Raw genomic sequence first — 288358 nt, 5'->3', positions numbered from 1 at the left:
TTTAACATATTTTATGTCTCTTTAGTTAAATTATATCATTCATGTCTTTCTCAGGCACTCCTCATATGAAATTCAGGGAGGTATAATGAATACTATTTATAAGGGCAGAATTACAAGATTGTTGCAATATATGCTGTTTGAACTCTCCAGCTTGAAGGTGAGTGAATAAATTTTCCATCAATTATATTTATAATTATTATTGCTACATTACTTTAGGAAATAGTGAACTGCTGAACTATGTCTCAGTTTTGACTCAGCACTTTTACCAAGTATGCTGGCTTCAGTAACAGTATAAAATTTATTTCTCCTCAACACATACACTGAGAACAGCCCATAGGTACAGCAGTTGAGAGTCTGTCATGGCTCTGTCAGGCAGAAAATTTTACCAAAGGACATGCGTTCCTCCAGGGACCAGGTGGCCAGTGCTTTCCATGTCCTCTCAAGAGAAGTGAGAAAATGCAAACTTTTTGTTGCATGTTTGATAGAAGATCCTTTAAGAGTGTTTATGTTAGTGTGAAAGTTCTAAAATATCATGGATAAATATTCCTAATTCCCCAAATTTATTGAGTTGGTCAACTGATGAAATCCTCATCAAGAAACATTAACAGTATCCTCCCTCTCTCTGCTTAACAGCATCCTTTGAAAACACACAAGGAAGCAGAAGATGCCACATCTATAATATAGGTTAGCAAGTCATGCAAGTATGAGTATGTCTTCTGTTTAATATATTTATCGATGATCTTTACACAGGAATTGAGTGCACTTTTGGTGAGTTTGCAGATGACGACTTGGGAGGAAGTGTTGATCTGTTTAAGGATTGAGAAGCTTTAACAGGGGGATCCAAATAGGCTGGATCAGTGGGTTGAGGCCAATTGTATGAGCTTCAACAGAACCAAGTGCTAGATTCTGTACTTTGGACACAGCTACGCCAGCTGCTGAAGAGTCTGGAGGATAAGGCTTAGGAAGAGCAGCTGAGGGAAATGGGATTATTTCAGAGGAGGCTCAAGGAATCTTCATTTCTCCCTACAATGGCCTGAAAGGAGGTTGCAGCAAGGTGGAGGTCAGTCTCTTCAGTCAGGTAACTAGCAATAGAATGAAAGGTAATGGCCTCAAGTTGCGCCAAGGGAAGTTCAGCTTGGATATTAGGAAGAAATTTCTTCTATAAAAGAGTGATCAAGCAATGGAACAGGCTCCCCAGGGAAATGGTGGAGCCACTGTCCCTGGAGGTATTCAAGAAAACTGTAGATGTAGCAAACAGGGACATGGTTTATTTGGTATGGTGGCAGTGGTTTGATAGCTGTACCTAATGATCTTATTTCCAACCTTAAAGATTCTATGATTCTATGAAATATCTACAAAGGGCAGGTATCAAGTGGATGGAGCCAGGCTCTTCACTGGCTCCCAGCAATAGGACAAGGGGCAATGGGCACAAACTGGAACACAGTTCCAGAGAACAGGAACAGGCTGCCTGTGGAGTCTCCTTCTCTAGAGATATTCAAAATCCACCTGAACAGTTTCCTGTGGTACTTACTGTAGGGAACCTGCTATAGCATGATCTCCAACCCCTGTGGTTTTGTGATTCTGTATGGAACATACTGGCTTTTAAAATAGTTTCTGTAAAGCAGGGTTAGGATCAATACATTGTGGATTTAGTGGAATCTTATTCTGTGCGTACCCTAGTTGACCAGATAATCTATTAGCAAGTTCAGTAACCCACTTGCGGTAACCCGCATAAAGGTTCCAGAATTGTGGCATTGTGTTAGTTTTGCTGCAAGCACAATATGAGATGTGTCTATAACACTTCTGATATAAAAATCTGATTCAGTGATGTGTGCCTGAATCTTCTGAACAATTTACAGTCCAAGATACAGTTTTCTAAGTACAGGAAGATATTTCTGGCAGCTGCACTGGGTACTTTTTGTAGAATGAGTGAATAGTCCAAATCTCCTGACTCACTACTGCATGCTATTCACCCAGAGCACACTTGTAATGAGTGGGCATATTCTACACACAAATGCAATTCTATTGATTCTACAACTGTGTAGTCTAAAACAGTATAAACACTGTTATATCTCCACCACATTTTCATCACTAGTTTACTGTACAAAATCAATATCTCCTGTAATCTTCTGTCCTATAAAAAGGACTATTTTATCAATAGGAAGGATCAGGCCCAGAAATGATGAATTTTCAAATGCTTTTTATTTGCTAACTGTTTAATTAGCCCTTGATTAATATTAAACAAAGGAAAATAATTTGTACAACAAAATTCCTCCACTTTCTTTATTTCCAACTCCCACCAAATCTATTTTGTTACTTAGTAAAATGGATTACCATTATTTCTCTGTAGTGCATAACAGTTGAAGAAAACAAGCAGAATGTAGTGCTTAACAATGCATATTGCAGGAAGGATATTTCATTTTATTTTAAAATATCTTTTATGACAGCATACTCTGGCAGAGCATATTGATTAAACAACTGTTCATGCCACATTGTAAAACTGTGATATTCTTGCTATTTCATAAGGAATTAGCACTAAAATCTCAATTGGAATTCTCCTATCTAAATGTAGTTTTATTGAAAAAAAAAATAAAAAAAATATCCAAGTGCCATTATTACCTGTTCTCTGAGGTAACTACACAGTTTGCTGTGCCTAACTGTGCAGATAGAAAAAAATGAGTAAGTCAAATGTTTCTAGTTTTTTGGTAATAATGACTTTTTCTTATTTATTTTAATGCTGATGTCACTTATGAAGTCACTGTATTGAAATAATGCTTTTATGTTGCTTTAGTTCATTACTTTGTGCTGATCTTATCACAGCAACATTATTCACTTCTTTCTTTGATAATTAATATTGATTGCATGTTAGTCTGTGGGTAAGTAAAATGGCCTTCAGTCTCAGATAGTAGAAAACCTACTTTGAAATTTAATAGACATTTCTTTCCAAATCTTATAGCTTGCTTAATGCCTCACCTCTTTCACAAAGGCTGTTCTTACTGTAGTTAGAACACAAAGAGTAGAGGAGGTAACTAGTTTTATTGTTGTTTATCCACGCTTCCATTTACTGGCTTGTGCTTCCATCTGAATTTTTCCAAGCGGCTTTCCCTGGAAGAAGATACAAATGTGAAAATGAAAAAGAATGTGAATGCATTTCTTTTAAAGCCTCAAAATACTTTTATTGACCCACTAACTATTTACATATCTTCCTTTAATGTTCTTCTGTCAAATCCATGTTCTGCTAATGGGAGCTAAGTCAATATTTTTTTTGCTTAGTGTTGATCAAAAGTGGGGGAAAATGCTCTGAAGATTCTTGACTTAAATTCCGGTTAATCTATGGCTCCTAGCTTTTCATCTTAGTTCCATCATGACGTTGTTGGAAAATGTATTAATCATCACAGAAAACAGCGATATGAATAAAACAAATGGATAGAATTAGTTTGAATGACAGAGGGGAAAAAAAGAAGGATAAGTCATAGGAAAAAAAAAAAAAGAGTAAGAAATTTTACAAATAAAAAATTTTTAAGTAAAGCATAAAATGATTAGTTTTGTATTAGTATTTTTAATAAAAAAATCAGGAAGCTACATATTTTAGAAACCAAGGTCTACAGACTTTTAATTCAGGCTTGTCAGTTTGACAAAGATAAAAATACATGTCTTAAACTGATGTCTGTTTTGCTGAGCACAGATTTGAAACAGAGCCTTACACTGGTGTGTCACTTCATTTAATGTCAGAGGATGACATGCTGAGCCAACACTGTCCCTACTAAAAAGAAGAAAACAAAACAAAGTTTCATTAAAATATATGTAAGTAGATAACACAGATCCAATGAAAAAGAACTTCATTTGATAGAAAACACACTTTAGTAATACTGTGTTTACCACCATTGGCCTTTTTCTCATAACAATGCCAACATTTTGCAATTGCAGATATATTTTATATTTACTTATATACTGAAGAAATCTGAGGGTAACACTCCAGATTTGAGGTTACATTAACATTTCCAACATGGGAGCATGGGTCTGCTGATTCCTATGTATGAACATGATTAAGATATTTTTTGCCTTGGACAGCATACTTGTTTCCACCTTTCCCAAACATACAGATCAGCTGAGGGGCTGAACCAAAGGCTTCATTAACATCTAGCTACCCTGAGAAATTGGAGAATAAAATAAAAAGGTACAGGAGAAAAGATACAGCAGTAAGTGCAGACACTTTTTTTTTCCTTGTTTCCTTGAGTGGGTAGCACTGATTGATAGGCAGTGGAACACCTGGCTGGCCACAATTCCCTGGGGCACTCTGCAAATACATGACCTAATTGCAGGTGCTGTTAGATTCAGCAATTTCTAGCAGTTTCAAGAGTATTCAAGGAATTTTTTAAACTCCAAATTGGAGTAGCATAAATTCAAATGTTGTGATCAGCAGAAATTATTTATGTTCATAGCCTTACACATGCGTTACTCTCTTTTGCTCCACTAGCAAACTGGCTTGTCTGCCAACAGAAATACTCACATGTGGGTGGAAAGAAGGAACAAGGGCTGCCTGTCAGCTGGTGTTACATGAAAGTAAAAGCTTGCAAGGCTATGGTCACAAGACAAGATATGTGGCCTTCCAGGCATTTGTATCTTATTCGTGGTCCTCCAAAGCACATATACTGATCTAGAAGACTGATGTTTGTATCACTATGCTTTAATGAAGATCAGTTCCACATCAAATGTAAGAAATCAATGTATTTTCTATAACAGTGTGATTTTCTAAATTCATTTATAGATTTTATAAGCTAGAGGTTGTTATTAAGAATAGCCATTCTGGATCCTAAGTTAGCAAATAAAACAGAATTTCAGTCAGACATTTGTTATCTCAAAAATATCACCTACCTGAGCTTAGAAAAATGGCATAGAAAAATATAAAATTATCTTAACTTGAATAATCCATGGAGTTGAGGATACACAAATTCTATAGACAAAAAATATTTCAGACATTATTATAATATTCTTATTATTATTGTTACAACATTCGTTATTTCTAGCTCTGATTCACACGGCTTTATTTTGATTCTTCATCTGCCTGTAATGAGACTAACAGCCAGATCTTCCAAAAAAATAAAAAATAAAAAAAATCCAGAAAAGGATGAATTTATATTTTTAACTTTGCATAACACTATTAAATAGATTTGGAATTAACAAATATATTTGTGCAAATTCTGTGCAGTGGAAAATGCACCTACAGCCATACACAAAAATAAGAGAAAAAATAAGAGAAGTAATGCATGGAGAATTAGAGGCAGACTATTCCTAAAAGAATCCCAGGTCTCAGAAGTTTTGCTTTATATGAATGCCAAGAATTCCTCCTGATTCCAGTCCATCCTAAATAGCATAAAAGCATGATGTCTCATAGACACATTTTCCTTCTAGATGATTCAAGACAATTGCGTAATTGAGATGTAATGAATAATGTTTTGCTAACAGGATGATGAATCTATCCATAAGGAAGCTGACAGTACCCTAAGTAAAGAAGAACCTGGGGGCATTGCTGGAACATTAAAGATGAAACATTTTCCATTACTTTCTATTAAGTTTTAACCTTTTGTTGTAGCTGTTTGCTTAGCTGCTTCTCTTGCTATTCACGTCTTTGTCTTTCAAATCCAGATGGAGAGAAACACACCAGAGTACCTCTCTGTATTGATGTGGTTGCATGTATTTTTATTACGACTGGTAGCTGTGAGACTGAAATGGAAAGTTTTCACTTTAAAACACCAGGTAATGTGGGGGAAATATTTAAAAATATACAGAATGCAATATGATTAAATGGGAATGCCTAAAAGCTGGAGTTCGAAGTGGAGCCATTTCTGAAGTACTTATGTTGGGGGTTGTGAGTCCAAATGAATCCAGTGTATGAGGTTGTGAGTCCAAATGAATCCAGTGTGTGAGGAAATTCTTAGATCTCTAAAGTAAATAGAGTTTGAAGATAGATACCAGTAAAGCTAGAAATTTTAGAACAAATTTGTAAGAGCATTTAGATGCCTGTAAGCTCCTCAGAGAACTGAGGGAAAGATATCCTGAAGGAACATCCATATTTACTGAGGAAAAAAAAAAAAAAAAAAAAAAAAAGCACCAAATTCTATCTTTCATTATTTGAATTTGAATAGATAAAACTAGTCTCAGGATGAATGTTTGTAGTGGTAGAATGCTGTAGGAGCTACAACTGTTTCAGTTTAGTACATAATAGGAGTAAAGAAATCTTAGCAATATAAAAACCAGTCATCTGACAACTGTATTTTTATCCCACTATGTTATTCAGGCACTGTTCTGAGAAAAACAAGTTTATCCTGAGAATTAATAGATAAAGCTGTGAATCAGCTACTAATATTTTTAGCCAAGAGAAATATTCTCTTAGATTTTTTGCTCCAACTATACTTGTATTCTGAAACAACTGCTATTAAAACTTTTTGAACATACAGCTAAAGAAAGAAATCTGCTCAGCATACGTACCTCCAGACTTTATAGATTTGCAGTGGGATAAGTTAAATACCATTATCTGTTTCAACATCATTTTGTGATATAGATAAATCTATTATTTTTAATTCATAGCTAAGCATTTCTTTTAATCTCAAGTAGAATATTTTTTCTACCAGTTGTATAAATAGAAATGAAGTTGTTCAAAGCATTTCTCTAAGTAAAACTCTTAATATTGAGGCCTTTAGCGAACAGCACCAATTTGTTGTTAAGAAATGAAGTGCATTCCAATGGAAATGGCTTTTCCTGTCTGAATTAGTGTGTAGCATCTACCATGATTTTGTTATTTGTTTTTGTTTGTTTGTTTTAGTTTTAAATACTGATGTGATATTATGAAAGTGAGTACTGAATTCCAGCAATGCCTTGCTGATATGCTGGATGATAAAAACTAGCATCAGTCTTCCCACTACAGATTGTGTATCTACTGCCACAGGCAGTATTTGGAAAGCTTGTTGCTGGCTCAAGTGTCTTACCATAAAATAGTTTTTAATTCAGTGCACTGACACTTTAATTTGTCTGTTCTTTACTGCTCAAAATTAAGAAAAGGGCATGATTCCAAGCTATTTATCCAATATCACTCAGAACCAACATGTCTTTTGACCTCTGAATTAAACTGCAAAAATCTTTGCATACACAGGATTTTGCAGTTCTGAGTTACTCTTTACATTACATTTCCAGCTGGTTTAGTTCGCTACTGAGAAAATGCAGCCACTTATTCAGCAAAAAGGAGATTACCGTGAAATAAATTACTGTGTGTGTTTGGTTTTTGGTTTTTTGTTTTGTTTTGTTTTGTTTTGTTTTCTCAAAGAAATTAAAGTTATATGGAACACCTTGATTCAATGTACATCTGCATTGCTATTCTGGAATATGCTAGCCAGCTCAGCACACAGCATTTTCATTTATTTTTAAAATTTATATACATAAAATGGAATATCAAGGTCAAGGTTTCTTTCAGGAATGAAATTATGTGAAATTGCTTGCAGTTTATTTTCTTCTTACAGACACACTGAATATAAGCTATTATGCTTACTGTATGTGCAACCGTTAAACATCCAAACAAAGACCTTTCAAAGCACCTTTTTTTCCATTATCTTTGAAAAACACCTCAATCCTATGAAAAGACTCTTATAATCAAGCCTTATTGCTTATGGATATATATAAATATATATATTTAATGGAAAACTCCCTGGAATTTCAGCTTAAAATAAATGTGGATTTTATATTTTTTTAGCCAAAACCAAGATTAAGATGGTTTGATCAAGGAAGCATAGTTCAAGACCAAAATAGAGTGTTTCACTGTCATCATGGAGTGAAATGAATTTATGAAAAAAAGAAAGTTGGAAAAAATGAGGTCAGGGAAAAGAAAAAGGACATCTCACAATCTCTGTTCAGCTCACAGAATGTAATTTATCCTTACAGCAAAATCCTACAAAAAAATTACACAAGCAATGACTTGGTCTTGTCATGCTAGAGTCAATACCAAAGATATATATATATATAAGACAATTTATCATATCTACTTTGAAGCCTAAACAGTCCCATAACAAAATGGGAAATAAGGAGAACCATCTGCCCCACAGCTTTAAAATGCAAATGAAAAGGCATTTGATAGGTAACATTTGTACAGAAAGCTGTAGTTGCACAAAAAAGTTTATGCAGAGGGGATTTCTAATGAAGTACCTATTATTTTATCACCATTCATACAGTTGATGAACAGAAAGCAGAAAATGCAATGGAGGAGGTGAGGCTGATTTTAAAAAGACTGCTATGTACAGATTATTTCTTTCGTGTCCTCCATTCCGATGCTATTTATGTGAGATCCCAAGAGATTGCCCACAGCAGAATCATATGTTTATTTTTGTCACCTGCTTTAGTTCAGAGCCATGCTTTTAAAAATAAATAAATAAATAAAGTCATGCATTTATGCATGTAAAAACAGCAACAGTCACTGTTAATGAAAATGTGGAAGGATAGATAGAAAAAAGAAAGAGATTTCTTAAGTGCAGTACGGATCTGAGTCAAACCTGAACAAACTGATTATGTTCATAAGTTTGATGGACTCTCAACATCCACTGAAAAGATCTAGTTGAGGTAAGTGCAAGAACATGTTTGATCTCAGAGACATCAGAATCAAATAAATAAATGCAACCTTACTTGGGTCTTCTGCAAACAATGTTAGCTTTGTCTGGCCCTGCATTAACGGAATTGCATAATTGTTTTATTTACAAAAATACATGAACTGATTTTTCATGTTTTTGTGGACTTACTTAGGCATCTAAACTGTATTTTTTCCCAGGCTGATAAAGTCCATCTACTGCTGTAATGTGTTACACAGAGTTTCTGGCTGTGATTCTCATTGGATTGAGTATAATCTCATTCTTCTCCATTCCCTTGGAAGAGTTATGGATTTGGAGAGCTTCAGTATATTTTAACCAGTTTAAAAGTCTTGTGTAATTGCTAGCATATGCCTTGCCTTTAACGGTAGTAGTTCTGGATTCATTTTTATGTGTTTCTACCTTTTCTCACATGACTAATGTATAGAAGTAATATACACATCTAGGAATATATCTGAAACCACAGGGTGTTAGAGGAGCCTGTAGGTGTGCATGTTGCTTGTTTCTTGACTGAAACATCCAGTTATTCCAAAAGTTTCATCTTAAAGAGTGCTCAGGGAGACAGTTGTTGGCTGGGGTGACCTGCTTGGGGTATGGTCTAGGTACAGATGTAATAGGCTGTCAGAAGGTGATGTACTCCATGATGGTTTCCAGGCAATGGCATGAGAAGCAGGAGTCAGATACAATAAGCAAGTGTCCTAATGCTCTGATTTTCTGCTCCTTGCAACACACAGGCAAGTAGGAGCTAAACCTTCTGTGAAGGATTACCTTCACACACTGGTCCTCAGTGTTTCATCCAAGAACTGCCTCAAGGACTGAGAGGCCTAATAGAAGGTAGAGAAGGGGAGGGGGAAGCTGCATCACCACTACTGCTCAGCAATAGCCCAAACACTGGTGTGTTACCATCAGTTATAGCCAAAGATCCAAAACAGGGCATCATACTGGCTGGTACCCAGACAGACCCATCTGTTTTGCCATTTAGTTAGGGTATCCAAGAAATATGAACATCCTAACAGGTTGTTAGGCCATCCTCACCTTTTGTAGGAGTTCGAGCTGTATCTAGAAGAGTACTTCAGATTACTGTATCAGCATGTACACCTCTGATTGAGATAAACTATTTTCTCCTTCAGTCCTGGAAATACTACTGGAGTTTAATATAAATTAAATGAACATTACTAAAACTAGCACACCTCAGAGAGTGCAGAAAAAACAGTTGGCTTATGGAACCTGGGAAGGCAAAAGAGACAGAAAATCTCACTTGGTAAGTCAACTTTACTTACATATTGGCCATCACCCAAAGCCAGTAGCATTTCATTAATCTGAGGTATTGAATGTACATCTGAACCAGATATAACATTTAGCTTCCAGAAATCAATACAAAAATCAAATTTGCTGGTAAGGTTCCGGAACTAATGTAATTAGGCTGTAACATTCTCTGTGTAATGTTATAATGACTAATTGTAGAATCTTCCATAATTTACCTTTACTATGTCCCATAACTGTTTAAGATCTGAGTCATCTGTAAAGCTCTCTCAGGTTAAGGAGTTTCTGCTATAGAAGTAATCAAATCTAAAAGCTTTTAATTAGCTGTCTACCTTCTCCTTCCCGCTCAAAAGCTGAGTATTCCCAAACGTTATTTCTGATTCTTTCATCAGACTTCTGAGGTTCCAGCTGCTTCTGAAATAAGCTACTTGCCATATGTCTTCTGTGTCTCCCACTGTTTCAGAACAGTACCATGATATATATGAGCCCTTTGCCATTTCCTTACTGGCAAATTTATTTCCTAACTCTCCCTGCAGACCGGTAACTTCAAAAGCCTTTGGGCACTGATTCCTCTTCTCCAAGAAAAAAAAAACCAAAAACAAACAAACATAAAAAAAACCCCAAAAAATGACTAAAAAAAAAATAAATCTGATTACTCATTTCTTTATCAATAACAGATAATAATAACTCTGAGTACTGCTGTAATATGTTGATGTATTTCCAGTGAAAGGATTGAAAAAGTTTTGGTATTTTGCCTGCCATAGTACATGCAATGCAATATTCTGATTCTCAGTGCCTTATTTCTCCTAGGACTTCTGAAGGTGGGTCCACAGACCCTGCAGATAGTTGTCATGACACTAAAATAAGGATGAAAAACTGCGTAACAACATCCACATTTTTAAGAACTCACTGATTCTGGGGCTCAACAATCAAATGTTTCATTAAGTGTACATTTGCATCATGTAGGTTTAAGGTCATAGATGAAAAAATGGCTTAAATTGTGTACACTAAGCAGATAATTGGGTGTACGCAGAGGATAAATAACCAAAACTGAAACACAAATGCCATTACGGCTTGATGCATCGTTTGTAGGCTGGTGGACATTTCAGTAAGCTCAAGGCAGGCATAGACAAAAGCCTAAATGTTTCTACTGGTACTGGAAATACAATGTATCAGAACTCTTGTAAGTCTAAGTCTGTATCCCAGCATGTAGGCACCTGATTTTCCTGAGACATATGATCAGCTTTTTGTGTAATGAAACATCACAATAGCAGGAAGCCTACCAGAAAGCAGATGATGCACACTGAAACTGAGGTACTATTTTTCTATCTCCTTGGAGTGAAGAGGGAAAACAGATGTTTAGTTATAAATGCATAATCATTCATCCTTTGAATTCCACATACATCCATAGGGACAAGTTTTAAAAAGCAAAATGCTAATTTACTAGCTACATGTTGCATACTGTAATACATTCTATAATAGTTATATGACTGCTATCAGCTGCTTGTGCTGTATAAAGCTGGACATTGACCTAGAATTTGGACAGGAAATAGTCTACTTTGTCATCCAATTAATTGGTGAAGAACTTGTGTTACAATGATATCTTCCAAAAAGAATTTTCAGATTTTCACTTGATTGCTCCAGTGAAAAGAAATAAACACCTGGTTAGCAGTAAAAGACAGAGCAGACACAGTACTGAGATGAATAGCTGGATAAGGTTCTAGAAAGGGTTTTCCAACACATATATCTTCAAAATAAGTCTTAATTAAATTCTATGTAATGGTGGCAGATTTTGCCTTTAATTACATCTGGGACACCTAGTGGAGAGAATAATATGTGCAAACAGATTTTGGCCATGAGGACTTCTTCTTTTGAAACCAGTAAATGAACACACAGAGCTGCAGATTGGCTCTTTTTTTTTTTCTTTCTTTCTTTTTTTCTTTTTTTTTAGAGAAACAACAACAACAACAAAAACTAGAACTTGAACAGAGATTATATAAAGTCACTAATTAAAAATCAAACCAACCAACCAACCAACCAAACCTATCATGCCTCTGTTGCAATGACAAAAGTTGAGGTTGTTCTCCAAATTAGGAAATAATCTCATTGTCATTGTATTCAACCTTAAGTTAAATTATATAACTTCAGGAAAAGTAGTTATATGTATGATGTACACAGCTAATGTATCAGAATTTGTGTTTTCTGAACTATTACATCATCATTTCAAGCGTGGCTTTTCAGATGAGAGGAGGCTGCTTCTAAGAAATCACAAATGGCAACCTGAATATATTTTGTGACTCCACTGAACTATATCTGATGAGCATACTTCAGAAACTCACAGAGATAAGAGTGAAAAGACCACTGTGTTACCATTAAGTAAGAACCTTTATGGTAAATCCAACATCTGCTAAATCAGGCATTTTTCATAGAAGAAAAATAAAAATGTCTTCTGCAGTATAGCATTAGTTGTTAATGTATTTTTTTGTTATTAACTGTTCCTGGAACATTTTACAATCAATGATACTTAAAGAAATTATTTGTGAAGTAGTTAATTCTTTATATATTTTTTTGTGTTAAACTCCCATGACAGTACAGTAGGAAAGTTCTGAAATAGTTCTATTTTTTTTAGAGCCTTGCAGAATAGAATCCAACAATTCCATAACACTTTTAGCATGTGCTTACAAAAAGAAAACACATTCTGTCAACTGTTATTGACAGTTGCAAAGAACTCATTGCAAAAGCCTTGTAAATCTAAATCCCAAATGTTTAACATGCAATAAAATGGATTTCTGTGTGTTATTATTTTTAGGAGAACATGATTTTTGAAGGAGTAATTCTGGGAGTAGTATGTAAACAGAGTTCTTTTATTTCCTAGAAATCAATTTTATTTTACAGAAATATTTGTAGTCACTGATACAAATGCCATGCAAAAACAGCTAATCACATGCAATAATAGAATCAAAGTAGTAAGTTCTGTGGAATACATATAGAAAATAATTATTATAATGTTGGAAATAGGAAGCTGAACAGTAAGCACTAAGACTATACACAGGAAAAAAAAAAACCTCACAGGGAAAAACATTCAAGTACTGAGCACACAAAAATGATCAGTACTGTACTGAGCAATTCACATCCACCACAACTAGAAGAAGGAGCATGGAGAGGAGTGTGTTCTGCTTGCGCCCCAGCCTAAGAAGCCTTCTACCTGGGTTCGGAGTGCTGCCATTTCTGCCCTTCTCCCAAGGGCACAGAGACACCTTAATGCAAGATTTTTTTTCTGATGTGACACAACTCTACAACCCCAGAATAAGTACCTGTGGCAGCAGCTAATGTACAGAATTGCTGTGGGACTCTCCACTCTTGCAGCACCTTCTCATTGGCTTGGAAGACACACTGAAAGTCCTTGCTTGATATGCCTCTGTCTGGCCTTTTATCCTGTTAATCCTCAGTTCACCTCACGCTGAACTGAAGATTTGATTTCTTGGATTGTCCTCAGATCTGTCTTGCTGCTTTGGGTTTTCCCAGCTGTGGCTGATCCAATTACTTCTATGAGATTTGCTTTGTTCTTATTAAAGTGTTTCAGGGCTGAATCCCTTGTTAATGAATCTACGTAGACACTGTCCTCAGTTTCTGGCTTATTCTTCATTGAGGAGCAACCCACTGATGTGACCCTGGCTGCTACCTATCAGCTTTCCTGGTATGTATTTCAGTTGACTATAAGCAGCACAGATTTTATTGAACCTGATGAATCAGTGTGGAGCTAACTGAATTGCAAAATGATTAGGAAAGTGGTAAAATTTTAGTTCCATAGTACAGTTTAATGTGGATGTAGAAAGTTTTTTGGTTGCCAAGCTGTTAAGCATCATAAATGTCAACAAGTGAGGTCTTAAATAAAAGATACACTTGATAAAGAGTTACCAAACGACAGCTTTTATACAAACAAATACAGGTTTACAGAGCTACTTAGGTTTATAAAGAACTAGACATAGACATAACATAACAAATCATGTTAGCTTTAACAGCATTGCATATTTAAATGTTTAAGAACACTTCAGATTAGACATTTTGTGGACTTAGTAAATGAACAGTAGCAGACTTGTACATAAAACATTTAAAAACTTATCAGCAGTACAACGTATGTCTCAAAGGAGAGAAACTTCCAGTCACTAAGAGAAAATTCTGAATGTCTGACCTAATAATTTTCTTCTGGAGACTTCTTCCTGCAACGCCTGAAAATAATAGGAACATCGGAGAGAAAGAGTGTGGTAACCAATTTATAGGCCTTTAATAGTTATTTTTAACCCATGTGGCTTAATTGAAGCAATAATTATTCAGTAAAGTTTAGAAGCTATTTCCTGTTATTATGGTTGGAGACTGTTTAGCTGCCTATCTATTTCTAGGTTTCAGGTCCTGTAATTTCTCTAAGTCTGAATGGAAAGATGCTCAGATCCAGGAATCACCTGTGTCTATTAAAGCTGTCTTCTAACAGAGAATTTCTTGAGGTCTAAATAAGATCATATAAGAAGCTGCTTACACTACCAATAAAGAGGCATGAAAATCAAAGAGAAACAAAAATCTAGCAATCTGTGTATAGAAGCAGCAAATGCATATATATTTTTTGTTATACTCCAGTTGAATTTTGCTTCTGTTTAAGAAACTATAGGGATCAGTCATCATTAAAACTGCAGAAAGCAAGCTGAGCAAACCATAGCTGTGTTAGCCTGTCCTCACTCAGCTGAAACGACAGCTACTATGGCTGCTGACATTTCTGTGCCTGTTGCTCTGCTGTTTGCCATATGTACACACACTGGAGATTATGCAGTATCATGCTCTATTTCTTTAAATTTCCCTTTAAATAAAAAAGCTTTGGAGCCTTCTAGATGCATGGCTTTTGATCAGTGTAAAGGTTGGATTAATGATACCTAGTGATACCCATCTCTGGCAGGTGTTTCTCAGTTTCTTAACAAACACATTAGTTAGGATGACAAGTTTCCCACCTGTTTGTTTAGTTAGGTAGATGTCATTACTATTTGCTTAACAGAAAGGTTCAGATTTTCAGAATATTAGAAATGTGTTGAAGCTCAAAACTACTGTGTAAGTAAGGAAAATCTTTTAAAACTTAGTTTTCCATCCAGAGGTTGTTAGCCAGGAGGAAGAAAAGAAATTGAGCTTTACTACATCAGTTAATAAATCTTCAAGTTTTCATGTGATGAATGCTTAGAGTGACTGCTAGAATTACTTATACTACTAATTGGCCTTTATATAACAAAGATAAATACAGGTATGTTATAAGGGTTAATTGAAAAATGAATGCTGGCAGAAAGAATTCAGCCACTTGACTTACAAAATTCTGTCACATTATTTCAGTCCTTGGGGGCAATGAATGTGTTAGGGAAGACAGTGAAGTGCCACCCCTCCCTGCCACACACGCACCCCACACCTGTATTTTCAACTAGGAAGGAATATTCTGGACTTGAGTTTACTGCATTTTCTCACAATTCCCTTCAAGTATGTTGATGAGACTTGTAGTTATATATCTTTTAGAGAACTGTATTCTTCAGTGCACAGAATCTGAATCCACACCTCACATAGGCAGAGGTGCCTGTGCTAACATAACAGTGGTGGAGTACACATTTGAAAATCACACTGAATTTTGCTCCTTCAAAGCTGCTGTAGGTCTAAGATAACATCCATGTTGACGCTCAGCTGCACTGGTGAACTGGAGCCCAAACCTGTGCCTGCCACCCTTGAGAGAAAGTTGTTTCTATGCCTCCATTAAGCTTCTAACTTTTTCACTACATATACAAAAAATAGATGCTGCCTATTCTTTTGGTCTCTGCTCAGGAAGTGAATCAATAATTGATTTTTATACATATATACGCACATTTCAGCAAAGTCAGAGAGAGATTTACAGTTACAGAGAAAACCAGAATTATTTTCTCACCAGCAGACTGGGTAGATTGTTCTTCAGCAGCAGTACGTACTTTCCTGGGTCACTCACTCTATGTGCAGCACTCGCATACGAGCTTGTCAATATGTAATTGTATCCATCAGAGCCATGCATTCCCCTCAAGAGTTTAGTATGGTGTGCTTCACAGTATAGCAACCTTAAAACAGGGTATTTCAGAAAATTAACAGCCAAAGGGGCTTTCTCAGTACAATGATCACTTCAAAGACCACTTAAAAATAAAAGAAAAAATGGAAATATGTGCTGCAGACACTTATTTTCTTTAGCTTTGCAAGTTTTAGTATTAAAGGCATTAACTAGTGCATTATCCCTTGACCTTGCAGAAGTGAAAGGAAAAAGATACTAATCACTAACAATACAATATGCAAGCTAGATATGTTCTGTAATCAAAAGAGAAACATTCAATTTAATTATAAAAACATCTGATTGGAAATTATAGAAGATGAGAGGGTGGAAAGAAATGCTCTGGCTACTGTTATGAAAGCCATTCTGCTATTCCTTTGCATTGCACATAGATTGCACTAATCCTTAACATCATTTTAAAAAAACATCTTTCCAGTCTTGCTTCCAAATCCTGCAACAGTAAACCCATAAAACAACCCTAAGTCTTTTGTAGATTTTTCTCATGATGAAAATGTGACTAAGATCTAAAGAGTAAGAAAATACTCTGAAGCTGTGTAGATTAGAGACCTTTTTCCCCAGTCCATCTGATCCATTCTGTATGGTTCAAACACTACACAGGAGATCCATTCATTATTGAGTTATATTCTTAAAACTTTTATAATGAGTTTTATGTTATTCTAAATAATTTCTTCCTCCTGGTGTCAAAGTGAATAAGATTTGACAGGTGGACATTATAATGGTTAATTTTCTTTTTCGGCTGGAAATTTATCTGTGATATGAATTCTCATTACCTAATTAATAGTATACTTAACCACCTAAAGTTACTTAGAAAGCAGAATTAAATATTTCTGTGTATTATGAGGAATGTATCAACTGAAAACCAAAGTTCAAGTTTACCAGTAATTACTTTGTGTCACAGTACACATCTCTTAAAGCCCCTCCAACATTCTATTTTCTAAGGAACTTTCTGGTTTTCTTCCCTTAACTGGGACTTACTTGCCTCTCAGACACATCCATTATTTGGTATTTGCTTATTGAGTTCATTTTCTTTGATTATTCACTGGAATTAAGCTAATGATTTTGTATAGATTTTTAGATTACTATCCATACTTTTCATTATAGGATTTTGGCAAAATTTGACTTGTAATTGAATATATTTTGCTGAGACTGCCTTCTACGTTTGCAGGACTTTCTAATAGTTTTAATTGTTCACTAAAGCAGCATTTATCAAATTGGGATATATCATGAAGGCAGAGCAAAAAAAAAAGAACAGCAGTGTGGTCCTACCAGTTGTCACTGTTATGCAACACATAGTTGTTCAGCTTTCTTGGACTAAGATGTGGATCAAAAGACACCTCTCTTAATAAGCACCTATTTGTTTGCGTTAGTTTCAAAGATCATGCCCATCTCCTACATTTTTCCTAATAATCCTTATCTCAATCGTTTAGCTAAAATACAAGTTTAAAGTTATTATTTTCACACTGATTCTAAGGACTCTAAGAGAGGAAATACAACACTGTAGAAGTTTGAAGTGAGTTGTTGGGTACTGAAGAGTAGTAAACATTTTTTTGTTTGTTTGTTTTCTGTAAATAAGATTGCTAAGTAGATTTCTTATCCCAGAGAAAATTCTTACATTTTGAGGCAAGCTTAACGGAATTCCAACAGTTAAAAGCCCATTTAAAAATCTTTTATTTGATGTTTCTTCTATTACTTAAGCCAATGGACTGGATGAACTTCAGATGACTAATTATTCAGTTTATAAGAATACAAGAACTGTTGTGTTAGCAGAGCCAGATTTGATTTACTTTTTGTATTTGTAGGTATATTTGAGCACTTACTAGCTCTCCAGCTCCAAATCTGGAATCACATGAACTTCAAACAAATGCTAAACTCTGTTTTCAATTAAATAACTTACTGGAGTTTCTTCCTTACAGAAAGAAACCTTTACTCCTTACTAGCTGCAATTATATAAGATCAAGTGTTAGTGATGGAGACTTCAAAATTGTGGTTGGACCTCCAGAACAAGTATTTTGGTGTATTACAAAATACATTCTGAGCAGTTCAAATGATAATTCCCAGTTCACAGTTGTGCTTGAAAGAATGCAATGAAGAATAAGAATTTTTATTTCTGAAGGATGTGGAGAAAATGTGTGCTGAAAGGCTATTACAGGAGTATTGTTTTGAACATATAACTTAACACGAGGCATACAGAAATTTTCATATTTTATTTCTGTGGTGTCCTGCTAGCCTCTAACTTGGGGTGATTATATAGACCTGCTGGATAGACATATCAGAAAACTTTGGAAATATGAATGTAAATCTCACCAAACTGAATGCCTGATTTGGGGCCACATTCAGAATTCTGTTCTCCCCAGTAACTGTTATCTTTGAATTTTAAAAATATGTTTCTATATAAAAGCACATGCCTTAGAAAGGAAGTCTGCATTCATGCTCTTTTTGAATACAAGGAGGGGATATGAAAATATAGTATTTATATTGCACTATCTATCTAAGAACTGGGTGAGAGCTAGTAGTTATTAGATGGTGAAAAGGAGTTAGAATTTTAAGAAGGCTTTTTGTAATGTAAATCACTAAAAGAGGGAGCAAAACTGTTCTACAGTTCTTTTCTCCAAGGACTTCCATCTCTTTATAGAAGATGAACCACATAGGATACTATTGTGCTTTAAAATCCATGAACAGGAACTATCTCCCTGAAAGAAGTTTTGCTGCACAGGAACAATCAGACCGTCATCCAGCACCAAGCACTAATTCCATCACCAAAATTCTTTGCAGAGGCTCAGTTCCTGCTTCCAGATTCTGGCTTCCTTTTCCCTCTTCATCCTCTCAGTTGTAGTCAATCAGTAGACTCAGAAGGAGATATTTTCACTGACACTTTTAGGAAATGACAGATGGAATTAAAGACCAACACCATTATGAAGGATTCAAACACCACTACTGGTGCCTAAAAAGAGTGGGTTATCCCAGACTTTGTTTTCTCCCCTTTTATATTCAGCAGAGCATTTATGCTTGGTATTTGAATGAACTGTTCAGTGATATTTATTTCAAGAATTCCAGGTAGAAAGTGTAACACAAAATAGCTCTTGGTGACTTCATCCTCAGACTTTCCAGTCCTGTAGTACTAAATAAACTCTGAAGGTGATACCCAGCAAATTTAGATTTACTAGATATGTAGAAATAAATTAAGACCAGACAAAATCTGTCCTGAACACACTTGACTATAGCTGAAGACAGATTCTCACAACTCATGGAATGTTAGGTGATTCAAATTTGTGGGGACTGAGAAGTTATTAAGTGAATAATAAATGTTACATTAAAAAGAGTCCTGAATTGGATATTTTCATAAAGTTGCTAGTAAAAACCTAGTAGCGCAGAAGTCAGTAAGAGCATTATAGGGATAAACAGGGAAGAAATGTTTGGAGAGAAGTAAAGTGGACTAAACAAGAAAGAGGACAAGTGTTAGTTAAGAAACACAAGCAGAAGAAAAGTGATTGAAATGAACACAAACTTGCAATTTCAAAGTGATTTTTTTCCCTTAGCATACCTTTATTAGAACTTCATATGGATTTCTCTCTACAGATCTTCCTTCACTGATTTGTGTGTTACCTATCCAGGAACTTCGGGAAACTGTTTTATGTCTCTTTGTATAATTTTAGTGCTAGACAAATATTTAGTGGTGATACAGCCCATTGATATCATAGAATGCATCACCTTTATTATATTTTATTTCTGCCTCATAAAACTAGAACATTGACAACTTTTTGAGAAAGAATACTCTTGATGTAGAATCTTGGAGAAAATTTGCTTTAATGAGCTAACTTTTTTAGAGTGCTTTCTGTTTAGTAATATTGTTTCTATCATGTGCCATGCTTTCAGCAAACACTGGCTTGCTTTTTAGGGCCACATTGTAAGTCCCGAAAAATACTTAAAAGCCGGGCATCTGTCTATCCCCTATGAATCTCTGCTACTCACTGAATATGCCATTTTCAGACATCTACTTGGGAAGTTTCATTTCTACATGCTCCAGATTTTAGCAATTCCAAACATACTTGTCCTGCTGAAAAAGAAAATCACATCCTCTCAAAAATTTCCCACGCAAACATGACAGGTCTGAGGGAAAAATAAGTAAATAAATACATAAAAAATCCAAGAAGGCTGAGATTGTAATTTTAAAAAAAAAAAAAAAAAAATTAATTTTAAACCATGGCTTCCAGTTTACTTGTGAACGTCCTCTGAATTACACTGATACCAGACTGAAGTGACTATGGCATCAGTCACCTGTCTATGCATCTTTTCTCTTGCATGAACTCCTATTTACTTTCTATCCCTGTGAAATATTGAATTTCAAGGATGTGCAAGAAAAACACCTGTTTGCTATCATGTAAACATAATCTAATGAGTTTCATTCCTCCATATTACTAATGCAAGAATGTTTCATTTAAATCTCAGCTTACTGGGCAAGGAGTTTGGGAAAGAGGGATTTATCTCTTAGCCAAAGATGCTAATCCTAGAATTTCCAGAGATTGAATATAGGTAGTGAGCATAATGTATATGGAGACATTTTCTCTTGCTAATTTTTGCTCAGTGCTGCTTCTGTAGTGCTGCAAATGGGATCACTGAAGGCTGCTACTAAGTTTGCTGTTATGTCTTCTAGTGTTATGGCTGCAGGGTTTAAAAAACTATTTCTTAAAATTGCTGACCCAACTACTCTATGTATGGGAGTGTCCACACAATTTTTCCTATCCAGGACTGCCTTGGTGACCTGGAAGACTGTATGTGAAATTTCCAGATGTATAGGTCTGTGTCCTCAGCTAGCTTCTGGACATCCAGAAAATCCTGCACATCTTCACCATTTGTGGCCTGGTCCTATGACACGTAACAGCATGAGGGATGTTCAAGAGAGCTTCCACGTTGACTGCAGCATTGCACGAGGGCTGCTGCTCTGTGGTGCAGCACTGTTCAGAGGAGTGAGATGAAATGCTGATGTGCTGCATAAGTATAGTGTGACTAACAACCCTTCTATGGACTGCACTGAAGCTAAGCAGTGATGATTTGTACCTGTGTAACTCAAAAGAGGTTAAACTATTTTCCTGCATTTAAAAGATACCATAGAGGGGAGAGAACAGACCTTTCTCCATGACTGTGGTAAACAATGAAAAGAAATGGTCTTAAATGACACCAGAATGTGTCTGGCTATGCTTTCTTATGTGTAAAAACTGCAAAGCGCTGAAACGGGTAGCTGAGGGAGACTGCAATTCTTTATTGCTGGGAATACATAATGGCAAATTAAACTAGCACCTGTCAGGAGATATAGATCCTGCTTTACAGAGGATTCTGGGATAGCTGATCTCCCCAGGTTCTTTCTAGGCTTATTTCCCTATCATTGTATGCACAATAAGTCTGACATGTCCCAAAAGTTTCCAATTACTGTGCATGAACAAACCATCTGTGCAAAGCGATCTCAATATGGCTGATGCTTCCTGGAAGCATTTTACTTAGTGAAACAAATATAACATTTCTACCCATTTATACAAATGTCCATTCAGAGTCACCCCATAGAGGGAAACACAGTCTGGTACAGACATTAATTTGAAATTGTTTTCATTGTTTACTTAGCATTTCCTATTTGAATTTAAGTCACATCCGAGTCTTCCAAGAACAGTGAATGCTGAAGATATCTAACATCATGCAAGTTTTCAGATGTAGTCATGCCTTCCCCTAAAAATTATCAGCACATCAAAACGGTGTTGCCAGAATCAGGTCTCTACAGGAAATCTTGGTGTACTGATACAATTATTCTTGTTTAAGGAATGCATCAAAACACTGTTTAAACTTTTCCTCATGGAAGGAAAACAAACATGACTGTAGCTGAATTACAGTGTTAGTGGAGAATATTTGCTTAGCTGTCTCTAGCTGTAGCTAGAGTCATTTCTACATAGCTGAGCAGAATGGCTGAAGCTGGAATCAAAGCTGTTAAACAAATTGAAATTCCTCAGCTTCAGAAAAGGTGATGTTCAAAATAAAAACACTTTCACATAAACCACTTATCATAGAAGGCTGTGGGCAAAGACTATGAGAAGTTATAACCAGGTAGAGCAGCTGACATTTGAGAGCTAGTAAATTAAGCCTTAAAACATCTGAAATCACTTTTGAAACTTTCTCAAAGTGATAAGCATGCCTCTAGTTTATGTAACTTCCTTATATTTAGATTATTCTTATAGACAGATATACTACACCAATTTTTATGGTTTACATAGACTGTGAAAAAAAAAATTATCAGAACATATAGAACAATATTTTTTAAAGCTTACGTGGTAAAAATGCAATATATAGTTAACATAAAATCATGTCTACTCAAAGAATACAATTTTGTACAACAATTCAGTACCTTTAGAATTGAGAATATAAAAAAAGTAGGACCAAAAATAAATGTTGCACTGTCTTTTTCCACTTCTTGTTTCTACTGCTGCTGTTTTATTGTGGTAATAGTTGATGGTACTGATTGATTAGATCTGGGGAATGCTCAGACCCACAGAATGCAAATCCTATCTGCAGCTCATGCTACAGTGAGTTCTGCCCTCTTGGAGCCTTTCTCTCATTTCCAGACAAGCAACACAGTGATAATAAGGCAGGAGTTGGGTTTGGGGGACTTTATTGTAGATTTTGAGCCTAAAAGGATGAGCCAGAAAGAAGGTGGAGGATACAATGAGAAACAATAAGCAGAGGAAATTTTTCCCAAAACACCTAGTATTAGTTTTGCATTTTAAACTTAGAGCTGAACTCATTCAAGTTCCATGCTATAAATTGGACTCTGCTGAATCAACAGACCCAGAATAAAAGCTTGTTAAAACCCAAAACAAAACCTGAGTTTTACTAAAATCCTGAAGGACAACAGATCTGTCCTTCAGCTCTTATATGATAGAAAGAAAATTTATTCACAAGAATATACTGAGAACCAAGTTTTCTAAACTAAATATTTCTAAATGTTTAGTGTTTAACATCTGATATGCTGTTACTTTCCAAAATTACGAAATAATGTGAAACACTTAAAAACAACAACTGTGTGTTATTAATTTATTCAACAAAGCTATGCTGCTTTTAACTGATAAATTTCTGAGTAGCATATTCAAGAATCTCAGATACATTTACCTCTACACAAGAAAAAAATACATGGAAGACAGAGGTCAAAAGAGTGAGATCTGAAGGGGAATGTGCATGCGTGGAAGCAGTGAAGGAAACATAGAAGACTAAGACTGGGAACAGTTTATCTTTGTCAGCAGATCTTGAATATTACTTCACATCTACAAGAGGCTCTCAATACACTTAAATCAGAAAAATAAAGAAAATCTGAAACAAAAGACAGAAGTGAAGCCCAGAAGAAAGGGAAGGACAGACTGAATAAAACAATAAACAAGTAGGAGACTGTGACAAAAAAAAACCACACTGGAGCTATTAGACACCTGGAAGTCAGCAGAGATGCCAGAGATTCACTGACTTGAGACAGGCCAGAGAAGATCACAGTTACTGACAGTTCCTAATGGGTGCAAAAATCAGCATGTTGTTCTCAGTTGAAACAGAACTCAGAAAAAGTGGTGAAGACTTGAAAGCCAATGTTTTTTTTGCTCTGCACCCTGAAAGAGCCTTTCATCTGACATCTAGAGCCCTTCTAGGAAAGTGGCTTTGGTAGATGAAAGCTGAAACTTAAGGCTCTTGCTTCGTAATTCAGACTGCTAGAAAGGGAGCAGAGGCAGCTTTAGTGACACGGGAGGTGTAATGAAAAAACAATATCTGGGTCAAACCTCTGGGTGGGGAGATGGAAGGAAGTAAGAGTAAGGGACTTTTTCTTTTTAGGGGATTATTTTGGGTGGTAGATAGAAATCCTCTTAAGTGTTCTAAAATAAAATGCCTGAGGGGATTTGAAGAACTATTCTGGTATCCAGTACCAAATCAGTGGCTATTTACTCAGATTGCTGGATAGACTACCCCATGGCTCTGAATTGCTTTGTGCTCCGTAGGAATGTAAGTTCACTCAGAAAAATAGCCTCAAGTAGTTTGTTGTTGTTGTTGTTTGTTTATTTTTTCTTAAATATGTTGTAAGGAAAACTGTTGATCACAGCCTGAACCTCTGATTAACCATCTGAGCACAGGTGAAGGTAATTCAGTTGTGTTCCCAGAAGGGGTGGAGCTTGACTCTACCTCTCCTAAATCCCATTTACGGGCTGACCACTACTAAGGTAGTATTTCTGTCTGGAGATTTCTCCTTTGTGTAGTTTTTGTGGTGAGTCTTGACATTGGTGAGTGTGCATCTTGACTGAAGGCCTCAGAATCAGTGAGTGTTTTCCTTAGATATCCTCTGCCTATCTATTTCCAGCTATATGTGACAGTACTTGTATTACACCAACTGTACTTTAACTAATGGAATGGCATGCCAGTTAATTTAGTTTTTTAACAGCTGAATAATTTGGCTTAAGTGAAATTTCTATATCATTCAATTTAGAGAAAGGATGGCAAAAAAAAAAAAGAAAAAAGAAAAAAATTTTTTTTTGCTCTATCCCTGCAGACAAAAAATACCTGGTTGGAAGACATGATGCAAAAAATGGAGCAACAAGGTTTAAGAGGGTTAAATCTGCAAATTCTGGGACAGATTTTTAGATAGGATGAATCTGGGCAGTTTGATTAACTAAGACTATTTAACACCCTATCAAAGATTGTTTCTGGCATTGTCTTCAGTAACAGTTCTGTAATTTAAAAAACATTCTGTTTGCATCTTTCATTCCAGGATAGCTCCTTATTGTAATTAATTTAAGATAGCTCAGTTTAGGAAAAATATGTCCACCTAATGCTACTTAGCCTGCACTCTACATGACTACAATTATTGAACTCTAACATTTCTACTGTCTTGTAAAGACTGAGGCTCTTTGCTTGAAATACTGTGTTGATACATTACTACTTACCTATTGTTCTTTGCATGTCACATATATATACACATTTTTTTTCTTAATGGCTTACAAGTTATACAGTGTGAAAACTTTTTTTTTAATTATTCTTTTAATGGTAGCAAGCCAGAGGAAAAAAAATATGTAGTTGTAGTCTATAAATTTGTAAGGGCCAGATGAGAACTGTGTCAGTCCTATGTATGACTGTATTTCATCTGTACCTTTCTTCAGGGACTGCTTATTTGAGGATGAATTCGTTTCTGGTAATTAATAATCAAGTTAGATAAATCTGGAAGGAAAAATGAAAGATTAAGGATGTAGTGAACAATTCATATGTCTCTGCCAGTCATAACAGCTGTTAGAAATGTCTGTTAGATGCTTTCATCAGTTTTGCTTTCAACCTGTGACTAACAGGATAGCTGAAAAGAAGCACATAGGTTTTAAAATTTCTTTTGAAATTTATTTCACAGGACAAGTTTCTTCAGACAGGAGGTGAATGAGAGGGCATGTAAGAGGTGTACTGAATAGAAAAGAAAAAGGAGATGTAAATTTACATAGATATAAATTACATAATTCTATCCTCTTTCACAACAAAAGAACATTATAAAAAAACTGGAGGACAAAACATTGTAAAGCTAAGTATATTTGCAGGAAAATACTAAATTAGAAGCATCACAGATGGTATGGACTTGATCCCATATTGAAGAGATGACAAAGTTTCTCATTGGCTTTAGTGAGCTTTTGTCTTATGTTGTGAGATGAATTTGCAAGCTGAAAGATAGAATGTGAAAGGGACTTGTGCCTACTGGAAGAACAGCATGCCTCATTCCATGGAGAGCTAGTTTTGCTGTGTTTTCACCAGTGGAAAGCCTTGCTTTGTAAGACATCATAATAAAATAAAAGTTGAATAAGGAAATAGTGGTCATTAACAGTTGGATGATACTGATACATTGTATAATTTAGATATAGCACAAGTAAAGTCTTGCTAGGAAATTCAATGAAAAAAAAAATCCACTTCAGCAATGAACAAGTCCTAGAATCATAGAATGGCCTGGGTTGAAAAGGACCACAATGATTATCGAGTTTCAGTCCCCTTGCTATGTGCAGGATCACCAATCACAACCAGACCAGGCTGCCCAGACCCACATCCAGTCTGGCCTTGAATGCCTCCTGGATGGAGCATTTGTTAAAAAAAAAGGAAGTTTCTAACAAAAGTCGCAGATGTCACTATAAAAGTGAACTGGAGTCTGTGGAAGTGGTGGAGAAATTGCACAGAATGTGCTTAAAGAATGGAAGTTAGTGATGCAAAATGCAAGGTATCTCTTACGTATTAATTTTTGCTTTTTCTACCCTTTTAGAGAGAAACAAGTGGGGATATAGATGTGGTTGAGTGGTACGTTAGTGAGCTTGATATACTAGAGGGGTTCAGGAAGCTCAAACTACCACTGGATGAAAGAAAGAGGGAAAGATACGGCCTCAGTTATTGACCTCAAGTTATAGACTTTGTTCATTGCTTTTTTCCAACATTTTTCAGGATGTTAGAAATTATTGCAGAAGTGTTTAAATGTGTTCAAGCCACATTCAAAATACAAAGGCAAAAACCAAACTAAAAACAACAACAGAAGCTGTGTAGAGGGTAGGCTAAATTCTTAGCTTTAGCAGTCAGTTTTATTTCAAAACTAGCTCTTCCTTAGTTTCTGCAGTGCCTTCTTAGCATAAATGTTAGTGCCTGAGTCTCTGGCCTTTACTGTAATTAGTGCTGAAGTTTGGTTCAAAGCACCTGTGAAGAAGTTGTCATCCCTCATTGCTGTTTCAGTCCTCAACAAAGTTAAGCTTCTCTTCAAAGTGTGAGACATCAAATGAGTCTTAGCATTTCCAGAAACAAACCTTAGTTTGATGCTCTGTGTTTTTTTTGGTTTTTGTTTTTTTTCTGCCCATGACCTGAGCGCTCATATGATTCAGGGAAAACTAATTCTTCCCTTTGGGAACTCCTGTCAAAGACTAGGAATACTGCATGGTTTTCATTTCTTATGCTGCAGAAACACTAACCACAAAATTTCAAAGACTCTCCAGATAATTTAATTATGGAAAATAACATTCCTCAGCAGTCTTGAAATTCTAGTTCAGTGCATATAAGGGAAAAAATATGTTAAAGAATTGCAATATAATCTCTCCAATAAATCTTTAGTTATTAAATATTAAATAAAAAGTAAAGCTTTCCCCACTGAAAATATTTTACCTGTGTAAGTTAGACTTGTAGGAAATTATTTGTACACATTAAAAATGCAATTAATTTGTTGACAATGACAATAACAATCCTGTATTTGCACAAATGTGGGCTTTTATTTTCATATTGCATGTTCAACTATGCATTTTTGCAAAGTAGTAACTGAAAAACTTGTCAGGCAATCCCTAAGCTAGTAAGATTTCTCTAAGTTGCATGAGGCTCTTTGAGAAGATGAGTTCAGTGCATGCGCTGCAATTCATTAAGGTTTATATCCAACTTGCTTGAATATTTGAACAAGAGATATTATTGCCTGATGGCACATTTGATATGTCTTGCACTGAAATTCAGACTTCATTACTATTTGACTGTTTAGAATCTTTTAGTTTGCATGTGTCCTTTATCAACCAGTATATTTTTCTCCAAATTCTGATTTTGTGTACATTGTTTTTTTATTCTGTGTCCATGTATAATTTAGTACTTTCAAAAAGTGCATTTCTTACCAATAGCAATATTTATTTGCTGGACTTTGCCTTTTGTAAAATTTTGAACACATCTGAATGGGCACTTGAGGTTGCTAGGTTTCCTTAAAGACCTTTAACATTAGTGGTAGAAATAGTATCACTGTTCTTAGGAAATCTGTAGGAAACTGTAATTGTGCAGAGTTTCAGTCCAATTGTTACAGCACCAATTTTTCTCTATATAAATATGACCCTAAATGGGCAGCAGTCTGACTTGTACAGAATGTCAAGCAATCACAAATAGGTCCTTTAGCTGTACTCTCAATTTGAGAGTAGATCCGTGTGTTTTACAAGGGAAAAAAAAAAAAAAAAAAGGTCACAAAAGCCATAAACAAAATCACTGAAAGAAATCTTTGGGTTGGTTTGGCTTATGCTTAATTCATCGAAAAGGCTAACTTCAGGTGGAACTGAACTCAGCCCCATTCTTATACTACAGACCACAACATTTTAAAAGTTTGTGACACTGGAGATACATTTCTTTGCCTACTGCTATAACACAGTCTTTTATCACTGAAACTAGAAGAATCCCTGTTAGTTATTAGCAGTGTTATACCCATAACACAAAAGCTGGTGAGTCTGTTTCTGTACTGTAGAAATCAAAGATATCCTCTAGATAGGAACATTAATCACTCTAATCCAATATATTCTCCCTGGCATTATGTGGAAGAAAAAATTCATGAACAATATGCAGTAACCAACTTTTAGAAGTTTATTTTCAGTTCATGCAGTTAGTAGTTATACACATCCTGAAGCACGAAGACGTAAATGAATATGCTCTCTTCAGTGTAGTCATATGAGATCTCATGGAGTATGGAACAGTATATGGAATCCATGCATTTATAAAAATATGTACAATGCATAATGTATTACTTACATGCTTTGGTAATTTGTTTCCTTTATTAACTCCTGCCTCTATCCCTTTTTCTCCATCTACGCACAAGTTTTAAGCTGTCCTGTGTTCACAGGGCAATAAGAGGAACAGCATGCTTCACCAGCTTGCCAAAGCGTGGACTCCTGAAGCCATGGTGTTAACTCAAGTCCTGCATCTTCAGACTAAGGTTTCTGAGAGGCTATTTACAATACCGGGTTTCTCTAGAGGACCAGGAAGAAAGTTTCATTGTTTATATATAATCACCTGGCTTTTGTGATGCTTCTGCACTAACACTTTTTCAGAAAAAAAAACTTCAGCAGCTCTTATTTTTTAAACGTAACCTGATAGAGGATCAGATCTTGCACACTGCTCTTTAGTTAGCTGTATAAATTGCTTTGGCTTGTACAAGGAGATTTAAGTAGTAGCTTTCCCTCTTGTAACTACACTGCTTCACTGTTGATGTCCACTGTAAAACAGTGCCCCATTTCTGTGGGGATACAAGAAAAGCTGTTCAGAGCAGCAGCTGTGGAGCAAGATAAACAGCATGAGAACAAAGGACACCTCTGCAAGGAGAAGAAGAGTCTCACAGCTCTGATTGGATATGTGCCTGCATGGACAGTTGAAAAGTGTTTTGTAGAATGCTTTGTTGACATATGAGGTGTTTGGGAAAGTTGTAAGGGCGGATGGGAAAGCTAGAAAATAACAACTTGTGAAGGTATATAAGGGATGTGAGAACTTGTAATAAACGATTTGGATCGTTCACATCTGAGTCCGTGCTGAGTCACTGCACATTTCTCCATCAGCCTTTCAAATACAGAGCACAATCTTCATTCTAAATCAGTTGGGAGGAGGTGATGGTGTGTCATTGTTTCCTAGACTTATACAAAGCAGCCAAGAAACCAGATTGCAGACAGTAATGCGAGAGATATTTGCCTGATAACAAGATCTAATTTGTACACACGTGTCAAAATGTTTGTACACTTTCTGCAGGAAGACTTGTGCTTGTGTAAAGCTTCACAGGAGAGCTGCTTCAAAAGTAACACCTCCCATTTTATGCTGAGCTATGACGTAAGAGGCGAATGTTAGTAGTATGGCAGTACAGGCTGAACCTTCCCACCAGTATTCTGTTACATTTTGTTGCTGTGCAACAGATGGCAGCAGATGGGCTGACAAAATGGCATCTGACATGGAGTACATGGAGTACACATGGAGCAAAGGTGTGTCACTGAATTCCTCTGTGTGGAAAAAGTAGCTGATATTCATGCTTGCTGAATGTTTATGGAGACTAAACATGGGATGTGAGCACAATGAAGCAGTGGGTAGAGTATTTCAGCACTGGTGACAACAGTGTAAAAGATAAGCCACATTTTGGACAGGCATGCAGATTTTTATGAGCACAGCATGCAGACTCTTTCATCACTGGTGAAAATGCTCAACTACTAGTGGGGGCTAAGTTGAAAAACAGCATCTTGTAGGTGACAATTTGCTTTATCAAATAGTGTTATTGTGCTCTTTGTACCTGTTGTAGTTTCCATGGAAATAAAAATGAGGCATTACTTCACGTTTTTACAGCTGCTGCTTAAGGCTTTTCAGAGGCAGCAGTGAAGTCTTGCCACTGAGAAAAGCTTTCAGTGTTGTTCTGTTTCAAAAGCTGAAGCCTTCTGCATCAGTAACTAAGAAATAATGGAATGGTTTTACCTGTAGGTATTTCCTCTACATGTTCAGCTTTTTGCTGAGATATCAAGAAATTTTTGGCAAAAGTATGCATTTTTCTTCTTCAATTCCATTGCTACTTTCCCTAATCTGTTGCTTAATTCTATTTTTCCCTGAAGTTGTAAGCACTTAAATATAGTTTACAGAAGCTGTAGAACATGTCCAGAAGCAATTCTGGGGTTATAACTGCATGGATTAAGGGTACTTCTTCAAGTTGTGTAGCTCCCAAATGTTAAAGTTTATAGCAGCCCTGCCTGCACAAGCTGGATGATGTCTAAATATTTTTTTTTCCACTAAGTTTTCGCTTTGTTTTACATCTCTTTTGCACTCTCATTTTCACCTGAAGCTACGTTATTACAGGTGAGAATTAATCACTTGAGAAATGACCAAGGTCTGTAATCAGGAAACCAGATATTATCAGGTTTCATTATTCAAACTTGACACTTGACCTTTCAAGTTCAGCATGAGGCAAGGGGGAATGTGAAGCACTAACACATGAGTTTTTCTAATACAATCTAGAAGTGCTGAGATTTGCAGACACCTGGCTGTGTATGTAGAACATAACAGTTCAGCCACACTGTGCATCTACATTAGTGCCTATGTCTCACTAGTTGTGCATAGTCTACACAGCGATCCAGCTTGCTCGAGGTACTTGTGATATATGTTCTTCATTCATTTGCAGATCATGCCTAGCTGGTCTAACACTTCCTGAAGGTCTGAAGCTCCCTGCACACTTATGCATATATGCTTGCTGAGAAGTGTCCCAGCCAGAAATAGGGCAGTTTTTCTTTGAAAGCTATCTATCTGACATATATTTAGCAAAAAAATCATGTGGACAATGAAATTAATTTATAAATGGTATTTTTACTATGTAAATGATAATGTCAGAGTTAGCTGTGGATAAAAGGACTAGTATTCTGGCAAGTATTTCTGAGGGGAGGAGGAGAAAGCAAATTAATAATGAAAAATCATAATTAAATCTTTATATGTTTGCATTTTATCACTTAGAGCCAAACTGTTCAGAAATGATAAAATTATGGATATTTAAAACAGTGGCCATTAGTTTATAAGGGGCTTAACTTTTCCTACCCTGGGTGTATGAGCCAGCAGGTGAAAACCTATCACAGCCTACTTGATCTCTAAAGCAGAAGCACAAGAGAAAACAGACTCTCAAGTTAAAAGGTTTATCTCTAGATGTAACAGACTGTTTTATTTTTTTAATGCTACAGATTAGCTAATACTCTGTAGCCCTAGTACTGGTGGTGTCCATTGTTCAGATGAGTTCTTTATTTCACTTTCTGATGTGTAGCTGCCTTCAGTATAGTTCAGGCAACAGAAATATAAACTTACAACATAAACTAGTAGAAATTAACATTGAATAAGTCCTAAGAGGGTTGCCATTGTCATATTTACAGATATGAGCTGAACAGATTTTTTTCTTTCCTCTTTAGTGTGGCTTATTTTAGAGAATTATTGGAGTAGCTGCATGAATAGTCGACTATTTAAAGCACTACATCAGTGTTCTTTGTAAGGCAGATTTTTCCATTTTATCAGGAGCCAATTGCAATATCTTCCAAAGTAACCATAAAAGAAAGAAACTATGCTAAGACTTAATTACATTCAGACTATTATCTTTTTATTAGTCTAGATTTACTTCAAAGTATTAACTATTATTTCTATTATATCCCCATAAAGGAAAAATTCAATATAGTACTAAAGACTGGGCAGTAAGAAGACAACATTAAATGGCTCTTGAAGTAGAACCTGCACCTTTCAAATGTCTTTGGAGCTGGTTTGTAAAAGTAGGAGTGGTGTTTTTTTGGTTTTTTTAAGTTATTTTTTTATTCAACTGCACTTCAGATGTGCTTTTTGGAAGGAGAAAAGAGGTGAGCATATTGGTTTTAGAGAAGGAAGTAAGGCACTAATAATTCCCATTTTGACTTGTAACAGGACGGTGAATGAACTGTGACAGTCTAGGTGTTTTGTTTCACATGGGTGTTGTACAGTTCTGAATCAGCACTATATTTTCATACAATTAGAAAAAGGGGCTATACAGTACTACAGTGAAGACTTGACAATTCAGGAAAGATTAGATCAGTCTTTCTAGAGCTGCCATCTGATGGTACTTGAAATGATCATAGGGATCATATTGTAAGAGCTACAACTCCTTTTGCCATTTGCAGATACCTTTAAAAACACTAAAAAGCCAGGAAGGGTGGTTTTCTTGCCAAACAGATGTGTATTATCTCACATAGGACCATAATTATTATGCAGATATATATAAAGATATATATATATATCTTATGTATATAGATATAGATATGTATATATATAAGAAATTATGCAGATATATATAAAGATATATATAAAGGAGGGCTATCATCTTTTAAACCTGAGCCTATGAGGCTTATAAAAGGACAGTGTATGATTGTAGCCTTTGGACATTATGGAGAAGAGGGATTTCTCCCTTATTACCTTCCTAGGAGCAAGACATTGCCCAGGAATGGGAGTGGGAGCAGTATCTCACAGATACTCACAGATCTTAAGCCATCTGTGTCAACTTGAAATACATAGAGAGGACATCACAGGTAATGCAATTTGGAGATCAATTACCCAAGCAGCATTCAAGTGTCTTGGCTTTATGTTTGAACATAATTAAGAAGGTACCTTATATGCAAATTGTTGAAACACACTTGATTCATATATTGCCCTTGTGGCATCACTGAGAAAGACACAAATCTAATAAAAATCACCTTTAGAAACAAGCTAAGCGATGTCTCAATTCATTTCCAAGGACAAATTTCCTGCATCAGTTTCTGAACCTTGTAGTCTTTAAATTTTGTCATTACCGTACAATTTAGATATTGATTGTGAACCCCTTGATTCTGTTCATAGAGATAGTATTCAAATCTGCCTATGAAGTTTTGTATTCTCTTCATAAATTAATATGTTCCAAACCTCACTATACAGGCATAAGGAAAATTTTTACTAGGTGTTTTGTTTCACATGGGTGTTGTACAGTTCTGAATCAGCACTATTTATTATTTATTTATTATTTATATTTATTTAGTACTTATTATTTATTTAATATTGTTTTCTAAAAATTGTCTACTTCTAATTTTAACTGAAACACACAAAATACCTCAGTGAAATGTTTCAAAAATCATTAACAGGATCTTATACCTTGTCCACATATTCCAGTGTAAAGTGCAAATGATGGGGAATGCTACCAACTTGTGTTCCTGTTTTGTTTTGTGGATATTAATGCTGCAATTTACTACCTTTTTTTTTTTTTTTTTCCTCCTCTGTACGGTATTTATTCTTAGCTAGAATGTTTCAGTTCTGCTTTTCATTCAGGATGACCATCACGGAACATTAAATTGTAAATAATGATATATATATATATATTTATTATTATTTCACTAGGTGAAGTGTTTAATACATATTAATTGCGTATTATACAACATATGTTACATGTCATATATTCATTGTTATACACCACATACAGCACCTATACGCTAAAGAAATTATTATTTATTATCATAGAATCATAGAACTGTTATGATCGAAAAATATCAGGTCCAAATGTTAACCGAGCAACACCATAGTTGGTAACTAAACCATGTCCCTGAGTACCACATCTACATGTCTCTTGAACACCTCCAAGGATGGTGACATCACTTGTTCCCTGAGCAGTGTTACAGTGCATGACCATTCTTTTGGAGAAGAAATTTTTCCTAATATCCAACCTGAGCCTTCCCTGCTGCAACTTAAGGTCACTACCTCTTTTCCTATCTCTATTACTTGGGAGAAGAAGTTAACCCCCACCTCACCACAATCTCTTTTCAGATCATCGTAGAGAGCAGGAAGATCTCCCTGAGCTTCCTCTTCTCTAGAGTGAGCAACCCCAGTTCCCTCAGCCACTGTCCATAACACTTGTGCTCCAGACCCCTCATGGCTTTGTTGCCCTTTTTTGGATATGCTCTAGGGAGCCAGGTGCAGCTGATGACAGCCTTCTGATGCAGAAGATATGTGCATTTGCAATATTCATTCATGATCTGTAAAGTATTACTAGCCTCTTGAATAGATGCATGAGGTAGCTTCTGAAAGGATTTCTCCTTTTTCACGTACTAGGTTTTTCTTCAGAAAAAAAAAAAATTATTTGGTGCTGTAGCAAGTGCAGCTGCATAAGGAGTAGGAGCAATCACATTGTTTGAAGGATACAAGTAATTTGCTTTTGCTGATACAGAAGCAGCACTATAATTTTCTGTGCTGGTCTTCTGCCTATCATATTTTGTCCTCACAATATCAAGATTAGCTCAACTTATATATTCTTCTTTGAGTTGATTATACTACATGAATTATACAGCTTTTATTCTCATATTGTTCTACTTGGACTTCTGATTCTAAAGCTCAACAGTCAAAGTAGTTGATGCATACTATTAGCATCTCCTACCAAAACTGTTAGTGTCAACTATGAAACACACCAGTGAATGCAGATCTCATGCATGTTGTTGGCTGTGACACTTCAGGGAGGTTTTTTTTTTCTTTTTTTTTTTTTTTTTTTTTCCTCCACTTTTCATTAAGGCCAAGAGGGATCATTAAGTCATCTAGACTGACTTTATTTACAATATCTACTTCTGAGTTTCATCCAGTTAGTGCCCACATCTTATTTCGTAGAAGGAAAGCTGCAATAAGGTCTTCCTAGAGCCTTCTTTTTTTCCATCCTGAACAACTCCAGATCTCAGCCTTTCTTTGTAAGTCCATTTCTTTGTTTATAGCCAAGGACCAGATTTCTCTGAGGTTATTAAGAACTGGTTTTCTCTTGTAAATTGTTTTCAGGATTCTTTTGTTTGTGTTTGAGTATTGCAGTTCTTATTTACAGATGTAGAAAAAAAGATTTTCTTAACTATCTTCAACCTGCTGTGTGATCCAAGCAATTTGACAGAACTGCATTGTTGCCATTGCAATGTTCAGGTTTTGTCAGCAGTGTGGCTATGGATTTTTTTATATAGAACAGTAATAAGAATGTTTAACAGTAGCAGTTAGTTGTTCTCTGCAAAGCCTCATAAAGGTATGCCAATTTGATAATTTCTTATTAAAAGAAATTCTGATATAGACAGGTACCTGTTCTAAATCTGCTTTACTAAGTTACTTAATGACTTTTTTTTTTTTTTTTCAAAAGCATGTTATCCATGGTCAGAAACTGCTGAAGAGCACATTTATGACATTTACAGTTACCTTTATTCACCAAAATTGTAATCTGATCAAAAATGAATATAACTTAATATGTTATATTCACAACAATTCAAAAGCCCTGAAGATTTTGATGGATTTTGAAACAGCTGTCATTGCCACCTGCCTCAATTTCACAAGGACATTTATGATTTTATGCTTGCCATCACAATTTTTTTCATGTAGACCTTTGGGATGAATATTGTCCATTTTTTCTTTCTTCAGACTCTATTATCTACAGTTTCTGAGCATGGTAAAAACACACAACATTGTTTTATTTCTCTTGTACGATCTCTCTATGTACTGCAATATTTAACAGAGAGAATTTCAACAGTCATAACAAAAAAAAAAAAAAAAAGAAAAGAAAAGAAAGAAAAAGAAAAAGCATAGTAAAAGTAATTCCTAAGTTTATTATATGCAGCTAGACAATCGTAGACAATAGAGTTTGCTTTTTTTTTTTTTTTTTTTTTTAAATTGTTTGTAGGTATGTGTGTCCAGTGTTTTCACCATCTAAAATGCTGCTTTTGTATAATAGCAAGCCTAGTCTGAATTACTATTAGAAAGAAAAATCATAGAATTATAGAATCATAGAATGGTTTAGTTTGGAAGGGACCTTTAAGATCACTTAGTTCCAAACCCCCTGCTATATGCACAGACACTTCTAGACCAGGTTGCCCAAGCCCCATCCAGCCTGGCTTTGAATGCTTCCAGGGAGGAGGCATTCACAACCATATATCACAAACATATATCTTCTGGTCAATCTGCTCCAAGCCACCACCCTCACAGTAAAGAATTTTTTTCCTAATATTTTTTCCTAATATCTAGTTGTATGGGAGATTGGTAATCACAGTGTGAAACACTGATTAATCAGTTGGGGCAAGTGTTGGGTCAGCTGCGGGAGCACAGGTGAGAGTAATGTAGCTGTGCTCCTGGGAGGGGTGGAGCTCGACTCCACCTCCTCTGAGACCTCATTTAAGGGCTGACCATCTCTGAGGCAGCATCTCTTGGAGATCGCTTGCTAGTGAAGATTGCCCTAGCTCCTTCAGCTAAAGCATCATCACTGGTGAGTTCCCCTTTTTCTTATATCTTCTGTACATTTGTTACTATCCTTGTAGTTACCACCTATACACTAGTCTAAATCTACCCTCTTCCAGTTTAAAGCCATTTCCCCTCATCTTGTCACTACCTGTACTTCTAAAAAGTCCTTCCTTTTCCTGAAGCCCCCTTCAGGTACTAAAAGGTATAATTTCTTTAAGATTCAAATTTTGCTTTGCAGTATGTTACACAAAGCAGTAAGCATCAAATCAGCTGTATTAAAGGCTGTTTCCACATCTGCTTATCCAACTCCCTGTCTTTCAAAGGCAATACACAACAAGTAAGGGTTTATCTTCTTATTAGTACAGGAGAGGTGAGTATAGTACAAACAATGGGCAGATGGAAGAATTTTCCAGAACATACTTTGAGTGGCGTTACTGATTCTAACTTTCAGGGGATGTTTGAGGGTAAAAAAGAAGGTGAGTGGAAGAGATATCTGAACACTCAACAGAGGATGTCATTCTGAATACTGAGAGCATTTTTTTAAGCTAAAGCTATCCATTAGTGTTTACAAACTATGAAAAGAGACTTTGTTATCTTCACTTACCATATGTTGAAGGAATTAAAAAGGCAAGTCTTCAAATTTATCTTAAGTAATTCTGCTGTTTTCTGTTATTGCCTAACAGTACCCTGTTCTACAATTGTTATGTTCAAGGGTTGCAACTCTAGTGGTTACACCCCAGTTAAATAGGAACAGGTGATCCCAGTATTGGAGGCATTACCACCACTAGTCTGAAATTCTTTTTTTTTTTTTTTTTTTTTGGTTGGTTGTTGGGAGTTTGTTTGTTTTTTAAGTAGACTTTCAGTAAAGATTAAAGTAATCCACAGAACTTCCATAATGACCTAACATTTGCTTCTGCAAATTATACAGGAAATTCTACGATTCTACAGCACTTCTTTCAATATAAAAAATGGTGGTGGTTGTTGTTGCTTTTTTTTTTTGGTTTTTTTTTTTTGTTTTTTGTTTTTTTTTAAATTTTGAAGGTAGTGTCCAAATTAAAATGTTGCAGGCATGATTCTAGACTTCAGTAGTAGTATGCAAAGAAGTCAGACGTCTGACTAAAATATGCAGGCATAATTGTCTTGAAGGTTAGTTTCCTATAGCAATGGAGGGAGGGTAGACTGATAAACAGTAAAATGTCCTCCTTAATCAGCACAATTCATGTGTGACACCATCACAAATACACCTGTCTGTCTAATGCAAGTATAATAATAAAGCAAATTCAAAAATGAATGGTTTGAGACTTACTAACTCCAAGGTAGAATAATGTGCATTATTTCTGTCACAGATACTATGTCAGCATAATTAAATTGGAAAATGTAATTAATCGAGCATCTTAAGTAACTTAGTGTGCATAAGGTCAATTTTCATCTATCCAAAGGCAACGTAACAGCCTACAAAAGAGGCTGGAAAGGATTTGCCTTCTTTATTGACTTTTATGACAGCAAGATGCTGTCAGTGGAGAATTATGTACCTAGATTCAGAAGAGTATCCTTTTGGGATGTTTTTAATTTATCTGTTACAGGTATGATTCATCAAAACATTTGGGACGATCATAAATTTTTGTGATTGCTCCAGAACATTACAAATATGCAGTGAAGTTTACTAACCCATATAGAACTTCGTTATCGACTGGTGTTTTTTCCAGTCTAGAGACAAGATTGGTATAAACACCTTGAAATATATGTACATATACTTAAGGGTCTTTCATTAGTTGTAAAATGAAGTTTAAGTGTGCTATTTCCTTGTATCATTAAGGACAGAATTGTTTCTCCAGATGGACAGAAAGGAACACATCTGATGTCTCACCTGTATCCATTGTGCTAGTGGCACACTAAGGGGAAACAGGAGTAGGGAAAAGTGCAGTGGAGGAGAACATTCCCAGGTAAGATAACGCAAACTTGGCATTATTTTTATGAAACATTCTGAGCAAACTGAGATGAGTTTTCATTTCACTTTTTCTTATAGGCTTCTTCCCCTTACTTCTACCCTTACAGGTAGATAATCTATAAAACCTTTAAAATCAGGCAAAGTGTGCTTGAACACCAAGAAATTTAAATGCATGTACTTTTCCATTCTGACATGGTCATGTCCATTGTTGTGGGAACAGAAGAAAAACTATTCAGAAGCTGCGGAGCAAAATAAACAGCAAACAGTGGGATTCTGTCTAACTCTGGATGGAAACATGCTGAATGTTCAACAATTGAGTAAAGTGGATGAGGCTTTGAAATTCATTTAAAGCACTCTGATTTACCTTGGGCTTGCACACACTTTGGATGTAAGTCAGGTACGGAGTGAAATGTAGGCTCAGGCCTGCACTTAGATACATCCACTGCAGCTATAAGTTAGCAGCTTTACTCTGTATACTTTTCTTCCTGGTTAGTTTGTTCTCATCTTGTTTGTTGTTGTTGCTCATAATGATAAACTGGTAAGCTCTTCTGAAAGTTAATCCCCTGTTAGCTTTGTAGTTCCTGTGCCAGGCTCTTATTAGCTTTGCTGCTTGTACTTCTGGAACTGATTTGCATTTCCTAAGCCAGAGCTGAATCTCTTTGCAGAGTGCTTACTATTATTGCATGGATATGCATTTTTTAAACAATATGTTGAAGAATCCTACCCATAGAACTTAACACAGGTTGAAGACATTTTACATGAAATGATGTTTAAATGGCCTTAAAAACAGCTACAATTTTTTATTTTTTTTATCCTTTTATCTGGGAATAGACTAGCTATATGTTTATGACTTTTAAAATTAATGCTCAGCTCTAATTCTAGCTCATACTTTTGAGACTTTAGTGCTTGTATTATTCTCTCCTCCAGATGATGAAGTTCAGCTCCTTGTACTCAAGTCATTTCCTACCTTTGATCGTTACGGTTACCATCCTTTTGTAGCCTCTCTTCAGTGTTGTAATTTTCATTTAAAAAAACAAACAAACAAAGAAACAGCCGTATAAAAGATGATACCACAGAGTTGTACCTCAGAAGAGAAGCTCTTAGCTAGAATGTCCTTTCATTGCAACAGTGTTGTGATACTGTTGGTGGGATGTTTGGCAAACTATTTGGAGACAGTAACAGCTTGGATAGTAGCTGGACAAGAAAGTCAGTGCGTTCGTGCAACAGGTAGGCTACTACACTGAAGAGCTATTTGGCATTCCTTTTGGTGCTCATTTTAGAATAAAATAAGTAATTATAGAATAATTATAGAATTACCTACAGAGTTAACATCAGATTGCCACAAGTTGGGTTTTTAAAATTTTTTTCTTTATGATTCCTTACTTTATTTTTCCCTAGAATGCTTTAGTTTGTGTGCTCACTTAGCTCATTAATACATAAGCATTTTTATGGTCAATCATAATTCATGAATGTTAGTTTTTAACTGTGGTTGCATTCACAGCCATTTGTGCTGGCCTGTCAAATATAATCCAGCAGCTGCAATTAGTCAGGCTAAGACAGTAACAGAATGGTGGAGACAGAGGTCAGGCCTTATACAGCTCCCTAACTGAGATTTTTTCATAAATTAAACTGCAAATGGTACTAGATGAAACACTATTCTCTAAGGAAAGTAACAATTGGAGAACTCTTTCTCCCATTCAAGTTTCTTTTGGTGAACAAATACTTGCCTCCATAGAACTATAACAGATATACAGACATTTGTGTTTGCCCCCATCATCACAAGTCCTGAATGCAATTTGCCAAATTAACTTTCATTCACTATCTTCTTGTCTTTTCTTCCCTTCTCCCATTTCCTCCCCTCTTCCCTTTCCCCCCCACTTTTTTTTTTTTTTTTAATTGACTGCAGAGTGGATATACACCAGAATGTTTGTTCAGAGTCTTCCAATGGAGTTTGTGGAGTTCGCTCATGCTATCGCCACCTAGGTGTTCATCACGTGGCTCACACAGTGCATATGTTCAAAACCAAATTAGGTCAAGTGCCTTGGCATCAACTGTGTCACTGCTGTTAGATCCACTGCACATAAAAGTAGAGTTCAGATGGTTTACACACACAGTTTATATATGCTCTTACAATGTAATGCTGACCTGGCTCTGATAAGTGTTTTATAAAAGAAAAATGACAAAAAGTGCTTTAGTAATGCAGATGGTTAAATTCTATTAACAAATACTAATGCACCTTACGATCTGGAAGGTAGAAATAACATATAGTAACAGTGAGCAGATTAGCTTATTGGACTACATATAAATAGTGTTTCTTACAGTTCCATGCGTACCAGATAATATACCAGAAGAACATAATTTGTTGTGATTAGATTAATTACACTACTGGGATTCATTTTTCACGAGATTCTATCATTTTCATGCTCATCTGAAACTAAATTATGACTTAGCCATCATATTAATATATAGCTGAATAGCACTTTCAGTTTATATTTTTTGACTATCCCTTAATTGGGATGGATGATTCAATTTAAGATTCTCAGTAAAGCACTTAGTAAAAAGTGTTTTTTTTAAAATTTTGTCATAATAATGATATATGAGCATGACATGACACTTACCTTAAGTTCAGTGAAGAATTGAATAGTTGTTTGTTTAATAATTGAGTCCGAGTCCTTGCTTTTGTAGCAAAAGGTTATTGTAAGACTCTTCTGAATTTTTTCACTTTTGCTCATTAATTTTTCACACTGTAAAGTGATATGTTCCTCTCCTGACATAAGATTCATTGCTCATCTTTTAATTAAATTGGTTAAGAATGATGAAGGATACTAGACAGTGAGAATTTTGATTACATTTTACTAATTTCGATCCACTTTTAAAACATTTGATGTAAAATTTGATTTGATACTTATGAAAAGTATATTTACTTCGGGTTTTAATTCCTAGGCACATTTTTGTACTGTAAGCACTCAATTTTTATCTGTAGATGTTAGACATCTATCTGAATGTTTATATGTTTTTAATATATACTGCTATATAAAAATCATTTATGGGCAGAAACAGAGAACACAAGCTCAGTTACTTTGGTACCAGGCCAGTGTTTCCAAGTGTAATTGTTTCATTCAAGTACTTTTATCTGTTGATATTGGTATTTGTCACAATGGAGTGTAGAATGTATTTCCTTTACCTATGCTAATTTTTATCAGTAAGAGGTCTCATGAACTTAAACAAACTGTTTCTGCAAGACTGGTCATCACATCCCCATCATAAGAAGTCTTCCTATTGTCTTGGGTTTTCAAAAATGAAGGAACCAAAGTTGTGCCTTCCTGCTCTTCTTTAAGATTATCATAATAAAATATTTGTTTTATCACAGATTTTGGTCTCTAGATTCCAAATACACCACAGCATATATATAAACATCAATTTCTTAGTAAAAAACATGTAAGCAGCACTCAGCAAACAAACATATCTAAGAAGTCTTGTGGAAGTTTTTTAGAAATTCTGACTACAGCCTCAGTGAAACAAAACAATTTCATCACCTCCTGTGTTACTGAATATGCTTTTTTACACGTTTCTGATTCAGTTTGTGTTGGGAATAATTTGTATTGATGAAATGTTTTAGACTATTTTTAGAAATAATTCAAGCAAATCATTCTATGTTCCGAAAATATATTTGAGCTGAAAGACATCCTTTCAGCTTAAACACAGTTAACTTTTCACAGAAAGCTGCAGACTTTTTCAATGTTTGAAAATTAAAAGTTTTGAAAATAAAGCTTAAATTGTATGTTAATGAAACAAAACAAAACCAGTATAACAGCTATGACCAGGCTGAGATTTTGTGCACTACAATTAGGGACTAGAAAAATAACAAAAACATCTATATATACCTATTGACTGTAATCATGTTATATTATTCTCTTTAATTAATAATATGAATTTCTTTAATGTTCATTGAATCACAGCTTAGATGTCACACTACACATTATCCATTTTTCTGGTTTAAACTCCATTTTACTCAGTGTACGTACAACATTCCAATTTGTACCTACACAGTGTAGATACAATATTCCAATTTTGGTCTCTCTAGTTTCTAGAAAAACATTAATGCTGTCCTAATTCATCTGGGTATTGGGTCACCGTACTGTGTTTCAGATAATGGTAAAATCTCATCTAGACTATGTGTTGTTTATAATAAGCCGTTTTGAGTCCTTAGGAAAACTATAATTATTTAATCTGATTATTATGTCATTAAAATGTTTCCATTACTTTTGTTTAATATCTGATGTTAAAAATTATCTTCATATGCTTGATGACTATCATAATTTACACATTAATGTCATTGTTTCCCTAAATATACATACAAAACCCTTTTCCTCTGGAATTATTACATTCAAAAAGTTTCTTTGATATATAAGTTTATTTTCCTTATGCCAGGAAGACGCACCTTACTACAAGCTGTCATGGATTTATTTGTTTCTTTGCTTTGCTAGAACCATTTGATTTTTCTCGATCTCTCAGAGACCCATTGAAAAACTCAGAAATTGATAGTTAATACCACAGATGAGCTTTTTTTTACAGAGAAGAATCCTGGTTTTTTTTTGTTGTTGTTTGGTTTTTTTTTTTTTGTTTTTTTTCTAGGATACTAGAAAAGTTCACATATTGCCTGTATCTTTAGTCTATCCATCTCTCACAGGCTAGGACTTCTTGTCATTCTTTCATACTTTCTTTCATTGCAAAATTAAAAATTAAAAACAAATAGACTTTAAACTTGTACTAGAAAGTTTGAAAGTAATGTGTAATAAAAAAGAAAGGGCAATTAAAACTTTGTGTGCAATCAACATTTGCATAAGAGTATGCTTAGGTGAGTGCCTGCAAGAGCACTCATTCATTAATTCTCTCTTAATATCATTCCTTAAGATATTATTTATAACTAAATATTGCAGTTTCAGCTAAGTAAATATGTAATAGGTTATTTAAAATAACCAAGCACTTATTTCAGTTATATCTGATATTTTTAACACTTTTAATAATTACAAATAATTTTTACTATCTACCATAACCTAAAACATATTCAGTAATTATTATTTTTTTTTTACTAATCAAATGTTAATTTGCATTTCTATTAAAAGCATACAATCCGAATGAGTGTTTAACAGAAATATTTAGCACCTTAGAGTAAAATGGATTTTCAGCACTTTATTACAATTATTAATGGAACAAATTAAACCTTATTGTGTGCAATAAAAAGTCTCATTATTGGTATGGAAATAATGTAGGTTTGCCTTAACTTTCCTAGAGAAGAAATAACTAATATTCCCAATGGCATCACTTGAATTTAGTTATTTCCACAGGGAGACATGTAAAAAAGACTGTTACTGAAATAACCATCTGTGCTGCTTGATTTCGTAGCTTTCTTCATACTTTTTTCATTTGTTAATGAAATATTAATATGTAAGACTAGTAAGTATTTTACAGGCCCTTAATTTTTGTGATTCTCAAGATATTATGAAAAAATAAATAAAAAACAAATTATGTGTGATCTTATTTCTACCTATTCTAGGCACCATTGGAAATGAAAAATTCAGGGTTCTCAAAATACAAATCACTTTCAATTCTATTTCCACTTTCCATTAATACCCAATTCGTTACATTTGTAGATTAAATTTCTGTGGATAATGTTAATTTGTTCCAAAATCAACCAACGTTTTAATGTATTTTCTTAAATACACCACCTATACAGTCAATGAAAATAACTGTTTCCAGAGAGTGATTCACTGTAATTTAAAATAGCTGGTAACTTAAATTAGTTTAGAAAAATTCTACTCCAACATAATGTGCTGACACAAATCTTCTGTATATCACCAGTGAGGATCAGTTTGACATTTGTATCAAACACTCACTCCAAATTCCAGAGTGAGATGTTAAAAGGCATGAGCAATTTCTTATTCATGAGATATCTTTCTTTTTCTATAATCAAATGCCAAACTTTGAGTTTTCATACCAAAAAAAAATAAAAAAAAAATAGCATAACTGTGGGCATGGGAATGAGTTGTGGTGGTGTCTGTAAGAGTTATAGGAGCTTATTAGCATATGTTTTATTATTAGTGTTTGTCAGCAATGGAAAATTTCAAAAAGCCTTTTAGCCTATATATTAAACATATATGTTATATGTTGTATTAATGAGCTGCAAGTGATTTTGCCATTCTTCGGTAAACTATTATTTTCTGAATGGTTTTGTTTTCATTTTCCCAGCTCCCATTTTCACTGCCAGGTGCTGTTAATGTATATCTGTAATTTTCCATTGAGGTTAAAAACATATTTGCTCTATTCTTGGTGATATAATGATGATATAACACTGCATAGAGATGAAGGAATTTCTAAAATAGCATTATCCAGAATCATACTAAACAATGAAGGACATCAGGGCCAAATAAGCATAAAGCTAAAATGGTCTAAGACTTCCTAACCATGGTCTGGATTCCCATTCAGATTTGATTACACATTATCAGTATGGGTGATCTATGCTTGGGTACTGATCTCAAAGGAAAAACCCCCCTTGTCTTATGTAGTTAAGAATCTTTTAATATATTTATATATATGGACACATAGAAATCCATTAGTCCAACCCCAGCACTGCACTTCTTTTATTCTTTCTTCTGTACTTCTTGAGAAAAGAGGGAAGGGAAAACATCCTTTCACTTTTAGGCCTTCATTAACATGACCATACATGTCATAATTATACAGCAGCTATGTCTGTATAAAATACCTTCCAGGCTATGTCTATTTCTAGATAGCTTGAAAGTGAAAAAACAAAACAAAACACAGTTGCAGGTTCAACAGTTTAATTGTATTGCAGCTCCCAGACATTAATTCAACCATGTGAAGTCTCCTTTAATCAATGAACTAAAAAAAAAAAAAAAAATTAATGCATATCATGAATATGAAATGAAAGCTCTGGTTTATACAGAACACAGGTTAGAAATCCAAGCAGAAAAATAGGTCAAGCCCATGCTGCTGTTTCCTGCTTGTGGTCAAGACTTTCAGGACTCTTGAAAATTAAGACTTTTGATCAAAAGTAAATATAAGATCCTTGACAGATCTGCATCATGTCAAAACAGTTTCTTAGCATTTCTTAGAAGGAAACATGAGCTTTTCATTGTTTGTCATGTTCTCATAGTTTTAATGCTGCTCTCACACAGCAAAAATGTGGAAGGTCCATGGTGCCTGAGGTTCAGGAGGAGACCAAGAGGATTTAGCAGTTCTGGATTTAGCAAGAGCATCCTGAGATTTTTAAATTACATATTATTTCTTTTAGCACATTGTTAAAAAAAGCCTCTCTTGTTCCAGTGTAATGTTTCTAAATGTATAGAAGAGACAAAGGTCTACATCTTTCATAACATCATTCTAATAGCAATATCCTGTCCCTATAAAGCAGAGTTCTGTGTTAGGAATCGCTGTAATCCACTCTAACAACAGCTTTTTTTATTTTTAATTTTTATTTTTTAGTCATTTATTATAGGGAAGTAGATTCCATGGGAGGCATTGGGATAATAGCAGTACTAAGGCATTTTTTTGTCACAGTCTTGTTGAAATATTTGTACTGATGGTAGTGGATAAACTATTTTGGGAGCGTAGGCTTCTCAATAAATGCCTCTGTATTAGATTATTAGATTCTAGACTAGAAAGTGGATGTAAACATATGGATATCACCTTTTGGAGGGGTAAGAATTACAATTAAGAGTTTTGGGACCAGCTGAGAAGCAGAGCCCACATAACTGACCACCTTATGGTTACTGTTGTCCAGTGGCAGAATCTGACACATGCGGATAACTGGATATTTAACTCTCTTGAATTTAAGAAACTAATATCAATTTTAAGTTGATTAGCTGAATATGATCCATAGTTTCTGTGGGTATGAGTAACTTTTCAAAGACACATTGCAAATATAAAAGAACACCACAGCCTTACAGAATGTTTTAAGCACATATTGCTAAGTCTGTAGTACTGTTGATCTAGCATCCAATGCTGTCATTAAAATACCATCTAAAAATTCTGTGCCCAAAATAAATACCTTTGAGCATTCTCCCAGTGCTTCAGCTTTCTATTTTCATCTGATATTTTGATTAGAAGACTCATAATATTTTTTGAGTGACATAGGAAAATCTCTAAAGAAATGAATAGTTCTGTCTGTGGAGCCTTCAGCACAGATGCGTGGTAAACAAGGCACAAAGCATAACTTGGAAGCTGAAAAAAGTAAGAGGGAAAAAAAAAGGTTGGTGCTCATTAATTTAACATTACCTAACCTGAGCACTGCAGTGTGTGTTCCATGGAAAGAAATGAGATCGATGATTAGAACAGTGTACTGTGCACAAGAATATCAAATTTAAGCTGCATGGTTAATGCTCTGAGAATAAAATTAAAAATAACTTTATTAGTGTATTACATGAATATTATTTTCCGCAGAGATGACTTTCTGGGTGAATAGTGAGATCTGAGAAGTGTATGCAGATGAATGTGGAAAATAAGGATCTTCAGTTCTCTGTTTCTTTAGTATAGTCTCAGCTCATGACTGCACTCAGTGCCTCTGACATCTGCCATGGCGGCCGGCTGTTATATGGACTGGAATTCAGGTAAAGCTACTCACCACTATCACTGCTATCAGCTGCTTGCTTGGGGACCACTGCTACCTCTCTCGGGCAACAGCTCTGATAGATGCCTCCCCTGATAAAGCTGCCAGCAACCCTTCACCGCACAGAACCCCATGCGTTGGTGTCCGAAGTGCCCGACACTCAGCCCTATGACACCGCCTATGGCACCACCGCCAACGTGGCGTCGGACCGCACTCACCGGCACGCGGCGCTGCGGGTGTAAAGGACTACACTTCCCACCAGCCTCCGCATCGGTCTGCATCCAATGGGCGGAAGGAGGCGGGCAGTAGCACCGCAGGTGCTCCCGTGCGGAGGCCAGCGGGTAGCGGCAGGGGGAACATGGCGTCCGGCAGCCGTGTCCTGCGGCGGCTGCTGCACCTGTCGGCTGGGAACTGCCTCCTCCTCTTGCTGCTGCTCCTCCTCTTTCTCTGCGGCCAGCTCGGGGGAGGCCAGAAAAAGAAGGAGGTAGAACCTTTGCTTCTTTCGCCTTCGCGCCCGGCTGAGGGGCCGGGGCTGCTCTGCCGTGCCTCCTCCCCGCGGCGGTGTCCCGGCCGAGGGGCTCCGTCCTCCTGCCCCGCGGCTGCGCTCTCCCCCGGCCCCCCAGGGCCGCCTGCAGGGCGCTGGGCAGCTGCTGGCCCCCGCCCCCCGAGCATGGCCGGCTGCGGGGCCGTCCTTGCGGCGACACGAGCGCACCGGGGGGTGAGCCGCAGCAGGAGGAAATTAAAGCAGGTTGCGATGCCACCTGAACGCCCCCGGATAATAAGTAACAGCGAAGCGATCGCAGCGGGCGTGTGCTGTGCTGACATACGTGCTGATTGCCGGCCCAGGGCATCATCTGTTGTGTGAGAGGTGGAGGAAAGGGTGGCTTTCCTTAGGTGGCAACAGAATGTCTGCCTTCAGCAGACGGGAAATGTGTAAATATTTACCCTTTTCCAGGTTTTAATGCTTTAATGCGAGTGCTTACTGAATCAGCTTGCCCCTAGTTCCAGGTGAGGTTCTGCTCACCTGGGTGTCAGGCCCTGCTGCTACCAAGCCATCTCACTAAGCTCTGCTCAGGCAGAATGGTCACAAGCATTGGATGGCTTTGATTTTCTTTTAAGTAGGTAAATGATTAAGATTCTCAGCTTTCTGGAATTAATGTAGTCTGTAAAATCCCAATTTCATCATTAAAGTGATAGTCTGACTTTGTGGCAAACCTACCATGTTACGTAGTGCCTGTCCACATAAGTCATTTGGGTATCAATGTAGAAAATGAACACCTGAAATCTATGTGTTCTGCCCCCCCCCCCCCCCCCTTTCTTTTTTCTTCTCCCTTTTTTGCTTGCTGGACAATTTTATGCAGCTGGAAAGCATAGACAGTAATGTATTGCTCTGCCATATAATTGATGTATTTTTTCCAATATTTACTTTTTTTATTTAATAAAATGTGTTTAATGTTTATCACTATCGATTCCCTTTTGCTGTGATGTACTGGCTTAGCAACTTTTGTTGACACTTTAATGTAGAGTGGCAGCTGTGCTACCAAGATAGCCAAAATAATCTTTATTTCTTTTTAAATGAAATCTTTTTTTTGACAGTAAATAATGGCAAGTTAAAATGGTTGTCTACAAATGCTTTCTACAAAGTTAACTGGTTTTACTGCATAGTTGCATTGTGAAACAGGACTGAAACATACCTTTTATTTAGCAACTTGCTAGCACTGTTCAGGATGGTGGTGCTCTGAAAAGCATCTGTTTGCTCAGTATGAAACTTCAGCTTTCTCAGAGTAAGCAGCTTGGAAATCACCTCTAAAGAGTATTTTTTTGGAGGGGGGGCGGGAAGTAGAACATAGGACCTTGTGTTAGAGGAAGCTTCTGTTCACAACACCGGTAGTTGTAGAAGGCAGAGATGACAGAAATTAAGTGTGAAGTGAACCTGTTTATCCATATAAACACTGACCAGATTGTCATAGCTTTTATGGAAGCTGGAAAAATGGTTGAAGGTACAGTGAAGTGAACCTTCTTGAAGGAAGTTAATGGAACTAAAAGGAACTTTGGTGAAGACAATTATTTTTTATATCGTCAACCATATAGAAAATTGTGCATAAGGTGTAAATTGTTGCTGTGTCTGGATCAGCTGTTAGAGTGTGGAAGATGGAAATAATGACTGCAGAAAGATCTGAGTTATTAGGTGTGTTTTGAAGTACTTCTTGCTAGCAGAAAAGAACAAATAGAGGAAACTAGTGCGTGACATGACTTTGTGTCACAGATTCACTGTATTGATTGTGGTATACTGTTATAACTGTTTAGAGTGGAAAATATGTCAGTTCTTAAGTTGCTGAAATACACTTTTGTGAAGCAAAGTACTGTGATAACTCTTCGGAAACTTTTTGTTGTGGCATATCATGGAAGGCTGCTGAGTTCCATATTAAATTTGCAAAAATTTCAAGAACTGTCAGAGAATGGTTTTGAATTATTGCATAATTAGCTGTGTGCCATCATTGAAGTTACTATTCTGGAACAGTAGCATGATTATATAAACGTAAACATTCCTGTTTCTTCCCTCTATCCTGCTCTTTACATTTCTGTTTTGCTTTTTCATTCTAGACAGCTTTTGCCACTGAGGAAATAAGTAGAAAACATTGCAGTCCTTTTTCTTTACATTCCTCTCTGTCTAGTTTCTGGTGATGGACATAAATGCAGCAAAAAGCAGCCTGACAGAGCTAGGGCCTGCCCAGCTTGCAGCAGTGTGCTGCTGCCTTTGGTCACCATTGCTCCAGAAAGGAAAGGGATTAATGGGACTTCTTCCTCCATCTCCTGTTGCTGTTCTTATTGCCTGTAGATTTATTTCCTTCTTAGAGACGTTCTGGTTGCCTATTTAAAGAAAAAAAAAAAAAAAGATGGTGAACATGTAGCAAAGCCAGTGGAGAAAAAAGGAAAGAAGTAAATATTAGAAGCAAAGTCTTCTGCAGAGGTAGTTGGTGATACTGTCTTGGGCATTCTGTTATTTCCACGTGGAACAAATAGTGTTGGAAGAGCAAAAGTAAAAAAGGTGTGAGAAGTAGGAGCATTCAACACATTCAGTGGCATGTGTGGTATAAAGGGTAGTTATCCTTCAGGACCTCTGATAATTTTAACACAATAGTGATAATTAAAACCCTTCCCTGTCTTTCTGCCTTGAAATTTTGTTTCAGCTCGAATATAAAGACTTTTTGGTCTTTTAGTCATTAAAATGTTGTGTTTGGTATCCAAGTTGTGGAGCACTGTGTGTCTTTGCTTTTGAAACAGCATGCAGTCAAATGTTTGGTGCTTGAAGTGTAGGCTCCTCTCTAAAAGCTTTATTAAAAATCGAGATGTGGCTAGGGTTGAATTTTTGAAGGGAAATGCAGTCAAGCTGTAGATTCAGCTTGAAGTAATTTTGAAGCTGTATTTAAAGTGGAAGCTTTATATTCTTTTGGGTAATTTCCCATTTTCTCTTTTGTTGCAGTAGGGAAAGAAGAGGCTTTTTCAATCAATACTTTAAGCTTTTAAGTAATCGTCATGGTTTTGAAGTGGAATAACATCTGTAAGTCATACCTCAAAATGTAAAAGTCTTTGAATGCAATTCTGAGTGCTTTTTACTCAACCCTGTCCAAAAAAAAAAGGAGGTATGTGATTGCAAGAATTCTTTGTTTTTTTTGCTGATCTTCCCAAGCAGCCAAAAATATCTCTTCCCTCTTCTGTTTCTAATTATCTGAGGTTTTGGAGAAACTTTACAATATTGGCTTGCAGTTCTTATTTTAACAAGTGTGTGTAGAGAAACTTAATGTCTCTTGTGATGGCATACGAGAAGTGGAATAAGGAATACTTACAACAGCAGCCTGATAGTGTTTTTTGTAATTGGATTGCTGAAACTTCTTTCTGCCCAGATGTCTCCATTTGGCATCCTTGGTGTCATAAGATACAACAGCGGATTAATTGATTTTTTCCCCTGTTCTTCTCTTTAATCAATTATACGGAGCATCATTTGTACCCACATGGAAGACAAATAGTATCTGCTTAGGTTCTAGCTACTCTGGTAAAATCAGTCTGTATAGTTAGAGGGGTAAAGAATGTTTGTTTGATGTGTGTTTTATTACTTACTGTGTGTGTTATTATTTTGGATCTTCAGGTTTATTTTCATTTCTAAAAGTGTTTTGGAGGTCGCATTTTTGGCTAAGCTAGTGATCAGAACTACATATGGTAAATCTCAAAGCGGGCATAATAAAAAGTGGTGTTTTTTCATCTAATGCTGTTAGATCTAATATTCATAGGTATTGTAGTTGCTATGATATGTATATCAAATTTAATAAATTAAAAAAAAAATCTGTAATATGCTATTACCATGAAATACATTGAAAGATATTTCTGTAATGATCCTCCAAGCTGCATTTCAGATGCTATGCTGTGATAAAAGCTTAGAAAACACGAACACGTCCTGTACATTCTGAGAAACAGGCAGATTTTGTCATTTCTTTGGGAAGACTGTTTTCCTTTCTAATAGTTTTTATTGGTAAGATTTTGTTTTTATCTAATCATTGCGTCTCATACTTTGGAATGCCCTCAGTTAGTCATTTTCTACAACTGCAGTTGAAGTTGTTAACTTTATTATGCCATTCCATTACTTTTTCTTGCCTTTTTTCTTTGAAATCCCAAGCAAATTATTCTTGAATTTCATATTTACCAGACTTAGTAAGGTTTGACTGTATTGCATAAAACACTTGTATATCAACATCATAACATAAGTAGTAATTGGAATTGTACATTGCCTTTGTGGATTGAAAGCTTAGCCTTAGAATTCTTCAAGGTTATAGGCCATAACATTCACTGCTTTTAAGATAAAATCTATTTTCTCCGCTTTTGACTTTTTTATTATTTTTATTTTTATTTTTTAAATAGTAATTCCCTACTGCTATTACTATCTGCTGTACTGTTACATAATGAGGATGTTCAGTTACTTTCCTCATCTTGTTGCCATTTGCAGGCCAGCAAAGACAGGCTGTAGACCCGAATCTTGTATAGTTCCATTTCTGTTCAACTTTCCTTGATTTTGATGTGTATGTCTTTATGTCTGGGCTTCTGTAAATGTCCCTCTAATTTTTTTTTTGAGCTCATGCAGCAGAAACAAAGACAATATAGTGTAAAAACCCTTTGAGATTTATGATTAATATTCATGAACGTGATTGTTTTATGAAGACCTTTGATGCTTAGCTTGTTTTCATGACATGAAATAATTGTTGGTATGCTAATTTACTAGCTAATTCCCTTTATGCTGGTTTTATCAGGTTTTGTTTAAACATTCAAGTTCTTACATTTTCTTTTTTAGGTTTTGTTAGTGGCAAAGAAACATTCCTAATCTAAAGTTAAACCTTTAATTTATAAATGCACTGTCCTCCAAGCACTTGTTTGGAATAATTAATTACTGCTTTCACATCAATTTATTTATTTATTTATTTATTTATTTATTTTGGTCTGAATAATATGGTAGATTTATGGGAGAGGTATTTATTATTCACTGTCTCTTAAACTTTTCATGCTGACTGTAGATGCTTTCTTTTTATTGTTGAGTCCAGTCCAAATTGTTACTTAACATATTTTGATCATCTTCTTAGCACCAACTCCGTATCACCTTCCTCTACTTTTAGTAGTAAACTGGAATCTAAAATGGATTGACTCCATGGTTAGTAAATTCAGTGGGGTATGCTAAAAATATTAAGTCATTTTTACTTTTAAACCTGTTTTCTGTGAATCTTTGTCATTCTGTAAAAGTTATAGCTAGAGACTCACAGTCTGCAAGGGAGATTAATGTGTGAAATAATAAAACTGAGCAGACAGGTTGCTTTTAAATATGGCTACTTTTGATACTCTGCTTCATCAAGGTTATCTGAAGATATAAAGAAGAAAGTAGAAGAAGAAGAAAGTAGAAATCTATTTTAACTGAAAGAGGTGATATATATTTTTCCAGATAACGTGGAAGGTGTCATGTAGATAAAGTGAAGAAATGACATAACTATACCAGCATGTGTTTAGGCATCTCTCAAAAGAGAGAAATTCAAACTGCAAATAGGTGAGGCAATTGAAGAGGAACTTAGTAAAAGGAGGAGTAGGACATCTCATCAGAGGACAGTACCGGCTTCTGTTTGGACTGTGTAGAAGGTGGTAGTGAATTTGTACATCCCCAGCTGGCCAAGCCAAGAATTTATAAGGGTGCATGAATACACGCAGCAGTAAATGGATTTAGGTTTCAAGAAGCTTTTTAAAGTAAAACTTATTTGACTCCTTTTAGTAAGACAGTTCTGGGTTTTAATTAGTATTTTTATTTTTATTTTTATTTTTATTTTTATTTTTATTTTTATTTTTATTTTTATTTTTATTTTTATTTTTATTTTTATTTTTATTTTTATTTTTATTTTTATTTTTTTTTCCAGATTATGCCAAAGATCAGATGCCTAGGAATGGCACTTGTTGCCTTGTTTTAGTATTGTGGGACTATAGTCATACTCTCAGTGCAAAGTCTGAAAGAATGTAGGATGCATTCAGAGGCCTAAAGAACACTGAGAGTTCTTCAGTATAAAACTATGAAGAGCTGGAGATTTGTATTTGCTTCCTGACCTCATTTGTAAAATATGCTGTAGGTTTTCATCAACCACTTAAGCTACCATTAGATTGTGAGGACACTTCAGCCTATCTATCAGTCTAGCCATTGAATATTGCAAAGAACATTTCAACAGATCAATCTTTGTGATGATAGATGACTGAAGTTGATAAGATTTCTTCTTATCAGCTACCAGCCATGTGCTTTAAATGGAATTGCAGTTAGTGGCACGTAAAATGTCATTAGTAGGCAGATTTCTCCTTCGAGCACACTCAGCAAGCCATAGATTCTTCTAACTTACCTTGTGCTGAAGTGCAACTTGCTCAGTGCAGGACCTGATCAGGTAGGAGTGTTGATACGTAAATATATTAGGAGGTACATACATCAAAAGATGCACTTTTGAAAAGACAAGTTTTGATTACCTAATAAGAAACTGTTTTGATCTAGCATAAATATTTTGTTCATTCTACCTAGATGTGTCTGTTACAGTTCAGCAGTGGTTCTCATGAAATCTGGATGATTCCATTTAGTAGAATTGTGTAGGAAATTGCTCCAGCAGCATGCTATAAGGAGCCACAGTATGACCTTGCCTTAGCAAATGTTTTGCAGGATTAAATACTGCAGTTTGAGAAAGCCAAGTTCAGTGTTCAAATGCTGTAAGATGTGCGGGTTCTTTAAACTTTTAAAAATCGTCTGGAAGGTGAAGATGGTACTGCTAAGCTGTCTGAATTCTTTTTTATTTTTGCCTCATACTTTAGTCTTTATTTGTGTTCTTGGAAACCGTATGATGGTTCAGCTTTAATACATTCCGGTGGGAGGTTTTTCATCTTTTAACTCCATGCCTTATTTATGTGAAAGCTTCCAACCTAAGTGGGAAGGGAATGGCAGGAATGGCAGGAATTTTGTTGAAGTTTCAAGTAGGTCAGCAGTCCTTGGAGAACTAATCCAAGATGAAAATGTTGGACAGTTACACCTCTTATTTTATTCACGGCAGATGTGTTCACTTACTGAGAATATCTCAATGCAAGAGATGAGGCAGAAGTTTTAGTCTGTCCAGCTGGATAGGAGTTGCTCATTAAATACTGAAGTTACTGTGGCAAATGTTTTTCTTTTGTTGTGAGGCATTTTTTGTTCTAGGCTGGTTGTGGATAGCAACTGTTGCCTATATTCATAAGTTTTCTTCATATCTCTGCTTATTGATAGCAATGCACTAACTCCTTTAGTGGGCAATTTGTTTAGAAACTACGATAAAACATTATTAATATCCGCTGGAGAAGCTCCAGATATTATCATTCCTTTTCATTTCCTCTTTGCTTCTTTGGCTTTAGGCACTGCTGATCATTTTCCACTTAAAATGCACGATAGGCTTTTTCATTTTTCTAGTTGTTTTGTCTAAGCTGGATAAATGAGACAATACAGATAGCAAAATACATATATAGTGGTTTGCCCTGGCCTATACGGGAATAGCATTTACCTTTGCATTGACAATTGAGTTTTTGTCTTCCTATGAGTCTAAACTTAAGTCCTACAAGGGATGAAAACACTTAAACCAGAAATCATAGAGAATGTAGCTTCTGGAGTCTTAAGTCTTCATCTAAAATGGTCTTGCATAACTGCATATTGATTCTGCAGGTTGTTAACTAAATTTGTCTTAAAAGTAAGAGGCACATGAAGTCATGCTTTTACGCATACAGAGGACAGTCCTCATCTAATTTGGTAGCTTGCATTTTAGCCCATTCTGTGCATGAAAATGTGGTGATGTTAAACTTCTGTCATTGTTTGCTGTGAACTTGTGTGGTGTTTAACAATAGGATTTAATTTCTCAGTGGAACGTGACATCTTGTCCCTTTAAATTGTAGCCTTGTGGTTAGAGCATGTCTGGGAAACTGAAATAATGAAAGCAATTGATACCATTTCCCGGAGATCAAATAATTATCCTGCTTCACAGGATAAATGCTTGGCAGCCTGCTGTTCTGGGTGCTTGGGTCCTCTTAAGGTGATCTGTCATACTGTTTAAATTAAAAAAGAGTAAAGTGAATCAGCTGTCGTCCATCTGTGAGGCACTGTTTTTGTGTTGAAATGGTCTCTGAGTGTGTGAACTGGATTCTCATATTGAAATTAACATGAAACATACACTCCAGAAATGCACATACTGTACTCCAGCTGCTAATTTACAGCTGGTCTTTGGTTGAGAATTAGTTTGAAGTAAAATCCTCAAAACATAGAGGATTTTATATTAGGACTAAATACCTAGTCCTAGATCTGTTCTTTAGTTTTGCACTACTTGCTAATACAAATGTATCCATAATACAACTATCCTCTTGCATAGGCACGGAGCTTCAGAGAAGCATTTGCTGAGCCAAAGAGGAACAACAAGAGGGAAAATAATTTTGTGGCTGAATGATGATCATTCTGGAGAGGGAGTTTTAGAGTTCCCAGAACTGTTTATACACTTAATCCAATAACTGTTTAATGTAAAATATTGTAATGCAATCTGTTCAAGTAGGTTTACTTGTCCACCATCTGGAGATGAGTGCTTCCTGCCAGACTTCTTAGTTGGGGAACAGACAGAGGGCAGTGAAAGATGTCAAGGTTGCTTCTGAATAGTGAGTTCTTCTGTACAAGCCCTGCACGTTGACTTTCTCCATCCACGTTGCCATCACTTTCTCAGTTGTAACTGCTGTTATCAGTGAAAGTGGCTGAAGGAAGGAAATGTAGAGTCTGCTATGCCTAGTGCCTTAAGTGCCAGTGCCTGAACTAAAATAGAAGTCCCTGAAATAAACAAGAAGTGCTCTAATCAGCACTTTCCTTCCACTCACTATTCTAGGCTTGTAAATGTTATACAAGAATGTGAAGGAGTGGGAGAATGCACTACATTTGGGCTGTAAGTGCCCAGCATAGCCAGGAGAAGCTTCTTCAAACCTGGAATTGCTAGCTCTGGTCTCACTCCCTGGTTGCTGTACATTACAGTACTAAGTTAACTGCTTCTATGTGGCTTAATCAAAGTGTCATATTACTTTTATGGTACCAAACTAGTGAGAGTATAGCACAAAATTAGTGGTGTTTGGTTTAGGTTATAGGTAGTCAGATGTGATGAAATTTGACTCTTATCGGTATACAAGATGGGAGGGATGAAATTAATTTGTTTATTTTACTGAATAATGTTTTATAAAATATGTTAGTAATAGGGCTGCAGTAAAACACAGTGGGACCTGACTTCACCCCACCTGAGACTTCTAGTTGAGATATTTTTATTGGAGGTTTAGCAACCTTTAGTACCATCAGTGGCAGAAGAGAAGGCAGTTTCACTCACATATCATTGGAATGAGATCAGTCATGTCCATTTTAGAAGATTATTGCATGATGTGAACTGGAGACATCTGAAGTCTGAGTATGTATTACATGCTCAGGTTAAGTGTGGTGGTGTAGAAAGTAGAACTTTAATCTTTACTTAAATTTTTCTCATCCCAGTGTGTTCAAGTAACATAATTACAGCTGTGTTAGTATGTTAGTCTCTTGGCATATATCTTAGATGTCTCAAAAGTCTAGCTGAAGCTGTTCAGTTATGGCTACATTAGTTTTTTGAGCCATGAATGCATTGTGCTCTGATGCAAAACTCGTGTTCAGTTGGCTGAGAGGAGAAATTATAAGTTCATTAGCTGATACAGCAGCTTTGTTTTCAAAGGTAATTTAAAGTCTGTACTTCTCCCAAGAAGTCGTAATAGAATTTTTCTTAAATTTAATGAACTGTTTAATTGTAAAAATGTTTGAGGAAACACATTTTTACTCAAGTTTCTTTGCTGAATCTTGAATCAACGAAGAGTTAGCAAAAATATTTTAAAAGTGAGTTTATGGTCTTTTGGCTCCTTTCAACTGGTTTACTGGTTTTGATTATGTAAGAAGAAAAAATACGTAGACCTTTAGTAATTAGATTTCAGTTAAATTTCAGAAATTCTTTTCAGAAGGTAGAAGACTTCATGACATATGCTACTGCTACTGTTACTGAACGCATTTAAAGGTTTTACATTAAAGCATGCTGACCACTTCAAACAGTTTTGATTCAGCATTCAAGAAGAAACAAACAAATTTAGTCTTATTGATTGCACTTCTTTATTTATATCTAATTACACATTGGTATCTGTAGTCTGTCATCAAACTGTTCAGAAATAGATCTGAAACTACAAAAAGAATTACTCAGTGTTGAAGTGATTGAGAGTTCTATCCATCACAGGAGATATCTCCTCTTGACCACAGGCTGTCCATTAATTTTAGCACCATGCTATGTCTCTTGTCTTGTAAAGAATTAGTTACTGGCAAAGATGAGGGGAAATTCTGCTGAAGGAATGCTTAATACTACTCTTTGTTGATATATTGGCAACTGCAGGTATGCAAGAACTTCATCCAGATGACTGACAGGAAGAATGAAAGTTGTGTAAAAAGGTATTACTGTTAGAAAATGTTAAGGTAATAAGCACAGAAAAAAAGAATGTTAAATTCAGTGATTCTGTATATATATATATAATTTTTTATTTTATTTTATTTTTCCCCTCAAGTGAGATAGAAGCTGCTAAGAAACCATGATGATAAACTGACCAGTGAAAGGATGATATAATAGAATGAAATTAAGGTGATTAAATGTCAGAGACAGTGAAGAATATGTGGGTAACTATTAGGAAAAAAGTGACACTGAGATAGCATAAGTAGGGATGGATAATCTTTCCCACAATAAAAACATTAGTCATTAGTCATGATTGAAATTAGTTTGATAGACTACTAGGAGGCATGCTACCCTGAAGTATGCATTAACACAGATAATGGATACAATAGGCAAATCACTTGATTTTTATAAGTGGAGCAGTGAATTACATTCAGTTAATGGCGATGCTCTCAAAACTTTCTTTATTGCCTGCTATCTCATTGTTTAATTGCTTGTTTTATCATTTAACTAAAAAATTTCACCAAAAGGAAAAGGTTTGTTTTCTGTACAGTGGAAGGTGGGAAAAAAAAATGAATAGTCAGAACTTGAATCCTAACTTAAAGTGACTGTGAAGTCTGCATGTTATGAAATTGCTGCAAGCAGAGGAAATTGTGTTTGATGGACTTCTGCTATATACTTAGTGAGGCACATGGTTGGAGAAATCCCACAGCTATCTTTTGAGGCAATATCTGCAACTTCTGTGCTATAGGTTTGAAAAGAAAAGCCTGAAGATCTTTTTTCCTCTTATATTGTTGTCATAATTATTGGCACCTTTATCAGAGAACATTTGTATTGGGCCATGTTAGAAATCACTTTTTTAAGGAAGAAGAATGCGTCCAGATTGCTGTCTGCTCTATGAATATGTAGTACTACATACATAGTATAATAACAGTTGCTTAGAAATATTTAAAACAGCAGCCCAAAGAAGAAGTGATTTTTGTCATCTCTTCTGCATAACCGTTATGAAGAAATGTGCATGAGAAGTGAAAAATTGTGGGAGGTATTGAACTTCTCTAAGAAGCAGTGTGCAGCATGCCAAGGACACACTGGTAGGTTGTTAGTTATATTCCAGAATTCTTTTCACAGAGAGAGACAATCTCCCTGAAGATTTTAGGCTTCCCATTACTGACACAAGTACTTGCATTAAATTAGTGTAGATTGGTTTTTTCTTTTTTTTTTTTTTTTTTTTTTTTCCATAAATATAAACAAGAACTGAGGGAAAAGTCCTCTTTCAGGCAACAGTTTTCAAAATGAATTTTTGTCTTTAACCTTCTTGCTCTTGGTTGGATATGAAATTACTGCAAGCAAATGCTACAAGATGTTATCTGGTTCTGAGCTTGTTTTTTTTTTTTTTTCTTTCTTTTTTTTTTTTTTTTTTCCCCCTTCCTGCCACTTCAGACTCTTCACTGCATATATTTGACAAGCCAGAACTGCACATTTTCCCCCTACCTGCATTCTGAGGTAGTCTTTCCTGTGGATAAGTTTATTTCATTTAAAACTCAAATTACAGATGATTACACCAAATCTTTTGATCTGAGATCTTTCATGCATCTCAGTTATGGCTTTGTTGGTGTTCATCTGTAACAAACATTGTTTTTATCTGTGCATCTGTTTGAAGTGGGGAAAAAAAAATAGTGTGCAGGAATTAAACTTTGTCAATATCGGAATCTTTTACACTGCTTTGAAAATTTATTGAAGCAGAAATGCTTGTATATTTTTATTCCTACCTATACTTAATCCATAGTGCTTAATTTGTTTTTATGACAGTTTGCCTGCTGTCTAAGGCCCTTACTGGATCAGGTTGCCCCATCCCTAGAGGCATTCTAGGCCAGTTTTTGGGGGATCCTTGGCAGCTTAATCTAGTGGTTGGCAACACTGTTGAAGGCAGGAGAGTTGGAACTAAATGATCATTAATATCACCTCTAACCTAAGCCATTCCATGATTCTGTAGGTTTGTCTTTGCTACACAGTAGATGTGTAGAGTTTACAGCATATTTCAAGGTAAGAACTGTCACATTAGCATAAAGCTGTAAAATTAGAGCTTTTACTAACTTATCTTAGTGATCAGCAAAACAGCAATGGTAAAGAATGCGTAAATACCAACATGGAATTAATTTCCCTTTTGCTTGTGTAGCAACACCAGTTGAAAGCCTACCATGATTGACATGAGGCAAACTTTTGCTTTATCAGTTGCATTACCAGGTTTCCAGGTGATAATTTAGAATGTGAAAGGATAATAACATTCAAAATCATCTCCAGTAGATCATTGCCATTATATTTACTTTATTATTTTTAATTTTAATGTAATTACTTTCCTGCTCAGAGATTAATAGTGGTATTATATTTCATTTTAGAAAATATAAATATTATAAAAAGGTATGTCTCAGTGTTATTCAAAATGTTGATGTAATGCAAAACCAGAAATAACTTCTCTTTAATTCCCCAGAAGGTGTAGATTTTTATTGATATTTCTCTTCAGGTAGAAATACCGTTACACTTCAGTATTTCATTTAAATGAATAACAGTACTTCTTGTTTATTTACATTCACAAGAGGATGTTATGTTTACCTAGACTCTTATAAGAATAGAAATAAGATGAACAGGAAAGTGTGTGTGCTCTTTTCCATTTCATGTTGCCCATATTTTTTCCTTGTTTCATTATTTTCATCTTTGGGCTAGATATCATGTCTTGGGTCGGTACAAATAACTGCTTTGTGTTCCATGCCTGCAGAAATCATAAGGCAGTCATATATATATATATACAAGAACAACAGCAAAATTAATTCCTTGTTATAGACTTCTTTGAGAAAGCTTCTGTGCCTCACTGATGTATTTAGGAATGTACCTACTGCAATCCTGGCCCAACAGGGTTGCAACCGATTTAGTATTATGCAAAAATTATGCACAGTATTATGCAATAATAAAACAAAACATGCTTAGTGCATCCCCTATGAAACAAAAGTGCATTTTTGAGGTTATGTTGTTAGTAGGTACGTGTTAGACTGTTTAAAGCTTCCCTTTTTGAATATTCTGGTATTCAAAGATGTATTGAGTTGGTTGAAAAATTCATTGAACTGATTGTAAAATTATTAGATGAAAACTTTTTCAATATTCAGTTTACGCTGTGATCTGTTGTGCTGATGTATTGAATCTAGGGCTGCTGTTGATTCCTTTTCCGGTGCATTTTCAGTATCTTCTTAGTTAGGTTTTTGGATATATCCTAAGGATACATTCCAAATACATATAGTCTTTTAGGTCATATGTGCATTGAATTGATTGTTGATTTGCCTCCTTCCCTGCTGACTACAGGCTGAGAACTGCATCCATGTCTTGCAGCTGCCCTTACTAAGGGACAGGCAACCCAGCCTTCAGTGGAACTAATTTCTCCCCTAAATTTCTTTGTCCATAAAATTGATGAGCAAACTCTAAATGTTTTTAAAGATTTCTCATATAGCATATGCACCAAGATTAGAGGGTTGTTTCTTTCATTTTCAGCTGTTTGGGCCCACGGACTGAGGATGTTTAAACTTGGAAAAGGCATTAAAGTCTTCAGCTTAACAAACTGAAGGGAAGATGTGTAAATTACTATTACATCAGTAAGAGGATTGTCATCTGTTTTTTATCCTTTAGTTTTCCTTTTGATTGTACTTTCAAATAAAATGAACATATTCTTTGAACACTATATAGGTATACTGCTTTTTTTTTAATGGAAATGAATATATTGCACAAAAAAGGCACACAAAACAAATAATTGAAATAATTAAACCTGAAGTTGTTGTTTATGAAAAGTTACCATGTTGTTTACTCCAAAGTGATATTAACTCTCTTGCATATCGCATGTCATGTCTGTCCACCTGAAACAATGGTCCTTCAATAGTGAATGACAGAAATGATACAAAAAATATTACAGTTTTATGTGAATAATTTCCTTCTAGAGTGAAAATAACCTTCTGATTCAGTCAACTGTACGTCTGCTATTTGGTGTTGTCGGCTGCATTATGCCTAAGATTTTTCACAAAGATTGGTCCAAATGGAAATAAGCCATTTACCATGTCTCCCTTCTATTCTATCTGCTTTTACACTTTGGGTACTATTGTCCTTCCCTTGCTTTCGTCCTGTCTCCATCACCTCCCTCCTTTTCTCCTGTTATAGCTGTGTAAATATTTTAATTCAGAAATAGTTAGTGCTCCTGCTCATTAGCATGCCTGTCTTCCACAGAGAAGTAGCTTAAAAGTAACCCACATAATGCTATTTGTTTTATAGGAATGGCATATGTGCCTTATTTTAATAGCACTATACAAAACAGCAAAACAGAGAGCAAAGAACAACATTTAGTAGTAATGGTGAGGAATCCTGAGGAAGTTAGAATACAGTCTGCATGTTTGTTTGTTTTTAAATATGATTTTGCTCTTACCTGCTGTCCGTCCTTCCATATTCTCAGTTTTTGGATGCTGAGTTCTAACAGACAAATTAAGGAGTAATCAGATCAGTCAATTACTCCTGTGGTAACTAAACTGACTTGATTGAAATGGGATGGGGGAAATGTAAGGTGCCTGTATCAGTTTCTGTCTGTGGAATGGCATTTCCACATTCATTTTACTTCATCCTCTGAATGTTATTTTGATCTTTAAAACAAATTTACCATCTCAGCAGGCAGTTGCCTTTATGTATTGGTTAGTCATTCTGACCTATCATTTATCCTTGAAATTCCCTTATATGGGCAGAATAAATTATTTCCCAAATGTATGATAGGGAATGCAGTCTTCCTGTAATAGCTGTTGCTGCAAGCATTGACTTAAAATGACTTTAGATCAGAAGAGTGTTTATCTTTTCATTCCTCAGACTATTTTTGTTGGCCATCTTCCTCTGTTTTTGTTATCTCTTTTTGTGTAATTCTCCTGGGAAGCAGTTTGGTACCTATGTTGTCTTTGGATATTTGTCTATAAAAACTGTACATAAAGAAACAGCATAATAGCAGGTAGTCCTTTATAACCTAATTTTTTCTCTCTCCTCCTGACAGGGATTTTGCAGTATTTTTTTTTAACACCTCTAGAATTAACTTCTAATTTTCTGAGTAGACTTTCCTTGTACTTTTTGCATTTGCTTTTTTTTTTTTTTTTTTTTTTTTTTCCCCCAAGATAGAATTTTCCTTTTCTGCCAAACCTCTGAGCTTTTATGAAACAGAGTAACAGGCTGTAGTATCAAGTCATCACACAAAGAGTTTTATTTTGCTACGTGACTTTTTTTCTTTTCTTAACTGGAAGGTCTCCCTATTTCCTTCCTGTATTCGAAGCGCTCTTTTGTGTGGATTCATATCACTTGCTTCTTTCTGTTAATTTCTGTTAATCTCTCAGCTTCTTTATTTTCTCTAGAAGTTGAATATTCATGTATTTCATGGACATTTGATTCCTGTTCAGCTCATCTTGGAATGTTCATGGCTGCTGTGGGGAAAGTTACTGGTGCTTTTTCTGCCAAAAATTGGCCTCCAGGTCAAGTGAAGACATCTTGAACGATTCTTTTTATAATTATTATTTTATTTGAGCTTTTAAGGAATCAATTTTTCCTAAAACTGTAACATCTGTTTATTTCTGTGTTCATCGAATCTTATAGAAAGCTATCCTTTGGCTTCCACTCCAGAAAGAAATAGTCAAAATCTGCTTTCCAGATATTATCTGATTTGATGGAGATTCACAGAATTCGCAGAATTCACAGAATTGTAGGGGTTGGAAGGGACCTCTAGAGATCATCGAGTCCAACCCCCCTGCCAAAGCAGGCTCCCTACACTATGTCACACAGGTAGGCATCCAGTCGGGTCTTGAATATCTCCAGAGAAGGAGACTCCACCACCTCCCTGGGCAGCCTGTTCCAGTGCTCCGTCACCCTCACTGTAAAGAAGTTCTTCCTCACATTCGTGCGGAACTTCCTATGCTGGAAGATTTTCTTTGAGAAATTACTAGCAACACTAATCTAATTGATAACAGATGCTTAACATCTTGTGCTCTCCTCTTGCCTCTGAACTTTGCTAAGTAAGAGCAAATAAAAATCCTTTGAGGACAGTTATTGCCTTTTATGACCATAAGGTGCTACAGAGTGTTTTAGCCTTATAAATACTTGGCACATTGTTAATAAAATGAAATATTGTATTGACTGTGCCACAGCTAGCTTGTCTAATCATGAAAGGAAGTTCTGATATTGAGCACAATTCTGTTTCTTTGGGACCACTATCGTTTTGTCTTAAGAAATATATTTCATTCCTCATTTTTGACTAAAAGGTCTTCATTGTGATCCGTTGAATGTTTTTTCCTTGTTTGTTTGTTTATTTTCCTTCCTCATCTCCTCTGATTGCAGTACCCTGATGTGTACCTGGTGATGGATTCTGGACTCATCTCTTCACTAATCTATAAAAGGGATGATTCTCACCTATTAGGCTCTAATCGTTGCCTCTCATGTTATCCATCTATTGACAGAAGACCTCATGGAAATGATTTTTGTTCTGTTACTGTGCTCTATTGAGAGAATATGGTTCAGATGATATCTTTCAGAAACAGCAAACTGCTTGCTGTAGTGAGATAATCAGAGAAAATCTTTTTTTCATTTTTCCACTGGAGTAGTGGTGAAAAAAATACCTTGCACATTCAGTATCTTTTAACATCAGATCAGCTGTGGTCTTAATATAATATGGATAAGAACGATTCACATCATTCAGATTGAGTTAATCCAAGCCCACTGTTCTTTTTTGGACAGCATCTGAAAGGGATGCTGAGGGAAGAGGAGTAACAAGAAAAGAATTACCCCATTGCCAGCCCATAATCTCGCACCATTCCACTGCATTGTGCTCTGTCTTTCTCGAGTCTGATGTTTTACACTAGTAGAGCTCTATGAGGAATGCTCTGTTGTGATAAATTCAGCAGTCCTGCATCTTGTATAGCATTCTTTACTTAATATAATTTTTACAGAATCTGGATCTGTAGCGTGTGAAGAGGATTGATCTGACCCCAGATTAAGAGTATCTAATCAGTTGTAAATTCTACTGTTGTGTGCCTTTTGTTGTGGGAGAGTTGTACTTGGAATCTACTGAAATACTGTCCTCCATTTAAGAAGCAGAAGAGTCCATTTTCCTGCTGAAGGACATGTCTCTTTCAGGATAATTGGGTTGATAGTTTGACCTTTTATTAATATTCTTAGACTGTGAATGCAGTCATTCAGCTTTCTATGACTGAAAATAAATGAGATTGAGCAGTACTTTTTACTTGACAGTACTTTTTCATCTTCAAATATATTTTAAGTCATAAGTTTGGACTGCATTTTACTGTTGAGGTAAAAGTATGTTTCGTTTTTCTGTGCAATATACTGATGTACAGATTGCTGATGTGGCATGTTGGGCAGCCAGTATTTCAAATATTGCAATTTAGATATGTTTTGAGTGGGAATTCTTTACTACTGTGGGTAGCTGTTCCTCTCCATGTCATGCAGTTTCTGAATTGTAGAAAGACTGAAGCATTCTGTTCTGTTTGTTTCTTAACTTATTCCCCAAAAAAGATGATCTATGGACAAGTTTTCCATTTTCTAGCACTTTGCATAGTGAAAGGGCAGACAGATGAGGGTCACAAAATGCAGGAAGTGTAAAATTTTCACTATGTGTAAGGGAAAAAAAAAAGATCTTTATGAGGAGGATACCTCAAGAGGTACAAACAGTTTGGACCATTTAATGTTCACTGAGTGCACCTAGGATATGGTACAGCATTTCTGAAATGTAAAGAAATGTGAAAGTTTCTGAATCTACCTGTCTAATGTTTCTGGGGCAAAAATGTTTTCAGAGAAAATGTGACTATGTTTGTTTGTTTGTTTTTTTTTGTTTTTTTTTTTAAATCCTAAAGCTTGTTAATGCATGGCTGTGTACTTCAATAGACAACTATGAATGGACTGCTGACAGCAAGTGCCTTATGGATTGAAATTGAGTGGCTTGACTGCAGATAAAAATTAGTTTAATATGGTTGTTTTGGTAAAGAGATTAGTTGTCATATGGTCATATTTAGCTACCAGTTCTAAAACGTCATACAAAAGAGAAAAATACACTTTCTTGAACAGGCTTGTTTTATACTTACTTATAACGTACAAAAGCTTAAGGGTTTTGTAAATTATATGTTTTCTGGTGTTGAGGATGGCTGGTGTGATAGCATGAGGCTGTACTTTCAGCAGTAGTCCTTTGAGTTTGGAATGAACTTGTGATGGAGATCAATGCATTGTAAAATGTGACTGCTTTGTAAGTACATTAGCAATCAGTCTATCTTGAAAAATTGAACTAATAATGATCATGTGACAGTAATTTACACTAAACACAAAATATGATTTTATTTTGAATGGTTGAATGTATGAAGCACAGTCAATAACTTAAATATAGAAAGAAAATGGGAGAAGCTGTGAAACAGTAAACATAAATTTAGATGTAGAGTCGAAGCTGATTTTAGACTCTTTATTGGCTGTAGGGTGATAAGGTTAGAGTTATGGTAACCATTTGCAAGAGAATACCAATTATAAGCTGAGTGTGATTTCTGGATAAACATCAGGGTGGTGCTTATCTGATCAAATTATTTCATATGCAGATAGTGTTGGCATGGATGAAACAATTATAGCCAGTTACAGTAGATGTGTCAAAAAATACATTTCATGAATAGCGAAGAAATTAAGAAACAACTGCAGGGAATATTTGTACGCTACCTGGATGGGTTTCTGGTATCTGAAAGTCAGTTGGGTAATTTGTTACAATGTTAGCTGAACATTTCAGTCAGACTATTCAGCACTGAAATTAACAGTGATAACATTCTGAATGTCGTTTGTTGATCTTAAAGTTGGAGCAGAATAATAATGCAAGTCATGCTGTCATAGCTGTTGTGTTTTCTACAACATGAAGAAAACAACACTGCACTGATGTCTAATCAATCAATTCATTTATAGATTATAGAGTTTCCATTGCAAGCCTCAGAGCTGGAATCAAGATTTTTTTAGTTTTAGATAATGCATGTCATTTCTCTAAAAAAACCAAAAGTGAACAAAAAACATAAGCACCGTCCTTTCTGCTCCTCCTTCCTCTTCTGTCCCCTGCAGTACTTGAATATGCTAGTATTGTGTGAAGGCAGCATTTACTGGTAGGACAAGGTTAATTGCGTATATGCAACCATCAGTATTCAGTTCAGTGATTATTATTTTTTTTTTTTTTGCTAATATTTTTATATCTCACTATCTTTGTCAGAACAAGGCTAATGAATTACCTATGTAAAAGTACTGGACTAAGTACTTTTCAAAATTGCATTTATACTATCACCAAATTCATTATGAAATCTTTTATCTGCAGTTGGTAACCCCACTTTGAATGTCATTGTGAACTTCCTTGCTGATCTACTTTATATGCTATCACCTGAACAAGAAGATGAGAACAGAACTGTCAGCTTGAGAATGGCTAGATTTCACACTTAATTTCACACGATGATTAGTAACATTATTTTAATCAATTACCTGAGGAAGTGATCAGCTGTGGTTTAGGGATGTAGTAAGTGGATGCTGTAGGGATTATAGTAAGTGTCAAAGCGTACATCCAGACACTATTTAGTAGTAAAGTCCCTGTCATAAGAACTGACAGATGAAATTATTTAAAAAAAAGTAATTTGACAGGTAAACTGAAATAAGTTTTTTTCCATACCATTAATCTGCAGAGAAGTGCTTTAGGGTTTGCAGAAATTTAATAAATATGCATAAGGTGATATTTTGTGTTCCACATCCTTTACATTTATACTGGCTTATTAAAGATTTAATTAAGTTTTCTAAAAAGGGAGAGGATGCAGTCTTGCAAAAAAATGTAGATGACAGTGTGGGTTCACAATAATTAGGGCTTCAGGGATAAAATAAAGGATCTCTACAGTTAATGAATGTTAAAGCAATGGCTCCTCTGAAAACTTAAAAAATGACAGCATTTTATTTATCCCATCTGCCTTCTGTTTGTATTCTAGCTCTGGTCCTTCAATATTTGTGACAAATGGCATACCATTTACTTCTGCAACTATTGGTAATAAACAAATGCTTCAGAACGTATTTCATTTTCCTGTTCTGTGCATAAGCAGATTTTTTTTGCTGTCTCCCTAGTCTTTATTACCCTGCAGTGTCTTTATTGTCCATCTGTTTAACTCTTCAAAACAAAAAATCAACTTTAGTAATATTTTCCTATTAGAGGAGCATCTCAGGAAGCATTGTAAAGCATTTGTTCTTAGACACCTTCGTAAGTTGCTTTGGCTTTTGTTTTCTTATTTCCAGAACCCTTACAATGATTAGACAATAGATCTGAAGCAACTGTAGATTGTCTTCTTGCATTCTTAATTGATCTCTTGTATGTTGTATGCAGGTGTAAGTAAACAAACGAAGGAGACACTTCAAGGGCTAGTGCTCTCTGTGGTCTGTGCTTGTCTAGTGCCTTGTGTGGTTGCACTCTGCTCCTTGACTATGATTTAATAGGACTCTGCTTAAAGACAAGTAGTCAAATCATAGTTACTTGCACAAAATAATTAAGAGCATAAATCAGAACGATGTTATGCTTGTGACCTAAACTTGTCTACAAAAATCTTTATCATTTAGAGTAGAGGAAATGCATTGTTCTGCTGTTTAAAAGGTCTGTTCAGTATTGAGTTACTGAGTTGAATACAGCTGCTATGGGCTCTTTTTTTTTCTACCTTCTTTCAAGTGTGTAATTCGACTGCTTCTTTCTTTAAGCTTTACAGACCATATTTAAGTATACTTTTTGTCCTTCTGCTGTGAGTATAGTAGAAGCTCACTTTGTTGTGCTTATACCTTCTTGGGTGTTTTCCCAATCTGCTTCTTACTTTCAGTGTTAATCTTTGTTGTTGGTCACTCTTGTTGATCCCATGTTACTTTTAAAATGGAAAAAAAGAAAAAGGAGCTGTTAAATCTAGTTTGGACCATGAAGAGAGACAACAGGTAGCTGAGCTTGCTCTAAGTGTTTGTTTCACTTCAGGAACTGAACTCTCACCAGCACAGCCAAAGCCTCTGTGAGAGCCTTGGGTTTCCTCTAGTGTACATCTTCTGGCAGGAGTGTACCCTTACCTGAAATTTCTCTTCTTGGTTGAAATTTCGGATTGTAATTGTCAAGAGATTAGTGTGTGTACATCTCTTTTTGTCTCCCTGACAGTCTCTTTAAATGCCATTTACAGGTAGCAGAAGAGTAAATTTTCCTCTTGAGTTAACTGTGGTTTTTGAGTGGAAACTTTGATATGCTTTATACAGACTATTTGTATTTATGTATAAGTGGAAACTTTTCTTTTGGTGTTAGAGATTCTGGTTAACTGTTCCTGACTGCAGAACTGTGGGTATATAAAATGACTTAATAGCATACAGATTACTTTTATTTATTTTGTTGCCTTTATGAAGAAGCGGTAAAAAGCCATCTGGGCTACATACCCTACGTATTTTATGGGATCTTTAAATACTTTTATTTCTGAACATTTATTTGTCATTTGAACCATATGTGCCCATAATTTTTGACAGATGTGCTTTTTTCAGTAAAATATTATTTATCATCTCACGTTACGGTGTTGGTCGTTTGTCCAAACTCAGTTGGCCAAGCTAATAGATTGGAAGGAAAACAGGTGACTTCAGTGTAGCTGGTGTTACCTGGATTCTGCGTATAAACAAATTTACTTGATGATATTATTCTACAGTTTCAGTCCTTCAGGTTTAACTTCTTGTGTGCATGTGTAGTCTGGAATGCTATTTATAATTTTTATTTTTGTTTACTCTATATGTTCATTTAATAAACTATTTCTTTACTGGAACTGTATTGTTCTGCAGAGCAAATTAAAGCCAACTGAACTAAATTCTTGGAGAAGGAGATAAGTACTTATGCACGAGGATAATAAATTGGAAAATAATGCCTCACATACTTATTTTTAAATTTGATTCAGAGCTGCAAGTTGACAGCAAAGCACATAGTGCTCTTGTTAAAGGATAGCTCTCTGTCAAATGGAGATAAAGTGTGTTCTCAGTCTTCATGTCTGTAGGGATTAGGACAGTAATTGCATCTAATTTTTGGTAATTCTTTTCTCCTCCGTATGGTCACTGATGTATTAGTTCAGTTTAGTTCAGTGAAAATGTATGGAAGAGTTTAAGTGTCCGTTGTGCATTTCTTGAATCTGGATGTAAACCCTGTTGCTTATGTTTGATCTTTATGCATGGTAGAATGAGGTGTATTTGTTTGTTCTCTGCACCCCCCCTGCTTCCCCCCCATAATTATCTTCAGTCTTTTTTTTGTTTTTCCCCTTGTACTAGTAGGTACATTTTGTGACTGTGAATAATAAAGTTTTGTGGAAAAGGTATTTGTTAGTATGAAATATAATCATTCATGAAATTAGTTCATGATGTGAAGTCTAAAACCATGGGTCCCTTGAACAGCATGATTAATTGTGCTGGGTTAAAATTGGAAGGAGCTAGTAAGGGTTATGTTTGCTCTTCCTTTGGTATATTTCTTAATACTAGAAGATGTTTGGGTCTCATATGCAATGAAAATCACCCTAATAGATTATGTTTAAAGCATTGTGATCAATGTGAAGTTAATGTTCCTGATTGGTGCTTTTCCATGTAGTAAGGCAGTTTGGTTCATGTTCTTGCATGTGCAGTGAATACGTAACCATTTTTATGTTAAACACATTTATGAGGTCTTACCTTTGTTTTTAATCTTCTTCTCAATAGGAATTATTTTATCAAAGCTATTTCTCACATACTCTCTTCTCCCTCCCACCCCCCACCCCCCCCTTTTTTTTTTGTTCTCCCTTGATCTTTGCGTAGTTGGTTAACTTGCCACTTAGGTCATCATTGGAAAGTGAATATATGAGAACAATGAATAGATCAGAACTGGTTCTCTGCTTCAGTTACTACTTGAGTTTTTATGGTTTATCTTTCTATCAGGGAGATGTGAGCTTAGACCATTGTTCTTTGTTAGCAACTAGATCTAATGGGGTAGTTAACTTTGCCAGTTAATTATAATGGTAAGAACTGTAGTAGCATTTGTTGGGGAAGCGGTGAAGTGATTTTCTGAAGGGTCACATTGAGAAAAAGTGCAGCACTGCAGACCTTCTCTTTTGTAAAGGAAAACCTTTCACATGAAAACTGCTTCGGCACAGTAAAAAACAAGGTTTCTGCCACTCGTGTTGTATTATAATTTTTTATTGCACACTGGATGGGAATTGAAAAGTGTATGAGTGCTGGAAGGTAGAGTGGTTAACTAGCACATTAATACTGACATTGCAGGATTCAGATTTCTAAACTAGAATATTTAAATGTGAGATAATAAATTGAATTAGCTGTAGTGTATCTTTTCACTTAGCTGCTAACCAAGAAGAGAGGAAACTGCATACATTTTATTTGTGCACATATGGATGTGTTCCTTAAAGATAACACAGCCTTTGGATTCGGTAATTTTTCAGTATTTATCCTTTGTGGATATTTATTATTTAAAAGACAAAGATAGCGTTTTCTATTTCAGTTTGTCACTTAAATGCAAATGATGAGGAACAGGACAGTACGTAGTAGGATGTGTGTGCTCAAGTGGATTAGGCTGGTACTTGGCCTGGCCTGATGGAGTTGCTGTTAAGAGCTCACTGTATTAAGAATGGATCAGGGTGCCTGCTGGTAATCAGAGGCAGAGATGTCTACTTCTACAGCTTCAGGAAAAACCTGGAAGTGCGAAGGAAGAAAGTGCAGCTGATACCAGTGGTGGAGGGTATTAAGGTGTTTCAGTATCTCTGGTAACAATAGTAACTTTTCTACTTTAAAACTTGATAACCAGTGTGATCACAGATTTCAGAGGAGAAGCTTTGATTTTTCTCATTTTTTACATAGACCAATTTGTGCAGAAAATATTTAGCATGCTTAACAAGACAGGAAACACTTTTTGCTTATTACTGCATCTTTGCAGTAATGCATCTGAAATCATCCTTTTAAATCTCTTACTATTAAGTGTGATGTGAAGAACCAAATGAGAAATTTAACAGTATTGCTTCATTTTAAGGAAGGTAACTCTTATTTATTAAAAGTAAAGGTGCTAGTAGGGAACAGGTACTTGAGAATTCACTCTGTAATCTATGACCTCTGCCTATTCTGTTTGTATGTTTTGAGAGATTAAGTAGCCAGTGTACTCATACCTAGAATGTTTTTCAACTAGATGCTTTTTGAGGCCTCAACTGAACTGATCTTTTTGTGCTTATGTGGAAAACCTTTGCAAGAATTCTGCTGATGTATTTAGTTAAAGGTCATTTAGCCTTATTTAAAAGTCTTTCATATTCTTTATTATTGTCTACTCTCATTTTAAATGCCCATTATATAGTAACAAAATAAGTTGAAGTACTTCTATGTTCCTTGATGGAGCTATTAAAAAGATAAATAAATCTTGCAGTCATTATTAGAGGGATTGTGTCAACATTATTACGGCTTGTTTGATGGAGCTGTCATTGTTTTCTTGTTTAAGCAGTATATTTCTGATTACTAAGCATGACTTAAGGTACTGTACTACAATTTAATTTCTGTCCTTTCATTCCCCTCTTTTACACTAAGTTTTGACTCATTTATGGACCCAAAGCATCTCTGATTTGTATCATATTTACTGTGCATTTATTTAAATGATTGTTGAAGCTAAATTAATTAGCAGCATTTCTTTTAATAGAATGCCCCTTACCATTCTAACTTCAGAATCTAGTTAACTGTAAAGTGTTATTGATTTTCCCATAGATAGAAGTTTATAATAAGCTGCTTGTTGTTGTTAAAAGTTGATTTAATTGTAGCAAATCTTTCCATGATAGAAAGAAGAGCCTACAGGATTTGCATTTTAGCATGTTACTTGAAGTAACCTATAAAATTGATGATGAGGAAGTAAGTCCCTTTTCATCATTGCCTGTAGTTTGGTTATCTGTCGTAATCTAGTTTGATTATCTGATAACTGGGTAACTGCAGTGGTAGTACAGTAACTGACAGCTTGTAAGAGTTTAGACTATGTGGTGATTCCACCGTGAAGAGAGCTCAGCTATGAATGGCTTTGTAAAATGTCTTTAATATTACTGTATATAAAGAGAAAAAATCTGACTAACATTTAAGTTCATTTTTTTTCGGATGCACTGTTACACAGTTCTATAAGATTGACTCAAGAGGCACTTGCCTATATATATGTAATTTCTTTCATCTTCACAATATTTTGACTGACTCACCTGAGCTGGTTTATTGTCAGCATTCCACTGAAGCAAAAGGAACCTCAAATTTCAAAAGAGATGGAGCTGCTCTTCAGTACTGTTCATATACCTTTATTAAATATCATGCTTTCCATCTAATGTTTTGAAATTGAAAGGGCTCTGAGGAAGGTCTGAGAGAGCTGAGACTGTTTAGCCTGGTGAAGAAGCTCACAGAGATCTTATCAATGTGCAGGAATACTGAAGGCAAGATAAAGAAGGTTCTTTTCAGTGGTATCTGGTGAAAGATAAGAGGCAGTGGGCAGAAGCTGACACAGGAGGTTCTGTCTGAACAACAGGAAGCACTTGTTTGCAATGGGTGGCTGAGTACTGGCATCTGCTCTTTGGAAATTCTCTGAAATTGCTCTAGAAATGTGAATTAAACCTACAACCAGGCAGGTTTTTAAAACCTAACATCATTTTGTGGAGGATGAAATCCAGGGATGTAAACTGTTTTCTTGATCTTCTGGTTTAAATTTTGTTTCTAATTGCCTGTACTACATTCCAAAGTAACATCAAAATCAACTTCATGTTCCAGTTCTTTTGTTACAGATATCGAAAATATTACCGGAGAAATAATTCTCAAAAGGAATTTATTTTTTTTTTAAGGATCTTATTGCTTTTCTCAAGAGTGTTGTTTTCTTGTTGTATATAAAGTACATGAGTTGCATTTTCTGTAGTGAACTCTTTAACGTGTGAACAAACAGATCCCGGATTACCGGGTTCTAATGGCTTGTTCTGTAACAGTGTATCTTATTAATAGTTTTCCTGCTTTAAAGAGATCCAGTAAAATATGAGAATTCATAATAAAGCTGATGGGGAAGCATTTGGCTATGTACGGTTGTTTGAAGAAATGGTCAGCTTATTTTTAGAAACAGTGCTTGAGAATAGCTGTTAAACAGAAGTCTTGAAAGAGACTGAAATGGTTTTTTTTCAAAGGCTCTAAGGACATTAGCCTCAAAAGACAGAAAAAAGACATTTGGGGTAGGGGGAAGAAAAAAAGTCAATGGCTTCTACCTTGGTTTTGTACTATTGAGATTTTGCTTTTAGTACTCAGATGCCATTTCTTTAAACAATTTGTATAGTTTATTAAGGCTGCATGCTGATTATCCAGATCCTGAAGAAGTGATGGGAAAGAGGAGGGTCAAAAGTTACTACCTTTTTTTTTTTAAAAAAAAAAAAAAGCAAAAAGAAAAAGAGCGCGATGTTAGTGGTGAGTTTAGAAGTTGGTATTCTTTGTAGCAAGAGAGAGGTACTCAAATTATGTAATAGTTGTTGAATGACTTCCAGCGATTACTTCATAATTCTCTACTGGAGATCCAGCCAGGTTTGTGAGTGCTGTGAGGAGAATACTGCAGCAAATTGAACTTGATGAAAGATACTGGAGGGTGTTTGGAGGAATTCCTGAAACTACTGGAAGTACTCATAGAAATTAATGTAAAAGGCTGTCCTAGCTAAGCATGTGATCCTGACTAGAACTCACAAATATTTGAAAATGGCAGACTGAATGAATGTTAATGTGTGTCTCAGTGATCTGAAGAGTTCTAAAATACTGAATGAAACAGTCATTCATAAGGTGAATTGAACTACTGGTGGAGATCTATATTAGTTTCTAACTTTTTACATCATTTTAATATTTTTAAGTGTTTACTTTACCCCTGTCCTAGAGCCAATGAATTTTTAGTGTTCTTTGCTAGGTCACCCTGAAATCTTTTCCAGTGAGAACAAATGGACCTTGTTAAGCCTTTCAGTACAGAATCCTGGTTGTCCTATATTATGCTGTCTCATGTGTAATATCCCTTAAGTATAAATGTGACCTAAACAAGATAGAATGTAACGTTTTGCAAATGCTTTTGCTATAGTATGTTCTCTCAAATTCATCCTTCTGATATTTCTCATTGTGTTTTTAATTACTTATATACTGTGGAAAACAACAACAACAATGAATTAAAGTAGGGAGAAAAGTCTATTGTGTTGCACATGGCGTCTTATGTAGATCTATTTCTGTATGTTCAGCAAGAGATGAATGCAGTGTTTAATGCAACACAACAGGGATATCTGCTTGTTCACAATACTAGAACCATACTTTATTACTACTAGTTAGTAGTGAAATTTGTTTTAGATGAACTGTATATATCTGTATCCATGAAAAATAGAATTTGTGACAAATCTTGAAGATGATGAAAAGTATTACAAAGAAAATTATTTTCCTGTATTTTTGAAAGTAATCAAATTTGGATTGTACTTCCTGGAAAGTCATGGAAATCCACTGGATCAAATAAATCCATGTAAACAGTTATGTAGGTTACTTTCTAGCCTGCATTTTCTACTGTGGGGAAAAAAAAGCCAAACAGATGTATCTTAATGTAATTTCTTGTAAAATTATCAGATGATAGCTGTATGTAATAGGAAATTAACTCAGTTTTTTATTTAATTGCTAGTAATGGGCCTTGTGGCCAAAAATCAAAAACGTCAGTTCTCTATTACTTTATTTACTCAGATCTTAAAAAGACATATTACGTTTATTCTCAGAAAATCTAGGCTATTTTGCGTAATTATGAAAGTAAGTTGTATGACTGGAAGAAGCAAATCCTGCCTAAACCATCACAAACACATCAAGTCAGTGGAGCATAATATTGAGTAGTTGTACTGTGCCAGCTTACATGGGTTCTCATTACTACGTTTAGATAATGGCTTTTTGTAAATAGAAATAATACTTCTATATCTGTTTTTAGAGAAGTTACTGTCTTAAAATATTTCTGTGTACGTTGGTAGTTATATTTTCACTAACACATGCTTGTTTATTAAATGAAGTCAACCAAAGAGAAAAAAAAATAATAACTGATGGTATGGGTAGGGAACATTTACAGCATGGATTCTCAATAAAGGAATTTATTTCTTACTCAAAGAACAAGGATCGAAGAAGTTATTTTTTAAAACGAACTTGATATCCATATGCCGTGTGAGCTCTAGTTTAGCATTTCCTCTTAATGAAAGAGAGAGAAACCATAGGGAATTGTTAGAGAAACTCCTGCTTTTGCAAAAAATGTAGGGACATTGTGTTGATTGAGGCCTCTTCTAATTCTTAGTATTATTTTTGAGGACTTTTTCTTAATAATAGTGCTATTTTATAATACAGACCATGACCCTAACTTTCCAGAGTTAAGATTTACCGTGCTCACAAGTATTGAAGGAGCACTTCAAAGCTAAAACCTCTTTTGAAAGCTGAAGGAGCCCAGTTGATAGATCCAGTACTTTCTAAATGAAAGGTGGCTAATTTGGGCTAATTAAGAAACTGAAGTATTAAATAGGATTTTTGGGACTTCCCTTTTTTAACAGTTCTTTATGCTGTATGTTACCCATGTGGCAATGGTCTAACGGAAGACAAGGTAAATTAAAGGAGAATTAAAGATGAAAACTCAAAATAAACTGTATGCAGTGTAAAGCACTTAGAGAAATCTGATTATTTAGTTGTTTATTTTCCCCTGGCCATGAATGATTTTATCTGAGTCTAGAGAAACGAAGTTTTAGCCAAAGAAGATAAACAGTCAAGTGAAGGGAAACATCTGTAAATATTAGGTTGTAGTTACTGTTATTTATCCCTTTATCTTATAGGCATCGTGTTTAGGGAGAATGAGTGAAGAAAGCTTTGTTTAGAGTTGCTAGTCTTCTAGTCACAAAATACTAAAAGGAAGGCTTGTGGATACCAAGCTCTACTGATTTAAGAGTCAAGAAAGAGACGGGGACGTTGCTGGAAAGCAATCTGCAACAGGGTGTTGTTTTGTTGGAAGCTTCTAATCAGCTGCAGATGCCAGAAGCCAAGCCTGCCAGCATCGTTTTTCTTATAACTTGTTACAACTTGCCTTCTGTTTTGATAGGTAGCATAGGTGTTTCATCACATAAGTGGAAATAGAGATTTAAAACAGAGGAACTGTAACTATGCTCCTTTGTTTTTTTCTTGTTTCAGTGGTACAGACAAGTTAACATGGAAAATTCCTTTGTTAGCCATAGGGACAAAAGCAGAATTATGTAAAATTGCTCTTCCAAGAACCTAATTTCAGTAGGGACTGCTCTTCTGGCTAGTGGGATTAAGGCCAAAACATTAATTACTTTGCTCCTTCTGAAGCAACAAAAAACATTTTCATAGGTGATGTCTTCATGGAAAAATCCCTGTCCTAATTAAACAAACAAACAAACAAAAAAACCAAAAAACTGCTTTCTGTTTCTTCCGTATTTTGATTTTTTCTCAATTAAGTTTTTAAAGGTTACTTAGTTTGGATAACATGTTGTGCTTTGTATTTGCATTGCTTTCAAAACAGTGTAAGAATGGAAGCAATATTATTGTTTTGGTTTTATAGTTCTTAGCATTTATTTTGTTTCCACGTGCCTTACGTATTCTCTTTCTGAGTGGAGAGGATATCAGCTAATGAAAATACATAAATGACACAGAACTGCTTTCTCATCCACTGATTTAAATACTTTGTGTAGCCGAGTAATTCCAAGATGTTTTTGCTTGAAGGAGGTATTTCCTGTCCTCAGAATTTTGCTTGTGGGTTTTTTGTTTGTTTGTTTGTTTCCAGTATTTCAGCTAAAGTAGTCCCATTGAATTATCAGCATAATGCTGGTAAATTAACTAGTAAATATTCATAGCAACTCTGCAAATAAATAAGCTTAAGAAAGTGTGGGGTCTTTATTTGTATGGAACAGACAGGAGCAAAAAATGAGTTATTGTCAGTGGTTTTCTTGATAATGAGCAACAATTATTCCTATATCTCAGTAATCATTAGATGAGTTTTGTTTAGAGAATTATAGTCTTAGGGACCTTAAAGATGATCCAGTTCCAATCACCTGCCATAGGTAGGGCTGTTACTCAGCAGGTAGGCTGCCTGTGGCCCCATCCAACCTGTCCTTGAACATCTCTCGGGACTGTGCATCCACAGCTTCTCTAAGTGCCCTGTGCCTCACCACCCTCCAAGTAAAAAAATTATTCTTAATAAGTAATCTAAATCTCCTGTGTTTTAGTTTAAGGCCATTCTTCCTTGTCCTATCAGTATCTGCCTATGTGAAATGTTGGACTCCATCCTGTTTATAAGCTCCCCACAAATACTGGAAGGCCACCCTCAGCCTTCTTCATAGGAGAGATGCTCCAGCCTTTTGATAATCTTTATGGCCATCTTCTTAACCTGCTTCTACAGGTCTACATATTTCTTGTGATGGGGTCACTAGGCCTGGATGTAGCTCTCCAGCTGGGGCTTCACAAGGAGAGAAGAGGGGTACAATCACCTCCCTCCCCCTGATGGCCAGCCCTCTTTTGATGTAGCCTAGGATGCTGGTGGCCTTCTGGGTTACAAATATTCACTGCTGGCTTGTGTCCAGCTTTTCATTCATCAAGACTCCTAAGTCATTCTCGGCAGGGCTACTCTCAACGAGTTTTTCTCCCCATCTGTACATTTACATAGGACTGCCCCCAACTCAAGCGCAATGCTTTGCACATGGCCTTGTTGAATCCCTTTAGATTCACAATGAGTGAATCAGATGTAATCATGTTCTTTTATCTGGAGATGTCAAGGGTTGTGGCACACAGAAAAGTTTGCCAGGTGGGAAGAGTTTAAGTTATTGACACACCTGCAAAAGTTGGGAAGGCTCAGGGCGATTCACTTGGTTGATAGTTTTTGTACTTGTGTGGTTGGATGGTAACTGGGGAAAGAATTATACTGAAGGACATCTTTATTTTCTTTGCAAGTATAATTTTGGAGAGATCGCTTTCATTTTGTTTTCTAACAGTGCCTGCCTGTGTATCAATAGAATATTTTCCCCATCAAGGCTTTTTCCATTGCTTTTCAACTGTTATTTTATACAGAAGTTTTTTTTGTTTGTTTGTTTGTTTCTGGAGATGCAACTCAGTCATGCCTTTACTTGACAATAATTTTATCTTATTTTTATACAAGTTTATTTTAAAAACTCAATTTTCTTAGAAAAAAAATAGCTAAGAGACATTCTGAATTGTGAATCTCTAAATCTTCAGTATTTAAAAGTAACATTTATTTCCCTTTGAATATGCTGCTCATTTTTTAGAGCATACTGACTAAGATGTGGGTGCCTTTCTGATACTAATTTTAAACAGACAGTTGTAATGCTGAAATCTGCCATATTTCCTGAAAATTGATACTCAGCTTCAAACTAAAGCGCATCACTACAGCAGAAGCTCATTTAACACTAGATGTATTTCTTTCATTATTGAATGAGATGAGCGGCATTCATTGTGTGAAGATCCTATAAATGATAGAACAATATCAACTGTCTGCACAGTGCTATAAACCAGAAGGCCTTAAAATATAATACATTCCACAGGTTTGACTGTGAAGTTTAGACCTACTCTGGAAGGTCTTTTCTATTAATAATTCTGCAAGAGTAGACTTTCTGGAATAGAAGTGGCTTTTAAAAGTTGTAGGATAATAAAGTGCAGCCAGTGACCTAAGCTTTGGTAATCTGGTCTATAGAAGGAGTTTTATGATGTATGTAGTTATCCACCATCTATTCAATGGTAGTTTTATATTTGAAACAAGTATATTGTTCAGAATCCAATAAAGCAAGTAATAAAATGGTACGTGATAGCTTCATATTCCTGAAGTACTAGCTTGGCTGCCTAGTGTGGTAAATTTACTAGGTTAGTTTGTTTGGTAGTTTTTTTATCTGGTGCACTGAGAAAAAACCTGCTTACTGTTGGGTTTGTTTTTTTTGGTTTTGTTTTGTTTTAAAAGAAGTTTCCTAATGTCTTTTTGAAGTTAAACTTCCAAAAACAAGTAAGACTTTTAGTGGAAGTAAAGTTCTAGTATTAATTGTTTCATTGGTATTCTCCTGATAAACAGTTATAATCTCATTCAGTTTGGTAATTATTGATCTCAACCAATATATTGATGTCAGTGAAAATTCAAATGATTATTTTTAGGCTTTTTAGGGAAAAAAATTGTTTCAAAACTATTTGATATGAAATCTTCTCTTAAACTTGAAACTTCTGATTACAATTAGTGTATCATAAGAAGCTGTGCAAGAGCCATCTTTTCTAATTCTTAGGATGGAAAATAAGGAAGACAGTGTAATTTACTAGTAACCTTAGTACTTCAGTCTTTCACTCATATACATAGGTCACTCTGGAAGTAATGCCACCTCTTTATTTCCATGGAAACTACAACACAGACAAAGAGCACGATAACACTGATAGAGCAAATTTTCAGCTACAAAAACATTATTTTTCAGAAGTCACCATAATTAGCTATGAGTTTTCAAAAGTGATAAACAAGAGCCTTCGTGCCGAGCTTGTAAAAATCTGCATGGCCATCTGGAATTTCACTTGTCTTTCATGTAATTGTTACCACTGCTGAAACACCTCCACTGTTTGGTCTCCATATACATGAATGCTAATAGGTGTTTTTTATATCATGGAGGAATTCAGCAGCATACCTTTGCTTCATACACACTTCCATGTCAGATGCCATTTTGTCAAACTGCCCCTCTGCTGATATCAATTGCATGGTAACAAAATGTAATAGAATATTGATTAGATTGTTCAACCTCTGCTGCTGTACCACAAATGTTTGCCTCTGACATAATGGGCCAACTGAATAAAATAGGAGGTGTTACTTTTGGAGCAGTCCTTGTATGTATATTGCTGATCAATATAGCCTGATTTTTATACTGATCTTACAGTTTATTTATTTAATAACCTATTTATTAAACTCATCTCCTTGGACAGTTCTTGCACAGTATTTGGTTTCATCTTTTTCATACCTGTCCTCACATTCTCTTTTTCCCAGATCCTCATTAGTTTGTCTACTGCCAACTCTTGTTTGCTTTGGCACAGGTCTCTCACTTTCCAATTTTCTGACCTCAGTTTCTCTCTCGCTTGCTGCCCTTTAACCTTGTTTCCATTTCTGTTAATCTTCCTGCAGCACTCCACATCTGTGTAAGTCATATTATCCAGTTTTCTCATCAATTTTTTTTCTTTCCATATCAGATTTTTTGCATTATAATATTACCTTCCTGTAATTCAATTTTTACTGAATAGAGTACATGATATAATGTTTCAATTTCTAAAGCTACATGGAAGTTAAGTGCCATACTGGTATCTTACATTTAGTCATCCTTGCTTTACTCCTTTGTTTAAGTAACAAGCTGTAGGTCTGATTTCATTTTATGTGTCATTTCTCTTAAAGACCAGACAGTTGTTTTAAGATACTTGTGATCTGTTTGTCTACAAGCAAGGATAGACTATGATATAGAGCTGCCCCCTAACTTCCAGATTAAGTCAGTAGGAGCTCAGGAGATGCAAAAATAGAATATAGTCGCAGAGTGCTTCATGTTTCAATTTGAAAATTCCTCTTCTCTGTCCTCAATTACAGAATCTTCTGGCTGAGAAGGTGGAACAGTTAATGGAATGGAGCTCAAGGCGCTCAGTCATCCGCATGAATGGAGACAAATTCCGAAGATTTGTGAAGGCTCCACCTCGTAACTACTCCGTGATAGTGATGTTCACTGCTCTCCAGCCACAGCGGCAGTGCTCTGTTTGCAGGTAATTTATACCTTAGCGATTTTTTTCCATCTTTCTCACCTCAGTTTTCAAGTGAACGTTTTAATCATTGTTCAGTATGAGTGGGGTTGTTTTTTGGCTTGGGGCGGATATTTTCTGTTTAAGTCTCATGTGGTTTTTACAACATCTTCTTCAACTTCTTTTTAATCTGTAGGACAATGTTCAGAAGTTTTCTCAGCATTTTTAATTACAATTGAATAAAATGTATACTGCAGAAAACAAAACAAAACAAAACAAAACCAACACACATTTAAGAAACAGTTTTATGCTTTGGTCTCCCCAAAGGTGTTTTGTGATAAAGAGAATAATCGTTATTTAGTAACATGACATCCCACTATCTTCTTCTGTTAAGTGATATCCTGGGCTCAAGTGAGCTCTGTGATTTCGCAGATTTGAACAGTTCTTAAAAATGTAAGCATATTTTCCCATGAGAGCATAAATACTGAGGAATGTAGTCTGACACTGCACTTCTGATATGTGCTGGTAGTTCCTATCAAAATTTATATTGGAGTAGTACTGGTATTCTTATAATACAAGATCTTTTTCTACAAATTTCTAGTTCAACGGAGTTAATCCAGAAATGATTAATGATAGATATGGGACGGGGGCCAAAGTACTGAAAGCTAGTAATGCATTTAATTACCATACTAAATCAGAAATTGAGCTAATAAAACCTTCTTCAGCCAAAACATGCACTGGAAATTATTGAGTCTAGTAATAGGTGGGTTTATTGTGCTGGATGTTCTAAACAGTATCTAAATCTGCAGCAAAATGCTGCATGGAACTGTGAAATAGATAAGTTTTATAGGAAGAAGTATTTCTTGGTTTTAAGTAGGTGCACTGTAAATAATATGCGAAGTTGATAAAGTCGCTAGTTGGATTTGTTAGGTGATGGAATGCAACTTTCACAATAGGAACTTCAACTTGAGTAAGGTTGTAAGAGGTAAACCTGTAGTTCTACGTATCTTTCCTTGAACTTTGCTGTAGATTTTTTTTTTTTTTTTTTTTGTTAGTGTTGATTGCATTCCCATGAGTTCACCATCAACTGTGAACTCTCAAGGAGAAGGTGTAGGTACAGAAGGTGTCCAAAATTCTGAAGTCAAAGGAATATTATTTTACCACTTCCTAAACATGGCAGCTACTGTTTGATCTTTGTGTTTCCAGAGTTCAGCTTTAGGAGGTGAAACAGGTGTTGAAAGTTTGCCATATTTTAAATTGCTACTTATTTTTTTACCAGGTAGATAAAAGTACAGGAGCTCAGCTTTATAAGGGATGAGTGTATTTGTTGTCGTAGCAATAGTAGCAAATTCATTCCCTATATAATGCACAGATTTTTTGCAAGATGTGTGAAAACACCATTAATATTGCAGTTATTAAGGAAGTTAATTTTGCTTAGAACTGCATATTGTTTAATGAAGTTAATTTTGCTAATAATCTTTATCCTGTAATATGCCAGTTTAGGCATTTATGTACACAAACAACTAAAAATCTTTAAGCATAGGAGAAAAAAATCAACATTACCACTTTTGGTTCGGATTGTTTAAATGATTGTGAAGCTGAGATCCTCTCTTTCATGTGTAATAAAAGGAATTTAATGAGGTTGATCATACTGCGCATAAAACCATTATCAGGAAAATCGACATTTTCAAATCAATGGGTAATTAATGTGCAGGAGCACTGATAGGGTATACAGAACTGAAACACATGCGTTATTTTATTGTTAGCTATTCAGTGGCCAGTTTGCCTAAAGGAAAATTAGATTTTAAAAGAAATCTGTAATGTTCTGTGAAGATGCTTCTGTCCAAAATTTATGCTAACAGTTTCTCTTCATAATACTTCTGAAACAATTGCATACAAAAAAAGGAAAAAAGTAAATGAGTGAAGAAAGGTGGCTGTTTTGTTAGCAATTTTTAAATAGATTTTCCAAATAAATGTTGCTGTTTCTATGAAGTACACCTGAACAGAAGATTAACAGACCAGTAATGTTGTTGGGACAGGATGTTGTCTGGGTGTGCTATGTCCTAGCTCTGCACTTCTGAGAATAAGCTGAACTGTTTTCAAGTAGCTGATCAAACAGGTCAGCAGTAAAAAAAATAAATAAATAAAATTGTCGGTCAAGGGGATGTTACAAAGAAGAAAAGGACAGGATCTCTCCATCTGCCTCTCAGTTTTCTGTTGGTTGATCAAGAGCGAAAGAGCAAGTAGTGAGAAAATCATTGCCACGTGTCTTAGCTGTAGTAAGAACAAATTATCTTTTGAACTCATGTTCAGAAAAGGAATAGGGGGCATGGAAGGAGTCAGTGAAAGTTCTATGTGTATTTGTTTTTCCAGTACAATTTAGTATCTTGGTAGAAAGATAGAATAGCTTGGTTTGGGAGGTACATTAATGATCTTCCAACCCCCTGCTGTGGGCAGAGTTGCCACCCACTAGATCATACTCCTCAGAGCCTTGCCTAACCTCAGAGCCTTGAGTGCCTCCAGAGATCCATAGGTTCATTGGGCAACCTGTTCCAGTGCCATACCACCTTCTGAAAAATATCTAAACTCTTAGTATCTTAGTTGTTGTTTTTGCTTTCTGCTTCTCAGATTCCACAAAATATGAACTCTGTGTATCACTTTATCTGCAGAGTATTGGACTTATTGGAATGATGTATATAGAACAGCATGGATTTTAACTTGCTTTCTGTTATTACTAATATTTAGATTGCATAAATACTGCAGTTTTTAACTCCTATCCACACTGTATCATTTTGTGCTATGTGGGGAATATTCTGAACGTAATGGTAGGTTCTTTCATGCTTTCCACCAAGAAACTGAGTCACCATAAATGAAAACATAGAAGCATATAAACTTTCTGAATTTGTTATCTTTATACTAAGTAGCAGTAGCTAAAATATGTCTTTAGCCTCTTCCTCTCTTCTTTTAGGGAAAAGATTCCAAGTAGTATACAAGAGTTGCTTTGGAGTTAAATTACTGTATTGATCACAGATGGGTAAGAACTGGTAGGTCACCTGCTAGTCCATTCTTTAGCAATTGTACATTTTTAATGTTTTTTTGTTTTTTTTTTTAAATTTTTTTTTTTTTTTACAGTCTATAGTATGCCAAAAATAATGTTTCTACTGCTTTGTTTGGCAAGTAATTCCACACTCTATTTTATTCCTTCAGGAACATTCCCTTTGTGTTTTCTATACTATAATGTAGGACTAACTGAGTAAAATTAATCAAATTTAATATAAACCAAACTATACAGATGTCATTATCTGCCATAGACACCTACAAAATGAATCTTCCTAAATAAAACATTTAATATCTAATGAGCATAATATAAAAATACTTAATGAATGTAATGTAAGACATTTTGCTTAGCATCTTTTTTTTTTTTTTTTTTTTTTCAGTGTGCTGAATATTCCAGGAAAACCTAGTAGTAACATTTCATTGAACTGTTAGCTATTTTCTGAAAGCTTTTTAGTACCACTGCTGGCATTGCTAGTTCCTAAGTTGCTACCCATTGTTACAAAATTAAGAGGAGACTAGCAGCAATGTCATTTAAATCTTCCCTAAGAAAAATCCAGTCAAACCTAACAAGAACAGAGGTAACATTATTATGATGAGTTCATCCCAAGTGTGATCATGCTGTATGTCTGTAGAGTATTTTATATATTTTATAATAATTTCATACTATGTTTATATTGTCATAATTTTATACAATTGATGTCACTTAATGTAAACAAATGATAGAGATGATATTAACTAACGGTAGGTGTAGACTAGTAGATAAATGGTGATGGAGTTGATATTAACTGTTGTTAATTGGAGGTTGAATTTTTTACATCCAAGCACTTACACTAATATTGTATTTAAAAACAAAGAGTAACAAACATTTCAAAAATTATTAATGCAATTTGTTGTATCAGCAGTGCATCTCTTAGAAGTGATACAGAGGATGTAATTTTTGTAATTTAATATAGTAATGGTAGGATGTTCTTCAGTAACTTTGTATACTTACCACTCCTTGTAGGAGTCTCTCCCTTCCACACTTAGTAAGAGTTGCAATGAGGGTGAACTGCAGAATACTTTGCTATTTTCAGTGCATTGTTATAGAACATCTGTATGCTCTTACAGAAAATTTAAGAAGACTTTTTGCAAAATACTACTTTCTGAAGGTGCATTTTACCTGTTATTATTTTTTTTTTCAATATAGTTTAATGTAAAAATGCACAAATACATGTAGATCACAGCGAACAAGAGGTTTTTGTCAAACAGTAGAGGCATAACTGGAGTATCCAAATTTCCCAGACATAGTTACTTCACACGTGAAAAGTAGATGAAGAAGAATGCTGTCATGAAGATGAAGTGATTTTTATCTTGTTCTTATAATGAAAATGGTCCAGCTTTAATATAGGAGGTTTAACGGAACAATGCCCTACAGATACTTCTTGATTTTACAGCATGCCTTTGATGTTGTCTGACTGCCCTCTTCAGGATCACAGTGAGCATGTTAGTCTGCTTAATGCTGGTATGTGGTTCTAGAAGCAACCAATCCAATGCATAATCCATTATTGTAATTGCAAATTTAACCTGTTGAATAATTGTTTTAGGTTGCAAGTTGTATTCAGTCAGTAAGGTTGAGGGTCGAGTTTATGTCTCATAAGATTTACTTTTTAATGGGTGGAGATTTTTTGTGTGAAATATTTTATACAAGAAAGATTTATCCCAAAATAAAAGAAAATTCCACTGGAGTTGTTCGTAATATATCTCATGCCTAAGGCTGGTCTCAGTTAAGAGTTAATGGGAGAGAGAGCTGTGTTTTGTTACAACACTTACCGTCTTCCTCCTCTTTGCTCTCAAAAAATGATATTTTAATGTTCAGTGCAGAGTTTCTGTCTTGAAGCTACAGTTTTTAATTAAACAGTATTCTTTGCCATCATACATGTGTTTTGAGAAAAGCTGCAGAGCACATTTATGCTGCTTTTGCATCTAACCACATGCAAATAGAAGTTGCCAAATATTGGATTGCTGGTTTGAGGTCTATGACAGATGCAATTACTATGATTAATTGCTAAAATGGAAGTAATTAGTGAAGGAGCCTATGTAAAGATGAAAGTATTGCAAGGTTCCTTCCAGGTTCTTTTCCTTTGCTTTTTATTTAATTATTTGTTGATATGAATTTGTCCTGTGGAAGAATTTGTTTTATATTTCTGTCTGTTGTTTTGTGGCTCTTCTCTGTGGGTAAGGTTTCCCAGTGTTTCTTTTCTTTTCTTTTCTTTTTTTTTTTTTTTTTTTCCCTTCTTCTCAGTGTGGACATGACCAGATTTAAGATAAATGAAGCAACCAAACAAGAACAGAAACAACCTTGAATACAGAGCTGTGAGAAAAGCCAATTGAAGCTTTTCTTACAAATACTAGTAGTAATAAAATTGACTTTCTAATGATGATGGAAAGGATTATGTAATGCTGTTGTGTTGTGGAAAACTATCCTTTATCACTTCCAAAACATGTTTTATAGAAATAATCTTGTGCATTTTTCTGTTACTAGCAAACCTCCTGTCAGTTTAATTGCTTCCCCAGTGTTTAACAGTTTTTTTTGAAATAGTGTGGGCAGAGCTTTTTCTATGCATTTGCAGTCACATTTCTTCATGTTTTTTCCACCAGTTTCAATATTCCCATATTCTCTTCCTCAAGTAAATCCTGGTATTGTACTTGAGGACCATGTAAGTGTCTCCGTGCATAGACGTGCTTGCAGATTTTGGTGATGCTGGCCACTCAGGCCACTCCTGAGGCTTTTGTGTTTTCTGAGGCTTTTAAATGTGAACATCTAAAATGTTTCTGCTTTTAGTTCGACTTAAATCATTTGTAATTTTAGAGAAGGCAGGTATGAAGCAGTGATGCATAGAGCTGAGACTTCTTTTAAAATTGATAATATGGATGTTGAGAGTGATATTGCAAGAGTAACTAATCTAATTGCTGCAGCTGGCTAGAGTGTCGCTTTTGCCAGTGAATGCCACACAGATATATGTTTGTTTCTTTTAGGCAAGCTAATGAAGAATATCAAGTTCTGGCTAATTCATGGCGCTATTCATCTGCTTTTTCAAACAAGCTGTTTTTCACAATAGTGGATTATGATGAAGGGGCGGATGTTTTTCAACAGGTAAATGCTTCATATTGTAATACATTCTTAATGTTATTTACTAAAGGACACTAGAAAACAATTATTTCCTTAGATAACATTCCTCTGTATGCACTTCATATGTAAATTCTTTCTGGATACAAGTAACAGATGCTGGAATTTCTATGACTTAACCAAGGACTGCTTATGCAAGTAGCTACTTTTGGTATTTTCCAAATGTGGTTCATAATGTTTATTAATAAATTAACTGATGCAAATGCAAAATTTAATCAGCCCTTTGTTAGTGTGTTCTGTAGGTAAATATAATAGAAATAACATTTGTATTTAAAGATTTCCTTCAGGGAAAAAAATGTATTTTAAGTTATTTAGTTGCCTTTATGTGAGAAATATTCTTCAAATTTCTAACTCTTTGTCTGGAAGTTCTTCAGGCAAAAGAAAATAGACTTTTGGTTTTCTGTATTGGCTGTGATGAATGAGGAATCACTTCCTGGAGAATAGTCTGAAATTCCCTCTTAAATTGAGTATTCAAGAAAAAACACATTCCTGGGAAGTGTTGCCAATTACTTCAGTGATGTTCTGTTTAATATTCATCTCTTGACTGAGGCTAAAAATGGAGATTAAGAAGAGAATTGAGTTTTGAAGCACTCTATTTTGAGTAAACTTTTCAGGGAAAATGTCTAGTATTTAATTTTCAGAAGTTTAATATTTTTGAAAGTTTAATTACTGTATTTCCTGACTATTTTTGTGTCCAGTAGATACTTTGGAATATGTTCTGTTAAGTAAGTTTGTTAATAGGTAAAATTTTGCTTTATTAATTTTGAAATAACCTTTAAAATTTTAATTTCACATTATATTTTATAGCTGCAATAATACAAAATATACTGTTTAATCTTGCCTTAAGTCATCAGTGCATATCAAAATAGTCCAGTCCAGCTTTTTCCTTATGTAGAAGAGAGCAGCTAGTGTTTATGTCAGATTATGTGCATTTAAACGCACATAGAAGTTATGCCAAATAAGATAAAATGTTTTTTATGTCTGCTTCTGAGAAATCCAGTGTTAAGCATAAGGGACACCAATTACCAGGGACTTTTAACACGAATTTTGAAATAATTCTGACCTTGTGCGTATGTATGCAAAACAGTACTGCTCTAGTGATGTCAGAGCAAAAAGTTGGCGGGAGGGGGGAAGGGAGGAAAAAAATTGAACAACAAAAAACTGTTTTGCTTTTTGTCTTTTATCCTATTTGTCGAGAAACAACAAAACATCTGCAAACCAGCTTTCCCTGGGCCCTGTACAATGATGGCAGATGGTTTCTGCTTCTCTAGCTTTTAAATCTTAGAAAATATTGTGTTAAACTACTTCACAACAGCTCTCTTATCCTTTCTAAGGCTATTTTTATTTTGTTATTAGTTCACTAGGGAAGTGGGCTGCTTTTTACTTAGATGAAAAATATTTAAATATCAGGTAATTTCTAATGATAGAGTCAGTTTTGTATTGATTAGATAATGTTTTGGTGATGTGATAGAATTCATTTGTTTTTTTCTCTTTTTTTTTTTTTCCTCCCTGTATGAAGTATAGCTGCAGAATATAGGGAAGAATGTGCTGGCCTTTGAATTTCAACCTAATATTCTTTAATTGATTGGAGGGAAGCGAGGTCTCTGTTTTACTATTTATGGGGAAGTTCTTATAATGTGTGGAAACTATGAAGCATAAGATACTCATACTCAGAAAAGCTTGCAGGTGAAATACTCTGAGCTGTGAAACATCCCAAAGGCTCTACCAGAAGAAAATAGCAAGAAATGCAGTGCTCTGATCACTCTTCTTACAGAGCTGTGTATGAAGATGTATTAAAAAAAAAACAAACAACCAGAACAAAACGACACTAAATTATGATTTGGGAATGCAAATACTGCTTTTCACACTAATTATGCTTATGTTGTCTGGTACATAAAAATTAAACATTTTTAGATATGAAGTTACTAATTTTTTTGCTATTTTTTCCTGGTTTTATAGCTTAATATGAACTCTGCTCCGACTTTCATGCATTTTCCTCCAAAAGGTAAACCCAAGAGAGCTGACACATTTGACCTGCAGAGAATCGGATTTGCGGCTGAACAGCTAGCGAAATGGATAGCTGACAGAACAGATGTTCATGTAAGTCTTTCAACAATTTTAAAAGTTGGAGCCAAACGTATGTACCTTGGTAGTTTGAGACAGGCAGATGATAAATGTCATCTCCCCTTAATACCTGTTTTTCCCTCAAATGTGGAATCTTGACAGCAAAAAAAAAAAAAAAAAAAAAAAAGAAGAAAAAAAAAAAGGAAAAAAAAGGAAAAAAAGTAGTAGTTATGGTAGCTGCAGTTTGAAGATTGTTCTTGCTTTGTAAATTATATGATTATATGTGGTCTTTTCTAGATGAAGAGAAGTGGTGATTGTGATAATTAGTTCTTAATAAGTAATATGTGCTTGGAGTAATACATACAAAGTAAATCAAAGTAGCTGCAACTAGTTCAGTCACAAAGGCACATCTGTTAAAAATTATAATTATTATATATATACATATATTTTGTTATGTATGTCAGCTTCATTTTCTTACAAGTTAAGAATGGAAATGTTCTGTATATAGGTTTTCAGATTAGTAGCAAATTATTAGTGCTTAAAAACTGTTTTCCTGTTACCAAAGCTAGTACTGTTTCTTCTTATTCATGGATACATTCAGTTATTAGTCTTTGTTAACACCAGACCTCAGATGTTCATTGTTTGTCTGTAATGAAGGTATTCTCCATGTATGTATTTCCTTGTGATGTGTATGTTTGCATTTATCTCTTTCAGATTAGAGTGTTCAGGCCTCCAAATTATTCTGGTACAATTGCTTTGGCTCTTCTGGTATCTCTTGTTGGTGGATTGTTATATCTAAGAAGAAATAATTTAGAATTCATCTACAACAAAACAGGCTGGGCCATGGCAGCTTTGGTATGCACTTTTTCCATATGTATATGCTTTGAATTAGTTCCCTTTTTTAGCATATTTTGTTATTGCACAGTAAAGTAAAATCTGTCAGTACATACATCAGGGTGGTAGCAACAGATTCATCTTAATCTTGGAGCTAACTTGTCAGCTGTGAAGATCAGTTACTAGGAATCATTCACTGAAAATTAATGTTTTTTCTTCAGTTGTTGGCTGAAGATTATTGTTTGAACTTCAGCAGAAAAATATGTTTAATAGAGAGTGTTACTGATGTTTCTTGTTATCATTCAACATGCTTTTTTGTAACAAGTGTTGCAAAATGCTACTTTTTATGGCACTCAGCTGATGAGCTCGCTGACAACTTATTACACTTATTACATCAGTTCAAGGAAGAAGTTACTTAGTGCCTGGTTGGTTGTAATTCATTTTGATGTCTAAATGATTAAAAAGATATTGAAGTGGAGTCACTGTCAAGAACTCTTTAATATTTGGCTGAAGGTCTGAATTTAAGTTTTCTTTCAATTTCAAGAGCCAAGGGCAGAATGTGTTCTTTGTTCCAGGATGTCATGTGGAGTATACTGAGCTGTAGCATATTTTGTTACTTGCACAGAAACTAGAGTTTTAACAATTTCCTTCCAAAATAAGGCTGTTCCCTCTAGTTAGTTCCATGTATTTGTCTAGGTTACTGGTATTTCTCAGTGATAATTTTTTTTTGAAAGTACCTGAAAACTTGTTTGATAAAGATATGTAGCAGTTATTGGAATCTTACTTGAATATTTTGAGGTCATCTGTGTTAAATAATAATTAGCACAATAAAATAGATATTTGTGTCAAAAATCAAGTATGTAATCAATAGAACTTACTGTGTTTAATCATGCACCATGTCTGTGGAAACAGCAATTTTATTCCAATTTCATGCCCCAGTGTTTCTTACCAGAAACTCAATGTTGGGAAGGGGGGAACAGGAGGAGTTGTTCCATCTTGTAGAGGCTAAAACTCAGTTCTTCAAATGAAGAATAATTCTATTACTATCTGCATCAAATAGATAGTTGAATACATAACTAACTTAAAAACTAAATTAAGGAAGTTAATGAATCAATTTTTTTCTCAAAATATTTGCTGTTATCTCTAGTGCTGCTTGACATTTTACATCTGTACATAACTGTATAATACAGAATAGGAAACTTCTAATTACGGTGAACCAAGCTCCTTTGGAGAGAGTCACTGCCTAAATGTAATCAGACATTTAGAAAAAAGTCAGCACAATATTTGTGCCTTTCAGTACTTATCCTACTGATTGCATTAATAGGTAGTGATAGAATTTAAAGGGATAAAAGTGACATCAATGTGATTTATTGCTATTTCTAATACTGCTTCCTGTAAAATCTGTTTGTTTTAAAGACGCGCAGCACTTGAAAAGATATTTTAGAAAAAAACATATCTCAAGGTAAATAAGAGGATAGCAATTAACTGTGACTTCAGCTGTTTTTTTTAAAACATCTTGATTACTCTCTTCCCTTCGCAATGTTGTCAAAGCCCCATGCTGAAATGTTTGAGCAATGTTTATCCAGTTACTGTGAGTCCTTTTAATCAGATCTATATCAACGTACAAGTTAACACTGATATTTCTTTTGATGGAGTCAGCAGGGAGTCGAGATTTCAGGCTTTGAACAGGTGACCTCAGATTCTCTGTATGTTCTGTGAAATGACTAGAATGAGTCAGGATTCACAGAAGTGAAAATGGACAACCATTAGTATATTCATTCTAAGATATATGATTATCATTGTCTTATGTTGGTACTTTTTTTCTATCATTAAAACGTACTTTACTAAAAGTTTAAGTTCCTAAAACTTTTTTTTAATGTGTTTTTTGTTGCTGCTGTTGTTTTTTTGAAGATCTTTTAATTTCCTAAATTTTGGATAATTGTTTTTGTTTGTTTTTAATGAAAAACTGACAGTGTGTCTCTTCCTAAAAACAAAACAAAACAAAAAACAGAAAAAAATTCACTGTATAAAGCACCTCTACGAGCAGAAGAAAAAAGAATACCAGAAGTGTTGACTAGACTTATGTTCAATATGACCATCAACATCAATGAGTTGTCTTAGAAATAATATTTCCAACAGTGTTTTAATTGAAAAAAATTGGAATGCCATTTTTAATTGCACTTGTAATGTTTTTGATAGGCTCAGAATTGAGAGAAGCTTCATCTCATGCATTGATTCCAGCTCCAGTTAACACAAGACTCAAATTAGTTTTGTCCTGAACATTAAATTGAGCAGGAGCAGTGCAATTAGCTGTTTTCATTCCCTCGTGGAAGCACTGGAGACTCAGTAGTACCTTGTATGCCTTAGGCATTTTTACTTGCAACATTACCCAAAAGACTTCTAGAATGGCAAACGTTGGTGGTTGAGTACCTAATATTAAAAAAAGGCATCTTTTGGAATCACACTCAAAATTTATCCCCTGCATTATTTTAGACTTTAATTCATTCTTACGACTCATCTATGGATATTTTTCATCTTGTGTGTAGTGCAAAAATGAGGAGGGATTTAGACTTCAGCCCTTAGATATTTGCAGAGTCATTCATTTTATACTGATAACAAAAAGCAATCCAGGTTCTTGTCAAGACCGTTCATTTCTTAAGCAGGGAGCAAAAGGTCAGACAGTGGAAGCTGAGCAAATTTCTAACGTTTTAGATAAGGAATTGCTACATTTCAGACAACAGTTCTAGTGCCGAGAAAATATTTGTTCAATTAACTAGAATGTAGAACTGGGAGGGCTTTCCAAAACAGTGTATTTACCAGATTGTCACCATGCTTTCCTGCAAGTAATTTTCAGTTTCGTTTTTGGTGTGTATTTCAGTTTTGCCTATGGTGTCTGTGAGGGCAAAGTCTGTGTTCAGAGTCCAAGACATCTGCCTAGGAGTTGATTCTTCTGGACAAAGGCTGTGAAATCACTTCAAGGAGGAGATGAATACATGTATTTACTGTTGTCTCAACAGTTAGTGATTATGAGATATATGTTCTGTGCTGCACACTGCACACTTGCACAATGCCTATATCATATAGTACATTCATCATTAGTTACAGCTCCAAAGGAACTTGAAGTCTGCTAGTAATCCTTTACTTCTTTCTTGAAATGAGGATAGATAAGCAGTTTGTTTTATTCCAGTATACAGAAGGAAAAAATCAGGCTCCTATACATGGGAACTCTAAAAAAGAGGTGCAAGTCATGTTTAAAGATACAGAAATGCCTTCTTTTTGCTTGTGTACTTGTAGTTCCTGTCCTTGAAATGTCTGTGCCTTGCTAGAGATTCTAATAAGTTGTTCTTTAGAAATTGAGTACAAATACTGCAGCCTTTTTTGAGTGCAAAAGGAAATTTAAACTGGGTAGAAGGGATTAAATTTCTTGGGAGCAGTAGTTGTGAGTTGGATAAAATTTACAAATGTAGAGTAATTATAGAAATTGGGTACAGAACTGGCTGCTTGGGTCTCCTCATTTTTGAAATTAGGCTTCTATTTAACTATTTTTATAAATGAATTTTCCTGTTTTTCATGTCTTGCAAAATTATCACCATGTTTTGTGGTCTAAACCTATAGAGAGATATAATGAGCTTCTTTGCATAGTACCTGCTAGCAGGAAGTTTTATTTCAAAATGCATGCCATATGGCCTTTTAAGCCTCTAATACATTTGTTAAGTAAATTGGCAGATAGTGTTAAGCAATGTTTGTACCTCTGGAGAAGTAACAAATCACACCTAAATCATTTGACAAAATTTTGAAAGTTTGAGAATAGTAGAGAGATTTTCTCCATGTACTTGTAAGACTGCATCTTAATACTACTTCAGTGTGCTGAAGGAACCCTATGTGCTTAGTTACTGTTTGTCTACTCTTAAAAACTTCTGGTAAACCCAGACACACCACTGGTGAATTCAGACCTGTTCCCTCTTATCAGAACTAAGGCTGAGATTTTTCACTGTGAAACCATTGAGAAAGACTCCCACTTGCAATTTGTTCACAAGGTTCTTGAGCAGACAAACCTATTTATATATATAGTGCACTTGAGGTGAGCTTTCTTATGTTTGAAGCCATCCTGTGGATATTTGGTCCTTGGACCATAAAGTGTTGAAACTAATCATTGGTCCTTCCCTCTCTGTACTGCTTTTGTTGATCATTCTGTTCCACACTTTGCTGTTATCATTTAGATGCAGATCAAGCAAGCTAGATCAAGAAGCTCCTAAAATAGCTAAATCCTGAGCTCCCCTGATAAAATTATGGCATGCAGTTGGTAAAATATTCTGGGAGTATGATGACGAGAAAGAAGGGGGCAGGTGTATGAAAGGGCTGTCCTTGGTGAGGTGTGTGTTGTACCGTATCTGTAGAACTGGGTAAGTGGAGTTATAAATCCTCTTACGCTCATAGAGGAAAATGCCACAGCTTTTTTTTTATTTTTCTTTTTTTGTCTTTCTCCACCTTTCATCCTTTCTACCTTTACAAGATACATTAACGTTGGAAAGGGACCATTTCTCTGCATATGAGTTTTTTCATTGTATCAATGACATTGTATCAGTATGATACAACCCCTTAAGGTAAACATGAAGACATTAATCACATGTTGCAAGTCATTCACAGAAGTGTGTTTGTAGAAGCTGGATCTGGAGAAACATCAACTCACAGTAATGATAAGAGTTGTGAAAAATTTGAACATATGGAAACCAGGGGGTTTGGAATGTTAAGCATGGGATATCACACTATCTATAATACATGCGTGAGTTCTAAAAATAGTGAGGTATATTTCAGACAAGTTTTACAAATACTAGAAGTCTGTAGATTCCACTTATAAATACTGTGGAACAGTACCTCAGTGATAGCAATAAGAGAATATGGAGTGGAGCGAAATAAGTTTGAATGTCAAGTATTGTCTATAGCATACCAAATGCCTGCTTAAGGAATATGATGGAAATGCTAAAGTACCTAAACTAGATTAAAAGGTTCTTCCAAGTGTTTTCTCCAAGGTATTTTTTTTTAGATGCTACCATGTTGTGAGGCTGTTTATTTATACTAGCAGACATTGGAGAGACATTAGAGAGGTAATTTGAAAGAATTCTTAGTTATGAAGTTCATAATAAATAAAAACTGAGGTTTTTTCTTGTTTATGTATGGAAACAGATTTGACTCAAGAGACTAAATTATACATTTATTTAAGAATAAGTAAAATGTTAATTTTCATTAAAAAACAAAACAAAAACAAACAAAAAAGAGACCAAACTGTTCTTTTTTGGTGTTTTACTTTCCAGCTGTCTCAGTCTTGGATTTTCATCTCTTATGTCATTTTTCTTACCCTCTTCAGTTTCTACACTTTTACCTTTACATAAGCTGTATGATTCATCACCAAAATTACAGTATAAATTCCCAGCTAAAATGATCTGCAGGATGTTTCTCTTTGGCAGTAATTGAAGCATATAGTCTTTTCACTTTATTGCATATTAATAATTAAAACATAATCTGTTTGCTGATAATCACTACCAATACGCTTTCATTTGCCATATTAATTACAATACTGTTACACTTCAAATCCTGTTATGTACAAAATGAATCACAGTTTATATTTAGAACCAAGAATTTGTTCTTAGTATAGTTGCCATCTAACAGCATATTCTAAGAATTATTATTAAACCAGATATGATAATTACAGGGGAAAAAAACATTCTTGCTATTTTCTTTATACTGATTTTAAACTGCCAATTGTAATAACACATTTAAAATTGTTATGTGCATACTTCTAATGTCTTTCCTTTCTGAATGCCATGGTTATTCTTCTGGTTCTCTTCAGAACTTGAGATCTTTTTGCTTTGGTCTGGGAAAAGGAATTATTAGGGTGAGTTTTCTTGGTTCTTCATTGGGAGGAGGATAATTTTATCCTCTTTGCTGTAGGACCTATTTGGGGATACTTTAAAATTTTGTCCTTTATTCAGTGATCTGTGACTACACTTTAAATCAAAATTTAAAGGATAAAGTGATGCATATCTTTTGCCTTTATTACCCCTAGGGCAGGTTTTCCCCAGCTTTCTTGTCTCTGTTTTACAACTAATGTCATCATGTGCCTCCTCTCCTTCTATTCCATACTGTGTCTTGTGTTACTTGTATTGATGTCTCTGCTATTATCTCATGCCTACTCTACACCATTATCTTGGTCATAGCTAATTCATCCTAATGAGAGTAGAAAAACAAACAAAAGTTGTGCACTACTGAAATTCTCAAAAGTAATATAGATTAGGCATAACTATCTGATCTGTTTCTATAACATGGATGTGGTGCTCAGGAATATGATTTAGCAGAGGGTTGTTAGAGTTAGGGTACTATGGTTAGGCTGTGGTTGGACTTGATGGTCTTCGAGGTCTTTTCCAACGTGGGTGATTCTATGATTCTATATAACCTGCCAAGATTCAGTCCTAAATTGTCTGAAGTTGGTTCAAAGTGTATTGCTAGAGAGTCCATACTGGATTTACTGGGATAAAGAGCTGTGCTGGTTTAAATTTATTTAACAAATACATTGGTTCCAGAAAAGTTGAAGAGCTCTTCCCCACCTTTTTAGTAAAAAACAAATTTTTCTCTTCTGGCTTAGCAAGCCATTCTGTTAAAAATAAATGAAAATTTTACATTTGTAATCCATCTGCTTATTGATATGACTGTACTGTGCTGGGGGGAATATATATATACAGTAAAATGAGAGTGTATGGAGAAGCTGGACTAATTTATATTGAAGTTTTAAAATGATTATTTGTACTAATAAATCTTAAATATGTTTCTAAATATCTAAATATTTATCAGAAACATAACAATTTTTCTCATTTGGTAATCAGAAGGTATTACACTTTCGTCTTTAAGATTGTCATAGTGACTACTGCTATGACCATCTGCAAGATGTATTTCCCGTTTTGATGAATTCCTAACCTAGCACCAGTGAAGGAAATTTCTGTTGTCTCAACCGCTGTATTTTGTCGTGGCTAAAATGAATCACAGTCATATGGTACACACAGTGGGAATTTCTTAAATGGGTGGATAATTCAATTTTTTTTCTGTTGTGTTTTATATTGTTTCCTATAACTTATAGCAAACTGCTAAACTAAAGATTTGTTGTAGAGGCAGAAATAACTTCATGAAAGGTTGCAGAAATCTTGAATTGCAGTTTTCAGTATATTTGCAATGAATGCCTTTCACAGTCATGAGTGTTTTCTGCCATATGGGTGTGTAAACGTGGCAGTTCCAAGTGCATATAAAGAGATGATTGCTTCAAGTCAAATTCTGAAAATCCGTCTTTGTAAATAAATGATTGTATTGGTCTTCTGTTTTTCTAGTGTGTTGTATTTGCAATGACATCAGGTCAGATGTGGAATCACATCCGTGGACCCCCGTATGCTCATAAAAATCCTCAGAATGGACAAGTGGTGAGTTAATTCCTTTAATTGTATTTGGTGGTGAATCTGTGACTACAGATATTTGCCCTGTGTGATACTGGGCCAGAGTCTGAGATCTGAAACTCTAAGCTTATTCTGTTACAGAATTTTTTGGTGTTTTAGAAAATTCTGCTGTCTTTGATTTGAACAATGAAATTTCACAATTCCTTTATCACGCTCCCAGCTGCAGTGAATGTACTGTAAAGTGTTTCATAGCACACAGTTTCCACTTTTCAGTAATAAATGGATTTTGTCTTTTTGTAGAAAAATACTCACTTACTGTGAAAAACATTTTTTTTTTTTTTTTACTTACACAAACCTTTGAAATCTGTAACCTCTTCCTCTTAAGCATTTTAGTTAGAAAAGATGACAGAAGAAACACATTAAAATATTTGCCATTTTCCATCATACCTGTCAGATTCCTGCTGAATGTTCAGAACTTTACGTAATGCTTTTTCCTGTATTTCATTACTCCTTCAATTTCTCTATCAGCTTCTTGGGAAGTTACCATTAATTGAACACTCCTGAAATTGATATTATATGCTGATTGAGCTGTCTTTCAAAGAGTTTTCATCCTTGCTCCTTTCTGCTCATAAATTAACACTGTTCATCAGAGCTCACAGGGAGAATTTGCGTGCGTGGTGGCAGGATGGGGTAGAGAGGACTGTGTGTAGTTTCTGGTACTCTTCCTTACTTACTACTTCCCTAATAAATTGTTGTGAAAATTAGGCAGGAAACTTTTTTGTGCATGTATGGCATGTTGAGCCATGTTCGGCTTTGACCAACACTAGTTAAAAGAGATTGGCTGATGTCTTGGAGCTTAAAAGAAAATTTATTCTCTTTGTGTCTTATCTTAATTGGACTAGCAAAAGAAAAAAAAAATGGTTTGATTACTGATCTGCTTTGTATCAGGAATATAACAGCATACTGTGATCTTAAAGTAACATGATTCAATCTGTCAACTATCTTATGCAGAAGTAGAGCTGGTAGTGTAGTAAATAATCTTTATGAAAGTTTTAAAATTTTTCATTACTGACATGCAGTAATAAACTTATGAAGTTTTCCTATAGAGTGACAGAAAGAGAAATACTGCATAGAAAAAGCACTGTTTCTCTTAAATTTGTTTGTTACCATACGTTGGTTTATACACATAAAGACTTGATTCTGAAGTGTAATCTACCTCAAATCATTTAAAAATATCCCTTTTATCCTTCCTCAGTCTTTGCAATCTTGTTTTGGTTTTCATAATATGAACTTAGATTCTCTGTGAATGTGTGTGAAAAGGTGCTGCTTTGGTAGTACAAACACAAGCAACCAAATAGTGAAAATAGTGGTGAGACAATCATAAATTCTAGTTGCTAAAGTGTTATATTAGTCAACACGTATACCTATCTATTTTTTTTCCCCTAGATGTCTTCAGGTAAGTTATTTTGATTCTCTGATTCACTTTCCACATGTTCATGTGTCAGTATTTTTATCTCCTTGGAGTTGCCTTGATCAGTAAGTAAAATGTCAGATTCTAAGAATTAAAGTTGATATAGGTAGTTACAGGATTGCCAAGCTCCTGAGTAATTTAACATATCACTGACCAGTTCTGTTGCAATTTAAAGCTTTGATTTTTACAAGTGCTAGAAGCTTAAGTATTTTTTAGACCATTACATGTCATTTTTTTTTTGCAAAAAATATTATTGAATTTTTTCCTGTTTCATTTTATCTAACAGTCATCAATGTTCCCCTGAATCTGAAGTCATAAAGCTGCTGATACAATGCTTCTGTAAAATGTATTCAGCCATGATAATAAAATGTAGCACTGGTTTTGTATTGTTTGCAACTGCTATCTTTATATCTGAATGAAATTTAACTCATTGCTTTATTTCCAATGTCCAGGACTTAGTACCAATTCCAAATTTGGATGCCAATTTTGTATAAGGATTTCTTGTATAAAGTACTTACAAACTGCTTTCAAAAATCATTTAAACTCTCATTTTCAAGAGAAGGCACAGAATATCTCGCCAAGCTTGGTTGTTTTATTGTTAGATTCAAACTTATATAATATAAATATATTCTGTCATTCAGAAAATTTTCTTGTCATAATTTTAGTTGGCACTTCATTTATCTTATATATATATATTTTTTAAAGATGAAAAGGCATTTGTTTGCTTTCCTTAAACAATGCTAGTTCTTAGTATCATTTTATTGTAGGAGTACTGCTAACATTTCTTAATTTTTTTACTTGTTCTCTGCATTTGTGATTCTTTGCTTGATTACCAAAATTACTTTTGAGTAATTCTGTGATTATATTCTTGGAATGGAGCTTTTAAGCCTTATTTCTGTAATTCCAAGTAGATCTGTTCTGTGAAGTTGATGCACTCTCTCACTGACCTCATTGAATTGTTTCCTGTATTCATCCCTACATTCAGCTAATTTTAGTTTTTGGATTCGTATACTGTCTTTCAGTACTGCTTTAGGTTGACCAAACGAGTTCAAACTTGTTGTGCTAGACTTCTGTCTTGATGTTATCTGTTGTATTTTTTGATAACAAATTGAAGGACAAGATAGATCTAAAAATAATGAAAATGGTTTTGAAAGCTTATAATTTTCCTTCATTATTTAGAAGAAACGATTAGAATTTGGAAAGTTTGTGTGGAGGGGGAGATACTGTATTTTTCTTGTCAGATATTAGATGCCTTTCCTACACAAGTTGATGCCCTGTGAAATGGGTAATAGTTTTGTTTGCCGCTATATTAATTGGATTCCATTCCTGTGTCTTGTATTTTCAGAGCTTGTTAAAACTGTTCAAGTGTAACAAAAAATATGTTGTTAGGAAGTACTTTTTATACATTTTGGTAGTTCTTTTAACAGAGCAGTTCAAATATAAGTATCTCTTTTACATTACAATATTGTTTAACAGTTTTAAAGCGGAAGATTTTTATCCAGGAACTGTCTTTAAAGTACTACTTTTCAAATAATCTCCCTGATGGGGATGTCGAGTAACCTGTATGTTTCTGTAGTTAAATGAAAAATGTTTGACCTCTCTGATTCATTTTTCCATTTGCCAATGTAAAGATAAGGTACTCTGTGAAAATTTATATTTGGACTAAGAAGATAACTAAATTCACAGCATTTTTCTATAGCTAAGTAGCAAAAAAATAAAGAAAGAAAGAAATCAGGCAAGTATAATAAAAACTAAAGCAGGAAAAAACAGCAAAACAACCACCTGAACTATTTCTTGGAACTGTTGTTAGAAATACCTTCCCTCTCAAGCTCAGTAAATAGACTTCTTGCTTCCAACATTTGTCTAAATGTGTATGAATGCATATTGTGTTTGGAATGTGTGGCCACATTATTTGGTTCAGCTTCAATATATAAAAATGTCATTTTCTGAATGACAGAATATATTTATATTGTATATTTGTATTTCTTTTGGATTTTTTTTTTTTTTTTTTTAAGTTCACACAGGTTATTGTCCCAGTGTCTGACATAAGATATCCTGATTAACCTTGTACCACAGCAGTATTTTGGTGCATCCATCAACAATAATCATGAATGTACTATTGAAATTAATACTTTATTTATTTGCTGGAATAAATAATTATGTCTATATACTTGATAGAAGTGAGAAGTAGGTTATTTACTTAGGGTTTATTCAATGAAATAGATTTTCTGCATTAATCACAACTGAATTTTCTCAGAAACCTTTTCTAGTAAAGGGTTTCTCTAGTCTTTTCTTAAAATTTCCATCTTGATTCAGTAAAGGAAAACTTTAGCAGTGTAAGAAGCTAATGTAAAATAAAGCAAAGTATCAAGTAATTCTGTTAACAGATCAGCACATTAAAATGAACAACACTGTAGTGTTTGGAAAACTATTAACAGGTGCATCTGTCCTAATGTTTGAGGTTGAAGGAGGGCTACTTATAGTTGGCACTTCAATGACTTTCTGTATAACAAATATTTCTACTTTGATATCAGAAAAGGGCAATGTTACCCAACATTTTGCACGTGTTTTTTATGTGGGAAGAGAAGGAGAAGAATTCTCATGACAAAACTTTTTTGGATGAGAGATAAGAACTTCTAAATTATCAATTCTTGAAGCATACATGCTGTAAAAGATTAGATAGGCTCATTTTATTGCAGTACTGTATTTTGGCTCTGTAAAGATTGAACACATTCTCATCAAATAAAAGTGGATTTTGGACAATCAAGCAGGCAGCAAGCATTTTGTCATGATAAAATCCAATTAAAAAAAAAGCAGCCAGATTTTAATTGCTGCTCATAACAACAGAAATTCAATTTTAATTGATCAGTATTTTCAAGTAATAAACAGTTCTTCACACTGCCCCCTTTCCTTTTAACTCTATGTTGATAGACTTCTAGAAGCAATTCAGTTTCATTTGGAAAATGAACTGTTCTTTGCAGAACAGTTTTATATCAGAAATCAGGAAAACTTCAACTATGTGAAGCTGAGAAGCATCTTCAGGTAAGATGACAGAATGCAACAGTGGAAAAAAAAAACAACCACTTTTTTAAGAAGAGAAAAACAGAATGATGCATGGAAAAATACCTATTCATGTAGTCCTGTTGCGTATCAGAATTTACTGTTTTAATAAATTGAGCTTCAGAGCTAGGTAGGAATCTGGTTTTTCTCTCTTCCTGCTCTTTTCTGGCTGTGCTTCCCCTTAACTGAATAATTTTGAGTGGAGGATACCTGTGAGGAACATCTAGGCAACCTGCTTGTTTGATTCTTGTGTGATTGCTCAGGACATTGTCATAGCCAATTTTAAATGCATGCATGGGCAGAGATTTCCAAAACTTTCCAGGCAGCCTGTTGTAGCATTTGACTATCCTTACAACTCATTATATTTTACCTTTTAATTTAGTCTTTTTATCCTTCTAAACTTTATTTCCTTTAAGAACAGACATAGTAAGTTTTATTTGATTCGGCAGATGCTATTGACTTTAATATGATTAAACTTTGCCAAGCAGTACGCCTCTTCAGAGTTGTATCTTAAGTGGTGGCATAATTATCTGATAACAAAGATACTCTCACTGGAAATGAGAAGATATTAAACCTGGAGATTCTGTTCACTGTAGATGAATAGAACTGTTCTTGTACCTTGAGACTGTTGTTTGTTCTAAAATCTTAGGAAGTATTTTAAACAATTTTGAGGGAGTGAGGAAAGAAGAGAGGAAAACTCTACCAGCATTCCTTGTTGCATAGCATAGTCTTTTCCTACATCAGATTATTTTGCAAATATTTCACATTCCCTTCCAGAAGATAACCTTTAACAAAAGGGTGCCGATATTCCTTTTGTTGTTGTAAAATTTCAAAATTGTGTCATGATTTTATTATGAAAATGTGTTCTATCCTTCAGAGACTTCCGGGGTTAAGGATCTAGTATGTTCTTCTGTTGAAGAGCATTTTAGTCTCTCAACAGTTTTCTAGTAAACATTAACATTGTCATTTCAGTGTAGCAATGTTGGATTTCTCTTACACCTGTGAAAAATGTCAAGAGAAAGAACAGGCATTTGAACAGCTATCTAAATTTTGCTGCGGTTTTGTTTTAATCGGGAAAACAGCAGCTATTTACTACTTGCTATTTATATATATATAATGCTATATATATATATATATATATATATATATATATATATATATATATATATATAATGCTTTTTATAAGTTTTCAAGGAAACAAATTAGTCTGATCAGTCCATCTCTCATGCCAATATTTGTTCCTTTCTTTAGCTAATTCTTCATTTTTACTGCTTCTGAAAGAACAAATAATAGAAGATGACTAATTTAAAAGGTAAACTAAAAAGTCTTATTCTGTATGCATATTGTACTTCTGGGTCTCTAATAAGGAATAGGATCCTGCGCTTTTATAGCAAATACTTCTCTGAGTTAAAACATTCTACTGTTTTGCGATATCTGAGTGAAATAGATGTATTGCCAGTAAAATGTATTGTGTGTGAAAACAAAACTTCAAAACTGAGCTCTGGAAATATGCAGAATTATATGGCTATATTTGTACTCACAGCCATTTTGTCTAGCACTAATCTGGAGAGAATTTTGACAATAATAGTACCTTGCCTTCTGAATGCGCATTTAACCAGAAGTATACTACAGTAAGTGGAAGTAGTGCAAGCACTGGATCAGCTGCACAGATTAAGAACAGATTTTAATAACTGATTTATGAACCAGATTGAATTAAATACAAACTGTTAGTCATTTTGAATCTCAATAATTAATCACTTGTTTTATTATTTATTCTGTTAGGAAAATACAAAATCACAGGAACTTGGTGTGAGTGTATATACTACTGTAGGAACTCACAGAGGGATTGTAGTATGTTTGTTTTATGCTCTACGACAGTCTTTCCACTATCATAGAGTTATATCATAGAATGGTTTGGATTGGAAGGGACCTTTAAGATCTAGTTCCAACCTCTCTGCTGTATATAGAAACACATCCTGCTAGACTGGTTTATTGGAAGCCTCATGCTGCCTGGCCTTGAATGCCTCCATGGTGGCATTCTGAGAAACCTGTTCAAGTGTCTCACCACCCTCACAGTAAAGAATTTCTTCTAAAATCTCCCTCATCCTCACTCTATTAAGTCTAGGACTACAAAAAACATATTTCAAACCTTGAATATCTTGAAAAATAAAAGCAGTAAACAGGCTTGAATTTATTATTGCTCTCACTTTTTTCCTCCATTTCATTTCCTGTTCTCCTGTTCTGTTCTTCCTGTTAAAATGTGTGAGTGCTTAGTTTCCTAGCCTTTAAGGGCTAGGAAAACTTTCTAGAAGTAACAGATTAGACTTTCATTAAAATCACTGTTACTCAGTTTTTTCTGTGTAAATTGAAGATAGAACTTGGGATATTATGGAGTCCTAAAAATAGACAGATCAACTGAAATTGTAAACACAGAGCAATGTGGGGAAGGACAGTTCCTATACATTTAGTGTAATACCAAGTTAGCAAGTGCTGTCCAAATTTATAATATTGGTTAGAGTTTTTTCTTATCTTTTGCTTCTCAATATTGTTAATATTGGACAAATGGCACCATTTCATCTAGCCCTGTAGTTCTAAGTGTGCAAGAACTCAGAAGCAGAAGGGGCCTTGTATGATCAGTCAAGGGCAATTGCAATTTTATCAAATTGCAAATTTTATAAAAAAAAAAAATTATCAAAAAAAAATTGCAAATCTTATCAAAATCTTAAACGTAGATTTTGTTCCTCACGCTCATATCAGAGCAACATTGTAACACTTTGAAAATGTTTTTAATTGACTGATTTGCTATTTATTTGTCATGTTTGCCTCTGAGTTGAGTTCCTTCTTGTCTCTTGTTTTATTTACAGATATCCTTCCCAATAGCCTTCATTTTCTAAAGCCTAGACAAACTCTTTTGCTCTTCTTTCCAGTAAAATAGTATTTTGTTCTTTTGAGTTGCTTCCTGCCCATTACAGACAAATCCTGACTACAGGTGATGAATAGTTTATTAATATAAATTGCAAGTGTGTTTTATATCCTGAATCTGGCTTAACTTTCTGATGGATAGATGACAATAATGAACACCGTAATAATGGACACTTCTTTCTGAGTTGTTTTTCAGATGAGAACATAATTTGTGGAAATCCTTCTCACTTCCCAAGCAGATGGCTTTCATTTTTTTTTCCCATGTAACGTAGCGTTCTTTTTAAATCTTAAAGCTGAATCTGTTAGTACCTGTTTTTGTACATAAGTAATCGACTTGATACTTATTAAATTAGTCCCAAAATGTTCCTCTGTTAAGTATTTCTAAAAGCCAGTTGAGCCAGTTATTCAGTGTTCTATAATGTTTACTCTAAACCCATTTTTCTAGCTTTAAATGTAGCAGAATGAATTACTAAAGTCCAGATAAGTAATACCACATTTGTTTGTCAAGAGGATTAGTTGCCTTATGAAACATATTTTGTCTGCTGAATATGTTGTCAGTTTCTTTGGAATAATTACTTCATCTCATTTTTCATGTTCCTTCATACGTTTAATTGTTCTCTATTTCAAATTCATCCAAAAGCATCTCAAGTTAATGAAAGCCAAATTTGCTATCATAATCCACGTGTTTTTCGTGTATGCTAATCCATAGCTACACACTAGCATACTCTGATAGACTCAGGATAAATATATTAAATATAGGCTTTAAGGCTTATCTACTAGTTTTGAAATGAGGCTTTTTGAGTTTGCCATTAGTATGGCATAGATACATTCTGCCAGCTGAAAATACTTGTCTCCCTTTTATTCATCATTATCATTGGTGAAGACAGGATTCAGAAATTAGGTCATTATCACCCTTTACTGCATATTAACTTCTTCACTTGCTCTCTGTTTTAATGGCTGAAATGTGAGCTATCTCTTTTTGTTTCATTTGCAGAGTCACCTCAGCTTACTTCTTGACAACTTTCATTTTATCTGTAAGCTTTCTGACCTTTTAAGAGAGAAATGTATTTGCTAGTCAGTCTCTTTTCCACTCTTTCTAAGGTCTGGTTCATTATTATTCCATTTGGGGTAATTAATTAGGCAGGTCTGGAATCCATTCCTGAACTGACATTTATTTATTTAAAGATGTGTGGGATTCAGATACAAGGTAGCTTTAGGAACTATAACTGTTAGTTTGTGATTCATTCAGTTCACCAAATGTTCTAGTATAGATGACTTCCCTCATTAATTTTTCATTTCACTTGAACTCTTTTGAAAAATGAAGTCATAAATGGAATGTTTTAAATGTTACTGCTCATCTTTTAGTCTAATTTACTAAATTAACATGGGTCATTTTCTCTGCAATTTTTATACTTCCTGTGACTTCACAATGCCTTTTCTCTTATGAAAACTGTACTTAAACAGTATTGCTTCTTGTTGAGCTTGTGAGTGACTGAAGATATAATCTACCAGTTGTCACATACATATCAGTGATGCCTTCTGTTCTTAGGATCTGTTTCAATTGCTATGTTGAAAATTAGTCTTACATCTATAATAAGGAGGATAAATGCTTTTCAATTGTTCAGCTTTGTGATATCCTCCACCATGAATGGAGCCTGTGTTATCTGTAGAAATCTTTTTCTTTCTCCAGGGCCCGAAATGTTGTTCTGAATGTCAGCTTATTACTTTCTCACTTCCATTTTTCTGTGAGTTCACCTGCATCAGTATTTAGTTCAGATAAGGAGTACCCTTAGGAAAACCTTAATCACTTTTATTTTCACCTTACATGCTTGTATCATGATTCTGTGATTTGGTTGTCATTGCACAGGGTTCATGGAATGTGTTCCTTTTGAATGAAGATAAAAGGTGGATTCCAGGAGTTCACTCAGTGCTTCCTGCTGCTGCTGTTTTTGTCAGTCCATAGAACCAGAGAGGAACTGTTTTGAAGTAGAACCACATGAAATATGTAGAGTGGGTAGTGGGTTCTGAAAATCAATAGGTACCACTTGCTCATTGAAACAGCAGGTAAACATCAGCATTTTTGCATCAGTTGTGATCATCTTCCAGTTAAGTACTGGCATGTCCTCTGATATGAAGGGTGATACTGAGCATGAGCTCCAGTTCCATGAAGACATTCCAAACAGAGGTTTGTATCTGATATCCCTGGTCCTGCAACAAGGCATGTCTTACTTTTTACCACATACGCTAGTATATGGTAGTGGTTCCTCAAATGAATGTTCATCATGTTTCTTGCTGATATATGTATAAACGAAAAAATGCAGGTATAAATAACTTTGATGTGTGTCGGTGTTTATCTTGGCAGCTACACAATAGGCATCATCTATGTTAGGCTTCTCTTACAGAGCTGCTCCTCTGCATTTCTGATGTTGCGATGCAGACACTAATATTTTGTGTTCTCTGATTATTGTTTCATTTGCGGTGATTTTTGTTTTGCCTTTACCTGCGCAGTTGCAGATGGGAGGGTTAATTACCAAATGGCACAATCCTTGAGCAGGAAAGACTGTAACAACTGCTGCTACTTTAGAAGTTCTTTGACATAACTTCCAACAACATAATACACTAAACTGTAAAAGGATACCATTTACTACTCCAAGAAATAAAAATTCTTCCACAAACAAAACTCAATTTAATAATTTAAATATTTCTCCTTTCAAAGATGATTCTGTTATTCCTGATGATTTTAATTTGTCCAGCTTAAAAAAAATAAATGAAATAGGGCACATTCAAACACACAGATGTTGCATTTTAATATCTATAAAAAAATAGTGTATTTCTCAAAAGAGTTTGCTAGAAAAGGATTGCTAGATAGTATTAAAAATACTAGTTTCAAGGGAGACAAAAGACTAACCTTCAAACTTTTTCTGACTTTGTCTCTTATCAGTCATGCAAGTGTCAGAGTCATAATGTGAATACTCAAGAAGGCTTTGAATTGTCAATAGACGAAGCTTCCTCTTTGAGGTTATATTCACTGGAACAGAAGAGATAACACTATTATCAGTGTTCTTATAGTGTAGCCAATTTCTCATTGCACGTACTGAAATGTGTTTTTTTAATACAATTTAGATATTAGTATAATGATAAATACATCAGACTTTAAAACTGAATTCTGAACTGTATCTAGTCTGTTTCAGTATGAAGTTCTACTCATATGTCTCAGATATTTGTGAATATTTTCTGAGAAAAAGTTGTTTTTAAACACAATTCTACCCCACCCACCTCCACTCTCTTTAATTTTTGGGGGGAAATTGACATTAAAATCTACACCTATTTTGGGGATGTGAACCTTGGATTGAATCATCAGCCATCTGGAACTTTAGCACTGGAATATAAACATATCGAATAAATACCTGCCCTCTGTATGATATACGAATAGCATTTTTTATGATGACTAGACCATTGTCTTTTTTTTTTTTTTTTTTTTTTTTTTTTGCTTTTGCTCGTTTTGATAATGCATGCAAACTCAATATTTTGACCACTGAATGTATGAGTTGGTTTGAACTGGAGTTAATGGACTTGTTACTTTCATCTTGTACGTATTGATTTCTAGGCTTCTATTTTTTAGTTAATGAACAAAATCCGAATGTGTTTTAGTGCACTGTGCAAATTGTACATGATAAGACAGTAACTCTAACCTTTTATCTGTGGCTCACTTCAAACTTGCTAATATTTATGCTAAAAATCAATTGAGGGTTTAATCACTGCTAGTGGACAGAGAGCTGTAAATATTTTCTTTTCATCTGCTTTCATTTGTAAGTTACTGTTAGCCATATGTCAACTAACTCATTTAAGACCATTTCCATGAGAATTGAATGTTATCTTCACTACCAGATCTAGGTAGTCATAAATCCTTACGTCAGTTAGGTATTCTGAGGTAAGACGTTTTACTTGAGTAAATTCTCATCCCTGATCTTCTAATGTAGAAGTTAGCAAATAACAATTGACAGTTGTTTCAGTCCTTAGGTTTCAGTGACCATCTCTTACATATCAGGTATATGAAAATAGTCCCCTGTGACCATCATTGAAAATAGTAAAATAAAATAATCGTCAAATGTGCTAGATGCCTGGAAAATTCTATGTAGATAAAGTTTAGCTGAAAGCTAGGTTATTTTATTGAGCATGAGAAAAAATATTCCATATTTTACAAGTATTAGAACTAATCAGTAGTAAACATTCATTTGGTATAAACAATATCCAATGTAATGTGAAGTTGACTATGTTGTTTCATCCTTAAGATATCTAAACATTTGGCATCTGTATTTGAAGTTGGTCTTTGGTTTTGTTAACCAGTTTAGCTTACCTTTTTAGAAAGACACACTGCAAGTGTAGATCAAGGGACTTGTGTTATGAATATTGAATTTCTATTAGGATGAGCCTGGAATCTATTGAACTATTCAGAATAATGTCCTTCCAGAAATATTCTTTTTTCAGTGACTCTTATCACTGTTTTCTGAAAGTAGGGCATGGAATTTGATGCCTATGGAATAAAGACTACCTGGAACAAGTGTTTCTAGAAAAGTTTGCAAAGTCAATCATTTATTATTCAACATGGGGAAGAGATTTCTTTGGTTCACTGATGTGTAATACTTTTACATTTAATATAAAAAGAAAAAACTTGTAGCAGAAGTCAGTGATGCACAAAGCTGCCAGCAGCTTGTTAAGAGTAGCTTGAAGTTTTCATGGAGCAGGCAAAAAAAATTAAAAAAAATTAAAAGGAAAATTATCTTACTTTACTGATCTGTGACTATGACAATAGAGTGATACCTAAATTTACTTGAAAATCTGCCACAAAATGTTTATATATTTTCTGGATACTATTTAGACATATATTTTTTAAATTTCCAAAACTGTTTGTGAATTTTAAAGGTATTTTTTAACTAGTTATAACGTATATTTTTGTCATGTGCTCTTTATGGGCAGTTCAAGAAACACAATTTAGACTCTAATTCTTCATAGAAAATTGATAGCTCTAAGCTGAAGAGTTGGTATTAATACTTGAGAGAGACAAAGGCATCCCTCTTTCAAGTCTCCCCGTAAAAAAGATCTGCAGACAAAAGCAACAAATTCCAGTCAGCTGGTTTTCTAAGGAATGAGGCTGCATATTTTTTGATGGATTTTAGCCTCTGTGAAACCTGGTAAAAGCTAAAGGAAAGTTGTATAGGAGAGGTAGAAACATTACTAAGTCTGTCCCGTGGTCACTAAAAGCTTTTTTGTATTAGCAATTACATTTGATAAGTTTTCTCATTTATACTCTTTATAAACTATAAATAAAATCTTTAAATCTTAAAGGTGTCATGTCATCTTTGTAAGCAGATAGAAGAACATATGAAGTGCAAAAGAGATATATCGATTCCTTTTTTTTTATTGAATTGATTTTCAAACTACGAATGGAATGTTGTTTAATTTACACTAAAAGGCATTGTAAGCTTCTAAAAGCATGGGATAAAAGATGAGGAAATTTAGGATATCACAGCTTTATTCTTGTCCTGGTTTCACTTGGGATGGAATTTACTTTCTATGTAGTGTCTGATGGGATACTGTACTTTGGCTTTAGGAGAAAGACAATGTTGCTAACGCACATGTTGCTGAGCGTTGCTGTATGGACCCAAGGACATTTCAGGTTCTCAGCCTCTTGCAGAATCATGCAAGAAAGGGGACTGCACAAGGAACTGGGAGTGGACAGAACCAGGACAGCTGATCTAAACTGGCCAAAAGGGATGTCCCACACCCTATAGCACCATGCAGAAGAACTATAAAGCAGTGGGGAGTTGGCCAGGGGACGGAAGATACTGGAAAGTACACAGGATGAGCGTAACTGTGGAAGTGCTTCTGTAGGTGAAATGGTCATGGCAAACTAGAAAAGCAGATGACATGCAAATCTGAGTGGGATCTGTTAAATAATGACATGGAAAGAAGGATGAATTTTCAGTTTATTCCGATTAAATTGGCGATGTTTTCAAATATAGTAATTCTGCACATTAAATAAAAAGCTGTGAAACTCCTTGCTTCAGGCTATTACAGATATTTAAAATGTACAGCTTTCAAAAAGCTGCTCACAAACTCATAGCTATAACTAAAATAAAAGCATAAGTTACAAAATAGTTGAAAATACACTGCAAATAATTCAAATGTGTGTACTTCAGGAAATGTGAAAATGCTAGAAGTATAGTCACAAGAACTTTTTAATCAGTTGCTCATTTTAAAAAAAAAAAAAGCAGAAGTTGAGAAATAGTACAGAAATAGTACAGGCAATTCTCATCTTGATGTGTGAGTGTAATCAAGGAGAAGAACGAGCACATACATTACATATGGTAGCTTCTAGCCATCACAGTTCTTTTCTTTGTTGAGGTGGGTATTAAAGTAAAAATCAGTGCTTTACCCATTACTTCCCTGCTCAACCTCTAACTTAAGCTTATTTGCAGCACCTATTCTTCAGTATTATTGAAAGGCATCCAGACTTCAGCTTTTTTTCTTGTGGCATCCTATTTAGTCTTCTGAAGCTCAGTTAAATTTTACATACAAATAATCGTTAAAATAAAATTCTTTAATACAGAGTAAATTATTTTACTTAATAGTTTGTAACATGCAACTACGTGCCTTATTGCATTCTATCTATCTTTCTAAATATTGATGTTCTACAGTTTGATGTCTAGGAAACTGTTAGTGTGAAAAACTTGCTCTCTTGAAATAGATAGCAAAACACCTAGGGATTTCTTTCAAATCAGCTTTTCATACAGATTATTTTTCATACAGAGAAGAAACCTCTGTGCTTTTTTACAAATAGCACAGCACTGGCACTCTGCTGTCATTGTGAGATTTTGTAACCAGAGCTTTAAAATTCATTATCCACTGTATAAACTAAACAGATGGAAAAAACTTTTCTTCCTTTTTTTTCCCTTTTATTTAAAGGATATTTTGGGAAATTGCCTCTTGTGCTAAAAGAATCACTAATTAGTTTTTAAGAACTGAGAAGAATCCTCAATTGTCCAGAAACTTTAAAGGGGACAGAATTCATTATGCAGCTGACAGTGGCTCCTCTAACACTGGGAACAAGCAATGTGTCAGAATGGTGGGATGTCTGGAGTAATGATATTTGGACTGTGTTTATGTTGTTAAGTTAAAGTACTTGCCTACATAGATGTGTTTTGAAAACTGACACAGTACTGAGTTGTTGACTTGAGTTTTGTTGTAATTCATTTAGAGAAAGCAAGAAACACGACATTAGAATTTGCTTGTCTCAGCAGTAAATGAGTAGATTAATTAAGTTTAGAGAAGTGCAGCAAGTTGAGGGAAGTGTTCAGTCTTGATTCAGGTTCAGCTAGTGAAGAAGTTTCCCATAATCTTGAGTGATGAGGCTTCCAGACCCTTGATCAGCTTGTTAAGCTGTTTTTAAATTTTTTTTAAACAATTTATATATGATAAGTATATCTTTAAAAACTATACACAGTCCTTAACTTTTCCAGTTTTTCCCTTCTTTATAGAACCTTCAAATGTTACTCTTCTTTAATGTGACTGGTTATTTTGCCTTGATTTCCAGAGTATAAATTTTTATTCTTGACGCATGAAAGCTGTTGGCCTATGCTTGCAGCTCTTCACATGGTGAAGTATACCTACACCCACAGTTGCTGAGAAGATTGTCTCTCAAAGCCTTCCAGGCTTTTATTTTTCATAAGTTACAGCTTTTCATAGGTAATACAATGTTGTTGTTGTTGTTGTTTTTACCTTTCTAAACAGCATATCACATTATTCCTAAATCTGCAAATGTTGTTTGCAAGTTTTATGATAGCAGATTATTCAGTGTAATGCCAGATTCAATATACAGTTCCCACATTCACCAATATTAAGTATCACCAAATGAGTTCTGTCCCCAGAGAGGTACAAAAGGTTTTAATTAATTTCTGTATATTTTATATACAAAATTGCCACAATATATTTGGCCTCACATTTTTTTCTTAGTGTTCAATTAATATTTCTTGTTTTATTTTTATAATAAAATATTTTCAGAACAAAGTTCAGAAAAGAAATTATTTTCTCAACTTAAAGCATCAAATACAAAGCACTTGAAAGGATATTCTTTAATTTGTAAGCTCTCTTGGGTGGTATTTCAGTTTTATCCAGCTACCGAGGCTGCAAAGACTGAAAGCATATTTTCCCTGTTGTTTAGCCTGAGGAAATCCATAGAAATACTTTTCAGACCTTGAACTTTTCTCTAGGTTTTTTTGTTGTTTTTTTGTTTGTTTGTTTTTGGTTTTTTTGGGTTTTTTTTGTTTTTTTTTGTTTTTTTTAATTGAGAGAGCAGTTTTGTATGTGCTCTACTGTTTCACTGCAATATTCTCTCACCTTCTTATGATTTCTTTCTGTTATTTCCATCTCTTCTAATTCATTTTTTTAAAGTGGTACTTGGCATTTAAACCCATAACAGCACTGAGAAAACATCTTAAGCATCTCCCTGGATTTACTTTGTTACCTTCTCCTTCATGATATATCACATTTTCAGAAATTCATATGAGCAATTAATCTTGGAGATTTTCATCTGTTTTTATTGTTGTTGTTATTGTTCCTGTGTTTGTTTGTGGGTTTTGGTGGTTTTTTTTTTTGCCTATTCTTAGTGGCCCTTTCAGATGAGATGTTGATCTCTATTTTTGCCTTTCTTCATCAACCTCTTTCAGGCATCACAGTGCTTTCACATTTAACATACAAATGCTATTACAAAAAAATGTGTTGTGGTGGTGGTTTCATAGTGGTGTGATGGAGTTGAGCTGTCTCTCTCAGTCTCCATTCTCAAAAGAACAGGGGAAGAAAAAGGGCTCATGCGTTGAGATAAGGACAGGAATATCACCAATTACTGTCACAGGTGAAACAGAATAAATGTAGGGAGATTAATGTTGTTTTTTGCCTATTTCTGGCAAACTAGTGCAGTGAGAACTGAAAGCCAACTAAAAATGCCTCCACCCTTTTCTACCTCCTCACCCCAAGTGATGCAAGGAAGAGGGGCTGTGGTCAGTCCATAATGCTTAATCTCTGCTGCTCCTCCATGGTCACACTGCCTCTGCTTCATGTAGAGTCCTTCCAACAGGATGCCATTCTTACCAGACTGATCTCATGAGCTCCTCACAGGCTGCAGCCCTCCAAGTATTGCTCCAAGGTGGTTCCCTGCCTCAGGGCCCATCCATCAGGGGCAGACTGTTCCAGCACAGGTTCCCCAAATGTGGCAGCTCCCTCAGCCCTCCTGCCTCACTGGCCCTGAGCTACTCCTTCATGGCTCTCCATGGGCTGCAGCCTCCTCTGGGCCACATCCAATGCAGCATGCACCATGGGCTCCTCCATGGCTGCGCATGGAGATCTGCTCTCAGAGGTGTCCTTTCAGCCCCCTACTAACAAAATGTGGCCACACAAGCCCCATACAGTGATTGTCATCAGTATTTAATGTTTTGATGGCCAAATCAATATATTCTTCTAAACAGTGGACCATCTCAGGTTTTGCTTTTCACCAACCTTGCCTAAATTTGTAGCATTTCTTTTCAAACTGCTGATGGTTTACTACAGAGTCTGACTTGAAAATCTAACCATCACTTCAATTGTAACTTTAGAGATTTGTGTGGTTGGGAATTTAGATTGTACCTGCTTAATATATTGTAATACTGAGTATGTTTACTTCTCTCATATGGGAATTTTGCAGTTGCAGTAAGGTTTACTCAGAACTTAAGCAGCAAAACAAAATTCTACTGTGGAAATTCTCAGTCTTTGTTCATAGCTTACATATGAGAAGTTCAGTACAGTAAAAATAGAAAATTTCTAGCCACTGTAAAATAAACTATTGGTCCTAAACCACTCCCTTCCATCACTCAGCAGTGAGTAGATGCCTATTAATTGTTTTGTTTTGTTTTCTTTTAGTTACAAAACCAAAATATGTCATGAAAGTAAAATTTAAAACTTGACTAGTTTTATGAACTTAGACCTTGTTGAACTTCGAGTCAAACACTCCTAATATCTGTAGAGTGTGACTAAGGTTATTGTCTCCTGAGCTGAAAATATACTACGATTTCACAATCAAATATTTGTTAAAATCTTTTAACTTGCTTGTATGCAGCTGTCAAAATCTCACATGAGCAAGCAGTTATTATCTCTTACCAGAATTTTTCATTTGGCCTCAGGTAATTCCCAGGTTACTTTTCCCTGAGTACATGAGAAAGTTCTGTCATCTATTGATTTTCTCCTTCTAGGTATTATTAGTTATGGCTTTTATATTAAAGCTGGCATTTTAAATATTTCCGCTTAGTCTTGAATATAATGATCATTTTGAACCTTGTTGTTTTTTGTAGTCATGTAACTTTGATTCTTGACTGTGGGTTTGTTTGGTTTGTTTGTTTTCTTTGTCAGAGATGGCTGACAGAAGGAACGTGAACTGCAGCTTCTCTTACCGACAGCAGTATTTGATCTGTATTCATTGCAGGGTGGAATACTTGCTAAATGTAGCACTGTAGATAGGTCTGAGGTTTTGTGTCATAACATATAACTTTTACCTACAGTATTTTATAGCATATTAAGTTAATGCTTGCAATACTAAACAGAACTATATAAAATACATCATTATAAATTTGATAGTTGCTGAAGTGCAGGATGCTTAATGGTATAACACATCTATTGAAAAAAAATCTTGCATTCTAATAATTAGGTGTGCCGGTGTGTTAAACAACAAATTTAAACAAGTGACTCCCATAGCTGCCTTCATAAATCATGGATTCAAAGCATTTGTTATTGTGAAATAAATTCCTATTTGTCAAGTTTGCCTACTTTCAAATTTTATATTCCAAACATGGAATGATTTCTTTGTTCTCAGTTTGTCCTGGTAAAGGCTTCATTTTGCTCAATTTCTGTGTCATGTCAGCAGTACTTTTTAAAATAGGCTAACTAGACCTAAACTGCCACACAGAAAATTGCTCTGGGCAATACAGAGTAATTTTTTTAATAACACAGCTTGCAGTTCTTTATAAAATATAGGCTTATTCTGGAATATTGATGTGAATGTGAAAAAGTAGTACATCAGGTTTTACTTCGTTCTAATTCATTTTTCTGTCCCTTCAGTACTCTTAATTTTTTGTTCAGACTTCTTTGTAAAGCTGTATTAATTCCTGAAACAAAGATTAAATGAGAGATTGTATCTGGAAGAAGACAATAAGCAGGCACCTTTTTTTTTTTTCCATTGAGAAAATTCTAGTCTAGATGTGGGTTTTCTGTTGTGATGAAGTTACTAAGGTAGCCTCTAGGGGTGTGGGGAGCAGAAAGATTAAATACAAAAAATAAGTCTCGGGGGGGAAAGAAATGTTAATGTTAATTAATGGAATATAAGTAAGTTTTCTTCAAGTGTTGTTTGCTTGAATTCAGATTTTTTAAAAGCTAGAGTTGTTCTTTTTATTCTAAGACTAATGTTAATATGTAATACTTTGGAGCTGTTGTATGTAATAAAGTTTAAGCTTCAGTATTTAAAGCATTAGATTATTAAGCTAATATCTTATTGTAATAACAGAATCACAGAATTGGAAGGCTGTTAATCTGATCATCTAGTCCAACTCACGTGCCAAATCAGGCTGCCTACAATAGGCTGCACAGGAAAGCAGTTCTGAGTATTTCCAGAGAAGAAATCTCCACAGCTTCTCTGGACAATCTGTTCCATATACTGGATATGGATTCACTGCATAGCCTGCACGAGATTATGTGCAGCTCCAAAAAGTGATGAAAGTTACTCTGAAGCTTACTGTTAGTAGTAGTCTGTGAAACCTATAATTGAATCAGGGGCAGCATCTACAGTCCTTGAGTTAGATAGTTGAACCAAATTCAGGATTGCTCCCCACATTCTCCCATTGCTGATGATTGGCTATGGGTTCCATTAATTTTGCCTTCCATGTGGTAAGCAGGAACATATTCCAAAACAACTAGTAGCAGTTGAATTTCAATTGCAGCCTCTTGATTTGATGCTCTCCTTTGGCTGAAATAATGTTTGTAGGAATGTCATTTTTCTCTGAGATTTTTGTCCTCCTTTTATAAGTTGATTTAAAAGTTGCTAATTTGTTAAGAAAAGTACCACAGCTACAGAATTTTCTTCTCTTAGGCTGGTTGGCTAATCTGTTGTGTAAACTATCTCACTGTACCCGAATGCTATTTCAAAGATGCTGAAAATTTTAATTTCATTTCTGTTAAAGTTTCTCACATGCATAATGCCCTTTTAGGGAAAATAAATTTGTTGCATGCCACTCTTTTAGGTAACTTGGGAATTCAATGTCATAAAGGTAACAATTATTCTATTCCTAATGAAAGGTCAAGTTTGTGTTTTTTTGTTTTGTTTTTCCCCCCATCCCCTCTTAAATTCACTGAGCAGTGATTCATCAAAGGATTGCTGTATTTTCTGTCTTGTTATTATTTAGTAATTAATAAATGTGAGAGAGTTCTCTCAGTAGGATAATTTCTTACTCAGAATTAAAGCTATATAGCTGAGCAGAGAGTTTACAGTTTTTGCAAGATCACCTCTACTAAATAATTCCTCTTATAACACTTCTAGATGCACCAAGTAATACAGTAAAAGCTGTTTAGAGGCAATCAAATTAGGTAGCATAAACCAGAATTTGTATACTATCTTAAATTACACCAACTACCTTTCCCAGCCAGTTAGATGGCAAAACTAAGCAGCATCTCTTCACTTTTGCTTAAGGCTTGGGAACCCAAATCATATTCTGTACTCAGTGCCAGATGGACTCTGTGGAAGTCAGCCAGCACAGTCTGTCTCAGCTAACCAGTCCTGTGAAAGCTGGCTGCTTTCTCTGAACTGTGTTTTGGTTTGAGGCAACAGTGAACACAGCAGCGAGCTCAGGCATGGAACTAATTAACAAGTGAATCAAGGAGTCTGTGTGAGATTATGCCTTGCTACAGTACATAATTTTTTGAGATCACTGACATATTTCTTTAAAAGGGAGGAAATTATCCATAGCATTTAAACCAATGTAGCTAATAGGTTTTACAGTCACATGAGGTAAGAGGTCATCTCAACATCTATACTAAAGGTTACAACAAGAACGTTGGGATAGGTTAACGTAATTTTATTTGGGAGCAACACAACAAATAAAATTTTCACCAGAGTGGCATTCTGTTGGCTATCATTTGAGTTGGAGATGTTCACAGAGCTAGCAGCTTTCTAAAGTTTATTTCCTGTGGGTTAGAGCTAAATTAAACTGATCATATTTAATTGTTAAACAAAAGAAAGATCCCTGAAAAAAAAACCAAACTGTTGTTTCAAGTGCTTGCTGCGCATTTCTTGCTGTAGTGATACATTTTCAGTTTGCCAGAAACAAATTTATTATATCAAGTTTTTAATTAATACCGAGTTTAGATTTATTTTGTTTTTAATACTACATTCAGCTGTGAAGCAGTTAAGTATCATTTGCAGATAAGCCTTTTTATTACTGCATATCTAGTGTAAAAAAAGAACTAACAAACATATTAAACATTTGAACATTATCATAACTTTGGAAATGAATATATGATTAGATTAGTCAAAGGGTTCTGACTATTAGTAAGTGGAGTCACACCTTATGTTTTTCTTCTTTTGATAGAGATATTACTTCAAATATTTATTTACATTTTCAGCATTAAACTCTTTCAGATATATTCATATCCTACTGGGTTCTTAAGTAAAAATTCTTATTTGTATGTATGAACTCAACAGGTACTACTACCTACTAATGAGGACATTTTAGAGCACAGGGTCCAGGTGAAACTATGTTGATCTTTAGAAAGCATGATATGTAAACAAGAAACTGCAATGAAAGAGTTCGAAAGCTATGAGCCAGAATGTTTTTCACTGTTCCATACTTGATGTGAAAAACTGAATCTTCCAAGAGAAATTCTTATGTAGTCATGAAAACAAACAGTAAAAATTTATCCTGGTGTTTGACCTTGAAATGCTTCTTTACTGAATAAATTAGTATTTCTCCATACCACGATTGACCTTTTTCTGCATAAACTTTTACAATGACAAAGTATGCAAGTAGTATTATAAGAACTTGTGCATTTTAAGTATTTAAGTAGTGCAGTCAGTCAAGGTACTCCTGGATGTTAATTTGAAAACATAAAGAAAGATTATGTGATAAACAGTGTTCTTTTTATTGTTTATTCGCTCTATAGATTAAGAGAAAATAACAAATTGCTACAGCTAATGTAAGTTCTTGGCAAAATTGATTGACTGTAATTGAAGTAGGCCATTCTGAAGACATACTCATAATTAAGTAATCCATAGCTTTGCATAATGTTCCTCTTTTTGATGAATTTCATCCTGAGTGTTAATGTGCTAAATTAAGACAAATTGATAGTGCTTTATCCCATTTGTGTGGAGTTTGTAAATTTATTTTTGAGTAATTAACTAGTGTGTTACTTTACCTCTTTCTGCCTACTTTAGCCTGAATTTGGCTTGTTCTCTCTTCCAGTGGATAGTCTTCATCTTGAGATTTCTTCTATGTGCAGTCTAAATTTGGGTATATTAATGTATGAAGTGTTAAATCATAAACATCAAAACTCAGGTTGAATAGAATTTAGCCCACGGAAAGTAGTTGGCAGAAAATAGGTTTAGATTGGGTATGGAGTGATAAAACCTAATGTAGATAAGGTGTAATCAGAATTTTGTTCCTTTGTCTGTAGCTGAGTTCTGTGTCATCTTTGTTGTCATGTGGATGTGCAGCTATCTCACAGCAGGCCTCCCATACAGCTGTACAGCATGTAGATGCATTTTTTTTCTCCTCTACTTCAGATCGGCAAGCAGTTTCAGAGATGGTCAGCTAGTTAGTCCTCACCTCCTTTGGTGCTGTCTCCTGTTTGCTTTTCTGTGCAGTATGAAATGGAATAATTGCACAAAGCCAAATCCAGTGAGCAGGGCCCTGTGTCAGCTTTCCTTCCCAGCTTGCTAGGGCTGAAGCAGCAGGGTTCCTAAGTCCCTGGGATACCTCCTCTTCCAGTGGCTATGCATGTACCATAGAATGCAGATATACATGGCACTGACAGGCTGCCTGTGTGAATCTGCACAGAGAACACTGCCTTAACCAGCTCCTCCCTTAATGCAGAGCTTATGTACACATGGCCAACACTAGCAGCCTAATCCTGCTCTTCCCTTTGCATAATAATAAATGCTCACTAGTGGTCACACATACTCCTCGCACCCTCACCTAGAGGCTCAGGGTCCTGGCAGACACGAGAAGCCTGACCACCAGTGAAGACTCAGGCAAAGCACTCATTGAGTACCTCAGCTTTTTCTATGTCTGAGGAAGCTGTTCTGTGAGTCCTGCTTGTTTTACAAGATTAAACTATCCAAAAGGAAAGTCCTCCCTAGGGTTAATTTGGGAGTGCTGGCTGTCTCATATAACCTCAGTATAACCACATGTGAAATCCAGCTGTTTGTCACAGTACTGCTGGCAGCTCTTATCAGACGCTATTCTGTCAGATTCCTCTGCTCCTCTATCGCTATCCAGCCTCGTAAAAATATAACTCATAGATGCCTTTTATTTATTTATTTATTTATTCTGATTGCTTTATTTATATAACATTAACAGAAGAGAGGACAGAGCACAGATAACATTAAACTCAACTATTTTACTGAACGTGGCAACTTTCAGTCTTGAAGGGGAATCACAAGCATATGTTGTACTTAGGGAAATTTAAAAATATATTACACTGTTGTTATCCTTGGATAGCTTGGTGAGGGATTATATGTATGCGCCATCTGAAGTTCTATAACACTAAATATTTAATGAGTTTACAAATAGTAGATTAATATTTAACACTACTTCATAGAAACTTTTATTCAGTAAACAATTGCTTGTAACTGCCAAATATAGTGGCCTGATTTAGCTAAATTATTATTTTAGTTAGTTAGCAATTCAGATTGCTTCTGTGAAATTAAACCTGAGATAGGACAATGTTAAAGCTGTAAAAGGACACGCTGTTCAGAGAGTTAGCCACTCATATTTCACATCTGCTATTAGTTTTTCTAGCACTGAATTTTCTGTTGTCTCAGCTGTGGTAATTTTGTGGTTGTAGAGCTCTTCTGTGGTTGCATCTGTTCTGATGGACTTCAGCTTTGCATTTTATATGGTCTTCCCCCTTGATGCTTCTAAAATGAAAGAGAAATACTGAGTTTATTCATGAGTTTATTTAAAGCATTTGCCTAGAGCATTCTCAGCTAGATAGACTTCACAGTGTTTCCAAATGTGAAGTGGATTAAGTGTCAGAAAGCAGAAAAGATAGCAAAAATGGAAATCTTACTCCTCGGTCCCTTAGTAGTTTGTAGGTTGTTCAGAATTTTACGAAGGGATGAAATTGTGAAAATAAAGACTTTTTGGATTCGAGATAACCAAAATTCAAGGACTTTATGCAATTGGAATGTGCTGAGGATCACGGAGTACTGAGAAAACTCATATTCCAAAAAATATAACATTCATCCGTTTGAGATGTTTAACCAGAAATTCATATTCATCATCTAGTTTTCAAAGTAGAATCTTTGCTTTAGGTCTTCTAGAAAGATTTCTTTCCATGTTTTTTTTTTTTTGTTTATTTTAGTTTGAATCAAACTTTTTGTTTGCAAATAAACTCTGTCTAGTCCATGTATTTTTTCTAAGTATCTGCTGATATCTTGGACTTTAAGTACTGATAACAAGAATACTTCTTTTCCTAATTTTTGTTCTTAAAGTTTTATCTTTAGGGAGATTGATTTGCTGATGTGTTTTGTCCCATGAAAGCTTCTCAAACAGCTCCTGGAAAATCCTGATATGAATAAATAAATAAACAAATAAATAAATAAAATACTGAGATAACGTATTTTATCATAACGTATTTTGCATTATGACATTATGCCGTAAAATCAGTTTCTTGGGGAATTTAGTGAAAAGCTAGGTGAAGATTTCTAACTGAAAACCTAGGATGAAAGTAAAGCAATCTAATGTTGGTGAGCTGTTTGAAGAATGATTCCTGTACTCATTTCATGTGTATGTATGTATACATACTTTGAATTCTGTCCCATCAATCATGTTACAATGGTTTAAAATGCTACCGTAAAAGTGAAAAATGAATATAAAGCTTGTCAATAAAAATAATCACTCTTATCTAAATGTTTTATGAAAGGTATTTATAGTCTTAATATTAATATGACAGCCAATTTATACGACTGCGCAGGGCAGCAAAGAATGGTGATTAAGGAGCATTTTAATGGTCAATTAAGGAGCATTTTAGCTTCATCTTTAATTTTTCTTAATGAGAAATATTCCCATTTCCTTCTTTTTTTTTTATATCACTCTATTTTGCCTTAGTGAGATTTATTAGGGGCCCTGGCAAAAAGTCATGAAATACAGATTGGATTATTGTCGTAATCATACTGCAGTGAGATAATCACATGAGATCAGTGATCTTTATCCTGTTGAAGAAAAGACACATTACTTGAGAGACTGCATCTTTAGATACATGAATCTCTTGTATGCTTTAGGTTTGGACTAATTTTCTGATTTGGACTAACATATTAAATTGAAATGTAAAAGCAGTAGATAACCATCCATTGAGTAAAAAATGTTGTATAGTATCTTATGAATGACATATTTAGACAGTGAATTAACCAGAATTTAACTTGTGTGGATGAAAGGCATGCTTTTGTGTGCTGAAGTGTTAGTGCATTTAAATTGGAATTGTTCTGAATCTTGACATAAGTGATATTTAGGCAGAACTATTCAAATTAAAATGAATTAAAGCAAAATCTCAGAGGTAGGAGAAGCAAACTAATATAACCTTGAAACCACACAGAGGGCAAAAAGTTTCCCTTATTTCACCTTATTAGGAGCGAGCATTTTTCTATCTATTTGACTGGGGTGGAAATTGCATCTGTGCTCTGGAAGAATATGTATAAAAACACTTTGAGAACGAATTATATTTAATTTCACATATGATAACACAGCAAACTGCATTGAATAATTGCAATTCATATAGTAGAGGAAAAGAGAGAATCTTGTTCATTTTGTGCACTTACAGACCTTCTTGTTTGATATCATTCCTAGTAAAAATAAACATTTAACAATTTCTGAATAGTATCCTGTATTAACAAGAAACATACAAAATGAGCTTATTAACAATGAATATTTGAAATTATTCACATTTAGCATCCATGATTGTGTTTACTGCAATTTCAAGCAAAAACATTTTGTGTATGAATTTTATTTATGATTTTTTTTTTTTTTGTGGATATAAGAATACCTTCATTGAAAAGGATGGAATAAAGTTTTCATGAAGTAACTTTAGTAAGTCTAAGAGCAGAAAAGGCTGACATTTTAACTGACTTTTTAAAGGCAGCTTTTTAAGTTTCAGTTTTAACTTCATTCAGACCTATGCTGAGGCTTTCATCAGCTTTGTTTCTCTGTATGTCCTGAGCAAATAAATTCATATGCACTTTAACATTGTGAGAATATCTGCAGCACGCGTTTGTATATTAAGTATTACATCCTGTGTATATGTACAATTTCCCTAAAAGTTGTTTTTGATGTTCCTTTTGACTAAATTTGGATACACATATATGTGTTGTTCAGCTATGTCTGCTGCGGTTTATATTTTTCTGAAAAACAGATTTTATTTGCCTTCATATATGCCCAGTTGTGTCGTTTTCAATTGAATTCTTTGTATTGAAGAGGATTTTTTAATTTTTGTTTTTCAGAGTTACATCCATGGAAGCAGTCAGGCTCAGTTTGTTGCAGAATCGCACATCATTCTTCTACTGAGTATCCTTCAAAATCATGATGAATAGAAAAAAAAACAACAAGTTGTACTATTAAATGAAATTGCTCTCACAGTGAACATCATTGAACTTTTGAACAGGTATTGTATTTTGCCTTAGTATATGATTAAATAAATATTCAGTGCTGTTTCTATACTAACTACCAGGGAAAGCCAGTATTGCATTTCACTAACACGTACCTTATCTCTTCTTTACTCTTAATTCCTGGTTATACCTCTAATCTTTTTCCATTCAGTGTTATTTTTGCAGTAGCTGAAACTAATTTTCTTCTCTTTTTCACTGTGTTTTAAAAGTTAAACATTATATTTTAGGTTATTTTACTTGTTTTAAATCATAGGAACATGCTAGCTCCTTAAATTGAAATTAATTAATGAAGTATAAAGAGATTGTCTGTCCTCTAGTAGTCTTTGTGGAGTTTTTTTAATTATTGATGTTTTTCTTACTACCTAATCTAAATAATTTGCATCCTGTTTTTAGGAGAATAATTAACCCAGTCCCATTATTTCTCACAGTTTCTTCTGACATTGCTTTCAATTTTTCATTCCTATTGAGTCAGAGCAAATTACGTTTTTTGTGGCAAATACGTCTAAAGAATGTTTAAGAAAAAATAAGAAAAATTCATGTACTCTTTCATTTAAGTTGCTTTTCATCAGCTTTGCTCAGCAAGTGGAAACTGTGGTCACTATTAACTGTTATTAAAGTAGAATTGTGCCTCTCATCTGAGGAAAGTCTGGGACAGTTTAACATAGAGGAGAGAAAACTTCAAAGTCAACACTCAGTGATTAGTAATTTAATTGATGCATTTTTAAACAAACATGGTAGATGGAGATAGTGTGCATCTTTTTAGGACCTTCTCTAAGCTTTCTTTAGCATAGTCACAGTTATTTAATGCTTTTTGCTTTCCCCAAATTGCCACAATGAAAAAGAAAAAAAAGTTATTTGAAACAAATCTAATTTGCTGTGAGAATGGGAAAAATAAAAGTAAAACCCATCCAAGATGAAAAATAAATAAAACTTTTGTTCATTATATATTTTGTTTATCTGAGAAATGAAAGTGATATTTTTTCTTGTTGGCAGATACTGTCTTTAAATTGAGAAGCTGACTAAGTTAAAGCAGCTGGCTGAAAGAATACTTTTAGTGAGATTGCTCATTACCACTTGCAGAAAGAATTCTCTATGGTTTCATTTCATAGCTCAGTACTATTGAGTTGGGATTTTGCACACAGGCATTTCACAAGTGACATGAAGTCTTGACAGATTTTAACAGTTAAGCATGAAAGAATTAATATTTCTTTATCCTTACAGTGTTGGTAGTAATTATTAGCTGCTTCATTGCTTCTTTATTACTTGTTTATTCAGGAAATGTTGATAGAAAATATGGGAACTAATAAAAAGTTTGCCATACTGAGAAACAGTCATACATTCACTGCATTCTTTAAAGTTTAAAAGCTGCACTGAATTTTAAGGGAGACAATACTTTGCTGGATTTGTCCATGCTTCTTTTCTTAGCTTCTTTTTACTTCCTAGTACTAAGAACAAGGACAAGGTTTTCACTTCCTGCTAGTTGCTGTAATGAAAAGTTGAGTTTCTTTATACAGTGAATTTTTAATATCTTTGGTGAGAAAATAAGAATTTCTGTTCCACTTCTATACTTGTTTTTATCGTATAAAGATCTGCTGTTTTGGCCAGAGCAGTAACTGCACAAGAAGGACAGTGCTGGTTAAGAAGGACCTGTGAATATATCATGCATACTTTTTCAATTATAAAAGCAAATTAAATTCAGTATCATTTATATGGTATTACTAAGTACATCCTAAATATATGCCTAAAATTATTATGAAATTTAAAACAGATAGTTATAGTCCTAAAATATGGTTAGTATGTCTTAGTGGTAACATACTGAAAGTAAGTAAATTCACTGTAATAAAGTACTTTGGATGTTAAATCTGTAAAACACTAAAAAAAAATAGCACTTTGATTCAATTTGTAGAGACTAATTTTCTATTTCTATATGTTTTTTGTCAACTAAATACTGGCAGTGCACTTAGAAGCAGATTATGCTAGCTGGCATGTTTGATTTAAAGTTTTCTGAAGGCATTAAAACCAATAAAAAGTTCTTCAGATTAATAAAGGAAGCATATTTCATTTCCAAAATCCAGGTTTTGATTCATCTTGAAGCTCCTTAGAGATGGCGGATAGAGGCAGTCTTACTGAGGCTGGAGTTCACAATATCTTACAACTTGGGTGAAGATTCCTTGTAGTAATTGAATAAAAAAAAAAATTCTATTTTGATATTGACCTTTGAATTTTAGGTTGCAATAAATAAAAATTTGAATAGACTTTTTAATATTAGATAAACAGTTCTTTACCTAATAGGTAGTCCTTTTAATTCTGATATTCTTTTTATCCTATGAAATGAGGATTTGTAGGTCTTTCAGAATCAAACATGATACTTCTGTTGTTTGAAATCAAATGGACCTGTGGTCCTTATCATTTCAGGATGCTGAGCTGGCTGTATCCACAAGTATCACTGGTCAAACTCCAGTACAACATAGCTTCAGTGCATTTGTACTTATTCTGAGAGCATTTTAGTTCAGAACAGCATCTCCACCCTGTCAAGACATAGGTCTCATATATCTAAACTGTAATATATCCAAATATACAGAGTTGACTTAGCATCTCAGTACAGTTTTCCCATTAGAAAGAATGCAGTACAAGGTACTGGTTGCTAGTGCTTAAGCAAATCCAGAATTAATAAACATTGCTGCACACACGTGAATGTCTGTTCAGTCATTCAGTTGGCACCCAGGCGGTTAGTTCTGGTATGAATCAAATTCATTGAGCTAAAATCCTAGTTAATCAGAATCATGGAATCATAGAATTACCCAGGCTGGAAAAGACCTTGAAGATCATCAAGTCCAACCACAGCCTAACCATAGTATCCTAACTCTAAAAACCCTCTGCTAAATCATATCCCTGAGCACCACATCCAAATGGCTCTTAAACACATCCAGGGATGGTGATTCAACCACCTCCCTGGGGAGTCTATTCCAGTACTTAACAACCCTTTCTGTAAAGAGGTGCTTCCTAATAAGACCTAGTGTGTGATGTGAGTACCTGGCAGAACAGTGAAAGAACTTGCTTGGTTATGATTTATGGTTCTTCTTTGATTCTGTTTGGACTTTTTGCTGATCTCATAGTGGAGTCTTCAGTAATATTATTATGCAAAAAATATTTATTTATTTATTTATTTATTCCAGACTAGCTCTGCCCCAGTTAGCTGGTTTGGCATGAATTTCAGCTAATGTCTGTTGAGTTTCAAAGCATTCTGGGTTTCCCTCCCAGGAGCAACATAACTGATTATCATTTGCAATAATGAAAGTTTCATGTAATATATGGCAATATTTATTCCTATATAAGCCTGATAATCACTCCTCCAAGCAACTGTGTGTAATTTGTGTACAGAATAATTTAGGAACATATGTGGCGTTATCAATATTGTGACTTGTCTAAGAAGTTAAAAAGTGATAAATAAGTCATCACAGAAATGGATCAATATTTGCTGTAGAGTAAATATGGCAGTCTGTACAAACAAAAAAATGCATAACATAAGACCATAATATTGATTTTTTTTAATGGAAATATTTTTATTGTTGTTGTTAAATGGATGTGAAAACAGTAACTTATATGGGAGCTACCAACATGCTAGACATTGCACAGTCTGTAATGAAAAGTTTTTGCCTCTGAAGAGCTGGAATATCTCTGAGGATGCTGGGACCGCATAATTGACATACATGGATGAATAAATCTATTCATATAATTAATTGTGAGCAGACAATGTACATAGTATTTATTGACTGCTACACAAAAAGAGGATATATCTAAACATGTTACAATTTAACTATAAAGCTTGGCATATTCTCAAGTTATTGTTGGTTTAAATCTTTGTGCAGTAGTGACTTCTAATCTTATCTTTGGATGAGTTTAAAACATCAAATAGTAATTGGCAAGGTAGAGATCTTCTAACTAGACTACGATATTTTATCTCCTAGCCACTGATGAATGCATTCTTATTTCTTTTTAATCCTTTTTTGGACTGGTAATGGCACAGTATTTTATTTTTGCACTGTTAGTTTAATGAAGCTTTGTTGTGTGCATTTGTTAAAACATGGGAAATAGTGTTTGGCACTTTTTAATTTTAATTTAATTATTCAATCTATTTCAGGCTTCATAGAATGTAGATTTATCTTCCTATGCTCCTCTCCAAGCTGAAAACTTGTACACATCCCTCTTGGCAATGATGTTTGAGACTGCTGGTGTCTGTTCTTTCAGACCTTTCCTGGCAGAAAAGGGGTCACAGACAGTGTCTCAGAAATAAAAATCCGGTATTCATAAAGAACAAAAAAACTGGAGGTAGAGATTAAACTGTGAAATTAAGAGCTGTCTTTTTAAGGTAGGAAAAATATGAAGTAAACTGCACAATCAGTGCTGCTATTGGTATTAAATGTAGCTGTATCAATCACTGGAATATGCAGGACTGAGCTGTAATTATGAGTGTGTTAAGATACAGCAAGAAAGGTAAGGAGGAGTAGGGCTGGAGGGGCTTTGTTGAACAAATGAGTCTTTCAGTTTCATTTCACTAACCAATACTTCTAATGAATACTCGTTGTCATTCCTTGTGAAGTAAACTGACTTGACTGTAATGCATCTTTTTCTTTATGCAATACAATGAAATCTTTATAATACAGAGTAAGCTAGAAGTTACCATAAATATTTGCATTGTGAAGAGTTCAATTTATTAAACAAATTATTTGCACAGAAAGAAGTGAATCTAAGGACACTGTTATAGGAATTAGCAGTTAATATTAACCTGATAATATTTCTCATTATTGCTGCTAAACCTGCTTAACTTCAACGCCGATAAAAATACGTGCATCTAAGTGAAAATAGAAATGTCTCTCCAGTTTGTTAATTTGAATTCCCAAGGCAGAATTGAATGTGACGGCTGTGTAGGTGGATATGAGATGTTGATTGAAAAGGAAAAAGAGCGTGATTGGTTATGAAGAAAAAGACAAATCTTTTCCACAGCGGTTAAATTACACCTATTACGAAAGACATTTCCTGTCCTACACTGTGAATTTAATGAAGTATACTGAGTGCCTCTTTGGTTTAAGGAAACTTAAGCACAGAGTGAATTTAAATGGAAGCTGCCTTCCCATGTGTCAGTAGAGCTTGTGCAAATGTGGTCACTGAGTGTAGGAGCTTGAAATTAGACCTAGAAACATATTTGTTTAGATCTCTGTTCTAAGACATTATCAGTTACTCACAATGGAATCAAACTGTGCCCCCCAGAAATTATGTAAAAGAAGATGCCAATCACAGCAGTGAGATAAACTTTCTATTTGTTTAATCTTAAGGGTGAGGAAAAAAGAGATCACCATTGTTGAAAAATATGGAACTAATAGAACAAAATTATTTTAAAACATTTTTCTTAATTAACTTTATAAATCAATGTAACAAAGCGTGCTGCCTGTTTTCAGTGTTCTGCTTGCACTTGTCCACTAGTGTCTGTTAACCTTGTAGGCTCTTTGGGAGAGTGCCTGACTCCAACCAAATGTAAGAAAGCACAAGGAAATGATTATTTTTCAATCGATGATATTGCTATTTCTTTCCATTACCTCATTCACCAACTGATTTGATCTCAAAATAATTCATAATTATGAACTGTCGAGGAAAATACTAAAATCTCTTAGATGCCACCGAGATGCGTTAAGGACTTTATGTTTGTAGCTGGGCGTTTGTCAGTACAACATGCAGTGTTTTTCATCAGCTAATTGAATGACAAGTTGCTGAATTGCTCTCAGATGTGTTTTGTGTCCCATGTACGAAACTGCTAACTCACTGATTTTTCAACTTTTTTCAGTATCTGGCTATCTGTACATTTCCAGTAGAAGTGCAAAATCTTGCGAAGCAAATTTAGCTGTTGCTTTGCCAATTGATTTTCCTTACCAGCCTTTACAAATATCTGACCGCTAGTACACAGATGAAAAAGCATTCACGAACTGGAGAATGAAGACAACATTTTTCATTGTTTCTTTATCAGCTTACAGCTTTAATGGGTATTTTAGTTGTTAAGTGGCATAACTGTTTGACTGAAAGATGCAGAAACATAGTCCAGAATTAAGCTTTTTACCTTCTGTAGTCCCAGACAGCTAATTGAATAGTCCTTGACTGAATTCAGCTTTGTCTGTTACAATTCTACACAGATCTTTAAAAGTAAAAGAAAGTACAATACTAGCCTAGAGTCATATATGAGGTATGTGATATTCTTTAAAAAATCCATTGGTGCTTTGAGAGAGCTAGAGAAAAGATGTGTATGCCTCCTAAAAGATTGTGTACTAGCAAAGAGATGAGGCAAAGTACTGAAACAAGTATAGTATTTGAAATAAAGTGCTTTGTGACTGTTTGGAACAAAGTGTTAGAAGAGTAAATTCGGTATTGATAAATATCTCAAATACAGCTTGTTTTAAAAAATATGTGTTAAAAAGAAATAAAACTACTAGAACGTTCATGCAGTTATTTTTTTTATCTGCTTATTGTGGAGTTGTGGACATATCTATGGTTCATGAGCCTCTAGAACAGAAAATTTCGAGAACAATATTATAAAATGTAAAGAAGGTCAGAAATTCTTTTGTGCAGTGGGTAACTACATTATAAGTGACTGTAAGATGGACAAGACAAAACCTGAAAGTCCATCAAATATAATTCACAAAAACAAAAAGGTCATAAATACTAAATGTAAAATTAATCTACACAAAGTTAATTTTAAATGCGACCCTAAAAGGCTACACCAGTATGAATAAGTAGAATGTAAATTAGCCTGTAAAGCCTGGAAATGGAGGGATTAATATTTGATTAGTGATTTAGTACAAGCTTAGTCAGGTATATCTATGCTACATTGTTGCAGTTGAGTTAAAATGCATTCCTGAATCTTTATCTTCTTCTAAAGCTTTTATACAGCCTTTCCATTTTCAAATGTCTAAGAGCATCACAAGAGGGCAGCTTCCATCAGATTATTTTTGGATTAAAATGACAATCTCTGTGAAAATCTCATGAATTGAAGCTGACAGTAATCAAATGAATAATAAAGGAACTTTTTCACTATAGCAGTTTCTATATTACTATCAAATTGATTCTCTGTGCTGTACAATTGATGGAAAAGCATCAAAAAAGAGAATGTTGTACTTTAGTTGACATTTAAATGGATGAAATGCAGACTTACAGCTCCTTTACTGTTGTGAATTGCTGGTTTCAAGGAGTTGAGGGGAACTAGAGTGCCAAAACTAGTGTAATAATTCATAAAACTCTTGAAAAGCTGAAGCCAAGGAGTCTTGGTCTGAAAGAATGTTCAGAGTTTTTACTATGACTGTCCCTGCAGCTATAATTCAGGCAATTAAATATAGTGATGTTTGACCTGATTGTGTACAATTTATGAGTAAGTTACATTTGTAACTTAAAAAAAAAACACCTTTGTTTTAGAACTATGCTCATTTTATCAACATGTGGAGTTATCCTGCACTGAGTACGGACATATAAAGATTGGTAACTTAAACTTACCTCATTCCTCAGCCCTCAGGTCTTCTTGAATCATCCACTGGGATGGCTGGTCTAATTCAGAATTGATGGTGCACTGAAGAGTAGAACATCAGACTCATTGTTCATGAAATGAAGCAACAATGTCATAAAAGAAACTATGAGAGCACTTTCACTTCAGAACCATAACTTTTCTTGATTAGTTTCTTTACCCTATCATTAAAAAAATAATGGATGGAAAAAAAAAAAAAAAAAAAAAAAAAGATGGAAAAGTCACTAATACTTCATTTTCAAGAATTGCACATAGCTAAATAGTATTTCCTGAGTAGAGTGATTGGAATGCATGTTATGTTTGTTTTTTTTTCAAATTTAAGCTGAAAGTTAAATATACTTTGAAATTGCTCAGTTAAAGCATAAGTACAGATAATACATATTCAATATTTCTGAAAGTACAGCAGGTATTTTAGAGGTTTAAATATTAGTAGGGAGAAGCTAAGGCAAGTAATTTTCTAGGTTGGTATAATATGCCCTCTTCTCATAAGGCAACAGCATATTGTGTTTTACTTTTTATTCGTCTGGGGGCAGGAGGGGGGAAAATATACAGTAAGTCATAGATTTTCCTGTTAATCTTGATAACCCTTTACTAAAGATACTTGTGTTTTTGTCTGTTCCATGCATGATAAAGTGAACTAGAAGTTTTTGAAGGTTGAGAGATAAACTGTCCCCATTTTAATTAACAATAAAGTGAATACAGAGTTGATTGAACGAACATTTTGTCCATTAGTTATTTTTGCACATATATTATTGAATAGTCCACAGATACAACGTAGTTGCTTCTTATTATGAATGCTGTTGATTTAGGATTTTTACTCTTAGCAGTAATCCAACAACATATGAATGACACCACTGTCTTTTTTTTTTTTTTTTACAAATTTAACAAGTTTTCTTTCAACTAATTTTATCTCCTTCTGTTCCCCACTTACTAGCAATTAGGACTAAATTTGTGAAGAATGTTATAAATGGTATATCATCATCACATTAATAACTTAAAGAATGCCAGGTTTTCTTCTTTGGGGCATTCTGTCTAGATTTAGTAGTAATTAAATTTTCAGTCAAAGCATGCCCTAGTAGAATCCAGAATTTACTAGTGATTGCTTTCATTTTATAAGGTATCTGTCATTATAGAGTTTATTGATCAAATTATTTTTCTTAAAAATACTTCCAATCAAACATCTTGGTATTTGCAGAGCTAAATATCATACTCTGCTACTGCCAATCATTTAATGAATAATCTTATGAATTTTGATCATGACTGTTTTTCATCATACTATTAAACTTCTCCTCATTTATCAAAGTATTCAGAGCCTTTTCAAAAGTGCTAAGTAACAAGTGTAAGTTATCAGTTTGAATTTCAGTGAGGATTATGTGCCACCTGGGAAAAGGGGCAGCAGTGTAGTAGGTAAAACTGTAATAATTCCAAATTTAAAAATTGAAAGATATTTAACAGTCTTTGTAGACACACCTACCAAATTGCTACAAAAGGATATGTTTACCAGAAAGCATCTGAGTTGAAAACATTTGCTATCTGTAGTTTATTTGAGTGTGTCACGATTCCCTTCTCTTTTCAGCGTAGTTTCATAATGCATAGTGACAGAGATTAACAGAAATCAGAAAAACAAGTATATATTTTCATGCTATTAAACTTTTTGAAGGTGAACAACTGTCCAAGTAACCTCTTGACAAAACTTCAAATTCTATATTACTGAAATGAGAAATGTTAAAAAGATTATTTCTGGAACAGGACTGTTGCTTTTATTTTGTGGAATATCAAAATAATGTAAAGACATAACTTACAATGCTAGAAAGAGGAGCCCAAAATAGTAATTTAAACTAAATAGTTTATGGTACAAAGCTAATGATTGCATTGAAATCGAGACTCAACTGACTGAAGTTTTGCTTCAACATAACATATTTAAAGTAAGTGACTCAATCACTGTTAGAGTGTGAAGTTATAAAGCCACTGTCATTGACATCAACCAAGTGAAGCTGAAAACCCAATGAAGATTGAAGTTAGAAAGCAACAACTGAAGCAAAAGTAGTAACAATGTGAAGGAAGTTGGAGGGGTAATGATGTGAGAGGGGAAAAGAGTAATGAAAAGAGGTAAAAAAAAGGGTAATGAAAAGAGAGGGGAGAAAAAAGCACAGTTCAGCTATATATCAGGTTATAGATCTGCTCTCAGTTGCAGAGGATATGTTGCTTTTGTCAAAATGTTCTTCCCAGTTTGTCCATTAAAAAAAAATAAGGTAAAAGGCAAAGGACCACATTATGTACAATATCACAGGAGGTAATCAAGCAAATAAATTTGTTTACATAGCAGTACAAAAGCTTTGCAAAGCATAGCATTACCCAGAGACGCTCTGGTGAGCTGCAGTCAAGCGCTGTTTGCATTATTTTTTCCTTTGATTTTTCCTTATGATTCTATTAAACTAAAAACAAAACTAACTACTGTTATAAATCTAAATGAGAGATTGGTAAAATAAATTTGGTATTAGATAATTCAGCTTTAGGGGGTTTTATTGACATGGTAGAAATATATGTGGAATCTGTGCAGTGTTTCTTTCAGCCTTTGTTGTAATTTTATCAAATCATTTTTTGCTTTCTTAACATTTGAAAGCAGAGAAATGAGTAAATTTCATGGCACTCTTTCTAGTCTTACTTAGAAGCATATGATTAGCACAAGAAATTTCCAGTCTCTCATGCTCAGAAAAAAATTTTAGGAGGTGATTTTCACATTCTCTTCTAATTTGTCTAATAGTGTGGATTCCATTTGTCCTCCTCCAGATATTTTGGGAAATGATTTTAAAATATTCTGTTAAGCCTACAAATAAGCTCCTGGGATGTTTCTGTTGTTTTCCGTATTACTCCATTTATTGGAGTACTTTTAGAATGGAAATATGTATTTTACTGAGTACTGTAGCAGAATTAAGATAAAATCAATTCATGAACAGTGCATTTAAAGATACTGTACATTATCTGTGACACTAGGCCTGATGTGAACATTTAAAAAAATCATGTTTAAAGTTTCTTTTAGCCTGTGGCTTTAATGAAAATGTGATTAAACCCAAGGATGACATAAGGGAAAACATGTTTGAGGTAGCTTATTTTAATATCCATTAGTAAGGTTTTTGATAAGTGTGTGATGAATGAGGTGTATGTGTAAAACATGACCATTATAAAGCATTTTCTCAGAGTCACAGAGTGGTTGAGGTAGGCAGGGCCCTCTGGGTCCATGTGGTCCCATTGCCGCTCCAGCAGGGTCACCCAGAGCTGGTGCCCAGAGCCACATCCAGGCAGTTTCTGAAGGTCTCAAGGAGGAGACTCCACAGCATGTGGGCAGCCTGTGCCAGTGCCCTGTCACCCACACAGTACAGAAATGTTTCCCAGCGTTCTGTGTTCCTGGTGAAACAAAAGGAAACATCTTGTGTTTCAATTTGCTCCAAGAAACAAATTTTTCATTATCTTAACCTCCAAAGTCCTTCTATAATTACCCACTGTTCTATTCTTGCTTTCCTTTTTTCTTTCATCTGCAGTCTTCCCAGTAGTAATATAATGTCTGTCTGAAGCATTCATGGTATTACCAGGTTATTTTTGCCTTCAAGAAATTTCAGAGCTCTTCTTTCAAAACAGCCATTCAAAGAGGAAATAATAGTGATTCTGATATCTCTCTTAACATAGATTTAATAATAAATTCCTTGGTATATTTACTCTGACTTTCTGACGCCTTGGGGGATAAAGAACAACAAACTATAAATAGCCTTGAGACTGAGAATCCAAAGAGATTATTCCCTAGAACTGCTGGGCTTTGGTTGCAGTCTTTCCCTTGCTTTTCTCTGCCATTAAGAACATTGCATTTTTTTCTTCCTAGTAAAGTGGGTCAGCATCATTAGAAAGATGGAGAGCGCCTAATTTCAGGAGGAAGTAAATCCCCAGTTTTTCATATTTCTGAACAATGATATTGTGCGAAACTCCACAATTTATTCCAGCTGAGCCCATTACTTCCACCTTATGCCTGTGTTGCAAGTGTCTTAAATTAGAACCATAGGTAGATGTCTACACCTGAAAAATTTTTTTAGCTTACATTGCCTTGACATTGCCCATTCGCTGTTGTGAACACATGCCACATTTTGCCACTAGTGCTTGCTTTGTAAATTCTGTTATTCTTCACTTGACTTTTCTCAATCCACATGTAGGAAACTCACAAATCTCAAGTCTGAATCAGGATACTGAATCTCCGATGAACTGAAATGATGCTAGCATTGGCATATCTAAATACGTTTGTCCAAGCTCATTTTAATTGAAATTGTATAACTGAAATTTCAGATATATTAGAGAATTTGTCTAATTTTGAACATTTTTAACATTAAAAAAAAATAAAATGTTAATAACGTTATAGCCAGTATAATGTCAGAGTCTAGAAATACTGCTCATGGATGTAGTATGTTTGAACCATCTTGTGTTTATTATATGTGTAGGTAAAGTTAAATATGTCTCTTAAATTTCTTAAATTTGGTAGTCTGTCATCCTGCTGCCTAGCCTGGGGAAAGTAAATTTTAAAAATCTCTCCCTTATTCAAGATTGAGCTGTGTCTATTAAAATTCATGTTTTCTGAAATTGTGTGATATAGCTCACGTGACACACTCCTGCTTCAGTGTGGCATTCATGCCTGCTTCCTCCTCAGAATGGATTTTAAACACAGTAAGTAGCGACCATTCTTTTTTATTTATGGAGTTTTAAGTAAGCGACTAATGGTATGGTTTAAGATCTTGCTATATTGTTTTATTATTACATAGTTGTTTGTATTCCTAACAGTAATAATTAGGCAATAAAACTCAGAGTGACTGAGAACTTGCCTCTGGGATGTTTCTTTGCTGCAATATGACACTAAAGACTGAGCAAATGTCTACTGAGAAGCAGATTAAAGATAAAGCAGTCCACTTTTTTCATTAAAAAACCCACTGTGGAGTAGGAATGATTTCTCATTCTTTTAGACTTCATTTTGTAAAATCCTTTACTTCCAATATACAAAATACTGGAAAATATTGGGGGATATCTATTTCCATAACTGTTGAAAAGTCTTATGTTCTGTATAAGGACTTACTCTTATAGAGCTTTTTGAACCTTCTTTCCTCTTTTATGTAGAATGCTGAAAGGAAAATGTTATTACCTACTTTTCCCCTAGGTGAATCTGTTGGTACAGTAGACTGTGATATGCAATTTTATATATAAATGTTTTTTATCATTTTGAAAACTTTAGCTTTTAGCAGTGCCTTTGTGGCTTTCTGAGGTATCCACACATCTGCTGTTTCCTTGACAATGGTGATACAGATGCTGCTATCACCATGGGAATGGTGCTCCTGAATGAAGCTGCTACCTCCAAAGGGGATGTTGGGAAGAGGAGAAGTAAGTTACTTAGCACAATTGAGATAATGTTATTACAGTTAAAAAGATATTGAGAGGTTACAAGTAAATATCTGATTAAGTTTTTAAAAGCTCTTCCTTGAACTAATTTTTACATGTTGCGGGGTGGAGAAGAGTATAGCATAGAGCTTCAATAGATAAAATTATGTTAATGTGTTGTAACAGTAAAAACAAGTCAAGCATCCCCAGTCAACTTACAACTTGACATGGTATCTCTATGACATAGAAAAGCATAGTGTCAATATTTATTGGCTTTATATTATATTGAAAGTCTGTGAGTTAAGGAACAGGAATTTCAAAACATTCTCAAAATGAATTTAGGCATTTAAAATGCTTGTGACCACAAGCAAAGGAGTGGAAAAAAAATTCTTGCTACACTTTGTACAGTATGTCTCCAAAGGAATGTGAAAGCACAATAGTGCAGAATATGTCCTAACAGGCTATAGCACAAGTTCAGACTTGTTTCTACTTGTGGTCCTAATTTGAATGCTTTTTGTGTAACTTGTGTTGTTCGTGCTTAACAGTTCATTTCACCGTGGTTTGAAATCACTGGCAGGTTCTCTATGATGAAGAGTGTGTATAATATCTGTACAGGACTAATTTTCTCAAAATAGCTGCAGAAGTTTTAACATTTAGATGGATGTATGTCAGTTTTTTACATAGTCGATTGTAATGAAAAACAGCAACCATTTTCGTCTTCACTGACTGGACGGTTGCTTTTTCTTTTTCCAAAACCTGACACTTTTGAAGCATCAGTATTCCAGTCAAGTAGCAAAAGTTTGCCTTACCTAGGAATGATATAAGAAGAAAAGCTTTCAAAATCAAATAAGCTCACTAGAACCAAACCATTACCACATGTACTTAGGTTGCTATGAAATTAATGCCTCTTGTTTATTTATTTTCATGGAAACTACAGTGGATACAAAAACACCAACTACTTGAGAGAGCAAATTCTCAGCTACAAAACAGTGTTTTTCAACATGTTCACCGCCATTAGCTCATTAGCTATGCATCTCAATAGCAGTGAACAAAAGGCTGTGTGCTGAGCTCATAAAAATCTATACCAGCAGAGGTGACCCACTGTTGCTGTCACCATTGCTGAAGTAAATAACCCACTGCCTCACTGTGCTCACATTTGGTCTCCAAAAATGTTCGTCAAGCATTGATGCATGTCAGTGGATGCCATTTTTTCTTTGTGGAGGAGTTCAGTGACACACCTGTACTTCATACACACTTCTGTGTCAGATACCATTTTGTCAGACTGCACGTTTTCTGCTGTCACATGGCACTAGAGTGTAGCAGGATATTGTTGCTAGGGCTCAACCTCCACTGCCTTACCACCTACATCCTCCTCCGTTGTGGTGGGCTGAGGCATTACTTTCAGAGCAGCCCTCATAGGTGAGAGGCTTTTCAGGTATGTACATCAGACTGTATAATATTTCCTCTTTTCCACTTGTGCACAATTGATTGAGCTATGATGATTGAAAAGGTTTTTTGCTACCACTACTAAAGTATCAACTAGTGTTTCAGATTTCATTTGTTAATTTAAGTATTTAATTTGATAATTCATTCTTAGCTTGAAAAGGCTCAAAGAGCTTGCATCTGGGTGCTCTCAGAAGGTCTATGTCATTGTTACTTAACTTCAGTACCCAAAGACATAATATTTCTGTTAAGAGTAATTTATCTGCCAGCCCTGGGACTTAACACAGTGAAATGTTTTAGCCACTAAGAATTCGATAAAGCAGTTACTAAACAGCCTTTGCAGTTACTTTAGCTTGAGATGGTTGACTAGAGGCAGAATGATTCCATTAGTCCAGGGATGTTTTTTTCTAAATGTAATTTGTTTTCCAAAAGAACAAGCAAATACCTGAAATGACATTGCTTGATATGTATAATTTACAGGGTTATTAAATCTGTTATCAGCAGTAAGGTGTTTGCATCCACAAACATTTGAGTTGCAAATTGCTGCTCTCTTTTCTTGAAAGTACATTTAAACTGACAAGTTATTTTTTCTTAATAAATATTATTTCCATGTGTATTTGAAATCCTATCAGAAGATAGTGAGCATCAGTAGGCAAGCAGCAATGTTTCTGTATTTCACTGTCAAAATTCTGTATAAATGATTGACATAAATAATATTCTTTGTAGAGATTCCAGTTTAAAATCTTTTATATGCTAGTAAGCAAAGTTATTTTCTTTCCAGTAATATGCCTGGTAGGCCTGGGTCTGGTGGTCTTTTTCTTCAGCTTCCTGTTGTCCATATTCCGCTCCAAATACCATGGCTACCCATACAGGTAATTTCTCATTAAATTCTCATCTTACATATTTTAATAACATTGTCTAAATTTAAGAACAGTTTTTAGGTAACAAATCTTTAATTTTTACCACTGGAACCCAAAGCTTTTTTGCGTAAGAAATCTAAAAGATACTTAATGAGAAAAAGTCAGTCTTCTGTTGTTCCAACTGGTTCCAAGATTAATAACTTTGCTCCATTGATTTTTTTTTTTATTTTTTTTTTTAAATCCTATTTGAAACTGTGCTGTTCTTGCTTTTGCTCCAGGCTTTGCTCCTTTTCAACATCTTTTTCCTATGTACTGTATATATGTATGCATATAAATGTGTATGTATGTGCACATATGTACACACACAAAACATGTTTATACAATTGACAAAGTCTTAACATGCTGTGCAAAGCTTTACAGTACAGCTAAGATGTATAAGAGCAGTTTTTTATAGTAACATGTTGCTGACAGATCTTTTGATATGATGAATTGTCATCTAGTGCATGTACAAAGTATATATAAGTGGAGCATTGGTAATGCAGATTCAGAAGTCTGTTTTCAAGTAAGTAGAGACTGAAAGAACTATCAATATTATCAATTCTGCTAGTTGTTTTTGTTTTTTACAGTCAGTGTTAATGCATCAAATGGGGGATTCTACATTTTTTTCTGATACTTAATGTTGATTTCCATTAGTAGGTCTTGTGTGTTAGTACAGAAGCCAGCTCTGTAATCTCAGTTTTGTACTACTACTCGAGATTGTTAAGCTCTTCTCCTTGCAATATGCACAGCAGGTCTTTTCCCACTTTTTATTCCATTCTGCTATGAAAAGTGATCTGTAAAGGGCCCTATAGTATAATACTGTGAGATTTCATCAGTATGGAGTTTGTAAATTGCCTTCTGGAATAGTCTGTGCAGCTTCTCAGCACCTTCTGTGGAAACTACCTCTTAGCCTTGCCACTGACATTTCAGTTGTCTCAACCATCTTCATGACAATGTCATACTCTTTCTGAAGAAGACTTCTTTTGTTTATATAGTTACAAATTCTAATGAAGTGATGCAGAGCTGAGATCATCATGAAGTTCTTTACAGGGTATATAGTATCATGATGGATGAGTAAGCATGTAATAAATTTGTCTGGGCTTTTTAGGCTATTGCTAAACCACCTTTTTGTGGGAATAGGATAGAATTTTTCATTTTGCTAAAACTTTTGTTTGAATTGTTGTCATTAATGGTTGATTGATAATACATTAATTTTATTTCACACTGTTGTACATTTTTGCCTTTATCCCCTTCTACCTGCTGTTGGGAATCTGCTTTAGCTGGGGAGTGGACTTAATGATCTCTGGAGGTCCCTTCCAACCCCTGCAGTTCTGTTGTTCTGTAACAAGACCAGGAGTGTTGATATATCCAAAGGAGTATTTTTAGAGGCCTTCTCACTCCAGCATTTAAGTTGGATAAGTGATGTATTAAATAAGCATCAGCTATTCAGTCATTGAGCATTTCACTATCTATCTCAACAAAATGTTATCAGTAACTGGGATACATGCTAACAATAGGGAGTACAATTTTAACTATAAGCCAAAAAGATGAAATCTGAATTATCTTTCGTATTCAGAAAAGAGCATGAAATGTTTTGTGCAAACCTTACTTTAGGTTGGTGAGAAAGCACATAAAATATTAAGAATGAGGAGAACAAGAGAGAATACATTGGTACAGTAGCAGAGTAGTGTATCACTGTGAATAGTAGCAATAAAAGTATTTGTAATGCTGGTTTCTTTAAGAGAGCAGACAGACATATTTAGTGTTTAATGATGGTTGGGTTTTTTGTTTGTTTGTTTGTTTGTTTGTTTGTTTTAAAGCTACCCATTATTTTTGTTTTGTTTTGCTTTATCTTTGGCTGAAATTTATGAAGTGGACTCTGAAATATTTAAGGTCATTTCATTATTATGATGGCATTACTTATTGTCCTTTCAAGTCTAGGTCTTACCATGCACTCTTGTTTTAATATGATTTTAAATTATATGAACAACAGAAAATTTGAGGGCTTTATGTAATTTTTTATTAAGTTGCTGGCATTGTGTATCTTCTTTAAGAATTTTTTTGAAACCGCAATAAAGAGTTTCATTATCAGATGAGCCTTTAAAGCAATTGCAATTGTGTATTACTGAAAACGTTAAGGTGAAGAGGTTTTAGTTAAACCATAAAAAATAATCAGCATTCAGAACTATGAACTAAAAGAATGGGAAAATACATATTCTGAAGTGACTAGCATAGAAAAAGAAATAAGCTGCAAGAAAGCATGATAAATAAAAGATTCCTTATTTTCATGAAATAAACATAAAAGTTAAGTCAGACATGAAGTATTTGTTCTTTGTCTAGAGTCAGAGCAACAAGAACAGACAAGACACAGAGCTGGAGATCTTGCATTTACTGTATATGCCATATAAGAAATGTCTACCCTCGATGTAATTAAATTAGTTTCAGTAAAGAAATCTTGAATAATATTGTACAATTGAAATTAACTACAATTGAATAAAATACTTATTTCTTAAAAATAGATTGTTAAAATGTAAGTAAATAGAACAAATAAACAGTGTCTGCAGACAAATAAAATATTAGTAAATGCAAGTGCTATAAATAGCTGCTCAGATGTTCTATGTTGACTTTACACCTAATTAGTTTTATTCACCTGAAATTTATGAACTGGCAAATCTATTTCCATTAAATGGTGATATTCATAGTCAGGTCTGTAGTATTCAACAAAATAAATTAGTTCCTTCAAAACTGAGGCAATCGGGATAATTTTACAAGATAGGAGAATGATAATACGCTTCTACCATTATTTTCCTCATTTTTTCTCTTATTATGACTGCACAGCAAGTTTTTCAGATAAAAATAAATGTTGCCCACTGAAATGGAAAACAGCCCAGTCTCTTCTGTTTATCTAAAGCATCAGATGTACTGAGTTCATGAATAGCCATAGACTTCTACAGTCCCCTCTGTGAGTTTTCTAGTCCTTCACAGAACAGGAGCTCTAAATTTCAGGTGTCTGGCTCCATAATGTGTCTTTTAAGATAGACTTAAACAGATATTGCCCAACTTGTCCTTAAGGGTTTTTCTGAAACCCTGCCCCCTTCTGAACTTTTTTTTTTTTTTTTTTTTTTGGGGGGGGGGGGGGGGGGGGGAGGGCTGCTCCCTGTTTCATGATTTTTATAATGTTTTGGTGTTTTATGGTTTTTTTTCCACCTTTGGCTTTTTCCGTCTTAGACTTCTTTAACTTCTGAGTTACCTTTTTGCTGTTTGCCTTAGCTGCCAAGTTTCTTCAGTTACGGACAAACTAAGGAACAGCTGATATGGTAGCAGAATATTTATTCAAAATGACACTGCCATATTTATATTTTCCTACAGTTGTACCTTCTAGTTTTTCACCCCACCTGATTCTGTCATTGTCTGATTACCCTTCCTACTATTCCTGCCCCAAATTTTCCCATTGTCTTTATTCCTTTCTTCTTAGTTCCTTCTTTCCTGTACGTGGCCTTGCATATCTATCCTACAGCATTCTCCTACTTCCCTGTTCAGCAACTTGCAGTTCTCTTTGTACAGTAGTTCTTGCATTTCCTTTTCAATAATCATTTCACCCTCTAGCACCCAGCCAGCTGCCATCTGTTTTGCCCTGGTTTGTATGTCTTGCTTAATGAGCATGTCAACTTTTTGCAGCAGGGAACATCTTTATAGTGGTACTGTCTTTTAAGCTCATGGCACTTGCATGGCTGTTTTGTAATGAGTGGTTAATTATGCCATGAATGGAAAAGTGTTGAAGTTAATACAATGTGTATATTGGAGCACACTGTATATCTTTGAGGAATCAGAAGTTCTTTCATTTGAAGCTAGAGGCAGTGAAGCTACAGTAACTCTTCAATTCAGCCTGTCATTATTTTGTGTCTGTAGAATTAGCTCAGTCTGTGGTTGCACCCAACTCTTTCTCTCTGCGTTCCCCTTTGTAAAGATGTCTCATTTGACAGTGTCCTTGAAAAAACTAAAATGAAATGTATGACAAGTGAAACGTAAGCTTTTTTTATTTTTATTTTAAATGCAAGGTTTTGTTCCAGGGATGAAGAAGCAGCAATGTTGTCTGAAACTCCTTAATTCATTAAAACATTATGAACAAAAGAGTCTGGAGCCTTACAGAGTCTTGCCAAGTCCTTTAGATCCTCCCCATTCAGGTGCCACTTCTACAAGGAAGAATGACTGAAATAAACCTGAAACATCTCCCAGGAGACGTAGCTTTTCCTTTTAAGTAGTAAGAGCAGGTGCAGAGCTTGATTGAAGAGAACAGATGTTTGAAGTGCATTTTGCTTTTTAATGTTTTTAATACTAAAATATAAGTTTCAGTCACTCAGGTTTTTATTTGATGACTTTCATGCTTACTTAGTAATTATCTAATGAGATGTAAAAAGTTTAAGAGATTATTACACAAACATTGAATGGCTTTTCAAATGACTGTTTTGAAATCCTTGTTTATTCTCTTGGAATAACTATAATGCTATATTTTATAGGCATTTTTCAGCTTTTAATCATGTTTACTTTCTTTTCAGCTTCTTAATTAAGTGAATTCAAGAAAGATTCATTTAGAGCTGCCTACCATGAAGATAACATCAGTACCAGCTTATCTGTGCACCACTGCTAGATGTATTCAAGACTATTTTGTTGGCTCATCTGTTTCTGTGATAATTTATATATAGTATGCTGATAGAGAAATGAATACAGTTTTATGCAATGAATGCTTAATTTATAGATATATACCATAAACATCTCATTGGGAAGTACTTAAATGTTATGTATACTCTGCTCAAGAATTTGAATAAACTTCGTTATAATGGGCTTAAGGCTTCTGTATTAATTTTTAGTACAAGAATCCAAAGAGTTTTGCCAGGTTTTAAATATGAAGTTTGTTAAATGGCTTTAAGATGCATTTTAGAATATGTTCAAGTAATTTTTTCTTCAGCGAAGGTTTAGAGAAATGCCGTGGTGGGAACTATAATGACTGCACGCATCTTGCCACTGCTTTGCTTTGAAAGTGTAAACTTAAGGAATAATAGGATTCAGCCTAAAAGTTTAATTTTATTGTGCTTGATTGTAAACTGAACATGCTAACACAGGGCCATGCAGGATTTCCTCCAAAACACACTGTAACCTTTGGTAGCTGTGAGGCTTCTAGAGACAGTACAATCTCTTATTTCATAGCTAACAGAGAAGAGTGAGGATCAAATCTTGGGAAAGTCACTCCTTTACCTGCTCACATCTTATATGGAATGGTTTCATATGTAGGTTTTGTATATGCCTGCATACTGTATTTAGTGCAAATCAGAAAATAGGAATTGTAGAATGTCCCTACACGTGCAGTTTTTCCAAGTTTTCCAGTTCACTTTCACTGCTGTTCCAGGGATGAAATCAGATAGCAATTTCCTTCATGTTTTATATATGAATGTCTCTAAACATGAGGATGAGTTTCTCTGAAATCTACAAAACTCACTTCATCAAACACTGTAGGTGTTCACTTTTTGGAAGCTGTATGAACTGTACAGACAGAAGAGTTGGATCAAGAGGATCCTTATGAAGTTCAACAAGGGCAAGTGCAGAGACCTACACTGGCAGAGAAATAACTTCATGCATCAGCACAGATTAGAGGGTGATCTACTGGAAAGAAGCTCTGCAGAGAAGAGTGGAAGAATTAGAATGTTTGGTATCAAACCACAGCCCTAAAGTAACACACCTCAGAGACTTGGTGGGAAAATTGTGCGTGTATGTGACGCGCACAGATACATGTCAGTATGACACTGGCCAGACTACTAACTTAGAAATAGCACATCATATGTGGATGGTAAAGTAGTACCGTGCACGAAGGATGACATAGGATACAACAGCATAGTGGTCTGTGCTCCTGTAATAATAAATCTGATTCTTGAGAACTGTGATACTAATCTTTGATCAAGATGATGATAGCAATCAGGAAGTGAGATAAGAGGAACTGTAATGTTCAGGCAGTGGTAGTGAGAGATCAGAGGAAATTAAGTTTTCCAGTGATGTACATTGACTTTCTAGATCAAAGAATAGATCTGAGCAGCTTGCTCAGTACACAGATACCTTTACAGGAAAGATTCACGAGAGAGTAACATGGTAAAATCAAGAACAATAAAATAGGTTTAATATTGTTGCAAGAGTGGACAATCAAAGTGAAATCTGAGATAATCAGTTTCAAAGAGCAGTAAATGCAGGTAATTAGAATAAATAATGGAACAATACAAATAGCAAAACACCACCAGGCAGCCTGCAGACTGATAAATATTATATTAGACATCTAGGTAAAACATGTGCCATAACTCGAAGTAAAAGAGACTTATGTAGATCAAAGTTACAAAAGCATCTTAGGGAGTTCTGTGTTTAAACGCTGGCAAGGGGAACAGAAACACTCATAGAACATCACAAGTTAACTGCAAACATAAGAGGGCTAGAAAAGTAATGTGAAAATGATGTTCAGGTTGGCAGCAGCATTGTAGTGCCAAATTATTAACATACCAAAAGCAGGGAAGCAGGGAGGGAACCAATGAAAGAGCTGATGACCAAGGTTTATGAATGGGGCGCCCACTGGTAAGACATAGAGGATGAAAATTCTCTGTATCAGATAGGTCAGAGGAGCCAGATCAACTTCATTTAAGCACCTTCTGTGTCTTAGCTTTAAATAAATAAGCTAGATGTGGTAACTTCTCAGGACCAAATTGCATTTATCAAAGAGCTCTCAAGGAAATCAAATGTGAGGCTGCAGAACTACTGACCGAAGTACCTTCACCCATCGTTACAGATTGCCTCTGTGTCATAGGACTGATAGATGCAGCATAGCACTCATCTATAAAAAGGAATTTAGAGGCAAGCCTCAGTGCTGTGAACCTATGAACAATTTCCATTCCCAATAGGATGGTTAAGCCTGTAATAAAGAGTAAGCTAGTATACTGAGGGTAAAGGTTAATATGGTCAGCTGAGATTTGTGGGACTGCTTACACATTCACAAAGCTTCTTCAGTACTAGCATGGTATTATAGAAGCATGTGAATAAAAACTTCTAGGCGAGGCTTTAATAAAGAATCTAATCTGGAATTAGAGGAAATGTCCTTTTCATGAATTAAAAACAAACTAAAGAATACCAAGTAGAAGATAGGGATTCCTATACTCACATCTCACAACAGAAGAAGCAAAAGATTGGGGCAGAGATCACTTGAATTCATCAACAAATGGCACATGCAGTGCCAACTCATAGATTTGGATATTCAAGTGCTGTGCTGTTGGGGTGAAAACTCTTAAAGAACCTCAGTGAATCCACAAAAAGGCGGCAAATAAATTAACAACAATATATGTACAAGAGAGTGACTCGTAGCTTATTTGTTCATGTAACTCAGGAAAGGCACCCATCTCACAACATGGTAAAAATAAAAAATGCTGTGGGGAAAAAAATACAAAACAGCAGAATGCAGATACACAGAATAATGTATTTAGACCTCAAGAACTGCAGTTATGAGAACACACACAAGTAGATTTTAAAACATATATAGAAAATTAACAACTTGAAGATGTTTTTCTTGTATGAGGGCAACAGAAATATCTAAGGATCCCCTTATGATGCCAATGGACAATATTTTATGAAATGGCATTTGTTGGAAGAATTAATTCTTTCCTTGCTATTATACTCAGAAGGAGCTGATAACTCAGTTCCTGTCCTACATCACAGATAATCATTTCCAGCACTATGAATTTATCATCTTAACTACAGCATTCACAGTAGTCTGGGGACTGGTTGTGGTTTGATTTAAAGAACAAACTACAGCAGTGAGAAACAACACAGCTGTACTATGGGCAATAAGAACTGCACGTCTACACACAGCAGGCAGTATGAATTCCTTCATTTCTTACACTTGCTCTGCTGCATTCTACTTGGCACATACGCTCCTTCTCTACCCCCTGGGTTTAACCACTTTCCTATGGATCTTAGGAAGCAGTTTCAAAAGAATTTGCTCCATTTTCTTACATTTTTGTGTGCCAACAGCTTCTCCCTTCTGTCATTTTTCTGTATCAAAGTCCTTCACATTTGCTCATGGATCAAACTGAATTCTGAGCAAAGATATCATGCATTTGTTTTTGTTTTGTTGCACTTGCGTACTAAAACTAGATGTTGATAGAACTGGAATAACATATTGTCATTATAGGGATGTTAAAGTACTGAGATTCTAAATGAGCAGGATTATGGTACTAAAAATCTTGATGGCATTTTGCGCTAGTTGGCATTTGCAGCAGTAGCCACCTAGAGATGTATTAAAAAAGAAAATCCGTGCTTGAGGACTGAAGCTAAGATTTACAGCAGCAAGGCCAAGCTACTGAAGTTACCAAGGAAGTGAAAAATATTCACCAATCTATTTCCAATCAAATTCAGCTCGGGATGCTCTTCAGAACAGCCCAATAAAACTCTGTCAACAGTTGTGTGATATTAATAAGGTTTGTTGTCCAGTTAAGGGTCAAAAGCAGACCTCCATATAGATGCAGGTGCCTGGTCAGACATACACAGGTGCAGACTCAGGAGACAGCCCCTGAATGATTTAAAATGCCCTAAATCAAGTTAGAAACTCTGGCAGTTATTCTTGTCTATCCTTATAACCCACACAAAACTAAGTATGATTTTGCTTTTTATGTCTGGTGGTACTGAATATCTAGATTAGAAAAAAAAATAGCCTGTAATATCAATTTGTTGACTTTTGTTTTTTCTCTTCTTAAATGCTCCCTATTTCCCTCTCCTAGAATAATTTCAGCCTTACATCCATCCATCCCCCCTGCCAGTTAGCTGTGGTATTATACAAGACATAGATAAAATGAGTAAAGAAAACAGTCTTTTTCCTTGTGCACTGCAGTAAGATTGTGATGTGAAAAGAAGCATCTTTCCCTATTTTCAAGGGAGGTTTGTAGTATGTGTTAGCACAGATCTGTACATCTCATTTCAGATTAGTACCTTACATATTCACCAGTTTATATATTGGTCCGTCTAAATCATTTGAATTACATGGGGAATATTTATTTGGTTTGCATTTTAGCCTTTCCGTCTTGTTCTTTAAAAACAGCTCAGAGGTGAGAACAGTAAAGAAATCTCAGAAGTTCCCAAGTTCGGAAGATTTGTTTTATATATATTTGTTTTAATAATTCTACTTTTCCTTTAAGATTCTTACGATAGAAAGAGGATAGATAAATAAATAAATAAAGCCCGAAGGTAAGACATTACTAAGGAGTGCTTCAGGCACACACACACAAAAAAGCCAAATAAAGAACAACAACAACAAAGGAATACGTGAATGCATTCAGGCTGAAGAGTGCACAATTCCACAGTTATCTGTTTACCTTCCAGTAGCATTTGTTGCAACGTTCTTATTTTCTAGGTTTAATGATAGAGATCAGGAAGCTTTGTATTACATATCAAGATGTTTAAATTCTATTCAATTATAGTTTGTTTTGCAATGGAATGTATTTTCACTATCAGCAGATTCTTTTTGCAGAACATAGATAAACATAACAGTTTACGTCTTGTGTAAAAATATTTCTACCGGTCAAAGTTAGTAGAGGTTTTCTTTTTTAATACTAGAGAGAGCTTTTCCTTTTTCCAGTGGGAACATATTAATTACACAGCTTCAGATACAGCATTTCTCATGTTTTAAACTGTTACCAGGTCAGGCAAATCTAAAAGGGACAAGAAAATTAGTCTGAAGTGCCTACTTACATCATAATCTAAACATCATATTATTTTATAACAAGTTGATATGCAGTCCCAAGATCTCAGTCCCCAGACAGGCACCTGCTACAAGGAATCTGAAGTCTCCTTGGTGTCTTAGGGATGCTTCAGGCGCATGTCTTCTTGCATACAAGTTCTGGTCGCTCATATTCTGCTGGCCATGACTATTTAAAAATATGTGTGCATGACACATATACAAATGCTACTACTCACGACCTGCAGAAGTATATTACTTATCAACAGCAGTACAATCAGGTGCTACAAGCCGGGAACTATTGAGATTAGTCCAAATATTCAGATTTTATTTTTCTTTTCACTTCCTCACCAGAAATTACTCCCATAAAACATCTCCAAATAAGATACATCTCTTTCTTTAGATGGTAGGGGGACATCTCAATGTCCCTAAGGTCTCTGTTTAGTGCAAAACTAATTTGTATGAAAACCTAGAAATACATTTTAATCACTAATATCTCTTCAACACTACTATACACTAAAAGTGCATGATATGTAACCGTATGTCAAAGTGTCATGTTAATCTCATTATCTCCTTAAAAATCCACATTTCATGGACATTCTTTCAGCTTCCCTTCTTACTAAATCTTTGGTATATTGGAAATCCTCAAAACATACTTTTTTTCTCTAAGAGGCTCAGTAGTGATACTAGCATACAAGTAGTACCACATCTCTCTCTAAAGTGGAACAGTCATTTGACTGTCATTCATACTGAGGAACATCCGAAGTGCATTAGAAAATGGATTTCTGGGTTACTTGTCCTCCAAACACCACTTAAGTTTGATTCATTTCAGGAAAACACATTTTACTGTCATTACAGGCTTAAGTGGATATTTATCATCCCTTTGAGGAAGGGAGTTTCCTTTCTCCAGGTCCCAGTTTTTGTGACACTTAAATAAATCAGCTGCACTGAATGGTGCTCTAGTGTGTCACATATTAATAAAGACAAAATATTGGACAAGATAATAATGATAAATGAAGATGTAGAATAGAATGCCTTGATACAGACAGACTAGCTTTCTCAGCATGACCTGTAGGTGGGGTGAAACAAGAATCAGTACATCAGTACTCTCAGAAATCTAAAGGCAAAGATATTGATCAGTGTTTAGCGTATTGTTATGTACTGGGTTATAGATGAATAAAAGCTACAAAATGTATTCTTGAAACATATCAGACTCTCAGTTACCACATTATAACTGCATTTTGCTAACAATTGTATTCATACAATTTTTCCTGGTTTCCACATGTGTCATACTTCTAAAATTAGTGGTTGTCTTTTGAAGAAATGATGGAATTAAGCCTTATACTCCGCTAAACATTTGTATTCTGTCACATTCTGTGTTTGCAGTTCTTTACTTAACTTAGCTATGTTATTACAGTCAGTAGTATACAGTATTCAGTTCAGAAATAGAAAAATCTGCTCCTGATATAACTGAAAGCAGAAAGCCATATTAGCTGTAAGGAACTGCTGGCATCCAGCACTTGGTGTTGTAACCTGCATGAAATACCTAACTGCTGTAGTTTTTAAAGACAGCAAATGCACACAAAACATTTGCATTGTACTCATTAAAAGAAATGGCTGGGAACACTTCATTCAACCCAGCACAATAAGGAGACAAAGCTGCAGGTGATCTGAGCTTAACAAAACAACTATTTTCAGTGTTACTGCCTTCACAGAGGGAAAGTTTATCCATCTCTATATAACATTAAAAAAACACTATCTGATGTTCTCTAGTGGAGAAGATAACCAACTTTCTAAAACAATTAATTGAGATCACCAAAGCAGAAAATGTAGTTGTCTTTCTTAATTGCAGTCAGCATAATGTTTGCTAGGTATGCCATCATCGCCTCTCTGCTGGATTAAATGCAAATATTACAGCTGAAGTATTTCATCAGTTGATGCAAGATGCCAGATCACACTACTTACACAACCTAGCTGTGGTAAACAAAACAGTCTGCTCAGCGCCAGTTTGTCATTAAATCTACAGCCAATCTCCAAACCAAATCAATACTTCAAAATTACTTGAGAATCAGAAGAACCACAACTAAGTGATCTCTCTCAACACTGAAATCTTCGGAATACCAAAGAAATAGCGGTACAGAGTCTTGATTTTAGTTCTGAGGGGATTTGACTGGAATTACATCAAAGTCTGTTAATAAACACACCTCATTCTTTTTACAAACAGCATTTTTCTTCAAAAAATAGATTGGGAGTTGGTATGACCTTCAGTTTAGCACAAAATACCTCATCAGATACAGAGGTAGAGGTCAAAAATTATAGAGAGATACAGACATTCCAAGTCGTACCTTACACAGGCTTAGTGTAAGATACTAAGCATCTTACACTTAGTAATGATGTAACACAGACAAATCTAAGTACAGTGACCTGGTGAGCTTAAGAGGGGTACCTGCATGCTCTGCATTAAGTAATGTTTTTAGACATATGTATGTAAGGTACAAATCAGGAAACAATCACTTCTCAGTTGCTGAAAGAATCTGAAGATTGGAGAGCAATTTTTTCTTTTTTTAATCTTCTACACAAAGAAAAGCTTCTTAAACACCTCAGCATCTCAAAATGAAAGGTAATGTTCGCAAATACAGTAATACTGTTTTCTGATTAGTTTTATTCTGTAAAAAACAGTACTCAGTCTTCAAGATATACAAATTAGGGATATGAGGTGAAGAGGTTTATTGCAAGTACCATAGTGTTACCTTTTGAAATCCAATGCAGTCCCAAAACATTGGGAATTGATTTACATTTTTTTGTTTCATTTTCAATTACTGTTAAATAAGAAGGTTAACCATCTCTTATTCTTACTAATGTGTTTTTTTTTCCCCTTGAATTACCATACTTTTCATAGCACACAATCAGCTTTACTTGATCTCTACTAACATCACAGAATTCAGCGTCATGCAGAAAACGTTATTACACCCTATAGTAGCTCATTCCTTAAGCAGCTCATAATTGCATAAAACATGTATACCATTCATGCTACTTAGCCTCAAGAGAACACTAAATTAAAAGCAAATCTGATTATTGTTTGGGAAAAAAAAAGAAAAAAAGAAAAAACCAACAACAAAACAGTACTACACAATTAGTCATGTCCTCAGTAAGTATTTTAGGGCTAGAGGATATAGGATTAAACTGGCTCGTGGATCTGATGCCTAGCCTTTTATGTAGTTAGGATTGCAACTTTATAAGATACAAATTAATAAATAATCCTGTCTTATAAAAGCAATAATTATGTTTTATGTGAATCTTTTCTTATGTGAAGTAGTTGATTTCCTACTTAAAAATAATTGATTGGTTACCAATTTACTCAGTCAGGTACACTGGGTTCTTACTCATGCTTCCAAAGGGCACACATTTATGCTGATTATCAGAATGAGCTTTAAAGTCCTAATCAAAAACGATATGTCAAGAAAAAGAACTCATAGTATTTATTATAAAGAAATGAAACTTATAAGTCTCATATTTAAAAGCAAATTCCAACACAGTACACACGGAATTTAAAACCAAAACAGAACAGGCTACATGAAACAGAAAACAAACATTTCAGGTTACAGATACGAGTCCCTGTTATTTCCACCAATAAATAATAATTTTCTTGAATTTAGAATCTAATTCTATGATATGAATTTTATTTCTATGATAATTAATTCTCCACCAGCACAGGTGTCTTGCAGTCATACAGTAGGCTGGGGACAGACCAAGCAAGTCAGTAATTAGTGCATAGACAGATTTACATTGCTCTAAGTAGTAGAATGAGCAGATCCACATCTAAAATCAGAGGGGACACCACATAGCTTTTTGCAATTCAAGGCCTAGGAAGGTTCTAGGAAGAAACATCATCTATCTAACAAGGAGACTTCAGGCATTAAATAACTCACGTTTTGCTCCACTTTATGTAATGGTCTGCATTCATCCTCTGAGTACCTTAGTAAAACTCACCCTTTAAAGATTTACAGTTATCCTAAGTTCAAGGAAAAGATAGAAAGAGCTCAATTTCAACTATATCTGATCAACCCCAGAAAATCCCATCTCAGATAGACACAGGGCTTGAAATGACTTCACACATCACACTTCACAGCTCTCAGGATCATATACAAGTTTCCGCTCTATCTTTTCCCAGCACAACACAAAGAGCACCAAGTCCATGAGGTATACACTGAGTGCTTTGACTGAGAAAGCTGAGTGACTGATGAGGCTTACATGCATATCCACACAAGAATAATTTTCACAATGCAATGAGCCAATACAACACCAGGAACACCATGCCTCTGGCCCCAGAGAGGAACCTCCCTACACAGCACTCCTCCACACCACAGCAATATATTATTGTTGCTTACAGAATCTACACCTACATACCCTTCAAGGCTTCCTTCCCCTCTGCAAAGCTCGTGCTATACTCTCTCTCTTTGCCCTGCCTCTTCCTGATTTTTTATCCCCACCAGCTGAGCCCGCTGCCAGCTGCCCTGTCTCATTCACGAGGTTAACCCTTGTCTCTCACAACACATTTGGTTAAAATTAACAGTGGCTACTTTATGTTTTAAAAACATTTCCTAAAACATTCATATTAATACCACGTAATCAGCATAATTAGTAAAAAATAGATTTATTTTATTGTCTAATTTTATTTTTTTAAGTTTCTATTTAATTCAAAATGAAGCATAGTTCTGGAATTCAAAACACAGAAGCTTTGAATCAATTAGATTAAGACAGTGAAAGACATCACTTGCACTTCCTTTCTTTCTGTTTCTTCCTTTCTTTAATTCTTTTTTTTTTTTGATTGATTGACACCACTGCACTTACTAATATATCTGAGCTATTGCCGGAGTCACTTGCAAAGGGTGTGTTCATTAAACTTTAAAGCTTGGGGGTGCAGTGAATGACTGCCTGTGAAATGAAAGCTCTGTTCTAGTGAAATTCAAAGCTGAATACAAGCTCAAAGGAAAATTGCTTCTCTTGTCAAATCTTTCTGAAAACTTTGAGCAGATTTCTGCCTAATCATCTTCAAATTCACTTGTCTCGTAAACTAGAGATGCTTTTTTGTAGCAAAAGCAAGATTGTTTTTTATTATTGCTGAACTCAGGTACCGCTTGCACATTGATTGTTAATAACTGGATGCCTTCATATGAGACAGTCACGAAAGTGAAGTGTTTCTGTGACTTCAGGGGAAAAAAAAAAAGTAATCTACATATATAAATAAACATGACTCCTATTTTTTTCAGGCTGTGGCGATGCATGTCTACTTAGAAAACACATTTCACAGGTTTGTTGGGAGAGCATTAGGTCAAGTACTTTATCATTATATATGTACAGATCTTTTTTGTATCTTTGAACTAATTCCCTCTGATCTAATAGCTAGTGTTTAATTAAGACTAATCTTTCCTGACTGAAAGGAAAACATCACAAAAGAGAAGATTAATGGTCATCCCTCACACATAGACTGACCTCTGACAAAATCTGTAGAGTTTTCAATTTGAATCCATTTGATGAACTTACAATCCACCTTTACTGTTCTTGACCAATGTCATATGGGTACAGTCCATCAAAGTAACTGTTCACAAACAGGTGTGTTGTACTGGTGTTTGCTGCCAGGGTGAGAAATGGAGCTACACTGCCGAACAACACTGTGGCTGAAAGCTTTTCCTTCTTCCCCTGAATGTAAATAAGAAACAAATTAAGAAAAAAAAAAAATTACAATATTAAGGAATGCTGTTGCCCTCAAACCTCCTGTTCTTAATCTCTTTCTACCTTTCTTAATTCAAAGAAAGACCAGAATGTTTGTTGCAATAAGAATAAAAGTACAATTTCAGCTGCTGAGAGCACTGAGTAAGTAGCTGACATTCTGCAGTTACGCTGCTCTCAGCAGGGCTGCCCAGGTGGACATCTCCTGCCTACTGCAAAAGCACTTAACAGAATCTCTTCAGGGATCCAGCACAAAAACTGGTGGCCACAGTAACTGGTACCCACACATTCTTCCCTTGTACTACTTCTCCTCACCCAGGGGGACACAATTCATATCTTAAATCCTACTAACTGCATTGATTCTGTAGCTCTATTTTATTATTTTTTTGTTTTATTTTTTATTTTATTGTAGTATAATAATAATAATAAAATCAGAGTTATTTCTATGAACATCAAGAAAATTAACAACAACAACAAAAAAAACTAAAACAACAAAACACAGTTATGGTTTGTGCAAGTTATCAGTAAAATGTGAGGATGAAGGAAAATATCAAAATTTGAGCCCACTAAGAACTATTGATGAGCAGAATCAATAAAATAAACAAATGAAATGTATAGAATGGAATAGAAAAATGACTAAATTAAACTAACTCAAAGAAATACAAATCATTCTATATTAAATATAATTAAAAAAAACCAAACTGCTGGACTGCATTCAGCTTACGTAAGAATTGATGCAAATCTACTGAATTCAGTGCTGCTGTTTCTCAGTTGTGTCTAACAAGCATAAAGGGTAATAGGATTGTTATAATTATTCACTATAATCCAGAAAAAGAAACACATATTTGCAAAATTTGACTATAAAATAGAACTAGAAATTGTGTAAATATTTATTGAATTCAACTGAAAGTTGTAAAAAGATTTTGATTATGTTATTATATAAGATTTCATGCTTGATAATTGTTTTTGATTGATTACTTGTTCTATACTTTTATAAAATGTATATTACTGTAAGGCATTGCCTTCCTTCTCCCTTTCTATATCTGTGCAGTGAAAACTGAATAATTGGAAACTTCATAAAATCTGATTCTAAGAACACAGTTTATGCTGATAGTGTCTTTAAGAGTTTCTGCATTTGTTACCTTGTCAGAGTGTTCCTAAAGTAATAACCTGCATAGCCATTTGTCAGATTGATGTGGCATAGACCTGTCCCCTTTTTCTTATCTTTTTGACATCTGATCAATTTTTGTTCAGCAACAACTTCACTACCTTTCCCTGACAAGTGTTGTTTCCCAAGTACCGTAATGAAACATCATTGACCACTGATTTTTTTTTTCTCAACATGTCCTTACTGTTTTGTTCCATATTTATTTTATATCTATTTACGCATATTTTATCTTTTATCTCACCCAGCCAGAACTAGTGAGACGTAAGTACTAGTAAACTACTGAGGATTCAGCTGTTACCTGCCTCACATGGATTGCTGCAGAAGTAAGGGCATGATGTGTGTCAGCCCATTTTGAAATAGTTTCAAGTATGGAAATGTTCAGGACTGGACTGGATGGGGCTTTGAGCAACCTGCTCTCATGGGAAGTGTGTTGCCCATGGCAGGAGGGTTGGAACAAGATGATATTTAAGGTCCCCTCCAAATCAAACCATTCTAAGAACCTATAGTTCTATAATTTCTGACTGTGAATTCACAGGCAAGTTCCCAGGATTTAGACATTGCAAACCTGATTCATCTGAAGCTGCAAAAATATAACAAGATTTATCTCTGTTCTGCTGTGTGTTAAACTCTTCCACTTCTCTAGACCTTCAAATGTGGCTGGACTGTGTGAGAGAGAGAGGGGTAACACATACAGTAAATTGCTTTGAACTGCAGGAAGTAGATATCAACTTTTTCAGGTGTTTATTTTCTAAACATGTAAATATTAGCACTGATCTAACTACATATGCCATATTTTATTTTATTTTTTATCTTCATCCTGTGGTGTCATTATACTGTTTGATTTTTTTTCCTCTGAAGTCCTCTATACTTAATTGACAGACAGAGTAATGCCTCCATGCATCATTTAAGGGCCTCAGGATCTCTGGAGCACACTGAGCCTTATCTTAACTCTATTTCCACACTTTGGAGGTTTGTCCGTCACTGATATTATCAGAATTACTTCTTTCAGTGCCTCAGGAGAAGAAAAAAGTTCCAATATCATCTCCACTGATCTACTGAGGAATATTAAAGGCAGTGAGGATAAAGATATAAATGAACTTGAAGAATGAAGATAAGTCTCCCCAGTGGTGTACTGGAATGTTTTGCTCATGACTATCTCTGTCTCTTAATTTGCACTCTTTTATTCTGCAGAAAAGGAGCTGCGATTCTTCGCTATCTTTCTTTGTTTCTTATCCATTCCCTCGAGATCTTACCATCACAGAAGTTTTAATTGTATTGTCAGTATTCGTTAAACTGCACTTTAACTTAAAATTCATATTCTGTTATGAATGGAAAACTAAAAAATCAGATCTCCTTTAGGAAAATCATTTGAATTGCATTAACCGTGAGAAGTTTGGTTTGTGTTTTCTTTTTTAGAGACTGAAAAGAGACAACAAATCTAAATTTTTAAACACATACAAAAATTGGTTAAAACAATAATATGAGCAAAGAAAAGTAGACGGCAGAGAAAGGAGCGAGGACAAATGGCCCTGAGAAGATGGAAAGGAACTGCCAAAATGAAATAATCTACTGCTGTCAGCTTTACCAACAAGAAAAATATTATCCTGAATTACTCTGTTGTGCTTAGCATGGGCTGACCATTGCAATATGGATGGAAAGAGTAAGAAAAAAGCCACAGAGGCTGCAGTGATATGGTAGTGGGGCACAAAAAACAAGCACTCCTTCTTGTAAACCCCTGATGCCATTTTAAATTAGAGATTGCTGTATTTACAGAGTTAGCATCAAAAAGAAAATAGTAAGCCTCTCCTGACTCAAACTCCATTTCAGTTTAACCTCTGTCAGCCTGTTTTTCTCAACTCTGGACGTATGGTGGGAGGACAAAATGGTCAGTCAGGAGCTTACTCAAGAGTCCTCAGGGAGGATAAACAGCATAAGAATCCAGTTTATGGAACAGACTATATCTGTATTCAAAACCCTAGGTAGAGAAGTTTATTTACAATATTCCATATTAAATAATCCATTTAACCAAATACCTGAGAGGATTGTATATAGTTATCCATTAGGTTATACATATCCTTTTATGTGCAGGATCATTATTACTTCTCCCTCAAGTATTTTACATTTCTGGATGTACTGTAATTTCAACTTTAATATTTAATTTTGTTTTATATATATATAAATTTAATCCAGAAATTGGAGAAAACAGACTGATTTTAATCATTTTGGTTATAATTTCTGAACTATAAATTTGACTGTTCTTTCTGCTGATTTACAGCAGCTGACAGATGATTAAAGTCACCAATAAGCTATTTCCCTTTCTGCATTCACTGATTAACAGGAAAGGTGAGGAATGAAAGTTCAGACAGACTGTTGCAAATTAGTTGAGTTTGCCACTGTGAAGAGAAAGCAGCAATTCCCATTACTAAATAGAGAACAGATAGTGCCAAAGTCCCTAAGTTTTTACTCTGACAGAATCCTTATCCAGTTATGAATTTGATTTCCTTTTAGATAGCAGGACATGATTATGATGTGCCATTCAACAAAATGCACTGTGTGATTTGTTGGTTTGTTCTTTGGAGATATAAAGGTGTTTTAATGGTGTGCAAAATTCAGATAACCTATGATGGGAAAGGAAAGAAGGGAAGGGAAGGGAAGGGAAGGGAAGGGAAGGGAAGGGAAGGGAAGGGAAGGGAAGGGAAGGGAAGGGAAGGGAAGGGAAGGGAAGGGAAGGGAAGGGAAGGGAAGGGAAGGGAAGGGAAGGGAAGGGAAGGGAAGGGAAGGGAAGGGAAGGGAAGGGAAGGGGAGTTCTCAAACATTGCTCACTTTTTCCAGTTATTTGACTTTCTCCAAAAAAATAAAAGTAAAAAAAAAAAAGTACTTTCCTCGAACAAACAAGCTATTATGCAGCTAGAAAACAGAAACAGAAAAACTGATTGTATCTCTTGAATACATGAGAAAAACTAGTAGAAACTTGGACCATTACCATCAAGTAAAAAATCATAGAGTCAGAGACAAAAATTTAAATCTAAATCTTCTGGAATTAGTTTGGCTTTTAGCATAAGAACAAAAATTCTGGATTTATTTGTTGTGGCTTAACCTATCAGGCAGCTGAACACAACACATCCACTTGCTCACTCCTCTGCAAGTGGAATGAGGGACATAACTGGAAAAAAATAGAACTCATTGACTAAGGTAAAAACTATTTCCTAGGACAGAAAAGGAAAACAAAACCAAAAATATAATGACAACTATACATATATTCTTAAAAACAATCCTGCTCTGAACAAGGATGCAGATTCATCTTTACATGAGTAACCCCTTTATTCGAATACCACAGAGTATACGAATGTACACTGGACAGTCCCTCTTTATAACAATTTTAGGGAAGCAAAGTAATTGACTATGTGCTGTGACAGTGCTCAGGCAGTAGGGTTTCTCAGGATCCAAGCTTAGGAAAAACAAAAATGGAAAACAGGAATCTGGATATGTTACCTGTTCACAGTAATAGAAAATGTCAATTTTCACTTGTACAGTATTTCATAAAAATGTTTTCCTTTCAATCAATTCCCTTTAGATTTCCACTGAAAATTATGCAAAAACAGAGCTTTTAATTTTATGTGAACTTTGCTAGTAGATTTTGTTGTTGTTGTTGTTGTTGCACAAAGCCTCTAGAGAACTGCATTATTGCAGAATGCTAGTATTCATTGAATTTGAGCAGTTTGCTTCCTCTGCGCACTCCTCTAATCTCTAGTGAGTTGTTTTACACAGTATTGTATCTCTATCATGTAGTTTAATCCAATTTAATGGTTTCACAAAATGCTTATGATCTCACTAAGTGCCACACAGGTAAATTAGATCAGTGTAGAAAATAAAGAATTAGTGTAACAGCTTTTAACAGCTTCCACTTATTATATTCTGTACTGGAGATACTTTTTAAAAATAGTTCCTGTTGTGTGTGGAAAAGATAAATGAGTTGATGATACCAGAATCTGATCAGAAACAGTTTTGTTTTCTCTTATAACTTGACTGAGGAATGCTCAACCAGGAATCTCTTATTTAAATCCAAAGGACCCATTAGATAGAGAGCAGTCTCTTCTGTCTGAAGATATTCAGAGGATTCTCATGCACGGGCTTCTCTCTCTTAATCCTTAGTGATGTTCATGGGTTGAGATATAACTGTTCTGGGATTATATGAGTCAATTTGCTCCAATTTGGCAACTCATCACACAAGCACATGCCTCATGTGCAGATATGGAGAAATGTGCACATAACCATTATGCAAATGTAGGTGCCTTTGGAAAGAGTACAGAGAACTCATATTTCTTGATTACATCTCTCATGGGACAGTAACTGAACAATATCCTTTCTCTCTCATTAAGCTGAAATCCTATTTCAGTGTAAACTAAGCTTATTAAGATTCCTAGGTTTGCCACTGTTCAGTTTAGCTAGCAGAGAACATTTTGAAAGAAATTTGGATTACTGCTTGTCTGGCAAATACTTAAACTCAGTATTTGAAATCATTATTGCCTAATCAAATACTCCCAGTAATTTAAGGCAGAAAACAGTTGGCATTCTTGTCTAGCAGAACTGGGCATATCATGCTCTTTGAAGATGTTATTTCCTGAAAGGATGTTTGCTGTATGTTAGCTTTGGTTTAACTAACTAATGTTAGAAACTTGTGCCTTGGCTGTGACGCTATATAAATCTAATGCAATATTTGCAATCTGTTGCAATATTTGTTCTGGTAACTGCCTGCAGAAATAACTGCTACATAAAAACACTGTAATAAAATAAAAAAGTAAAAAACAGAGATAAAATCCTGGTGTGTGAGGCACAAGCAAATTTAATTTGTCTCAGTGTCTCTGAGCCTAAACACATATGCATAGCATCCACGCTTTTTAAGAGTCTCTTGAGCAGACAATCAGGAATCCATGAGATTACATTTCCTGCTTCAGTAAATGTTTGGGAATGTGGTGACCCACTTCAGCTCATGTGGGATTATTTTAATACTTGAAAGAACAAGTAAAAGAGAAATGTATTTAGCAGGCTGCACCTGAACTATAATATTGTGAATCTTGAGCAGGAAAACAGTGACAAGTGATTAATAAGCCATGCAGATAGAGTTATGCTCTTTTATAACATACTCTCTGAAGACACTGGTCCTCCTTCCTTCTGCACTGTTTGTGTTGCAGTGATGCAGAGAAGGAATGCAGTGCCTCTTCATTTCCAATATATGACAGACACAGACTTAGATTTCCATAGGCAGTTTGGCTAGGGAGCTTGTAGGATCTGAATGTATGTTGCAAGCATGATTTTATTCCATGTTTTTCACTTTGAAAATAATAATTATTTACAAACTCCCTCATGATCTTGAGCTCAGTTGAAAATCCTGAAGTATTTTGCTAACAGAATAAGAACAAACCTTTATACTTCAGAAATGTACGTTTGGTTTTTTCAATCCCCATTTTTTTTTCTATATGGCAAATGACTCAACTTTTCATCTTTGAGACAAATGCAATAACAATGACCCAAATGTTTTATTTCAGTTATTTTCTTTTCCACATATACTGTATTCACAGTTAGATATGGTCATTTTCCAAGATCATAATTGCCTTTTATCAGGAATTGTCTTCAAAATGCCGAAGGATCTAAACTTGAAATATTTATCTAATAAGCCAACATTTTAAAATATTTTTTTACAGACTAGCCACTTGTTCTTTCTTTTTATAGGGAGGTTTACATCTCTGGAGTGCTGCTGTGTTCAGTTCACTTTCCTCATTACTCAGTCTGTGTGGTGGAATTTCAGGATGGTGCATCCTCCATCCTATATTAATTTTGGGAATATCTTTATGTCTCGACATTTAAGCGGTTAAGACAACATTGCTTTGCTATTTTAAAAAATGCTTAAAACTGTGAAGCCATAGGGATTTGTATGAAACTTCCTTAAATATGTCAAAGATTTGGTAGTTCTAGCATTGCCCATGAAAGGTAGAAAATGTGAAACATAAGCTCTGTTCTCTGCGGGCAGAATGCCGCTGGTAGCTAAAACTGTAGGAATGGACTTCGTTAACCTACATCTCCAAAACAGCAATAGTTGCAAAAGTCAAAATATTGCCTGAAGGTTATTTCTTATCTTACCAAATGCCTAGAGGGGACAGTCAGTCTTTGTTCTCTCACATACTCTGTGATATATTTCATACTTAGTAAGGGAAGGAAATATTTTTAATATATATTTTTACCTCTCTAGAAATATATTTATATAATATACCCTATCAGTACAAGAAGTATATAAAATGAATATAGAGTGATAGAGAGCAGGTCTGGTTTATGAAACATTGTTCAGCATTAAATATTTTCATGCTTATTGACTTATTTGCATCACAAATATCAATCACATACTTTCCTAACTAATGTAGTGGTGGTACAGAAGATCACATTAAAGAAAGAGTGCAACAACTGCTTGCCTATTTTCTCCATTAGAAGAAGGCTGAAGACTTGAATTTAACTTTAATCCAAAGGATTAAAATCTGTCCTATTTTTTTCATTTTGAAATTGTGTCTGGCAGAAAGTGTTAATAACAGTTCTGATAAAGACTACTGGTAGAATTTCAACAGTATTCAGCCTTGTTTTTCAAAGTCAGAGAACCAGGCTTCTCTAAGCTTCTACTGCTTAGTGCAAATAGGAATGAAACCCATCTACACCTGAAGCATGAATACAGTCAGACAATGACGATATCAAATGTAAGAGAAATACTTTATGCTTTCTTATTAACTGTACTGTATATGTCATTCCATGGTTAAACAAAAGAAGGAACATTATTCTTTTACATGAAAAGTAAATGTCCTGGCCTAAGACATGGGAGCTGAGAGATAGCAGTCTATTACTTTCTATTACTTTAATAGAATGTATCAAGACAACTTGAAATGAAGTCAAATATTCCAATGCCAATGTTGCTCAATTGCATATTTCATAAGTCAAAAGCATCCAAGCTTTAGTTCTAACATTATTCCAGCCAAAAGCCATCACGACTAAATGCTGTAATTTAAAGAAAAAAATGACACATACTAAATGTTCTAACGGTTTCATTAAACATTTTGATTCAAAACAAGAGGCAAAATGGAGGCAAAATGGAGACATCCTGTGAGTTGTAAAAAAGGTGTACAGTAAGAAGGACTTCATATCTTTAAGGATAGCCAAATTGCCAAGCCAATTTGAGCGGCTGAGCTTTCTGTCACAAGAAAATAGAGACTAAGAGCAACCCACTGGAATGTAACAGTCTACCAATTTCCATGAAGGCAAATGGCATTCAAAACTAGTAATGTGTCTGGGAATAAACATGACACGGTCAGCAATAGCCTTCACTCTAGTGCCTATGATAAAGACAGAAATGTTCATGAATACTCTCTCTGTTAGGTCTGACAGGAGTAGGAAATCAAACAACGAGCCAGACTGGAAAAAAAAATGGTGGGTAATTTACTAGTAGAGAAAAGGAGAGGAAAAATACAAAAATAACTATACTGTTAGAAATGTAACTTCCCCAAATAACATTCTAGGGACCTCTAGAGATTATCAAGTCCAACCCCCCTGCCAAAGCAGGCTCCCTACACCATGGTGCACAGGTAGGCGTCCAGGCGGGTCTTGAATATCTCCAGAGAAGGAGACTCCACCACCTCCCTGGGCAGCCTGTTCCAGTGCTCCATCACCCTCACTGTAAAGAAGTTCTTCTGCACATTCATGTAGAACTTCCTGTGCTGTACTTTCATCCCATTACCCCTAGTCCTATCCCCACGCACTACTGAAAAGAGACCAGCCTCACCACTATGGATCCCACACCTCAGGTATTTATAAACCTGGATCAAGTCCCCTCTCAGCCTTCTTTTTTCAAGGCTAAACAGACCCAGTTCCCTAAGTCTCTCCTCATAGGGGAGATGCTCTAGGCCCTTCACCATCTTAGTGGCCCCCCGCTGGATTCCTTCCAATAGATCCCTGTCTTTTTTGTACTGGGGAGCCCAGAATTGGACACAATATTCCAGATGAGGCCTCACCAGGGCAGAGTAGAGGGGGAGGATCACCTCCTTCGTCCTGCTGGACACGCTCTTTTTAATACACCCCAGTATGCCATTAGCTTTTTTGGCTACAAGGGCACACTGCTGGCTCATGGTCAATCTGTCATCCACCAGGACGTCCAGGTCCCTCTCAGCAGAGCTCCTCTCCAGCAGGTCTTCCCCCAGCCTATACTGGTGCATGCAATTATTTCTGCCCAGGTGCAAGAATCTACACTTGCTTTTTTTAAACCTCATCTGGTTTCTTACTGCCCAGCTCTCCAGCCTGTCCAGGTCTCACTGAATGGCAGCACAGCCTTCAGGCGTGTCAGCCAATCCTCCCAACTTCGTGTCATCAGCAAACTTGCTGAGGGTGGTCACTATCCCCTCATCAAGGTCGTTGATGAAGATGTTGAACAAGACTGGACCCAGTACAGACCCCTGGGGTACGCTGCTAGTTACAGGCCTCCAGCCAGACACCGCACCGCCAACGACAACCCTCTGTACTCTGCCAGTCAGCCAATTCTCGACCCACTTCACTGTCCACTCATCTATCCTATACTTCCTCAGCTTTGTTATAAGGATGTCATGGGGGACAGTATCAAAAGCCTTACTGAAATCAAGGTAGACTACATCTACCGCCCTCCTCCTGTCCACCCAGCTAGTGACATCTTCATAAAAGGCCACCAGGTTGGTTGAGCACGACCTCCCCTTGGTGAACCCATGCTGAGTACCCCTGATAACCTCTTTGTCACCCAGTTGTCTGGAGATGGCATCCAGCACAAGCTGTTCCATCACCTTCCCTGGGACAGAGGTGAGGCTGACTGGCCTAAAGTTACCTGGGTCACTAATTCACTAATAGACCCAAGACTTATTTCATTCAACTTAGCTTCCAGCATTGCTGTGACATTCTTCAGTGCCTGACCTATCCTTGCCTTCTCATCCTGTAAGCTACTTGAGATCGGGCTCTTTGTTCAGATGTCCCCAAAATTTTCTGCCTAGCATTTGTTTCACACTTCCTTTTGTGATCTGCTTCAGTCAAGAAATATTTTTTTTTATCTGTCATATAATTCCAGATCTCAAGGCATTTAATGCACTTGCATTTACAGCATTTGTCACTTCCACTGTCAGGGTATCCGGGTTCTCTCTGAGATGGAGGATTGACAGGACCCAAGGAGAAAGTCATTCCCAGCCTCCACAAGAGTCTGTGGTTTCCATCCTTCTGTGTAATAATCATAGGGATTTCTGCCTCTCATATTTCATCTAGACAGAAACAAGTGCTCCTGGCTCACCATTTCCATTGATCTCAGACCTCTTTGCTTTGATATGAGGGTCAGGAGTGAGCTTGGACTGAGAGCCAATATGCCTCCAAGACACTGCAGCAGCAGGACCACGGCCTTTCAGACTTTGGTAAGAGATACTACTCTGGAGTCCTGCTGGGAACAAGGATGAATGTTGCTCCTGCAAGCACACCAGAAGGATGCTCTTTATTTATGGAGAACCTAGCAGCAGCTTTAAGAAGAGGAAAAGAGAAGAATAAGGATACAGCATCAGAAATACCACTTTCCACTACATAACATGAATATTTCTTAAGTTATTTTCTAATGCATCTCTAGGCTTGCCTTTCTTTGCATTTTCTTTCAAGAAAAAAATCGTATTCATGGGTATTGCATACTCTTACAACACTTAGTGAGAATACCACTTGTGATGAAAATGAGCAAATATGCAGCCATTGTATTATTCATTTTATGTTTATCCAGATCACAGCAATATTTATAGTGAATACCTATATGCAATTACAATTTAAACTAAAAGGGCTAGTACGCTGTATTTGAAGTAGCATCTGACTTTCTCTCAAATATTGCTATGAGGAATATTAACATTTATCCTGTAAGTCTTTTTTAAAAAAACAGCCTATTAAATTCTTCAGTTATACACTGCTGCCCAATGGGAACATGTGCTGGATGAAACTGTCCCTGAAGGATGAACTTTGGGGTGTGGAACCATGTTGGAGCAGTGGTTGAAGGGCTGCAGCTTGTGGGAAGCCTAACTGGGATCAGTGTGGGAAGGACAGAATCCCATAGAGGGACCCTCAGGTGGAACAGGAGCAGGGAATGACCATGGAGGAGTGTCAGAGATTAAGCATTATGGGCTTACTTATATCCTGATTCCCTGTTCCCCTGCTCTGCTTGGGGTGAGGAGGTTGAAGAGGGTAAATGGGAGGAAAGTGATTATTTTTTTTAGTTTCTCACTGCGGTACTCTGTTAGCAAGAGGTTACAAATTACACTAACCTCTCTTATGCTGACTCTGTTTTGCCCACAATGGTGATTGGTAGGCAATCTCACTGTCTTTATCTCAACTCATGAGCCCTTTTCTGACATCTCTTCCCTTGTTCCTTTGAGGTAGAGGGATGGAGAGAGTGGTGTGGTAGAGCTGAGCTGCCCATCAGTATTAAACCACCAGAGTGAGTTTCGCAGGAGTCTCTTTCCTGAGGAAAAGTAAAAGTAACAATCAATTTTGTAAGTTATGTTACATTGATAGTCTTGAATTTTATGATCCTTCTATTCAATAGAATTTTTATTCTACAACTATCTCCTGCAGTGAAAAAAAAAAAAATCAGAAAAATTTCCGAAATAAAATGCTATTACTAAGAGCACAGGCTTTTTAACAAGTGCCAGATGACAATGCCAATTATTCTAGCTGCATACAGAAGATAAAATAACATCTTGTGAAGAGTGTTACAAAATTTAATTATATAAAAATATGGTCTATGACACTGCAAAAATAATTACTCCTACTTGTCTGAGCTTTTCTGTTTTGTGAATTTTGAGACAGGCGTTGATGATGTCAACCCATGAATGTCAATACAACCAACTATGAACTTCAGTTTCCCGATATATTTTTGATGACAAATATTGAAAGTGAATAATCCAGTGCATCAACTGGGACAATACAAATGGATTAGCTATGTACCTAGCACTAGAGCAGGCAATTCTGCTGTGGATTCAATATTTTTATCAGTCTAGGGAGGAAGTTTGCTGCTACAAACTCTATTGCATATTTAATGGCATAAGGAATCTCCTTGGATCAATTAAATTTCTTGTTTACTTTTCTGTTGGGTGAAGTTGTTTCCCAGTTTAGCACTGCTTACTGCAGTTTAGCTGCTAATGGGAGATTTATCACTCATATCTTTTCAGCAATCATAAATCTAACATATTCAGCAAGTAATTTCTTAACAATAAGAAAGTGTATGATCAATTTTTAAGCTGCTAAATATTATTGACTGTTAGATCCAAACTCTCATAATTTCTATATCCAGAGTTTATGATGTTTGACACATTGTGCAGAATATATTTATTAAATTTGGTGTGTGTTGCCATAAGTTTAGAAATAGTATATGGACTGCAAAAGCATATATTAACTATTTGATACATCTCAGATAAGCGTTTTTGTATTTGGGTAGGTTTTTGGTAGCATGCCACAGAAAAACTTAGTCATGCCAAAGATTGTGAGTCTGCTAGTGAAGCTGCCTCAGTAGGGAATTTGACCTGTAACAACAATCTCCCTGTACAGGGAGATTTTTTTTTTTAATCTTTTATCCATTTGGGGGAGTAAATTTAATTCATGTTTCTGCTGACACGAGTTGTGCCTTAGAAGGAAGAAACCACAGTTGTGATGGCTAGTACAGTTAAAGCGACATCAGACTCTTCACTCCTTTCTAGGACTTCAGATTCTTCAGAACAGGAAGTTGGTGGAAGGGAAGGATGAAGAAGACAACCAAGGCTGGAAAGACTCTTTTGTTTATGTATCTGAAATTAGCAATACATTCTTAATATGAATGAATTCATAAATTCACACAGAGAAAATAGCATTCCATGTAACTCTTTCCACTTTATTGAGTGTTATTGTTGATATTCTAGACTTTACCAGAGAGAAAAGAAAGGTCAACAGACACAAGAAAAGTTACAGTGATAGAGGTTTCTGTTTTCTTGTATAAACTTCAGCTCTTTTCAGCCCAAGTAAATGCTTTAAGCACTGATGTTGGCTACCAGTCTTCAGAAGTAGTATAGTTTGTACTCTCATTTACTGAAACATTCTGAGTGTTTCAAATATTCAGAGTGATTGGGCATCGTTCTGCTTGTGGGAGAACACAACTTTTGTGTGCATGTAATTTCTTCAATTATTAAGCTGCTTTTATCTCAACTTGTGAGCTTATCTTGCTTTTTCTCATTCATTTCTTTCTCCTATGCTGCTAGGGGCTGCAAGTGAGCAAGAGGCTAGGCAAGTGCTTAGATGGCGGCTGTCTATAGCCAACCCATCAGTCACTTAGGGTCCTGTTTTTCATGGCACCCAAGTGGCACTGTAATTAGCTCACAAATATTTTAGTATTACAATATATGTCATTGCTATCCAGCTTATTACTAATGTTCATATTTGGCATATTGTCATTGTAGACCAAGCTGAGAAACAGCAGTGAGACACTCTCCAAAACAGTTCTAACTTCCACATTTAACAAAATAATCAAGGGCAAGCATACATTGCACATCCAGACACACTTTGAGGCCAACTTGCTGAGTGCAAAACAAATGGTTTTTATATTATGCTTTTCAAAAGAGATGGAGAGTATATTAGACAAAATAGAATGAAATGTAGACTGTACTTCACAGGGTTGAATTTTAGCTGGATACTTCTTTGTCAGTGACTACATAAGAGTTTTTCTATCTATGACACGTTAAGGTTCTGCATTATATCATCTAAACGGAGACTATTTTTACTTATAACTTATATATTCAAAGTGACTTTTCATATTAAAAATCAGCGAATGTCTGGAGAAAATTTATAGGATTTTATTTTTAGAATCTAATTTTCAGATTAGAAACAATATAGTTTGTTGTTCAAACTGGTGCTAATATCTCCCTTAAATTCTGCCTTCTTCCCTCACTTCTTTTCTTTTCTTTTCTTTCTTTCTTTCTTTCTTTCTTTCTTTCTTTCTTTCTTTCTTTCTTTCTTTCTTTCTTTCTTTCTTTCTTTCTTTCTTTCTTTCTTTCTTTCTTTCTTTCTTTCTCTCTTTCTCTCTCTCTTTCTTTCTTTCTTTCTTTCTCTCTCTCTTTCTCTCTCTCTTTCTTTCTTTCTTTCTTTCTTTCTTTCTTTCTTTCTTTCTTTCTTTCTTTCTTTCTTTCTTTCTTTCTTTCTTTCTTTCTTTCCTTTTTTTTTTTTTTTGGTTTGGTTTGGTTTGGTTTGGGGTTTTTTGTTTTTTTTTTTTGTTTGTTTGTTTTGTTTTTTTGGTAGCTAAACTTTGTTCATGTACCATGCAGCCATGTTAGAAAAATGTCTGCATTGTAATATTCTAGCTATTTTTTCTTGTATTCTCTCCATGTTTTACTATGTGATAGGTGTGGGCAAGTAAAACAAGGTTACATTCAATAATGTATGCCATATATGTTATATCAGATAGTTTTCGGACTTTTCACAATATATTCTTACACCTGCACATCAATTTCAGAATTACTGTTGAAGTAAGGCAATGATTTTAAAAGACGTAGTGATAAAGAACCATAGCAGCTCAGGGCATTTCTGTCTAAGTTGTTTTCCATTAAATGTATTGTTTGATATCATTCATCTTCAACATGTTGTGTTTCCTTTGGGCTTCTATTACTATACCTTCTATGTCAGTCCCATTGTAGCAATGACAGTGATTTATAAAGCACATTAAATCTGCAGTATCTCTGGCTAGCAAAGCTAGTTTTTCAAACATTAAATCTCAGATGTGTCACATTTAACCTGCCCTGAACTCCTGAAGCAAGTCTCTGCTGCTTTTTAAAAAACTCAAATCAGATTTTATTAGCAAACTTTTTACCTCAGCGTATAATAGAGCACTAACAGTGGCTGGAGTAAGAGGTGTCATAGAAGCTAAGAACTATTTATACAAGAAAAGCCAACTTATCCCAAGGAGCCATTCCATTTTAAACTTATCTTACCCTTTACCCTCTGATGTGTCATTGTCCTCTTCAATTTTCTCTCACTATAAAAATGTCTAGCTGTCTCTTAAGATGATTTCTGCCTTTTGCCTCACAGGGTGCAATGTACCAGGCAGAGCAGGTTGGCTTGCATTACTTTGTCAAACCAATTCCTAATTTAGAACTACCCATTAGATCATCTTGAAGTCTTTTTTTTTTTTTTTTTTTTTTTTTTTTTTTTTTTTTCCTGTGATCAGAAAATGTTGACACTTCTAAAGAACACAGAGAAACATAAGAGACTACAAGAAACTACAAGAAGATGCTAAAGGAAAGATGAAAGGAACAGAACACCTTTAGCTTTGTCAGATATAAATGAAAAGCTGTAAGATGACAGATACTCAAAATACAAGTGTAAGGAGTTAGAAGAATTTTTCAGGTCAGTCAGAAGGAAATAATCAACATTCATGAAATAACTGCATATGATGGATGTTTTTATAGAGGTATATCTATTGGTGTCAGATGCTTTCTGACCTCACTAAGAAAGAAAAGTTTTTGTTCTGAAGAGGCTGAAATCTGAGGTAGATATTGTCAGAAACATGAGCAAAAATAAATCACCAATACATACACACTCTCTTACATTATATGATGTGGGAAGTATCTGAGCCTGTGAAAGTCCCTACCCTCTCCTAACCCTTAGTACATATGTTAGAGTATGTAAAGGTAATGAAAATAAACACAATGAAATTAGTGACTTCACTAGACATGTATATATGTTGGTAGTGTGTGTAAGTGTGCATGTTCAGGAAAATAAAGCACATTTTCTTTCACATACTGACACATGTAAAGGCTATGCCTTTTTTTTTAACAGGATGGCTGACTTCAAGGCACAGACATTCAGGCTAAAGCCTCATCTGCATTTTAAAATATTTACTAACAGTAGGATTTATAAATTATAGGAAGTATAATAAAGGATTTGTGCTCACTTGACGTGTGATGAAGCTTCCCTCTTTAGTAGTAGATGTATTTAGTACGTCTGTGATGTAGCTTTACTACCTAAAGTTACGTTATCCAAGTATTAATAGCCTCACTTAGAGCCAAATCTCCATTTTATTTGAGTCAATTGCAAAGTTCCTTTTACTACAATAGAATCATACACACCCAATAGATATAACCTTTAGATAAGTTAATCATCCATTCCTGTTAGACATGGCTATCGTTTACCATGTAAGATTGTATGCCAGTGGGCTGAACAACCAGCCAAGGAAGATGAATAATGTTCTCACCAGTGCCAGAGATTCAGTCCCTGTCCTCGGGGCTTTCTTTTATTGATTTATAAAACAAAGTATTTCACACAAAAAAACCATGCCACTTAAAATAGCCAGAAATTTTCCAGCTTCATCCCAATTACTTCTCCCCTTCAAGGCAAGGTGATAAGGTGGAAACAATGGCTACTACCACCTTGTCTTAATAATTCCATTTACCTCTCTACACATGGAAAATCAGAAAAATCTTTAATTTCTATAAAATACTTTTTAGAATGGTGCAATTAATATTAGTTTTACATTATCACGTATGAAAAGTGTTTCAATCATTTTGTGGCTTGCTTTATTTACACTGAGAATATTCGACAATTGAATTCTTTCATTATATCAGCTCAACTCATAGAGCTTAACACATTTTCTGTAGCTCTTACTGTTGACAAATGGTGATGAAGAATAAAAGCCTCCTCAGAACTCTGATATAAACAGGGAGTGAGTTGGAAATGAAGGTGAAAGATTAGTAGGGAGAATTATTGTACTTGGACTTACAGAATTAATTGGAAACACAAACTGATATAGCATATCTATTTCAATTGAATTTACTACCGAACACCTTTCAAATTATTGTTTTTCAACTAGCATTACATAAACACACATTTGAGAATACAGAGTTACAGCAATGTCTTGCATATCGGAAGGTATCCATCTGCCTGATCTTTGGGATTAATGCCTGGTATTACTAAAGAATTATAGGCCATAGCAGTCTGCATGAAAATAGAATTCTAGTTTTAAAGTTGGTTTGTTCTAATGAAAATTGTACTTACAAGTTTAGTACAGTAGGGATCAAAACGAGTGGTGCTTTTATCACTCCAATACCTTGTGCAGTTCCAATTAAGTTGGATTAAACTAATTTCTTACTCAGGAATTTATGCTTTCCAGATTAAGATACACATATTTTTAAATATAAAACATAAAGCATCTCTCAAATGTTATGGAGAATAAGTTAAACAGTTAAAAGCCTGGTGACATCTTCATGGAAGTGGTCTCGTCCACTCAAATGATTCTCCCATGCTGCCTCTTCCAGCAGTTTTGCTATGATTTGGGAAAAGGACAGGATCTGACTGAGAAAAGTATTAGTAATGTTTTGCTGATGCTTATTTCTGATGAATAAAGCCCAAACCATCTTGAACCCTGTCTCAACAGGATTTGATTAGGTCAGACTCTTCCACTATCTTCTCAAACACAGCAATCAGAGTGTTGCCAGTTAAGAAAAGGTTATGTAGCAAAACCGATGTAAATTTCATAGCACAGCATAACAGCTAAAATTTTTCTGCTTCAGTGGAAACAGCAGGAGTGTTGGGAACAAGAATGCACGAGCCACAGACTCTTTATATGCCCAGAAAAAAAGGTTTCTTAAGGTTATGCAAGGACTTCCTTGTACAGCTTCAAATGTTAAGGCATTTCTCTGTCTCTTGTGTATCAGTGAGAGGAGCTGTCTTCGTAAGAACAAGCAGTAATTATGCTTATTTTAAACTTGGTTTACACGTGTTGTAATCCAGTATTGTCCTTGTAGAAAGTAACTAAGTTGTGAACTCCAAAGAAAGTCAAGCAAAGGCCAAAGTGAAATACAGATAAGGACCATTTTATTAACATCCAAACTATGCAAGAAATAGAACATCAAACCATTGGTAGAACGTACCCAGACTAAGCATAGAAGGAATTACAATGAACTAAACAAAAAGCTGGTTTAGGTTACCATTAATAACATGGTAAGAATGCAAATGTCTTGACTGAACTGAGACAGGCACCATTTGGGTCTATTGATTCAGCCTCAAGGCACATCTTGTTTTCAAACCCAATATGAGATTTCCTTTGAATTCTGGACATTGTTGGTAAGATGTGTTCATTAGCTAATGCTCTTTAATTAATTATACAGAGATTTATTATTTTTTTACTTCTCTGTGCTGAGATCTAGCTTTTCTAGTCTTCATTTTCATACGCTTTCTGTTTCCTATTTGCATCTATGGCAGTCCTAGCTACCAGAAATTAGCAAAAAAAATATATAAAATCTTTACAGGATATATACACTCAAACAATTTTTCTCTAAATCTACTATATTTCTATCAATACGTACTCATATTCATTTTCAGTTGCTTTTAGACACTATTTGTAGTAAACTGAACTATACTTTGTCTTCAAGTACAGAAGTCTTTTGTACTGCTGAATATATCCTGTTTCTTTCTTTACTCTAAGGGTGCCTTATACTTATTCTTTTTTTTGTTTGTTGGTTTTGTTGTTGCTTTTTGTTTTTTTTTCTTGTGAGATTGATCTTCCCTTCTGTCTGAGTACATTCACAAACTCTGTTATGTCAGTTGCTTTCATCAGTGTCCTGCCATTTTTCTGCTAAGATCCACAATGAAAGTATTTCAAAACAGTGAGTTCCAAATTTATCTCATAGAAACTCCTCTAATGATCTTCTTTAATCCAATTAACTCACATTGTTTTGTTTAATAGGTTTTGTGAGTTCTTTATGCATCTTCCACTTTCTCAGTTCTCTCTTCACCATCACTTCATATAAACAAATGAGTTTATTTATAGAAAAAAAAAACCACAACAAAACAACAATCAAAGAAAGGTATTAATTATCAGGGCATGATCCATTTATTGAAACTATGCAGCACTGTACACAGCTTTTAATTCATCTCCAGGTTCCAATCTGCTTTTCTGCAAAGCCTTTTTATTAAGCTTTGTGGAGTCCTTTTGAAGGGATGTACAATGGAAGGTCCCCAGGGTATTTTGCTCTCTGTTTTAATGTGGTGGGTTTTTTTTTTTGGTTTTTTTTTCTGTACATTTACTGTTCTTAGTGACTGTGATTACCCTCGGTCTAGTAATAAATCAGACTTGATAGATAAATAAAAGAAAAGGAAAAAAATATGCCAAGGGACCTATAATATCTGGTACTAACTTTTCTGGACCTAGCATAATCCAGTCTTTGCTTTTGATCTCATGGTCATAGTTAGTGTCCCTATAACTTCAAACCTTAAAGTGAAATATTAATTTAATCTGGGAGTCATGCAGTAACTCTTCTCTGATGTTTTTGCCATTTAGTCCCTTTTATTTTCTCTCCCCAAGAATAAGCTTTGTTTTCATACTTCCTTATAATTCTTGACTGCAAGTTTAATTTGGTTTGCTTTGCTGATCATTCCTTTTTTTTCCTGCTTTCAGATGTCATAAACTCGATTTTCAAATGACATTTTGTGTTAAGTACCATAATTATTCCTACTTCTGTGTCATTTAACTTAAAATCTTACAACTTGGGTTATTTTTAACACCAATTGTATGTTAAATGCATACCAGAAGCTTAAAATACTGTTGTGTCTAATTTTCTGATGAATACATCTGTTCCGGGATAGCCAATCCTATGAATTTTTCCTTAATTTATCTGCAAGTCTTTGGTAGCCACTCAGGCCTCTCAGAGGTATATATCTGTTGATAATATGTCTCTAACAATTCCAAAAAGATCTCTCTTTCTTTATCTATACTGGACTGCAACTTTCCCAGTATCATACTTGTAATTCATCTGTTATTATCCTCCTCCAAAAGATTTTGAGTCTGAAACACTATGCTTTATATATCTCATATTTTCCTGTTTCAAGAAGTTTTTCATATCCTTTAGGTACAATTACTTTATATCTTTATTTCTATCTGTCCTAAACAATGCATACATTTCCATACCTGTTTTCCTTCCATGGTTGCTCTTCTAAGATGCCTCTCTTACCCAGAGAATATTTCTCAGGTCCTGCACCAATAGTTCTTATTCCTCAGTTTTGTCACTAAAGTTGCCAGCATTGATATATAGCATTTCAATTCCTTTTTACTGACCAGAAACTAATTTTCTTAGTTGGAATAATCTCACACTGTTTTGGCTAACTGGCTACAGCTCTCATCTATATAAGTACCTTCTGTTTTCTATTCTGTCTCCTGACCACTGAGAGTCTTTTATCCATTACTGTGCTTTAGCTATCTGATTTCTTTCTCCCTGTATCTTAAAACTACAAAAAGATGTTTACAAAGGTAAGTAAAATAGATTATTAACCTTTCAATGGGAAAGCAGTTTAAGAGTCATGAAATTGGATGTCTTGGATTTGGGAGGGAAAGGAGGAGATATTATGTAAGCATAAATGTATGTGTTCATTTATTCATTTAGCTCCAAAAAGTTCTTTAGTGTTAAAAGGTAAACATTTGAAACCATTATTGATCCATCACTCTATTTTATACTATTTTCATTCATATTCAATATTCAAATATGAATTTTCATTCAAATATGGATTTGAACACAATCAAAGATGAAGTTCTCTTTCTCTGTTAAATGAGAAATTGGGTCAGAATCTGCATCACATAAAGCCATTCAGATTCTCCAGAACATTTCTTCATCCTTCCCTGCTGGCTTTCTACTCTCTAAGTCTTCTGTTTCAAATCTTAAAACAAAGAAGATCCCTACAGGATTGCGAACATTCTACAGATATTTCTCTGGAGAAATCTGCAGATACTAAAGTTGAATGGGATCTTCCAATTTAAGGATGAGATTCTGTGCAGGGTTTTCTGGATAGCAGCATTTCATTTTTTCCTCCAAGGCCTGTTTGGAAGACTCTGCAACTGGACACAACTCTCATTTAGTCCTGTTTTGTGGAGCAGATTTGAGCTACTCAAGTGCAGTTATTATTTCAATAGGCATTTTGTGAGAAATTGGTTGCTTTCAATTTTTTCCATGTTTGGTCTTATCTTGATTTAAGAGGAAGGGGAATTTTTGAGAGAAAACTCCATTCATTAACTTTTAGGTTATGTATGGGTGAAATCAATGGTGCTTTTTCATCAAATAGATAGCAGACTAAGGGCATCCCAAAGTAACTCAGTACAGCTTCACAGTGGGGAAATTTTGCTGATAAATAGCAAACCTCACAGAAAAGAATTTTGCTCTCAAAGTGAAAGTATATTTTCATTATTCAAAATCCATGAGTTTATTTTAAATATTTTTATCCTGCCTTTTCCATCATGCTGGGTTTTTGTTTGTTTGTTTGTTTTGTTGTTTGTTTGTTTGTTTGTTTGTTTTCAATTGGAGGAGAGGTGAGTAATTATTTCTTAAAGGCAAGACTTCAAATGCTGGGACATCTCTTAGAATTACCTCAAAGCTCTAGATTCTCACTCTAACCACTAATTATTGTTGCTCTCTCCTAAAAGACACAGAATAATACACAGGCAGAAAAGCAAACTCTAGCAGTTCTAAAATAATGCACTGTGTTTTCATGGAAGTTTAAACAAGGGTTAAATTAGGGAATTTCCATGACCATTCATATGCAAGAGATTAGATGACTTGGTCACCTGAGCCTCTTACAGCCTTTTAATATACCCAGGCTGTTCTTATGTAAGGTCAATGTATTTGCATGCATAGAAAAAAATGTGATTGATGTTATAACTTTCATATTTGATAAACTTTGGAAAACAAGTGACAGATTTCTATTTTATTACATCATTTTGCTTGCAGGTTGCCATTGTTTTCCTCTGCCCGTAAAGTAGTACCACTTCAATTTTGTCTTACCAAAAAAACAAGTTGTTCAAGACTTAAATAAGATGATAGAAGTGTCTGTCTTTCTAAAACCAGTGGAACGTCTGAGCTACTGTTCTACAAGAAAAAAAATGCAGAAAGTGTTCGATATTGCCCAGATATCAGTTGGCAAATCAGGTATCAATACTCCTAGAAGTGTTCTTCAGAACAAAGCTGAGGACTTGGACCCATTAATCCTAAACAAGGCATATTCTGAATCTGCTCCCTGGCTCTATATTTTGAAGTATCTGTTCAATTTTCATGTTTTTGAGTATGAACAATGATAAGCAGGATTTTCCACTCTTCAGAACTTGCTGTTTACTGGCAGCCCCAGTGACTGAACTGTATTTTTATCAGTGTACTCAAGAAATGTTATAAGCTTATTGTTTATTCTAAACCACAGCACACTAAGCAAAACAATACCCAAACCTACTTGCTATTAGCTGCTAATTGCTTCCTAAGCAGCAGATTTTTCTGCTCCCTAGAATTAAACTAATTTATAATGTTATTTAAAAAATAAAGATGAGGTATAGCTTGAAATTAAAATTGTTTGGGAAATGCTGTCAATGCTTCCTGTTTTAAAAGGCACACATAAAAACCTTTGAGTAGCAGCATTTTTGAAAGCCTGTAGGAAGCAGCTGCTTTTGCACAACTCAACGAGAGCGAGGAAGGGGCACAGAGGTGAGAATCATATTATACCACACAAATGCTAAAGATTCCCTGGGTTCTCTTTGAAAAAGAGAAAATCTCACTCTTCTGTGGGGATAGATGGTGGAGAAATCGATGCATAGACAAGCAACTTCCTGCTATTCCACAACCCACAGAACCACTTTTAATATGGAGGGACAAGGTGTGGTCCCATGAGACATTACATGGCCAAATATATGTATTTTAATAAAGAAGAAAACAGACAAAAACCAACCAACCAAATTAAAAAAAATACCAAAAAAAATTCCCCAAAACACAATATTTCTTAACCTTCTCGAGGCACTAAAGTAATATCAGATGAACCTGTGTCAGCAGAGGGTTACATTAAAAATGACCTGCTTACTCTTCCTGAGAGCAGTAAGGACTCTCATCTTTTTCAGGATACAATTTATTCTTCACATGAAACTTTGGCAAAAGTCAAAATAAAACAATTCCCTTGTCTATGACAGGTAAGGAAATTGAAGAAAAATATGCTTGTCGCTGTCTTCTCTTTAATCCCTGTGCTTCAGGCTTCTTGCAGGGTCCTATCTCCCCACTCCACCTCTCTCAGTGAGAGAGAGATGAGCCACTTGCTGATTTTTATAATCACTGGTTTCTTTCCCACCAGGTCTTATAATTGAACAGTTGCTGCTGGCTGCAGGCTAAGTGAGCCCTAAATTGTCAAATTTTCCTATTAAACTCACTAATGTCCCTTCAACAGGATATCCTGATCACAGTGAGAGAGTGCTCTAAAGCCCTCTTATTTCTCTAGATTTCTGACAGTTTACCCAAATGAACTCTATTATTTAAGTCTGAGATTCTCAAGGTAATAACCAGTTCCCACATTCCCACCCACCAGACCAAGCTTTCACAACATCAGCAGCACTCTGCCCTTGCATCACCATGCTTTTTTTTCCCTACGTCTTCTACATCACAGAGAAACATATTAAAGGGAAAACAACAACAACACAAAAACATGCATTAAGCAGATTATTTGAACTGCTCAGAACTTATGTGAGCAAGTTATGAATTAGCTTCAGGGATTACTTGGGCTTCTAACTACTCTGACTTACTTACACACCTGACTTAGGTACCTTTGCTAAATGCTTGTGGCTCTGCATCTCTAAAATGGGTATCATCCTATTTTACAGTGTTATTGAAAGGAAAAATACATCAGAAGAGAGGCGAGTTGAGAGTTGGCATTAGAGAAGTTTTTAAATGGATGTCTAATTCAGTAAATATAATAATGCACTATTATCACTTGAAAACAATGCCTCATGTTGGCCTCTTTCCACATTTACTTGAAGTTTTTTATTCAATTGTTGTTTACTTTAAAAACAACACCATCTAATCCTACACATTCGTGCATCTGTAAAGTACATCTTGTAGGCTGATGTAACAAACTTGAAAATCTACTGGTGCTGTAAAAACTCACAAGTATTGGCTGGTTGGTCACTGCAGGTTGCTAAGCTTGCTTCTAATGGGCAATGTATGTCACATAAGGAAAGTAATGTTCAAAGAGGAAAAATAACTCGATATTCTATGTTTCTGTGGTATCTGCATCTGAACTGATTGGACCAGCTCAGAGAAAACAAATCTTGTATCTGGTCTGGACAGTCATCATAGCATAGCTTATTATCTTAGATACAAACTAAAATGTAGAAGAAAAATGGAAAAGTTTTTCTCTTATGGAGCACCAGCAACAGATAATGATTTGTTGTTTTCTAATCATACTTCTTTTAGCATTCCATTTAGTTGAGTACAAGAAACAAAAATCTTTATATATAAGTACATAAATGAAGCTGTAGATCTCAGTCATATTTCTGTATTAAACCAATTCGGCTTGCAAATGAGGTAAAGAGAGTATTCATTTTAGAGACACAGATCTTCATGAATTATCCCCAAAGTAAGTGAGTATCCCTTATGTTCAGTTACATTTGAAAATAATGTAAATTGGCTTAAAATGAATTTTAATGCAAATTAGAAACAAGATAAAGCAGCTGATTTTCAGTTTTCTTAGAATGAATCATCATTAGAAATGCCATTCAGAACAATTGTATCTACATATTCTCTAGCCATCATATTATACTTCTATAGGATTTTAGGAAAATGATTGTTCAAAATTCATATTGGTTTGTTTACATTCAGCAAGTCCAACGCTGGAAAAAAGGCTCTGCAAAGCAAAGTTATCTTGCTGAGATGATAATTGTATTTAGACTATGATTCCTCATTTCTGCTGTACTAACACACAGAAAATTTGTATTACATTTAATAATAATTGTTTTTCTAAAGGAATAAAGTTCATTTCATGCAATATGTTAACTTAATAAAGCAGCACAGTACTGCATTAATACACTTAACTCAATTTTATAGAATGCTTTTATTGCAGAGATCCGTGAAGCTGCAAAGCTTGGCTTTACTAGACTTTGTAGGAACCTTTTCATTAGTTTCAATTTACATGGATATATGCATCCTGGGATTCACTTTAATTCATGAATTCAAACCCTCAAGTAGCACCTGTGTTTCCATCAAAACATAAATTACATATACAAAATTAGTTCCAAAAGGACTGTATACAAGAACACAATCAAAATTTCCCAAACCAGCTTTCCTTTAACCCCAGAGCTGCTTGACAACTCTAGGCACATTAAGATTTTAGACTAATTCTTCCTACATCTCTGCAAATCTGCTTCAGGAAAAGCCCTAAAGCTCTGCCATTCTGATACCCACTGAGAAAATGAATGGCTCACACCCAGACTCTGCCAGATGCTTACAGGAACAGTATTTCTCTGCTTCAGAGGCCATGCCTTGGTAAGTCTGCTCAGGTCCACGAGTGCCCTCAGCCCCTCACATAGGTCAGAAGCACCATCTGGGCTGGGGAAAGTGAAGAAAGACCAAAAGGAGGTCAAGCATGCAAAATAACAGATTGTCAAAATGAAAACATATAGCCTCAGCTAACCTCTGACTTCTTCCTTATTTTCTATTTGCTCTAATTTGCTGACTCACTGTGTAGAGAATGAAGTTTTCTCTGTGCCACATACTTCCAAAGGGCCACTTACCCTGCTGGGTTATTTGCAAGCATAAAAAAACCACTTGCCTCTTTTATGAATATTTGGGGCTTGGGAGAGGAAGAGAAAGACAGAGAAGGAAAACAATGTACTGTTCTTTTGTTTGTTTGTTTTTCCTCTGGTTCTAATCATGAATCAGAAATCCTGGCTGCTGCCTTCAGAATACACACTGCTGCCTTCTAAAACCTAACCGCTGTACTGGGGCCTTAGAAATTCTACCTCAACATTTAAAACTGGAAATTAGTGCTGTTTTGTTCCTCTCCTGGCTCTATGTGATGAGTTTAGTTACTTGTGTGGGAAAGAACTGATCAGCTCAGCGGTGCAAGAAAGAGGCAGAGAGACTCATGCACTCCTGAGATCTTCAGTGCCTGAGGGCATTTCCTACCTCTTGTAGCAGTGAACTTATCTGTGCTCCTTCAGAAGAGCAAAAAGCTAAGATGAAATAACTCCTACATTATCACCAGCCTCTGAGTGTTTCTGTGCTACCCTTTCCTGTCACCCAACAAAGGCTATGTTCTCCTTCTCAGTCCCTGATGATTAAACGTTATGATTTCTATAAGACTCAGAGAACTGCTTTTGGGCTGAGAGTATTAAAAAGCTAAGCGCAAGGACCAGTCCTAAATGGGAAATCTATATCTCACTGATGATGAGAACTGGAAAGAGCTGATCAACTGAACTATTAAATCAGGTTTTCTCTTCGGGCAATGAACTCTGAAAGAAACAAAAGAAAAGAAAATGTTCACTTGAAACAATGTTATACCTCTGGGTCACCTGAAATAGAGCATCCACTGTCTTAATTTTCCAGTGAGGCAGTACTCCTTAAAGTAACTGAAATGATCTGAGCATCATTTTCAGAAGTGGTGGGATTTGACACCTTCAGACACATCCAGCTGTATTTGGTGAGCTTTCTAACTTCACTGAAGAGAAGCCAAGCAGTGTATGCATCTTGGTCACATAAAAACATGCATTTTGTATGTGTGTAAACATATATCTCTCTACATAGTTAGCCACAAGCTCTTCCCGCAAGTCTGTTAAACAGGTTAGTATCATACACCATTTTTCTACAAGTAGGTTCTTTTAAAAATTGCCATTCTAATTCCCCAGTTACTCATTTCCCCAATTAATTTCAGAGACCACATTCTACATATGTGAGTGACTCAAGTACATTCAGTACTCTAACTTTCTCTGAAAATGAGTGGGATTTAGGCATATGAATTCCTTATGAACTTCTGCAAAATGTATCCTAAATCACTTGCTAAAGGTCACAGAGGGATTATTTAATAAAATTAGGAGTGTTGCTCTAATTCCCTGAGGTCCCATCTGGCATTCTTACTACCTCCACAACCTCTTTCAGCAGCTCTACCACTCCTCACTCTATTTCTACTAATACTTTAGTGAAAAATACAGCCATTTCTGGATGTAGTAATAAGTTTATCTCAGGCCAAGATGCTGTTTTGCAGAGGACCCACCTGTTGAACCACTCCCGCCATGCACTGTAGTATTTCTCATTTCATTCAATCTGTGACATACTAGATATTTACAAAATAATTTGGGATATATAAAATGGGTAACATACGTTCTGAATTAATACCAGAGTTGTATTATCTTAAAGTTAGGAGATGTGGGAAGAGCGGGTAGATAGAGGAAACGAGGCCAGAAAGAGCCTTTTGACATGCTGCAGTGAACTTAAGGAGCATCACTCAGAATTTTAGACAAGCTTCAGTACTGATGAAATTGGCTTCTCTGACCTCACCAGCATGAAAAACACATCTTAGGTAAAGCCATCTAGTAGAAAAGATCATTTGGATTATAGATGAGCATATTAGGGATCATTTTAGGAGAGACATGATATTAAAAAAGAATGAAAATAGGAAACATTTGCCCTGTATTTAAGTCCTTCATATTATTTAGTCTGGCTTGCCAGAAAGTCTCTGCTTGAGATGGGGAAGACTATTTTTGTATTATTTTATATAAAAGTAGCTCTTCACTTGTCAGCTGATGAATGCAGATTCAAGACACCCAAGAAAGGTTCAAAAGTTGTAAGGGATTCCTTGTACATCGATGTATTTCATATATATAAATATTTTTTCTGTAAATGTATGTGCAGAAATAATGATGTAAATATTTAAGTGCAGCATAATACCTCGTATCGTAAAGATGACAGTTAGTAAGATTTTATTAAAAAGAACAGTTATTGTTATTCAAGCAGATGGGATCAGAAATGACAATTTATTTTAAAATGTTGCATTTTAGAAGCAAAAATGTTATTAGTCATTAAATCTGTGTGTAAAATATTACCTACCTTCATAACTACAAATCCTTTTTCCTGTAGTTAAGATAATCCAAGTTCTTACTTTCTGCTCTATCTTTTATTTATTCTGGGACAGGACTGATTTTTACAAGCTAACTTTAAAAATACCTGATTGTACAAGTAGTAACAGGGTTCAGCTGCAATCAAACTGATTAATATCTGTTAATAAGTTTTTTAATTCCACTTGCTACCTAAGTAGAAATTTGCCAATGCTTAATCTTCTTGAGTGTTGAAAGTGTCTTTTTGTGTTAGCTTTTCCTTGGTACCTAAGAAAGAACTATTTTGACCTCTATTTTTAGGGCCTGAAAAGAGATCACAGCTGAAGACTGGCCTGTTTGAGTCAGAATCAAAAGCTTTTGCTACTTTTGGTTTTAGTGGCTTGGTAAACTATTTCCTTGTGGACATACTTTCCTTTTTTTGATTCGTCTTCTTGTGGCACAGGGAGAGATTTTTCTCTTTTATTTCCATTTCTGTGCCATCCGTAGTTTGACTCTTCATGTGCCCTAGCACTATGTGCATAAAAATCATTTGATCTCCAAGTTCCCCCAGAGCCTGGCAACTCATTGAAATGTGAAGAAAGCAACAAGGAGACTATAACTCTCAGCAAGAAGTTATTACAGTGAGAAAACAGTAGTAGGGGCTCAGAAATTTTTCAGATGTAAGACTCTTTGAAGGGTAGAAGGAGATGTTATTTCTAGCAGGGCAGCTTTACATCTCCTGGAGTGCTCTCAGCATTAATACTGGTGAATGTATACAAGGGGTGTACAGTTGCACACGCTCAAAGGGATTTAGCTTTCTCAGTCCTGCTGACTGGCAAATGGTAGAATTTCATGTGAGATCAGGTTTGTGGTAATCTAGAAAACTCATTTTCCACTGCATGGAACTTAGGTACCAGTTTTCCTTTGCTGAAAATCAGTCAGATGTATAAAAACAACTAAAAACTTCTAAAGCTCTTTTAAAGACTAGATGGTGGTGAGTGAAAACTGAAAGACATTTTGAGTTAGGAAATATTGATGTAACTGTTTGATCAGCAGTATCTCACCTGATTTATGAGAGCCCAGAAGTCACAACTCCAGAGGGCTGTTAAAATATTTTGTGTGACTGATAATGACCAAACAGTCACCTCCTGAGGATGAAATGCCCCCTTTGCATTCAGAAGTGACTCTTTCTCACAGCACTGTCTTTCCATCACTGTGTTCTCTTTATATTCTGAACAATATTTTCTTAAAAGAATAAATATATGTGTGTGTGTGTTTAGAAATGTGCCAACCTGTGCAAGAAAACAACTGAAATCTTCTGACTACAGTCAGAGATAACTGCAAAACTAAATTGCAATAACTACAACAAATTAGTTGAGAGTCGTTTCACAAATAACACCTCCAGGCTGACCAAGGTAGGCAGTTCCTTCCTGTCATCTTTTCTGTAACTTTAAGTTGAGCCAAAGCTTTAATGAAATATTAGTGGCTCTAACTGAATTTCACTCCTCCCATTACCACTAGTTATTTTATTGTAATGAAGTAGTATTAAAAAAGATTTTTTTTCCCATGCTTCATCAATACTTTATCAGCACTCAATGCTTTTTGTACCAAAAGCCAATAAAAATTCCTTTGAAAACAATTGAGATGATTTTAAAAACTGTGCTCTATTAAATAGACAATACGTTTCTGGCACTGATGTGGTAGAATCAAAATACTGTACAATATGTGGAATAGCATTTATGGAAAAATTACCAGCTATTTGAATTCTGTTGCTAGCAATGTTGCCTTATTCCACTGAAGAGTTAAAAGATAAAAGAATTCTTCTGAATGTAAAAGGTGTGTTAGAATTCTATCAAAACAAATTACGGTTTTGCAACATGTAGGGCAAACTTTTAGTATACAGAAGGTACACTGTTTATGGGTTGCTGTTAAGGTGAACTGCAAACCTCAAATCCCTTTTCACAACAGAGGTACTCCATGAAATAAAAAGGAAGACTCCAAAAAAATGACCAACTAGAAAACAAATGACCAGGGCTTCTGAGGATATTCTAATGCCAAAATAATGAGGATGAGTGATCTATACTCTACATCTTGTAGGCATAAAAATCATTATACAAAAGTTGTACAGATTAAAAAGAAAAAAGAACTAGAAACATAAACTTATCTAAAGTGGTTTGAAATTACTTTCATTTACAATCTAAGAATCATATTCCAATTGAAAAATACCATGATACTATTGCACAATAACATGAGCAGATTTCTATCCTTGCTTTATTTTGATTTCTTCTTCATCCTGACTTTACAGACTTAGAGACTGGTAGTTTGCAAAAAGTATCTAACCTTCTGAGGTTCAACCTTTTAATCTGATAACAGAGGAGTCATTTTAATTAAAATGATAATGCTTTCAACTGCTAAATTTAATTTTTATTTAAGCTGAGCACCATGCACGTATTTCGAAGAGACAAATGATTTGTTTTAGATAATTTGATTTATACTAATTTCAACTACAAACCTTAATGAAATGTCCCAAATTAGAATCATTATGCAATACAAAAGTGGAAAAATAGTCATGAACAGGAAGGATTCACATGCATTTCTCCAAAAATACAAGATTTTTTAAATTTTTTTTTATTTTCAGGGGGAGGGGGAGGAGTGAATTTGACGGGAAATTTTGTGTACATGAGTGACAAAATAATAAAAGGGAAAAAAAGACTTTTCCAACTTTGAAATACTGTGTTACAAGCAGTATTTTAGAAGTCCTGAAAACATTTCAGATCGAATCTTCATATTGAAAACTCCTTTCCAGGACTGCCTTCTGCAATACTGCAAACTCACACACTAAAAATCCTGGGTTGCCTCCCTTAAAAGCACAGCCTTTTTGGATGATACTTCTGTGACTGGGGAATCTCTTTTAACACATGACCAAGAACTTATATCTGGAAATTAACCTTCTTGCTGAAGGTTGAACTGAAATCCCAGGACTAAAAAGACTCTTCTTTTTATATGTTTACAATAGGTAGCTTACTGACACAGCTAACCAAGGCTTGTAAAAATAAAATAAAATTAAATTAAATTAAAAAATCAATTTAGAAAACAAACATCTTAAAGTATTTGTAAAATTTCACAGCAGCTTTTGGTTATAAAGAAAATGATTAGGGGATAAAAAACCTGAAAACACTTGATTCTACTACTTTCAACTAAAATTGTTTTAATTTTTCAAGAGGAAATCTATTCCACATTTTCTTTTTATTTAATTAACAGGGAAATGAGACAGAATGGAAATTTGCAAAATAATAACTTGATTTATTCAATCAAAATTGGTTTGAGGGGATTTACAGTGTGTTGTTCAATTTAACATGATATACAAAGGAATTAACTTCAGGTAATCTCAGAAAACTATCTCCCAATATTTGTATTCAATGGCAATGAAAAAATTTATATTCAGCCCCTTTTTAGTGCCCAGACCAATGTTGTTTAACTGTGGATTTGCTTGACATTTAGTTTCAAAATCAACAAAATGGCCATGTTTTAATATAACTACTCTTGAATTCATTCAAAATGTATCTGTATTTCATTCCTTTTTCCTGGTATTTTCTATGAGGATGTTTTTCCTAATACATGGTCTTAGTAGGCAAAATCTCACTCAGTGATATTGAATAATTTCATTGAGACACTGCTGTTTCCAAAGCTCATGGAAAAAGTTATACAAATTTAAATTTGTTTTGTAAATCTATTGGAAAACAAAAGTCTATACTGTTAGCAATTACTTTTCAAACATAAAATCATTCTTAAAATGAAATATGCTTAGGGAAAAAAGTCTAGGCTTTTTTTTTTTTTTTTTTTTTTTTTCCACATCTGCTGAAAATTTAATATCTGTAAGAATATTTTAACATTTCCAATACCTTACAGTTTTTCTAGTATTTTTCAGAATTTCTTTTTATTTATCTAATCTGTAAAAGTGCCAGAACATCAGAATTAATGTTTGAATACATGCAACTATAATAGCAATCATGCCCTTTTGAGAAAGGAATAAAGTGTAAAGAAGCAACATTTTGGGGGGTATTTGTTGCTTTGTTTCAAACATTATTGCAGAGCAAGGTTGTCAAGGGTGATCTATTGTCCTTCTTTATCATTCACACTGTAACCATAGCAATTCCTACACTCCAAAACCCCTTTGCTTAAACAAGCAATACAAACAATAATAATCCTAAGATAGTGATTTTTCAGGAATTCTAAAGTAAGTGCTAGCTACACAAAGAAAGCATCTTCTGTGTTTGCTTATGTAAAGAATAGTGATCTGAATGGAATAACAGAATCCCCTTCAGAAAACCTTGGATGTCAGATACTACCTATAGGGCTAAAGAGCTAAGAACAGAACCCCTTCTATTTTGGAACATTAATGTAATTATGCTCTCGATCTATACAGCAGCCATCTGATTTAGTGATGGGAATAACATTAGAGGGAACACATACTCAACTGGATTACCAATATAAACTCATTAATTTTTATTTAGTTATTTATTTATTTTGTAGTAGCATGTATTTATCCTAAATTTACACTACAGAAACAGAAGCAATCAGTTCCAAGTAATTCAATTTCTTCTTATTTTTATAGGAAAAACAAAACAAAGCACTCTATAGCCTATATTACAAAGTGGTAATGTTTTAAAATATTGAAACTGTCCTGTTTTAGAGAAAAAAATCCAGTTTTTGAAAATATTACACTACTGTTATTAAGCATAATCAAACACAGCACAAAGCACACAGAATGCTACTTTCATAAATGTAAACAGCTACATGAAATAATCAGTTTAAAAATTTCTAAGCATGTGATTTTAAAAATGAGGTTTGTTTCACATCAAGTATAGGCGAGATTAACAGGAAAAAGCATACATACCTATGGAAGAAATTCGACAAACATTTTAGCAGTGTAGTAATAGCAGTTTAAAGCTACATGTATACTTACTGTCCTTAAACACTTAACTAAGTCTTTAATCCAAATATTCTCAATATTAGTATATCTAACTGAGTTCACAGTTTGGGTCACCACCCTTCCATAATTAAGTTCTTAGCCAGGGGGGTCTTACTATGTACTCCGTTGTGCTCTTGCACACAGTATGCCTGGAGGATGGTAGTTGGCTGAGAAGGGGTACCTAAATTTCCAATTGGATGTTTTTTATCAAAACATGATGCATTTTACATTCATTCTTAAGAGATTTTTTAAAAAATTATTACTATAGAAATCATTACGTTAGGTAAGTTACTTTTGGAATCTATCTATACATAACTTTTTAACCAAACGGCTCTTTTCTGTCATTAGATGTACAGTCTTATTATCTTACATCTATAGCTATGTTGATGTCAACAAAGGGTCTTTTCAAACAAAAGAAGGGATTTTAGAGAAAGCAATAAATATTCACATCATGGGAGAATGTTTAAGAGAACAAAATGTAAAGCTGAATACTAATTACAGCAAGGAAAGTTTAAGGATTGAATCTAAGCAAGATGGTGAACATATGGCTAGAATGAGTTTGCAGTACATACCACTTCATATCTGTAAACGCAATCTAGATGTAAATTCTCCCTAAGAGTCACTGCTGTAATGAGGCAGTGGTGCGAAAAGGAGCTGGGATTGCTCAGTCTGGAGAAAAGGAGGCTCAGTGGAGACCTTATTGCTCTCTACAACTACCTGAAGGGGGGTTGTAGTGAAATGGGAGTTGGCCTCTTCTCTTGCTTAATTGGTGATAGGACTAGAAGGAATGGCTTCAAGCTGCATCAGAAGAGATTTAGGCTGGATGTTAGGAAATACTACTGCTTTGAAAGAGTGGTCAGACAGTGGAATGGGCTGCCCAGGGAGGTGGTGGAGTCACCAACCCTGGAGTTGTTCAAGGAACATTTGGACATTGTGTTGAGGGACATGGTTTAGTGAGAACTAATGGTGATCAGTGGATGGTTTGGCCAGGTGATCATGTAGATCACTTTGGTGATTCTGTGATTCTTTGATTCTGTGAAATACGTTTTCTTGGTTGAAAGACAACTTCCCTTCTCCCAGATTTCCCCGTAACTAGCTTATATAATAGTAATAACATAAAGAAGGGCAGAGGCTTAATTGCTACAGCATTATGTTAAAATTATTGTACTATAACTTGAAAATTCTGTTAGTTCTACACGAAAGTTGGTAATATTAGACATGATAATATACTCTATTAAATAATTTCAAAAGTGTGAAAAGTGATCTGTTGCTAGACATGATCATTACATCTAAGCATAGTGCAATTATCTAGCACCTATGCTGTTAGTTGCCATCCTCTTATGCAATATCTTTTTCTTTATTTCCCAAACTCTCCATTTATTTATGCAGCTGGGCACAATTTACACACATATTCTTCCATTCAATATATCTATATACTTAGTGCTTATCCAGAGTAAAGTATTTCTGATATTTACTATTACAGTATGTACATTTCCAGTGTTTAACTAAAACATTGTAGAAGGAAAGATTTTTAAATTATGGAATGACATGCAAAGAAGAGAAACTTAGTGTGATAAAGCTACATTTCTTAAATATTGAAACAACAATTTGACAGCAGCTGAAATAGAGTAACAAAGTCAGAGAAGTCAAGTTTTCAAAAAAAAAGTGGACATTTGTCATGGTTTAATAATTTTGTAATTTTATTATCAGTATTCCACATCATAACATCATATAAAGCATGAATAATTTTACTGAATCTGCAACTTACAGAAGACTACATCTTCCAGAGAACAACACGGTCAGAGATAGGTCACGGGACCTGGACACTATATTATCTCTGTCGCAGGCTAGACTGACGTCTTTCAAGTTCTGGCGTTCAGGGGAGTGTGTGGGAGCCTTCACCGTTTCGCCTAGATTCACAGTAGGCCTCTCGGTTTCGGGACTCATTCTCTCTTCTATTTTGCTTGATTCGTTAGCTCAATTTTCAATTATATTGTACTATATTGTGTTATCCTGTATTTCGATATAGTATTTAGTAAATAGGTGTGCCTCCTTAGATCGTTGCCGCTGTTTTCTTTTCCTAATTAACTTTTTTTTCCTTTTGGCCTAGGGCCCCTGCAGGGCCCGCGGCCCCCTGTCATGGATGCAGGTGGATTTTTCGTTTAAACCGTGACAGGTGTTCATTTTGAACTGATTGCATCATGTTTGACATCAGCTTTTTCACAACATTTTTTTCTGTTCCACGTTGGCCAAACAATTTAATGTTGTCCACAATCAACTCCATCCAAAAACCTTTCTTTGTACTTTACAAGGAGAAATGGGATACTTCCAGAACTAATTTCTAGTACATTCAAAAGTTACTGTAAAAATGTTATCTGCAGCATGCCTTCTTTTTTTTCCTAGATGAACTACAGATAGGTTCCTTAATTCAAGATGAAATCAGAATTTGAAAGGAAGGAAAATAAAATGAGAAAACGAGTCAATGAAATGCTGAAAAGTTTAGTTTAGAAACTTGACTTTAAAGACATAAAGTCCTCTGGAATGATATTTCAGGTGGTGAGATAGATCATTTGTGACAGATCTGGAGCAAGTGTGTTACTGCACTAGGCATACTATCCTTCATTGTTAGGAAGTCATCCTGCTGCCTGGCTTAATGAATATATACTCTTTATATATACTATATAGATATATACTCTAAATGCTGAACTTAAATGCGGAAATCTTGATGCAGTTTCCTCTCACTCTTCTATGCAGAAGACATCCACTCACATTCAGTAAGGCCAATAAAGGATAAAGAGATGAAAAAAAGAATTGAGTTCTGGGTTTGGTCTTAAAGTAGAACTAAATCTGCACTTCATCAGTTCAGATACCCATTTTAAATACTTTAATTATATGAATGCCCAGTCTGAGGTCATGGACTGGTTTACGGATATTCTGTGGTTTGCTCCTTCAATTATACTCAGAGTTGAAGAGGGTGCCCAGTTTCTTGAAAAAATGAAGACTGCAAAGTCCCAGTTGCCAGGAATCAATCAGGCTAAATTAATTAACATTTCTGAAAATGTGTCCAGTAATTTTTCTTGATGTGATTAAAATTCAGTCTTTGATAGGAAAGAAAAAACGGACCTTGACATGCATATCAAAGCAGAAAAAGTAGGAGTGTAGTAAGAGTGTCAGATGTGGCAAAAGTAGCACATTGCTTCATCTGTAGAGTACCTGCATTTGGTATTAGGGGTTGTTGGCTATACACAGCATTAACTAGACTTATATAAGCTTTCTAATAAAAACAGAAATGAATAAACAGCAGAAATGTCTCCCCATAGGAGATGAGCCATGGATGGAGGATGAAGCAGGAGTGTGGGTTGTGTTGCAGCAGAGCCTGGCCCTCAGTGTCTGTTCAGGGCAGGACTGTCAACAGGAACTGTCTGACCACAAACATCACCACACCTGAGGCTCTGCTGTGAATCTGGAAGACTCAAGGGGAGGTGATAAAGTGCTGGGATGAGGTACTAGCGCAGGGCCTGAGCCTGCAAGCAATTCCCATGCCTGCTGGTGGTGGTGGGCACAGAGAACAGAAACATCATATGGAAATAACTGTCTTTTTATTAATTAAAAAAAGAAAAAAAAAAAAAAGAAAAAAAAAAGGCCAGCCAACAACATAAAAATAAACTACAAAGAGCAACCCACTGTATTACTATTCTTGGAGTAGCTTCCTTTCCAAACAACGGTATCTAGGTTCTGCTTGAAAAAAGGTGACAGAAGCACATCTGCAAAACTTCTGTAAAAATAATAATAATATTATTAAAAATAATAATTTCCAACTAACTGGTACATAAGCAGATTAAAAACCACCTGACACGGAAATCTGGTATTAATTATTTAATTTGTGAAGTAGCAACACTACTGTTGACCTTTATTACATACCACTTAAATTTCTAATACTATGATTCATACGTATGCCAGCTCCTGTGAAGGTGTCTCTGTTCAGAATAACTCTTAGCAAGGATGAAAAGCTGCTAGAAAGCCAAAACAAAATATTTCAGTTTATTCACTGAGGCATATTTCTGAGATACAATTATGAAATAATATTTTCAGCATTAATCTGTTATGCTAATCAAAGAAATATTCCTGGAATCAATTTGATGACACTAAAAGCAACTCTTCTACACACTTGTATTGGTAAGCAGACATGTTTTTTCCTGTAAAGTAGGATCTTGCTTCCTCCTTCATACTATCTTGGATATGGGATTACACATGGTCCTGGAAGTGAAATCAGTTGTTCTTTGGAGGAATGATGAGCAGGCAGTTTTCAAATATCATGTTATCAAATGTTGCCATTTCAGAAATTATGAAAAATAGGTATTTTTTATTTTGTTAGAAATAAATCAGCAATTTGCTAATTGGAATACTTGAGTGAGAACAATATAATACAATTGCATATTGCAGAAATGTGCCAAAAATGATGGTGTAGAAGGATGACTTTTAAAAGAAGAATGATAAAGGACCAATAAAAAGCACTTTATGACATTCTGGGGTGTGCTTAGTATGTCTCAAACACTTCCAGTGCAAGGCCATGACAACCAATCAAAGTCTGATATCAGCAAATATGGCATCTTTTCCTTTAAGAGGCTAGTCCTGCTTCACCGACAAACTGGTCTATCTCTCTTGCAAGAAACTTTTGGCTACAACCTTATTTTTGACAAACTTATTGTGAACTGGCTTGTTCTTGACCTTGTGACAGTGCACCTGCAAACCTATCAGGCGTATAAGAATGCCTGAGAGGACCCTCTGAAGTCATTTTTTTGTTCATCTTCTTGGTGGTCACTGTTAACTGTTTTGGTTGTGTGACAGCGCTGGAACTCCTGTAAATAGGCTTTCAAAATAGACCTATGATCATTCTTTCTCTTGTCTATTTTTCTGAATTATTCTTTCTCTGTTTTTATCAGTTTTCTATTTTCACGCTATTTCTCTCACATAATTATTAAGTAATTCCAAGATCTATTTCAGCTTCTTAGAAACTGTGTCTCTTATATAGTTGTTAAGTCATAAAATTAAGTGGTTGTGAGGCTTATTTTGATTCCTTAGTGTTGCACAGTTTAGCCACCCACTTTAAGATAAGTTGTAAGTATTAGAGTGCCAACATTTTGGGAATAATTGTCTGACAAAATTTCTGGGATAACTGTAGTATATAGATTTTCATTAAACTTGATTTTGTGTGGAGCTATGTGTATCATTTTATGTTAATCTGACAGGGGGCATTCACAGATCTGAACATCTCTTCCTTCCCTTACAGGCAGGATGTGATAAGCACACAACACTGAGTCTCTTTCATGATACTATCAGAGTTGTCTGAAAGTAAGAGTATGACTTTTCCTGAAGATGACACCTCACTTACCTATCCTTCCATTTCAAGAGCTCAGCTTCTGCAAAATGCAACTCCACGTAATACACCTTTTCATATCACATATTTGATCAGTTGAAATATCTTATTTAATTTGACTCAGATGGAGATATGAACCAGTGAATGTTGCTGAATCTTTATTACCCAGTGATATTTAAAACTAAATTAGTCCAATATATTAGAGCTTATTGTGGATGATGGAATGAATATTTTGCATCCTAGCTATATGCTTTTCTAAGGACAGTGTAAATATTGGAACCAATTAATCATTGTTTTTATAATATTAAATCAATTACATGGAAAAAAAAAATGCTTTCAAATTGCTTTTCATAAATTATGCAGCTGAGAGCTGAGATCTCCTTTGCCTCAGGTCCTAGATCAGAAACCTGCAGACGCCTATGACACAACTATCAAGATTTTTAATTTTATTTTTTATCAAAATTGAGACTGTGTATAACAGAATGATCTGTATTCAAAGTAGGTACCTAACTGCTGCTACTCACCACCAATAACACAGATGGATCTGTCGATTTAGGTTGTGAAACATATGGCTTTAGTAAGGAAGAAATGACAGTTGAGCTAAGTACCTCTGACAGAGTAACTCTAGAAGAAGAATAAAAAGTTACTTGCTTTGAAAATTGCCTTGCTTTCTTCAAAGCCCACACTCTTCACTTCACCCTCTGTCATCTTAATATCCGTGAGTTCTGTTTCATGTAAGAAGTTTTTCATGTCTTAGTACCTTTCAAAATTATACGACATGCGTGGCCATGAGCAACTGTCAGGATTAGCATTACTGAGCACATAACATGGTATTTCTTTTAAGTCAGAGAAGCCAATTGCTTTTATTACATTAAAAACTGACCATGGACTATATATCTTCTTCCATTACATTTAGTCTTCTTTTTAAAACTATTAGTAGTGTGTAATTTCATTATAGTTCGATTTGTCTCCTTAATAGAAACTCTCAATTACTTCTGACTTTAAAAATTTTAAAAAGCCTGGCTACGACAAATTATTTTTAGTTTCACCAGTTATTGAAGTTTACTGAAGCTACAGTTATATTGAAATATTCCCAATTCCTATATACAGAACATTTTGAACTCCTATTTAGTTTTGGTAGTATCCTCTACCTGAAAAATTAAGTGTCATGTAACTCTAGCTTTTCTTCATGTAATAAAGAGATCAGAAATTTTGTACAAATTTATATTTCTGCTTCAACAGAGGTTGACTTGTTTCACTGTTACTCATAGGTAGTCATGGTTCAAATTTGGTTACACAATAGTAATAATTTAAGACAGGAAAAATATGACTGATGTACTATTGGATATCAGCTATGTATGAGGCCTTAAGAGTGAATTATTATTCTGGAACACGAAAACAGTATAAACATTACATATAGCAAGATATTCTGTAGTGGTGGAAAATATATAAGGACTTCTGAACAAGTTCAGTGCCTAAAATAGCAAGTATATATTATTAATTTCACACTTAGCCTTGTTGATGATACATGGCCCATCGATCCAGTCTCTCCAGATCTCTCTTCAGAGCCTTTTTACCCTCAAGTAGATCAACATTCCTAACTTGATGAAACCTGCAAACCTACTGAAGGTACAATCAATTCCTTAATCAATATAGCTGAAAAGGAGATTAAACAAAACTAGCCCCAGTACTTAGCCCTGGGAAATATCACTCGTGAGCAGCAGCCAATTGGATTTAACACAATCCACAGTGACCCTTTGTGTCAAGCCATCCAGGCAGGTAATGGCAACTCCCACTATCAGTACAAGCTGGAGGTCAAAAGGATTGAAAGCAGTCCTGCCAAAAAGGATGTAAGAGTACTGGTGGATGGCAAGCTGGGCATAAGCCAGCAATGTGCCCTCACTCACCGTCCATAAAGCTAATCGTATCCTGGGCTGCTTGAAATGAAGCATGGCCAGCAGGCTGAGGCAGGTGATATATTCTGCACTGGTTAAACCACCTGTAGCACAGCATCCAGATGTGGAGTTCTCAGTATAGGAGAGACATGAGCTTCTCAGAGCATGTCCAGAGAAGGGCCGCAAAAATGATCCAAGGGTTGGAACTCCTTTACTACAAGGACAGGCTGTGGGAGCCAGGGCTGTTTAGCCAGAGAAGAGAAGTTCTGGGAATGACCTAGTAGTGGCATTTCAGTATCTAAAGGGGTGGGGGCTATAAGAAAGAAGGGGACAAACACTTTAGCATTTGCTGTTTTAACAGGACAAGGGGAAGAGTTTCAAACTAAAGAGAGGAGATTTAGATTCCTCAACAGAAAGAAAACATTCTTCATACATTGATCATTGTACGGGGTCCAACCTGCATCATTTTAAACAAGATCAGAATGACAGCTCCAGACAGAGCAGTTGAAACTAGCTAGAGTAGTAAATGACAAAAGCAGAGTTTGAGTAAAAATTTTGGACCCTGGTACTCACTGCTCTCCTTTCCTTAAGGTCTGTACAGTGCATCCAATATTTACTTTTCTCCTCTTTGCTGTGGACAGGCAATTCTTCATCTAAGGTCCAAGTAGCTGGTGGGAGTTAAATTTACATTTATTGAGTTCTTCTCACACATTGTAGCTATATCTTTGTTTCAAGATTTCACATAGAACAGTAGATATTATTTAAGAAGATATCCTCTCATGTTTCAAGCCATTTAAGGCTATAGTAATATCTGGATAAATAATACTGTGGAAAACAAGTGTGAAATCTCCAATTAATTTCTCGCCTTAAACCCAGTGAGATCTTCTGAAACTTACTTAAATCTATAACAGACACATAGACCTTCTCAATGTATTGTTAGTATGACATATGTGGCTGTCTGTATAAACATTCTTCTTAATTTATATCCTTCCCATTTTACATATAATAGCTTATAAAAGTAAATGTTGCACGAAGGACAAATAATCAGGTCATACTGACCATATAATAGAGTTAATGTCAGAAAAAGAAAGCATAATGTAGTACCTGGTCACAAAACCATAGACACTTGAGATCATGATTATATGTTTAGTGATGCTACAAAAATGCCTTTTTTCCTTACTGCAATATTCCTGAGCATGTATCATTTGAGACCGTAATAAGCATTTAATATGCTCATGAAAACTGAGATGTAAATATGAGGAAAGAGCTGCCATTAAAACCAAGATGACTGTATTATAAGTCACAAGACTTAGAAGGATTACATTTAGAAGGTTAAATTCAATGTCATTCTTTTTTCAGTCATGATTTGTAAAATCCATTTTGTTGGCTAGAAACCAGATGCAATTCAAAGCTTGAATAAAATGCAAATGTATGGGGGGAGAGCAGGGGGAATACAATTAATTTTTGAAACAAGAATGTAATTTCAGATTGCAGTAATAATGATCCATGAAAGCTGTCTTTGGCTATTAACTAAATCCAAAAATTGTGTATTGTGATCACACAACTTTATTTATTTTACTTATTTCTTACATGCCACTTATTCTGAAAACTGAAATGCACTGATAGCTGTCAGAGACTGTGAATGTAAGGAAAAACTCCAGTGCTTATGAAACATCCTGTGTTTTTCAAATTTTTCTTACAAGAGTCACAGAAAGTCAATATTGAAAAATATTTGCTTCTGGAATGAGTAATAAATGGTGCACAACACTTAACAGCAAAGATAAGAATAGCTTGGCTTGTATTAGTCTATCAAATGTAGGCCACATAGGATAACTGTTCACAAATAATTCAAAGAGAAAACTGGGGGGGGGGGGGGGAACAGACAACTAAAGGAGAAGTAGCTAAAGGAGTTGTTGCTTGACACAAGAACAAAGTGATTCTGAGCATATTTAGGTTAGAAATTAGAAAGTTCCTAGTCTGGGTAACAACAATTTATTTAAAAATAAGTCACCTGATGAAGGAGTAGTATTGTAACAGCAAGTGAGTAATTCTAAATATCCAGCTGGTTGAGTGATTTCTGTGCCCTCAACCTCCAGTCCCATTTTTTATTTTCATTTGTGCATTTCTATTGATCTCAGTAGTTTTTGAGTTATGTCTGTTTTGAAAGAATTTGAAAAATAATTGACAAGAAGAAAGTATTCATTTTCAACTATTCCTAAAAGATGTAACACATAATTAAATAATTAAATTTTAAGCACTTACCTAAGTACATTGCTAGGATGGAACCAATTTTATTTAAAGAAACATACTCACGCATAGGAAAAAGTAAATTGCTCTTGTCACGAAAGTCTTCAGCATACCCAAGCATTTTCTACACTACTATGTCTATCCAACAATAAAATAATCCATTTCATGGCCTATTCTCTGCCTCTCTGCTTATTGCTGAAGATATTCTACTTGCTGTAGTAATAAGTACACTGCTGACTTTTGAAGAAGGCATGAGGTGTACCAAGATGTGACTCAACACAAGAACTTACAAACTGATAAATAAGCACTAGTTCAAAAGTAATACCTCCCATTTTATTACATTGGCCCACATCAGAGGGAGATTTTGGTTCAGCAGTAGACGTTAAAACATCCTGATAACGTTTTGTTACATTTTGTTGGCATGCAACAGATGGCAATGAGATTTCTGTATCTCCTTATTTCCTAGAAGCTGACTTAAAAAATCCTCTTAATTTTGTGATTACCCCAAACTCCATTCCGAGGATGTAGTTTAAATATTTGCATCTACTTTTTAGGCAATGTGAACACGTTATGTCTGGTCCTTAGTGTCTGCTTGGCTGTATTCAGATCAAAATCTACAATTTGCTTTAGTGAATATAATTCAAAATTAGGGAAAAAATTATTTCCCCAAATGTTTTTTTTTTTAACAAGGAAAATGTTACTTCATGATGAATTTCATGAAGTATTACTGTTACTTCATGAAAATGATACTTCAACAGAATTTACAAAATAAATAAATAAATAAATAAATAAATACTGTTTTACATGAATACTTATGGTTTTAGACATGTTAACAAATAATAAGCATTTTAAATACCTTAGCACTAAAAAACATATAGGAGTCTACATGGAAAACATCCATGAAGGATGCAAATAACTAATAATGAGATGAGCAAGGGACTGGAGAAAACAAGTTCAGATTCTTTTTCACTCACCTGTATTTTAGAAACTATAGCTGTGTTCATATCTCTGTTAAAGGTGAGACCTAGAAGGCCAATGATTCTAAAAACAAAATTGTCATGGTATTGGATTGCTATCAATGACCAGAATTTTGACTAGGTCTTAAAGATGATTTTTAAAAAGGGTATATCTGTAGAGGACAGACAACAAAAATGGAAGAGTTAACTTACATCTTGATCTCATCTCAAGCTGTAGAAGTGGGGAAGAAAAGTCAGGAAAATATTTAGCTATATTTGCTTAGTAAAGAATTATCTGTGCCTAGGACATTATATTCAGGCATAAGGACTGGAGCCAAGCAGAAAGTACTGATATATTAAATAGTTACATTTCTATTGGACTGTAAATGACATTGGTTGTTTCCCAAATGTGATTTTGGAAAAGGCTTGTATCATATTTTCTTTTGTTTCAGTTTCTAAGGCATTAAAATACAGCAGCATGTAGGCTCAAGCAGCAATAGTTTTATGAGCAAGATGGCATACATTAAAAATGCTGATATATACAATATTACCTCAGGATGCAGTGACAACAGAATATAGATTTATTCCAGGGGGAGAAAAAAAATAAAATCCAGAGAAGTTAACTTTATATCTAGCAATCTTGTAAATGTGTCTAATACTAAAGTATCATGCTGGTACAGACAAAGCATGAAGCCATATTTTAAACCACAAGAAGGGTACAGCATGGGAAAGTAGTACAGCCTTCCCTAAACTAGCCAACCAACAGCTCTCTTGCAGATGAGTAGCCCAAAATGTAACAGAAAGAAGTATTGGGCAATGCTAGCCAAGATATCAAGTTTAATTATGTTGCAAGTGTGCTACATGCAGCCTAAGTCTCAGTCCTCTGCTGAAGCACAGATCAAAGCTCATTCATCTTCCAGGTCTTTTCAGAAATCACTGTGCAGGCAGAAACTTAAATCGGTTGTGTTTAAATAAGAGCTTTAAGGGTTTTACATATCTTTATTTCAGTGAACTCTGCCTCTGTTCCTTCCCTGAAGTGACAGATCCAACATTTAAATGAACTAGTTAATATTTAAATAAGATTTCCATAAGCTTCATAGTTCCTTAGACGTGACAAAAATCTCCCTTCTAAATATTCCCCTAAGCCCCTGAAATAAGTGATACACCATACATGAGATTGATAAAGTGTTTTCTTACAGATAATTGGCCAAATATTTTTATGCCAATAATCTGAAGTAGCACTGCCATAACATCTACTTAACACTATCGTGTTGGTGACTCTTTTTCTTATTAATATTAATTTTCCCTTGTAGTTGAACATGAAGGAAAGGGCTGAACAAATCTTTCTACAATCTAATTTCTTTCTTGTTTTGATTGACACAGTTATATAGTTTTCCAAACCCATGAGATGGAATTATTGCTGGTTCTCATATATTGCACTGTTACTAAGATCCATGTCTTTAGAGGGGTAGAAAGAAGAAGAAACTGGGACGGTGTGAGGATAAATGGTTTACACAGCAGAAACACAAATTCTTTCACTGTGCCCATTTTGGTTCTTTCATTCTTTTTGCCTTTAAATGCTAAATCAATAGCAAGGAGGATATGGAATAAAGAAAACTAAAAGGACAAAAGATGGCCAGCTTAAAACAAGAAAACAGATGCTGCAGAGACAACATTTACAGCATTCTGCTTGCTTTTTGCAGGAGAGAGACACTAACATCAAAGATTTTCTTTAGATCATTGCGAAAAGAAAATAAATAAATAATCACAGTCAGATTGTTCCAGTGCTTGCAAGAATAGATAATAACAGAACAAAGAGTAACCAAAGTTTGCCTTTGTGAACAAGAATTTTTTCATGGTTAAATTAATTTTTCATATATTAGAGCTAAAACCAAAGTAGCCTAATGTGGTTTTATTTGCCTAAACACTTTTATCAGCTAAACTTAAAGGTTAATATTGAAGTCAAAATATGATATCCTTGTTAGTTTTTCATTTATTTTTCTGGAAAAATGTGTACAGATGACTAGCTCCAATTACTTCTTATGTTCTAATTTAAGCATGCCTTGACACAGTGTCTATGAGAAAAAGTCTCAGAAGCACAATTATTGTATTGCAGCAAAAGAAGAAAAATATTTTTGAAGTTTTGATGCAAAAGATATTAGTGAATCTTGTTATAATCATCTCTCTGAAATCATACACCTTGTCTTTCTTTTAGAAATACAAATATGGTGTAGTGCTATAATTATAATCCTGTATATTTAAAATGGTAATACAAAGTACTATGAAAGCACCTTGAAGAACCCATGAAATCTCTGAGGAGAGCACAGTTGGAAATTTTGCCAGTGTTGTGATCACATTAATATTCAATAGAAAACTTACATTCAGCACATTGGTAACAGTGAGATCACTTTAAAGCCCAAGAATTCACTTATATATTTTTTATTTTTATTTTTATTTACTGTAATTACTGGAAAGTACTTCACATTTGTGAGTGTAATGTGCAAATATTTGGTAGGTGAATCAGGGATATCTTAAAATAAAAAGGCAGAAATTACCATGTGTTTTATTTTTAAAAACGTATTAAGTTCCAGCAGTGGTAATAAGACCTGGCTTACATGAAAATTTTGATTTCTATAAAAAGCAAATATAAATATATATTAATAATTAATGTATTTTTAGTTTGTTACTATTTCCATGTTTATATTCACTTACATGAATTAATAAATGGCCTAAAATGTTTTCATTTATTTCAGGTCAAGGGAGTGTACATACTCATTGCAATGAAAAAAGAAGAAGAAAAAAAAAAAAAAAAGAAGTTTCTGAGGTGCTACTGGATGGAATAAACTATACATCCCCATGCTGTATAATGACCAAAAGTATTCTACCCCATTATCAACCCTGAAATCAGACTAACTGCCAACTACCCCTCACATAGTATTAGAACCAGTCATTGGTGGGAATGGCAAAGCTGCAGCTGATTTCAAGAGAGGTACATGAGTTAAAAATCAGTTGTAAGAACCATAACAACACTGATGTATATAAACATAAATTTTTAAATCTGGTATCAAACAAACACTTCTGTTTTTATTTCAGTTGAACTACATCCTATGTTACAGGGACCAACTTCACATACACAAATGCTTGTTCAGAGGATTTGTAGTCAGGCTTATGAAGGTGAATTTGCCTTTATACAAATTCACCACAGCTAATTTGAGCTAATTTAAATCAGCATGAGAAAAAGAGTCTTAGTATAAAACTTTCCTACTTTCCTGCTTTCTATGAAGAAATGTGCACATCTGGCTTGCTTTGTTCTTTGTACTTGGAAAATATGTAAACAATTTTGTTGTTCATGTTTTATACTTGATAGTATTTCTCATTTGAAGTTCACGAAGTTCTGCCTGCATCTTTGTTAACTCAAGCTGTTACAACCTAAGCAAATTGCTCAGCTGAAAATAGTTACCAACTGAATTAATTAATACATAATTTATTTAAAAGTTTATGCCTGGAAGGCATAGTAGAATCTGCTCAAAAAAGTGAAGGCAGAAACCAAAAACAAATTTAAAGCAAGTCACACAAAGCAAGCAAAGCAAAACTCCTAGACAAGCACCTGGATTCAGCACAGGTGCCAGAGAAGCCAAACAGCAGCAGATTTCATCAGCCAAGAATGAGAAGCAGGCATTAATCCTCAGCACTGGACTTCCAATCTTCCATGTATCCCATAAATTCAGATGGAACCCTATGTCCTTGAATAAGTAAAGATTACTATTTTGCTGTATGTAAGAAGGACAGTTTTGATAAATACTTGCACTGAAGTCACAGTCTTCTGCTGTGTGTAGCGTCATACACTTCATACTGCACCAATGATTAGAGTCATAATGATAAGAAGTAGAATACTGTCCTACTTACGCCACTTTCTTAATCAAGGATTTGACTACTGGGAACTTATTTCTAATTAAGCACATCAAATTCCACATTAACCTCGTCATATACTGCTGTAAAGTGCAAATGAATATCCTGAAGGTGGGATTCAACTGGCCAGGCTTCACTTTTGTTAACCACATGCACGGTAATGTTTTCAAAGGCTGCCACTTATGAGGATACTTCAGATGCTATTTCTTAGATTTGCTGGTAATTCAACATTAATTAGACATGAATTCATGGTCAATTTCTTAATAAACCCTAATGAAGAAAATGAGCTCATATTTTCTTCAGCTCCTACTTCAAAACTCTCGTATTTCATATCACTAATGAATTATGTTAATTTTAAAAGTTAAACTTCCTGAAAAACTGGAGTTTCTGGTTCATGAATCATAGCATCATATTTTTTGTGACTTTATTTTTGTATGATACACTGTAGTTCTGTATTATACATGGATGGTGTTTTTACTTTGCTGCTTACCAAGAGAAATGCACTGTGTTCTTTCCTCAGTGCCACAAATACAAATCCTTAGAGTAATATGTGGAAAAGTATACTTTTCACAGAAAAAAAAAACACAAAACAAAACAAAAACAACAAAGAACACCAAGCAACTAAATTTAAAAAAACAAGCATAGGGCAATATGAAACAAAAATAATAAAAAATAATAAAAGAAAGCAAACAAACAAACAAACAAACAAAAACAATAAAATCCACACAGAGACAAAAGAACAATGTTAGTGGTAATTTATGGAGAAGCTTCAAAAATTTCCTGCAAAGAAAAAAAGGGGGGCTTGTTTTCAGATTTACATGTAAAGCTTGCAGGATACAGATTGGTGCAGTGCCATTTAATTTCACTGAACCATGGAAAGATAAATATGTTTAATCCTGTATTAAGATTCCAACCTTTTCTGCTTTCTGAAACAAATAAATTTATTAAAAACAAGCTGCATTCAAAATTTCCATAACTGCCAAGTTGTTTAATGTCCTCCAGATTGGAAATGCTTGTAAAAGATCTATTTAAGGTTCTTAAAACCTGATAAGTGGAGGCTGATGGAAGGAACATTACAAGATAGTGCAACTAATGGTGATATTTAAAGGAAATGGTCAGATAGAAATACCTGTTTCAGAGGACTGTAATAGACAACATAACCTGAAATACTGTAATAAAACTTGTGGAAAAGTCAACAAAGCCAGTGACTGACAGAAAGTAACATCACAGCATCTTTAGAATTATAGTCTTATTCAAGAATATAAACAGAATTTGAAACAAAATGCTATGTATTGGAAGAGCTGTAAATGATTAAATGATTACACTTTCTCTTTTCCATTTTCGTTGTTAAAACTAAATTAATTTTAGAGAGAAAATACTTTGTGACTTGGAATTAGCAGAAATTAATTATATAGCTAAGGAACTGTACTGTTTTTAATTGTTGTAACCTGTTTAACAACTACATTATCTGCCATTGCTCCTATCTATTGGAATTTTATTGAATTTATAGAATTGGAATTCTATTGGAATTTTCAATGATCTTTTATAACAGTTACTTTCATGAGTAGAGAAACAGCAAAATCGAATTCACATATAGTAGTGATTTTACTGAGTATTTGGAGACTATACACTGAATGATGCAGGTTTTGTTCAGCAAGTACCCACCTCCATCCTCCCTTCTCTCACTCTCCCAATGGTCACGTGAAAAGATGGACTGCCTCACAAACTAGAATGGGGCTTATATCTACCTTGCATGTTTTACGCTCAATAAAACAAGAGTAGCCAATATGCAAGGCTACAAAGGGTTCAGACCCTAGATATTTGATGTGATATAAATGATTTTTGTCCATGATTACTTATAATTTATATATAATATAAATTATATTGTATTCATTATGTCTCAGTTAACTTATAGATAGCTTTATCAAATCTCTGCATATTAAATAGTTTGATAATTATTTGTCCCTGAAAAGCATCACTGGGCTTTCCTTAATTCCTTTTCTTTACACTACTATGTCTTTTCTCTAAGATTCATCTTTTTCTTGCAAAAATATTCTATTTTGAAAGCCAGAGGACTTGGCATTTTCTAATCACCGACATCTAAATATATTTTCTGTTACTATATGATCACAAATTAACTGTCTTATTCTGCCTCCTCAATCACAACATAGCCAACCTAGAAATTTAGCTAGTTTCTACTGTTTCTTAACATTGCCTTATCAGACAATGTGCCCTTGTGCTTTGACTTCATTTTCACACTTCATTCCAAATCCTTTTGATAACTCCTAGAGCAAACACACAGGCCAGGCAGGAAAGAAGATTAACCCTTCAGTCCCAAAGGTAAAGAGACTTTTTGTTCAGATTAGCAGAGAAAAATATTAGCAGTCAGGGAGACTGAGGGTACTATTGTTTGAGTAGAAGAGATGAAGCATGCACAAGAGTAATGTTACATAACCAGCACACATTTTACGCAAACTCTGCAATGAAGCATATAACTTCTTTTACATAATACTCCATAGTTTATGCAGGGAATCTATACATCAGCAAATTGTATAATATGCTAGCATTAAGGCCAGTAAAAGAAATACAGAAGAACCTACCATCTAGTATGGCTTGTCTGGAGGACTGACAAGATAAAAGAGGCAGGTTTCTCTGCCTTATAATCTGAGTTGGCTTTGGGAATCGGCAGGAAGACACCTAGAAAAAATTACTGTGTATGAACTACATTTAGCATCTCCTATTTCTTTCCTGGAAGAAGTCTTCAGGCTGTGCACTTTGTACTTCAGTCTGTTGCATCTGTTCAGGTCTGTTTCCTGGAGCATGGACAGAGGCCAGTTTTTATAAATTACAAGGTGGAAGGACTTATGACTGTTATTCAATCTCTTAATAGATGAATTCCCCTGAAGGGCAGGTTAGGTGATCCACATGAAACTGAGTGTCAGTTTCAAAATACACAAGGTCACAGAATTTGACGGGAGAACAATTGGTGCTTGTTGAATAGGGAAGAGTAAAACCCATAAAAGGAGAATAATCTTAGCAACAGTAATCACCTGTATCAAGTTTACACTAAGAAAAACACTCTATAAAGCATCAGCAAAAACAAAACAAAAAAATAAGAATATCTTGCAGACAAGATGCAGGAGTAAGCTAATAATTGGTAGCAGAAGCATAAAAATATAGTTGCTAATGCTTTTAGTAAAGCAGCAATCCTCTTGAATATACATGCACATAGTGGAGATTATGAAAAACAAATAATCGGAGGGCAGGGAAAAGCCTTCACATATAAGAACTTTTTTTTTTTTTTTTAAATATATATTGCAGCCTTCTTCTTTTCACAAACTACAGACAAGCATAGATGTTGTTGGAGATGTGAAATGTAAAAAAATTGATTTTCTTTGAAAACCTAAAAGTAATTGAACACATTTGGATATCCAGTGAAGTGGGAGCTAGAATCATTCCTTTTAAAGCTTTTACGACTAGAATCTGATTTATAGTCCTGTAGTGCCAAAAAAGAAAAAAGGCTAAGAATTGAGCCAGATGTTTTTCAGTCACAGAACAGTGACAGGTGGTCCCCATCCAAAGAGATGAAATGTGAACAGGGCCAATTAGTATGGAATAATGAGCAAAATACAAGAATAAATGAAAACAAGATCATAAACAGTAGTGGTACTCCCACTACTGTTATGTCTAGATAAATGGTAGGAAAAAAAAGCAAAAAAAAAAAAAAAAAAGAAAGAAAGAAAAATGGGAAGCTGACAGTGATAAAAAGAATGCCTTCAGCTCAGATATGAACCTTACATTCCTCAAAAGCCCACTGAAACTGAACTCTGTAATGTCAGTCTCCCCAATATAACTCTGGTTTCTGACCAGAGGTGAACTCAATTCACCCTCTTTCACAGTGGGACATTAACAAGCAATTCTAGCTGTTTTACCTGGATTTTTTAACCTTCTGTTGTTTAAGATTTACATAATAATCTAATTAAAGTTTCTTGAATACCACACAGAGCAAGCTTCAATTGACACTCCCCTTTAATTTTTCCATGGATATAAAGTTTGATATGGCTATACTAAAGTATGCTTTCTGTGAGCCAAGCATTTTTTGTTGTTGTTGTTTATTTGTTTGTTTTTAAATCATTCACTCAATATCTTTGTCACCTGCCAACTGGCTTCTTCAACTAAAAATGCTAAACAGAATGAGACTGGGAATCAATCTTTGTGAGACCCAGCTAGAGCTGACCCCCTCTCAGTGACAATTATCATTGTGTTTTGACTGCTGGTTTGTCAGTTTCAATATAGTCAGTGCTCATCATGTTAAGTCCATATCATTCTGAATTCTTAATCAAAACACCATGCAGAAACAAGTCAAATGCCTTGCAAGTACTCAAAATCTTATGAGGGTGAGAGAAAGGCAGTAAGTGTTTTCCAAAACAAGTTCAGTAGATTATCCTTAACTATTTTACCTGCCACTAACTTTTTTTAAGAGTCAAGTATCACATCAACTATTTGTCAAGGATTTACATATTTAAAGAAAATTCTGGTATGTTTATTTACTTGATTCTAGTATGGGTGGAAGCGGTCCTTTAGCACTACAACTAAATTCTATTCACAGAGATTATTCAACAGAATTTTTTTAAAAAGCTATCATTCCAAACCAAGAGCAAATAGTTGTATTTTTCTTATAAAATATACATAGTGACTATTCATATCCCATGGTCATTCATTTGGATTAAGATTCAAAAGACTAAACCAGTAAGACAGAAAAAACAAAATGAGTCAATAATACAATGTAGGGTGAGCTAGCCCCTAGAAAAGACAGATGTTAGAAATATGCTTATTATCTATGAAAAGTCAGTGGCAACTTGGAGAAACACACCAAAGATCGCTGTTTTTGTTTTGGTACAACATATAAAGTATCCTATCAGCCATAAGCCTGAAATTATTGCAATAAAAGCAACACACTGAATGACCTAGCCGAACTATTTTCTCTAGTATCATGTCTGTCTGCTTGTATAACCTCATATGTTTTCTTACAGTTTGCCCTATGTGAACACATTTTCAAAATGTACTTCTAAACTGTTATGGCTCAAACTATTATTCATTGTTTGATTTGGATGAGGAAGAAACATGCACTGAACTTCTGCAGCCAATATGTGAATAAGATCAAATATCCACTAGAAATTTGCACTCATAATAAGAGTAAGCTTGGTACAATTTTCTCTTATCAGTTTTTGCCTCATTTTATTTAAGCATCCCCAGGTAGAATTTGTGTTTCATTATGGTTGGTCATGTTCAAGTAAAAGGCAAGTGTTGTACCTTCATTCAGGAGGTCACAGTTTACTACTCACACTCATTTTCCATTTCATGAAAAAGAAAAACACAGTGTAGTTAATAATGGCAGTTACACAACCTTGCTTGTTTATTTGTGCTGTCATTTATTTCCAAGCATTTCATTCCACAGATGAAAACAGTTTCAGTTCCGAGCTAGTGAAAAAGAAGTTCATGAATTTACAGTCTCCATGGTTTCATTACAGTGCCTGTAATCTGGTTTCAAAATTGCACTTCTGGGGAACATTTAGAGACAGAAGACTCTGTTATAAAACACTGTCAGTTACAAATTAAAAGAATGTCACCTTTACACTTGTAAAAGCTGACTTTGGAGTTCAGGAAACCAGCAAAGCAGGTATCTTTTACTTCACCCACATTTCTAACAGCAAATACAAACAACAACAACAACCAACAAAAAAAAAAAAAACAAAAAAACAGGACCACCATAAACAGGGGAAAAGTTCAGCCATGAGTCTTTTCTTCCCCACTCTTCATGGCAGCTGTTTCCTAATTTTTCAAAAAACATTACGGTAAGATTTTAAAAGATGATAATATTTTATATTGTCATGTGCTGAGTGAAGTTTAAAAATACACATGCATAAACCACATTGTTTTCCCACAGTATCTTCCTAAGTACATATAAAATATGGAGGCCACCTTCCTAAAATCTACAGAATTTTTAAAAGAAAATATTGCACTCCTAACACACAAGGCCACTATATAAACTGTTTACAAAGCACAGTACAGAAAGTCAATAGAGGCAATCATTACATTATGTCTTAGACTCCTGGTTATCAAATATCAAATGGAATATCTGAAAGACCTTTACCATAAAACAAACATTTCAACAATACAATCACAAGTAAAATATCTTGTATTTTTAAACTTGTACTTTTTTCACCCCCTGTAGTAAATAATGGAATAAGGTAAAGAAAGGAAAAGAAATAATGCATTTATTACCATATTTTCTATGTCAAACTTTTCAAAACATCCTGATTTACACAGCTTACAGATTCCCATTCAATATTTAAATACCTATTATAAGGAAAGATGTAAGTAAGATGTAAGTTGAAATCAAAATATATCTCTCACAAAATACTTTCTATCTTATGCTATTTGTGAATTCATTGATTCAGGGCTATTCCTTAATATATTCTTTTCTATCCAAATTACTTAAAGATCTACAGCTCAGAATTCTTCACTAGATCATTCTATGTTTAATCTAGACCCAGACTCATACCTTGAATAACTTGAATTCAACAGATTTGCAAGGACTGCTCTGAAACTATCACCTCCAGTTCTGTTGGCCCTCAGCAAGAAGCAGCTGATGTTGGTGGAATAGCAGTAGAGATTGTACTTTCCAACAATACTCCATTACATTCTGTTGCCGCGTAACATACGGTAACAGAGGAGCAGTCTGACAGAATGTTATCTGACATGGAAGAGCATACAAAACAAAGGTGTGTCATTGAAGTTTTCTATGATATAAAAATGGCATCCACTGTCAGACACTGATATTTGCTGAATATTTCTGGAGACCAAACAGTGGTTATGAGCACAGTGAGGCAGTGAGTGGTGCATTTTGACAGTGGAAACAGCAAAATGAAAGCCAGTAATTGTTCCAGTTGGTCATGCACAGTTGTCACCAAAAAAGAAAGCTCATCTTGATCAGCAAATCTGCAGAATCAGCTAATCCTTGTGACTCTTGAAAACAAAGAGAAAATTCTCAGCTAGGATAAAACACTATCAAATAGTATTACTGTGTTTTGTTCCTGTTGTAGTGTCCATGGAAATAAATAGGACGCATTACTTTTGGAGCAACTTACACACACCTGGATTGAGTCAAAGCAATTAAGACTGACCTAAGCCCTTCAAAAGTTCACAGGGAATATTTTCATTGACAAGGAATATGTCCAGTCTATGAAATAATTCTGGGAATGAAAGAACTAATTGCCAAGATAAAAATGATATTTTACTACAATTATTAATTTCAGATTTTTTCCATAATGCTTCTATCAGTGACTTACAATATTTGACCATACAAGCTGCATACAGTCCTCACTGAAACTCGTGGTGCTACACCTGAAATTAATACCTTTCTTCCACTTTACAGAGCTTTTGTTCAGCAAAATGCCTAATACACATCTAACTTCAACTGTGGTTAAAGTCACTTCTTCAAGTTTAAAGGCAAAATTGAGAAAATTTAAAATTACTAAAAATTATATATTTTCTAAACTGAACATCCATACTGCATGTATGTTAATTAGAATACAAAATGCTTCCAGACTGATTCTCTACAAAGATGAATCCTAATACAGGTGGCATTAGCTGAAGCTGCTTTTTTCCCCCCTGTTAATTATTGAGGTAGGCTAGACAACAAGTTAGGATAAGGTAATTAAAATGCCTTGCAAGAAGAGTGCAGGCTTAAATGGCTTCACTAGGATTTAATTGATAATTCTAACGTGTTTGCCCTAAAAACTATGGTAAAATTTCTACAGGCTTACACAGAAGATGAGGCAGATTAATCACAGCTCGCTGACTCAGAAGTATTGCTGGTTTTAAGCAAAGTTTCTTTCTTTAAGAAGTTTTGTTATAATCTCAGTACGATGCTCCAACACAAAGTATCAGCATCAAAAGTTTAAAGAAAAAAAAAAATCTGCTCCCCTATTTCTAAGGCTTAAATCCATATTGTTTTCAGGGACTATTAAGTACCTGAGATCACTGCAGCCAATCTCATTTCTAGTTTTTACCATTTATAATGGGTAGCTTGTCCTGTCAGCATTTGAGCTTTCTCTCAGTTTTCAGCAATTTTACCAACAAACAATCTTTCCAATTTACTTTATACATTCTTTTTCTCCCATTATTTCCCTGCTGGTCTCTTCCACCATAATTTTCCTTTACAGAAATGCTGCTACATAGTCTGGTTTTGTTTCAGGCTATCCCCATGGATAGTAGTACTCAGTATATAATTTTATGATTGAGGTTCCACCTATCAAAAGCTGCTGCATCTATATCCTGTCCTCTGATCATAATGTAATTATCACATTCAGAAATAATGACCTCATCAAAGTCTTCTCTTCCCATTTTCATTTATGAATAACTTTGGCTACTGCCAAAGTAGAGATAGAAGAGGCAACACTGTCTGATTGATATTAAATTGCTGAGAGTGTGACAGGCCTGCTTTTTTTTTTAAAGATGAACATGATGACAAGCCACACATTCACCGGAACCTCAGATGGGACCAGGTGTCCAACATTAACAGATTTTCACAGGATGTTAAAAGCATTTCAGATGTTTGCGATTATCAGTCAAAATGTTTTCTGACTTCAGAAGAAAGCCAACAAGCAACAGTGTGAAAATGCTTTAAAAAAAGTCACAGATTCTCTAGTAGAATAGATAGTTTTATCTGTCATGACAGGAAATATACTCTAATCATTACTACAGCTAAATAAACCTAGCAATCCAGACACTTCAATATTCTCTTTTTTACAATGGTTGGCAAGAAAAGCTATAGAGAAAGAAGGAAGAAAGAATGTAGTGAAAAATTATTGAAAGAATTCATGCAAAATCCATAGAGTCTGCAGTCATGCAGGTGGACCTTAGATTGGTCCAAATGTTTTCCTAGGAAGCAAACCAATAACATTTTCTTACTGTAACTAAGAATAATCCATTTTTTTTTATGATTCATATTTGCTTTAAGATTCATTCTATACAGTCAGTATGGAAAGTCAGTTCCTGTGTATTAAATAGTTACTTGTTTTTCAACATGTAATGAATGCTTATATAAACTCTATAATAGTAAATCTTCCTAATTCTGCACTTCAAACTAAGTATATATTTTTATTTATTATCAACCATAAAATATCTTAATACATCAGTTTTGTAGAGCTGTTGTTTAATATTCCCATTGAAGAAATGAAGAATTAGATCTCTTCATGTTACTTTGATGTTAGGAATTAGCTTTTTAACAGTAGAAATAAATCCATACAACACTTTTTTCTACTAAGACATATATTTCTGTAATAATCTAGTGATACACAATTACTTCCAGGAAAACAAGGATTTACCTGAGGTTGCAGCTCTTCTTACTACACAGAACAAGTCTAGAACCAAGATATTGGTGGACAATTTTGAATTAATGGGAAGACTGATAAAGACCAACATTGAAAACATGATACTCAATTAAACTTATAGAGAAGGAATTTTTCTTATTTTTTTTTTAAGAATCCTGGTGGATATAGTAGCCCAATTATTATAATCAGCTTGTCTTAGTCAAAAACATTTTTATTGACAATAGGCTAATTTTTATGAACTTCTTTGGCCTGGGACCTTTGTCACACAGTTGTAATTCTGACAATATAATACAAGACATATGATACAATTTATATTGCTTATATCAAAGCTATAATGTAAGATGTAGGAGAAAGAAATATCAGACAAAAGCAAAAGCCCAAAGGAGCAATAATAACTCAAGGAAAAGGCAAAACCACAAAAATATAAAAAGAAGACTCATGTTTATTTAATGAGTGCTGCTGTTGGGAAAGGGAGCCAAAATTACCACTGACATTTTTGTGATTTTGACTTTTTAATTGCTTGTTTGTTCCTCTGGGATGCTTGCTCAGGCATCCGGTAGATTTTTACTAGCTAAATAAAGTGGTTGTTCATGTACTTCAGATTGCATTTATAACTAGCTTCATTTCTTGTTTGTTTAAGGATTTACTTGGAGCTCTATTCTGATTTGAGTTATAAAGTAATGTTGCAAGAAAATAAAGCAATTGAACGTGTAGATTCTAATAAACAATTAGACTACAGAGAAGCATAAAAACTAAATGCCATAATGTCATAATAAAAGCCCAATGGTCATTTTATACAATGTTTAAGAAATGGCAAAAGTACTATGTGTATGGCATTATCTTTCCCCCTTGCAGAGGTCACCTGCTGATTTATAATTGTTATAGAAGCTAGAAAGAAAAAGGCATAATTTATCTTTTGATATTTTTGCCCTTAATTTTATTATTTGTGATCATCTTGTAAATACTCAAATCCTCATTGAATCTCACTAAATTTAACAAATTGTTGAAAGGAGAAGTGTCACAGCAGATCAACATTTTATATGAAAAAGCATACATATAGATTTCCAGGTTTCTGCCTTCAAACTAGACTGAATGCTGCCATGTAATTGTATCATGAAACAAGCACATAAATCTTGTGATTTAACTACATGTTTTCCTTGTGTTTTTTATTCATCTCTCTGCTAAAGCAAATAACCCTAACATTTTCAGTCTGCTTTTGTATGATACTTTTCCCCACAGCTTCAATATTTTAACCTTTTGAGCTCCTTCCATTTTGAATCTTTTTTCAAAGTGCAATAACCAAAATCCCAGTAAAACTACAATACTGACACAGACTACTTCTGATCAGACACCAGCTCCCTATATTTATGACTAGCATTTTTGAAATGTCTATTGAAATGAATGTTTATGCCTTGCACTTTTTTGAGAAGTGATACTTGCATTTCTCTCTTTTACGCTATAATTTACGTTTACTAGTATCACATTTCAACTACAATGTTGTATCATCTGTTCCCATGGGGGCAGCAAATGCCCATCATTATTAGTATTCTGCTAGCTACTGCTGTAATTTACTTCTCTAGTCCAGTCATCAACCTGACTGACCAAGTCCCATCACTAAGCCATAACCTTAACACCATATATGCCTACATCTTAAATATCTCCAGTGTGTCCACCACTTCCTTGTGCAGCCAGATCAGTGCCTAACCACGTTCAATGTAAAGAAATTGTTCCTAATATCCATTCTAAAGCTCTCCTTGTCTGTTTCCTTGCATCCTATCAGTTGTCACCTGAGAAGAGAGACTAACACCCAAGCCTTCCTAGGACCTTTCTCCATTAAAGTATATTTTCATTTCAATGAGATTTTTGCACTTCTTCCAATTGACAAATTATTGTTTTATTGTATCCAATGTGGCACTCTACAAATTGTAAAATGCATCACTTAATATTACTACTTAGATTCAGCTTCATTCTGAAGGGTTGCTACTCTGTAATTTTAAAAAATTTTTTAAAAAATCTTTAGCTCTGAATAACTGATCAAGTCTAAAGAAAAAAAAAAAACAAACAACCTCTTTTCTTCAGCATCCCATATTTCTGTACAATTGCAGTCCCGAAGGGAGTTCAAAAGAAAAAAATATTACTGCAACAAGTAACACAGGAATAGTAACAGCAAAAAAAGTACTAGTTTTTTTTCTGGCCAGAATAAATCTATTGTTCAACATTTATGGCTATTAAGATTGTTATGTAAGTGCTTTTCCCCCAACATTATTAATATAGTGAATTTTTCCCAATATATTTTACATACATTGCATTGCTGTGGAGTTCATGAGTTTTTTGGGTTTTTTTTTACTTCTGATTTGAAATATACCTTGTACAGTATTTATGTCTATAAAACTTAAACTGGGATGTACAAGGGAAACTGGACACTGTGATCAGCAGATCAGCAAATGAAGGAATCTATTTTCCATTCCTGAATTACTTCGGAGTTTCGAGTAACCCCTGAGGAACTGCTGAATAGGAAGTGAAGCTTGTGCAAAAAGCATTTCTGTCCCCAGGGGAGATAAAAGCTCTTGAAGAGCTTTTAATGGAAGAACATCCAGGCACTGGGTATTGTCCAAGAATCTCAGACACAAAGTACAGAGGTAATTTACTTATACCAAATTCTCCTACTAGGAAATAAATACTGATGCAAACAGTTCCCAAACCAAACATTTTGAGGAGTTAAAAAACATGATGTAATGGGTCCTTTAAAGAAAGCTGAGAAAATCTAGAGGAATTAATTAAACAACTTTATTTTGGAGGTACAGGGTGTTTGAAAAAACTTTTTTGAAATATGCTTCAATACAGCACTTGGATTCCACATTAATATCTCTTGGATATTCATGCAAAAATGACCTAGTTATCAGTTCTATTCTTCTTGTTTCTTTCAGGAGCAATTCTTGCACCCCTCATAGCCTTCTGAGTCAGAAGCAGAGAGGAGAACTCTTACAGAAAGTGCAGTTAGTTTGGTACTTTTTTGTTGCTATTTGCTTTTACACTACCTGAAGGGTTCTGAGCTAATACACCATTATTCCAACTTATAAGCAGCATGCATCAACAGAAGATTAAGAAGAGTTTGGAACATAATTACTTAGCAGATTGTTTTTGGAAGAAGACAGCTATTTTGTTTATTTTTACAAGAGATCTGGGTTCTTTGAATAAAATGTCAGATTTGTTACTGTTATATAACAATATGTATATATACATATTTAATAAACGTATGTGTTTTTAAGTAGTTTATATAGTTAATTGTTGTGGTTTAACCTGGCAAGCAGCTCAGCACCATACGGCCATTCACACACTCCCACCAAGAGAGATGAGGGAGAGCCTTAGAAATAAAAAAGAACTCTTGGATTGATATAAAAGCAATTTACTAAGATAGAAAAGGAAAAAGAAAACAAACATGCAGTGATAGCTGCAATGCAGTTACTTACTCTCTGCTGACTGCTGCATAGCTGCCCACCAACAGACACTCCACCAGCAACACAAGGCCTCATCCCACAATAGCCAACGCCCAGCAACTTCCAAGCAGCAGCTACGCTTGGCCAAATCCTCAAAGTTTTATGGCCTTCCATATGAAGTCACGTAGTATGAAGTAATGCTTTGCCTAATTCAATACACCTGTTTTGGCTGTGTTGAGTGGCTTGGTCTGTGCTCCTGTCATTTAGCAATAACCAAAGCACTGGCTAAAAACAGCTTACTAACATACAGTGCTAATGTAGTACTGCAATAGTATATGGGATCAGAAAGTTTACAGAATTCTGAAGTAGTGGTAAATTAGAAATGCTTACAGATTCAAATGTGACAATCTAATGTCTATGCTAAAAAAAATTATATGTAGATAAGGATGAAAACTAAAAATAAACAGTACTGTCAGCTATTTGATTCTTAAACAAACAAACAAAAACACAACCAAAAATGAAACAAAAAATAACAAGACTCAATTTTTCATTATTTTCAAAAGTTGCTAATGCATAAATTAGTTGAAGAAACATCATATATGCACAACGCAATAACAGCAGCTCTATTTAGTTCTACATACATTGAATAACCTTTATGGAGAGTATAAATATTTCAGTAACTATTGCTAGCATCAGAGTTTTGCTGACTTGTTTTGTTCATTTTGTTTTATAGTTTGGTAAACATTTGCTGATATTGGATATAATAATGTTGGCAGGCATTTTTCTGAAACTAGTAGCACATGAGAATTTCTAACTTGATGTAACCTATCAGTTACATTAGTGGAAGAAGTTATATTGGACATTGGAAGGTTACAACCATTTCCTTCATTAAACGCTAAGAAGCTGGTTTTCAGACTCATAATTTCATTATGTTACTTATATTTTTCCCAGCCTATTAACTGTAATCTTAATAATCACATATCCACTTATGGCAGCCTGTCTTTCTTAATTCATACATTCTTAATTCATACCATCAATACTATGCATTCCCCTACTATCTGCAGCTAACGTTACTTTGTCAAACCTGTCAGCCCCATGTAGAACAGAGAATTATGAGAAAGTAGCTGTGCTCCAGAGAGAAAGCTAAACAATATTAGGCAAGCAGGAATGAGTTCTGAATTTAGATCAGTAAATTTAGGATTCTGTAAATTTCCAGGGCTGATGAAAACTTCTGGCTTTAGAACTGTGCATGAAATGGACAATGAGGGGGATTTAGACTGATCATGAAAATATACTAGATGAGAGTCTTTGAAAAGTGCAAAAGAAAATATTTGGGCAATGAAGAACAGAAGATGAAATGTACAAGATGATGGGTGACTTCTCTGACCAAAATCTGAAAAGATCCAAATGTTTAAGAGTGTCATCACTCCTATTAGTATGGTTACTGACCATATTTGTCTATTAAAATGTTTCCTTTCTGAATATGAATGTATATAGTAAATGACAGAGCGATGAAAAGCAGAAAAAAGAAAAAGAAGAATTCCACATGATAAAATAACCTGTGACCCTCTGAAAGTCAAAGGGCAGACGGAAATTTACTTGAAAGAAAATAGAAGCTTTGGGGTGTACTACAAAGACAAGAAAAAGCTTATAGAGGCACTGATCTTAGTAATCAGGAACAAATATTTTGTCTTTCACAGAGAAGCAGGTGATTGCAGTGGAGCAATAGCAACATACCAGTAACAACCTAAAAAGCTGAAAAAAGAGTTAAGTGATAGGGAAAACAAGAGCTCTGTTCACAGAGAATGGGGCCACATAACTATAGTGTAAATAGACTGGATGTCATGGTACCTTCTGGTTACTGGAGTTAGAGTTACAGGTACCCCTTTGTAGTATAGGAAATCTATCTAATAGTCCAAACTTAGCTTCCCTTGCAGACAGTTGAAATATCTTAGACCTTTTCAGCACTGATCAGAAATTTGTGAGGTGGAGGAGAACTACTAAAAATTCCATGTCATATGTGCCGTGATGTGCAGAAGAAAGTGACAGGGACTGTTTGCAACACTGAAAAATTACAGAGAATGTGAAAGAGGTGATCTCCAAACCAGAAACAAAATGTTCATATGTAGTTTCAAAATGCAGGAAATTGGCATCGAATGCACTTTAAGTAGGTTAGAGGTGGGAAAGGGGGGAATGAATTGAACTTCTTAATTAATGCATGTTCTAATTCATTATGATAATTTGTTTTGAAATACTAGTAGTAAGACTTAGAAGCATATTAGTATGTTCGCATAAATACAAGAACAAGAATGCATATTAAATGTCAGAAATCATTCCCTAGTGATTCTGGTAGAATTGTTAATACCTTCTCTTGCTCAAAGGAAAAAGCTTACCAGACTTTTAATATGATAACAGCTGATACCTACAATATCAGAGCATTATCACATTACTTCTTTATTAGACTGGAAGATGACAGTACACATCCTGTAAATAAAGGGACATGTAACATACAAATTAGCTGGGGAACAGTTGGAATCTTCTCATGTTAGGAGAAGAGTTGAAGCAAGTATTTCTAAAACCATCCCCTAATGAGGCCAGTGCCAGAGAATATTGGGAATATCACACTTAACCCTCAAAGTGTTTACTGTGTAAAGCAGAACACTAAAATAACTGATGAAGGATGTTTTGAAGTTCTAATTTTATGGTAGACACTGTTACTAAATATATTTCTGTCTTGAAACAAGCCATCTCTTATTCATTCATTTTGATAAACTAAGCTGCCATCAGATTGTGATAACTGTGATGTAGCTTTCATGCATCAACCTGCTCTCACCCAGTAGCTGAGATTGCAGGGTTTCCTCCATCCCACCCACAGATAGCAGCTAACAAAATTTGGAATGATAAAATGAAACATTTTTCTGCAAGTGGAAATTTTCCTTTATAAAGAGTATCATCTGCAAGCATTTGAAGCAGCACACTGAATGTCCACTCAAACATATATCTATGCCTTGAAAATGAAAGTCCAAACACAGTGAGAATATAAGCTTCTCACAAAGCATGGCAAGACCATACTCCAGCAATCAAATATAGCCTGAGGATCAGATTACAGAGGAGAGTATATACACAATCAAAATCTTCAGATAATACAGCTTCTGCATAAAGACTGAAGTTGTAAAAGGCACTGAGGTGGTTGTACTTTTCAACTGTATCAGAATACTGTGACTTGAGAAAGGTATTCCTCTAAGAAATAAATATATGGGGGATGAGCCTGCTCTGAGTAACAGTGAATGAAATTTCTTTCAAAGTTTTTTTCTCTATTAGTAGAGTTGCTAGTAATAATGGTCACCAGCAAAGTTATGGTTTTTTTTTCCTTTAAAACTGATCTATCAGTTTTCTGATTCCTGTTGTTGTAGCCTGTGTATTTTATGTGAGTAGCAGCTGTTCTATTTGTTTGTTTATATCTTGTACAACATATGTCTTTCTCAGGATAAATTTGGGAAGCATGAAGGCTTCCATTTGTCATGTCCTGGTTGCTACATTCAGTGTCAACTCAAACTTTCTAGATGAAGGGAGAAGAGATTGAACCCCTTGTGGGAGCAGATAGAAATATTCAAGGGACAGATAGCAATGTATGGTAGGCAAGTAAGGTATTTCTGAAGAACACTGAGCCCAGAAGACTGCTATGCAGTTTCTCCTCTAGGGCAACAGAAAGACTGTGCAGGGTTATTTTGTTATAGTCAAGGAAGGTACTAAACCTTGCCTGGCAAAAGCAAGCTTAAATGAAATGTCCTGGTCCACAAAGAGATATCTTGCACAAGGAGAGACATTTGTTTCCCTGTTTTTCCTATTCATACTCTGTGGTTTTTGTTGTTGTTGTTTTCTCTTCTGAAAAGACTTTTTCATTCTGCCTAAAGTTCTAGTAAAAACAAGAAACTATTTGGTTTTTTTGGAAAGCTCACATAAAAGATATTCATAAGAGAGCTTGAAAGCTCTGGCTATTTTGGGGTGCTGTGTAAAAACCTCGATGGTTTTTCACTTTCTAGTTAACTTTTGAAAAGAGAACCTTCACTGAATAAATCTCTACATTGAACTTCTTATCTCTGTATCTTACTTTTAACAGCTACAGCTTATTTGAAGAATTATCCTGGGAGAACGACAGATAAAATTTCCAACATGTCAATGGCTGGAGGCATCATACCTATATAATGTACGACAGTTCTATCATTCCATTTTTCCTGACATATCCCTTAGATGCAATTATTCCATTGAATGGTGACGTTTGTGCTGAGGGAGAGTTCTTTTCTGGGCCAGCCAAACTCTAACATACAAATATAAAATCCCTTCTGGATGAGTTGCAGTGCTGTCAGTGCACACTATTCTCTCTTTTTTTCCCTTAGATACTGCAGACTCCACAGTTTGGAAGTCAGATAACGTGCAACAGAAATGCTCGAGCCAAAGTGCACAGGGTACCTGCATTTTTTTACTTATGCTTAAACAATAAAACATAGGCTTAAAGCAATAGCTTTTGTTAGATTCAGTAATTTGCTGAGATGAGCAAATACTCTGCAGCACTCCTCCTTTACTGAGATTGATGAGGCAGAAAACAATGTGTATTTGGAGCTCAGCCTAATATTTGAGTGACCTAATATTGCCTCAGAATTCAGCTAGATAGTTTTATTTTCTAAGTTGAGGAAACTGAATAATATATTTAATTAAACGCATCTTGGATTAAGTTTCATGCTCTTCTTACAAATATGTCCAATCTGTCCTGTGCTATAGTTAGTACACATGGACAAAGGCTACTTTTTGTTCACATTTTATAGTATATTTTGGCAATGAGTAAACAGTGCAATGAATCAAATTAATGAACGGGAAATACTTATTGCTCTGCACTCTCAATGTAGAAATTTGGCTCCACAAAACTGCTATATTAAGAATGGATTCAATTAATTCAAAGTATTTTTCACTAACAGCTATATGCTGGTACTGGACACACACATAACAGTTTTAACTGTTTAAGTTCAGTTTGCATAAAGGTATTGTTTGTGCTCACTAACTGGTCTGATAATTAAGACAGAAATTCATAGAAATAAAAAAAAATAAAATGAATGGACAAAATAATGTAGAGCTGACAACAACTAAAGTTTGAAAACACCTGATGAATATTTTGATTTTTCACTACCTAGTACAAACATTCTTCAGCAAGAAGAGACTTACAGACAGTTAATCCTGTAAGGATTAACCATTTTAAAAACCAAGTTCCCCAAATTATGTTTACTCAAGAGTACAAAAAGCTAGCTTTATGATCAATGAACTTCAGTTTTGGTTTGTTCAATAAACATTTGAGTTCTTTACTGAAAGTACGTTTAATTTGGTTGAGCTATAACAATATCATTTGCCTTAGTGTGGCTTTAAAAATGCACAGCTAAGGATACTAAATCCTCCCTGTTATGATCAAATGAATTCAAACAAAATGCAGTTGGAAAAGTTTTGTCTAGGCACTCAGAAGTTTGGGACAGTGTTTCTATGAAGCAGAAAAACTGAGATGTCTATTGCAGCCTGATGAGATATTTGACGAAGCACAAAGGCAGAGTAAGTCCCAGATGGAGTATTACTGCCTTATATATCCAAAAATTTTAAGTTTTAGTGCACCCTCTCCATCTGCTACATCTCTAACTTGTATGCTGCAGTCAGCAGCTGCATCTCTGACCAGATGAAATAAACTATACTGTCAAAAAGTTCATCAGCAAAAGTTTTACAGCAAGAAGAAATTAGAATTGCAGGGCACGACACTGTTCCAGCTATGGAAACTACAAACTTTTGCTTTAGTTATGGATTTTGAAGTCTTATTCACTGCATTCACTGTCTAGTGCTCATCTTAACACCAAGACCAATAAAAACAAACAAGCCCACCAAAACAGCAAGTCTTTATGAGCACAGCAGAGCTTCCATTTCCAGATAAAAATATTGTGAGAGGAAGCCTGCATTCACTGGTGAGCATATGTATATTCTATGATATGGAATTGCCCAGCCTGGCAAAGCCAGTGAGGACATGAAACCTGTGAGCACAGTCACCACACCACAAGCCTCTCACTGTTCCCTATCCTTTTTGTTTTACATTCTTTCAAGAATGACAGAGGTCAGGAAGACTGTAGACCAGTGTAAATTTCTCCCAACCTAAAAATGCACCAATCCCACTACTGTTATATTGGCAGGTCTATCATTAAAACTGGAGCAAAAAAAACCCCACACATTATTTTTGGGTATTGTTTCTGCTTCAGAACAATTATAAGACTTCTTCAAGAAGACTCTCATCACAGTATGCAGCTGTTCAGATTCAAAGAGAATGTATGCTTCGGCTAAACTTCGGAGACTGACAGACTTGAGAGGCTCTAGGAAAATCTGATTATATACTCAGGTCACTTACCATAAGTCATTATATCCAATTGCACCTGAGCTGAGCTCAGTAACTCACATTTCGGCTATAGCATATGCTCCATTTTTAACCGAAATATATATATATATAATAATAATAATAATTCCCTTCAAGAAGAATGGGAACTTGGTGGATGAATCGTGAAAATCTGAAACTTCTCTATCACAAATGGATTATTGGCAGTGGGTCAGTGACCTATATGAAATACAGTAATGATCTTAACACACATCACACAATTTATCTTAACTCCAACTAATTGGCATTCCTGTTAGTACTTTTAAAAGGTTTGACAAGAACTGAATGAACACTGAAAATGAGCTGCTCCTTTTCTTTTCCTAGAAGGAGGTCTTTTAAAGTTGAAGGTATTTTGGCAGACTAGCATATAAAAACGTGCACAACTAATGGCTCAGCAGTACCTGGTCTCTGGTCAATTACAGAACTGGTTACAGAATTTTCCATGAAGCAAATCTCTGAATGTCACAGTTATTTCTATTAATAAATGGGAAGATAATGCGGAAAGTATGAAACAATCTAGTTTGTTATATATAGAATACAGGCATGGTATTTATATACCTTCATGGTTGGACACTGGAGATGTTGGAAGAGTTTTTTCTTCTCCATATATTCACTTAGATATCATGTATTTAAAGTAAGTTCTTCATTGCTTTGGGGAATACTAAACAGGCATGTCAATCTTTTTACCGATTGTTGTCAACTCCACTTAGCATTTTGCTATATTTTATACATCAATTTGTGATTTTATTATTACTGCAGGGCATATACACATCATTATGTTTCAGGGCTGCAGCTCATCATTATGTTGATTATTCAAGAACGATACGTTGATGACTTTAATGGGCCAATAATCCAGTAATGAAGGCTGTGTAATGGCATTCAGTACTGTTGTGAAATTGTTCAGTACTCCATTCAATAGTGATATGATTTGCAGAGCTGTAAAGCTGTGCAAGTAGAATAATCTATTAATATATCTTTTTGCAGCATTTAGGGACTGTTTTCTCTGTGTTTACTTACACATGCTGGTTTTCACATATGTAAGATTTCCATGAGTTCCTGGGGACTTTTTGATAATATGGTAATTTGTATATTATTTTATGAGTTGTCTGTAACCGGATTTTTATAAAACTTCATTGCTTTAGATAGCAGCCTTGAAACTAGAGAATAAAATAAAAAATAAAGAATTTTTTTTTTCTGAAATGAATATGATTTTTATATTTTGCCAAAGAAATTATTAGCAAAACATCATTCTTTCACATAAAGGTGAGAATAAACATAACAAAAGAATAAAACTGACTATATCTATCACTAATTTAAATATTTGGCATATGCTTACCATTACATCAAATATTCGGTAAATGGAATGTTAGCATGTAGATGTGAAGCTCATAATATCAGTTATTTTAATCATATTTTCCTCAGTGGCATCACTATGTGTGTTTGTGTGTGTGAAATACTTAACTAAATATAAAAGATTTCTCACTTTAAAAATAACATTGTACAAAATCATTCCACATGCGTATATATATATATAAGCTTACAAATAAATGTGAAATTATATATATTCACATGGCTTACATACATATATATGAATATTACTCATTACATTATAATAACATTGAATATAGAATACTAATATATTTCTTTAACTGTAATGATTTATGAGCAATGCAAATATAAACTTTCTTTGTTCTGCATCTCAATTTCAGGATAAACAACGCTGTATGAAAAGATACTGCAGTTTCTAAGCATTTGCTCCTGAGAGTCTTCTGATGTAGGAGCAAAGTCTCTAGTGAGGCTGTTTTTTTTTAAGCAACCACAAACAAGAAGTAAAACAAAGTAAATGTAATTGAGACCGCATGGTCTAATGAAAAGACAACTATTTTAGAGATAATCTGAGATGTTACACAAAGATTAATGCTGGAACAACAGAAGAGAGCAGCCTGGACTAGTTAAGTGCATACAAAATCCTTTTCCAATGAACTGTCTAAAGAATTGCTGCTGACAAGGAGACAGAAAGACAGTTATCATGATGTCTTTACCCAGAGCTCTCATTACTTTCTTTACACTCAGCTGCACAAGACTGTAAGCAATCACTGGCCAATCTCACTGAGTAATATTTTTCATGACAATGTCCCTTCTTCTGCAACTGAGAAAACATTTTCTTGAGGCTAACCTTGATCCACAAACATAAATACAAGAAAGTCTGTATGATGTAATGTATGTTAGCTATCATAACTAATGAGGCCTTTTTGTTTAAGTAAATGTATAATAATTATATTCAATTTCTTTACTCCTTGACATTACTGTGCATTTTTTCTATATATTTTTTACATACAAATCTGAGAAAACCTGAGATAATCTACTGCTCAAATATGAGATTATATCAGAATTAATTCAGTTTTATATGTAAACTTTCTTATTTTCACCCAGTAAATTTATCATTATCTTTGTGGTGGTTTCACATTGATAAGCAGTTCAACTCCACCACACTGCTCATTCCCCATTCTCAAATGGACAGCAGAAGAAAATACCATGAAAGAGGTCTCACGTGTTGAGACAAGGGCAGGGAGATCCCTCATCTATTACTGTTGTGGGCTAAACAGACTCAAAGTAGGGAGATTAATGTAATTTATTGTTTATTGCCAACAGACTAGAGCAATGAGAACTAAAAGCAAATTAAAAACACCTGCAGCATGGGGGGAGCAGAGGAAAGGTCCCTCACATGGGATGCTGTCCTTCCCAAACGGATCCTGCATGGGCTTCCCACAGACTGCAGCTCTGTCTCTATGATTATGTACTATGGAGAATATCTATGAGGACCACACTGCTCCAGCATGAGTCCCCAAGGATGGCAGCTTCCCCAGCCCTCCTGCTGTACCATGGGCTCCTTATTGTGGGCTGCAGCTCTGGCCTGAGGCTGCTCCAGTGGAGATTCCATAGGCTACATCCTCTTCCAGGCCAGATCCACTGCTGTACCAAGGGCTCCTCTGTGGCTGCATGTGGAGATCTGCTCTGTGTGGTGACTTTAGGCTGCAGGGGGACAGCCTTCTCCACCCTGTACCTAACTTGGGCTACATGAAACTTCTGCTCCATTCCTGGAGCACTTCCTGCCTTCCTACACTGACCTAGGGGGATGTAGGGCTGCTTCTCCCAGAGGCACAACCAGGGTCATTCATGGCTCAGCTCTGGCCAGCAGTTGGTCCATGATGGAGCAACTGTGCTGGCTCTGATATGATGTGGGGCAGGTACTGAGCTTTGTTCACAGACAGCCACCATCCGCTCTGCTACCAAAACATTGCTGAAGAAGATCAGTTCATTCTCTGGAATCATATTGAACTGAGCAGTAGTTAGATCATATTCAATTCAGCTTGGGTTGCCTTCAGTGGGTAATAAATTTCAAAACTTTGATTTAACATTTTGTGAAGCTGAGATAAAACCTGAATGCAAAATGTTTTATGGTGCTGGTCATGATATTATACTGCAGAAGTAAATTAAAACATTCCAGAATCAATCTGATAACAAGACAAACAGTTTCTGATTACAAACTACTTGTCTGGCAAAGATGGAAAATCTTTGTGTGAGGTAATGTTAAAGATCAGTACAAAAATAGTCACAGAAATAATTACTTTGAATAAAAGCTGCAGGTTGGCTTATATGTTATTCATGACTTTTAAATTTACAATGTTAATGCAGTGCATCGATATAATGTTTGACAGTCCCAGAAACATCAGGATTCTAGTGTACAGTTACCTGGAGATCCCATGGATACCTCTTCATAGTTCTCCTTCATGTGATTCAAAGAGCAAATGACACCAATTAAGTAAAACCTGCCACTATTAATCTCAAATTACCAATGCAGCAACTTGCCTTGTTTTGCTTTTACAAATAAGATGAAGTAAATTATGACAATCTACTAATGGAAAAAGATGGTTATAGATTTTTTTTTTCTACTAGCTTATCTATATTCTATAATAAAAAGTTTTGAAGAGATTTTAAAATTATTATTTAGTTTTACTTTTTAAGTATTGATGCTCTTTCTTAGAGCATCAGATTTGCTATGTAATACATAAATCATGCTAGACTAAATATTGACTGTGACTGAAATGGTTACAAGACTGGAACAAGCACATCCAATTATTATTTTTTAAAGCATAGAACTGAGATAGAATTGAAAAGGAGAAAACTATCAGGAAGTAGGTGATTATCTACAAGAAAAATAAGCATTTTGAGAAGACTGGAAAAAGATATTTTAAGATGAACAATATAAAAATACACTCTGAAAGAAGATGTTGATTGTATGATGCTCCATTATGTAGGTATAAAATTAAAGCCTTAATTTAAAAAGTTAAAATAAAACAAGAACAACAAACTGAATAGAAGATACAAACAGAAAAACCTTCAAAATGTAGAAATAGAAGCATGAAGGATGGAGAAAGTCATTAAAATCATTCATGAGTAAATGAACCCTGATGGTAGGAAGAGTCTCCAGGAAGATAGATTTTCTTACTGATTTTTCTTAGTGTATCTCAAATGGAAATGTCTCTAATAAGGCAAACCCCACAACTCTATATCCTGCACATCAGTCAGGTTTTCACACTGCAATTATTCTGTATGCCACTACTGATTTTAAAAGGGGTATCTGCAAAAGATGTTTCCCTACTTCCTTTCCTTGCAATTTTTAGTGAATTTGTGGCTAACTTGTGCTTTTATTGATTAAAGAAAATGAACAAGGTTACAAGAAATGCTGAACAATCAATGGACAGAAAACAAGCTTTCACCAAATAAACATACATTTCTCTAGGAAAAAAAAAAACAAACAAAAAAACAAACAAACAAAAAACAACAGACTGTTACTATTTGTTTTATCTATAATTCCATTTGATAAAGAACCACATCAGAATACTTTGACTTGATCTCTTGGAACCTGCAAGAGTATTTCTCTACACAGGTAATTCAAAGAGATCTATCACTAATTTCTGTTGTTCAGTCTGTCAAAAGAGAAAGGCATCCTAAATGTTTTCAATATGAAGCATTCATGACACCAAAAGGAAATAAATGGTTGTACTTAATGTCACAGAAAACTTTCCTGTACATTTTTTTAATATTTTAAAAGTGAATTTTAGTTTGGGTTGGTTTTTTTGTTGTTGTTGGTGGTGGTGGTGGTGGTGGTTTTTGTTTGGTGGTTGTTTTTTGTTGTTTTTTGTTGTTTTTTTTATCAATTTAGCTTCTCAAAACACTTACATAAATTTAATTCAGAATGGATAAAGGTGAAGAAATTGGAACAATATATTTTAATATCTTTACTGATGATCTGGACAAGGGGATTGAGTGGACTATCAGTAAGTCTGCAGATGAGACCAAGTTGGAAGTGTTGACCTGACTGCTGATGGTAGGCCCTTCATAGGTTGGATCAATGAGCAGAGGTCAACCACATGTTCTTTAACAAGATCAAGTGCCAGATCCTGCACTTTGCCACAAGAACTCCAGGCAGTGCTGCAGGCTTGAGGGAGAGTGGCTGGAAGGCTGTACAGAGGAAAATGTTATGAGGGCGTTAGCCAGCAGTGTGTTCAGATGAAGACTAGTAGCATCTTAAATTGTATCAGAAATAGTGCAGCCAGCAGGAAGAGGGAGGCAATCCTATCCCTTTACTCAGTCCTGGTGAGGTCACATCTTGAGTTCTATGTTCAGTTTTGGGCTCCTCACTACAAGAAAGACATCGAGGCTCTGGAGAGTGTCCAGAGAAGGGCAACAAAGCTGCAAAGGATTTGGAGCACAAGTCTTGTAGAGAACGGCTGAGGGAACCGGGGTTCTGGAGGAGAAGGAGCTCAGGGGAGACCTTATTATTCTTCACAATGGTCTGAAAGAAGGTGGGAATAAACCTCTTCCATGTTACTAGTGATAGGATGAGAGGCAATTACACTAGGGTAAGATCCAGGGTGTATATTAGTAAAAAAAATATTCTCAGGAAGAGTGGTGAGGTTCACAAGAAATTTGTAGATTTGTCACTGAGGAGCATGACTTAGTGGGCATGGTAGTGATGCACTGATGTTTGAACTAAATTATTTCAGTGGTCTTTTTCAACTCTAATGATTCTGTGATTCTATTATATGATTCTGTTATCCTGTCTTCAATTGTTGATCCATGTGTGTACTTAAAACTAAAATCTCTTAGTGAGTAAATGTTCATTCAGCAGATGTGAAATTCATAGCTAATAATGGTACTTCTGAAATCTCACCCAAATTAGCTACCAGTGGGCTGGCTTACTCCCAGGATTTCTGTAATACTAAACAGCATGGCTTGGAGACCCTGAAAAGCAGCTCTGCAAATAGCACCGCTGATAAGTTGCTCATATAACTAATTCAAAATTCCCAACAATTGGATGGGTTTTCTTTCCTATTGTTCACCTTCACAGGGAAAATAGTCATGGTTATTAGCAGGAAGTGAGTTTCCCTTTCTTAGCTTTGTCAGATTTTTCAAAAGAAACATAGTAAAACTGTTTATCTGCTATAATGGCTGTTTGTGTATTGGAGAAAAATTATCTTGTCAAAAGCACTTCTTGATATATTTTCCAAAACAATGAAAAGTTTTGATTAAAGACTCTTGATTAAAAAAGATAAAAAATACTTTTAATCTTGAATTAATCATAGAGAGTGCCACTGTACAACTTCATCTGACTGCAATGTGCAAAAGCCTCAGGCAGTATGTGGCAGATGTGGGCACTAATGCTGTACAGTACAGTGGAGAGGAGGCTGCTGGAAAGGAGTCTCTCATTTGGATGCAGCTCATGCTGTGTTGTGTAAGAATGCATCAGAGCCTTTACAACTTCCTGGGGTAGTAAATTTTCATCCTGCTGACAACAGGAGTAATTGCTGTGCACAGAATGAAATCAACTGTTTAAAAGCTTCAGTCCTATTTCTACAAGCTATGCTTTCCTATTTCTTAGCATACCTTATCAAAGATCATCATTACTGTTATTACTACTCATGATAATTACATTCATTGAAAAAACACAGAAATTCTTTGCAAATTAACATGTTATTGTAGTGACGTAGAAGTATGATTATTTCCTTGGTTCTAGTTGTATATCCCACATTATCATTTGGTTTGATTGTTGATTTAAAATTCTTTTGGTACTTCAGATGTACTCAAAGTAAAATGTCTGCAAAGGGCCCAAGGTGTTAAAAGATACTATTCTACTACTTCAGTAAAAGTTGCACAAATGGAAACAGTACCTTCACTAATAAAAAAATCCTGTATGCATGCTAGGTGAAGATGATGTCACAGCTGCCTCTGATTTTACCAAAATTGAGTCTGAAAAATAACATCATAGACAAATTGAGGGAGAAAGATGAAAAAGTGAGAAAATGTAAATATACTCTAGATGGTGACTCCATCCCTCCAAAAATAAATAAATAAATAAATAAATAAATAAATATGTCCAACAGAAGCAACCCAAGCAGTTGCCCAGGTAGAGTGGATAAAAGTATTTTTCCCCCTTAGAATGTCTGAAAATTTTCTTTACTTGCTCACTTACTGTCCACTATATCAGAGCATAAATCAAAGCTCCTGTATCAGCCCAAATCAACTTTTCCTGAATTTCACAATCTGCACAAAAATCTGATTTCAGAACTGTTTTCCAACACTAAGAAAAGAATAATCAATTGAGATAGGTCTTATGACACTTTGCATTAATTAATGTACTGCTCAGGATGTCATCATGTCATGGTATGCTCATGCTTTGGTACACAATATAGAAAGTCCAGCAAGTTGAACATTATGACATAAATTCGTAATAATTTTTTAAAGTATTGTTAGGAAGATCTCTGTTGTTAGCATGAAGGAAACATTCTTGATGTTTACATAAGGAATATGAGGGCTTCCCATAAAGTGCAGTTCCATTAATCACAAAGACATTAATTAAAAATATCAATGAAATTATTAATCTCAAACTGCAAAATACTAACAATGCGATAGTGTGATTTTTTCATACAAAATATCAAATACTTGCAGGGAGATGTTTCAAATCTGTGTCACAAAAGCATTTGAAATTCTAATTTTTTTGGTTTTGAGATAGAGTTGAATATTTTGAATCCAGCTGGAAATAGTTGTACATGTTTATTTAGAAAATCCTTTGAGTTATTTGGTGTATAGAAGAGTATCTTTTCCACATTTAAAAATGCAGAAATCCTCAATCTGATTTATTTCTCTAAGTCTCTTGCATACATGTTCTTTCCTTCTTTCAGATTTCCCATTTTATGGAGAGGCTTAGTCTTCTCCCTCACTTCACGTGATATTTCCTACTTTAAAAGAAACAGAACTGGCCAGTTTTTTTCATATCTTACGAAGTTTTATACTTTTGGCTTATCAATCCTTTAGCATCCACAATTCTTTAAAAAAAAAATGAGTCAAAAAGTTTCTAAAACATTTCTCCCAGAACAACTCAGAAGAATTCAGTTTGTTTGCTGACTTACATTCACTATTATTATAAAGTGAAAATGTTATGCCCAGCTTATGCTTATGCTTTTTTTTACTGCTTTTACAAAACACAAACTTGCTGTTTACATAAAAGCTGAACTCAGCAATCTGTTCGTAAATAATTGCTGAGAAGCCTATATTGCTTTACTCAGGGCAGATGAATTTTCCAGAAAAATAACCACTGAAAGCCTTATTGTGGTACAAATAGGAAGGAGGTAGAAAAAAACTGACTGTGCATCATGGGTTATATTTTTTTCTCTGGTTTCTTTACACATTCTAGAAAGAATAAGTGGTTGTATATTTTATGAGAAATAGTTATTTGTTCTGGTTTTTTGGAACAATCATATGTATCTGGAAAAACTAAAAACCATTATGATCTTTTCTTCCTGCCATTGCAGATAACGTCAGTTATTATTTTGTCTTACCCTTTCTCCCATGTCTCTGTCAGGTAGATTGCCACAACATATTATTTCACATATCTGAAATATGTAACACTTGTTTTATCAAAGGTTAAAATGAGATGGAGGTTCAGCTGACCCTGCAAGAACGAGCCAGATACATTTGCTTCTGAGAAAACAAGACATCCAGCAGACACTAGAAAATAGTAACCTGTGTGGAGGTGATCCAAAGTCCATGCCTGTACCACCTGTGCAATGTTGATGGTGTGAGAGCTTTCATCCCTCAGACAATAGCTGAATGGAAAACATTTGCTTTATGCTACCATACAATCTTGGATGCAGATGCAAGAGAAATCAGGTCCACCTCCAGGAATATGTCTCCATGAGACTTTTTCATCACTTTATCCTCCTTCCTATTAGCAGTCAGAATAAACAGCCTCTTATTCAGGGCAGCAAATACCGTGTCTCCACTTCAAGCTAAAAGAAGACAGAAGACCAGCAAGCAAGAGTTAAACCAGTATTTGCTGGCCCAGTGATGACTTAGCAACTTCACAGATTGCTGTGATGAGATGATCTGATGTGCAGGGAGCAAATTGGCTTGTCATAAACTAAAAGGTAAGCAAAGAAACTCATGCATCTTGGGCCTTTCTGCATCTCCAGAAGACAAACAAAAACAAACCACAACAAAACAAAACAATCCCCTCTCTCTTTTGGGTGTCACCTTTTCCTCTTCTACTTAATTGACAATTTATGCAAGCACTCTTCCACCACAAATGAGCTCAAATTTGATAAATTGTGGATACCCTCCTTGGTAGAATGTTCTCTGGGAGAATATTAAAAATAAATAAATAAATAAATAAAAATCATAGACATTTAACCTGTACAAATGCTTGGTTCAACTGAAGTCAGCGTGAACCACAGAGCACAGAAATCCCACACATTTCTCCAGGGGATAGATATGTGGTGTGTTGTCGTGCTGGTGCTATGGCTGCATTGTAACATGTCTCAATAAAAAGGCAGTGAGCTTGGAATGAAGATGAGAGCTTGAGGTTTCCTCAGATTTTGTGTATTGCTTGAATTGCTAGGTAAAAACATCCAAAAAACTTGTGTGTCCTGGAGCATTTTCCAGCTACATTTTTTGGTCTGCTGAATGTTCTCCCTTGGGTCCTGTGTACTCTCAGATAACCCTGCATGTATTAATACTACTGCATCACATCTGTACTGCTATAGTCAGCACCTGGTGTTTCCTGCTTTTTCATTTTGTGCTGTTCTAAACTAGGACATTTAGTTAGAATTCTGATTTCTTCTACAAGCAGGGCTGCATGGTGACGTATACAATATGCTTTACACTAAGAATTAGGCCAGTCTGCATTTTCTGAGCTTCACAATGCAGACTCCAGTGCTTATTGAGAGAGGGCATTCTGCAGTGGGGTGAAGTAACCATCTCACCCTGATGGTGAGATGGTAGAAGCAAATAGTGCTGACAACAGTTTAACATTACTCCTGCTATAATGTTCACTACATACATCTCTTATAGAAAATATGTTTTGGATACAATAAATATACCCATATTCAGCTTTATTCTTTTAACCAAACAGATCATTATAAGTTTTATACTCTGGTTAAATGTACTGCATAGGATGCAAAGAAACTGTCTGAAGTTATTTTTCCACACTTGAGTAGTATGAATGCTCATATCCAGCCTTATAAATCTATCTTGGTGTGTTTCTTTATTTGAAAACAGCTGCAGTGTTTTTGAAAACTACTGTTCTTTATTAGTCTTTCCAGCTACACAAGTGATACTGTCGTTCTTTCATACTGCATGAAAGCTTTTAACTTGCAAACACAGCCTTTCTCACATAGTAGCTGATGTATATACTCTGGAGGAAACAAAAGAAAACAAGACAAAACAAAAACATTTGTTTTTTAATAATATACAGGAAAAATGTTTCAAAACAGGGCATGCATAAAGGTAATATAAAGAAGGAGACCTTAAATTCAACCTGCTAACAGATCACGGACTAAAACAGACTTTTATGTGTTTTGAAGAAAAAACTTTGTAATCACCTATGCCATCAGCTCTGACAGTATATTCATTGAAATCATAATTCCAAATAGTTCTAAAGCTTGGAATTACCCAAAAGTGTAGAGAATGCTAATATATTCATGAAGTAAAATTTGAAGGCTTCTATATGTTGTCAGGCCATTCTTTATTAGAAAGGAAAATAAGGTGAAAAGTTGAATAGTATGTTAATTATTTAAAATAACAGAATAGAACGCAATACTTCTCTAGAAAGAATAGGTTAATCACAGGTGATTATTCTTAAATGGTTATCGTGTATCTTTGTGTTGCACTCAAATGTAGTGAGAAGATATTTGTAAACACATGAAATATACAATTTGTTGGATTCACTTTGGATTTGTGGAAAACAAATAGCTACTTGAATTTAAGTTTTTTTGAAGCATGGTAGATTGTCAAAACTGAACAGAAAACAATAGATAACATATATGGCGGCCGTGGAATTGGCTTAGAGTTCTCTAGAACTGAGATGAGTAGTTCCTTAGCACCCATTCAGTACTTGATTCAGACAGTTTAAAATAAAGTAAAACAAAAAAATATATATCTTATTGATATGACTCTAAATCTCTGCTGATCAAAGGTAGATTTTAGTTGATCTAAAGCAATGAAAATATATTAACTCTTGACTTTCACTGAGGGAATTATGTGTCATCACAGATATGTTTCTGCAGATTTTCACCACTAAAAGCTCATGTGCCATTATTTTTTATTTGTATTTTTGCTTTGCATCTTTTATGTCTAATTCACAAGACTCTGGATAATGATGTAGCTTAACCTTTAGGAAACAGATTTTATTCAGAGAGAGAGTAACCTCACAGAATCACAGAATCACAGAATTACCCGGGTTGGAAGGGACCTCAAGGATCATGTAGTTCCAACCCCCCTGCCTGGCAGGGCCACCAAACATACACATTTACTAGATCAGGTTGCCCAGGGCCCCGTCCAACCTGGTCTTGAACACCTCCAAGGACGGGGCATCCACAACCTCCCTGGGCAGCCTGTTCCAGGACCTAACCACTCTCCTAGTGAAGAACTTTCCCCTAACATCCAACCTAAATCTTCCCTCTTTTAACTTAAAACCATTTCCCCTAGTCCTGCTATTATCAGCCCTTTCGAAGAGTTTACTCCCCTCCTGGGAGTAAGTTCCCTTCAGGTACTGAAAGGCTGCAATGAGGTCACCCTGCAACCTTCTCTTCTCCAGGCTGAACAAACCCAACTCCCTCAGCACCTCATAGGGGAGGTGCTCCAGCCCCCTGATCATCTTTGTGGCCCTCCTCTGGACCCTTTCCAAAATCTCCATATCTTTTTTGTACTGAGGGCTCCACACCTGGACACAGTACTCCAGATGGGGCCTCCCAAGAGCAGAGTAGAGAGGGACGATCACCTCCCTATCCCTGCTGACCACCCCTCTCCTGATGGAGCCCAGGATCCCATTTGCTTTCCGGGCTGCCAGAGCGCACTGCTGGCTCATGTTAAGTTTCTCATCTATCAGGACCCCTAGGTCTTTTTCTGCCGAGCTGCTCTCAAGGACCACTCCTCCCAGCCTGTACAGGTGCCTGGGGTTCTTCCGGCCCAAGTGCAAAACCTTGCACTTTGCCGTGTTGAACCTCATTAGGTTCACCTGAGCCCAGCTTTCCAGCCTGTCAAGGTCCCTCTGAATGGCATCCGTTCCCTCCACCGTATCAACTGCACCACTCAGCTTGGTGTCATATTGTGTCAACCTCAAAATGTAAGTCTTCTTCTAAGCCTGAAAACATCCAAATAGTCAAAATTTAATACTGTACCTTTATATGCTCCATTTAAAGTCATGATAGGTAGCTGAATAATTTCAATGCTGTAACCATAGAATCTATGGGGATTAACTCTATTATTGCAAAATAGAACACAAGAGAGCTTTTCTGAAATACTTCTATTTGTAATAAATACTAAGAAATTTTAAAAATCAAATGCAACATCCAAAAAGAAATGCCTTTCACTTATACTTATTTATATTCAGGCTCCATTAAAGAATTTCACATTCCAGAGAACATTTTCACACATTGTCTCAACTACAAAAGGGAGCACTGTATGCATTTACCTTAAACTTCCCTACAGCACTTTCTATTTTTTGCAGACAAAAACTGATCTATTATAAAATATAAGGCATGCTAGTATGGAGAGCAGACAAATGTGAGTACACCCCAAACAAATTTTCTTTTCAAGGAAAACAACTTTATGCTATAGATCTTTTACAAGACATCCTTAAGGGTCATAAAAATGTTTGCAATCCTTGACAGCTTCTAGAATCCGTTAGGGCACATCCTAATATCTCTCATGACCATGACAAGCAAATTGTTGGTAATTACCAACCAGATCAGAGAACTGAATTGAGGCTTCAATTTTCCTTACTTTGCTGTCTTGTCTTCACCTCTTAAAGAAAGGCATCATTGCAGGAAAACTTCAACTAACAAAAATCTGTTACTATGATAAAGCAGCTATGACCTTCAGAAAAGAGTTAAGATGATTGTTTAAAATCCCTCAAAAATTTTCAAGGAATTCTATAATATTTTGATATTAACTGTAGCATTAATGTTGAGACAAATCAATACAGAAGACTTGTCATTTGGAGTGTTTTAGAATAACACAAGCATTTGTGAAGGATGCTGAGTATAATCAAAATGACAAATGGGGTTTGCGGTTCCTGTAAAGCATTACATTTCAAGGAGATTCTAAGGGAAAAATTATGACTGCATTAATACAGTCAAGACTGATTCTGACATTGTAACAGACAGTTTGATGCAAAGCCCTAATTTGTTCCTACCAACATCAAAAGTAAAGTGACACATTCATTATTATATGGATTGCTCCATCCTTAGAGGTCCAAAATATGCTTAGAACTTCAATCTTCCATTTACTTCATAAAAGTAAACACTTTATTAATTATGATATATATATATATATATATATATATATTTAAATAATATTTTCTATGTTTAGTATTACATATATTCTTTGATCACCTGAGGACGAATTCAAAGGGCAACTTTTAGGAAAGAGTTTTTGCTGAAAAGCTTTAAATTGGCAAATGTTTACCTACTTTACTGAAAGTTAATTCCAACAGGCATGGGATGGGGTGGCTGAAGAATGACCATGTGGTGTCAGCACAGGGTTTCTCTATGCAAATACTTTTTTTCTGATGACAACCAATTACTGCCAACCATAACTAAAAGCCAAGTGATCCCCTGGGGGAAAATAATCCCCCTCATATTTCCACTTCCAATATTTTCAAGTCCCAGCTTAAGGGACTTCCTCTTCTAGAGATTCACCTACGATTCTTGAGTTTATATTTGCTAAAGGATCAATTTTTCATGAAATCGATAAAACCATTTCTGAGCTTTTTTGTAACTTTGCTTTTTGCTGTTTTTCTGACAGTCATATTTTGAGTTTATTTATGTGCTATGTGGGAAAGTATTTCCTTGTGTTAATTTTAAGACTCATTGTTTACTTTGGAGCCCATTATGTTATTGGAAAAGTAGAATTATCATACCTTGCTCATTTTGCCGTACCTTTTATGAAATATAGATTGCTTTTAAATCGGTTATCTCTTTTCTAAATGAAATATTATTAAAAGTCTTCTTAAATAAAAGTTATTCAAGCAGTGGAAGACAGTTTTTCCTGTCTAGATATTCTTTCTTGAACCTATTCCACTCTCATCCATAACCTTTTGAAATAGGATGAGTAGAATTGCATACATGTATAACTTTGAACAGGTAAGTATTTTTTTATTTTAATCCAATTAAAAATCCATTACATATCCATAAATAAAAATTAAAAAGTATATATTTAACCTTGACTGGCATGCTTCCTAAAAATTTGGAAAACAATGAATTCAAGATGTATCACAGTCTTCAGTTCTGACAATGGGAATATCTCTGTACTCACGAAATCATACAAACTAGCCCACTACTGCATAAACAACAAAGCTACAGATGGGAGACAGATTTATTTATTTTTTTTTCCCCTAAGGCTTGATACATGTTGACAGAACTTCAGTAATTTTTTCATTTCAGGAGAAGAAATCTTGAACATTTTAGTAACCATGAGATATGGTATAATTATCATAATCCTTAGAAGTGCACAACTGTCTTCAAAGTGAAGAAGTTGCATGCTTGAATCTGCACTTCAGCGTACAGTCTGTGAGTCTACCAACATATTCTTTGGGCAATGTAATCCCTTTGGTGGTCAGAAGTGAACTTTCAGAAAAAAGTGTTACCATTGAGATTTTACTAGGAAAGCCAATTTTAGGCTATATAGAGATGTCAAAGAGAAAGATGGAATAAGAATGCATTTGCCAGTTCTGTTTCGCCTACGTATTTTTGTTATAATCTCTTCTGTGGAATGAGATGTCATTACTAAGTTGTGTATTGCTCCAACATAACCATCCATAACAGAAAAGCAGAAATAGCATATTCCGTTGATAACAGACTCAAGGTTAAATAAAGATGTAAACATATTGGTAAAGCAAGGCTTCAGGTGTAGGTCACATTGATCTATTAAGCAAATGTCTTAAAAGGGGTTAGAGATCTAAAAGAAAAACAGTAATCATATTAAGCAGAGCTGTATTATCCATGCTTAACTCAGTAATTCTCATTTATAATGCTGTACAGAAATTGATTATTTGACTTACTTGACACATAGTAGCATATGCTATATAACATTTGAAATCAGGGGGAATTTACTGTAAAAAATAATCTAAAACTCCAAACTGATTCAATCCATTTGATTTGATAAATACTCTTTTCAAATCTTTTCTTTCTTACACACTGCTAAGCTTTCCCTTCTATTTTACAGTGAAGAATGCACACAGAATTCCTGGTCAATTTGTTCTTGACTCAGTGGTTATTCCATCGATATGTACTTTGATAAATAAAGACCCCATATGAGTTAGAATAACTTTGTAGAATGTTATACTACTGATGGCTGGTTTCTCCATTTTAAAAGAGGTTGCTGGGACAATAACCATTCCTTTTTGCTCCATGCTGTTCTTTTCAGCTTCTTCCTTACTTTCCATTTATCAGTTCTGTTTCTCTAATTTTCCATCCTTCCTGTTCAGCATCCTATTTTCTTTTTGTTTATGCAAGAATAAAACACATCAGAGAAAAAACAGAGTCCATACCAAAACCAGCTTGTAGTCTTAAGGATCATAAATATATTCATTGATGCTTAGCTAATTTTCTTGCTTGCATGCCCGGCTTGAAAGTGATGGCTAAGTGGATAGATATGGATATGGATATGAGATGGAATTTTTTCTGAATAATTTAACATAATCCTCCTGCATGGGACTAGTTCATTTCTCATGTCAATGCTGACATTTTATCATTATAATCCCTTGTGTCATAGGTGTCTGACATCAGTCTTCCATAAATTTTAATAAATTAACACTGTTCTCAAGTGTCCTAAAATCTTTTTTTTTGAATTATGAATTATCCCAGTATTTTAAATTAAGACAAAAGAATGTTTCAGTTTCAAAATGCTTTTTTTTTTTTTTTTTTTTTTTAATGAGGCTTTTCCACTCAACTATTACTGTATCTGAAAATAAGATATAGGAGTTACTTTGCTTTTATACTTCAGTGAGATACAGCTTGTTCCAAATGCTCTGAGTTTTAGTAGGGTAACACTTCAGTTGCTACAGTATGTGATCTCAAAAAGGCATGCACTGTTCTGCCTGATTATGCTTTACACATACATATGAAATGCTCAGCTTGCTCTTTGAATTTGGTGGGAATACCTGTCTTTTCAGAAGATTTCAGGGATGACACTTTCTTTCCCATTACTGTGACACATTTAGATTACTATCCTCTTCTTTAACCACTGTAGTTTACTCCAGTGATTTTTTCTTTTCTCTGATAGTATGAAACTGATAAAGCACAAGTGATGTATCTTTTGCTTACTAAGAGAACCGTACCAGTAATCTGGGTGAGAGTTGATTTTTGGAGTGCAGAAGAGTTTATAGTGGTGATCAGATAAATTATCCAGCCTTAAACTATAACAAACAATGGTAAAGTACAAACTTAATAATGTACTCTAAGAGCACCACCTGGACACTTCTGATTGTTTTAGTAAGATATTCACTTTTTTTTTTTTTACTTCTTTTCTGATAAGACTAGAGACAAACATCAGTATTTCCATATTTATGTATAACCCAAAGATTATTTACAGAACAATCACACCTGGGTTTTTTTGTTTGTTTGTTTTTTCTTTAACGTTTCTGACTTGCTCAATTATACAATCATATCTCCTAACCTAAAATGTTAGTGCTGCTTTGTTGTTAAGTTGTACAGTGGCGCGAGATGTTGTAGCACGGTATGACTGGTAAGTGGGAGAACTTTTCTTCAGTAAAGATAACTGAATTTAACTTTTCCAATTGCAGAGACCTAGAATTAAACATTTAATTTCTTCTGTGCTACATAAAAATTGCATATTCATGGGATTTAGAAGATTAATTTTTTCACAATTTATATTCATATTTACTATCTACTTACCTAAAGAATTAGAAATGTCATTGTTGTCTTTTCTTCTCCTTTCATTTGTCTATTTTAAAAATCTTGGTCTTTCATTTTCAAATTTCTGGACTGTCCCTGCTCAGTTCCTGCAGATGCTTTCATTCTCCATTTCAGTCCTCCTAGAGTTTTATCTCTCAAATAGAGGTGGGAAAACAACCTAAGACAAAAGAGAAATTACTTAACTGACTGATTCTAAACAGATGTAATTGAAAATAATCAAACCTCATTTGATCTATAGTGAAATAATTCAACGTTATTTACAATACTTTAGATACATTCCATTCCTTCATTAATTAGGGAACATTTAATGTCATGAAAATGATATTGTTATTTTTCTTACATTTTGCTTTCACTTTATTAATGCTCTAAAAATAAAAGTCTACTCTCCATACAAAATTGATTTACCTTGTTATCTTCATAAGTCCGCAGTCAAAAAGTGTCAAATCATTCATTATGCTGAAAGTAATAGAAACTTATGTTAAAAAAGTGTTTCCTTAACTTTATGAATATCTAACAGAGGTTTAAGAAAACACAGGAAATAAGAACAATAAATCTTCTATAAGTTGGTAATTTGAGTGAAGTAAGTAGAGCAATATCATTTTACAAGGTGTAACCTGTCTTTAGTAATACTATTAGCATTAAAGATGTTTAGCACCTTTATAATATATATATATAGAACTGACATGTCTCAGTAAAAAACTCTTTTCCAGTTAAATTATCTTACTTAGCTATAGCATTCTTATCATGAATTTCAGGGGAATGACTCAGCCAAAATAGATAAATAATTTTCAGGGAAGGACTAATGGAAAGTATAAGAATATTTAGAAAAGGAAATTGAGGTTATCTAGTACCCTATCAATCTACTACAATTTCTTGGCTTTTTAATGTTCCATTTGTCAGAGCTACACAAATCTAAAAATAATGCATATAAATTTATCAGGTTTTAAGTTAATCTCAGAGTGTGTATGAACAGAAACAACAAAGCATTTTTCAGATCTGCTTGTTTGATCTGCTTGCCTTTGCTCTACGTATATGAGTGTAGTCTCCTCTGCCTGTACAGCCTGAAAGGTGTGTCAGCCTGAGAGTCTGTGCACACATTCTTATCATGCACACAATAAAGCTTGTTTACTTATTCAGAGGTGCTTTTACTCCCAAACATATTTCTTACTGCCTTCTCATTAAATACAAGCCTGCATATGAAAGAGGACCCTGTGTGTTTTGCCTCTCTTCCTCTCCACCTTCATGTTATTGTAGCCACCAGACTAGAGGAACATGTGTTGACACAAAGATCTACACTGAGGATTTCTGACAATAAACAGAACTGATTTCCTTTTCAGGGTTTTCTTTGGAAACTTTCTCATCTACTACACAGACATCTCAGGTCTCTATTCACTAATTATTTTTCCCTGCAGTATTATCATAAAAGAGTTTTTGATTCTCTCCTAAATTATATAGTAGCCAGATGGTACCACACAGCACTAAATACATTTTTATTGGACTTATGAAAAGGCTTACACTGAATTCCTGAGTTTGGAGGTTTTTAAAGTAAATTCAGATTTCCCATATGACTTTTTACAGCCTGAAGTGAACAGCTCAGGTCAGTATACAAATCTGTTTACGTATAACTGAGACACAGAGATAACACAACCTGCCAGATGTGTAGCAAGAGTTGGTCAAACGCAACTGCACTAGCTTTGCACCCTACTATCAAGCTGGATAAGCAATATAATCCTAGGCACAAACATGTAAATCTTCTGGGGCAAATGCTGTGTTGCTCTTGTCTGATGAGATTTAACAGAACGAGGCACAGCAAATTCAGGTGCTACAAAATAGCACAAACAGTGATAAAGGAAATTTTTATCATCATCATCATACAGCTTATCCCCTCTGAGTGTTTGCCCCAGGCAATTGACTAAGGAGTAAGAAGCCTGTCAGTTAAGGTGCTAAATTCTCCACCAATTGTAACTCCTTTGAGAGTTCAAAAAGGGATGCTTAATTCTCATGGGTTTCTCTTTTAATAATCCTGTGCAGAAACTAAGAAAAAATAGATTTTTTTCCCATGCAGTCCTCTATATGTTGTTAGGAAAAGCAGTTTGAGATGCCTTCAGCTTTTAGAGAAAATAAAAAAAAAAGAAACATGATGCATGTCCCTTTGGCTTCTTACTGGTATTGCTTTGTCTACAAGGTTTATTATTAAATTGTGTGATTCATTCATCAGCAGAAAAAAACTTTATGCTGAGAAAACAGTTCGGGGGGGGGGGGGTTGGGGGGGGGGGGGAAGCCACAATTTTTTTGACCATCCTATTCCACTTTCCCACTTTTCCAATGCATCTGTCCCAAGGGAGTTCTCTCAAAGCTCGTTGCCAAACTGCAAGGATGTTCTAGAAAAAGGTTCCCATTTAATTCAAAGAGTTCTCTTTTTATCCATTACCATGATGTTTTCAGCTATGATGAAAGCCATGTTAGATTCAAAGGAATGATTTTCTTTAACTGTTATCTTGAATCTATTCTACTGTGACTGGAGTTGTTAAAAACAGTGGATAAAACTGGCATACAGGCTCACAGGAATCAGATGTATTTTTAAAGATATATCCCATTAACATACGCTGACGATTTTCCCCAGAGGTTTTCATAACAGCTTTCAGATGCCATTAATTATTTGTCTCTATCACCATGAAGAGGAGACTTAGAACTTCTTAGCAGAAATAGTACAGAGGCATCTGTACAATCAGTCTTCACCTTAAATGAACATCCAACATTCAAAGTTATTAAAGGTGAGATTCTGGTTTTCAACCTGAGACTAATTTGAGCATTATCTTCACAGATTATTAATATGTTTAATCTCCACCAACCTTGGAGACACATCAAATTTGGAAACTGAAGGAATAATCTTCAAGTAATTTTGAAGGAAGGAATAGACACTTCTAACAGTTTTTATAAAAGTAGTTAAATTGAATTCAGTTTGCCTATATAACAGAGAAAGTGACATGTTACTGTCCATTTTCATTTCTATGCCTTGTAGGAAACTGTCAAGTTTACATTTTTAACAAATCTACACATTGCACTTACTGCCTTTTCTCCAATACAATCTAAGCAGAACTAGTATTTCAAATGACCACAAAATCAAGCTTCTTACAATGAGAAGTTTTTCAATGTGTTCTACTGTCCAAAAGAAAAACTATGAAGACAAAATCTTGCATCATAAGCACATATATATCAGGTCATATTTTTAGGGTTCACATGAGTTGTTAATGGTTTTTTCTCTGCCTGTATTCCCTAGGGCTTCTCTCTTATTGGAAATTATAGATCCCTTAGTATTATTTAGAGGTATGTAACACTAACCATTCCTGGTCTTCAGTTTACAACGAGCAGACAGAGGGAGATCACATGGAAAGGAAATAGATTCCATAGCCCACGGTTGATTATTTAAGAAGAATGCAAAACATTCAGATCATTAAACTAAACAAACAACTTTAAACCAGTAGTCATTTGGTTTAAGTTTGTAATTAAGGTGAGGGACAGGATATTCTAAAAGTCCTACATGTATGGGAAAAAGCTTTGAGGTGCATCAAGACCTACAGAGAAAACATTGCAATGTGCTATTTAACTTTACAACTCTGATGCAAGAAGAGAAGGAACGATTCAGTGCTGTCTCTGGGGCTCTACTAAGTCTGAAGTCTGTGTCACTTTTAAAGCAAGAGATTTCTTTCCTTCCAACAGTGTGGTGGCAGCCACCATCAGTTACCAAAGTAGTGCCCAGGCTTCTACTGCTTCCAGTGATTTCAGTGGAAACAGAGGCAACAGCTGTAGCGAAGTAAATCTGAAATCTGCAGTATTGGCAAAGGAGAAATTGCTATACAAAATATCTCTGTGCAATGACTAGCAGTGCTGACACAGGCCATGGAGACAACTTCTTTGCCAGCTTTGAGTTTCCAAAGGCAAAAAGAAATAACACACCAAGCAACTTCAGAATGTTCTTTGCCCTTTTGGAGTAGTAAAGACAAAAGATGGTGACAGATGCAGTACCTAACAACACTGTTAAAATGTCTTTGTTATCAAATCAAGATGAGTCAAGACACTCAGCTATGCATACATGTATATACACTAGATGACTTAAAACCGTGTAGTTAAGTACTTACTGCAATTTGACTCAGACTATTAACAGCCTCACCAATGCTGTCTTTTCTACACTGGAAAACAAAGCAGGCATATCCATCTGTTCCTTTTTGTCTCAGTGAAAAAAAACCAACAAAAGCACAAAAAAAAGTAAACCCACATTATTTTGAAAAATAATGAAAACGGTACTATATAACTTGACATGAAGGAAGTGTGGCATTTCAGGACTGGTATTTAACCACCACCAATGAGGTCAGCAAAGCCTCCAGCAGGTATGACTCAGAGTGGCATTCTCTTGGAAGCCATGCATCCTATGACAGTTGATTTTGGCAGCTCATTGTCCTGGAGTTCTCAGGTAATAGGAAGGGTGTGTAAATTCCCATTGAGCTAGTGGTGTGAATCTGCAACACATTCTTTTTTATAAGGAAATGATGCTATTTCACAAAACATGGCTATTTTAGACAGTTTTATTTTATCTACATCACTCTTATTTTAGCCAGTATTGTATTTTGCTTAGACAGCTGGTTAAAATATCAATATATGAGGGTCGCTCCAAAAGTAATGCCTCCTATTTACTGGAGGAGTGGGTCACATCTCTGAAGACCAGTCTACCAACTATCTATACATTATCTAGTCTATCTATCTCCCTCTTATCCCTTCATAAAATATTTCTTCCCCTGCAAAGCCTTTCAAATTTATTCACTGTAAAGCATCCAAAATACTTTAACCACTTTTAATACTTTCACCACTTTTGGTATGTGTTGTCAGTCAGTTTTTAATGCGCCTGAGCTGTTTTCACTTGTGTTTGTTCTATATTGCATAGTCCTTAGGGCAAGCTCTGTTTCCTTTTATTTGTTTGTATAGTACTACAAACACATTCACCACTCAATCAGTGAAACAGTACATATTAAAATACTGTCATTTATCACCATGGTTTCAATTGTCTATTTCTTGAAGGAAATGGGTGGTTAGAGGAAGTTTAAAATACAATTTACTGTTTGTGAAAATGCTAAATTTACAGCCCGAGGGTGGAAGATGTCCTGTTTTCTCAGGACAGGTACATCTTTCCTCATATTGCAAATATATACGGTATTTTTCCATGTAATGTATTTTACCTACCCTCCAGTCTCATGTAGATCTTGAGGCTGCTACATTTTATAATCTTTCAAGTCTTTTTCTACTCACATTAAAAAATAATTTGGTCCATTATCATCAGAGCTGTGCAAAAGCCTTTCAGTTAAACCGGAAACTGAATGAATGTATTTTATGTTTTATTATAACCTTACACTTGAACTCCAGTTACTCAGCTCCATTATTTTTCCATGTCTGTTTTTGGAGAAGCCAGAAAACCTCCCATCAGGATTATGAACAAAAATTTTTAATTGATAAAATGGTTTGTTTTTCACAGCTTCAAACTGAAATTACCCAGCATGTTACTGAGCTGCTTACTCTCCCATTCTAACATCTCCCCGAAATGTAGAATTTTATCCAGTGTTTATGTGGTAACAACCACATCCTTGGAGCAGATTTTCTTCAAAGAAGCTATGAATTTACAGGCAGGTGATTCAATATAGATATAGCTTCTATGACCAAACTGCTTCTTTTTTACACAGGAATAACACAGGCATGTTGCTCTGTAATCAAATGTTTTTCTCCAGAATTCAATGATACTCTATAAAACTGAATTTCACCCTCATCTAATGAAAGCCTGTCAGATTCCTGGTAAGGGAAAATGATATTTCAGCACATGGTGTAAATCAGGGAGCAGAAGAGTGGATGGCTATTCAACATAAAAGCATCAGCTCCCGGCCAAAGATGGAAAGAAAAGACACATTCACTCACTGACTACTAGGATTACGAGGTAAAACAAAGCAGTCAAACACATGGGTTTAAAATCATTTTGAGAATGTCTTTAACATAAGCAGAACAGTACCTATATTATTTTATTTAGCTCATCTCCTCACAGTACAGTGAGAACAGCAACAACAACAACAAAAAACAAACAAAACAAAAAAAACAAAAAAAAACCAAAAAACAAATAGAAAAGGCTGCCAAGTTGGATAAGTACTTCACAGTGCTAGGTGTTGTTACAACTGCAATATTTATTTCGTATTATTTTACAATAGATGGACTATTAAATTCAGGTAAATTTGTACAAGCAGTATCTACAGATGTGACTTTTATAATCTGAGGCACCACAGTTACAAACATTCTACTGTTGTGTGAAGCAGAGTTTAACTAGATGTAACCAGGGAGCTAAGGGGACACATACATGAGGCCAAATTCTTACCTGAAGCACTTTCTTCTACATATTTCATACTTAGTTTCTCTAACAGATCAGTCAGTCCTAGGTTACATAAAGGAACCCAAGTCAATGAAAAAATGGTTTCAAATTACACCATTTTACTTCTGGCTTCCAAGTTGTGAATTGCTCTCTAAATGAATATACACTGAACAACCTGAACAACTCAGTACTCATTAGTATGGTCAAGTAGAATCTTTCCAGTCATGTCATTTTCCTTAACTTCTCCTAATTAATCTTACAATGATCCTTGTAGAGAAATTAATAAGGGAAAATCTATTAGTTTTACAAACATTTCTAAAAACCAAAATCATTGTCCCAAACATACCTGAGATAGGGTTTAGAAATTTACCCGGAGACTGTACCAGAAACAAATTACAGAGGGTGCTCTTACCTTGAATGTCCCATATTTTGCTTGATAGGGCTATTTCCTGGAAGGGGAAGATCATAAATACCTATATCTTTAGACATGTGGGAAATAAAACAGTAAAAGTACAAAGGTGCTTATGGTGAATTGGAGATATTAGCATCTTTTCTGTTGAACCTCCATTCATAGCACTTGCGGCAAAAGAAACACTTGGCTGTCCCATGCCCATACAAAAATGCCCTTTTTTGAAAGAAGAAATGAAAGTTTTACCATTATTTTCCTGTGTAGTCTTATCATCAGTCACTACAAAGAAATCAGGAACTTAACTGTGAGCTGAGACACACTCCAGACTTTACAATTTTTTTCCAAAAGCTTTCAATTTCCAAATAGGTGACATCCTCTGTAGGTATGGGATCTATACGTGCAATGAGAGGATAAATTCTTCACTTATGTGATTATGATTCAAAAAGATAAAACAATCAGAATTTGAACATTTAGATCTTCTTATTTGAAATGCCTAAGAATCACAATGGCAGAGTAGATCTTCAAAGAAATAATCACTTGCATAAATACAATTTGAAAACTTTAAGACGTTTTACTAAACTTGGTTTCTCCTATCTTCTGTTACCAAACTGAGCTGACAGTTACATATTCCAAAATGGAAATATCTGCATGAGTATCTTGATCAAATACTATTTCTATACTTACAGGGCTTGCTTTACACAAGCAATTTCTTGCTCTAGCTATTGTTATATATCCAGTCTTTAGGAAATACTAACAATACAGAAAATGTATAGATAAATTCATTTTGAAATTATGTGCATCTAACTTGTAAAAAAAAAGGTGAATGGGATGAGGTCCAACAAGGTCAAGTTCTGGGTCCTCCACTTTGGCCACAATAACCCTGTATAGCGCTATAAAGTTGGAGGTGAGTGGCTGGATGACTCTGAAGAGGAAAGGGACATGGGGGTGTTGGTTGATGCTCAGCTGAACATGAGCTGACAGTGTGCCTAGGTGTCCAAGAGGGAGAAGAGGATGTTCAGGGCAGACCTCATTGCACTCTACAACTTCCTGGAGGGAGGTTGTGATGAGGAGGGATTTGGACTCCTCCCAGGCAACCCAAGGAAATGGCTGCAAGTTGTGCCAGAGGAGGTTTAGATGAGACATACATAAGGAAAAACTTCTCTCAGGGAGTGGTCAGGCACTGGAATGGCTGCCAAGGGGGGTGGTAGAGTCACTGTCCCCAGCAGTGTTCAAGAGGCATCTGGATGAGGAGCTATGAGATATGGTTCAGTGGCTTGTGGTAGCAATGGTTATGGGAGAATGGTTGGACTAGATGATCATTTAGGTCCTTTCCAACATTGTGATTCTATAGTTCTATGAAACTGAGAAAAGCATATAGCTTCTATGCTTCAAAGTCTACAGAATAGATTGCTATTTAACAACCTCACTGAGTTGTTAAATGGCATAGTCAATAATGCATGTGAACTCTTAAGCAATATCTCAAATAGGAAAAGCTTCCTATAAAAGTATTTAGCATAATCTAATATGGAACCATAGACTTGCACATAATCTTTCTGTGACAGATTTCCTTTCACTAGTTCGTGTAAAATACCAAGACTATGCTTGTTTCAGAATTTACAAACTTCCATCTGCAGTGGACAATGTGCAATTGTTTGTTCACATACATGTACCAGTGACTTCTTATGAAAGTGCCATATAAGACTTTGTTCACTTTCCATGGTAATAGTTTGCTTTGTTCCTTCCTTAATTAAGTAAAAAGTATTTGCCTGATTTCTGTGTACCCCATCAAGATTTTTCATGCCTCATTCTCTTTGTGCAACACAGAATCATAAAAAGTGTTTTTAACAAGAAAGCTAGATACTATGACACTCCTAATGCCATTCTTACAGACATAACTTTATCTTTGTTGTAACAAAATTTCTATTTAAAATTTTAACATTGTTAGCACAGACAGATATGTAACAACCAGTTCAGACAAAACAGTAATAAAAATGGGGATGGATTAGAGTTATTTCTGTTCTTCTGCACATGTAATTTAGAGGTATGTTTAGATCCGTAAATGCTAGTGGTGATCCGTCTGCAGCTAACATAAATTTCCCTTTTTATTTTCATCTTCCCTGCTTTTTAAACATAGATCTAATATTTTTTGGGGGGGAAGATGCCATTATTGTACACCATCCTGCTTAAGTTTACTCTCCAGTTCCACCTGAAAGTGGTTGCTTTTGTACACAAATGGTGCAGAAGAGATTTAAATTTCCCTGAGGTTTCTTTTTTGAAACCAAAAAAGTCTTCCTGAAGATCATTAATCTGCATCATGAAGAGAGCTAATTAACTCTCATTTGAAAGCATTATTATTTTACTAGCCAACATTGTGCTCTATTCATCCTTTTTATCATCTGTTTTGCAGAAGTTTTGTCAGCATGGTTCATCTCATACCCATTCTATTCATAAATGATAGAAGCTTGAACTCTATAAATCAGTTCAACTCACAAAAATGAGAGACTGATATTAGGCAGGCATGCAGCAAACATCACTCCATAAGCTTTCTGTCATAGCCCTTTTGGTCACAGTTGTTCAGTGAAATACATTTGTTACAACTCAGTACATCTGCCCTCTCTGAGCCTAAGTACATTCATAGCCACCCAGCTCCTGAGGTTCCCTTACAGATTCTGTTATTTTGTGTATCTTCTGTCACTTCATTATCACTAACATCAGAAAAGTGTCAGATTTTTGTACAGTAAATCAGCTTAAAAACAAACAAACAAAAAACCAAGAAAAAAACAAACCAATATTAAGTGATTTTGGGAAAAGCATTTTTTTCTATAGACTACACAGGTTGTTTTGGGCTTGAACATCAAAGTATGTGCTGTAGCACGGTAGTTAATTGATGCTTTCATCTTATCTACTGATGCAAAGAAAGGAGTGAGGGATCATGACTAAATTTGCTGCTGTTGTCATTTCAGGACATTAAGTCTGTGGTTCATGACTTTAAAAGCTATGATACTCACATATATTGCCACTTGCCAAACATAGATATCATAGGTATAGAGAAGAAAGGAGACAGGGAGCGAGGGAGGAAGGGATGGATAGAGGAAAAAAGTAGCTTTACTCATACTAATAATCAACATTCCTGAATCACTTCTAGTGTGTTCCTTCACTAAATAAATCATTAAACCATTTTATCTGTACCTTTACAGAGATATAGTTTCACAGATTAACATCATGATGTAGGAAATTCAAAAAGGTCTCAGAAAAAACTTTCATAATGTTTTAGAGATAACAGAGGTTCCTGAAGACTTCATGTTATGTGTTAAAAATCTGTGCATGCATCACAAACTGCAGATCAAGGCAAGATCTATAATTAAACACCTTAAAGCTTTCTAATTGTATTTTCTAGAGAAGTAAAAGAAATTAAACACTCAAGTCCAGCATATTAAATAGCTCCTTTTCCCAAAAACATATTTTGAAATACTGTCAACAAATTACGTTATTTTAAGGTAATAAAACAGTTAATAAAGATTTGATAACAAGATTGCTATTTGCATTTTTCTTTATGAATTTCTTTCTACAAAGTAAAAGTTATATTCATATATTTGTATGCCGTATTTAAATTTGTTATTTTAATTTTCTATGACTTGAATTTATAAATAAATCAAAAGGAAATAACTATAACCAGTTCTTAATTGATTGAGTACTGTACTGAAAGGTCTGTGGAAGTTTTGGGCTCGTATTAACGATAAGGTGAGGAACAAACAAACAAACGAAAATGCTTAAGACCATTAATTCCTTAATTCACTACATATGGTTTAGTGTCTGTAAAAATAATGCTTAAAACCAAATTGGACATTTTTCCCAGAACTGGAAGGCTTTTGAAGGCACCAATTCTATTTCCTTTTTTTTTTTTTTTTTAGTGGAAAGGAAAATCAAGTCAACAGAGAAGTTGTTAATCTTTCTTCTAAGTAAAACAAAGAGCAAACTGCTTTATTTTAGTGAAATGATTTGACACATGGCACATTTCTGGGATTCTCCTAACATACTGGGATAAAAAGCAAAAAATAAAAATAAAAATAAAAATACAAACCCAAAAAACAACAGTGGTTTAGATTAAAAAAAAATCATAAGGAGAAGAAGGACTTGAGCAATAAAACATTGTTTTGTGTACACATCTACAAAAGGAGTAATTTGTTTCAGAAGACACAATTTCATTTTTTTATTTCCAAAGAGAAAGTATTTACTTATAAGTGAGTTTTCCTTTCACTTTCACCATTCTTTTTCCATTCTCTTGACATTGTTTTATTTTATTTAAAATAAACATAGTTAATTTGAAAGATGAAACACATAGATTGTCACCTGCCACCAACACAGCCAGACACAAAGAAAGAGCTCGGTGGCTAAAGCACATTCTAGGCAGATGGAAGTCCTGCATATTTAAGTACCTAGAGTTGAAGGATGAAACTGAATTTGTGTCTCTGCTGAGCAATTAAAGTCAGGTATGAGACAAAAGCAGAACGTCTTTTTCATGCAGAATTTAAGTTTTCCCCTATTCACTCCAGCAAGAAATCTCTTGTTGATCCTTGTAACTATTTGTTAAATTCTCTTAAATTCTAAACTCATTCTGAAATGAGCAAACTGAGTTTTCATTGGAGCTGTTGGTGAAGGCAAAATAAATTTCAGCTAAACTTCCCCAATATACAGTAACATCTAGCTCTTTGCAAATATTTTTCTGAACTTTCAAAACTGTTGTTTTCCTTTCTAAATACGGGAGTTCAATTTTGTTCTGATTCTAAAACTACAGGAAATTATATTTTTATGTTATTTATCAGTCTTTGAGCTTCTTTCAGATAATTACTTGTTGAGATTTTCTGTTCAAGATTTTATACCATATTTTGACAATAAGCTTTTTCTCTGACAGCTCTGGAGAAGAACAGTTTAATTGATTGGTAGTGTTAGTGTAGAAATTTTGTCCTCATCTCTGTTGACCATGAGTGATGTCTTTTTTCTCTCTTCCATTTGTACTTCCTGCTTTACTGTTAGCTCAAACTGCAACACTTTGATCTCCAATCTGCTGTGAGATGTTTTGCATTACATAATGTCATGTCCTATATAAAGTACTGATAACAAGCACTGTAAATCTGCATGCCTACTAATGATTGCAGCTTTTGGTTCACCATTTACATATCCATATCTTACAGAGAAATCAAATCTTAACCTGTTGAAAGGTGAGTCTATATTTCAAACTCATTTGTTTCATTCACGTGAATAGTAAATCCCTTCTCTAAGAACTCAACTTCAAAATTTGAAAAACTCTTTGTACAGACTTTTATGTTAGTTTTTGTTTAGTATTGGGTTGTTATATTTTTGTTATATTTTGCATATTTGTTCATCTGTTTGCTTTTAAATTTTATATATCAGGATTCTGATTAATAATACCTAATGAAATAAATCAAGAAAATCTATTCTTACACAGAATCTAAACCATCTTTGGCTTTGTACCAGATATTATTTGAACATTTTTGCCCTTGTCAATTACGTCTTCCAAGAAAAGTACAAAAGAATATGATGATAGACAGTTATTTTTTATACTGCTTATGAAACTCAGTTGCTGACCTCCTGTCATGTGATCACTGAAAAACAATCCGCTACGTAAGAATATTAATTTAATTTACAAGAGAATATAAGTTAAAAAAAAAAAAAAAATGAGCAAGAAGGCTGAAGATAAATCACCTCTCCACAGACATGTCAGCTGTAAAAAGCTATGCTAGCTCAGAGAAAGTATGTGCTTTTGGTCATAGAATTTTCAAGATTCACCAAAAAATGCTGCACAAAAAAACAATTGGACATGTTCAATAAGGATGACTAATACAAAAGTTACAGTAGCCCAAGGCCAGAATAGCTGTGCATTTAGTGAAACATTTTGCAGCATGAGAGACAAAGCTGAACTAAATATGATTTAGCAATTTCAGAGTAACCAGAATAACATTACTTGATGATTTGTCTGCTAGCATATGTTGTAAAAGCCAGCTGGTGTCTCTGAGTACATCAGTATAAACCAAAGATTATGCCACTGCTACCTGCAGGAGTGAGGGGAAGACTGATGCAGACAATGGAGTTGCGACATTCCACATCTGGATGATGAAGCACAAAATCCTTAACATCAACAGAAGATGAAGGGAATGAGAGGCTTACTTAGGAAAATGGAAAGAAATAGGAAGTGGAGCTAGGGTGGGACACAACCACGGCATTTTGAAGCTCAGACCTTGCAACAGAGGACATGGTGTAAGTAAAGTTAATGCAGTAAACTCTAAAACCATCTGACATGGATTCCTAAAAAACAAACAAACAAACAAGCAAAAACACACCAATATTAAAGAAGAGGATATGGAAAGAAAATTCTGCTGGACCCTGGCTGTTCATGACTGAAAAAGTAGTTCATGTTTTCATTCAGTCATGAGTGAAGGATATCAACATGACTGTTGATATTGCTCTGATTTATACAAGGGCACAAACAAACCACCTACAGATGGACAACCAGAGGAAAACAGAATTACCATTTTTTCCAGACACGCCCCTGCTGGCCATCTAGCAGAGCTGCCCAGATTCTTGGCAAGGGTTCAGTGCAGAAGTCTTCTTTCTATAAAGAAAAAAAAAAAAAAAAAGAAAAAAAAAAAAAAGGAAATCAGCTAGGAAATCTACAGCAAAAAAATATCTGCTCTTTACAGAAATTAAAATTTCTTTAAGACACAGTGGATTAAAAGTCCCTATAGACAACATAAAGAAACTATTCTCTATACAGTTATCAGTGGTTGGAGGTAAATGGCAAAGTTTTGTTATTAACAGAGCAGCTATTTTTGTTCTAAAAGTAATCAGTCTGGATAAATGCAATGATATTTAAAAGTGTCCTTAAGAGGTAATGCTTTTAGAAACAGGGTGACACAGGTGTCATCATTTCTTAAGTTCAAATTTCATGCTCATATTACCTTGAAATACTGTGGGTACTGAAAGCGTTCTTACTCTTTGACTCCCAGTTGCTGAAACAGATATAGGACACAGAAATCTGTATCTGAATTTTACACATCCTCTTACAAATTCCATTCCACTTGCATAATTTTGTTTCAGATTTTTTTTACTATTAATATTATACCACTAAACACAACTAAGTTTAACAATAACACAAAGGGTACAGCATTAAGTGATATGGGGTTTAACAGTAGCTATTACTATTCTGGGACCTATCTACCTCACGAATTACTATTAATATTTCACCACATTTCCTTAGCAATGAAAGAGCAGAAAATGAATTAGAGCTCCTGTACAACATAAAGTCAAGGTAATTAAAAAATAATAGAAATTAAAAAATAAATAAATTAGAAAACAAAAAAAAATAAAAAATGAAGAAACGAAAAAGGAAAAATGGAAGGAAGGAAGGAAGGAAGGAAGGAAGGAAGGAAGGAAGGAAGGAAGGAAGGAAGGAAGGAAGGAAGGAAGGAAGGAAGGAAGGAAGGAAGGAAGGAAGGAAGGAAGGAAGGAAGGAAGGAAGGAAGGAAGGAAGGAAGGAAGGAAGGAAGGAAGGAAGGAAGGAAGGAAGGAAGGAAGGAAGGAAGGAAGGAAGGAAGGAAGGAAGGAAGGAAGGAAGGAAGGAAGGAAGGAAGGAAGGAAGGAAGGAAGGAAGGAAGGAAGGAAGGAAGGAAGGAAGGAAGGAAGGAAGGAAGGAAGGAAGGAAGGAAGGAAGGAAGGAAGGAAGGAAGGAAGGAAGGAAGGAAGGAAGGAAGGAAGGAAGGAAGGAAGGAAGGAAGGAAGGAAGGAAGGAAGGAAGGAAGGAAGGAAGGAAGGAAGGAAGGAAGGAAGGAAGGAAGGAAGGAAGGAAGGAAGGAAGGAAGGAAGGAAGGAAGGAAGGAAGGAAGGAAGGAAGGAAGGAAGGAAGGAAGGAAGGAAGGAAGGAAGGAAGGAAGGAAGGAAGGAAGGAAGGAAGGAAGGAAGGAAGGAAGGAAGGAAGGAAAGATCAGTATTAATTCCCAGAGAAAAACTGCCAGAAGCATATTTCATATTTCACAGGTGGAAAACAGAGGGGAAGTTTTCAGTTTTGCTAATGTGAAAATCCCATGGAAATAGGTTGATTATTTCAATATTAAATAGTATCTTCAGGCTTCTTTCTTATCTACCCTTTTGCAGCAGCTGCCACAACATCCAATGAAGAAAAACCCTGTGATTTTATGTTTCCAAATTCATCAATTTTAACATTTTCTTTTATTATTATGTCTATTAGACATTTCTGTCAATGCATAGAGTTGGATTTCACACTCATATTCACTTTGAATGAAAGTATTGTGCCATTTGAAACCTTATAAATACTATCAGCTTCAACACTGAGCTTCAGTACTCCAGGACTGTATGTCTAACACGTCTTAACAGTTTGTCATAGTTCTTGACATGCTTTTGCTCTAGAGCAGATGCAGATTGGATGAATGAAGTTGCTGAAGGTGAAGGCTGGAAAGTGCTGTCAGAAGTTATGGAAGAAAAACCACATATATCATCCATCTTAAGACAGCAGCACTTTTTACCCAAGACACCTTGTCAAGTTAAAATGGAGGGAACAATTGGGGAAAAAAAAAAAAGAAAAAAAAACAACACCACACAAGAATATGAAATACTAAATATTGTTGATATTGATGTCTACAAACTGGTGTAAGAATGTGATGCTCTCACTGTCAATCTTTGTTCTACTAGAAAAGTTGCGAGCACTGAGATATAAACAAACAAAAAAAAAGTGTAAGTTGTAGTTGCTGCAAAAGTATACTAACAGAGTCAAGGAAAGCAGGTAACTTCATAACATTCATTCTCCATGAAAAGTATTGACATAGCAGTGATATTAAGCAAGGTTTGTCTTGTGAAGCTAGTTCCCACATCATGCTATCTTATGAGGACCCACTCTGGCAAAGTAGCTTTAGTGAGTGTAGTGGAGTATCTCCCTGAGGGCAGTTTGAGAATCCTCGGAGTTCAGGTGGTATCTCACTTTAACTATCAAAAGAATGTTTCAGGCAGCTATAGTCTATGTTAGTATAAACGTCCTGGTAGAAAGTTGTTACCAATAGTTATATTATTAAACTCCATCATTATGTTAAAAAAAAACAATTTAAAAAAAAAAAAAGCTACAATTAAAAAAGAAGGAAGGTTGTACACAATTACTTCTATCTGAAAAAAACAATACCTAATTTTGATAGTGACTGCCTTGTGTTAAAAAAAAAAAAAAAAAAAAAAAAAAAAAAAAAAGCCATGGGAAAAGGCATTAATGAAATGCATACTTGGAAACTGAACACCCAAAGTATGCATTTCAGCACAATTTCAAATCAATTGTTGTTGCATCATTATTGAAAACCATGAACTAGAGTTTTCTCTATGACAGATTTTCTTTGAAACTCTATAAACAATCCACTTTTCATCATATTGAAGGTGTTAGGTAATGAGCACCCGTCTATCTGAGTATAGTGACACTGATTGTATTTCTATTGGAACTGCAATAGAAGTGGCTGAGAATATGAAACTTCTGCTGTGTGTGCCATAATAACTTTATTTATTCTCTTACCTCATTTTGCTGCTAACCTTAGAGTTCAAAAAATCCACTCTACCCTGGAGTACATGCATGTAGTCATTGTCAGTGCTGTCCTTAAGAAGCAGAACATCTTCTCAAAATGGCCCACAGTTGTGATTCTCTCTACAAAGAAAATATTGTTAAAGAAAGAAGCAAAGGAAAATAAGACTCTGTTCTTGGCCACTTCCTATCAGTTTTTGTATCTCTTCCTCAGTTCCTTTCTACGATTTTCCTTTTTATTTTTGTTTGATGTCCTTCTCTTTCACCTTGATGCTTTTCATTTCTTAGATGAAATGACTTTGTCAAGTAATGGAAATGGTATGTCTTTTGTTATAATTATTACATAATTAATATAATTAAATGTAGTGTCATGTTATATATATTGATGAACTAAATAACAATTAATAGCCAGAGGAAAACTTTGAAAATCATCTTGTAAAAAAGTTTCTCGGATTATTTCTTTCAAATGAAATTCATGAGCCATAAGTTACTTTTAAAGCAAGGTTATGGAGTTAATGGTACAATTAAGTCATTTGAAACTATAGATTATAATGTGAGATATCTTTCGAATTCTATTACAGAGAGCATACATGGCATACTGCATTGACAGTGCTGCTGAATTTTTTCTGTCATTACGTACTAGTAACAAAAATATCTCTCTACTTTCTTCAGACCACATATGCACCTTTGCCCCAAAGCAACTTGCAGTTGCTTTTTAAAGTACTGTTTCTCAACCCTTCAGAAGTCCTTTTCCAAAGCTCATTTCACTAATGCAGATGTGAATGAAAACTGAGCATTCTATAATTTGGCTCTTTAGCTGACATGTATCTCCAATAAGTAGATAATCTCAGCAGCATTAAAAAAATATGGGGGGTAAAATTCAAAGATATGAATGGCATTCTTTAACATGGGTTTCTTTGTTTTCTTAGTTGCTTGTATTACATTATACTACAGTATACCACATTCCCTTAACCCTGCTTTCCCTCAGTATGTCTGTGATTCTATTGTGCTATCATGCACACACTAAAACATCAGAAGGAGGGAACAATCCTTATAAAGAAGGAGTTGAATAAATAGAAGGAGCTAGAAGCAGTCAAATCACAGATCAAGAGAATATTGGAACAGAGAAAACAGGAGAAATTGAGCCTTTTTTGATTTAGAAGACTGATGGGCAGTGCTATATGTAGAAAGGGGAGAAAATGAGGCTTCAAAACTCTAGGGGAAAAAAAAAAGCTGAACAATTGGTAAGAATGATGCCAAAGCACTGTGAGTCAGTTGTTAAAACAGCACCCTACAGAAAGAAATGCAAAGAGAATCAAAAGCCAACAGGAAAAAATTACCCCCTTGATATTTGTGTTTTTGTCATTTTCTACCTGACTAGCATACACAAATACTCTTCCCCTTCCGCTTACCAAGAGTTGTATAAATTGTGAGTGTGACAGAGGCTTCTCAGGTTGTTATTACAGGATATGCTAATCAAGGAATTCTTCAGACTGTTAAGAACTCGTCCTTCCTCAGAAATAGAAAGGACATGTACCTTAGTAAAGTATTGTCTGTGTTTCTTTTAATTGCCTGCTAAGGGCATTATTTTTGAACTTCCTTTAATATATTTTGGATGGAGTTTCAAGGAAAACAATGATGTCCAACATCCCCTTAAGGTATAAACAAAGTCTATTAGAACCAAAGAAATGGGTCACTGTAATTTTCCTTAGAAGTAGTTAAACTCCCTGCTGGTGAAAATGGGCATTTTTTCCATTTTAATTTTGAATTAAAGGACCTTTTAGAAGGGAATCTTCAGTTTTCATATTTTTTTATATCTGTGAGGAATATTGGTTGTTTCACATAAATAAATCCCTCTAGTTGCATTTGCAACATGATTTCATGGTTCTAGGTAAAAAATAAATGAGTAAATTGCTATATTTGTCTTAAACAATAGTGTCTACATACATACACAGTTTAGGGAGCTATTTAACACCACTGGCCACAAATAAGCCTACTGGGATGACAGAAATCTTAGCAGACAGATTTTGTGGATCAGTATAAAGAACTGAGCTGTCTAAGTTCCACTGAAGTTATAGTCTAGCTGATTAAACGCTGATTTGGCTCTAGGCTCTGACTCCTGATATCACAGAGGCAAGCCAATTTTCTGCCAGCTCTGCATCACCATAGCTGCATTGAAATCAATGTATCAAGTTAATACACTTCAGTTTAGTAGCAACCCGGACCATCATTTTTATAAGAACTTATTTGAATGAAGGGCATTCTAATTCATTATACATAGATAGAGGCTGTTTTTACATTGCTAATGAACGCAACCTCCTATTCTCTTCCATATTTCAAAATATCTTCCTTTTTTTTCCTTCCTTAGATGAGTCCATTTTTCACTTACAGCTGATACAACTTCTTTTCACCATTAGGGAGTAATCCATCAGCTCCTGTGGCAAGCTAAAAAAGTGTGCTAAACACAAATATAAATCTTTGCAGTATTGGAAGTTTCTTACTGTGAATCATGCAAACGTATTTAGAACTACTGACAGCCCTTCATCTATGGGCAGTTTCCCATCAGCTTCCCTGGGAAACTTACATGTAAATAAGTCGACTTCTGCTACTGCTACCCAATCACCTAACAGCATAACAAGGATCTGCAAGTCCATATTTTAAGTCTCAAGCTCAATTAGAACAACGTGAAAATGTCTACTTTATTGAAAATAAAAATAACTTTTAAATTCATTTCAGCTGTATCTGTACTCTCCTAGACATGGAACAAAATATATATGAGCAAGCACTGAATTCATAGAGATGTATTTCATTACTCTAAAAGCCATGAGAAAGGGAAATAAAAATCCATTTAAAATTCATTTCATATATGTATAAAATTAATAAAAGTACAACATATTGAGTGTTGGTCATTTGTTCATTTGTTTGGTGGATTTTAAAAAGCAATGACCAATATGGATATTTCCAAGAAATCAAAAGCAAATACGTAGCAAATTAGTTGTATTATTTATTATAAAACAGCTGAGCAGAATGTTCAGAAAAGGATCTAGATGAAGTGCTAATGCTATAGTAAATCAATTTTTATCCTTCACAGTTTTTATTTCATCAAGGAAATTTTGCCTTGCTTTGCAAAAATACTCTGTAGTTGATTTGAGCAACTAATAAATATACTGTGACACCTGTACAATTTATTATCTGACAAATAACCTACCTTTGTGTCCTTGAACTCTTGTTATCTGTTGGTCACTTTCTACACATTTATCTTCTCTTTCTTTACTGACAAAGAAGGCCTTAGGAGAATTTGACAAGAGATCCTGCATATGCTCTAAATGATCAATATGACAATGTTCTCACGTATCTAATTAATGTATAAGCTTATTTTATATTTTTCATCTACAGTGCTCAGAAAAGGGTTAATTTTTCAGGTTGGCCCTAAAACTGTCAACACAAGTAGGAGACACAATTACACAAAATCAATAGGAAATGAAATTTAGCTTTGTTTGGAAATCTTAACTGAAACTGGAGGACTTAATTTCTAGACCTCACTGACCACCCCATATATATATCATGGATTAGCAAAGAGGAAATGACCTGAAAAAGAGCAGTTATGAAAGTGCAGAAATACTGTATGCAAGACAGTGAGGAACAATGCTGTCATAAAACAATGCTCAAAGCCAACCCTGAGAATGTATTCCACGTAGAAAAAGGTCTAAAGAATTCATCACAAAAAGTATCATAAACAGAAATTTCTTTTTAAATAAATGTATACATTTCCTTACTGAAGAACAACATTTGTTAATGTCAAATAGTAGAGATAGATGAAACAAAGCTATGTTATCTTTCCCAGAATGGAAAATAAAACAAAACACAACAAACAAACAAACAAACAAACAGTGCCTAGATTAATTGCAAATGTCTACTACTTTTCTTCTGGAGTTTACAATCTGGTTCTCTGAAGTGTTACTCAGTGCTTACAACAGACAAGTAGAGTTCCAGGGTTGCCATATACCAAGGTTATACCACTTGGCCTTTTCCCTCACAAAAAGAAAAAGTTTACATTTGCCTGGGCATTCAAACCAAGTTACTGTCATCTTTAAATCCTAAAGAAGTGGGTATAAGACATGCTCAATAAAGCTGACATGTCCTGGATATGCCAGATTGTCTTGGTATATATTATCACAGACATGCTTGTGTACTGTTTTCTTGGAATCCTTTGTTAAATATGACAGTTTAGTTACACTATCATAGCATTGCCACTTTTATTATTTTTGCAGTTAGTTATTAATGAGTCAGGTCAGCGAACAGACAAGCAGGATAAAAATAGTCAATTGCTGAATTTCTTAGACGCAAGAATTGTTAGGAACAAAAACAGGAGAATTTCCCAAGAATATCATTATTTAATTGGCATTCCCAAATCTATGTGCAATAGCATGTAAGATGAAAGGATAGTTTCTTTAAGAAGGACAGACAGGGAAAAATAAAAATGTTCTTTCCATACTGAGAATTAAAATAAATAAATAAATAGGTGTAATGAGGAGGAATTTTTAAAAGATATGGGTAATAATGAAAAGGAAATTAAAAAATATACACTAGTGGGAATCCATAACAGTCAAACCAGGAAACATTTATGAACAAGTTGATAACACATCTAGCAGGATTATCCAGTTTACTGGAAAAACAAATGAACAAGCAACAACAACAACAACAACAAAAACTCACAACACTACATTTTAAGAATGTGGAGGAATCACAAGGGTATAAGTGAACAAATCATGTCAAATCAGTTTAATTATCATGAGGATCAGGTATTGGCAATCATTTTGGTTATACTATATTGAAGGAAAAAAAAGGGGGGTTAAAAACGGGAAAAAAACAGTAATACCATTTGCAAGGACTACTCTTAGGAATTTAATTGTAGAAATACAGAATTGAGCACTTTGGCTAGCACTTGGGCACATTTGGGGTATTACATAAGCTTCTGGACATGCTCAGAATTTCAATACCAACATCAAACTTCAAGGATAACCCAAAGGATATGTGAAATTATCTCTCTCTCCACTTAGAACTAGAATAGCCTTGGCTGTAACACTTTGCCTTGTTTTGAGCTGTCACCTCAGAAAAAAATATGAATCTCTTCAGTGAAGTTCAGATGAGAGCAACGAGAGTCATCAGACATCATAACTCAGAAGAGAGCTAGACTGGATATAGCCTGTCCAGCTTTGAGAGAAAAGGTAGATCAATGGCCTCAAAGTATGTAGTAGATCTCAAAGAGAACAGAAAATAGTATTTTCTTCTTTCCAAGATAAAAAAAAGGAAGTATACTGCAGCAAGATCAAGGTTAGATTTCAGGGCAGACTGCATACAGGAAGAGAAAGATAGCAAGGCAGAGCATAAATTGTCTGAAAGTCTTCATCTTTACAGATTTTGAGCAATAGGCCAGATGAATATCTGCCAGAAGGAAAATAAGTACACCTAGGGAAGTGGACTAGCATTTCCCTTGCCTTCCAATCCATTTGCGCTTGACTTTATTTGATTGAATCTGAACTTCAAACTCTTACACCTTGTCTGGTAAGAAAGCAATTAAAAGATAACTGAGGCTCTGCCTCTAGGTACAGCATACGGATATTGCCATAGAATGCCATTCATTAGGAACATTGCTTAATAATAAGCAGCTTTGTTCGTGTTGAATATAATTTGAACAAGAATTTTAATTTCATTCTCCTAAAATGTAGAAAACATTTGTTTGCTTTCAGTGGGAATTAGAAACGTAACCAAACTGCTGAAAAACATTCGCATTTTCTTATTGAAGTCTAGTTATTTTATCATTTAGTTCTTGCTGTTTTCCTTTTCCAGATTTCCACATTTCCTGCATTGCCTATCAGGAAAATTCAAGCACTAAAAATGGTTATTTCCACTAACAACAACTCTATCAGAGGTAAGTACCAGCTGTCTACAGTCAAGTTTGAGTTTAAAATCTATTTTTATATAGGTACATTAATACATAACTTTTGATTTTCTGACTTTAACATTAACAACATAGGATGATATAAAGATAGAATAGAAAAGTACCCAGTCAGTTTTGTAAATATTTTGATTTTAGAAGATTGATCATATATTTCTTTTGGCACAACCAGGAATCAGATTGAAATGATACTAGAAATCACACACTAGAATCATCACCAGTTCCCAAAGTGACATTTGGCTGTTGCACCTCTGTGCGTTTGGTGCAACTAATTTGAAATCATTGAAGGCATTTCTTCTTAAAACTGGACTAACACCATAGATTCAGAAAGACTCACAAAAAGGGATTTACCACTAACCAGCAACTCCCATAACATCTCAAGTGTTAGCAATTCTGATGATTCAGTATTGCTCAGCCAGGGTTGTGTAGAATAAGGACAATCATATCTGCATGATATATTATTGCACCATTAAGTAGATATGAAGCATCTATCACTGGCCATTGCTAGAACAGGATATAGAAATCTCTGAACAATCTTTCTGTTCTGGAAAAACATTTCTTATGCATTCAAGTTCTTAACCACCTGACCTTCAGCAAACACAAGCGTACCTACCAAAAACTCATGAGTAACAGTATGCAGAAATGGCACAGAAAGAAAAACTGACAGTTTCAACTCTTTACTAAAATGTAAATATGTTTATAAAATGAAGCTTCAATACAATATAGTGTTATAAATCCTGTCTTTTTGATGACTTTAAAATTGGTTTAAGTTAGTTACATGCACCATATCAATATGTTTTAGTAATGTGTTATTCTCCAATGCTACTGAGGTGATCCCAGATTCTTAACATGCATTGCTAGTGATACTACTGAAAAAGTTAATTTTTCCACTTAATTCCATATCTAACTTAATTTGATGTACTTTTGTGTTTGCAACAACATCTAATGTGTTGCAGTTGTACTTTTGTGATGCCCTGTTATGAATTTACTGGTGTCATCTCTCATAGTCAGTTCCTGAAAACAATAATAGGCCTCATTCATTCATGTTACTGTTTGGGTTAACAGCTTTATTTAAAGCTAAAAAAGTTAAAAGTAATTTTTGCTTCTTTTTCCATTAATGAATCTTACTAACTTCTTATATCTTGTGGTGAAGAAAATGCAATTTCCTACTTTGTTGTCTCAGGTGCTCTTCTGTACATACAGCATTCCAGTTGTCTGAAGCAGAACAAAAGATAGTCACATAAAAAAAAGAGTTTTGCTTACTATCTTTTAGTTGCCCCTAACTATACATTGCTGAAACCACAGCTTAAAGTCAGTATTAGAATAATTTTGTTCCATTTTTGTATTTAGATTTTATAAATGTTCTGAAAAGTTTAGCAAATTGATTTAAATTTTACAGACAATTTCAGATTATTTTTATTAAGCTCTCCTGTCCCAGGAATTGGAAGGTAAGAGGCATAGATGAGTTATTCTTCAAACTGACTCCTACTTTCAAAAAAAGTTTCCAAAGAAAATGGAAGGTTTCAAATGAAAATACAGTGTTACTGTTAAATCCTAAGCTTTAGTTGACATATATTTTAAAAATAAGTGAAATCAATGGGGCAAATATCACAACTATATATTTTTTTTACAGAATTTGTCCTCCAGTTCTATTGTATTTTTTCTTAGAAAAGGTTGACAGACATTTGTTTACTAGTCAGACACATAAAAAGAAAAAAAAAAAAAAAAAAAGAAAGAAAAAAAAAACAGAGAAAGAAAACAAAAGAAACATTAATCTTAACAATTGAAGAATCATAATGCTGCCTACCTGAGAGGTTTATCAGCATAGTCTTTCCTTACTCTCGTTCTTTCCTATTACTAGTCCTAAATAGTTTCAAATTTGATTCATGGATTTCCACATGGGGAGATATTTGGTCTTGTATAAAGCCTCATTAAAATCAATAGATGTCCCTGGGCATGGTAGATTCTGTCCACAGAAAGCTCAATTTTTGGATTAGTTTCTTGGAGCAAATACCAGTACATTCAACTTTGTATGCCTAAAGCAAGTCATTTATATAGAAATGGTGCAATTTCCAGAAAGACTGACAAACCAACATACCCAAGAACGTTGATGTGAGCAGCAAATGGTTTTGAAGAAAGTAGATGTTATATATCTGTACAACAACTGTGAAAACAAATTGGACTACTGAATCTCATTCTGAAGTCTGTACGTTAAAACAAATATTGAGAGATTACAGAACACCCTCAATATCTAAATGAATGCAAGAGGAAACAATTAATAAGGCAAGTCCACTTAGATCATTAAAAAAAAAAAAAAAAAAAAAAAAAAAAGGCTGAGTTTAATTCATTAAACCTCCAAGAAAGTATAACGTCAACTCTTTTTATCAATAGGAAATTGGTATTTTAATAAAGAGTAGTATTTTAAAATGCCTGGATATTAAAAATAAAGACAGAGATATGTCATTTGTAGAGTGATCAGCCCTAAGCATAAATTACTGAGGGAAATGGCAGTTCTCCATCTCTTGAGGACTTTATTTCAAGATGAATTGCTTTTCTTTATATTTCAGCCAAACAGAAATGAGGCAGATTAACACAAGTGTAATTGGAAAAAACTGTGTGACATCTGAATAGATCTGATGACACAGACATTTCTACCCCTTAGGGATTACAAATTTATGAAAAACTCTCAGTAGAAACTCGTGGCCTTTGACTTCTATACCATATCTGGTATTTACGACTAACTTTGAAAATTTGCTCTTTAGGCAGAATAACAAGTGAGAAGATGTAAGGTTATACTATTGACTCAAAGCTTGCTGATGGACACATGTGAACAAGTCCAAGCAAGTCCTGGTCAAGGGTTGAGAAACCCTTTGTCTGAGGGACACAGACGGACAAGGCCAGGGACAATGAGAGAGATAAGCTGCATATGAATGGCCATGAAGTGATCTTTTGTGTGGGCTTATTTCGAGGAAGATGGCCATCTCAGGGGGTGTTGCACATGACTCTTACGCAAGCACCCAGGAATGTTATGTAGGCAGGAAAAAGGAGGATAAAAGAGGGATCGGCAACCATGAAGTTAGGTTTTCTGACATCTGATTCCTCACGACCTGACACCTGCATGCTGAAAAAGATGCATGCATGCTGAAGAAGAAGAAATGTTTCTGCCATCATATTCCTCACAACATGATGCTTGTGTGCTGAAGAACAAGAAGGTGTCTGCATCAGATACCTCCCTATGGACATCCTGCTTGCTGATGGACTCTCCGGGACCTGCTACCTGAATCCTGCTGCCTGCTCCTGGACTTACCTTGCGGCTTCATTCTGCTACCCACTTGCTGCCCAAGGCTCTCCTCCCCTGTGCTTTTCCTCAGACCATCAGAATGTCTTGCAATGGGACTGCTGCTGAACCACTGTTTCTTAATCTCACGCTGGGTATACATATACCAAAGAACATTGTCTCCCTCCTATAAATTGGAGCGAGACAGAAGATATAAATTTACTACACACTTCAGAAGAAAAGAGTGAAATAACATTTGGGATACTAAATAAAAAGACAAAAATTTTAGTGATAGTTGAAATATATAATTTGTATCTTGGTTCTAAACAGAAGTTTCAGTTAATAATATATATTTTTTAATTTGAACTATATTTTGAAAAAAAAAATAATCATGATGAGGTTTTGGTACACAAACTGAAGTTATAATTACAGTAAGCGAGTTCAGCATTTATTTCCCTCACATTAAACTTGTCTGTAATCACCTCATCTCAGGGCTACCTGAGGGAGACCATCCCTATCGGTGAAAGCCAGATTCAGTATACCATTCAAGATCTGTGGAAGGAGGTTATACTTTAATTAGACTAGCTCAGGCTTGGAGTCATTTCAGTCATCCATGGAGACTGCCAACAAGGGAGTCAGTTAATGGCTGTTGTGATGATGGCTTCTGTGCCGTGGACAACCAACTCATCACTAATGTGCTTTTCTTACGTCTCCTTCCCCCTCCTACCCTCCTTTTCCCAGTGGTAAACTTTAGGATGATTAAATTAATGGTCATGCAGCTTAAACACCTTCTGTACTGCACAATGGGACAATGTTTAGCCCCCTGTGGGTTACATGCAATTGAATTCCCAGGATAGAAATAGCCACATTTTCAGCTTCTATTTGTCTAGAAACAATACTGAAGTTTCAGTATTTAATCGTAGCTGCAGAAGTCTGAAAAATGCTTTTTATTCATGCCAGACAAACACAGTGGTTTCAGTATTACTGGTGAAATGGGTGCTAATATGAACAGGAAGAAACCTGGACATTTTTAGATGTTTGTCAGAGTTAATAGTCAGCTATTACAGTACATACAAAATGAAATGTTTTCTGATCAATTAATGTAGACATTAAAATTTGTTTTCTTCTATTTGCTCCTGCATTAAGGTTTTTTTGTTTCTGTTTTGTTTTGTTTTCCTTTTAAAAACTTTTATTTTATCAAAGGCATTACTTTGATTTCAAGAGCAATGGAGAAATGAGAAAGTCTTCATTCTCAGGGGCTTGTTGAAGCCGTTGAAGCATGTAAAAGCAGCTTAGCTGAATTCTTGCCAATGAAGATTCACTGACACTAGCAGGGCTTATACCTAGAGCTGTTCCTGCTTTATAGGTGTGCATAGTACAAATGAATTGGAAAACAGTTGAAAACAAATGGCTGTGAGGCCATCTCAGATGGAATATGTTATCTGTTCCCTTGTAATGATTATGCTCCTCCTCAGCACCACAGAAAAAGGAAGTTCCCTATAAGCTCATGAACAGAAAGTAACTATTTTGCTAGCTTCTTAAAGGTGTTTCTCACAGGTTTGTTGTACTATAGTGTGTACTCATAAACCAAGTAAGATGAAGGACTGATGAGCTTTCTGCTCTGAGATGCAAGTTGATTCTTGTGCTTGTGCTGTTCCAGCTGTGAGGAACCCTCGCATCTAGACGTGGGCACTGCATACACCTAACAGCCATGGTCAGGGAGGCAGCCAGAGCCCCATCTGCTTCATTCCACCAAAGTTTTAGAAAGTCAAGGGGACAGCTGCTGCTACAAGGGCATGCAGGAGGCAGCACCTCAGTGGGTAGAAGTCTGCTGGAGAAAAAGCATCATAAGATGTACAATATCCAAGAATAATACTTAACAAGTTGAGGATATTCTTTTCTATCTTTATGCTTGAAAAAGAAGGAATGCAATTTCAGCTCTATTAACACCCTCCACAGTTCTTCAGCCCTCTGTTCCCTTTAGCCCATCTCTTCCCAGAGTTCAAACAGGCTCTGGACTTCTGAACAAGCAAATAACTGTGCCTGCATTACTGCGAAAGGGGCCTCTGGAAGAATATGAGCCAAGGAGAAAAAGAAGGAAATATTTCATGTAAGTAAGAGCAGATGGCAACCAGAGTGAAATATGGTTTACTAAGCACAAAGTCACACCACTGCTATTAGATCTGGTTCAGAAATGCAGATCTAAATATTTTCCACCGTGAGGGATACTGATGCTGTGGTATGCCTCAGCATTTTTCACAGGAAAATTTTACTCCAGAGATCATATTCCACAAAGAGCAGTAATGTAATATTTCCCAGAGGTTAGGATACTTTCTAACCTGCTGATACCATTTCAGCATGTTCAGGAATTTTCATCTGCCTTTGGTTATTGCTTTATCCCTCCCATGGGAGACACTGTCTGTTAAAAAGGCCCTCTCCTTGTAAAGTCATCCCTGTGAATGCTGCCCTCATTACTCCATGAATTCTGTCCAGAATGAGAATAAAACTCACCTTTACTGCTGTCTCCACTGAGTTTATGTTAGGAGAAAAAAGGATCTTTATAGAATGCTACTCACATTTTGCTTTTCCCTGAACATTGTCCTTAAAGAAGTAAAAAAGAATAGCATTAGCTGTATTAAGAAGTTTGTTTAAAAGAAAAACATAATAAAACTGCAGTGTAATACAGAAGGCTTCTTCTATAGGAAAAAAGTAAGCCTGAATGCTTCTTTGAACTCTAAAATATTAAAATCTACACTAAGACATTTCATTTAATTACTTCAGGCTAAATAATATGTTCAGTATTAATGTCAAGGAGATCCATAGAAGTCCCTCTGCTTCCCCATGCCTCTTACATATCCATATCTTTGGATACCAACAGACCTTGCAAAGCTCTATTCAAACCATATGCTGAGTTTCTTTGTTGCATTCAAAACTTTGTTTAACCTGATGTGGGAAAAGTGTTCCTTTTTTTCTCACATTAGTAGTCCATGAGTTGGAGAAGCAGCACATTGTGGGTGGCTCACTGAGGCACAGAGCATTCCATTTTCCTCAGCTCCACTGTGCTGCCATGAGCATCTGCCTACAGGACACCAGCTCCTGCAGGAGCAGGAAGAACACTGCTGTTCTGCTCTCAAGGGAAGGGCACAAAGTGGTTTGCAGAGTTCTCTGAAAGCAGTGATGCACACAGGGAAGTAAGGCCACAGCTTGATCTTGGTACGATGACAACCAGCTCCAGCATTAGCCTTGACTTAGACATGTTGGAGATTTAACTTTCACCACCTGACTCACCCTGTAGCACTCCCTCAGTTCTAAAAAAATTATCTTTGGTATAAACATGACGTAGAAGATCAATTGTTTCTTTGTTTCTTTGCTTCTTTTTAAATTATATATATGTATTTTAAGAAAGTTTAAACACATTTAAAAAAAATAAATTAGTTTAAAAATGACAAGAAAAGATTGTTTTGTTTACTTGTCAAATGACTGCAGGATTGTCATGGTTTGAAGAGTAAAAATAAGAAAAGAAGTAGTAAATTATGATGATTGCAAAAATCCACAGTCCTTCCTGACTTTCTCTGTTTGAGTCTAAAATGAGGTAGAGATGAGGGGGAATTCTACTGTTCCTTCTGTTTTGCCAGATAAAGTGTATTTTATCTAAGTTCTTACTAGAAAAGTTCAGAATGTAACTCACTACTTACAACATTTCTTGATATGGACATATGGAAGAGCTAATAAAATTTTGAAATAAATAAATAAATAAATAAATAAATAAATAAAATCTTCCAACAGCCAAAATAATTAAAACAGCAAGGATTTAAAGACTTTAAAAAGCAGTACTGATTCTCATAGAAAGTCCAGTAGCAACTAAGCTCTCTAGGAGATACAGATTTTCAATTTCCTTCTGTTAGGGATATTCTACAGATTATGTGCTTCACTGTCTCTACTGGAATTTTCTTCTCCCTGTGTTAAAGCCCTTCTTCAATCAGAAGCTGTTTAAGAACACACCTCAGTGGAACTACCAGAATATAGAAAATTTCCATTCTGATGAGGAATTAACTCTCTCTAAAGTGGGGAAAAAAAATAAAATAAATACATTAAAAAAAAAAAAAGAGGACAAAATAACAGTTCTAGAGTAGGTGGGCCCTGTTCTGAGAAAAGATCTTCTTAAAGGTATAGAAATTGTATCCTTAATTGAACAATTCTGAAGAACACAGTGAGAAAACCATTAGGCCAATATTTTCATACAGTGGTTCTGTTCCAAAGGACTGGACATATTTTCTGTATGAAGACATCAAGGATTCAAGACACAGAAATGATTCTAAAAGTCACATGAAAATTCAAAGATAGCATAGTTGTCCCAAGAGGCATTGTTCTAAAACTGTATGTGCATTTTTAGTAGATATATGACAATTAAAAAAATATTTTTTTGTTGTTGTTCAAAACAGGAAGAACAGAAAAAGTTTGAGTGAATATTTGGCCTGGGTTTTAGTTCAGCATTCTCTCTACATACTTGAATTGAAAAATATTTAAAAACATTGATTAGTTCTCCTTTAGAAATTCAGTTCACATTAACTGTGTAAATTTTACTGACTAAATTAAACTATTTCTATAGATCCGATGTCCCGGATGGTTTTGTTATGAAAAGTATCTTTTAGATGTATTCAAATGAGCAGCTAAAAAATATCACTGTGAATAGAAATGCAAAACAGATTTCTGGTATTTTTCTATCACTCTTCAGAGGTATACAGGGACATTCAGAGGAATTCCCCTCATTTACGGGTGATACAGTCTCACCAAATCTTTGGTCTGGCAGGAGAGCTCCTGGGGGAGGATACATCAAAACTTTTCCACGAGATGGAATGGCTTCTGCAAGACTTCCAGCTGGGTTAGTGACCTTGGTCATAGCATGCCAATGTCCGAGGTCAGCTCTGTGCCTGCAGGCATCACTGCCCAGCCAAAACCAACAGATGGTCATGTGGGGTCAGGTAGGGCAGATGAATTTCACTGTCAATGACAAACACAGGCAGTGCAAGGTATGAAATATGTATTTTCTAAAACGGTAAGCAATTTGGGGAAACAGCAGCTGTCTTCTCCAATAAAGTGCTAAAAATTACATTTCAGGCTTCAAATTCTTCAGTTTTGTAGATATTCGTAAAACATGACGTAACCACCAATTAACCCGACTTATCCCGGGACCTCGACCATCTGGGGGAGGGAGAGATATAGTCATGGGTGCCATGAGGTCTTCTCTCAATTTATTGCTGCATCACACTCCTTATATACTATGATAATTCTCTTACAGACGCGTACACCTGCTATGCAAAACCCGATGCACGTGAGAGGACCTATACACACATCTACCCAAACCCTCCACCCACTAACCTACAGGCAGTAACTCAGCTATTCTAGAACACTCTGTCTACTCAGAACTACTGTATGCCCTCATAAATCCTAACAAAGACAACTTCATACTCCAACAAAACATTATCCTATTTACTGGAAAAAAATCTTGTGGGAGTAAGGTTTTCTCAGAGAGGGCAAGAGACTTAGCAGTCAGAATGTTTATCTGGAACATGTTATTGCACATGAAAGAGCTTCCTCAAAACTCACTGCCTTTTGAATTCCCAAACTTACACAACAAAAATATGTGCAAAAAGGTTTCCAATATCAAATCTATGTAAATTCTAATGTAATCCAATATTAATTAATGATGAAGAATCTGAGTCATAAAAGATTGTCCTCATTATACTGAATAGGAATTTAACATATTTAAATACATGATTTTCTGTTTCCATGAATCAAAGCTGCAACAACAGTAGACAGCTGCAAAAAGAAATATTCACACCAATGCAAATAAATATATGTGTGGTAAAGGCAAAATAATTCAGGATTTCTTATTCTGTAATGAAAGGGAGATAATTCACTTCAGAACAACAGAGGAGTACAGATAATAGAACAACAGCCATACTGTAGTTTGTATATCAAAATCTGTCATGTTGAAGTCAGGTAACAAATCAAAACATATTAATTATATTTTCAGATAGAAAATGCTTTTACTTTCTAAAACACCTAAAAATTCACTACATGCCTCACTACATGCCTCAGTCATTTTGTGTTATTCAGTTTGTGGTATCCAGAGTATGATTCTCGATATAACTACAGTAATCTTCTGGAGCCACTCTTCCAATAACAGTAGAGACTGGGATAAGACATTAATTATCTACTCCTTCTCTTCTCTAGTAAATACTATTTTTCCCCCAGTAAGCAAGAATTCTTCAGCTCTTTTATAAACACACATGGACAACAAAATAAGAAAAACACTGCATTTATGTATTTTTCTTTTCTGGTCACCTGTGATCAATTTTTGACAGGTAATAATCTGCCAATTTTTGTTGGTGAGCTGATCAGGATGCTCTTCATTTTGTGGCGTGACAGCTGTGCATGGTCAACCAAAGATGGCTTGTCTTTCACATCACTGTCACCACAGCAGTAACACGCTACCCACAGCCTCACTGTGCTCACATCCACTGTCTGGCCTTCATAGTTGTTCAGAAAGCATCAGTGAGTGTCAGTGGGGGCCATTTTTTCCATCTGAAGGAATTTTAGTGGCACACCTTCACATGCTCTTCCATGCCTGGCATCATTTTCTCAGACTGCACCTCTTCTGCCATCTGCCACATGGCAACAAAATGGAATTACTGCATATCAAACAGATTCTAATCAAGGTCCATAGAGGAACTGAATTCATAGAGGAACAATTCTAGAAAAACAACTACTATCAAAAGATTACGCTACTTTACATCAGTCCATAAATGTTAAGCCACTTACTAATATTAATATAACATCTGAGTTTGCTTTCTCAGATTCTGCAGTCATTTAAATGCATTTAAATATTCCATTTCTAAATATAATCCTCAATTGCTAATTAAATAACAACATCAGTTACAAGATGGAATAAGGATGAAAGATCTTATGTGGAATTACTATTATCTCCACTGTGACAACTTACGTAATGGAGAATTTCTGATTGCAGGTAGAGCATTTCAGTGACCTCTGAGTGTGTCTGATCTATTTGAAACAAATAGCAAAGAAAAAAAAGAAAAACACACCACAAAAACATACAAAAAAACCCCACCCTTCCTAGCAGAAGAGAAGCATAGAAAACATTTAAGCCATTTATGAATAGAAGTTCACAGAATCACAGAATGGTTAAGGTTGGAAGTCACCTCTGGAGGTCATCTGGACCAACACATCTGTTCAAGCAGGAACACCTAGCACAGCTTGCCCAGGAAACTGAATGGAAAGTGAGAAGAGCATTTTTGAAAATTATTATTTTCATTAAGGAAAAAATATAAACTTTAGACTTTTAGGGAATAAAGCAATTTTGTTAAAAGACCCATGGTCTACTTTGGCAACAAAAAGTGGCTCAACTGAAAGTTTTTGTGAGTGCTGCAAGTGTAAGAGCAGCTTCACTAAAATGCCATTTCGACATTTTGCTATTTGATCAGTTCTGAGTTTCTAGCAGCCTGTTGCAGCTTCATAGAAACAAGTTGTGTGAAGTTTTTCTAGATTTGCTCTGCCAAGTCCATCCATAAAGCCTGAGATATTTGTTAGAAGGCTGTATGGACAGGATTATCAAGAAGAGGAAGAAAACAGCCAGTGAGATACCACAGTCTGCCAGCACTAGAAAACTGGGAACTGCTGAGGCTCTGTGCACCCTAACAAGGCATCCCAAAGGATTAGCAGTGCTGTCTATAGGCAATGACTGCTGCTGGCACCTGAACCTTGGCACTCTCTTGCCTGATCTCTGCTTGCAGGAGTCACAGGCCAGTCCTCTGATTCATTACAACAGAAAAGCCTGGCAATCTACCCAGCTTGCTGCAATTTATTCTTCTTGAAATACTGCCTCCAGTACAAACTAACACATTCTGTACAGAATGAATATGCTTCCACATAACTAATGGAGACTTGCAAGATTTATTAGAAGGCAGAAAATGTTCCTTTCTGTGCTGATCTCACTAGATATTAAACTTTCCATGAGTACTTTGTCATATATAACATTTTTCTATTAGCTGAAGAAGCAGCTTGGCTGTAGCGGAGATGCAGTTTAACAGTGCTGTGAGAAAGCTAGATTTAAAAAAACATTGAAATAAAGAAATAACAACATACTAATTGCCATTAATTTCTTTCTGCATTTGATGTTCACTTTCTGTTGCATCTTCAGAATGAGAAAAATAAATGTATTTGCCAACATAACTATTTAATCATCCAACTTTTGGATTCAACATGCTTACAGAAAACCTGCACCCCATGGACAAGAGAATAAAGGAAGGCAAGGAAAGAAATCAATGGAAACATCTTGGTAGGAAGGCTTGGAACAAATATTATAGAGGGGAATCTGGAAACACATGCTGAGCAAGAGAGAAATTACTAAGCAAGAAGTTCTGGACAAAAAACAGCTGCTACTTTCTGCTGCATATTTGGAAATGTTTCTTAGAGGAAAAAAGAGAGACTAGAACAGAATCACAGAATCACAGAATCACAGAATTGTAGGGGTTGGAAAGGACCTCTAGAGATCATCGAGTCCAACCCCCCTGCCAAAGCAGGCTCCCTACACCATGTCACACAGGTAGGCGTCCAGGCGGGTCTTAAATATCTCCAGAGAAGGAGACTCCACCACCTCCCTGGGCAGCCTGTTCCAGTGCTCCGTCACCCTCACTGTAAAGTTCTTCCGCACATTCGTGTGGAACTTCCTATGCTGTACTTTCATCCCATTACCCCTAGTCCTATCCCCACGCACTACTGAAAAGAGACCAGCCTCACGACTGTGGCTCCCACACCTCAGGTATTTACAGAGGCACAAAGACAATTTTTGCTCCATTCCCTCAGCATAAACCTAAGCTAACACAATGGAAGATTTACTGTAGTAGGCTACTGAACAACATTTGATCTGCAAATTAGAAGGTATAAATCTGAGTTAAAGAAAGGAGTGAAATAGAACTGAAGTGTGCTATAATCTTTCAATTAAAAGAAAAAGTTAAGTATCCCAAAATAGGAGCAACAAATTATGCAGTACAGTTTAGCAAAGTTTCCTAACAAGTTGTGTGAATAATTCTAAATGACTAAGACAAACAGAAACAAAAAGCCTAAAAATAATAATTTAGGAGGAGTTCTGATAAATCTGCATATTACTTTACACTTCTTTTTCTGGTGAACCTTTCTTTTTTATAATCTCTTTCATCTCTTTCACAATTTCCTCACTTTTTATTTTTTGTTTTTTCTCTCAAAGGTGAAAAAAGAAAGAAGAAAATAACATTAGAGATGATAACTAATTGTGTTTTCTATACAAAATTCTATGGTTATATCACTGCAGAAACCATTCAACAGCACATTAAAATGTACAAATGAAAATGGCTGCCTTTATTTTCTAGAAAAAATGGAGAAAGAATGATGAGGAGCCTGAAACATAAATTAAGGTACAAGTTATATGCAGAAACTTCAATTTTTCACTTTATAAATATTGTACTGTTTTGCCCCTGGCTGCTGTCCAGCTGTAAATTATAGAAGCCTATATTGCTGTTTTTAAGAAAATGGCCACAGATGGCCTGTACCAGATTAGCAAAAGTAACAAGACCTTTAACCACAAGAGAGAAGCAGACAGTTACAAAAAAATATCAGCTTTGCCCTGTGAACTAGGGTAATTTACTTGGTAAAAGATAGACTCATGTCATATCATATTTTCTTGACAGTTAGATATTCATTCGTAGTCTTCAGAAACTTTCACTGACCTTTCCTTGTTTCTAAAAGGGATAGCTACACTGTGAAAACTGATGAGGTTTATTTAAACACTGTTACATGAAAACAGAGTACATGAAGTAGCAGAAGATTATTGAGGACACTGCACTTTAAGTTGACTAACGGTCATTCATTAAATCTTTCTATTTGCCTCTCCATCTTCATATACATTGTTTTATACCTAACTTGTAAAGGCTTAACATTGTTGAAAAATTAAAACAGTAAGGGTCTGGTCAGTAACCAGGAAGTTTTGTTTCTATAGTTTATGGCAGCCATGAGGACTGAAGCTTTTGTCTATAACTTCAAGAAATAAATCTTCCACTGGAGAGAGAAAAATGAAAAAATGAAGAAATAGTAAGACTTACTTACAGCTCAGCCATTTTATTTCAAAAGCAGGATCTCAAAGTAAAGTATAGAATACTGTTGTTAAGTTCACACAGCTTCATACAATAGTTTTTCTTTATAACAGGTGTCCTTCCCAATCATTAAATTAATACTCTTTAGTGTCTTAAATCAAACAATAATCTTGTAAGGGCATGACACAATTCTGTCTCTATGTATTGCTGAATACAGAGAAAGTGCACTCCTATTTAGAATCCTTCAACTGTTCAGTAATATAAATAAACATCATAATTAGAAATGTACCAAGATAAAAAAAAACAAAAGTCCTGCAAAAAACATTAAATGTTTCTATTAGCCTGTGGCAGTAAAAGTTCACTGCTAATTTTCTTACAAAGCAATTAAAGTCAGATAACTGTCGAGGCTCAGAAAAAAAAATTGAGCAGAGACTTTAATGTGGATGTTCTCTTTTTCCTAGCCAAGGACAAAAACTGATACCAGACTTAAACAAAAATCAAAAAGAACAGATTAGAATTGCTTGAAGGATCATCTTGAAATACTGTGAAACTTCACAAAATTTAAAGTTGCAATCAAATGGTATGGTATTATTCTTGATAGAACTAAGTAAAATGAAAATGACACCTCAGTTGTCACAGGTCAGTCCTAAACCAGTTAATGCCTGATAAGATGAAGAAACATGTTACCCAGGAAAGCTATACATATTCCATCAGTGGAACTGTTCAAGGCGAGATTGGATGAAGATTTTTGGTCTAGATGAAGGTGTCCCTGCCCATGGCAGGCAGATTGGAACTCGATAACCTTTAGAGGCTCTTCCACCTCAAACTGTTCTATGGTTTTACAATTCTGTGTAGGTATCTGTCACACTGAGAGGGTGGTTGCACCCTGAAACAGGCTCCCCAGGGCAGTCATTGCCACCTTGAGAAGAATTTGGACAATGCAATCAGATATAGGGTTTGATTTTTTGGGGTCCTGGGTACAGGACTCAATTCCTGTGGGGTCCCTTCCAACTCAAGATATTCTGTGAGTCTATGATTGTATGAAAATTTCTGGGATTAATCTGTACAGACTGGAAGACAAAATCAGATGTATGCTATTTGCCCAAGACAAGTGAATAAATAAAGCCTTTTGCATACTGTACTCACTGCAAATAAGACAAATCCATCTAGCAGCCTACTGAACATGGCACTATTAACTTTTTTCCCTCTAATATAGCTCTGAAATTCATAGTACAAGCAACAGAAGGCATTTATTTACCTTCCAAACATAAGGCTATAAAAATGTTGACAGCTTAGAAGAAGAAAAAATTATGCAGAGAAATACCCTATCTGGCCAATGTTAATACATAGCCAGTATTTGCTTTATATACATAATGCATTGAGAAATAAATTAGTTGACAGATGGCTTCTCCCACTCCCTTTGCATGTTGTAGCATGACTAGACAAACAATCTAAATCACTAGCAGATACGTGCTGTGGAAACACTGAGCAGGGGGAGTTAATTACTTCTGTTGGTGAACTAAAATGCAATTTAATTATTTATTTTGGAATTATAAACACAGCAAACTGTGAAATTATCATTACTAAGTAAAAGGTGACTCTATGTGCACAAAATCTGTGGAGGCAATCAAAGCATCAGTCAATGTCTGCTCTCAAGGTTTTGGGGACAATTACATAGGCAGATTGCCATGTCTTGTAATCTATGCTTCCTTCATCACTATATCTTAACAGTACAGCTGTTGCTTACTAACACTAAAACGTTAATTTCTGTTTGTTTTTTTTTCGTGAGGAAAAAAATGTCTACAACTCAGTTTAAAAATAAAAAATTTTGCTCTCACCTGGTTTATTTTCCAGTGCAGAGCTAATTCTTCTCCTTTGTCAGAAGAATAGGTGCCACTGGAGCCACCTGTCTTTCAAGATGATGATGGACCTAACAGAACATATCCTTTTTCCCATATTATTCTGATGATGTGATGTCTGGGAGACATGATACAATCCCCACCTGGAATGCAAGTACAAGTACATGGAGTTTTTCAATATCTAAGGAAATTCACACTCTTATAAATGCCCAGATGAGAGAGGAGGCAGCAAAAAGAGTTTATGTCCTCTATCAATCATGCAACATTTTGATTAATCTTTTAAATTGCCTGCCCTATACATTCAAGTCTGTACCATTGCTCCTTGCCAGTACTCTGCTCAGTGTGAAGCAATGGATGAGAAAGTAAAGTCTCTTTATTTTCTGTAAGACTACTTTAATTTAGATAAGATCAGATGACAATGAATAAAATATAACATAAAATAATAAATAGGTAGAGAACTGGTGAAGAAATGTGGTAAATAAATATCACTTTTAGAGTCTTACATTCCAACCGTCTGTGCACCCTGTAATGTATGCTTTCATCAAACAGAAAAGAATATGCTTCTACAATGGAGTTCAAAGTATTTTATTAGATATTTCTGTGATCATAGCAGCAGAACTAAATTGAGTGAGGAAAAAAGTGCACAGGAAAAGTTGGCAAACATTGCTGTTGCATTACGACTACAGTGCATAGGCAAATAGTATTGATGTCAGATACTATGGTTTTAATTGGCAGAAAATTAGGTGAGGAAATTCTTTGCTAAGTAATTTACTTTCATTTGGTCAGACACTTATTTCTGAACAAAGACTGCTGAAAGTAAATAAGTAAAAAATTTTTTTAAATGGCAATTATAGTAAATAGGAGCACACTTTTCATTATGCTCACTGGAAATAATCAAATGCCTCCATACCAGCAGACTCTTGGCAGTAACTGCATCTCACTCCTCACTACTTACAAATTTGTTCTCCAGCTTACACAGTGACAGAAATAATATGCTATTGACAGGAATCGTCACCTTTATCAGCTCTACCGACTATATCTTTAATTCAAATTCTTTTCTTATTAGAAATACTATTCACTGCTATCTGGCCAAAAATTAATCAACTTAAAAGTGATGACCAGTTTTATTTAATTTCAATTTCATTTTGGACTGTGAACAGTTATATGGTAGAGAGATACATGCAGGAATAATGGTGATTCCTCTCCTTAAACATGCTTAAAAAGCAACAGCATTTTGAATAGTCATGATTTTTCAGGTAGTGTGCATTTATGATCAATTAATTGATTTATTCTGGTAATCAGAATATTGAATATTACTTTACAATTGCAAAAAAATGAGGGTGTTTTCACTCTTTCACTCTTACTAATAGCCATAATTATGAAGAAGTGAGTATTGAAACAGATTTTACAGAATCCTGCAGTTCTCAGTAGAGAAAAAAAATGTCATCCAAAATGCACGACACCAGGAGAAAAAAATGAACACAATAATGAGAATGAAAAGAAATTGCTGTTTTTCATTTGTAGTCCAAGTGTTGTCCTTGGTCTCTGCAGAATGCAACACAAGGCAGTAAATTATCAGTGTTGTCTTATTCAGAAAAACAAAGGAAGAAAATGAAACAAAAAAGAGCTCATTAGATTTTGTGAAGGTAAGTTCAATAATATTGCAGTTTAATCAGAGTTGGCCTCTGACCTCTTATCTTAGAAAAAACCTTTGTAGAATAAATATCAACCAACTACATAAATGTGTTTATATGGTAACAGAGAATTAAATGTACAAATCCCTATGATACAATATTTGTATAATATTAAGCTTGAAACTGCCTGATATTCAGTTTGATTATACCACCGAAACAACTTCCCTGGGATTGATCACAGTCTGCTGTCACTCTAATATACAGACAAAACCTTTCCTGCGCACAAATCACACAGGTAGGGCCTACTGCAGCCAGACATTTGTGGTGACATTCAGTTCCATGCAGGCTGTTGGAGCTTGGCAGCATTTCCATACACAGAAGTGTTTTTTACCATCTCAATTCAAGGAAGATGGTTTATTGTGGCTGCTGGAAGTAGGTCTTTTAACTGTGATTATGAAATGAGGTAGAGTTGGTGTGCTATGTTTTTGTGCACTGCACAATCTTTCACAGAGCCTATCTGTAAAGATGTTGTTGGAAAATACAGAAAACCCTGTATAGAAAACCATGCACAGGAAACCATAAATTCTTAATGTATGCTAGGGGGAAAAAAAAAAAAAGAAGTATATCTCAGAGTCCAGAAACATATTTCAATTTAGACAATAACAGTAGACTAAAGAATGAGGTGATAACCAAAATAATAATAATAAAAAAATAAAAGGGAAAGTAAATACTATTCATAAGAGTACAGAACAGAATAATTTCATACTGAAGATAATAAACACACAGAATAGACTGTCAAAAGGGAAACTCTGGATTTTGCCAGAAGATAGATTAATTTCACACTAAGCACTAAACTTTGAAGAGAATATATCTGAAAACTGGAAAGTGTGGTTACAACTGTTCAAAAAACATATGAGCGCTACACTTAAAAAGCTTCAAATCAAGGGTAAAGAAAAGGAAAAAAAAAAGATAAAAAAAACACGCCCAAAAAACCACGGCTGCTTACAGTGCTGGTATTGCTGTGTTATGCAGTGCTGGAAGGGAAGGGCCTGGGGAATTTCATTTTTGAAAATGAGCTAATGAACAAAATCTATGTTTTGATCAGAGTGTTTGAAGTCTGAGTTCTAAGAAATATCAGTTCAGAGTCCATATGTTCCAAAAGGGAAGGAGCTGAAATATTTTATTAATTTTCAAGAGAATTTCAATGATACGCATAAATCTATGAACATTTAAGAGGAAGATCCCTTGATAAAAATGAATATCACAGATAAAACAATAAGAAATAAGTCAGGAGAGAAATAAATGCTTGGGAGGTATCAGAAGCTAGGAGGTTCCAGCTACAGTGAATAGAGAAGGTTAAGATTCAGAAATTGGACAACTATAGCAGAAAAACTGTTAGAAACTTAATATTGCAAACATTATATGAAAACTATGAGTTCAATAGTTCAGTGATTTCCACAGCATGGAGTCGCAGACAACAGATGTCAGTCTAGTTATGTAATACACTAGCAGTAGTATTTCAAGAACTGGTGCTACACAATATTCCTATATAAATATCAATAGAACAGCACTGAGAGTGGTTAAAGATGAAGTTAGACTTTGAACTACTTTCTGTTTATTGTATTTTCTACTCATATTTTGAAAGAGTGTCTATTGATGGAAAATAGTGATGATCAGCATGGGCTCCCAAAGATGGAACGCTACTGGCAGACCCTGCAACTGTACTGCGCAGTTGCTTGGGTCTAATGGGGCAGCCATCACCAGCTTCACAGGGACCTCAAGAGTCCCCAGCCAGGTCTGTGCTCCCACATCAAGATGTAAAAGTAAAAAAGATTTTAAAAAGACAGCACTGGAGCAATGACAGCAGAAAATAAAAGAAACACCTAAGATAGAATTTAGATGAGGCTATTTACGAGGTTTAACAGAGCACCTGAAAAAAGGCTTATAATTTTTTCCTGTCAATATATATATATTTTTTTCCTTGTAGGAAAAAGAAAAAAAAAAAGGATTTTGATTCCCATGGAGGTTCACTGAAAAAAGGAAAACGAAATGGAAGCCAGTACTGAAACACACAGTAAGAAATCCTCAGAAACTGAATTTAAATGAATTACAGAGATTAATGTGATAATGGAGAATATAAAGAACATAGTGATAAATAAAAAGTGTTACCATAGGGACCATTTTGTGAAAGCACATAGGAGCAAATAAACAATTGTGAGCGAAACATTTAGCAACAGAGAGAATGAAAATGAGGACCTTTCTCTTAGGACTGCAAAGCAGTGAAATTTGCATGATTTCTGGCATACTAATTTACTGCTTGCAGAAAATATAGATAAGTTCAAAACAGTCACAGGGCACAGTACTATCTTCTGAAGGAAAAAAAAAAAAAAGTAATGAAATTCAGAACAAAGTAGAATTATGCTGTGAATTATGAAGTTATGGCCTTTCTTCCATTTTTTGTTTTACTAGCAGGTCTCAAACTTTTATCCACAGGAAGTGCCAGCAGGTTCATCCAGGAATCAAATCTTTATTGTTGTCACATTTCCTTTTTTCTCTCCTTCCTCTAGCCAATTCCTGATTTTGAAAATCAGAAGTTACTATTCAGTGAGAGGTTGTATCTGTATATTAACACAAAGAAAATGGTTGTTTGATTTTAACACAGCAATAGAACATAAAATCATTGAGAAGTGAAACAGTCAAACCTAGATGCTGATGTCTTCTCGTGAGGAACATATGACGAGGAACTCTTATGACAAGGGTCTAAGTCAAGATGAGATTTCACCAAAAGAGAATGACTAGTTGGAAAAAATTATAATGGACAGATGAAGTCTCCTTCATTTTATGCCTATCATTGACACAAACTATGTCAAAAATGACCCGCGACATCTTATGAAAATATTAGTTCAGATGTCACTCTTGTCATGAACGTAACCTATTCACAATCTTATTTAGTGGAAACAGATGTACCACTGTACATCTCAATTAACATTTTAACAACAACATAAATTTTTAATTTGCCCATGCTTTAGCTCTTGAGAAAGCAGGTCATGATCGGTATCACCAGAAAATGTTGGCAGATGCAAAAAACAGAATATGTTTCAAACAAGCTCATTGACAACATTACTGTAAAGATATTGTATAGCCTTCTAATAGTTTTTGATTCATAAGATGCAAAGTAAAATACAGAAAGCTGCCTGAAAGATATCCCATTCACCAATATCAAAATATGTCAGGGATGAATTGCATCCTCTTTCTACCTGCAGTACATATTTAAGTAGATACTGAAGTAGACAAGTATATATTCTTTTGTTCAATGATATATGAATGTCTTTGATCCCCACAGAATTCTTTTAGTCTTTTAACTAATCATTATCTTAATCTGATGTTTTTGCATTAAATGCAGCCTTAGTCTCTTTGATGTAAAACATATTTTTATAATAAAAATAGAGAGGAAATTATATTAAAAAGGTAAAACAATGGTATGAGCAGATAAAAGGCAATAGACTGAAACGAAAACAAATAGGAAAGGTATCTTAGCTTACCAACATAACCGGCTCCTAGATTCCTCCAGGGAACTTTGTTGTTTGTTTTAGCAAGATTTTTTTCTATTGCTTATCTCTGATTAGATGATACCTATTACCCTCAAATTATAAAAAGAAATATTAAGTATCCAAATACAAACAATATAACCAAGGCACAATCTGTATTAGAAATTAACTTTGCTGCACCTAAATATCTATCTTACAGATTAACAAAATGTGTTTCCCGGTTATTACACTAAGAACATTCTTTTCTTTAAGATACATGTACATATATATATATATATGTATGTTATTCATTTTATTATAGGTTGACTGATAGTTAAGAGGAAGTGAAAACAGAAAAAGTATACATAACTTTTGTGATAGAGAATTTTGTATTCTTACACTGTTTCTGAATGAACTATTGTTAAGTGCTCTGCATTAAATCTTATTGACAGAGGCAGGAGAAATCACATTAAAATAACAACAACAAAACCTTACGGATTATAGTTTCCTTAAATTTCCTGAAAACAAATTTTTAAGGGCTAAATATTAGGGTGTTTTTGTTTTTTGGCACTGAAGTGGAAGCCCTGAAATGCATGAAGTAAAGCATTTATGCAAGCTCAGTAGTGTCTTTCCTTTAGCAACATGAAGAATAAATTTGATATCGTATATGTTTAAGGTTAAAAGCATCATTGCTCAAGTGAATCAACTTCAAGCATTAGGAATTCAGACGCTATACCACCATGAAAATGAAACTGGAATAGTAAGAAGAATTTTGAATACAATGGCTTTTGCATTCACTGTTCTCAGCAAAAACTATGATTAGTATTCACAAAAGATTGCCAAAGATCAAAAGGGATCATAGGGGAAATCAATGTTTATTATGTTTATGTTTTGGACTGTTTCCTTCTATCTTCCATCTCCTGTTTCTCTTTTCAATTTTTATGTTGTGTAAATTTCGTGTCTTTATAACTTTACGACTTTCAGTAATCCAGAGGATTGATCCAGACTGAATAAAAATATAACTCTTGTTCACTCTGGCCTGAAAATTAGCAACAAGAGTGAGCATGTACATTCTAGTTTTTAATTTCAATATTGCATAACAGTATACTATTTGACTTCAGTACCTTATACCACCAGTAGCTTCAAATAATTATACTGCAGGGATCTTAATTAAGAGTTAATTTTTTCCACATTCAATTTGAGTATTTTCCTTAACAGCAAAGCACTATCATGTACCATCATATGGTACATTCTGCATGCTCTGTAAAAGTAGTTACAAAAACCCAGATGAATGGGTTTCGCAAACTGCATAGTATTGGAGTGTGAGGGTTGTCACAGACATGACCTGTTGTGTCAGGTAGAGAGGGAAGAAGTCGAAGAATATTTAGCATGGCTTGGAACTAAAAATTTCCTGAAAGGTGAGTGAATCTAACAGTGTGGCTCATTTTGCTTTTGTCTCTAAGGATCTAGACATCCTTGAACGTTCTTTAATATTTCATGCAAGGGCAAAACATCCTGTTTTTAGAAAAGATGAGGCAAAACCTTTTTTTCATTCATTATACTACATATATTTCCAAAATTTCACAGAAAAGGCAGACTCTAAAAGCTCTTAAATACACTGCACTAGAAAGCATTTAAGAGTTATGCAAAAATAATTAAAAACAAGAAGAGGAAAACCGAAGAAATCCCGAGTAGAACTCAGTGGACCAGGAATGATTAAGAAAATCATTGAGTTTCTATTTGCTTTTTTTTTTTTTTTTTTTTTTTTTAAGCTGAATTGCAAGATGTTTAAAAAAAGATGCAATCAAAGAATACATAAGAGACCACAGCATCATCTGCAGATACAAATCCTACAAATCCTGTGCATTTAAGGAAAGGGAGCGGAAGACTAGCTTTAATCTAATTTTCCAGTTTTCTAATGCTTGTCTTGACTGAAGCCAATATGAATCACAGCGTAATTCAGAACAGCCTAGAAGGTGATTTAAAACTGAGCTTGTTTCAGAAACCTCACAGACTACTGTGCCATCTGTGGACAGGAATCCACGGCATCTAAGCACTTAAGTTTTGGGAAAATATATGCTTCCTACACGCTGTTAGGAAAAAGTTCAGTTTATTAGGTATCTAAAATAAGAAAGCTCAGCAAAATCCAACCAGCCAGCTGCCAGTCCACTATTTTGGCATCACACGTCATTTAGAGTGGGATAATAAGGCGACACATGGAAACTTTCATAGTATGACATCTGTACCTGAGGCTATAGCTAGCACACATCTTCACCACAGGACCTGAACTTTTCAGTTACAAAGGACCACTAACACAAAAGTAGCTCTGGCTGCTTTGCCAGTACATAGATTATAAAGGATGGATGTGCATTCCAGACTTCTGCCTGGGCATTATGGCACTTAGAGATATAATTAAAGGGGAGAAAAGAAGAACCATTTGGATTTCTGTTTATATTGCAGTTTTGTTCTGTATGTTAGAATAATACACTTCCCATATTATAAAAAACCTATTGCCTGTTTTTAGAAGTCTGCCTACAATAGAAGATGAGTAACAGGATTAGAAATATCTTTATTACAATTTTATTTTCTCTTTGTGACATTTTTCTAATCACTTTACTGCTTTCCCACTTCTGTCCAGGATACTAAAAGAATGGGGTAGCTCTTCTCTATCCAGCCATCTACTTGATACTAAGGGATAATAAAAGACTGATTCAAAGCCCATTTAGAAAATCAATCAAAATGGATTTTGATCTATCCTCAAAGGTGTACTAACCAGTTGAAAAAAAAAATAAATAAAAAATCAATACATAAAGCCAGATTCGTAGTCCTTTTCAGTAACACAAATAGGTATTAAGTATACATGACTAGATTTTTAAGGGAACTTACAGCTCTTACCAAGAGGCATCAGATGGGATTTTCAAAGGGATCTAAGTATCTAATTCTCATTGGTGCTTATCTGCATCGTTGTAAGCCTAAGTACTATTTAAAATCCATCCTTTGATCATCAACTGCATTAGGAAACTCTCTAAAGCATACAAATAGCTGATAGTTATTCATTCAGAATATGAAGGGAGGAGGGATCAGGTAGAATCTTGAGACTTAAATAATTTAGGCCTAGGCCCCCCAAAAATGGAATATTATAGCTAATATTTTTCGGTCACACCCATCATAAAGAGAAAAAAAAGAAAAAAAAAAGATAAAGTGTGTTTCCTGTTTTCATTCTTCCAGTAAATTTAGACTACTGTAGTTTGGGATGTAAGCTCCTACTGAAACATTTAAGAGATTTCTTTCACATGTACTTGTCCTTTTCATTTGTTTTTGAGCATATGTTTATCTCATTCTGCATTTCAACAGCAGCAGATGTTATTTCTTTTCATAAGTGAAGAAATTATTCTGGCAAACAATCAAGCACTATTATTAAAACTCCATTTCATCCTTAATTTTTCCATAGCGCACCTAACTTCTAAATAACATTTGAAACCGACATGCCAATTCTTATCTATTTCTTACATGTGAGGAATTATCTGTAAGACAAAAAGGAAAAGAAGTCCCTTTTAGAACAGACTTACATTTGTTTTACATAATTATGAAACATTTCTCAAGATTCACTGCATCTGATGTGTCTGGTTTTTTTTTGATGCAGCCTTCAAGAAAAGATTTTGCATTCCTTTTGTCTCAATGAGGTTTTACATTTGTTCTTTCCTCTTGTTTTCTAAAAGATATTCCAATTTAAAATAAATGGGCTTTCATCTAGTCTTTCTGTGGACAAATGAGTCCCTCCAACAAAAGCAGAATTTGCATTTCCTAGGAACTTTCCTCCACGGAGTTCATTTACCAAATGCATTCCTATCACTCAAGGCTTTAAATGTGATGTAGGCAGGACAGAGTATCTCTAAAGGTTTATCTGCATTGCTTATTCTACATAATTTATTGATAAGTGGTAGATACATCCAGTATCTAACTTCTGCACTAGTGAAACTCATCAGTACTTTTTACTCAAAAATTCAAGCACAAATAACTGCTGTAAATGAGCAGGTATTTTCTCAATTCAGTTAGTGATAAGCTGTATGAAAAAGGTTGGCTTTACCAAAATCTAGTATCATTTAAGGCAAAACAAAACAAATTTGATGGCACAGTACTGGAAAAAGGAAGAAAATAAGAAAGATATCTGTTTTTATGAGTAACATTTCCTTTTAATTTGGTATGTACGTAAATCTAATGCTTTGATTTATGATTCCTGGATGTATATTTTGGTTGGGTAGCCAACTCTCTGGCGAATAATCACTATATAAAATTGAAGGAACTTCTGGAAGCAGGGAGCAGAAACCAGTTTAGTTAGTATGTTCAGTGTGTAAGCAAAGCAACATTAAAGACAAGGAAAAATGTAATAAAAAAAAAGAGTCCAGCAGAGGGCCACAAAGATGGCGAAGGGCCTAGAGCATCTCCCCTATGAAGAAAGGCCAAGTGAACCGGGTCTGTTTAGCCTTGAGAAAAGAAGACTGAGAGGGGACCTGATCCTGGTCTATAAATATCTGAGGTGCAGGGGGCAAAGTGGTGAGGCCAGGCTCTTTTCAGTGGTGTCTGGAGACAGGACAAGGGGAAACAGACAGAAACTGTAGCATAGGAAGTTTTGCACGAATGTGTGGAAGTGTGCAAGAACTTCTTTACAGTGAGGGTGATGGAGCACAGGACCAGGCTGCCCAGGGGGTTGTGGAGTCTCCTTCTCTGGAGATATTCAAGACCCGCCAGGATGTCTACTGTGTGACCTGGTGTACGGAACCTGCTTTGGCAGGGGAGCAGGACTCAGTGATCTCTGGAGATCCCTTCCAAACCCTTCAAACCAGTTTTGTGAAGCGGTAGATAAGAAATGAAGCTACGCAATAAAACCCCTCAATCCCAGCCCTATCTTCTTCTAGTTTTATATATTTGTAAAGATAGTTGCCACTTACATTCTGGAATTACTGAATAGTCATTTGCAGTAGTTCATCAAACATTACAGGAAATCACTAGTTATGTCAGAAAAAAAGCATATTTCAAGCTAAACATAAAGATGACTATTATTAAGTATGTACATGAATTACATTACTTTTTGGAAAGTTTACAAAAATAGCTTATCTGATACTCATCAAATATGATACCATCCCTAGATATTTTTAGTATAATCATGTATGTTCTCATGTAAGAACAGAAAATTTGTATTCCCTAAATTCAATTTCATCTCTCATCAATATGTTATAAAACTATTTTTCTCTGAGATCATCCAGGTCTCATCTAAAGGCCTGAGCTTAGGCACTGGAAGCAAAACAGCTTGTTTCTCATGCTTATAATGGGATGATACACTCAATTGTTATAGGATTAGCAGAATTAGTAGTGGATTAGAAATAGTAGAATTAGTAATGAATCTGTAATTGAAGGATGTTTTAAGAACTTGTTAGTTGACATACTTTAGTAACTGATCTCTGATATTGTCTCTGGTATTGACTATGCAAAGCTTTAAGCTTAGGCTGCAAGAAAGAGACAAAGAAAAGTCATGCTTTTATATAATTGTAAAGTCTTTTCAGTATCTACTTTGTGTG

At 35.1% G+C, this 288358-nt stretch overlaps 1 protein-coding gene across 1 annotated transcript; it reads left to right on the top strand.

Annotated features, from left to right (window-relative positions):
- Window positions 1–47450: 47450 nt before the first annotated feature.
- TUSC3 (tumor suppressor candidate 3) lies at window positions 47451–145128 on the top strand. Its single transcript, XM_015862354.3, has 10 exons — window positions 47451–47595; window positions 81873–82042; window positions 88091–88208; window positions 90201–90341; window positions 91020–91160; window positions 98513–98602; window positions 124813–124876; window positions 137873–137947; window positions 140169–140259; window positions 144843–145128. Exons 1-10 carry the CDS (start codon window positions 47470–47472, stop codon window positions 144856–144858), a joined length of 1032 nt encoding a protein of 343 aa, XP_015717840.2. The 5' UTR covers window positions 47451–47469; the 3' UTR covers window positions 144859–145128.
- The last annotated feature ends 143230 nt before the right edge of the window (window positions 145129–288358 follow it).

This window comes from Coturnix japonica, chromosome 4, assembly GCF_054131305.1.
Source record: "Coturnix japonica strain WE chromosome 4, WE-NBRP24, whole genome shotgun sequence".
NCBI classification, from domain to species: Eukaryota; Metazoa; Chordata; class Aves; order Galliformes; family Phasianidae; genus Coturnix; species Coturnix japonica.
The sequence above is the reverse complement of the archived record's forward strand: the minus strand, read 5'-3'. Positions and strand labels throughout refer to the sequence as shown.

Excerpts from the sequence above, each read along its gene's own strand:
- TUSC3 (XM_015862354.3), top strand. The coding sequence starts at position 47,470 with ATGGCGTCCGGCAGCCGTGTCCTGCGGCGGCTGCTGCACCTGTCGGCT. Across the intron at positions 88,209-90,200 it reads GGGCGGATGTTTTTCAACAG|CTTAATATGAACTCTGCTCC; the intron begins GTAAATGCTTCA and ends CTGGTTTTATAG. Across the intron at positions 98,603-124,812 it reads ATCCTCAGAATGGACAAGTG|AGTTACATCCATGGAAGCAG; the intron begins GTGAGTTAATTC and ends TTTGTTTTTCAG.